At 43.6% G+C, this 288,358-nt stretch overlaps 3 protein-coding genes, 4 long non-coding RNA genes and 1 pseudogene across 11 annotated transcripts; 3 read left to right on the forward strand and 5 right to left on the reverse strand.

The window, feature by feature from the left end:
- The first annotated feature begins 71,273 nt into the window (after positions 1 to 71,273).
- Positions 71,274 to 101,123, forward strand: LOC137335471 (uncharacterized). Its single transcript, XR_010966424.1, has 4 exons — positions 71,274 to 71,438; positions 74,108 to 74,264; positions 77,474 to 77,705; positions 101,005 to 101,123. It is a non-coding gene; the product is annotated as an uncharacterized lncRNA (long non-coding RNA).
- LOC137335533 (U2 spliceosomal RNA) lies at positions 78,854 to 79,014 on the reverse strand (annotated as a pseudogene).
- A 10,436-nt stretch (positions 101,124 to 111,559) lies between the features above and the next one.
- On the reverse strand, positions 111,560 to 133,287 carry LOC137335285 (ubiquitin-conjugating enzyme E2 variant 1-like). Of its 3 annotated transcripts, none has more exons than XM_068000585.1 (4): positions 133,182 to 133,287; positions 115,810 to 115,958; positions 114,186 to 114,311; positions 111,560 to 112,471 (listed from the first exon to the last, which is right to left on the reverse strand). In XM_068000585.1, exons 1-4 carry the CDS (start codon positions 133,201 to 133,203, stop codon positions 112,325 to 112,327), a joined length of 444 nt encoding a protein of 147 aa, XP_067856686.1. In that variant the 5' UTR covers positions 133,204 to 133,287; the 3' UTR covers positions 111,560 to 112,324. The 3 variants fall into 3 exon arrangements, with proteins under 3 accessions (XP_067856686.1, XP_067856685.1, XP_067856687.1); XM_068000584.1 differs by lacking the exon at positions 133,182 to 133,287 and adding an exon at positions 133,014 to 133,157; XM_068000586.1 differs by lacking the exon at positions 133,182 to 133,287 and adding an exon at positions 124,094 to 124,180.
- On the forward strand, positions 133,115 to 147,894 carry LOC137335286 (uncharacterized). Its single transcript, XR_010966384.1, has 3 exons — positions 133,115 to 133,392; positions 133,563 to 133,630; positions 147,652 to 147,894. It is a non-coding gene; the product is annotated as an uncharacterized lncRNA (long non-coding RNA).
- LOC137335284 (plasmanylethanolamine desaturase 1-like) lies at positions 139,117 to 180,056 on the reverse strand. Its single transcript, XM_068000582.1, has 6 exons — positions 179,842 to 180,056; positions 175,033 to 175,152; positions 160,502 to 160,593; positions 156,080 to 156,224; positions 146,349 to 146,561; positions 139,117 to 145,400 (listed from the first exon to the last, which is right to left on the reverse strand). Exons 1-6 carry the CDS (start codon positions 180,011 to 180,013, stop codon positions 145,279 to 145,281), a joined length of 864 nt encoding a protein of 287 aa, XP_067856683.1. The 5' UTR covers positions 180,014 to 180,056; the 3' UTR covers positions 139,117 to 145,278.
- A 2,822-nt stretch (positions 180,057 to 182,878) lies between these two features.
- On the reverse strand, positions 182,879 to 234,238 carry LOC137335288 (uncharacterized). Of its 3 annotated transcripts, XR_010966386.1 has the most exons (6): positions 234,195 to 234,238; positions 230,832 to 230,871; positions 224,093 to 224,218; positions 209,832 to 209,973; positions 208,332 to 208,406; positions 182,879 to 183,161 (listed from the first exon to the last, which is right to left on the reverse strand). It is a non-coding gene; the product is annotated as an uncharacterized lncRNA (long non-coding RNA). The 3 variants fall into 3 exon arrangements; XR_010966387.1 differs by lacking the exons at positions 230,832 to 230,871; positions 234,195 to 234,238 and adding an exon at positions 225,965 to 226,044; XR_010966385.1 differs by lacking the exons at positions 230,832 to 230,871; positions 234,195 to 234,238 and adding an exon at positions 224,629 to 225,941.
- On the reverse strand, positions 194,917 to 195,461 carry LOC137335472 (uncharacterized). The gene is made up of 2 exons (XR_010966425.1): positions 195,186 to 195,461; positions 194,917 to 195,044 (listed from the first exon to the last, which is right to left on the reverse strand). It is a non-coding gene; the product is annotated as an uncharacterized lncRNA (long non-coding RNA).
- On the forward strand, positions 226,303 to 228,701 carry LOC137335287 (CCAAT/enhancer-binding protein beta-like). Its single transcript, XM_068000587.1, has one exon. The coding sequence runs from the start codon at positions 226,540 to 226,542 to the stop codon at positions 227,437 to 227,439; it is 900 nt and encodes a 299-aa protein (XP_067856688.1). The 5' UTR covers positions 226,303 to 226,539; the 3' UTR covers positions 227,440 to 228,701.
- Positions 234,239 to 288,358: the final 54,120 nt, after the last annotated feature.

The following is a 288,358-nucleotide window of genomic DNA, read 5'->3' on the forward strand; positions in this document are numbered from 1 at the left end:
TCTCAAGTCATTGAATATATTCAACAGCCCTCTGGGATAGAGAATTCCAGAGATTTAAGAATTCCAGAGTGTGAAGAAATTTTTCCTCATCTCGATCCTAAATGGTCAACCTCTTATCTTGAGACTATGACCCCCCCTAGTCCTAGACTCTCCAGCTGGGGGAAACAGCCTCTCAGCATTTACCATGTCAAGCCCTCAAGCCTACAGTTGTATCTCAAAACATAAGTGTGCTGCCAGAACATTTATTCACCTCAGGCATCTTCCTGCAGCTCCCCAGTGTTGCTTTGGCCACAAAACAATTCACCGCCTGTTTATGCTGCTGCAGGCCCTTAAACACCTGCAGCAGCACTTGATTTCCCACAGCCTAATTGGCGAGCTGCCTATATGTAGGATGTAGGAGTCCAACTCCTGCATGCATGGAATACTGTCACAGGGACATGAAGGCATCTCTGAGGTAGTGTCGCGGGTAGGTGCAGGAATGTCTGCGATGGAGGAAAGACTAGCCTCCATCGATCGTCAAGCACAGCTCAACAATGAGTCCATTCAGGCCCTGACAACGGCCGTTCGGATTCAGGGTGAGCAATATTCTGCAGCCTTAAACAGGCTGACAGATACCTTACAACTGGCCTGCCAAGGCTTCACACAAGTCCTCTAAACTGTCGTCCAGCAGGGTGGAAGGAGTGACGTGGGCCTAAGCCAGGAGAGCGATGATGGTGAAAGGGGACATGGAAGTGGGGACGCCACTCAAAGCGGTCCCACGTCTCACCCGTTACCCCTCTCTCAACCAGTACCCGCAATGCTGCCCCCTCTCCAGGTGGCCGAGTCTGCCCCTGCACAGGTGCAGGTGGAGCAGTCTTTGGAGAGGCCCTCATGGGCACTGAAGCCCAGAGGCCATCCAAGCAAAGCATCTCATCGGTCAGGGCATGGACAAGAGCAACCTGCCACTGCCTCTGCTGAAGCCACAGGGGTAGCGCCACATAGGGGTTCCCGTAAATGTAAGGCGAAGGATTTGTGAGCACAAAGGGGATGCACAGGGTTGAAAGATGAAATGTCATGTTTTTCATTTATTTTCCTTTGTTTTGCAAAAAATCATAAAAATTGTTATCACCACTACTGCCACGTCTTTGAAAATCTTGTCTGGTTAGCGCAATAATGCCCTTTCCTGAGGATCACCATGAAGACCCACACCTGATGCCACCCATTGTGTCACTGCAGAGTGGGTGCAGGTGTATTTGTAGGGCTCTTTTGTATAGACGACTGAGAGACGCCGGCCATGTCCCCGGTGGCACTCTGAAGGGATGTGGAGGAGAAGTTGTTGAGGGCAGTGGTGACTTTGACAACGACAGGTAAGAAGATGGTGCTCGGGCCAGCCGGGAGCAGCTCGGCATCAAGGAGGCTGCAGATGTCCACGACTACATGTCGAGTGACTCTGAGCCTCCGTGTGCACTGCTGCTCAGAGAGGTCCAGGAAGCTGAGCCTCGGTCTGTAGACCCGGTGGCGAGGGTAGTGTCTTCTGCGACGCATCTCTCTCTGCGGTTGCCCTCCCTCCTGCTGCGCAGGTGGATGTGTCACAGCACTGTGTTGTGGAGCTCCACGTGTCAGAGGTGGACGGCGTGGCCGGCGAGGCTGGTGAAGCTGTTCGTCCTCTGAGGAGGTCATGACTGCAGCTACGGCGGCCCCCATCCGGAAGATGTACGTTTGAGGGGCACGCAAGGTAGGTAAATGTGTCCGCACACCGGAGTTGAGGTTGCAAGGTTGTGAATTTTATTGTTAGGAGGAGGGTGGTGGAGGCCAAACTTTGTCCAAAGTGACAGAGTGGCCTCCTGCAATGAGTGAGGGTCTCCCCCCCCCCCACCTGTCAAATGGACCTTTGCAGCTGCCACAGGCTGGTGGCTGCAACACGTCCATTACAACTGGGAGTGTTTCCCCCAGTACGGGAAACAGTCTCAGTTGATATGAAAATCCCAGCCCTCCTAAAATATCATGTCAATCAGGTCTGCAAACGACCTGAAGTATCTACTTAATTGGTTTAAGTGGGATCCCGCCGGCTTTAATTGCGAGGGCTGCGCGCACATGTAAGCGCGTCACTGGGGAACCCGGAAGTGGGCGGGTTGGAGCCGGGCTCCGGACCCACCCAGGGAATCCCCAATTTTCGGAGGCCCCCCGCCACGAACCCGCCGGCTCGGAGGTCCGAAAATCGAGCCCAATGTTTCAGGTCGAAGGCCTTTGGTCAGAACTGGAAGATGTTAAAAAGTTAAAGTTTTTAAGCAAGTACAGTGCCATGGAAAGGGGGAAGGCGGTGGAGGGGAGAGCTGCCTCTTCGGCAGCTTGCTGTGGTCCCCTTAAGGGCCACTGGTTAGGCTGCCCTGGACCTGGAAAAACTGAGTGGAGCGTGCTCGGTGCATACTCCGCCCAGATTTTGCTGAATTTGGCGACAGGTCTTTAGATCTGTCTGTAGAAAATGAATAAATTACAAGTAAAGTAGCACTCCTTTAACTGCATCAACACCAATACTTTCATCCCCTTTGTTCTTTCCACCCCTCCCCCCTCACCTCCCTTTTCCTGGTTCTGTACTTACTTAAAAACTTTAACTTTTTAACATCTTCCTGTTCTGCCGAAAGGTCTTCGACCTGAAACGTTGGGCTCGATTTTGGCGTCGTGTTTCCGGCGGGTTTCCAGCGGGGGGGCCCCGGAAAATCCCGATATCCGGTCACGTGACCGGATCGCGACGAAATCCCGGCCACTTCCGGGTACCGCGCTGACGTGCGGGGCTGCGCGCGCAAGCCCCGCTGGTGGGAATCCCGCAGGCAATTAAAGCCAGCGGGGTTCCACTTGAGAGTACTTACCTTGCTTGTTGAGGTCAGTTAATGAGCTGAATCAGCTGTCAAAAGAGGAAGTGTGGGATTTTAGGTTCAAGGCAGTGAGCTTCACACACTGGGGGAAACAGTCTCTGTCCAACCAGGCGTGTTGCAGCCAGCAGCCTGTGGCAGGTGCCAAGGTGCGCTCCACGGGGGAGAGCCCTCACCCACGCAGGAGGCCACCGCGTCACATAGGGCAACCCCTGCCCCCCACCACCCCCCGCCAAGCCAGAGGACAGACCGACACGAAACCGCAGCCCCAGTCCGAGGAACCACCCACCTACCCTGCACAACCCCTCAGACCAACACCTGCCAGATGGGTGGTGTGTGGACACCCTCGGAGGACGAAGAGCATGACCAGCCCCAGCAGCCTCGCAGTCCACGCCGTCCACCGCAGAGACGTGGATCCCCCCAACATGGTGTTGTTGCACGCCCACCTGCACAGCAGGAGGAAGGGCTACCGCAGAGAGAGACGCATCGCAGAGGGCACTACCCTCGCCACAGGGTCCACAGACCGAGGCGCAGCTCCCCGGACCTCTCCGAGCAGCCGTGCATACGGAGGCGCAGATTCGCTCGACAGGTAGTCATGGAGATCTGCAGCCTCTTTCATGCCGAGCTGCTCCTGGCTGGCCCCAGCACCAACTGCTTACCTGTCGCTGTCAAAGTCACCACTGCCCTCCACACCTTCTCCTCCGCATCCTTCCAGGGTGCAGCCGGCTACACCGCCGATGTCTCTCAGTCGTCTGCGCGGAGGAGCCCTGAAAATACACCTGCACCTACTCTGCAGTAACACGATGGGTGGCATCAGTGGTGGGTCCTCATAGTGATACCCAGGAGCGGGCATTATTGGACACAACGGACAGGATTCACGGAGACATGGCAGTGGTGGTGTCAATATAATGTGTGCTGTTTGTTGCTCTGAAATTCAATATAGGTAACACCCATGACAAACCCTCAGACACCCTTGTGCACCCCCTTCATGCTCACGACACGTTTGCCTTACGCTGCCTACTGCACATATGTGATGCATGCCCTGTGGCTGCAGCACAGGTGGTGGCAGGTTGAGTGAGGCTGGCCGTGAGGGAGATGCACGAGAGGGTGAGTATGGGATGGAGCAATGAGATTGTATGAGGATTGGGTTGCGTGTTAGTGGCAGGATGAGTACTGGCGAGGTGAGTAGGTGGAGGTAAGATGAGGATGGGGTTTGAGTGGGTATGAAGGGTGATGTGACGGAGTAGTGTTGGCGGTGCCGAAGGAGATGTGGGGTGGGGGCAGTGTTGTGGCAGACGGAGTGTAGGGGAAAGACTTCGTGTTCTCACTGCACTGTATGCAGGTGGGCCATATGTTGGTGGCGCAGGTGACCCCCTCTGCCACCTCGAGCCAGGCCTTCTTGGTGGCAGAGGCAGGCCGCTTCCTCCCGCCCGCCGGGGGGAAGATCTGTGTCCTCCCCCTCCTCCTCACCCCATCTGATGATACCTGGGGTGAGGCATCATTAAACTGGGAGCAGCCTTCCCCCTGGGCTGCTCCATGCTGCAATTTGTTCCATTGGTTGCAGCATCTGTCAGTGGAGGACTGCCCCTTTAACTAGAGAGCCTCCAGCTGACAGATCGTACTGCGCATGCGCAGCCCGCCCGACGCGCAGGCCAGTGCCGTGGACCCCAGAGGAGCAGGTAATTGATTCCTATTAGTGGTTTGCCTGCTACGATCGCGCGGGCAACCCACTAATTTCGCCGAGCGTGTTGACCACGCTCCCGGAGGACCACCCACTGGGAACCCGCAGGCCTGCTAAATTCGAGCCCGTTAACTCTACTTCTTTCTTCACAGATGCTGCCTCACTTGCTGAGCTTTTCCAACATTTTCTGTTTTTATTTTATAACAAAATAACTCGTTATTTATCTCATTGCTGTTCGTGGTTCTTTGCTGATGCAGAATACAAATACTGAATAATAAGAGTCACTGGACTGCAAGCGTACTCCATTGTGTGAAGGGTTTTGAGATGTTTCGGCAAATATAAGACTGTCTATAAATGCAAGCGTTATTATTAACAAATTCAGAACTGCATCCCCCAATTAATTGTTATTGAACAACCCCCCCCCCCAAATAGATTCTTTACAAAATAAAATTATGAGCTCCCGGTGCAGTCCTTTCAACCATTATCCCAGCCACTTCTTCCTCCTTCACTCTCCAGCTTCTCCCTCTCCTCGATATTATCACACATCTGCAATCACCTGTGTGTGTGCTGTTTTTCTTGTTTTTTAACAAAAACCATCTGATTTTTCACTGATCTCTGGATAATGTTGGAGTCTTGTTAGGCAATTACATTAAAAATTGTTAAGCGTGTCAGTCTGTATAATTGATACAAACTGCAGTGTATTGTAATGTGTTACATTATCCAGTACTGCTGTGTAAAGTAAAATGTTTTTGATTATATGGGTTACATTTTGTAGATGATAAATTATATTCCATATACCTATCATCCATGTAATGCTGTTCACATGCCCTCAGTAAACTCTTTGATACAGTTCCAATGTACCATACTAGTACTGTGCTCCAACACCTGTTCATTATTATTTGGACTCATAACCTTCCGCAATTTTATTGCATTACTGCACAATATGTCAACACAAATGAGGTTTTGTATATTGTTGTAGCTTTGATTTTTTTTATTCTTAATCCACAAAGTTTGAAAGCATAGTAAAATTGACCTGAATCTATGTGAAGGTGTCTATAAGAAAAGGGAAAGGGACATCACAATTGGACATTTTTGAAATGTTGTTTTGCGTTTATTATTTAAGTAGCATTTTAGGGATCAGCTTTTCCCAAGTAATATGCAAGTGTATTTCTGTCAACAACGTTAGGCTGAAAACTGTATATTGTCCCATTTCCCCATGCACAGTGCATCTTCAATTGAATAGTTGTAAAATTGTTTACAATTGTCAACCCCAGTCCATCACCGGCATCTCCACATCATGACTACCATCGACACCACAAACTGCCGGCTCACAGTGGAAAGGATATCCAAGAAGATCGCGCATTTAGACACAGACATCAAGTTTTTACAGAGCTGCAAGAAAGCAGACAAGATCCCGAAAGGACTCCAGATCACGAACCCACTCAAGTCCACATACAACTCGGATTACGCTGAGAGACTCTGCCGCCGTACCTCTCGCACACTCCGCAACCATCTCATACACCAACTCTACAGCAGACGCCACAACCTCGAAACCAAGATAGAGTCCATACTCTCAACCTGTACTCAGGACACAGCAGACCAGCTACGTTATACCGCCAAACAGACGAGGCAACGGAACTACGCTGCCTACATGAAAACCAAGAGCAGGAAGCTTGAGAAACTCGGCATCACCACCAGCAACGACCAAGCTTCCCCTGGTACCACGGTTGCAACCACAGGGAAGTCTATTGTCAATTTATCCGACCACACCCTTCAACCAGACGAAATCGAAGTTCTCAGCCGAGGGCTCAATTTCTGCCCCACTACCAAAATGGACCCCACTAGTCTCGCGGCGGACACAGAGGAATTCATCAGGAGAATGAGGCTCCGGGAATTCTACCACAAACCCCAAGATTTCAGCAGTGAACCCAATGAGACAATCGACGATCCGGAACAGCAGACAGAGGGATCCGCGGTACAGCAACCGAAGAGGAAAGAGTCAAACTGGACTCCTCCGGAGGGTCGCTGCCCTCAGCTGGACATGTATGCTCAAGCTGTCAGGAAATGCGTCAATGCCAGATTCATCAGCCGCACTCAGAAGACAGTCCAGAATGTCACCCGAGCACAACGCAACGCCATCAACGCTCTCAAGACCAACCGCAACATCGTCATCAAACCAGCGGACAAAGGAGGAGCCATAGTCATACAGAACAGAACAGACTATTGCAAAGAAGCATACCGACAACTGGACAACCAGGAACACTACAGACGGTTACCCGCAGATCCGACCAAAGAACACACCCACCAGCTCAACAAACTGATCAAGACCTTCGATCCAGACCTTCAAAGCATCCTACGCATTCTCATCCCACGTAATCCCCGCGTGGGAGACTTCTACTGCCTCCCAAAGATACACAAAGCCAACACACCCGGACGTCCCATCGTATCAGGCAACGGAACCCTGTGTGAGAACCTCTCTGGATACATCGAGGGCATCCTGAAACCCATCGTACAGGGAACCCCCAGCTTCTGTCGTGACACTACAGACTTCCTACAAAAACTCAGTACCCACGGACCAGTTGAACCAGGAACACTTCTCACCACGATGGACGTCTCGGCACTATACACCAGTATCCCCCACGATGACGGCATCGCTGCGACAGCATCAATACTCAACACCAACAACAGCCAATCTCCGGAAGCCATCCTACAACTCATCCGCTTCATCCTGGATCACAATGTCTTCACCTTCGATAACCAGTTCTTTACCCAAACACACGGAACAGCCATGGGGACCAAATTCGCACCCCAATACGCCAACATTTTCATGCACAAGTTCGAGCAGGACTTCTTCACTGCACAAGACCTCCAACCAACACTATACACCAGATACATCGACGACATTTTCTTTCTATGGACCCACGGCAAGGAATCACTAAAGAGACTACACGATAACATCAACAAGTTCCATCCCACCATCAAGCTCACCATGGACTACTCCTCAGAATCAGTTTCTTTCTTGGACACACGAATCTCCATCAAAGACGGGCACCTCAGCACCTCACTCTACCGCAAGCCCACGGACAACCTCACGATGCTCCACTTTTCCAGCTTCCACCCTAACCACGTCAAAGAGGCCATCCCCTATGGACAGGCCCTGCGAATACACAGGGTCTGCTCAGACGAGGAGGAACGCGATGGACACCTACAGACGCTGAAAGACGCCCTCGTAAGAACGGGATATGACGCTCGACTCATCGATCGACAGTTCCGACGGGCCACAGCAAAAAATCGCATAGACCTCCTCAGGAGACTAACACGGGACGCAACCAACAGAGTACCCTTTGTCGTCCAGTACTTCCCCGGAGCGGAGAAACTACGCCATGTTCTCCGCAGCCTTCAACATGTCATCAATGAGGACAAACACCTCGCTATGGCCATCCCCACACCTCCACTACTCGCCTTTAAACAGCCACCCAACCTCAAACAGACCATCGTTCGCAGCAAACTACCTAGCTTTCAAGAGAACAGCGTCCACGACGCCACACAACCCTGCCACGGTAACCTCTGCAAGACATGCCAGATCATCGACACAGATACCACCATCACACGAGAGGACACCACCCACCAGGTGCATGGTTCATACTCCTGTGACTCGGCCAACGTTGTCTACCTCATACGTTGCAGGAAAGGATGCCCCAGAGCATGGTACATTGGCGAGACCATGCAGACGCTGCGACAACGGATGAACGGACACCGCGCAACAATCGCCAAACAGGAGGGTTCCCTCCCAGTCGGGGAACACTTCAGCAGTCATGGACATTCATCCACCGACCTTCGGGTAAGCGTACTCCAAGGCGGCCTTCGAGACACACGACAACGCAAAATCGTCGAGCAGAAATTGATAGCCAAGTTCCGCACCCATGAGGACGGCCTCAACCGGGATCTTGGGTTCATGTCACGCTACACGTTACCCCACCAGCGAACAAATGTTATCTGTTTTTAATATAATGGGTCATTTGCTGGCTCTCTCTGCCTTCCGGATGTTTCTGCCTCTCTCTGTGTTTTTTTTTTCTCTGTTTTTTTTCCCTGTTTGTTTTTTTGTTGAATGTGTATTCGGGGGTTCTGCAGGTGACACCTCTCTGTCTGAACACGGTGATTGCCTTGGCAACGGGCAGTTGCAGGGGCAGTCTGTAAACACCATGTATTGTTCTATATGTATAAATGCGTAGGCTTCAAGGAGTTCTTGAAACATTTGCCTGAGGAAGGAGAAAATCTCCGAAAGCTTGTGAATTTAAAATAAAATTGCTGGACTATAACTTGGTGTTGTAAAATTGTTTACGAATATTTAAGTGAGCATGGTGCATCCATCACCTATGCTGCAGCAATCGTTTCAGTACCTGGATTCTGTGCAAACCTAAGAAGTGTCCGTAGTTTCTGCTTTTAATGTCATTTGTTAAAAAAAAATTGTGTGTGTATGAGTTTATCTCCTCTCTCTGATTGCTGGACGTCTGTCCTGCCAGAAAAGGGAAATCTCTGAGGAAGAGGGGGAGGAGTTCATTCCCCTCTGGCTGCTGGACCCCAATGCTAACAGGAAAGGGAGGTTTTGTTTTTCATTATAAAATTCTGAACCTCAAAATAGCGCATTTTGGTAGAAGGAAAATTTACAACTCAATGTATGGAATATGAATATCTACCAGATTCCAGCCTAAAATTCCTTCCTCGAACATAAGGACAAGTTTTATCTTTAATATACTGGAAGGAGTTGTAACTGTGTGTGCCAACCAATTTGACCTGATATGCACTAAATTAAAATTGTGGTGTTAATATTCAAATAATTCACAATGGTTTTCTGTAAAAGGGGTTTCTGTAAATGTAAGAATAATGTCTACTTAAGATCATTTTGAGTTTGCTCTGCACCCATTTTTCTTCCTCACTTTGCACTGTTTGATCCACAGCTGCCATATCCTTGACAAGTGTTCTGATCTGTTCCTGTTAACAGCAGTGAACAATTTGTCCCCAGGCAGGAAACAGGTAACATCTGTCAGTGGAATTTAAAGCACCTGCTTCCTTACAAGATTTTTCAAACTAGTTATTCCTAAAGGAACATCACTAGCAATATATACAAAATGAAAGCACTGTGGCATTATATTCAAGTTGCAAAAAATGATCACTACATTGGCACACACAAAATTAGTATCTAATATTGATGCTTTGAATTGATTACACTTTTGAATGTGACTTACAAAACCGAATAAACAGATGTTTACTGATGTGGTGATATTTGAATTGTATTTAAAACTGTGGCATCAAATTGGACCTTAAAACCATCCTAAACCAAGTATGTGTGACATCTAGTTTCACATATTCCAACCCAACTGTAACATAAAATTCATTACAAAGGCTTAGGTAAAATAAAAAATGATACCGAACTTTTTGTCATGAAGATTTTACATTATCTTATCACGAATACAAAGAATGAAGAGAGATAGACGGACAGATAGATAAATAGAATAGCTGTTTTGTCATGAAAGTACTGGAAACCTTTTACATTGTTAAAATTAGAATTGAAATAATACACAGGCAGGCTATAAAGTGACACAGAACTGTATGTAGAAAAAAATTAAATTGCAAATAAGCCATTGTACAATGTTCAAAGAGCAACAAATTAGTGTGTAGTCAAGTCTCATTATTGTTAGCTTGAAGTAAGGGGAGCTAATAATTTTTTTTCTTTGGTTTTCTCTCCTTAGTCTTGCTCTATTGTAGGCAGTGCTGGCATACAGTTCTAAAGGCACCAGCAGCCCTCCACTACCTTGCCCAACTGGTCATTCTTCAGGTGTAAAGCTGGACAGCAAGGGCTAGGATTTTCCTCTCCATCAGCAATACCACAATAAGTGTGGCAGGATTGTTCTTCCACCCACACTCGAGAGGTACACTGCTGACTCTGGAGAAGTTTACAGAATCAGTCATATTTAAACCTTTTTCAGTGACTCCTATTGGGATTCCTGCCTGTGCTGGCGAGCTCAAACTGGGAAGAGGGCAGCTGGAAATGGCTTCTGCAGCAGGCACCAGTTTGCTGCAGCAGTCTAAAGGGGCAAGCAGCCTGGACATTGGGAAGATTTTCCTGCCTTGCTGAAATTACCCATAATCTGTCAATTGGAAGTCTTTATTTAAAGTATTCCTTGCATTGCGCCTCACACAGCAACATTGTACACCTGTGATGTAATGGCGTTCCAAGTATCCTGCGTTGCTAGCTTAGTAATGACAGACGATGCGATGTGTTACATCATCACCCCCTTTATCAGAATATGGGTGGGCACAAGAGATGCTGGAAAATTAATACAGATGCAAAAATGGGTAGGATGCGACAACATGGTCCTTGCTCAATTTTCCATCCCCACCCATTCATAATAGCCAGAAAACCAGCGGTACAGAAAATAAAAATCCACATGGGGCCAACACAGTCTGTTCCCAACCAACATTCATCAAGAGTTGCTGGACAGCAAAAATGAGCAGCAACCCTGGCTGATTTTTTCCTCTTTCTCTCTCGAGCTTGGCAGTTCTGAGGTTAATTGCAATATCCCTATAGCAGGGATTAACTAAATCAGAACAGACCAGGGATTGAACTTGAGACCTTCTTTATTTGTATGGCCCTTTGGCACAGCACACAGTGCATTTACCTTCTGAGCCATGGAGGAATAAATACTGTTCCATTTTCTCAAAAATGCAAGAGTGCTCCAGTTCTGAAAGGATCATAATTTCAATCCTTATATTTTTCCTTTAGATATACATTTTCTTTCTTGAACTTTAAATATTATCATTGTTTACTGCAGCATGTTGTTTTAAAACTAAAATTTTACATTTTGGTTTAATACCATTTAACAAATAGTTATATTGGATAGCTGCCAAAATAACATTAAAACTTTTTTTTAAGGAATAGCTTAACAGAACACATCTGGAGAAAACCTGCATGGGGTCAGATGGATTCAAGCAAGAATGGTTGGACTTCATCCAAACTTCTTACTCCTATCATTTAAGTAAATGGTCATTGTGATTCATAAGAAGACCGCATTGAGATTCCATTATGAATTCTTTTGAGATCAGTAATAACACATCTGCTCCATACTAGCAATTAAACCAAAACTAAAAGACTATCAATTGCAATACATTAATATACTATCACTCTTTTCTTGTACAAGGTGATAGATAGGATCGTGTTATTATGGTTAAAATTATAAAAACAGCTACATAAAAAGATCAAATAAGAAAAAATATGTAGCTTGTTTTTTTTTCAGGTTTCCTTGGGCTCTCTGAATTAATAGCATTTTTCCATTTTACATCCCCCTGAAGTATAAAGAAGATAGAGCATAGGTCAGTGATACTGAGTCGCTTCCTCTTTCATTCCTTGGCAACGTATCTCCTGCCTCCTGTTCAGTGTCAGATGATCTTCCCTACCATACAAATGAAATTAGTCCAATAAAATTACATAAAATTGTTTTCCACTCTAGAGAGGCATTTCCCCCCCATCTTCATTCAGAGGATTTGGAATTGTGGCCTCCTTTGAAGTTTAACTTTTGGCCAAGGTTATTCATTATGACCTAGAGTGGACATGGAAAGTTGAGTTTGTGGATAGAAAATATTAAATATTTGTACTATCTAAAAGGTATTGAAGATCATTGATGTTCCCCTTGACAACCTGGTTATAATTTATAAGTTGGTTGGGCCACTAAAGTAGGTTTGACCTTTAGAGAGCTCAAGTTTGATGAAGAAAGATAGCCACAAAATTGAAAGCATACCAAGATAAGCTGAAAATATTATTTGTGGGCATAATATAAATTACACAAGTGCTCTTGAAAGAAGTATACCAGAAAGACTAAAATATTGCAGGACTATGAAAGATCAAAATCATAAATCATATAATTTCACTGTAAGGCAGAAACTGATAAATATGACTGAAAATGAAATCAATCAAATAAGGACAATTTATAAAGCAAGAGTGCAAAGTACAGAATGAGCTTTGTTCCAGAGATAACAAAAATGATAAAGCCAGTGGGGCAGATTTTCTTGTTCCTGTGCCAGGGGCTAATGGATCACCGGGGCATAGCGAATGTAAGAAAATCAGGTAGGAGGAGTGCACACCCCTACCTGAGCCTGTCCGAATTTTCCACCAATAATTTAACTGGACAGAAGATCAGGCAAGCTCCCTTACAGGCCTAAGCTCCTCTCTGCCCTGTTGTCCATTGCACCCAATAGCAGGAACACCAAAATCTGTCCCCAGAAATGCTTTGTGGATGACAAACCTTTCAGATTGGAGGTACTAGTGTGTATATCAGCAGAAAATGCTCTTTTAGTGATTTATTTACAAAGTTTCTATTTTTATTAAGAAAATCTGTAATAGTTACATATATATGTATGGAAATATGGTGTTGATTTATTGAATTTTCCATGTATTATGTAGGTTATGGTAAATTACATGCCTGTGAGTGTTCAGAAGCATTGTTATTTTGCTGCATTTAACTTCATCCTGAATGTTACAGCTGATTTTGAAATTGAATACAGCAGATTAATGTTCTGGGCCTCTCAAAATTAAGCTTGTCCTATTTGTTTTTAGGCTGTTTTATGGTGTGCATAGGTTGAGAGTGCTAGAGATTAATTCATCTGTGATATTTAACAGCTAACAGCAAGAGGAAATCTTTATTCTTTGAGTTGGATTTAACTTGGTTATGACAGTGTGGGGCAGGAACAGATGGTATGGGGCAGCTGAATTAACATGCACAGTTGAAGTTGAAACACTATAGATATTGGCAATAACTCCATTTTCTCATCATGTCAGGGTCAGTAACTCCTCCAAGCCAGTTCCTGCTGACAATTTCACTGTTTAAATAAAAAAAAATCCAAAACATCACAAACAGAAATAAAGCTAAAACATTAAAGTTAATGATAATTGAATTTTAATACATTGTGAAAGTGATGCTCATTGATTAAGGACCTGGAAGTAGGTCTTACTCAAACCAATATAGAAAGAATTACAATGTGGCAAAATAATAAGGGGGAGGTATTTTCACTGGATCCATTCCTCATGGGACCAAATCCTAAAATGCTTACTAAATCTAGATACGTGAGTACACATCTTATTTCCAGATCTGTTCAACATTAAAATATTTTTTCCCCGCTCCCCTAGTAGAAAATAGCAATTTTCCATGGATGTAAATTGGAACTACTTGTTTTTTTTACATCTGATTTTGCACTTGCACCAAGGACGTCACAGTTTCACCTTAAACGTTGAGCTTGGGGCTACATGGCTTTCCCACATCGCAGGCATAACATCAAGTTGAGAAATAACTTCCACTGTTTGCATTTGGGTTAGTCTAAGCTGCTTGAAAGAGTAGAGTAGACAATCCAAAATAGACTGAAGTCTCTTCTTTTATAATTAAAGTGAAGAACACAAAATTCATGTTAAATGGACAGGTTTCTTAGTAAAGATGGTTAGGGAAGGGAAAATGATGCCGGGAACACTTCTTTTAGAATTTCGATAACATACACTGGTAACAATGATTTTAAATCTATCCTCTAGATCTTTAGAAGCACTTTGACATTTACAACAACAACATTTATATAGCACCTTTAATGTAGTAAAAACGTCGCAAGGCACTTCACAGGTGCGTTAGCAAACAAACTTTGATGACATTGGATAATTATTCCTCGGGCAAGGTGTGGGGATGGGAGAGAGAAAGCAAAGAAAGGAACAAATCGAAGGCTAGAACTTCCGTGAGCTCGTTTAGGACGGTGGAAGTGTGATGATGTGGATCTCGAATCTGCTGCCAAGGTCTCAGCAGGACACCATCCCAAATAATGTGGTAGGCTACTCATGTCTGTAAAGGTGCAACAGAGGCGCCTATCCCACTGTGCCGCTGGAATCTTGGAGCATTTGAGCCATTAGAAATCACCAATATCATCAGGTGAAACATTTAAAAAATTACAAATGATTGACTTTTTTATATTATGATTCTTCACGATTGGTCAGAGGGATACGCATCTATCAATTGTTTAGCCCTTTAAAGGATACTATATCATTTTTGTATCTAAACCAAATGATAAAAAACTTAAAGAAAGATGTGTCTCAAAGTAAGTAATTACCTTTAGACCAACTTGTCAATTAGTTTCTTTAATTAAAAATATTACTTTAAAAATATTTGTATTTGGATGCTTCCTCCATGCAGTCCAGTATACATCTCATTCCATGGTACACATGGAACAGAACTATTGAATTAGAGGTCAGGGGATCCGTAGCAGTCTGTTTACTTGTTACCAATGTTGTCAATGTTCAGTGTCTTTACAGAATAATCACAAACTGGCTATGTTTGTAGAATCATAGAAAGGTTACAGCTCGGAAGGAGGCCATTCGGCCCATCGAATTCGCGCCGGCTCTATGCAAGAGCAATCCAGCTAGTCCTACTCCCCCGCACTATCCTCATAGCCCTGCAATTTTATTCCTTTCTTTTGAAGGCCATGATTGAATCTGCCTTCATCACCCCCTTGGGCAGTGCATTCCAGATCATAACCACTCGCTGCGTAAAAAAGTTTTTCCTCATGTCACCTTTGTTCTTTTGCCAATCACCTTAAATCTATGCCCTCTAGTTCTTGACCCTTCTGCCAATGGGAATATATATATATATATATATATGTTACATCTTAGCAAATACGTCCTCAGTTATATGCTAAAAATGCTCCAACTTCCAGCCACAGTAGACATAAACTAACAAAATGCACATTGAGGATAATCACAAATTGAGTTGGAGGAATGCAGAGCTCTTGGTGGGTTGTAGGGCTGGAGAAGGTTACAGAGATAGGAAGTGGCATTGGAATAGTCGAGTCTCTCCCTAATCAATACAACTATCCACCTCAGTCTCTATTGATAATGGAGACTAAGAGAAAGAAACCCTAAAGGTATCCCAGGGTTGGTCTTTGAAAAAAACTGAACATACTTTTAGCAAGTCTACAGGTGGTAATGCTCCATAGTGACCCTTTGCTCTACATCATCCCAGTACAAATGTTTCAGTATGTGTGGCATAAAATGGGGTGAAATACAGATTTTAAAAGTCAAATCATTGGTAGTCCATTTGCTAAGCAATTGCCTTTGATATTATTAATCTACAAAGTTACCTTATCGTTCAAATTAATTTTTTTATTCATGGATTTCCTTCAATTGAAAATGGATCCATGGTTTACATGGCTCAAAGAACTAACTTGTCACTCAGAGTAGGTTTGGTATATTAATACGTTGAGCCACATAGGTTCCTGATCGCAGACAGATAATGAAGGAGAGTCAATATCAGTCATGTCCACCAACTTCCTATGATTGGCTACATTGGCATTGAAACAGTATTGTCTGCCCATCTTGGGCCATAGAATGGTATGTGCCCTGGGGAACGGCAAAAAGTTAGAAAAATATAAATTCAAAACTGGAACAGGAAAAGATGAGTAAGTTCTGCATCTCTATGTGTTTCTCCAATTACTCTTTGGGACCAGGCGGACCAACGCTTTTTTTCAGATCTTATACCTTCCTATATATTAGATCAGGAAAAAATTTGGGTGTCAGCCTTGGCTGGTACAATCTCACCTCTGAGTCAGTAGGTCTTGGGTTCAAGCCCCACTCCAGAGACTTGAACACATAATCCAGGCTGGCACTTCAGTGCTGTACTTAGGGAGTTCTGCACTGTTGGAGGTGCCATCTTTTGGATGAGACATTAAACTGAGGTCTTGTCTTTCCTCTAAGGTGGACGTAAAAGATCCAAGGCACTATTTGAAAAGAGCAAGAGAGTTCTCCTGGTGTCCTGGCCAATATTTATCCTTTAACTAGCATCACTAAAACAGATTATCTGGTCATTATCTCATTGTTGTTTGTGGGATCTTGCTATCTGCAATTTGGCTGCCGCGTTTCTTACATTACAACAGTGACTACACTTGAGAAGTACTTCATTGGCTGTAAAGCGCTTTGAGACATCCTGAGGTTGTGAAAGGTGCTTTATAAATGTAAGTTCTTTCTTTTTCTTTCTTTCTATATTCTTAAAATACTTTTGATTATTGACATTAGAAAATGACAAATGTATATGATAAAAAAGCATGCATTTTGAAAGCTACAAAGAATATCACCCAATCAAAGGGTTAATACAGTTAATCTTTAAGTTTAGAAAACAGTTTACCAGAAATAAAAATTACTGAGGTCCAGTAAAGCTTAACATAAACTGTTAGGACATTTCCAAAGACACATTGCTTCCTAAGGAATTTCTTTGCCCTCAAAAGATCTGTCTGATACACAGCAGTGAGTGAAATGTAGCAGTGGTAAGTGTATGCACGTACAAATGTTAGGTAACAGGTTGAGGAGGTTATTAACCTTCACAAAATGAGCCCTGTTAGCAAAAATTAATGCTTTAGTTTGGACTTATTTTTTCAAACTGAGAAACAGTAAACACACATTTTTATCGCTTACAAACTTGAAAACCGTAACTTCGACAGGTCCGCAACACTAAGTGGGCGGGGGATGCCCTCTTTGGGATAGAGTTCCAGCGAGGAAGACTTCTGACCATCCCGACCCATTTTCTCGGGTCAGGGCTCATTACATATGCATGGCAGGCTCCCGACAAGATTCCTACTGTCAACTGGGAGCTCGTCAATGCATAAGCAGAGAATCCCAGCAGTGCTATAACAGGGATGCCACTGCAGCACCAGAAGAGGCACGAAACACCTTAAAGGAGCAGGGGCACCCCAAAGATCGGATTGAAGGTTCCTGCTGAAGGACTTGGCCGAGACCGAGGCCTTCAGCAGCTAAGTCTCTGGGGCTGACTGGAGGGAGAGAAGGTTGCTACAAGGCCCTCTACCTCCACTGGGGGAACTCTGGATCTTTACCACCACCTTCCACATGGCAGCCCTGGGAAGTGGTAGTAAGTGGGGCAGAAAGGAGGAAAATCCACCGGGGGTCCAGACGCTGTCCCCCACCACCATTTGCACATGGTGAGGTGGAGAAGGAGCAGTCAGCTGCGGTCCCTGCCAGGGCAGTGGGAGTGAAATCCCGGTCGGGGTGATGAGGTGCCTATATGGCATTGGCCCCACCACCCATATTTTCTGACATTCTCTGCTGCAAGCTTGCCTGATTTTGGACAGGATCGCAGAGGAGAATCCCTCTTTAAATGTCTGTAATCCAAGGTCCTCTGGTAGCTCTGTTGACAACGGCAGTGTATAACAGAGCCATACAAACCATAAATTCCCAAGTTTGGATTCTCAGTCTGTACTGAGTTAGCTAGTCCCAGACAAGATGGCACTATGAGAACCACAGTAGGACTCAGCATTCCTTGAGCTGGGGGGGGGGGGGAGGGGCAGAAATACAGCCACGATTCATGCTGCTGGAAAGTGTGAATGTGTGGACATTGGGTGAAGATAGAATTGGGAAGTTTCCCCAGCCCCCACCCCACGCTTGACCAGCATGTCAATGCTCACTATCTAAATTCACACATGAAGAATGGTCACTTGGATAAGATACTGAAAGGCAATCAGTGACTGTAGGGCCATAGTCCAACATTTTCAGAAGAGGAGGAGAACATTGGAGGAGAAGGATTTTTTTATTTAATGACCAATATCTCACAGTGAAGATAATCAAAGAATAAAGACTTACAATTTTTGGAATATAAAAGCAGCATTCTAGCAGATGTGGTAGAACATAAAGAATGAATCTTGAGGGATCAATTTAGAACTAAGCAAATGTTTTCTATGTATAAAAGTTTTGGAGTTTCAAAGATGATCCATAGGAAATTTATAGCAGGATCTGATAGTGCTTCCTTTTTAATTCTCTCTAAAAAAAATTGCTTCCTGTATATATTCCCATACATATGCATCATAGTAAAATTGTAATAAGTTTGATATATTTCACTGTAATGTTCCCTGGAGTGATGATTTCATAGCTGATGATTGTACGTTACCTCATTGCAGCTCTGAACTATAACAGTAAATGCTTTAAAATTAAAAGAAAGCAACTGACTAATAACAATGATAGATTAAACCCATGGGTGCCTAGTATTCCTGCTACACTCTCCACTGATAGCAGTGTTGAGTGACAGCGACATGACAACTGAGCTATCATCAGCTCTAATATGTAGCAGTTGGATACATTCCAGAAAGGAGGTAAATTATCAAGATTTATATTTCAAGAGATAGATTTTCTTGGCTACAAGCAGCTGCTCTATTAAAATATGAAAACAAAACTCTAACTTGTCAGTTATTATGAACAGTAATTATTTTTGCTTATTTATGGGTGATGTGTAAAAGTCGTGGTTTAAAGAATATTCTGTTGTAAAGTTCTATTAAGAATATGACAGAACTAAATTTTGACTAGAGGCTTAACAAAAGATTTCAAAGCCCAGTGGATTCTTTGTCTCTATCCTTTTTTTGTGTGAATGTTGTTAACTTATGGCTGTCCTGCATGAAATGAGTAGATTTCTGCTGTTTATAAAGAACTGGAGTAGTTTTCAAGCGGGCCGATTTTCGGATGGCCGAGCAGATGCATTGGGGCTCCTAAAATGGCGGAATCCCGTTCCGGGTTTGGAGCCCGGCTCCAACCTGCTGATTTCTGGGTTCCCCAGTGACTCGTTCAAGTGCACGCGCAACTCCCGTATGCGGGATCCCCACTGGCAATTAAAGCCGGTGTGATGCTACTTTACAAAGTTATTTAAGTACTTGAGGTACTTGACAGACCTCATTGAGTGGAGATTTTGGCAGGGGTGCAATTTTGAAGGATACTCAGCAGGCCCGATTTTAGCAGGCCTGCGGGTTCCCAGCGGATGGTCCTCCGGGAGCGTGGAAAACGCGGACGGCTAATTGAGTGCGCCCCCCGCGTGATCGCGGGATAATTGATCACATTAAGCCCTGCTTCCGGGTTCTCCGCTCCCCAGCTGCGTGCCGGCGGGCTGCGCATGCGCACTACTGTTTACGCGATGTAGGAGCTCCACTTAAAGGGGCAGTCCCCCAAAGCCCCTCCTGCTGCAATCAAGAGGCAACAAAGGGTGGCGCAACCCAGAGGCAAGGCTGCGCCACGCTTCTCGGACCTCGCGCTGCAGCTGATGCTGGAGGGTGTGAGGAGGAGGACGGACACGCTGTTCCCTGCGGACGGACGCAAGTGCCCTGGCTCCGTCACCAGGAAGGCATGGGCAGAGGTGGCGGCGGAGGTCAGCAGCAGGGCCAACACCCCCAGGACATGGGAACAGTGCCGCAAGCGGTTCAATGACCTCACTAGGTCCGGCAAGGTGAGTACACCAACGCACCCTCCCACAACCCGTCCCCACCATCACGCCAAACAGATCACAACCCCTCCTGCAGAGCCACCACAGCGCTCCCGCAGCAATCCTCACAGCCACTCACTCACCATCCTCACCGTGCCCGCAAGTACCCACCGTCCCTGTCCCCACCCGAACACTACCACACACCCCAATCCCCATGCAATGGGATGGGCATGTGGCACACGCATCCTCCCATCCATCTGCCCCACGCTCAACCCACCCACACTGATGCTTGATGCGTCTCACTATGCAATATGCACCCACTCACGCATCTGTGTTTTGCCTTGACAGGAGAAGAGATGCAAGAACAACAGAGAAAGGGCCCGCACCGGAGGGGGCCCGCCGCACGTGGTCGATCTGACGGATGCAGAGGTGGAGGCACTCGACCTCGCCGGCACGCAACATTGCCTCTCTGTTGCGGATGGCGAGTCTGTCGCTGCAGAAACGGCCGGTAAGGGAAAGCTGACACTCAACACCCATGATCGCGAGTGACCGTATCATCACCTGGCATCAGGCGCACCGTAACGTTGGTGCACATGCCTCATAGTGCCCTCTGTTCTCTTGCAGGGCCGTCTGCGAGCGCTGTGGTTGAGGAGGGCGATTCCTCAGAGGACATGCCGGTCTCTGAGGGTGCATCGTCACATATGAGCCAACCATCCACCAGCGCAGAGACACGCACCTCGGTGGGTCCCCCTCGCCAACTAGTTGGGGTAGCACTTGGTGATTCACCGCGCACGTGTGAGCATGAGCAGACCCTGGTGGCAGGGGCAGCCGCGGAGGGTCCGCGTTGGTGGGAGCACTCATCTCCAGGCTCTGCTCAGCCGGACCCAGATGCTGAACCCAGGGGGCCACCAGTCAAAAGGAGAGTCGTCGAGGGGCACCAGCTAATTGCCGAGGTACTGGGAGAGGTGCCGCGCGCATTGTCCACAATTGCGCAGGTGATGGAGGAGTCCAACTCCTGCATGAGGGCTTTGGTGTCGCAGGCACAGGAGGGTACCGGCGACATAGTGTCGCGGGTAGGTGCGGGAGCGTCTGCGGTGGAGGACAGGCTGGCCTCCCTCGAGCGTCACGCACAGCTCCACATTGAGTCCGTGCAGGCCCTGACAACGTCTGTACGGATTCAGGGTGAGCAACATTCCGCCGCCATAAACAGGCTGACGGATACACTAGGGGTGGCCTTGCAAGGCCTCACACATGCAATCCAAACTGTCGTCCAGCAGGGTGGAAGGGGTGATGTGGGCCGAGGCCACGAGAGGGATGATGGTGACCGGGGACATGGAAGCGGGGACGCTTCTCAAGCTGCCCCCACGTCCCACCCGTTGCCCCCCTCTCAACCAGTACCCGCAATGGTGCCTCCTCTCCAGGTGGCCGAGTCTGCCCCTGCACAGGTGCAGGAGGAGCAGTCTGTGGAGGTGCCCTCACGGGCACCAAAACCCAGGGGCCGTCCGCCCAAAGCATCTACCCGGTCAAGGCAAGAACAGGAGCAACCTGCCACTACCTCTGCTGGAGCCACAGGGGTAGCACCACGTAGGGGTACCCGCAAAAGAAATCCAAAGGCGTTATAAGCACAAAGGGAATGCACCAGGGTGTCTGTTAATTTGTACACTTTTTGTTTATAGTATTGCACCTTGTACATATTAAACACTATCGTTCTCACCACTCCTGCCACCTCTCGTCCATTCTTCCATGGCCTGTGCAATAGATGCGTTCCGTGCAGCCCATCATGATGGCGGACACCTGCTGCCGCCCATTGGGCACATTGCTGTGGGTGCAGGAGTACTGGCAACACTCTTCAGTGGAGGGGGCCGGTATGGCCCCCGGCATGTGCAGGTGAGGAGATGCGAACGCCTCGCACTGTCTGACTCTAGGAGAACCGTTGACATATGAGTGCCTCCCTGGCCCGGCGAGCATCCAGGTGAGTCGGGGTTCGGCGCATGGGTCGTACATCATCCTGTGAGGCGTCCCCCTCCTCCCCCTCCTCCTCCTCCTCCTCCACCTCCTCCTCCACCTCCACCTCCTCGTCCTCATCGCCGTCCTCAAAGTGGGTGGCGGGTGTGGATGGGGCCTCCTCCAGCGGCACCCCTCTCTGTTGGGCCATGTTGTGCAGGGCACAGCAGACAACTATGATTCATCCCACTCTGAATGGTGTGTATTGGAGCGCTCCCCCAGAACGATCAAGGCACCTGAAGCGCATCTTGAGCAGCCCTATGGTCTGCTCAATTGTAGACCTGGTAGCAGTGTGGCTGTCATTGTACCGACGCTCCGGCTCGGTGATGGGGTTCCTCAGAGGCGTCATGAGCCACGTGTGTAGGGGATACCCCTTGTCACCGAGGAGCCAGCCGTTGCCGGCGTTGGGTGCGTGGAAGATGGGCGGGACGGTGGACTCCCTGAGGACGAAGGCATCGTGGCAGCTGCCGGGGTATCTGGCGCACACGTGTAGGAATCTCTGGCGGTGGTCACAGATGAGCTGCGCGTTCATGGAGTGATACCCCTTCCTGTTGATGAACAGCCCTGGCTCATGCGGAGGTGCCCGTATTGCGATGTGGGTGCAGTCGATTACACCCTGTACCCGTGGGAAGCCAGCCATGGCATGGAATCCAACCGCCCTCTCCGTCTGGCTGCGCTCGTCCATGGCGAAGTTGATGTAGTGCGAGGCCCTGCGGAACAACCCATCAGTGACCTGCCTTATGCACTTGTGTGCAGACGACTGACAGACCCCGGTGATGTCCCCGGTGGCACCCTGGAAGGATCTGGATGCGAAGAAGTTGATGGCAGTGGTGACTTTGATGGCGACAGGTAAGAAGATGCTGCTTGGTTCATCCGGGAGCAGCTCGTCGTTAAGGAGGCTGCAGATGTCGGCGACTACCTGGCGATTGACTCTGAGCCGCCGTATGCACTGCTCCTCGGAGAGGTCCATGAAGCTGAGCCTCGGTCTGTAGACCCTGTGCGGAGGGTAGTGCCTCCTGCGACGCATCTCTCTCTGCGGTTGCCCTCCCTCCTGCTGTGCAGGTGGGTGTGCCACATCACCATGTTGGGGGGCTCCACTTCTCTGAGGCGGACGGCATGGACTGCGAGGCTGCTGGGGCTGGTCATGCTGTTCGTCCTCCGAGGATGTCAACGCACCACTCATCTGGAAGGTGTTGGTCTGAGGGGTTGTGCAGGGTAGGTAGGTGGTTCCTCTCACTGGGGCTGCGGTTTCGCGTCGGTCTGTCCTCTGGCTTGGCGGGGGGTGGTGGAGGGCAGGGGTTGCCCTATGTGACGCGGTGGCCTCCTGCGTGGGTGAGGGCTCTCCCCCCCCCCTGTGGAGTGCACCTTGGCAGCTGCCATAGGCTGCTGGCTGCAACACGTCCGGTTGGAGTGAGACCCCCCAGTGTGTGAAACAGTCTGAGTTGAAGGTAAAATCCCACACTTCCTGTTATGACAGCTGAATCAGGTCATTTAATGACTTCAACAAGCAAGTAGTGGCAGGTTGCTCTTGTTCACGCCCTGACCGATTAGATGCTTTGGGCCTACGCCCTCTGGGTTTCGGTGCCCATGAAGGCCCCTCCAAAGACTGCACCACCTGCACCTGTGCCAGGGCGGACTCGGCCACCCGGAGAGGAGGCAGCATTGCAGGTACTGGTTAAGAGGGGGAGCAACGGGTGAGACGTGGGGGCGCTTTGAGTGGCATCCCCACTTCCATGTCCCCTTTCGCCATCATCCCTCTCCTGGGCCAGGCCCACATCACTCCTACCACCCTGCTGGAAGACAGTTTGGAGGGCATTTGTGAAGCCTTGTAAGGCCAGTGCCAGAGTATCTGCCTGCCTGTTTAAGGTGGCAGAAAGCTGCTCACCCTGAGACCGAAGGGCCGTTGTCAGGGCCTCAATGGACTCATTTGTGAACTGTGCATTAAGCTCGATGGAGGCTAGCCTTCCCTCCATCGCAGACACTCCCGTACTTATCCGCGACACTATCTCAGAGATGCCCTCACGTTCCTGTGACAGTATCTCAGAGATTCCCTCCTGTACCTGTGCCACCATTCCACTCATGCAGAGGTTGGACTCTTCCATCCTCTGCGTGATTGTGGAGAGTGTATGTGGCACTTGTTCCAGCACCTCGCAAATGTGCTGCTGCCCCTCGATCATTTTCCTTTTCATGGATGGCCCCCAGGGTTCAGCATCTGTGTCCAGCTGAGCAGAGCCTGGAGAAGAGTGCTCTCACCGACGCGGACTCTCCACAGCTGCCCCTGCCACCATGCTCGTGCTCACATGTGTGTGGTGACTTACCATGTGCGACCCCAACTAAGTGAGGACGGGGACCCACCGAGGTGTGTGAATCTGCGCTGGTGGATGGCTCGCTCAGATGTGACGGTGCCCCCTCAGAGGCCGGCTTGTCCTCTGAGGAATCGCCCTCCGCCATCACGGCAGTCGCTGAAGGCCCTGTAAGAGAACAGAAGGCAATATTAAGCACGATGACAGATGTTGAGGTGCTGAAGATGGCAAGGCATGTTAACATCATTTGCTATTGTGAGTGCTGAATGTTAAAGTTTTGTCATCAGACGTTTGTCGGATGCCAGTCTCGGCGTCCCTGACGGACAGGCTCTCAGGGGTGCGGCTTAGTTCCAGAGCCTGCTGCTGCATGTCTGTGAGGATGACCTGATGTTGCAGCCCCCCTCCGGTCTTCACCCTCTCCCGTGCATTCTGGGCTCTCTTCTCCTATAAGGGGAGAAAGTAGAGAGGCGTGAGTGAGGGATGGTGACGTGGCCAACCACTGAATACATTGATTTGGGTGAGGCTGACCGTGAAAGAGATGCATCAAAGGGTGAGTATGAGACAGAGCCATGACATTGTATGAGGATTGGGTTGGGTGGTAATGGTGGGATGAATACCGGGGAGGTGAATAAGTGCAGGTAAGTTGAGGATGAGGTTTGAGTGGGTGTGTGGAGTGATGTGATAGAGTAGTCTTGGCAGTGCAGAAGGAGTTGTGGGGTGGAGGCAGTGATGTGGAAGACAGAGTGTTGGGGAATGAGTAAGTGTACTCACTTTGGCTGACCTAGTTAGGTCATTGAAGCGCTTCCTGCACTGTATCCATGTGCGGGAGACGTTGCTGCTGCTGGTGACCTCCTCTGCCACCTCGAGCCAGGCCTTCTGGGTGGCAGAGACAGGCCACTTCTTCCCCTCCGCCAGGTAGAAAATATTCCTCCTCCTCCTCACCCCATCCAGTAGGACCTGGAGTGAGACATTGATAAATCTGGGAGCTGCCTTTCCCCTGGGCTGCTCCATTCTATAATTTTGGTTCTTTGCTGCAGGAGCAGCATTGGAGGACTGCCACTTTAATTAGGGCTCCTCCAGCTGACAGCCTGTGATGCGGGTGCGCAGTCCGCCCACTGCGCAGCTTGACGACAGGAAACCTGGAAGCCACAGTAAGTGCCTTCAAGTTACCCGCGATTGCGTGGGGAACAGACCGATTTCACTGGGCGGGTTACCCACGCGCCCAGTCGCCCCCCCCCCACCCCGGTGCCATCCCGCCTCCCTGGTAATACCGGGCCAATATCTTGTAGCGTTCCATTCGGTTAATTCAGTGCACCCTCCATTCTTCCAACTTGGGCTTATTATTCATTCGCTTTACCATCAGGGGCACAGCCTTTGTGCTTCTTGCTCCATACAACAGAATTCTCTCCCAGACCCCACTGCCTTGATACACTCTCCCCACTTCCAAGAGCCTCCTTAAAATGTACCTCTTTGATCGTGTCTTCAGCCACCTCCCCAATTTCCCTCCTATTCCTACTTTGGTCTGACCCTCAATTGTGGTGTGGCTTGGGTCATTTTGTTGTGCTAAAGGCACCGTATCAATGTAAGTTGTTGTTGCACTATTTAAATGGTGTACGTGACACAGTGGTAGGACAAAGGCATAACCTCCATGCTGAAAGCACGGCACTAATTTGAGGTGTGTGGGGGAGTGGGGAGTGGGGGGCGGGGGGCTATGATGCCTTTGGACAAAAAAATCTTGAGGAAAATAAAAACAGTGTGAACATCATTAAAGTGCTCCCCCAACATACAAACACCAAAGTATTAAAGTCAAAATATTATTCTTCCAAATTCCAATTGAAAGTGGTGCAATGAGTGAGCAGGTACACCTCCAAAAATGCAAGCAAACCTTCTGCAGAAAACCTTTCCCACAAGTAGAAAACAAAGAGACACGTCAAAGTCTAAAAAAATATTAAGCAGCACAAAGAAACCATATTGTAAGAATTCCTCTGCGTGACGGTAATGTGGCTTAGATTAGAGAGCGTGGTCTAGAAGTTCAAATGCTAGAAAGGACTGTGGTGGCGCTTGTATCAAAGTAAAAGAAAAATCAAGTAGAAGAGCCCACTGACAGACACAGAAGAATGGCCAAATACCATGTGTTTTGACGTTTCAATCAGTACAGCCACACTAACCAAATCCCACTTTGATGACAGGAGCCCGCATTAAATTTAATGTTTTGTTCTTTCATTGACCGATGAGACAAGTTACTGGATTACCATTTAATGGAGTTTGTTGCATGGAATTTAATCTCCCAGAGGCTATGAACAACACATAAACTTTTTTCTAAATCCTCTTTGTCATTAATCTCTTAGGTAATATTTAGCATTGTACATTTATAAAGTTGCAGAATATCTTCTCTCCTTTGGATATGTCTTTGTTGCCCATTTTACAAAGTCTATCCATTTCTACTAACCTTTTCACTGCCTCATTTAGTTATTTTTATGTCCTTTTAATGCCTCTTCATTGCCTCAACAAGACGATCTTTGTGAATCATCCAACTGTTCACTTATCTTAGAGTTTCCAGTTCTAAAGTTCTAACCCCAAACATTAACCTGACCTTTCTTTTTTTCACCTGCTGTATATTTCCAGTCTATTTTTATTGCTTTATGCATTTCTGGTTTTTTTAATGTTTTGTATTTAAGTAATGATTGCTGATGTCGTTGTTACTATTGGTTTGTAGGAGTTACCGTGGCAGACTGAAGGAAGTAAATTAATATTAGTAGAGATACAGTCATATACCCAGCAGTGATTCAGCACTGACTGTGTTTTAATTCATTCCCTAACAACTCCAATAAAATCAACTTTTAAACAAGAATATATTTTTTTAAGTCACTGTACAGGACAGAACGAAATTAGAAGGATATTAATCTGAATTGTTTGTTACTGTGAGAGTTTTTAAAAGGGGCTATGGTGGTGAAACTCCTTCTTTAAAACAGCATAAACATAACACACACAATATTGACCCCAAATCATAACAAAATGAGACTGCATTATTGATAAGACTAGGTTGCTGAATGGGTAAACCTGGTGTCCCATTACCACTAATAGCATCTACATTTGAACCAGTGTAATGTAATGTATTGCCTGTTACTAAACGGACAAAGCAGCAATCCATTGACATGCCCAATATAAAATTCTACATCCTTGTGACATTTTCCTTCAGTTGTTTACATCCAATGCCCTTTGCCTTTCTTTAATCTTTCTCAGCTTACGTAAACTTACCTGGCTGATCTTATTTCAGCCAGGTCCTCTTCAATTCCACTAAAAGTGAATACAGAAAGACAATTTGAAAGAACTGCATTTATGATCTAGCTGGAGCATTTTGTAATGCTATGAAATGAATCTGTCTGGTGCGGCCACCTATAAAAAATTTCCAATTCAAACATTTTGTTCTGGATCAGTGTGACACAAACCACAGGGACTTTTCCTGTTTACTGTTTAACTATACTGTACTAATAAAACCTCCTGCCAACACCACCAGCAAGAAGGCACTTCCTACAGGAAGGACACAGGAAATATGAGGATTTAGTAAGGACATCGCCCTAACTCTTGCTGAGTAAGGATATGCATGCTATTAAGTTTGATTATTATGCTGGCTTCCTTTTGCTGAGAGAATAAGAAACACACATACAATATCTAATTAACATAAGTTGTTATATTTGGATTCTTCTGAACTCCATAGCTGTGGATATTCTGGTACTGTGTGAAGGTATCATGGGCATCACCATGGTTATTTTGAAGTGCAGTGCTCAATATTTAATCCCATATGTTTGAAACAGTAACTGTTCTGTTTTCAGGTTCCACACGATGATGTCATGTTGGCTCACAACAATAATTAAAAACAAGCCTTTCACTGGAGGACGTTGTGTGTGTTTTCTAAGCATTCTACATAATTGATGTATTTATCCTCTGGAGAAACTATTGTTTGGAGCCTAAAGATGTGGTAAAGTATGATTATTTTCCCCCCATTGATTTATATGGAAACATTTTTAATTCAACTGAAAGGCCATGTACCATATGGGACAACTTTATTTGCCAGCTGTGGAATGCTGCTGGTGTGGAAAGTTGCACAGCAATAAAAAAAGGACAGGCACTTCTAATGAAAAGTGCCAGAAAATTCCTGGTTTATGGGAGAGATTGAATAACATGATATATATAACATAATATACAAATTTAAATGGCACCCTAATGGTAGTACATTCTGTTTCATAAGATATAAAGGTTGAAAAATATCTTTCTAAACCAATCCAATTCCATGATGCTAAATGAATGTATTGGCTTTGAGGTTATTAAGCTACAGGGACATGATTGTTGTTGCATAGCTCCTTATTTTTATTTGAAGGTCTCCCCGATGCCATTTATACCTGCTGTAAAACATGCCGTTTATAAGAGAATGGAAATTCTTATTTGTTTCAAAACTGCAGCAGGAAGTTCTTTCAATGTAATACCTTACCACCCAAAGCATCTCACAGCTTTCGTTTAAAAAAAGCACTGGCACCTGCTAAGAATAATCCTGTTCCAAACAGCTCCTCCATACAACCCTCACTGCCTGGCACTTCACTGAAGTAGGCACCAAAGGGGCAAACCTGCTGACATCAGGTGGGGGGAGGTGCCAATCTTAATACCTCACAATCAATTTGCATACAGAAGCCATTTGCAAAAAAAGAGAATTTTTCAGTTGATAAAAAGAAAGAATGTCAATGTTGGGGAATGGAACACCTGTCCTTTTCAGATATCCTCTTTCCCCATCAAGCACTGCCAGCTCAGGTACAGCACCAAGTATGAAGCTCCCATTACTCTACTTCAACGCTCCACCCTTACTGAACACTGAACCTGTCCACAGTTCATCCTAAATTATGTTATCAACTCTCCAAATGTCGCTGCCAATTTTGGGCTGATTTGTAGCAAATTATGCATTTTTTTTTACTGTTGGTCTGTAACTGCTCCTAACTGGGATGGGACTGTCTAAACTCATTTCACAGTGGTTAAAGTGGTCTGTAAAAGTGTACTGGCTCTTGGCAAGCTAGAAGAAGAACGAGAGCTGGCTGGCAATAAGTTTGCGATATAGAAAGATGTTACCTGTGCATACGCTGGTATTCCCAACCATGCAAATGCGGACAGAATTGGCACCTCGTGATGTGACCATGAGACTACCCCAGAATTCCACTTTGCAATGTGCATTGTTCTGAACATGTTATGTTCAGCTCAGCAGTGCAGCACATGTTGTGCTGTACAACATCTTCACCATCTGGTCTTAGTAAATTGATAATTTAAATCAAGGAAACCCAAGTAAGTACACATCAGTGTAATTTGTTATATATTTATTACTTCTAAATAAATACAGAAAATGGGTTTCTGTCCACCTGTGTGGGATGTTTCTCCGTTATATCACTTGTTGCATAGATTTGTTCATCTCCATATCTTTGCTGAATCTTCCTGTTTTGTCTCCCTCTGTGATCTTTCCTTAATCACAATCTCAGCAATTTTTTTGCCACTCTTGATCATCTTTTTGGTGGTCTTCGAGTGATTTATTTACCTTCCCTGCTTCCAGTGTTTCCTTAGTCTCTCCAATATCTTTTGATACAGTTTTGCATCCCCTCTTCACCTGGTGTGTCCAGCACTACGCAATTTAGTTTGAAGCTTAGTGCAACTGAGACGTATTCAGTTTGATTCCTTATTTACCATTAGGAGAATTTTTTTTAATTATGTTTTTTTTGGATCAACTATAATAAAATATTATTTTATTTAGTTAATATGGCTTCCATAGTTTTAAAAAATAAAATGGATACTTATTCATTCTTTTCTATGTTCCTGCAATAGAAATGATCAGGCTCCTAATTTATTCATTTTTTGGTGGAGGGGGTGAGTTTGAAAAGGAATATAATTAGGAATAGAAAACAAAAACAAAACTACTTCTTTTAGGTTACATTTCTTTTAAGTTTCTTGGGGGCTCTAGCTTTCTGTTGCCTAGGCAACCTCGGAGGAGGAGGAAGTCCAAACCATTGTGCAGAGCTGGGAAGCAGAAGCCTGTTACTTCTTCATGGGATGGGAAAACTTAAAGGGAATTTGTACTGCACCATTTCTGAGCAAATGATTATAGAGTGCAATAGGCTGGGGTCTGTACATTCACTCTGGGTAAGTGTGTAGCATGGCAAGACAATAAAATAACTAAAATGATAAATTAGCAGTTTTCCTTCATTGTCTTACTCTTTCCTATCTCTGTGATCCTTTCCTTGTTCCTTCTTTTCTCTGTTTCATTCTTTCACCCTTGTGCTGCTGGGCTAGAAATTATTGGCATGATTAATGAATTGATGCTGCTAAATTCCTGCACATTTGAAAAGTATATTTCCACTGCACTCTTGTTGTTGTTATGTCATTTATAGGTCTGAGACTGTTATGAGTATATTTACTTAAATTAGGGAAAGGTTACTGTGTTGGGCCAAAGGTTATACAGTAGAGTCAAATATCATGGGGATGGGAGTCAAAGATTATGCAGGGCAGGGAGCCTGTCTTAACAAATTCCACTTTAACCATTGTTTACAACCAGCTGAAAGAAATTTTCTTTCCATCGTTCTGGGGAGGATCAGAACTCAGATCCCACGGTTAAAAAGAGCACTATTGTAACTCACTGAGCCACCCATTTTTTTCCCATCTTAACCAGTTCTTGACAAGTTGGTACTGCAGTCTCAGCTAACTAACATTAGAAATGAAGGGGAGTAATTTAAGTCATGAACTGAGTGACATAGGGCATAGGGCACTGTCCCCTCACCCCTGGGCTGGGTAGCATGGAACCCTCCCTTTTCTGCTATCCATAAGAGTGCTGCATAAAATAAGGTTGAGCAGCCTCAATCCAGTTTCTAGAGATGAGGAGCTAAAGCACAAAACTGCCCTAAATTTGGCACAACAAATGCACACTCCTGGCACATACACTGGGAAATTGCAGGCATGGGCCCCACATTTTTCCATCTATTAATTTTAATGGACAGAAAACTATGGGGAGTACACCTGCGAAATTCTGATGTGCTCCCAGGGGCCAAGGTTCCCTGTTGGTGGTGTGATTTCATAAAATCGGTCCTTAATTGTCAAACTCAATCTGGATGTTTGTAATTTCCCATGCATGCAAATAGAAATGTTCATACTGGTGCATTGGAGTCGTCTAAGCTTTGGAGTTAGGTATATTGTCAGGGAACTAAAAGGGAATTTTACTTTTGCATCAGGACATGTTAATGCCTGATCTGTCAATGATTGATGCTGGAAACTGCTGGAAAAAAGTTCTAATCAGCACCAACATCCTTTACCAAAAAAATATAGAAAAAGATAGTCACAGATTGGGATGCAGGCAGACTAACGCAACAGCCATCAATATTTACTTTATAATAAGAATTCACAGACTCTTGTCTCCAGTATGGCAAGAGTTTACTCTCCTTTTCGTTTTTAAGGAAAGTACAGATACTTGAAAGCTTGTCTTTTTTCCTGTATTTTTCACTATTGTTTACTCCAGTGGGGCATTGGAACTGAGCAAAGATTCTCTTCTGTGCAGCCATTACATTGTTATTTTATCTATATATGCCAGCACAAGAAAGGCAAAAATCTGTTTTTCTTGGAATGATAGAATCATATAATCATAGAAAGGTTACAGCTCGGAAGGAGGCCATTCGGCCCATCAAGTCCGTGCCTTCTGCAAGAGCAATCCAGCTAGTCTGATTCCCCTGCCCTATCCCCGTAGCCCTGCAATTTTTTTCCCTTCAAGTACTTATCCAATTCCCTTCTGAAAGCCATGATTGAATCTACCACCATCACCCACTCCGGCAGTGAGTTCCAGATCATAACCACCCGCCGTGTAAAAAAGTTTTCCTCATGTCACCTTTGGTTCTTTTGCTAATCACCTTAAATCTATATCCTCTGGTTCTTGATCCTTCCGCCAATGGGAACAGTTCTCTCCATCTACTCTGTCTAGACCCTTCATGATTTTGAATACCTCTATCAAATCTCCTCGCAACTGTCTCTGTTCCAAGGAGAACCACCCCAGCTTCTCCAGTCTATCCATGTAACTGAAGTCCCTCATCCCTGGAATCATTCCAGTAAATCTCTTCTGCACCCTCTCTAAGGCCTTCACATCCTTCCTAATGTGCGGTGCCCAGAATTGGACACAATACTCCAGTTGTGGCCGAACCAGTGTTTTATAAAGGTTCATCATGACTTCCTTGCTTTTGTACTCTATGCCTCTCTTTATAAAGCCCAGGATCCCATATGCTTTTTTAACCGCTTTCTCAACCTGCCCTGCCACGTTCAACGATTTGTGTACATATACCCCCAGATCTCTCTGTTCCTGTACCCCTTTAGAATTGTGCCCTCCAGTTTATATTGTCTCTCCTCGCTCTTCCTACCGAAATGTATCACTTCACATTTCTCTGTGTTAAATTTCATCTGCCACCTGTCCACCCATTCCACCAGCCTGTTTCTATCCTCTTGAAGTCTATCACTATCCTCCTCACTGTTCACTACGCTTCCAAGTTTTGTTTCATCTGCAAATTTGGAAATTGTGTCCTGTACACCCAAGTCCAAATCATTAATATATATCAAGAAAAGCAGTGGTCCTAGTAGCGACCCCTGGGGCACACCACAGTACACCTCCCTCCAGTCCGAAAAACAACGGTTCACCACTACACTCTGTTTCCTGTTACTTAGCCAATTCTGTATCCATGCTGCTATTGCCCCTTTTATTCCATGGGCTTCAATCTTGATGACAAGCCTATTATGCGGCACTTTATCAAACACCTTTTGAAACATAAACACCACATCAACTACATTGTCCTCAACTACCCTCTTTGTTACCTCATCAAAAAACTCTATCAAGTTAATCAAACACGATTTGCCTTTAACGAATCCGTGCTGGCTTTCCCTAATCAATCCACACTTGTCCAAGTGACTGTTAATTCTGTCCCGGATTATCGTTTCTAAAAGTTTCCCCACCACTGAGGTTAAACTGACTGACCTATAGTTGCTGGGTTTATCCTTGCACCCTTTTTTGAACAAGGGTGCAACATTTGCAATTCTCCAGTCCTCTGGCACCACCCCCATATCTAAGGATGATTGGAAAATTATGGCCAGTATCTCCGCAATTTCCACCCTTACTTCCCTCAGCAACCCAGGATGCATCCCATCCGGACTAGGTGACTTATCCACTTTAAGTACAGCTAGCCTTTCTAGTACTCCTTTATCAATTTTTAGCCCATCCAGTATCTCAACTACACCTTTCTTTACTGGGGAAAAGGCGGGAAAGTGGAGTTGAGGTAGAAATCAAATCAACCACAATCTCATTAAATGGCGGAGCAAGCTCAAAGGGTCAAATGGCCTACTCCTGCTCCTATCTCTTATGGTCTTATGGAGACTCTGGCAGCATCTTCGTCCTTGTAAAGACAGATGCAAAATACTCATTTAGTACCTTGGCCATGTCCTATGCCTCCATGAGTAGATCTCCTTTTTGGTCCCGAATTGGCCCCACTCCTCCTCTTACTACCAGTTTACTGTTTACATGCCTATAGAAGACTTTTGGATTCCCTTTTATGTTGGCTGCCAGTCTATTCTCATACTCTCTCTTTGCCCCTCTTATTTCCTTGTTCACTTCCCCTCTGAACTTTCCATATTCTGCCTGGTTCTCACTTGTGTTATCAACCTGACATCTGCCATATGCCCCTTTTTTCTGCTTCATCTTACTCTCTCTCTCTTTTGTCATCCAGGGAGCTCTGGCTTCAGTTGCCCTACCTTTCTCCCTCGTGGGAATGTCCCTACACTACACCCAACCACCTCCTCCTTAAAGGCCGCCCATTGCTCAATTACAGTTTTGCCTGCCAATCTTAGATTCCAATTTACCCGGGCCAGATCTGTTCTCATCTCACTGAAATTGGCCCTCCTCCAATTGAGTATTCTTGCTTTAGAGTGGTCCATGTCCTTTTCCATAGCTATTCTAAACCTTATGATACTTAGAAAGATGTGAAATTATATAGCATCTTTCACAAGCTCAGGACGTCCCAAAGCACAACCAATTAAGTACATTTTGAAGTGTAGTTACTGTTGCAATGTAGGAAACGTGACAGCCAATTCATGCAAGCAAGGTCCCACAAATGAGCTAATGACCAGATAATCTGTTTTAGTGATGTTGGTTGAGGGATAAATATTGACCTGGGCACAAGGGAGAACTCCCCTGCTATCCTTGGGATAGTCCTTGGAATTTTTTATGTCCGCCTGAGAGGGCAGAGGGGGCCAAGATTTAATGTCTCATCAGAAAGATGGCACCTCCAACTTTGCAGCACAACTCCATTGAAACGTCAGCCTAAATTATATGATCAAGTCCTTGGAATGGGATTTGAACTCACAACCTTCCTAGTCAGAGGCGAGTGTGCTACCACTGAGCCAAGGCCAACAGATAGGAAACAAACTTTCATCAATTTCTCCCTCCTGCCCAACAAACTATATCAGTACATTTTTTTCTCCCTCTGCCAAATCAACACAAACATCACTCGAAATTAAGCTATCCCATTCTGCTCATGCTTGGCACAAACTGTGTTAAAATCATGTCTTGCATTACACCAGATTTTAGTCTTTGCCCTGATGCCAAGCTTTAGCACCCAACTTTTAAAAAAAACAACTAATTAATCCCTTAATTTCTGGGCCTAATGGCACCAACAACATTTTGCTTTCTATATTTCACTCAATTTGCCACTACAAATCACTGTCATTTTCACCTTGCAGTGTTTAAAGCAGACAAATTAAGAGTTAGATGATTTGATCATCCTGTATACAATATTGTGCATGATTAAAAAAATCTCTCCCTGCCCAAACCATCTGGAAACATGTCCTCAGCAGAGCGGGACTCCAGCCATGTGAATCTGCGCCAATCAGGAAGAAATTTTGGATAACTGCTTCTCTGCTGGAGAGGTCTCCTCCCCTTCCTCATGTTAGGGTTATAAATGCTTAAATACAAATAATAAATTTTCCTGTTAAAGTACCCTACATACCACATGCACTTAGAAATAGTAGCACTGCTGTCGTATTTATTGTCAGCAATAAGCCCTGTTGTCTACTCACAGCATAGTGTCCCCACGATCACTAGATTTCCTGGATATTCATTGCACACAACTGGAACTATTGACAAAATCAAATTACCTTCTGCAACATTCTGTTAATGTTACCATTCATGTGTTGGCTAATTACAGTCATAAGTCTTCATTTTTGTTTCATTTCTTTATAAGTCACTGGAGGCAAACAACATTCTATTTAGAAATAATTAATCAAAAGTTTTACTTATCTTTATTAGTCGTCTTCGCGGATTGTTCATATGTGTACGTTTCTGAATGACCACGGATATAGTCCCAAAGTTTGATTGATAATATCTAAGTTCAACAGCCACAGAAGAACATCATATTTACGTGAATTAGTCCACTTAAAGATACAAGAAAAAGTAATTTTTTGAAAATGCCATTCAGTTATCAAAATTAATTATTCTAGTAACCTAACTTCCCCATCGTAGCATCCAGCTGTATTTTAAATCTTCTCATTGGACAATTGGGTAGAAATTTGGCATAATGAAGATATATTTCTGGTGGTTACTACCTGTTAGCTCTGTTGCAAAATTCCCCTCAGAAGGTTTACTAGACTTTTTGAGCATGCTATGTTCTCTTCAATATTGCTGATTGATGCACCTTCTGAGTAGATATTGTCAAGAACAGGCAAAACGTTTCTAGGCACCATCAGGTGCAGTAGCATAGTGGTTATGTTACTGAACTAGTAATCCAGAGGCCTGGACTAAAATCCAGAGTCATAAGTTCAAATCCCACCACTGCAGCTGGCAAATTTAAATTCAATTAATTAAATAAAAATAAATAATATATTATATTAAAATACTAGAATCAGTAACAATGGCCATGAAACAACCGGATTGTTGTAAAAACCCATCTGGTTCACTAATGTCCTTTAGGGAAGGAAACCTGCTGTCCTTACCTGGTCTGGCCCATATGTGACTCCAGACCCACAGCAATGTGGTTGATTCTTAATTGCCCTCTGAAATGGCTCAGCAAGCCACTCAGTTGTAAAATCTTGCGACGAAAAGTAGAATAAAACCGGACGGACCACCCGGCATCGAACCAATAGGCACCGGACATGACAATGGCAAAACACCAAGCCCAGTCGACCCTGCAAGGTCCTCCTTACTAACATCTGGGGACTTGTGCCAAAATTGGGAGAGCTGTCCCACAGACCAGTCAAGCAACGGCCTGACATAGCCATACTTACAGAATCATATCTTTCAGCCAATGTCCCAGACTCTTCCATCACCATCCCTGGGTATGTCCTGTCCCACCAGCAGGACTAGACCCAGCAGAGGTGGCGGTGCAGTGATATACAGTCAGGAGGGAGTGGCCCTGGGAGTCCTCAACATTGACTCTGGACCTCATGGCATCAGGTCAAACATGGGCAAGGAAACCTCCTGCTGATTACCACCTACCGTCCTCCCTCAGCTGATGAATCAGTCCTCCTCCATGTTGAGCACCACTTGGAGGAAGCACTGAGGGTAGCAAGGGCACAAAATGTACTCTGGGCGGGGGACTTCAATGTCCATCACCAAGGGTGGCTCAGTAGCACCACAGCTGGCCGAGTCCTGAAGGACATAGCTGCCAGACTGGGCCTGCGGCAGGTGGTGAGTCGAACCAACATGAGGGAAAAACTTACTTGACTTCGTCCTCACCAATCTACCTGTCGCAAATGCATCTGTCCATGACAGTATTGGTAGGAGTGACACCAGCACAGTCCTTGTGGAGATGAAGTCCCGTCTTCGCACTGAGGACACCATCCAACGTGTTGTGTGGCACTACCACCGTGCTAAATGGGATAGATTCAGAACAGATCTAGCAGCTCAAAACTGGGCATCCATGAGGCGCTGTGGGCCATCAGCAGCAGAATTGTATTCCAGCACAATCTGTAACCTCATGGCCCGGCATATTCCTCACTCTACCATTACCAACAAGCCAGGGGATCAACCCTGGTTCAATGAGGAATGTAGAAGGGCATGCCAGGTGTACCTAAAGATGAGGTGCCAACCTGGTGAAGCTACAACTCAGGACTACATGCATGCTAAACAGCGGAAGCAACATGCTATAGACAGAGCTAAGCGATTCCACAACCAACGGATCAGATCAAAGCTCTGCAGTCCTGCCACATCCAATCGTGAATGGTGGTGGACAATTAAACAACTAACGGGAGGAGGAGGCTCTGCAAACATCCCCATCCTCAATGATGGCGGAGTCCAGCACGTGAGTGCAAAAGACAAGGCTGAAGCGTTTGCAACCATCTTCAGCCAGAAGTGCCGAGTGGATGATCCATCTCAGCCTCCTCCCGATATCCCCACCATCACGGATGCCAGTCTTCGGCCAATTCGATTCACTCCACGTGATATCAAGAAACAGCTGAGTGCACTGGATACAGCAAAGGCTATGGGCCCCGACAACATCCCAGCTTTAGTGCTGAAGACTTGTGCTCCAGAACTAGCTGCGCCTCGAGCCAAGCTGTTCCAGTACAGCTACAACACTGGCATCTACCCGACAATGTGGTAAATTGCCCAGGTATATCCTTTCCACAAAAAGCAGGACAAATCCAATCCGGCCAATTACCGCCCCATCAGTCTACTCTCAATCATCAGCAAAGTGATGGAAGGTGTCGTCGACAGTGCTATCAAGCGGCACTTACTCACCAATAACCTGCTCACCGATGCTCAGTTTGCGTTCCGCCAGGACCACTCGGCTCCAGACCTCATTACAGCCTTGGTCCAAACATGGACAAAAGAACTGAATTCCAGAGGTGAGGCGAGAGTGACTGCCCTTGACATCAAGGCAGCATTTGACCGAGTGTGGCACCAAGGAGCCCTAGTAAAATTGAAGTCAATGGGAATCAGGGGGAAAACTCTCCAGTGGCTGGAGTCATACCGAGCACAAAGGAAGATGGTAGTGGTTGTTGGAGGCCAATCATCTCAGCCCCAGGACATTGCTGCAGGAGTTCCTCAGGGCAGTGTCCTAGGCCCAAACATCTTCAGCTGCTTCATCAATGACCTTCCCTCCATCATAAGGTCAGAAATGGGGATGTTCGCTGATGACTGCACAGTGTTCAGTTCCATTCGCAACCCCTCAAATAATGAAGCAGTCCGAGCCCGCATGCAGCAAGACCTGGACAACATCCACGCTTGGGCTCATAAGTGGCAAGTAACATTCGCGCCAGACAAGTGCCAGGCAATGACCATCTCCAACAAGACAGAGTCTAACCACCTCCCCTTGACATTCAACGGCATTACCATCGCCGAATCCCCCACCATCAACATCCTGGGGGTCACCATTGACCAGAAACTTAACTGGACCAGCCATATAAATACTGTGGCTACAAGAGCAGGTCAGAGGCTGGGTATTCTGCGGCGAGTGACTCACCTCCTGACTCCCCAAAGCCTTTCCACCATCTACAGGGCACAAGTCAGGAGTGTGATGGAATACTCTCCACTTGCCTGGATGAGTGCAGCTCCAACAACACTCAAGAAGCTCGACACCATCCAAGATAAAGTAGCCCGCTTGATTGGCACCTCATCCACCACCCTAAACATTCACTCCCTTCACCACCGGCGCACTGTGGCTGCAGTGTGTACCATCCACAGGATGCACTGCAGCAACTCGCCAAGGCTTCTCCGACAGCACCTCCCAAACCCGCGACCTCTACCACCTAGAAGGACAAGAGCAGCAGGCACATGGGAACAACACCACCTGCACGTTCCCCTCCAAGTCACACACCATCCCGACTTGGAAATATATCGCCGTTCCTTCATTGTCGCTGGGTCAAAATCCTGGAACTCCCTTCCTAACAGCACTGTGGGAGAACCGTCACCACACGGACTGCAGCGGTTCAAGAAGGCGGCTCACCACCACCTTCTCGAGGGCAATTAGGGATGGGTAATAAATGCTGGCCTCGCCAGTGACGCCCACATCCCGTGAACGAATAAAAAAAACAGGTAAAGTTACAAATTAAGGTAAAGTTGACAACCTTGTTTGTGGCAACGCCAACATCTGACAGGTCCTGCACTATATAAATAGCAATCCAATTTGAAAGGATTTTAGTTAAACATACACACTTCTAAAAACTATAAAACATGTTTACCCTAGAAATTATTATTTCTCAGTTTTAAATTTTTTTATTGGAATCTCACTTTTATACTTTATGAAGCTATTATACATATAAGTGTATATTTACAAATGTATTTTATGAAGGCATTGTATATTTAAGTGTACATCCTTATATATTTTATGCAGGCATTTTACATTTTGATTCCATAGTGCTTGTGGGAAGAATGATTTGGTACATCCAGAATTCTTGATATGACTGTGCTTGCACTGAGAGCAATAAAGGTCAGGAGATTGTAGCAGCTTGGTTGGTCTTGGTTATTGGTTACAGTGGGACAGAGTCCTGAATACCATTGGTCATGTCAGTTGGAGTTGTTGACCGTCATGGCCAGTGGGTGGGTTGCTGCACTGGTTGGGAGGCAGTTAGGATTGAGTGAATCTTCAAGAACAGGCCCCAACCACAGTTCCAGTTGAAGGTCAAACATGACTCCTTCAGTTTAGCGTATATTTCTGCCACATAGTTGTTGTGGGGAGGGCTGCACTTCACATTAGAGGGAGAATGTATCTTCTTGCATCAAGTAGAGAGAGTTGCTCTAGGATATATTTGAGGAAAAGCGAGGACAGTTGCAATATTTGGGATACTATCACTTCTCTATTTTCCTAAGTATACATTCAGAATCTTGGAAGATCATTTGTCATTCTTTTAACATTAAGATTCTTAATCCTGGTCTTTATCACATTTTCTTTTCACTAGTGCACAAGCATCAGAAACGAAAGTGAATTTCTGTAACGTTTACCTTGTTTTTGTCGTTTTAAAGTATAAACAGTAATACGCATTTACTTATTAATTAGATGATCAAAAATTTAAAATCGAGGACAAAAGATATGCATTCAAAAATCTTGGATCTGTCCTGATGGCTTAGTTAGTTTATCCATTGAGTAGTTGTGTCATACAGACCAGAAGGTCCCAGTTTGATCTGTGGTCTGCACTGAGTTAGCTGATCTCTGACAAGGTAGCCTTGGGGGAGTACAATTGGCCTCAGAAACTGTGAGTTAAGGAGGGGAAAATCAGCCCGGGTTTCCATTCCTGATCCATTGACCCTTGCTGGAAGTACACATGTCGACATTGGGTGAGGACAGGATCAGGCTCAGCTGTGATGAACCCATGGCTAAATACCATGAAGCTCACTGTTAAGTGAGGCATTAATAATAACTACTTAGACAAAGAGGGTGACCAGTACCCCTGGATAAGTAGTCTAGCATGGAGTCAACACTTTAAAATGACATGTGACAAAATTGATTGGAGAATAAAAGAGATTTAGAAAAATATAAAGTCTAAGCAATTCATATAATTTATGATCTGTATTGTTTAAGAGTTCAAGGACTCTTCATAATTTCATTCCAACTTCAAACTCTGGCGAATTTATACATATGCCTGGTAAAGACATAAAGGGAAGTACGACAGGATGAGTTGGCAGACTTGAGGAGCTGGCTGGCAGTTTCTCTATTGGAAGATGAGGGGCTACAATTCCTGAGTCCATGATCTTTCCATTCCACAGAGAAGTCCCTGGGAGAGGTATGAACATGCCAGAAATGGGAGTACATAAAGATCTAGTATAATAGAAGCAAAGAACTTTGACTGCAGAGACTGTATGATAGGCAACATCTTATTTTTGATTAATGCACAAGTACAAAGATTGGCACATTGACTACTTTTGTGCTTCGTGGCTGGGAAATTGCCATTTATTTTGGTGGCCTGAGATGCTATTTAATGACAAGGAATAAATATACATAATGTAAGCTGTGTGGGTTTCTGATGTACTTTTGCAATGGGAAGCTATCCATATTGGGAAGAATATGACCTCACACAATGCAAGAACATTCTTGGTCACCGAATGAGCACAAATTAAACGTTTGACTAAAGTTGAAGTTCTCGTGATGCTTTTTTGTGGCAATGCAACACTTGTACAGCATTCAAATGTGGTGTTTAATACATGCTAATATTGGAATGAGAGCAGAACATATTGTTTGCATTAAGCTCAGTTGTGTGTAAGAAACAAAATGTAGCCCAAATGAAATCGTATGCTGACTTGAGAATTGAATTCTTTCTGACTAGATGGGGCGGGGCCTTACAACTTTTCCAAATTGGTATGGATTTCATCGAAATGCACATTTGTACTTTTAGGAAATTCAAGTAGAAGGAATCACCTAACCCAACTCAAAGATGCTGAGTGACTTTGTAGCTTGTCCTAAGTAGCAAACCCCATGTAGATTTCACAAAGACCATCAAAAGCTGTCTTCTGCAAGCATACTCCTAATCACTTATCCTCCTGCTCCTTTTATAGCAGATTCTACTGTGCAACTCATTCTATGGATTAAATTGCAAAGTTAGATTGGTAGGAATTGAGCTTCTGCTCATTTAAAAAGAGGAACTGTTGCGTGCTGCTAACCTTGTTGAGAAAAAAGCAAAACATACTTTATCATTCATATATTGGATTATTGAGTTCAGAAAAATATCCTGGGGAAACGATTTCCTCAATTCTAGATATCCTTGAAAGAAACGTGCTGTGAGTAATGATGGAATCATACATGCTATGATTTATTGACTATTTTTTCCTTATCTGCATCATTTACATATCTTTCAAGTTAATTGATTGACATTATTTTACATTAGGCAACATAAATAAACAGTAATCACAGCCACAATTAGGATAAGAGTCTCTGTGGACAAGGTCAATTTACATTTCTTAGTAACAATTACAATTTTCCAACAGTAAATCCAATTTGTAAGCGCACCACATTTTCTTACTTTTACAATAATGAAAAGAGGTACCACCATGCACTCTGTATCAGGGTCATGCAGTGATACCTCCACTGCTCCTATTGCAGAAATTATGGGGCCTCTATTCAACCCCTCTGCCGTGCGGGAATACAATGAAAATAGTATCACAGCACTTACTGTCCCATTCCCACCAACATCTGAGTCACTGCCATTTTGGTGGGGGCCTGAAATGAGCGGCCCAGGTGCCTGCCAGAAACAAGCGGGAGCCTCGTTAGCCCATTCAAATTGGGGTCCTATGATGTCAATAGGACCCTAATACAATTTTGAGGTGCCAATGGGTGCAGCATTGGTATGCTCCACCCATTGGTACTTGGCATTGAATGGCCTAACCTGTGGTCCTAACCTGCAGGCCTCTCAAATACATTTTGCAAATAATGATTTTTGTGGGGACAGGAGGAGTATTGAAGTTACTCATAGCCCAACAAAAATCGACTCCCCACTTGCAACCCCCACCCACCGATGCCTGACCCTCCATGACCCTTTCTCAGGATCGCCACCACTTCCCCCCCCCCCCCCCACCCCCCATCTTCCCTTTAACTTATCTGGATTGGCTGGGCACTATGGTACAGCTGCTGGATTTCATGACCCTTCTGATTGGCGAACTGCTCCAAAAGTGTTTGGGGCCTTGGACTGCTTTCATTGGGCTGACAGAGGGCTCACTCCACCCACCTTCTGCCCGATGGAAACGATCACATGAAAATAGACCTTAATGACTTTGAAGATTCTCATCTCTGCATTTTAGTCCCTCTGTAAAGTGTTGTCCATCACTAGTGACTTTCAAGGCCCTTTTTACTATGGGCAGTTTTTTGGTGTGTCTACAAATGACATTAGTTTACTGTTGGAAAGTATTACAAGTCTAATTGAACTGCAAGGTAGCATTTTTTTAAATCAGCTATATCCTCCCTGATATTTTTCCTCTCAGAGAAGTAACAGGATGGTTTATCTAATGTCCCAAAAGCTTCTGTTACTTTCAAGAAGCAAATCCACTTGAAATATTCCTAAAAGTACTTGTTTTTATATGTATTTTTTCAGTTCTAAATTATTTAAAACAAACTTAAAGAAAAGTTTTTTTTGAGTTTTCTCCCTTCCTCCCTTGAAGGTGCCATTTCTTTCTGGGATGTGGTGCCTTTAATATCTTCCCCAAATAGCCATTCTTCATATGTGAGTCTGGACAATAAATGTTGGCAGTCTACTATCCCTTGAAGGGTATCAGAGCTAAAGCTGACCTTGTCCTCACCCGATACCCATACACAAACACATTCCAGAAAGGGTCAATGGATAATGATCTGGAACGGGAACCCTGATTGATTTGTCATCCCAAACCCAGAGGCACTAAAGTCAACTGTAGCACCACTGAGACAGATAATTTGATCTGGAATCAAACTTGAGACCTTCTGCTCTGTATGACTTAGTATTACATTGGGAGTTCTTCACCTACTAGACTAGGCCATCAGGAAAAAAACATTTTTTAAGCTATGTAGACCACTATTCCTTTAATTCTCTTTGCGTCACAGGAGACATTGTGCACAATTGCCTTGCAACTGTGATGATTAGCTGCTGTGAAGTACACTAGAATGTAGAGAAGAAATTACCACACTGGTACCAAAGAACAAATCATCATGGTGTCTAACAAGTAATTTGACACTAGCAATGACTGGGGTGAATGTTGGGCCTACAATGCTTAACACAATGCATAATTGTTAGATTTATTGCCTTTTACCACTCACATTCAGATTTGATTCATGGTTAGGGATGAGCATTCAGAATGGCTTAAGGTGCTTTTATATTTGGCATTTCTGTCACTTGGCTTACAAGATGGCAATTTCTGTGCACCAGCTCCCTACGTTTATATTGCTAGAACTGGCTTTCTTATCCTGTTGGAAGAATTGTAGCTTGAGCACTTTTAAAATCTGGTTACACACTACACTGGAGTTATATTCCATACAGCGTCAAACCCAAGTAATGCAAGATGCCTCCTTGAGGTGATTTCACGACACTTGGTTGTATTGTGTTCCAGAGTAGGATCAGGACTTGACTTTAGCAACCCGAGGATCTATGCAGTTGAAGGGCTGAGCAGGTTCTACGAAGAGGGATTGAAATGATGAGCTAAAGGAAAAAGACAAGCTTCTAACTTTTCAGAGGCTGATGAGGAAGTGCAGCTTAGACAAATTACAAATGCAGGGATGCCATGGTTAGTGCCAGCCCAGGCAGTAATAATCCCAACATAACATTGTATGAAATAACATCAAACCAAGACTTACAGATCAATAAGTAGAACTCATCATAGGGGAGGTGCTGAAAAGGTAGGCCTCCATCACTGGGACTACTATGTTCAAAGAGATGACCAAAATCAGCAACCTATTTTACTGTGGATGCATGGCATAATTTCCGTTAAAAAACATCTGATCCTGAATGCTTTGAATGGAGCTACAATTCAAATGGTTTTGGATTCCAAAGTTCGTTTTGATCCTTAGGTAAGACAGTGCATCCTGAAAGCCATCTATTCACAACTTCATTCAGTAATGATTTTATTTATTAGATTCCTGCATTGTGTATTCAGCATCTTTTTCTCTATTAGAATCTTTCATACAATATGTATCTGTAAATTTTGATGCTGTAAAATTTGAAAATGGAATTATTAAATAAAGACTATTTTAGGAAGTTGCACTGCTTAATTTGGTGAATTGTTAACATTGTAAACATATGACCAGAAATCTGTCAAATAAAATACGTCCCTATGTTTTTTTTAATTTAAAATGGTTAACATTCCTCCTATCCCAAGGGTATGGCAATGTAATGGTTTTGGTACTGGACTAGTATTTCAGAGGTCACAAGTTCAAATCTTACCAGTGAGACGTTACGAGGTTGAATTCAATAAATCTGGTATCTTGTGAGGAAAAGTGACCATGTAAGCTATTGGATTGTTGTAAAAACGCAACCAGTCCACTTATGTTCTTTTTGGAAGGGAATCTTCCCATCCCTACCTGTGACTCAAGTCTTACTCTCTGTGACCATCTGCAGTGACCTAGCAAGCCCTCAGTTGTAAACAGGAGTGGAAAATAAATGTGGCTCTACCAGTGTCACCCACATCCTGAGAATAATATTATATTGCATATATACAAAAAATTAAAAATCCCACCATTTAGAATGAGGGTTTGATAGGCTCAGTAACAGAAATGGGAGGAGCGATAGGCTGAGTTAGGGAATCAATTCCTTAACTGTAAAAGGGCAGGTTCATCGAGTTTGCAGTCATTAAAACTATTTTGATAATAACTACATCATAATTACATATAGTTGGCAGCCAACTTTGGAATGGAATTTACTGGTGATGGTAAGTGAAGCCACAAAATGAAAACATATTTTAGTAATTAGTTTAAGCATCTTAAGTGAACAGAAATTAGGTTTTTCACTCTTATGAGTTACTGTGTAGTCATACCCCTACATACTAATATTTAATGGTATATATGTGTCAAATATTCTAGATAAAGAAACATCATTCTCAGGATATTTTCTTTCTTCTCCACCAATCATTGTGGGCAAATCAGTGATTGCAAGGGCAGCAACTGTAGCTGGTGTATCCTAAGAAACTTTTTTTTAAAATTGAGAAACCTAGGTGAAGGGCTGATAGTACTGCACCAACCTGAAAAGATCAGGAAAGAAGCTGAGGTAAATCAAGAAGTACCAATACTATCAGTACTGCTACAACCACCAATAGCAAAACAGAAATTTGTACATCATTGCAAGCATATCTTCTCCAAAAGAACACTTGGCAATTTCTGGGGTACAGCACACCCAGTCAAGGAAGATGATGCAGGCTTATGCTTTAGAACCTGATGGAGATAACGGCCAAGGGAACAGGTAGATGATGCATAACTTGCATTGATATAGCACCTTTAATGTAGAAAAACATCCCAAGGTGCTTCACAGAAGCGTAAACAGACAGAAATGGGCGTCAAGCCAAAGAAGGATATATTAGGAGGGGTCACTAAAAGCTTGGTGAAAGAGGTTCGTTTTAAGGAGGGTTGCAAATGAGGGGAACTAGGGAGGATGGCTCCGATCTTCCCTGTGTTTAACTAGAGGAAATTTGCAGTCATCCAGCACTGGATGTTGAACAAGCAATCTGACAACTCAGAGGCAGGGGAGGGATTAATAGAGAAGACGAGACATATCTGCAGGGTCTTTACCTTAATGGAAAGAATTCTGAGTAAACAGCAGGATGTAAGTATTAGAGACCTATATACCTCAAGGTAGAAAAACATGAGTCATGCATGATGTGGACTCCACCTTGCACTGATATGATAATTATGCAAGATGTGGTGTCGCCATGTATGCGTAGGTGAAAGAGTGCCTTAAGGTATCTCAGAGTGACTCACCTACTTACTTATCCTTCCTCCTCAACAGTGTCTGGGTTCTCCCACTGACCCAATAGAGATTACCTACTTGCTGTGTTTGGAATTATAGGTGTGAACATGCACGCTATCATTTTGACTCTCAGTGCATTGGCATACCAACCTGCTGTCACCAGATCAACAGCTTTAAGCATCCTTATATTAATTAAAGACCACTTGCTGCATTGATATTATTGCACTATATACTAAATGAGGTTAACTGAAGTTTAACTTACTGAATCAGTTAAAAATAGCACAGAAAGACTCATAAGATATTTCCCAACAAGGAATAAGTTGCACTTTTTGTTTGAGACATTAAATTGAGGTCCTGCCTTCCGTCTCATGTGGATATAAAGATCCCATGTCACAATTGGAAGAAGAGCAGGGGGTTTTCTCAGTCTCCTGGGCAACATTTATTCCTTGACCAATAACACCAAAAAAACAGATTGAGCCAGAATTTGCTATCAAAATAACGGCAAGGCAAATGGCACTCACCGTTATTTATGGATAAATAGTACAGCAACTTCAGGTGAAGAGTAGATGCACGGTTAAATGTGAATATCAAAAAGATGCTGTCCAAGTGCACATTCCCATGAGGCAGAAAGGTAGGGCAACTAAAGCCAGAGCTCCCTGGATGACAAAAGAGATAGTGAGTAAGATGAAACGGAAAAAAGGGCCGTATGATAAATGTCAGGTTGATAACACAAGGGAGAAGCAGGGAGAATATGGAAAGATCACAGGGGAAGTGAAAAAGGAAATAAGAGAGGCAAAGAGAATACACTGGCGGCCAACATAAAAGGGAATCCAAAAGTCTTCTACAGGCATGTTAGCAGTAAACGGGTAGTAAAAAGAGTGGTGGGACCGATTAGGGACCATAACGGAGATCTACTCATGGAGGCAGAGGGGATGGCCAGGGTACTAAATAAGTACTTTGCATCTGTCTTTACCAAGGAAAAAGATGCTGCCAGAGTTTTAGTAAAAGGAAGATATAGTTGACATACTGGATGGGCTAAAAATTGATAAAGAAGAGGTACTAGAAAGGCTGGCTGTACTTAAAGTAGATAAGTCACCTAGTCCGGATGGGATGCATCTTAGGTTGCCGAGGGAAGTAAGGGTAGAAATTGTGGAGGTACTGGCCATAATCTTCCAAACATCCTTAGATACAGGGGTGGTGCCAGAGGACTGGAGAATTGCAAACATTACACCATTGTTCAAAACAGGGTGTAAGGATAAACCCAGCAACTAGAGGCCAGTCAGTTTAACCTCAGTGGTGGGGAAACTTTAAGAAACGATAATCTGGGACAGAGTTAACAGTCACTTGGACGAGTGTGGATTGATTAGGGAAAGCCAGCACGGATTTGTTAAAGGCAAATCGTGTCTAACTAGCCTGATAGAGTTTTTTGATGAGGTAACAAAGAGGGTAGTTGAGAACAATGTAGTTGATGTGGTGTTTATGTTTCAAAAGTTGTTTGATAAAGTGACGCATAATAGGCTTGTCATCAAGATTGAAGCCCATGGAATAAAAGGGGCAACAGGAGCATGGATACAGAATTGGCTAAGTAACAGGAAACAGTGTGTAGTGGTGAACAGTTGTTTTTCGGACTGGAGGGAGGTGTACAGTGGTGTTCCCCAGGGGTCAGTGCTGGGACCACTGCTTTTCTTGATATATATTAATTAAGACTTGGACTTGGGTATACAGGGCACAATTTCAAAATTTGCTGATGACACAAAACTTGGAAGGGTAGTAAACAGTGATAGTGATAGACTTCAAGAGGATATAGACAGGCCGATGGCATGGGCGGACGCGTGACAGATGAAATTTAATGCAGAAAAATGCGAGATGATACATTTCAGTAGGAAGAACGAGGAGAGGCAATATAAACCAAAGGGCTCAATTCTAAAAGGGGTACAGGAACAGAGAGATCTGGGGTATATATGCACAAATCATTGAAGGTGGCAGGGCAGGTTGAGAAAGCGGTTAAAAAAGTATACGGGATCCTGGGCTTTATAAATAGAAGCATAAAGTACAAAAGTATGGAAGTCATGATGAACCTTTATAAAACACTGGTTTGGCCACAACTGTAGTTCTGGGCAGCACACTTTAGGAAGGATGTGAAGGCCTTAGAGAGGGTGCAGAAGAGATTTACTAGAATGATTCTAGGGATGAGGGATGTTAGTTACGTGGATAGACTGGAGAAGCTGAGGTTGTTCTCCTTGGAACAGAGACAGTTGCGAGGAGATTTGATAGAGGTATTCAAAATCATGAAGGGTCTAGACAGAGTAGATAGAGAGAAACTGTTCCCACTGGCGGAAGGGTCAAGAATCAGAGGACATAGATTTAAGGTGATTGGCATAAGAACCAAAGGTGACATGAGGAAAAACTTTTTTACACAGCGAGTGGTTAGGATCTGGAATGCACTGCCCGAGGGGGTGCTGGAGGCAGATTCAATCAGAGCCTTCAAAAGGGAACAGGATAATGCTTGAAAGGAAAAAAATTGCAGGGCTGCTGGGATAGGGCGGGAGAGTGAGACTAGCTGGATTGCTCTTGCATAGAGCCAGCACAGAGCCAATGGGCCTAATGGCCTCCTTCCGTGCTGTAACCTTTCTATGATTCTATACTCTGCCATTGACTTCGCGATAAATGGCATCTCACCTTAGCCTCCCCATTTTTTGCCAGGAACTTGCTGCATTTGCCCGTTAAACTCCCCACAGAAAGTTAAGTCTTGTCATTACAGTTGCAAGTACCCTTTTAACAACATGATAATTGTTAATGACGACCAATCAACCTCTCTGGCACCGAAAATTAACTGTTACAAGCGTGGAGTCTCATTCCTTCAGGTTTGAATTTTTCAAGGAGATTTTAAAAATGTCAGTTTTTAAAAAAAAATTCTTACTTTCTTTTTCTGTCTCTTTTTTCTCTTTTAATCCAATCTTTCTTTTCCTTTCCATTGCTTTTTCTGTACTTGATTTGACATTGAATTCGCCCACTTTAATTCACCCTCCTTCTCAGTCCTTTCTGTGGTTATTTCCCAATCTTTAAATCTCATTGGTTAAGGAGATACACCGTTACTTGTCCTGTTCACTCAGGTCCCAGATGCCCTGTTTCCCTCACTGCGACGTTATCAGCTCGCACTTTCAGCAACTTTGTGGGCAAAATGTTTCTGAGCTGAAGGGTGCTGGGCCCAATATCTTATCATTTATCTCATTGCTGTTTGTGTAGGACTTTGATGCAAATTGGCTGCCGTTTTTCCTTCATTGCTTCAGTGACTACACTTCAAAAAAAAATTAGTTGGTTGTGAAAATGAAATTTGTACAAAAATCTTCTTGTGGAGGAGCAGGAGTGCTCTTCTAACTCCACAGTCATCCCAATGGGCCCCTCTACCATTGTCTGCTCTAACCCCCCACTCCTGGGATTGACCTACAGGCCACTGCTAGTGAGGCAAGTGGCCAGACGTTCATCATCTGCAATGTGTGAGCTGCCTGTGGAGGCATGACAGGTGCCAGCAGCTCATACATGAAGTGTTAATGAGACCTCAGATCCAATTTTGGGCCCACCCCCCAGTTGGGGCAAGTGCTGCCTATGCAGTGCCGAATCTGTGCCCGAAAATGGGTCCAGAACATGGACAGTTTCCATTATAGAACCAGTGAGCTGCCACTGGATGCTCAATTGGCACCCGCAGCTCACCAGCAATAGGCTGATGAGGCCCAAAGCCTAATTTTGGGTGAACCTTGAGCCTCTTCTGGCATGCACTCCCAGTGTGCCACCTATTTCAGGGCCAAAAATGGGCTAAAACAAATTTCCACCCCTTTGTATGTGGGAAGAACTTTCTGGATTAGCTGATGTTTGTGAAAGATAGAGGTGGAGAGGTTGGTGAGTGGAGCATTTGAGATCCTAGAGGCGGAAACCTCAACATAGGGTCAAAGAGAATGACCCTGTTGTATCACTCTTGGTCATTTCTAGCTATCAACAACTATTCATGTAGAATACACAGCTGCTGATTGCTGGTAGGGAACAAAAAACCCTAAAAACTCTACAAATACAAATAAACAAAAAGACCCCAACGAGTGATGGGATTCAGATGAGGTTCATACGTGGCTTATCTTTGCTATCACAGTTTATGATGTCATCTGAACCCTTTGCATTATTCTCTGTGTAACAACCAAGGGGTTCAGATAAAATTATAAATCACCAGAACAAAATATATGTGGTATGTGAAATCATGTGAACCCTGAGATTGTGTTATTTCCTTTCAACAGACTTTCGATGAGTTATTATATATTCGGTGATGTCCCGTGCCATTGCACTGAGGGAGTCAAAACCTAATGCAGTTTTCAGGTGAAGTGGAGTTAGAGTTTGAATCAGTACATACAGATATAATTCAGTCCCCATTTTAAAGTCATATATTCTGTCCTTATTTTTATATGTATTATAAATTCTTGGGGTGGAAATCCCTGAACGCAAATGGTGCTGGACCTGCTGCATTCAGGGCAGCCCAATTTCGGGAACAGGGACTCATACAGGCGTTACGCCCCCTCTTTGCATATGCAAAAGGCCTAATGCCCGTTTCAGGCATGGGCCCTGGACACCTACATTGGACCCTTTACCAATATGGCAAGTGACGCACTTCCGGCGCGGATCACCTGCCATAAATGGACACTTAGGCGCCCATTTTATGCCTGTATAACGTGTGCGGCGTCAACTAATTTCTAGGCCAAAATCTCTCACACCCATCACTCATACTTCCACCAGTCCTTTCCCAGCTCCACTGGCTCCCTATGTGCCAGTGAATTAAGATCCACACCCTCACTCTCAAATTCTTCCATATCTCCCGTCATGTGTTTTGCCCAAACTTCATTCGTCTGACTCTGGAATACTGCTTTTCCTCCTACCCATCATTCCGCAATTGGAGGCTGATATTTTGGACTTAATGCCCCTGCCTCTAGAACTTTCTTCCTAAACCACATCACCTTGCAATCTTCTTTTCTGCCTTCTAAAACCAGCAGATCGGCCGTCCGTTATATACTCTGCCAATTTTCGTTTCCATTGAAGTCAATCGTGATGAAGTCAGGCGGGTGTATAATGGGCGACCAATCCACTACCGCTTGCTTTCCACCATCGCCGAAAGTTAAAATCTGGTCTTAAATCTCTTTGGTCTTCCCTCCTAACCTCCTTTATTTGCTGCTCAGTTTCTACCCCTCCCCCTAAGCTGTTGTTCTACAGGAGTAGCATTATATAAATTAAAGGTATTGTTGTACATAAAATGCATACAAGCCTGTGAAGAATCATAAGCACCACAGGAGTGGACATCATCTTTCAGCTTTGCTGAACACCTCCGCTCAGTCCGCAAGTGTGACCCTGATCTGCCGGTTACTTGTCACTTTAATTCCCCATCTCACTCCCACTCTGACCTCTCTGTCCTCAGCCTCTTACACTGTTCCAATGAAGCTCAACAGAAGCTCAAAGAACAGCACCTCGTCTTCCGTTTAGGCACTTTACAACCTTCCGGACTCAACATTGATTTCAATAACTTCAGATCATAACCACTGCCCCCATTTTCCATTTTTTTTGTGGGACTGCAGCTGCTGGTTCTGATGTTGCCATTTACAGCTTCTCTAGACCCATCTTTTGTTTCTTAACTTGTCCCATTACCAACCTCCTTGCCTTGCATCATCATCCCTTTAGTCATTTAATCATTCTTGCACCTCTACCCTATCACAGACTTTCTCTTCTGTTCTCCTCCCCCCCGCCCCAACATCTTACCCTGGCTCTGTATTTGTTTAAAAACTGTTAACTCTCTAACATCTTCCAGTTCTGACGAAAGGTCTTCGACCTGAAACATTGGGCCCGATATTAGGAGGGAGGGGGGTTGGCAGCGGGGGATCGACTGGGCGCGTGGGTGACGTGGGCACGCGATCGCAGTCTAATTGAAGGTACTTACGCGTGCTTCCGGGTTTCCCATTGCAGAACTGCGCAGCGGGCGCACTGCGCAGCGGGCGCACTGCGCACCCGCATCACAGGCTGTCAGCAGGAGGAGCCCTATTTAAAGGGGCAGTCCTCCAATGCTCCTCCTGCAGCAAAGAACCAAATTGGCAGCATGGAGCAGCCCAGAGGCAAGGCTGCTCCAAGGTTCTCAGACTCCTCACTCCAGGTGCTGCTCGATGGGGTCAGGAGGAGAAGGGAAACGTTTTTCCCAGCAGACAAGAGGAAGTGGCCTGCCTCTGCCACCAAGAAGGTCTGGCTCGAGGTGGCAGAGGAGATCAGCAGCAGCAGTAAGATCTCCCGAACCTGGGTCCAGTGCAGGAAGCCCTTTAATGACCTAACCAGGTCAGCCAAAATGAGTATACTTACGCATTCTCCCACACTCTGTCTTCCACATCACCTCCACCACCACACAACCCCTTCTGCACTGTCACCACAATGCTCTCGCATCACTCCTCACATCCACTCAACCATCATCCTCACCTTGTCTGCATATACTCACCGCCCCAGTTCCCATTCGAACACTACCACGCAACCCAATCCTCATACAATCTCATGGCTATGACTCACACACACCCTCCCATGCATCTCCCTCACGGTCACCCCCACACACACCAATGCATGCAGTGGGTCACTATGCAACCATCACACAATTACGCCGCTCTGTGTTTTGCCTTGATAGGAGAAGAGATGCCAGAAGGCCCAGGAGAGGGATGATGGCGAAAGGGGACATGGAAGTGGGGACGCCACTCAAAGCGCTCCCACATCTCACCCGTTGCCCCTCTCTCAACCAGCACCCGCAATGCTGCCTCCTCTCCAGGTGGCCAAGTCGGCCCCTGCACAGGTGCAGGTGGAGCAATCTTTGGAGGGGCCCTCACGGGCACCATAACCCAGAGGGCATCCGTGCAAAGCATCTCATCTATCAGGGCATGGACAAGAGCAACCTGCCACTATCTCTGCTGAAGCCACAGAGGTAGCACCACATAGGGGTTCCCGTAAACATAAGGCTAAGGTTTTGTGAGCACAAAGGGGATGCACAAGGGTGTATGACAGAATGTCATGTCTTTCATTTAGTTTTGTTTGTTTTGCCAAGCACATTAAAATTTGTTATCACCACTACTGCCACGTCTTTGCAAATCTTGTCTGGTTTGTGCAATAATTCCCTTACCTGAGGACCCACACCTGATGCCACCCATTGTGTCACTGCAGAGTGAGTGTAGGTGTATTTGCAGGGCTCTTTTGTGCAGATGACTGAGAGACGCCGGCGATGTCCCCGGTGGCACCTTGGAAGGATCCGGAGGAGAAGTTGTTGAGCGCATTGGTGACTTTGACAGCGACAGGTAAGAAGATGGTGATCAGGCCAGCCGGGAGCAGCTCGGCATCAAGGAGGCTGCAGATGTCCACGACTACATGTCGAGTGACTCTGAGCCACCGTGTGCACTGCTCCTCGGAGAGGTCCAGGAATCTGAGCCTCGGTCTGTAGACCCTGTGGCGAGGGTAGTGCCCTCTGCGATGCATCTCTCTCTGCCGTTGCCCTCCCTTCTGCTGTGCAGGTGGATGTGTCGCAGCACTGTGTTGTGGAGCTCCACGTGTCAGAGGTGGGCGGCGTGGCCGGCGAGGCTGGTGATGCTGTTCATCCTCCAATGTGGTCATGACTGCAGCTATAGCGGCCCCCTTCCGCAAGATGTACGTTTGATGGGGTCCGCAAGGTAGGTAAATGTGTCTGGACATCGGGGTTGAGGTTCCAAATTTGTGATTTTTTGTGTTAGGAGGAGGGTGGTGCAGGCCAAACTTTGTCCAAAGTGACAGAATGGCCTCCTGCAATGAGTGAGGGTCTCCCCCCCCCCCCCCCATCTCCCCCCCCCCCCCCCCCCTCTCCCCCCCCCCACACCTGTCAAATGGACCTTTGCAGCTCCCACAGGCTGGTGGCTGCAACACGTCCATTTCAACTCGGAGTGTTTTCCACAGTACGGGAAACACGCTCAGTTGATGTGAAAATCCCACCCCTCCTAAAATATCCTCCCAATCAGGTCTGCAAACGACCTGAACTATCTAATTAATTGGTTTAATTGGGATCCTGCTGGCTTTAATTGCCGGTGGGAGTCCCGCATGCGGGGGCTGCGCGCACATCTAAGCGCGTCATTGGGGAACCCCGGAAGCAGGCGGGTTGGAGCCGGGCTCCGGACCCCCCCAGGGAATCCCTAACTTTAGCAGCCCCCCCGCCACGAACGCACCCGCTCGGCAATCCGAAAGTCGACCCCATTAACTCTTTTTCTTTCTCCACAGATGCTGCCTGACTTGCTGAACTTTTCCAGCATTTTCTGTTTTTATTAGAGGAGTGTACATCACTGTTGTATTACCATCAAGGTTTTATTTTAAATAAAATTATCCACTTTCCTTCCCTCCAACATTAATCTTAATGTGGAGCATTTTCAAGACGTAGGACAGCCTGTCGCATTCCTGCCTGAATCAAATTGAAATGTCACTGCACACATGGATCGTCATCGTGAAAATATGCTATTTACTATTTTTTTAAATCATTATAGTTGTGATTTTTTTTGTACTCATCAATGTGAAACACATCAGTGCTGGAAAATGAAATATTGTTCTGTTTTTGTCACCTGATGGCAGCATCATGCTCTGTCAGATCAGGTATAGTATGCGACCAAATGTAGCATAAAACTCTCTCTATCCAACATTGTGTTACAGTTCCTTTTACTCAATCCCAACAAATGCCTTAACCTCAAGCTTAGAAAAGCATTCCCACAGCAACAGTTTATTCTTATTCTGGCAGCAGATCAGCCGTTGGCCCTCTGAGCTAGAAAATGTTGCACAATGCAGAAGAGAGAAAATGCTTCTTCTAAAAAGCTCAAGTGAGATGTAGTTTTGGGGCCTTGGGCAGATCACTGCACTTAGCCCTGTGACCATAAGAACATAAGAAAGTCTGTCAAGCCTCTTCCCTTCACAGGACGTGCATTATCTAACCAACCATTGATTCTGCCCACTTAATTCGCTGGAGGAAATTTCTGAAGAAATATTCTCCGATCTCCAAAGAGAATCAATTGAAACTCCAGAATATCTATCTATGCCTGCATGTCCATTATTAAACCTAGACTGGCTCACAATGGATGACCCAGCAGCACAGGAACAATTGTATCCCATGCAGTATTTGACCATTGGCTATGATCTACCCTTGATCCCAGAGTTACCTCAGTCAATAATCTGCTACAATAACATAAGAAATAGGAGAAATAGAAGCAGGAGTAGGCCATACAGCCCCTCAAGCCTGCTCCGCCATTCAATAAAATCATGGCTGATCTTCGACCTCAACTCCACTTCCCTGCCCGATCCCCATACCCCTTGATTCCCTTAGAGTCCAAAAATCTATCAATCTCAGCCTTGAACATATTCAACGACTGAGCATCCACAGCCCTCTGGAGTAGAGAATTCCAAAGATTCACAACCCTCTGAGTGAAGAAATTCCTCCTCATCTCAGTCCCATATGGCCAACCCTTATTCTGAGACTATGCCCCCTAGTTTTAGACTCTCCAGCCAGGGGAAACAACCTCTCAGCATCTACCCTGTCAAGCCCTCTCAGAATCTCATATGTTTCAATGAGATCACCTCTCATTCTTCTAAACTCCAGAGAAATGTAAGGAATCTTACAACACCAGGTTATAGTCCAACAGTTTTATTTAAAATAAAACTGTTGGACTATAACCTGGTGTTGTAAGATTCCTTACATTTATCCACCTCAGTCCATCACCGGCATCTCCACATCAAACTCTTTCTACTCAACCTCTCCTCATGGGACAACCCTCTCATCCCAGCAATTAATCTAGTGAACCTTCGTTGCACCGCCTCTAAGGCAAGTATCTGTAGAAATAAGTCACAAGTTAATGCTGCAACACAACCAGAGTGTTCAGATAACATTTAGAAAATACAGAGGCTATGCTCGTGTGACTTAAGGCAAAAGCTGAGCCCTTTGTTTCTGGTACTGCCTAGTAAATCATTCTTACCTACTTATTACTACTGTATATTTGCACTTAACTCACCCACAATTGTAAAAAAATAATCTGCTGCTTTGTGCTCATAGAACAAGAAAAAAGAACTTTATTGTTGTAAACAATTTATTTTAAAACATGCTTCTCCTTTATGTACAGCAGCGCGTCAAGAAGACCAGCTGCTGCCACTTAGAAGGCAGCATTGCTCTTCCTGTGAAAACCCAGCTTTCCCACCACATTTTCACACACTACATTCACAGCAACCAAGAAACCAGCGCGCTCAAAAATACTGCTGTGAAATTTGCACTAATTTCATGATTAAACCCCAAGGCTTTAACCATCAAGCACTAAAAATGTTGAAATATATCAACATACAAACATTGTACTACTTGTGAATATTACAGAATGTTATAGAAATACTGACTGGCGTCAAGGGCTGCAGCCTTGTTACCTTGAAGGTTACAGAAATGACAAGAGTGTGGTATAATGATTGAGGTCATCGACTTGGGAGTATTATTGCACACTCAGGATTTACTTCTGCAATAAGCCTATCATTAGTTCTCTAATTACAGGCTGAAGCTTGCTGCCAGTATTTGTTTTATTATACCCATGAGCTAAATTAAATTGCTTAACTGGAAAATGTTTTTTTCCTCTCTTTTGGGCAAATTTTAGCCTATGCTTTGTGACATCGGCGGACCATAGGATCTGCACTACTGCCCACCTATATCACCTCACAAGAGATTAGAGTTTGGATTTTTTTCAAGATTTGCTTTTGAATCCAACTTAGAATGTCATAAAATTTGTTTATTTGAAATGCCAAAGTCAAAATCAGAATCCAACCCATGAGTCTCCTCCAACTGCCAGGAAAAATGTACATATTTCTCTCCTCTCCTACCCACTACACTACTTAGGGAAATTATTGCACTCTCACCTCTCGGCTCCCAGGGAAGAACAACAGACACATCTTCACTCTTTCTGAGGCAAATCAACCTGCAACGGCACCAAAGAAAACAGAGGCACATTTTGATGCCCTAGTGCCCGGGTGCAGATACTCGGGAGGGCTGCATCCCCAGACTGCCAAAGGCCAAACGCACTGTGATGACACCAGTGCCACCCTCCCCACCAGAGTATCAAATATTAGACATTTGATCATCAGACTACCAGGGATCCACTAGACCACCAGAGATAATGTCTAGATAAGTCCTAGAGATCAAATATTCTACTAGTTTGACAGACATCTTAATTTGTTGATTTCACTCTAATCGCCAACATTAAGTGCAGTTTCCATGACAACAACATGCCCAACATCCCTGCTGCTCACCTTAGTTACCTTGAATTACTTGACTTCGACCTATGACTAAAAATATCTCTCCTTCACTTCACTAAATTTATCTGCTGTTTTTTTTGCTCTCATAAATATGATAGCTCTCTAAAACCTTTCAACTTTCTGTCAAGCAAAATTAAATCCGCCAACTCTAACATTCCCACTGCTGAAATCAACATTCTTGGCAACCTCAATGTTTAGTATTAGAAATGGCTCTGTTCCTTCTACTGATCAAGTTGGCATTAATGAGTTCTTTATTATACTGAATAACCTTGATCAATAAGCTTATCCAAATTTTTGACTGGCCTGATAATTCAGGTAATCGCCTAGACCTTTTCCCTACATCCAGTCCTAACTCTTGCATTGTATCTGTTTCCTCACCTCTGGGCTCTTCCGACTAGTGTTTCATATCTGCCTCTTGCAGAATATCCTGCAACAAATTACATTCTGTAAACAAAGCCTGTTTTGTTGGTACTGTATTATAAATCAGCCAACAAGGATGGTCTTTCAGTGTGCTTTGCTGTTTTTCCCTAGTTCAACTTCTACATTTATTCCTCTGATTCTTCTGCCTATGTAAGTGAAGTTATTCTAACTGGAATGGAAGGTTTCATACCACAATTTTACTCTTAGGTCAGATGTGCTATTGCATCTTAGTTCAAGCTTGCCTGTTGTCTCTCATAGAAATTATGCTTATTACACCTAGCATCTTGATCAGTCTGAAGCATCCTAAGCTAACTTTATCTATACTCATGATTTCAGTTAACTCTCTGTTAGAGCTGCTAAACAAAACTTTATTAAAACATAGTGACAACTACTATCTGCCTCCTCCTCCAGAGATCATTTCTTCTGGTCCCTCATGAAAACTATCGTTCAAAATTTTTATGCATTATTCATTCCACCTCACTTCTAGAATTATGGATCTTGGCCCTTCATCTAGGATCCAAATTTTTTTTTAGAAGCAAAGAACAAATCTTGGGATACATACATGGCTGAGGTTGAAACACAGAAGGGTATTATACATTATGTATACGATGGAGTCATTTTTTTAAGAGACAAATCAATGCAAGACAAATTGTTTCAAAATGGCTCACTTGAGTTAATGTAGTTTGCTGCATTTCTCCAAAGTTAACAAAAATCAACTAATGGGCACTAATGGAAACCTTTCTTACTTATTGTAGCTCCTTCACATTTAGTATGTTGGGCATAATGAAAAGAGTTAAATTATTATCTTGTATGATGTCTAATGCTCCATTTTTCTCATACTACAACACATACTGCACAGCGTTGAATGGCACATGCATTCAATAGGAGACTGGTGCAGGAAATACTGGAATCTACAAGTAATGATTTAGCAGAAATCTGCAGGACAAGGTTTCTGAAATAATACAAGTAATATATGAAATATTCTTAAACAAAGAGACTTTTTCTGTGGCTAACTTTCCAAAAGCACTCTGTGTACCTAAATTTAACAATAGATGTAATTATAGTTCCAGCAGTTTTTCTAATCTGGCTCAATTCCTAAACAATTGTTTAATTTCAACCAGCTTTCCTCTTTTTTTCTTCTTAGTTTCTAATCAAGGAATCTTGTCATCAGTGCCCTTTTCAAAGTGAGAATTGTATTATCAGGCAGCCCTTTAAAAGAGAGAGTCACACCATCAGGCCCATTTCTAAAAGTTAAACAGATCAAAAATCAGTTGCAAAGACTTGTGTTATTTTATAAAGGCTTTTTATATCTGAGCAGAGAAAACAGCTTCATCATTGGTGTCACAATGACATCATATGCAAGTGGTAGGATCAGTGTGATCATGTTTCTGTTCACATAATATCTTCTGATACGTGTTATGTCATGTTGAGGCATATGAAAAAAAATCCAAACAAATTTTTGTTAAATTGTGCAGATTTCACGCATTTTCTTGAGCCATGTAGTAGTGACAATTGCATGGTACTTGCAGATATATTTTTAATGACTGAAGATGTCAAAATTAAGAACGCTGACTTGGAGCAATTACTCATTGTGAGGAAGCCACATTTATCCTGACCAAACAGCGTTGGTTAGATACATCCACCAAAAGTATTTCTGTACTTTGATTCTCTCATCCTAAAAACAAAAAAAAACTTATTACATTTTAATGTCCCGTAAGCTAATGCTAAATCTGTTTGTTAGATTTAACTGGAATGAGCAATGGCTGCTTCATGCACATAGTACACACGGAGTAGGTGCATCAATATGTGACTTCAACCAAGGTTTTACTGCACATTTATAATCCGCTAGAGTCTAAAGCTGATAATTCTCAGTGCGTGTAAATGTACTGAAACTGCAGGCTTGCTTTACCCCAATTATGTTCCTTAGACCATTTGAATGCATCAAAATACAATTAAACATGGGCCATTTTCCTACATCATCAGTCTGCATTGGTGAGCATCTTTGGAGGAATGAATGGCATACTTAAACTTATTTTACAAACCTTATTTTTTTTAAATCAAAGAGCAAGGTTATATGTACCAGTATAGCCCATCCCTTTCAAAGTGTAAATGGATTGGAAGCTGTGGGGGTGATAGAAGGGAACCACAAATACAGAAAATACTCCCAAGTGATCTGACCAAAGTTATTTGCACATAACGCAATGATTATTTTTCTACATTTGGAGGTTTACTGGGTGCACATTTTCTCTACAGCTTTATCTCCTTAAATTCTTACTTCTGTTTTGTTTTTTGTAATGAAAATATAAAATGGTGGAAAATCTTTTCTATGATGCCAGCCATACCAGGGTGCATAAAATGAAAGAAAGTCAAGCGAAGTTAAAAATATCACATAAGGAAAACATTGCCTTTTTTAACTTTTGATAAACTTCTGTGCAGTCAAAATTAAATCCAATAGAATTCTTAGAATAGAGCTAATATATCATTGCCATATTTATCTTTTGCATTGCCTTGGAGAATATGTGAAACAATTAAGGTTGAGATACTAGAAATATTGTCAAAACAGTTGCTGGAAGAGATCCTGGGAAAAGAAAGAGCACACACACATTTAGCAAATTAAAAAAAAATGGGAACGGAGTAAACGTCAGGAACACCACGCCAATAAAAAAATAACATTTCCCAGAAGGACTGAGTCATTCAGCAAATCAGAGGTATTTAATTTACAACAAGCCTAACAAGAAACTCCAAATCTCCTCAGTGGGTACTTCTCAGCGTGGAGCGCTCAGTGGCTAGGTAGCCAGCTCATTTTAATCATTTCCAGATTTGTGTGGGAGGTCAGGGCCCTGGGGTGCCGCTCCATGTCAATTTTATAAACAGTGCAGTTATTCCAGATGGCCGCTGGCTCCAGTCTGGCTAGCAGGTTGATTGGGCCAGACCAGAATAACAACAGGTGGAGAACAGGCCATGGATTGCTCGGCACTCTTCATACCAACGCCCCCCCACCCCCCCAACAACCCCCTCCCACCCTCCCCCCACCCCCTCACTTCTACAAAACAATTAACTTTTGATTAGAGGCGGCTAAGCACATAGGGATGTAAACACACAGCCACCATTTCAGATGTGTTTATTTTGAATGGTTTAAAGTCAAACGGAGTTCACTTTTGTACAAAGAAGAGATTTAGTCGCTGCGTCTGTGGACACATTGGTTTTCAATCAATTTAAAGCAGTTCCAAAAAAGATTTGAAAGCTCCAGCTATCTCAGTAATATCAGTTCAGAAATCAGCCAACCTATGGTCTGTGGATTCTACACAGCAGAATTAGCAAATTTATTACCGTAGAATGTTACTAATTCAAACTTGTCAGGACTGGCCGCAGCTAGACTAGTGATTTGTTCAGACCAGCAATTCATTGCTCAGAATTTGATGGATAGGATACTGATGTCTGTAAGAAGGAGAAGGGTGAGCAGACATTTAAGGTTTAAGTAGAGAGAGAGAGAGGTTTTTCATTTAAATACAGTATCACAGCTTAAAATCAGCAGCAGAAGCCAAGACAGAAGTCAGGAGTTGGGAAGGAGAGTTGCCATTTAAATCATAGAATCATAGAATGCTTACAGCACAGAAGGAGGCCATTTGGCCCATCTAGCCTGTGCCGGCTCTTTGTAAGAGCAATCCAGTTAGTCCCATTCCCCCGCTTTTTCCCCATGGTCCTGCAAATGTTTTTCCTTCAAGCATTTATCCAATTCCTTTTTGAAAGCCACGATTGAATCTGCTTCCACCACCCTTTCAGGCATGCATCATTTCTGAAATACCACAGCACTGTAGGAGTTCAGTGTTTATAAAAATCCTGCTCCCTTCCTCCAGCACTCCAATATCTCAATGGTAACTCTTCCTCCTGACTTTAACTTTAAAGCATGATTTTTAAACTTAGACAGGTTTCTTGCTTTCCATCAGTCATCCAACCAGTTAGACTCTGATGTCACTCGCATTTACCATTTCAAATGCCAACTTTCCTCCCTCACCCAGCACCATCAAAAACAGCAAACAGGTCAATTATCTCATTACTGATTGTGGGACCTTGCCATGCACAAAATGGCGGCCACGTTCACCCGCACAATAATAAGTGCAAACATAACTCATTCTTTGCGACATTTCTGAGAAATATAAGACAAGTTTGTTTTTTTTATTTACTGCATTGCAATAATTTGTAAGCAACCACAAACAAACGAAGAACTTTAATGGGTGATTACAGAACTCTGCACATACAGAAACATATCTTAAAAAGTAAATTTTATCACTGATCTAGAAAAGGACCAGAAAAAGAGACTTCAATTTGCGCCAAATAGGAACTAGTTAAAAATACAGAACTGAATGGTAGGAATCCTGACGCTTATATAACATGGTAAGAATACAGAAAGTCACTTGCATCAGTGAATTTTATTTATAGTGCTGGTGCCATCAGGAGAAGGAACACAAACATTTTATTTATTGTGGTGGTTATGAACAGCTCTCATAAATATTAGAGTTACAAAAGTAATAAATAATAAAATGTCTGTTCTCACATATGTCATATTGTACTGTTTTAGAAATTTCTGGAACTGCAAAATTAAAGGGATACTATCATAGTGAAAACTTATTTTTGGAAGTTACTTTAGACCATAAGACAATAAGAGATAGGAGCAGAAGTAGGCCATTCGGCCCCTCGAGCCTGCTCCGCCATTCAATGAGATCATGGCTGATTTGATTTTTACCTCAACTCCACTTTCCTGCCTTTTCCCCATATCCTTTGACTCCCTTGCTGATCAAAAATTTGTCTAACTCAGCCTTGAATGTATTCAATGACTCAGCCTCCACAGCTTTTTGGGATAAAGAATTCCAAAGATTCACGACCCTCTGGGAGAAGAAATTCCTCCTCATTTCCGTCTTAAACGGGCGACCCCTTATTCTGAGACTATGCCCCTTAGTTTTATCTTGTTTATAAACAGAGGAAGGCACATTGATGTGATCAGTGGCACAATTAATTAATTATGTCAAGAATAACAGCTATTATTAATGGTGTATTCCAAAACTAAGAGTGCAAACATTACATTGTAAAATCTTTTACAAATCAAAAAATTGTAAAAGCTGGAGCATCACTGCTTGTATCCATGCTAGCCCTGACTCCATTTCCCTGGCAACATACAAAGCTGGGACACAGCTGATACAGATTTACTTCTCATTGCACTCCGTATCTAAGGTGGGATAAAAAATTTGGGCTGGGAGTAGTGGCCATTTTGAATGAGCTTGATGCATATAATATTATACGATATTATTAAATGATATAATATCATTTTTTAAAGGCTAAGAGGAAGTAAAAGTTTCACATTTGTAAGTTTTCAATCACTTCTCCCAACTGTCCCACAAAGCCTAGGCATTCATTTTTTTCTCCTCTTTCAAGCGCCTTGGGATGTGGTATAATGATACAAGTTGTTTTTGCTTATCAATGAGATCAGTTTCTCCCACATCTGCTCCATTCTTAAGACCACTTTTTTCCACCTCCACAGCATTGCCCACCTCCAACCCATCTCACCCACTCCACCACCAAAACCCGAGTCCATACCTTCATTACCACAAGGTTTGACTCTAGCAAAGTTCTTTTGACTGACATCCCTGTCTCAATCCTCTATGTTTGAACTCATTGAAAATGCTAGAACCTATGCCACAGCTACACAAAGCTCCGCACTCCCGTCACCCATGTCTTCTCCAAGCTCCGCTGGCTTCCCATGCCCCAATAAGTTGACTGTAAAATTTCATCGTCATTTTCAAATTCCTCCAAGGCCTCATCCCACCCTGTCTTACCCTGTTTTACACCCATCTACACCCTCTGCTCCTCTAAATCTGGATTTCTCTGGAAGCTCATTCAAATGCTACGCTCCTATCTCCTGGAATTGTCTACATAGTCACCTCTGCCTTGCTGCCTCCCTCCCTGTTTTCAAAAGCTTTCTCAAAACCTACTCTTTGACTATATCTTTGGTCCCTCCATTTTCTAACCTGTTTGGCCATTTCATCAGAGGTCTTCATAATGTGAGAAGCACTATGCAGTCGTTGCTGAGGCAGTCCAATTAACCTCTGCCATTCTTGACAAGAGATGGGAAAACTAGATTGCTAACCGTTGCTGAAAAATTAACTTTTGTGTGGATGTGGGGCAGGGACAGGATCGGACTTGACAGTGATGCCCCCCTACAATTAAATAGTCTGCCAAAACCCACTGCCTAAGCACACACATCAACATTTGGCCACTTGGGCAAGGTATAGGAAGTAGTCCAGCACCTGTGGAACTTGACCTCAGTAAGAGTCGATGGCTTCAGGACAAAAGGGTAGAAAAGTCAAAAGTAAAGTTTTAAGTCCAATTGTTTGAAAGATTGTTGCGATATAAAACATATCTGTAACTTACCTGCAATAATCCACTAAGCATTTGTAACAAAACATAACAGAATAATTTCAATGCTGTCATGAATTATTGTTAAATTAATAACTAGAGAGATGTTAGGAGCCGATGCAGCTAAAGTAAATTCCTTTTGAGTATGGACTACCCACTATTCTGACTTTCTGCAGAATAGCTTGTTTATCCCAGTCCAGCACCCCGTGGAGTTCAACTTCCATTTATTACTTTTCATTCCAATTTTGCCTATTGTTCCTCCGCATCCAGTTCCACAGGCAGCAGCAACCCTTCCTTACCTTATTCACCATTTATCATGCGAGAGCCTGCAGACAGTGAGAGTTGACAGACTATTCAGCTATGGGGGCCACCACAGCCCAGTTCATTGCTGACATTCACACACTTCCAGGACAAGTCACTCGAGAGCAATCAGGCCCACGAACCCTGGCCAATGTTCCCTTTGCAGGAGATTTGCAGGGAAGCCTGATGTCAATCTCTTGACATAGAGCAGTCTGCAGACTCACGACCCAGGTGGAAGAGTTTCACTTGAATCTAAGATGGAGTAAAGAAATAGCTACAGCATGTTTTCCTCTCTCATCCCATCGCGCCTCATTCTTATAATCATCACCTAATCATTACTTCCTGATTTACTTCACTTTCTATTCTTTCCACATTGATGGTGTCCTGCACTATATCCTTGGCCTTCCAACTGAAAAAAAATAACAAAAACCATTTATTAGAAACCAGCAGCAGATTTGCAGCAAGTAAGAATTTGCAGCTGTAATGGAACTGGGGATTTCTGAAAGTTTATCAGTCAGAGACAAGCATCCCGACATTGAATTCACACTGAATACTGCCTATAGTAAAGAAATTCTAGTATCAATCCAAAGTGGCATTCCATCACTGATCATGTATGTAGCATTACTAAACAAATATTCAGATGCACATTTGGTCACAATCATCATGCAACTAAAGAAAAATTGAATCATTTTCCTGTGTTGCACCCCAACTTTTCATAGTGAGCATTGCTAATGGTTTTCTCACTAAGAGGACGCATTTATAAAAGGGGAATATGGGGTCACAAAAACTGGAACCATTCCCATCAAGTTTTCACTTCCTATTTGGCAGCTTTGCAGTGTACCAGTGTATGGTATTAAATTCAAATCATGACAATAAAGCTCTTGATCAGTACTCCAACTGAAATTGCTTTGTAAATAAATCAGTTACTAAAATATACTTTTGAGAATTTCTAACTCAATGTTTTGAAGTAAGGTGAGTAGATTCCCCAAGGCTATTTGGACGCTCAAGGTCCATCTGATACAATTTCCAGGTAGGCCTATAAATGTTTCAGGCAGGCAGCTGTTTAAATATGCTAATCAGGGTCCTACACCATTGTAGCACACCAATTGCAATTTTGAAATGCAAATGGGCAGAGCGCGTGCCGCACACACGCTGCCCAATTGTACCAGGTGGTAAGCGGCCTAATCAGCAGTCCTTAAAGGGAGACCGCTCAAAAAATGGCCTGAGGAAATTTTTTATTTTTTATTTTGTGAGGTCAGGAACAGGAGTGCAGCCCATTGCCGATCTGTGCTCGCTCCTTCCGGGATTGCCTCACCCCCGCCCCCCCCCCCCCACCAACCCTTCCCAGGCCCGACCTGAGCAGCCAGCTCAGCTTAGGAGCAGTCAATGCCTCGCCATCTCACAACCGGTGAGCTGCAGCAGAGCGTCTGTTAGGCACCTGCAGCTCACCAGCTGCATTCAAACAAGGCCCAAACTTGAAAATGGTTCGGGCCTCCAGACACTGGCTTCAGACGCGTGGCTGAACCATTCCATCAACATCCCATCTGTTTCAGGCAGAAGTTGAAAATCTCCCCCCCTGTTCCCATTGTCTCAACAACTGGTTCTCTGCATTCAACATTGAAGCCCAGTGCCACCAACATCAGGCTGTGAAATAAAGGTGAAGAGTAATACACAGAGTCACTCTCTCTAGATATGTGCACCAAAAATATAAGCAATATAAAAGAGCCTAAATTAAAGCCTCTCTGGCATATGAACTCACCCGGGTACATTGAATAGGTTTTTCCAGTCCTGATCAATAGACCAGGCACTCTATAGTTACTGGGTCCTCCATCTCTAGAGAAGAGGATACTAGTGGTAGCACAACACTTGAAGTTACATATTACCATTAACATAGAAAATGTCCCGAGGTGCTTAACTAGGGGAATGAGTATAGATAAAAGGAAAGAATGCTGAGCCATTATTGGAGAGTTATGACAGTGACCAAAAACTGGGTGAAAAAGATGGGTTTTAAGGTGGCTTTTTAAAGGTGGAGAAAGCAGAGAGGCACAGGGAGCTTGGTGAAGGAGTTCCAGAGATTAGGGCCCAGGCGTCTGAAGGTTATGTAGCCAGAGATGGGGTGTAAAAACAGAGGTGCACAGAAGGCCAGAGTCGGAGGACCAAAGTGTGCCGGAGAGGATATAAGGCTGGAGGAGATTGTGTGGCATGAGGCCATGAAGGGATATGAAGATGAGCATGAGGAATTTAAATTCAATGTGCTGGGGAACATGGTGCCAATGTAGATCAACAAGGAGGGTTGATGGATGAGCAGGACTTAAGTACAGGACAGGATGCAGGCAGCTAAGTTTTAGATAAGTTGGAATTTATGAAGGATGGAGGATGGAAGGCCAGAAAAGAGGACTTTGCAGAGATGACAGAGATGTTAAGGGTTTTAGCAGTGGTGTGGTAGGCCAGAGGTAAACGATGATATGCATTTGAAATTAAGGGATCTTAGTGATTGATAGGATATGGTTTAAAGCACAACCCTGGATCGAACAAGCTACCAAGATTTTGCATGGCTTGATTCTGCTTCAGCAACTGGTCAGAAAGGGGGATGGAGTCAATGGCAAGGAAGCAACTTTTATTACATGGGCTGGAAACAAAGCCTTCAACTTTCCAATGTTCAGTTTGAGGAAATTTATGATTCATCCACTATTTAATATCCTCCTTGCACTTTATGCAATTGAGAGAAGTGGTGCAGAGCTTAAGGTGATATCAGCATACATATGAATGTTGATCTCTTGCCTATGAATGATGTCACTGAGGAGCAGCATGTAGATTAGGAATGAGACGGCGTCCAGGATAGATCCTTGGGAGACTCCAGAGGTGACTGTGTGGAGGTAGGAGAAGAAGCCTTTGGCTGAGATGCGCTGACTGTATTAAGATAGGTAGGAGGAGAACCCCATGGTGCTGGATAACAGAGGAGAGGAGATGGAGAAGGATGAAGGTGGTCAGACATATGAAACACCATAGATCAGTCCCACCATGCACAAGCACATTTTATATGTCAACTAATCATACAGTGGCCTATTACCCATGGGCATGGTGATGTAAAAGGTGAACTTACCCACGTACACTGGGTAAGTTTTTCTAGTTCCCGACCAGTTATCAGAGGGAAACATCAAGGCGCTTCCCCACAGGGCAGACAGTAAAGTCAGCTGTTGTGTTGCTGTAGGCCGCTATCAGTCACATCCCAGTGACAAGACAAGCAGAGACCTGGGAGCAAATCGTACCCTCCAATGGGCCACTTCATGACGTATGATATGAGAAAACCTAAAGGAGGAAAAACACAAAAGGGAGGAAAACAATCCCAAATGGAATTTAAAAATGTTGCAACAGGGTTATTTATTTATCCCTTAGTCAAATAAAATCTGAGATGTTATTGAATTGTTTTCAGTCTAGTTACAGACATATAGATGCACAGAAGCTTGGGAATAGGAAGTCCCATTTAACTCAGTCATAATTGAAACGTTTCTGTTCTTTAACCCTTTTACCAGGTTAAACGTATATATTTTAGATTTAAACAAAAGACCTTAGATGGCACCTGTCCATATTTAGACTTGCAACACTAAATTTCTTTTCTGTTCCATCAATATAATATTAGTGGCAATCTTTAAAGGACACATCAAACAGATGCATTTCAATAAAGGCCATACAATTACTTAAAACAGAAAGGTCACAAAGTAAACAAAAGTTCTAAAAAGCACGGCAGGGAGCTTTGCAATGAGCACTACAGCCTGATAAAAAGGCTCAAACAAGGTTTTATCAGTCTTCAACCCTGCAGTTCTTTCAAAGCAAGGTATCATTAATCTGAGGTCAACTTTCATTTTGAATCCATGCCATCATCTGTGATCCACTGTGTTCTGAAAGTGAACTCAAAAAGTCACAGAACTTTAGCAGCCCATGTAGCCTCAGTAGCCAGATGAAAGAATATTCACTGAAATTTTCTATAAACTGAGATACTTTACTGTTTCAAATGGGTTCACAACAAAGTTACATTGAGATTGAAAGAAGTGTTATCTCCGATAACATTAACCCATGTCCCAATTTGCATGGCCAGTTTCCTCAATTGGCTCAAGATGAAATTTCAGATCTGCTTGGCATTCTGGAAATAAGATGGAGTGCAGAATTCTAAAACAATGATCAGCAATTCACAGGGGGAAAAAAAATCAATTTTGAAAGGTAACTTTGCAAGAACCAAAACCTAATGTCAGACTGAAAATTTCTGCAGAATCACAGAAAGGGTTAATCATGCAATATCCCTGTGAATTTTAATCAATGTTACTTATTTTATAGCTATTATCCAGACGGGGAGACAGTAAAAAGAAAAGACTTGGATTTATATAGCGCCTTTCAGGACCTCAGGACGTCCCAAAACGCTTACAGCCAATTGAGTATTTTTTCTTTAAGTGTAGCCACTATTGTAATGTAGCCATAAGTCTCACTATCCACTAAATACACAGCACCTGACAAGGTTTATAATATAACAAAGACTTTTTATCAAATACTATAGGTTTGACAGACATTCACAAATTATTTCATGGCAATATATTTACGGCAACTTGAGATCCTGTTGTATCAACAGCCTAGTATAAAAATTCAAAATGCTTTAATGATTTCTAATATAACAAAAGGTTTTATAGAAATTTAGCAGAAAGCTAATGAATAGAAGACACTGTCAGAGCCACAATGGATGCAGTACTTATCGAATGAAGGCACCAGACAAATAATATTTGAGTAATAAAGATGGTTGTCACTCTTTGAATAAGTGTCATATCTGGCTGGGCCTAACACACTTCTGCTCATATCATGGCTCATATAACATCACTAAGGTGAATTAATAAGTTGTATTTTAAAGGTGGGAGTGCTGTTTGTGTTACAGTAACTGTGTGTAGTGGAGGTTAGAAAATTTTCTGCTATGTTCTTGTGGTACGACTGCTCATTGTTGCACAGGAAGTGCTCTGTGTAGCACACTGACCTGAAGTATGCACTCGCATGCAGAATTAAAATTACAGCAGTGAAATAAATCATATCCAGTGAGTCCATCCAACAGGTCTAGAGACTTGATGCACAGGGTAAAGCATTTGATATTCTAATTCTAATCACTGCTGACTCTCCAAAGGATTTCATTTTTGTTAAATGTTGTTTCATTAAGCTTCTACTCTTTGTTGTTTGCATTGACTGAGGCTAAATATTAGTAGCCATTTGTAACTCAGGAACATTCACCAGGTTAAACAAAAGCTTCTTAGAACAATGCAGCAAAACAGAAGTTAAATACAACCCTAGTGTAAGAAATAATACATGAGGTACAGGCAGCTAACGGGTTAAGAACCATTAGTTGAGAAGCTCTTTAATTGTCCAAAGCCTCTGAATTCAAGTGTTGCACGGTAATTCAGCATTAATGAAATGTAAAGCAAAAATGTAAGTTAAATAATGCTTTACTTGTAATCATAAAGGATTCCATTCTAAGATACCCAGTGACCCACAGCTTTACAAAAACATGCAGTTTAGGCGAGAATTTATGCCCCACTGTTCTGTAATTCCAATAAATTGCTTACATTGTTAAAATTTTGCATTTAAAGTTCATTTTATGTTTTGTTGATTTATGGTGATCAGACAAGCTTTTCTCCTGTGACCAATAAAAAGCACATAAAGACGTGCACAGGTCCTTATAAGGAGTCTGAAACAGTATGGTGGTGTGTTGAACTGCACACACTACCACAAGCACTTCCTTCAAGTGTTTGCCAGCTGTACTCTGGAGACAGCCAATTTAGTCAGTGGTTTGTGTGAAAAAATTATTTCCTGGACAGTTATCACAAACGTATAATTATAGCTCTGGTGAAAAGCCCAAGCAGAGAAGAGAGAGAGAGATAAATGAAAGAGAAAAAGAAATAAACTAATACAATATTTTCTTTTAAAATCACCCCATAATAGCATTAAAAGTATACAATGTTGCTATTGTGGTGGTACACTTTATTTTGAATTATCCTGAATCTACAATGAGTGTAATTGTTCTCTTTAAAAGAACAGTTTTGTGTTGTGTGAAAAAAAAAGTTTTTTTTAGTTGCAGGAATGTTTGAACAATAATGGTGACATTGTTTCTAGCTGTTCTAACCGTTTCATATAACCCAGTTAGGAAAGGGTGACCATAGATGCCTTTTGGCCACATGTGTTTACATAAGGAAATGCATGTGGGTTTGGGATGGCGCCTCTTGTCAGCGGCCGCTCTCTGTACTGATGACCCTTACAGAGCTGCTTTTTGCTTCTGGGTACGTTTACTGCACTCCAGATGTGTGCTGGCTCCAGAGTGGCTGCAAAGCGCAGTGAACTGGCATCCCAGGGCTCATCAATCCGTGGGGTAGAACGCCACAGTGGTGCTCTTGGCGCAGGATACAGGAAGGAGCACAGATATTCAGTCTCAGAGCTTCCAGAGATGCTGGTAAGCACTGTGAAATTCTCATAGAATAAATGTCACTTTTATTGCCTGGCTTAAACTGAAACGTCTGTAAATCACACAGCACTCTGGTTGTTCACATACTTGAGTACATTTCACATGATTAGTGTTATGCATAACAGCATGCGACATTGAAACAAAAAAATATTGCAGTCACGTAAAGGAGTCAGTGAATAAGTTTGTGGTTTGAGACAAAGGTTATTTTTTCAAATTTCCAAATCTTTTCTAGCCAAATCTTTAAATTGTATTTCATTTCTTTCTCCTTGTGAAATTTCAAATGCAATTTCCTGATTAAAAGGCTCTATTAACCCTCTGAATACTGACTGTTCCTTCATAGCTCACACATATATTTTTGGTCATGAACATCTGTAAAAATAGTTTCTGTCCATTTTATTGGTGAATTTAGGCAAACTGAGAAAAAACAAACTAACTCCTAACACATAAGAGACAATCGCCTGGGAATTCCGTACCAGACAAACAAACCTTGTATATGTTTTGATTTAGCAGTTAAAGTTTCATGGCTTCATGTCCCATCGCTGTTGCACTCAATGTGCTTGCCACACAATGAATTTTTAAGAAGTAATAAATATATTTCAAAAATTAACTTACAAGGATAAAAATTGGAATGCGTATGCCTGTTTGTCAGGCGTAAAACAGGTGCAAAGCTTACCAATTTAGCAGTGGGACAGCTTGCGCCCAATCTGCGCAGGCGTTGGTCTCACTGCTAAATTCATGGAGGTCTTTTTTTAGGCGTCCTGGGCCTCTAGTAGCTGTCACATGATACTGTATACTTTCAGGTCTTACCTCATTGTTAAATTATTTTTTCTCTTACATTACTCTCACAAACGGGACCAGGATACAGAGGATCGAAAAAGAAATTCCCACAAAATGTAAATAGTACAGATGAATCTTTGCATTCTGTTTATACACAGGTTTTCATGGCATATTGAACATATTAATAAAGATACAGAGTCGTACAACACCAGGTTATAGTCCAACAGCTTTATTTGAAATCACAAGCTTTCGGAGCTTTGCTCCTTCGTCACCTGACGAAGGAGCAAAGCTCCGAAAGCTTGTGATTTCAAATAAAGCTGTTGGACTATAACCTGGTGTTGTACGACTCCGTACATTTGTCCACCCCAGTCCATCACCGGCATCTCCGCATCATTAATAAAGATGGCACTCCTTTCACCTATAATTACCCCTGGAACTACTTCTGCAATTGGGCTCCAGACTAAAACAGCACCAGGAATTATAACGACACTGATACTGTTACTCAAGTCTAACTTTTCTCCTTTTTAAACCTACTTTTAATGTTTTTTGTTCTTTTTAAAGGTTTCTTCACACCACCTATTATTCAGGCAAGCAGTGGCTTGTTCGCACACTGGTCCTGTTTCTTTATTGATCTGACTGCACATCATGACTGCTTGAAGTGTGAGACGGCAACCTAGGAGACTCGAGGTCCACTCCTCCCTCCCTGTGGGGAAGTGACTGTTCTTTGATCAGCATTTCCCTGCCATGTTCCCCCCACCCCCCTCTCTCGATAATACAGCGGAGATGGGGAATTTCACGATTTGTGAAATCATGATAGGAACCTGCGCCTTGCCGATCCACTAGAGCATGAATGTGCTACTGTGCTCTGCTCTGCAAGCTTCCAATTTTATTTTATAGGACGTTTATCAAATAAATATCATATAAAATAACAAATAACTGGCAGTAACTTCATTGCTGTAATTCAATCTTGAAGTTCTGCTCATACTCATGAATGATTTTCCCACTTTATGTCATCTGCATTCCTTAGTTGAATTACAGAGATCCAACTGTTAGCTAGTTATTTACTGCCCTTTGTTTAATCACAGTAATCAATGAGAAATCTAAAAGAAAGTGTTTTTTTTGTTTATTTAATTTGGTACACAGATCTTAAAGAGTTAATAGACATATAGTTAATGATAGAGACAGCTGTCTGAAAAACAATGGCAGCAGAAGAAAACAACTCAGGGTTGAAGATCTCCTCACAGGAAAGTGGGCAGGAGCTTTTGATAATGTACTGAGGCAGAACAGAAGGTTAATTCCTTCAGTAATGAGGACAATGAGTCTCAATTTGTATTTGTTTGTGATGATGCTAAACTGCATTTGCTCCATAGCATGGCATAATTAGTCCCAGGTTAGTTAAAGCAGTTCATGATGCAGTCCAACTGTGTAGCGGGGGGGGCTGTGGTAGAATGTTGGTTTTCATCCCGAGATTCACCACATAGCAAGTTCCTGATTTCCGATGAGTCACTAGTGGAATTTGCCAGTGGGGAGATGCTTCCCAACATGAAGAGGAAAGGGAAGATGGTGGGTGTATCAACTCCAGCCACTCTTTAAGACACCAGAACCGTCTGGTTACAAAGGAACATTGGCAGGCCTGAAAACAGGTTACCTGTCATACCACAATACAAGGCAGAATGATGTAGAACAAGATCTAAGAGATAGGGAGGAAAATAAAACAAATTGGTTAGGGGGCAAAATTATAATTTTTTGAAGGAGCTATTCGCTAACATATTGGCCCGGAAGTTGCTAGAAGCGGCGAACCAACAGTGTTCATCGCTCCATAGATTTACACTAACCCACTAACTTACCACAGCCTTTTCTGGGTACATTTCCTCTAATAGGAAGCGGAGAAGAGCCCAGCGTAAGTTCCAGTGAAGCTAGGACCCATGGGAGAAGCAAAAGGATCGATCTCTCCCCTTAACCAATCGGATTGCAGCATTTTTGACACGCTACAAAACTGTTTCTGCAAACTGGAACGTGAAATCCAGGAAATGAAAGGTATAACATTAAAATCATTGCATGAACAGTTATAGACAGCGAATAAAAGAGGGTAATAAATAATCAAATTAATTAAAAGAGACAGAAGGGAAAAGTAAAAAAAATAATTTTTTAATTTAATTTTTTTTTAATGACCAAAAACTATTAAAATAAGGAGTAATGAGACTCCATATCTTTAAAAGTTCAATTTTAGTTGTTTGGCAGTCATTAAGACTTACCGCACTATTAAAACTTAGTGTAGACCTGGTATTTTTAAGCGAACCTGTTTTGTGGCAATATTAGTTACTTTCCAGCTGGGCAGATGAGCAAGTTGGCGCTGATTCAATGATCTCACTGATTGCAGTGGGTGATATACCTTTAATGCGAAGCTGTCAAATCGCCGGTGAACCAGTAGGAGCAAGTTCCGGATTTCCGCCTTTCACTGCGCATGTGCGAACGCTGGAACTTCCTCCTCGATTTTGGCACTAACAATGGTGAGCGCTGTTGAGTTCATCGTTCTTTTCCAAGCAATTTCTGCCCCATAATAATTAAAGTTTTTCTGAGGAATTGCTAAGATGCAGAGAGATAGTATTTTCCAGAATCAGGATCTTTAAATGTTAACTATTTATAGGTTACCACAGTCAATGGCTCTACCGGATGCATGGTGGAATAGCCTAATTGCTTGAATCCCTAATTCTAAATGGGGGAAATTAGCTCAATAAAATTGATAAAAACTTTTTTAAAAAGTAAAAGTTCATATTGTTCACCTCAAGAACGGGGAAAATGTGTCCCTGGCCACAATTTCTTTTTGCTATATACACAATTACACCTCTACACATAGCTCATTTAGAAGAGTTGCTTTATAAAATAATTTTGTGGTGGCTGCAGGACCCAGGCCTAGTAGTTTGGAATTGGTAAATTGGTGAGAATGTGGAACAGAACACCACTCTAACTGTTCCAAAAAGGTATTTCTTTTTGCTGCACACACTGTCCGTGGTTTTGGAGCACAGTCATTGCATTATGTCGGCAATTTTTTTTGAGAAAGAGATAAACAACTCAGTGTACAAAAAAAGTATTTGTCCAAGAAGCAATAGTTGTCAAAATGGCCAATGATAGACTTTCTGAATAAAAAAATAACTTTAAATAACTTAACTTATAAAACTATATATACAAAGGGGGAGGAGGAAGGGAAGGAATTAAGTGGCATTGAGATTTCCCTGTACTGTTAGTGGCCATTTCACCACGGTCACAGGCCTCATCATAGTTGGAAACTGCACCAGTTATTTAAATATTAAAAAAGGTTCTGCTAACAGGTACAGTGCACAGCCGTATAAAATAGCAACTTTGCACCCAGGTGCAAAAATGTACTCCGAGTGCAGCTTTGGTGTCCCCACAGAGAACGATTAGAAAATCACACCCAGCATGTGAACAAAGTGAAATCGGGATCAAACTGCGATTCTTTTCCCCCTCTTCAGGAAGAATTTATTCAATTTTCCAAATTACAAACTGGCTCACAATTTAACCCTTTACTGCAGGCTATTGAGTAAAATACATTACATTACGTAACAAAATTGATTGTGATCAGGTAATCAGCTGTTAAAGGGATTGGTAAATCTTATGAATCGATTTGTGAAGACCATTTGGTGGAGGACATATTTCCCCCAAAATTCATGGCTTGTAAACTTCTGTTGACAGTGCGACCAATCCGATGTGTCAAATATGGCAGTGCAAGTGTGTGTCTGACCACAACCCCTTACCTTCAGATCCGTTTGAAACTGTCCATAATCAAATGTAAAAAATGTTTATGTTTTCTCCAGTTTTAATCATTTTCTCTCTTTAGAGGACAGCTAGGTGACCTGAACTCTAGAAAGTGTCAGTACTGCTTTGTGACTGTCCACTAGAAGGTTGACCTGCTCTCTGACCTTCTCTCCCTCTGGTAGGGAAGCATCTATCTTCCATTTGGAGCTTCTCCCTAGTGGTGTAGCTTAGGTGAGAAACTCACCATGTGGGGAACTGCAAATGAAAATCCATATGTTACCATTCTGTAGCATCACATGTTAGTGTCCCAGCATGCCACAAGGTCAAAAATGTTCTCATTGTAAAATTCACAGTGCAAACTTACATCCACCAGCCAGCTTTGAGTTTACTAAACTGGCATTATTAGGGTAAGGGCTGAGGTTATTCACAGCCATTATCAACTTCATGCAGCCTTCCCTCCCCTGCATGACACAACACCATTAATAAACAATGTTAAAACAGAAATATTATCCCTAGGAAATTCTGCATTCACAGAGGGAAGCCTGAGTAGGATCATCAGCCAAGACTGAGATTTGAGCTTGGGGTCTCCAGCTGGGGATCCAATGTTCCAGCTGGATTCCAAACTTATTAAATGTTATTGGCAGGAGCGATACTATAGCACTGGGGGCTATAAATATTCTCTGTGATCAATTGTTTTAGAAACGGTCTTTTAAAAAATCACTGTGATTGCCTTTGTCGCATTTTTATCAAGCAATTTATTTGCACATTTAGTTTTTGCAAAAAAAGAGTCATGGAAATTCAGCAAGTTTTAAAGCTACCTTTCAACACAGCCCCTGGAACTAGGAAGGCCTTAGGGTACAGTAAGTGAAATCACATGTAAAACAATCTGTGTTCTCAAGGCTATTTGAACTAAAAAAAAAAATGGGATCATGCACAACATCCCTGTGATTATTTCTCCAGTCAGCAAAAGGAAAAGAAAAAATAGAAATAAAAGACACGGGAAAGAAATTAGCCCAGGTCAGGCTCTCACGCTACCTTTTTCAGTTTGCAGCTAAGCAAAATATTTTCCATCACACAACTTCGAGGGTCACCCTTTGTGGGAACCATATTATTTTTATATAGTTTCTGGGTGTTTGATGAATAGTCACGTTCCTTAACTGTAGGGTTCCAAAATAGCCCCATGTTATCCAGAGTCCAATGTAAAATCCCACCAGGTCATTAAGTTTATATACACCTCTGGGATGGCTTTATGCTGTTGGTCACAGAGCTAGTAGCCTTGCATTCACAGTTTCCCAGCTGCATTAAACTACTTTGTTTCTTTGTCTGTAAAAATATTGCCATGGTTGCACATTAAATAGTGCACTTCAAATATGTGGTTTTGATACAACCTTATTACATTATTCCAGTGGAACAATATTGAGATTTTTAGGAAAGACAAAGTGAGATAAAAATTAATGTTATTTCCCCATCAGCATGTTCCTGCTTTCAAAGAAACTTTCTTATGGAAGCTGAGTGGAGGTCAGGTATATTCTTAAAGGAAGAGAAGATAAATCACTCCAGCTGCTCTTACATATCTCATAGCAACTGGATAAACAACAACACTGGGAAAAGCCAAGAGCAGTCCCAATATCGCTCAGCCGTTAAATATCACATGCTACAGGATGATCTGAAGAGAAGGAAAAAATACATTAAAAGTGGTGCAAAGTAAGTAAAGTGATTGTTTTTGATTATTTCAAATACGGATATCTCTCTCCTTTTTTAAGACTGTGCAGCAATTACTCAATTGCTTTGGCCAAGGAGTTTTCAAAATTAATCATGGTTGAAATAACTTTGGAAATATAGTTTGTAAACATTTGAAATGTTAAGTGTTTGCAGGAAGACACAAGGGGGCCATTAATGTGATAGGCCATGCCCATTAAGCCTATGTGCATCTGCTCCCCCTGTCTGGCACCAGAGGCCTGAATCTACTGTGTGCCTGACACACCTAGCATTTAATAATGCATCCCTGATGCCCAGTGCATGCTTGGGGCTTGTGTACAAACTACGCATAAGGCTCAATATAGCCTCACATTATATGTTAGTAAAAGGAATTCTCCCCATAATATGATCAGGAGGTGGGAGCATCACTCAATAGGTTAGGCCTCTATATAAAATGGTTGCTGCTAAAGAGACCTGTTCTTTCAATTTACCTCTCGTTGTTAAAAGTACATTGCCGGTTTTGCTGTATCTCTTAGCAATAGTTTGTTTTGGTGTGATTTGGGTCTTGTTGGACGAGATAGTTGTTGACACTACTTGCAGCCTTTCTGACAGGTACTTAAAGCTGTACTGCAACCTGTCTATAGCACTGCTCCAACTGTTAGTTTGCTCATTGAGGTCCAACTACGGGTATTCCCATGGGCACACTTCTATTTGCAGGTTCTAAGAAGGAGGAGGAGGAGTAGAGGAGACGTGCCAGATAGGTGCACTAATATCTTCAATACTCTGTTCAGACACTTCCATATGCTGCAATTTGTGTACACAGGGCTAGAATATTTAATCTAGACATGTCCATACAAACCTGCCTGCATTGGCTATGATTCCTGAAGGAAACCAACAGCAAATTCTTCGCACTGACGCAGCCAGATGTATAGCCCATCTCCAGCACAGGACAGCCCGATCAGTCACTGTAAAAGTCATGGCGGCTTTGAACTTTTATGTGGTAGGCTCCTTCCTGTAGGTGTGAGAGCTCTCGTCACATTTTCAGTCCATTTTTTTTTAAGTGCAATATATCAGCTTTATTCTCAGCAATAATACATACACACGTACAGAGAGGCTGGGAAAGACCTGTTTTTCCTTTTGAATATCTCCCCACAGGGAGGTGCACCGTTCCCAGAGACACTGCAATACTGGGTCGATGCGTGGAGTGGACGGAGCAAGCCCCTGTTCCATCTCCCTGTTCCAAAAATCAATTTAATATATGGTCCCCAGATAGGGGACGTAAACTGATAAGAATAGATTTTTTTTCAAAAAATATACTTTATTCATAAAATTTGCAACAATACATACAATACAGTTGTCATATCTCATTCCAAACGTACACAATACAGATTATACAATTTGCAGGTTACATCAAGTACAGTTCAATGAACACATTGGACATAATTACAGTTCATAACACTCTAGGGTGCCTCATTGCATCACAATCAATACAGATTCATTACAGATTAATTACAGGTACATTACATTTCATTACATCAATTTGAATTTTACATTCTGCCCTAGGGGTTTCTCACTGATTTCAGCACCTCGATATACGGTGGCAGGAAGGCTCTAAACGGTTGCCTTTCCTCACAGAGCCTTTGCGGCGGCCGCACCCATCCTCAGTGCGTCCCTGAGCACATAGTCCTGGACCTTGGAATGTGCCAGTCTGCAACACTCGGTCGAGGACAGCTCCTTGCACAGGAAGACCAGCAGGTTTCAGGCAGTCCAAAGGGCGTCTTTCACTGAGTTGATGGTCTTCCAGCAGCAGTTGCTGTCCGTCTCAGAGAGCGTCCCTGGGAACAGCCCGTAGAGCACAGAATCCTGTGTAACGGAACCGCTCGGGACGAACCTGGACAAATACCACTGCATCTCTCTCCAGACCTTCTTTGCAAAGGCACATTCCAGAAGGAGATGGGTGACGGTCTCGTCTCCACCGCAGCCTCCTCGGGGACAGCGCGCGGTGGCGCTGAGAGTCCGGGAGTGCATTAAGGGTCTGACAGGAAAGGCCCTTCTCACCACCAGCCAAGCTAGGTCTTGGTGCTTGTTTGAAAGCTCTGGCGATGAGGCGTTCTGCCAAATGACATTGACAGTCTGCTCGGGGAACCAGCCGACAGAATCCACCATCTCCTTTTCTCGCAGGGTCTCGAGGACGTTACGAGCGGACCACTTGCTGATCGCCTTGTGGTCAAAGGTGTTTTTCTGCACAAACTTTTCCACGAAGGACAGGTGGGGCGGAACGGTCCAACTGGACGGAGCGTTCTATGGCAGTGTGGCCAGGCCCATCCTTCTCAACACCGGGGACAGGTAGAACCTCAGCACGTGGTGACACTTTGTGTTTGCGTACCGAGGGTCTATGCACAGCTTGATGCAGCCGCACACAAAGGTGGCCATCAGGATGAGGGCCACGTTGGGCACACCTTTCCCCCCTTTCTCTAGAGATTTGTACATCGTGTCCCTGCGGACACGGTCCATTTTTGATCTCCAGATAAAGTGGAAGATGGCTCGGGTGACTGTCACGGCGCAGGAGCGAGGTATGGGCCAGACCTGCGCCACGTACAGCAACACCGAGAGCACCTCGCACCTGATAACCAGGTTTTTGCCCACGATCGAGAGGGATCGTCGATCCCACAGTCCCAATTTCTGCTTAACCTTGGCAATACGCTCCTCCCAGTTTTTGGTGCACGCCCGGCCCCCCCGAACCAGATCCCCAGCACCTTCAAGTAATCCGATCTGACGGTGAAGGGGACAAAGGATAGGTCGGTCCAGTTCCCATAGAACATGGCCTCGCTCTTGCTACGATTTACCCTGGCTCCAGAGGCCAGTTCGAACTGGTCGCAGATGCTCATCAATCTGCGGACCGACAGCTGATCCGAGCAAAAGACAGTGACGTCGTCCATGTACAGGGAGGCCTTGACCTGAGTGCCTCCGCTGCCTGGGATCGTCACCCCTCTTATGCCTGCATCCCTCCTGATGGACTCGGCAAAGGGTTCGATGCAACATACAAACAAGACGGAGGAGAGAGGACAGCCCTGCCTGACTCCAGATTTGATCGTAAAGCTTTCTGATTCCCACCCGTTGATTGAAACTGCACTACTGATGTTTGTGTAGAGCAGTTGGATCCAATTGCGGATTCCCTCCCCAAACCCCATTTTGGAGAGCACGTCCATCATATACGTGTGGGATATTCTGTCAAAGGCCTTCTCCTGGTCCAGGCTGATCAGGCAGGTGTTCACCCCCCTGTCCTGTACGTAGGCGATCGTATCCCTGAGTAGCGCCAGGCTATCAGAGATCTTCCTGCCGGGTACGGCGCAGGTCTGATCGGGGTGGATCACCACCTCCAGGGCTGACTTGACCCGATTGGCGATGACCTTGGACAGAATTTTGAAGTCCACGTTAAGTAGTGAGATGGGTCGCCAATTTTTGATTTCTTCCCTCTCCCCCTTCTGCTTGTAACATACCATCAGTTGAAGGAGTGTGACATGCTACCTGCCAGGAGCATATCCCCGTACACTTCCAGCAGGTCTGGGCCTATCCAGTCCCACAGAGCCGAGTACAACTCCACCGGTAAGCCATCGCTTCCGGGAGTCTTACTCTTCTCGAAGGAACGGACGGCCTTTGTCAGTTCGTCCAGAGTTAGCGGGTGATCCAGACTCTCCCGCTTGCTGTCGTCTAGAACCTCCGTGATAGACGACAAGAAGGACTGGGAGGCCACGCTGTCTGTGGGCTTCGCGTCGTACAGTCCAGCATAATTTTCAGTCCATACTGCATTAAGCAGGTAACGGAGGCATTGTGTGCCAGGATCGGGAATTTTAAGAGTGGCTGGTTCAGGGAATCTCGCCCCTGAACAGCATGTTGTAGGCACCTTGAAATTGTGTAAGTGAGATTGCCTTGCATAATGGGATGAGTTCATCTCAGTTGGGTGCAGACACAGCCAGCACCTCACAGGCAAGACTCCTGGTCTTATGCAGCTGGGATCCCATTATTGGCCCCATAAAGCAGTACTTTGAAAGTCAGATGAAATTCTTAACAATTGTTTTTTAGACTACAAAAAAACTATTAGGGACTTATTCTAGGAAACACTGGCATGTATTTAATGAGGAGTGAGCACATAATTAATTTGAATCAGTGAGGAATTCCACACATTGTGAACCAGACAGTTTATCATGGAATATGGCTTAAATACGGCAACTTTTTCACTTTAATGTGCTCCATCCTGTTTATTGTAAACAGGCCATCTCTTCCCACAATATGGCTCCAATCCTTTCATGTAATTATTCCTTCTGCGGGACAGGATCTTTTGAAGATCAAAATTTAAATACATTCCTTAGAGAACTATTTTTTTGCCCATTTTCTAGGTTGACTTTGCAGCCATTTTCCACAATGTTCTGTGCTCTATATTCTCAAGACTAATTGAAATTTTAAAAAACATGAAAGAGGATCATGCACAACATCCCTGTGACTATTACTCCAGTGAGCAAATCAAAAAGAAAAAGAAAGATGCAGAAAGGAAATTAGCTTTTCATGTTACCTCTTTTAGTTTGCAGGTAAGGAAAATATGCCCATATCGAATTGTTTTGCAAAACTCATTACAAGCATTTTGCTGATTCTCACTGACATTTGTTCTCAGTGTTCAAAATACAGGAGGCAATTTTGAGACTGCATTATGAGATTGTTTTTAGGGGTTTGGGTATAGATTTACGGCCAAAGAAATGATTGCTCAGGAAGTTTCCTAATCTCACCAATGAACTGAATTATTTTGCTGACTATAACAAAGCAAGTATATGAATTACATTTGTTACTATTTCCCCTCCCTCTCCACTCTTTTCATAATTCCACCCTCCTTTGTGCTGTTTGATTTCCATATAATCTCTATTATCTAGAACAGTTGGACAGTCTAGGCAATGGGCTTTATAATCTCCACAAATGGCATGGGACGATTAATCACAGAAACCCTCTACCAGACCCTATAGTGTTAACATATATCCAAACCATTAACCATCAAGTCTGTCACTCAGCTACTTGCCAACTTCCATTAGGCCCCTCGCCCCAGATATTTGACTTTAAAACCCTTGTCCTCATTTTAAAATTCCTTCATGGCCATTCTCCTCCTCTCCTCCCCCCTCGCCAACCCCAGCAATCCTATGTCCCAGCATACAGCAATGTTCTTCCCACTCTGGTCTAATATGCATTACCTTCCCTCTGCTCCATCATCAGTGGCAGAACTTCCAGCCACCATATTCGTCCACTTTGGAATTCTGTTCTAAATCACTCTGCCTTGCTATATTTCTCCCTACCTTCAAACAGCCTCCTCAGAACCTAATTCTTTGACTGTGCCTTTGGCCATTGTTAGGTGGGGGGAGGGGAGCCGAGGGAAAATGCAGACTTCTGTCAGTGGTTGGTCAGCGGGTTCAGATAGCCAGCACGGACTCAATGGGCCAAATGGCCTCATTCCGTGCTGTAACCATTCTATTACCTGTTTTATTTTTGTTTTCCTGCTCGGGTCCCCTTACCCCCCATAAAGATCCTTGGGAATTTTCATTATGCGAAAGATTCTATAAAAGTACAAGTTCAAGACTGCATGGGGCTCAAACCCTGTTTGATCCCAAGATGAACACACCCAGCTTTAACGCACTACACCATGAGTGGTCACTGCATTCTAGACCGGAGATTCAAATAAGAAAGAGTTGCAATATTAAAACTACACTTCAATAAGGAATATCTGATTCTCAATATGTGCATTCCTTCAACTGATGGTATGTTCCAAGGATCAAAAAATAAATACATTTCTGAAAGAACCATTATTTTGGTTGCACAAGGAATTTAAAGCTCAGCAGAAATATCTCATTAAGTAGAAAACCTTCCTCTCGTGCAGGACGAGTTTAAAAGTTTTTCTTTGCCAAAACTCTCTCTCGTAACTTTTGTGAGTCTTTATTGCCACTACCCTTCCATCCTGAATACACAGTTTCTATATTAAACATAAAACTGACCTTTCTGGCTTCCGTTTCTCCTTCAATGAAGAGCCACCCTCCATTGTTCCATTCTGTTCGATCATCATGAATAAGCTTAATCCCCACCGGTTTGCCAGATCCTTCACTTTCCAGGTGCCAACACGACCCCTACTCCAGATGATAGCCCTTGCATCATGCCTCTGAACTTTCCCCTGCCCCATGCCATCTTTCTACCTCTCTTAAACTTAATCCACCATTCCCAGCCAATATTCTCTCCCATCAAAAATAAACTGCTTAGCTTGTCATTCATCTCATTGTTGTCTGTGAGCTCTTGCTGTATGAAAAATGACTGATGCATTTACAATGTGAATTCACTCTGAATTGAAACTGAAAGCTTATCCAGATTGAAATGTCTTTGTGTCAGTAGAGTTGCTTCTGTTCATCTGATCAGACCATTAGCATTTCTATTGCTACCAAAAGAATAATCATTCTTTTTGGGTTTTTTTGATATTTGCCTACAAACATAGGGGGAAAAATTGGATAAGAGCTGTTTTGGGGCATAGATAGCGTGATGTGCTATTACCCGCGCCCAATGACCCTTGCGCAGCAGGACATAAGTTTCGGCCGGCTGGAGGACTCACCTGCAATCAGCGTTCCATTCTAGGCCTTGCATGTGGAATCAATGCAATTCACACTTCCCACCACCAGGGGGAGCCCAATCTCTTTAAGGGAGGATGGTTCTTGGAAATCTCTTAAAGAAAATAACAGTCTGCTGTCTGCATGGAGTCTGAACGGAGATCACACACGTAAAACACAGATGCAGGTCCCATCCCTATGTTTACACACTGATGAGTTACGTTAAAACATTGAATAATGGTTGGACACTACTAAATCCCACATCCTCCAATCTGCATGCCAGACCTCACCAATCTGCCGATCTGAGTTTGCACCAGGCCTGCGAGAGTGCGTGCACCAAGGTTCTCTGCTGATGCACTAGAGACCTTGGTGCGAGAGGTGGACAGAAAGAGGGACATCCTATATCCGCGGCAGGGGGCAAGAGACCCTCCAGACATATATCCAAAAGGCATTGGGAGGCAGCAGGGGATGAAGCCAATGCCAGAAGCACAGCATCATGAACATGGATGCAGTACAGGAAGAAGTTCAATGCTTTGACATGAGTGGTCAAGGTGAGTGAGGTCAACTGTCAAGTGGCGTCTCCTACCAACTGCACCACGCACTACACCCCCCCATCCCCCACATACCAATAAACTCTTTCCATCAGTACTCAACTCTTCCAACCAGATGCTTCCTCTCACCCTTACACATTACCACTGTTTCAAGCTGCCCACCCACAACTCACAGGCCACACACACTGGCAGCTATTCACCATGACAGGCACACCACCCAGATACACGTCCCGCTTTCTTACAGGAGTAGGTGGCGCATATCAGGAGGCAGCAAGTGGCAGTGGCATTTAGCCCCTCGAGCCTGTTCCACCATTCAATGAGATCATGGTGGACCTGTGACCTAATTCCATATACCTGCCTTAGCCCCATATCCCTTAATACCCTTGGTTCACAGAAATCTATCAATCTCAGATTTAACATTCACAAGTGAGCTAGCATCAACTGCCATCTGCAGAAAAGCGTTCCAAACGTCTCCCACCCTTTGCGTGTAGAAGCATTTCCTAACTTCACTCCTCCACGTCCTGGCTCTAAATGTAGGCTATGTCCCCCTGTCCTAGTATTCAAGTCTAGGAGTCCTCCAAAAACAGTTACAAATGTCTCGGCAGCCAGAAGCAACAATCCAGCCACTAACCTGTAAATCCTGCACAGTCCCTTTAAATAGCGCTTGTGGGGCGGTCCTCCAGGCACATTAAGACACGTTCAGATGGTCGGGGTTAAGACTATGCATTGAGTTGAGCGTTGCACACTGATTGAAGCCATTTTCTCTCTACTTTACATGACTCCAGCGTTCGTTATCTTTGCCTGCGCTAACTTCTATACCAAGATGGCGTCCGGTGCATGTCACACTGGAAACGTGCGTGCACATCCAAGATGCTATCTTGGATGTCAGAGAGGTCGTGTAGCATTGAAACAACGGGTGCTACACAGCCCAATTTAGCGCCCATAATGTTGAAAGATACAAAATAAGTCAGCCTGCTTGTATTGCTAAATGTTAATGCTACTTCTGCCAAAGTTTTATCAAAGTGTCCGCATGGTGTTAAAAACTGAGGCATGGGGTGAATTATTCATTCATATGTTCTCTGCTAATACGGTACTGATATTAGACCAAGATTTCACAGAAGGGAAATGATGCTCTGATTTATATAGTCTCTACTGCAGATGTTTAGTCTCAAAGATATCCATGTGTAAAGCAGGGATTTCTTCAAAAAGTGTTGTCTGTATACCAGAAGGACTTTTTTCCACATAGAACTATTATTGTGCAGTTAAACTCTCATACACATTATATTCGAGAAGTCACAAGGAAGGGCAAGATGCCAAATACATCAAAATTACACACACGAACCATCGACAAAATTAGATATTCTGAAAACACTTATTTCAACAAGAGCTTGCATTTGTATTGTGCCTTTTATGTACATAAACATCTCAAGGCAATTCCCAGAGAAGGAATTGAAGCAAGCAATAGTAGAAGACTTCGGAAAATTGACTCAATGTACAATCAAAAAGATCTCAAGGAAGCTTTTAAAGGCAGGGAGAGAATCAACAAGCCGAAGAACTTTAAGGAGAGTGTTCCAGAAGGTAGAGCCTATATGGCTAAAAGCTTTGTCATTGAGTGAGGAATGCTGGGAGTAGTGAACATGCAGGAAACTGGAGTGGAAGATCCGCACGGCATGGGCTGGTCAAGGCTGCAGAGGAATGCAGAGGCCATAGAGGGATTTTGAGTTAGATGACAGTAGCCAGTGGAGATTGGCAAGGACAGAAGTGATAGGTGAATGATAGTTAGTGCAGGACAGGTTCTGGGTTGCTGAGTTTTGGACAAGTTTTAATTTGTGTAGGTGGAGCTCAAGAGGTTGGTGAAGAAGAGGATTTTGGAGAAGTCGATTCTTCATACAAGAATAGCGTGGACAAGGATTTCAGCTGCAGTAAGGGTAAGTTAAGTGAATAGACGGGTAATGTTGTGGAGGTGGAAGTAATTGAAGTAATATTTCAATTAAATGTGTTGAACTTATAAGCTGATCAGATATTCAGTAACTACAGTTAAAGAAATAAAGACTTGCATTTATATAGCACCTTTCATGCTCTCAGGACATCCCAAAGCACCTCACCACCAACAAAGTATTTTTGAAGTGTGGTCACTATTGTGTAGGCAATTGTTGTTTAGCATGCAAAGGATTTCTCAATTGATGGGAAAATGCTCCTATATTCACATAATCATTGAATTAATATTTTAGTCCCATATTTCAGGTTTTATAGTCCCTTACAGTAGCATTGATTTATATTAGACAGGCAAGATTCAAATTTTAGTACAATTATTTACAATATGCTACATTCTGTCCTCCCTTATTTTCATCTTTCAGTATGGTCAGAAATCCACTTTTACTTAGCTATCATTCTAATTAATGCTGGGGGTACAAAAACAGGTTCAGATTTTCAACCCTGAAAAAGGACTTTTGCTGCTTGCAAAACCCTAGTAAGCAGGTTCATGCCAATCTGCTTTGAATTTTCTTTACTGTCCCCTAAAGATCAACTTCTCACAATGTACAATAAACACATGCCAAATAGATGCTCATTTCACAAAACCATTAGAAATTTTTAAAAAAGCTGTCACATCCTCTTCTCTACAGTTCTCTGAGTCCTGATACCAGAAAAGAAACGCTTACAGAGGTATCACAGTCTTATGACCCTTTAGAAAGCCTTATCTTGGAGGAGGTCATGCAGATACATCACGCTCTAAGCACTGACCTCTGATTGCCATCTCGTCACAGGACTTCATTCATCAGCTGTGCGTTACCAACATCTTGCTTCTACTTGTCACACATCCTGACAAATGAGGCAGGATATCTCCACGAGCGTAGCTGTCTCAAGTTAGAATAAAGACTTTTTATCCTGATATTGTAAATAGAGGTGGCTACAAGTGTTACAGCTCTACTTCAAGTAGTAGATCCAAAATATGCAGCAGGAATCAATGTGTCATAAACTAGCTATGAGTTCCACATCATTAGGCTCTTTGTGGGTTTAGGATCAGTGGGATAGAAATTGGTATGTGTGCGACCATATTTCGGGCATAAAACAGACACAAAACATACCAACTTAGCAATAGGACGGCCTGCACCCAATCTGCACAGGCATTAGTCCCACTGCTAAATTCTTGGGGACCATGTTTTAGGGTCCCAGGTGAATGTCTAAAACGGCCGTTAGGCCCCTTAAATATGTTAATGAGGGGGCCCATTACCTGTAAGAGAGACCCCTTTATAAAATTAGTTATCGATGAGCTCAGGATTCTTCAGCAGCCAAATAAAGTTAAGTGTATTTTTCTTTTAAAATTACTTTTTCTTTGGAGCCAGGAGGAGCAGGAGTGGTCCCCCCCGGACTGCACAGTCCTGGCCACGACCCCTCCCCCACCCCCATTGCCTGATCCAACCCCCTCCCAGAACTTACCCGAGGGCTGTTCCCAGTGGCCTGAAATTCATTTTTCTCGTGGGTGGAGGTGCGACAGGCCCCGGCTGTTCAGCCCAAAGGTGTAGATGAGGCCCAAGGCCCAAATTTGAGACGTCCTCGGGCCTTTCTGTTTGGGTCCAGACTAATTTCTACCTCAGTGTGTTTTGCCTTCAAAACTAGTCATAACATGATCTGATATGACTCCTGCTAACTGAAGGCAAGTTAGAGTTCAACATTTTACACAAATTTTCCTAAACTATCCTTACAACGAATCTGTCTGTCAATTTTCTTCTTCCTAATTACTTAAGTGTCTATTTCAGCCTAGGAAACAGGCAGGAAAGAAAGAAAGAAACTTTAAAACTAGTGCTGATCTGGTGAAGGAGAGTGAGAGAAACTCGCTTGAAAGTAAGCATGGGGAAGAGAAAAGGAGAGATAGTCATTTGGGGAAGGGAACTGGAGAGATTCTGTTTTTGCACGAAGAAAGAAAGAAAAAACCTGTTTGAATGGGGGAGGAAGAGAGACCCTATTCAGGAACAGGTGGAGAATGAGAGTGAAAGAGAGAACTGATGCGCAGGGTACTTAGAAAAGAGAGAGGTGCCTTGTTGTGAAGGTGAACAAAGAGAACCTGTTGAGGGTAGGAAGAAAGAAACAATTAAACCCTGTTGAGGATGAAGAGAAGAAGAAAGGAGAATTCTGTTGTGGGGGAAGGGGCTTTTCTGCCTCTCCAGGGAGTGGGAGGGATGATTGTTCTATGGGCTTATTGGGCCCATGTTATAAAATAGCCTATCCACTGACTCTCCATTAGTAATGGGTAATATCAATCAATAATATCACTAGTCATATTTAAATGTTGGGTAATATCTGTGCTGTGGTGGTTTAAGACATTAGTGTAAATTTTGCAAACCCCCTTTAGTTTGCACTGTGAACCATGCCTCACAAAATCTATCACCATTATCTCGTCATTTCTAGGACTTGGGTTTGAATCATGACCACAGGTGAATATTTCCTCATTCACTCTGCCAACTGCAAGAGTTCTAAGTCGAATAAGTTTGGGAAGACTCACACAAATTCCTAGTAGGCATGGGCTCACAGCAAAACAATTGCCCATAATTTGGTACCAAATTGGCAATTCCAATCAGATAGGTCACCAGGATGGAAAATGGAAATTTCTTCTGGTTGGGGATTCAGTGACAAGGAATTATCAATTTATAACTGTCCTATCTGACCATGAGATGAGCTTCTGACCACATATCTGCTCCATCACCAAGGCCGCCTACTTCCACCTCCATAATATCGCCCGTCCCCGCCCCTGCCCCAGCTCATCTGCTGCTGATACCCTCATCCATGCCTTTGTTACCTCTAAACATGACTATTCCAATGCTTTCCTGGCTAGCCTCCCATCTTCCACCCTCCATAAACTTGAGCTCATCCAAAACTCTGCCGCCTATATCCTAACTCGCACCAAGACCCTTTCTCCCATCATAATTGTGCTCGCTGACCTACATTGAATCCCGGTTCGGGAACGCCTCGGTGTTAAAATCCCCATCCTTTTCTCAAATCACTCCATGGTCTCGCCCCTCCCTATCTCTCTAACCTCCTCCAGCCCTACAGCCCTCCGAAATCTCTGCGCTCCTCCAATTCTTGCCACTTGCGCAAACCCGATTTTAATCGCTCCACCATTGACAGCCGTGTCTTCAGCTGCCTAGGCCCTAAGCTCTGAAATTCTCTCCCTAAACCTCTCCACCTCTCTACCTCTCTCCTCCTTTAAGAAGCTCCTAAAACCTACCTCTTTGACCAAGCTTTTGGTCACCTGTCCTAATATCTCCTTATGTGGCTCGGTCTCAAATGTTGTTTAATAACACCCCAGCGAAGCGCCTTGAGACGTTTTACTATGTTAAAGGTTCTATATAAATGCAAGTTGTTGTTGAGGAGAGGGGTTAGAAGAATTTTTTTTTACACAGAGGGTTACTGAGCCACAGGGAGTGGTTGAGGCAGAGATATATATTGTATAGAAACAAATGACAACAAGTGAATTACAAACACTACACAAACCTCAGAACATCAGTCTTTTGATTTTTGCAGCCATCTTGTTTCCTTTCAGTTGCAGCAATTGAATCCTTTCAATACATATCAGAACACAATTTGAATACCATCATAAGAAATCCTTTTAGACTGAAGAACCTTGCTCACCTTAACTTTGTGATAGTGAAGTCTTCACATTGATGAAACAGACTGATTGCAACAATCACCTGATAAAGAAATCAACCATGTCTTGAAATACTGACAGATATGAGGTAGCTTGGTGGAACAGCCTATTAATGCCTGAATACATGCTGCACTATGGATTGTACAATATAGGTTCTGTCTTAAAATTTCACACACAGTATGTAGCCAATCTCCGCCAGGCTGCCTAATGTATTGCTGAGAAAAGTCATGGTCTTTTCCTTCAGGGAGGCAATACGGTTGCTTGATTCAATTTGTTTTTTTTAAATTTCAAAGTATACTTTATTTCATAAAATTTAAGGATACATACAGTTCAATGTTAATAATCACAATTACAATTCAAAACAACAAAATACAGATCGTACACACTCCGATACCATCATTACAATTCAAAACACAGTACATATCTTATAATACATGCTGTACAATACAAGGTTGGATGGCCTCATTTCAGTGCGTCCCGCAGTTTGTACTCCTGGACCTTGGAGTGTGCTAGTCAGCAACACTCGGTCATGGACAGCTCGTTCAGCTGGAAGACCAGTAAGTTTCAGGCGGACCAAAGGGCCTCCTTCACCGAGGTGATGGTCTTCCAGCAGCAGTTGACATCTGTCTCGGTGTACGTTCCGGGCAGCAGCCCATAGGGCACAGTGTCCTGTATTACCGAACTGTTGGGGGTGAACCGGATCAGATACCAATGCATCACTCTCCACACCTCCTGCACGAAGGGGCAGTCCACCAGGAAGTGGACAATGGTCTTGTCCCCGCTGCAGCCTTATTTGTGTTACTCACTTGCAATTCTAAGCAACAGGTAGAAGAACAGCAGAGGCAGAACTGGGATCAACCTGCATATGCAGTGTCTTTGTTAGATAAAGGTGAGTGGGTACACAAGGACCAAAATTAGATGGGATGAAAGGACTTACAAACATAACAAGGTTTTATATTTCCCCTAAGTTGCAATATTCTTGAAGGCCTGTAGTGGCTATATGTAAAGAACAACAATTTTTTCTACTGAACTTAATTCGAAGCAATGCCATTTAAAATACAAGATGCGCTGATATCAGGAGACTACTGCAGGCATATCCTGGCAGCAGAAATCACGTGCTATCAAAACTAATCTTAGACTGTATTTGTGCTTCTGAATAAAATAAGATACAGTATTTACTTTGGATCAGTCCCACTGAACTATCACTGGAATTTCAGAAGTCTGTGAAATGTAATCAGAGTTCAATGTGCCCAGACGGTTTGTCTGCAACAGCATGTGCAGCTCCAATAGACTGGAAGGGTTCTAAAGTCATTCTCGACAGCACTAAAAATTATTCAGTTACTTCTCTTAAAAGAAGTCTGTTCAAAGGGCTGCCACCAGTTTGGGGGTCTGGATAAAAAGCGTTTTGTCCTTTAATTTGTTGTAAGGTCAATGACCTCAACACCAGCTCAGTAGGGACCCAGGAGACAAGCTGCTGTCCTGGTGATCAGACCTAGTGGCTTGTACAATCAGTAACACAGTTTGAAGCTAATCCTTTCACCATTATGTGTTTGTTGCATACTACAGCAAAGCTGCATCCTTAACAGTTCTATTAACATCAGCACTTGTTACAAACAATGAGAAATGGACAACAAAACTTTCATCCCTGAAGAAGGACACTCTAATCATTTTTCCTCCAAAATAATGTTTGCCCCACATAATACAACAGCTGCTTTAATTTGTGTAGACCCACCTTAGCAACAAACAACGAACTGTTGTATTGTACTGACGTTCCAGTGTAAAAATATCACTGAATAAAGATGTAGATGAATTGGTTCAACAATGACACTCAAGATCTAACAGATTCCTTTTAAATATTGAGATGACAACATTCCATTCAGGATGAAAAAAATTAACGTCTATATAATACTTAACATTCTTGAAAACTCACTCACACAACTAAACAAAGTATTGAATTAAATATATTCAGTAGCAAAAACAATTCATGAAAGTTTTAATAATATACACACGCACACACAAATGGTGAATTAATTTGGTTAAACCTAAACCTGTATGCAATATCTGTATATAGATCATGCATTCAACTTCCCTGGTATTTCAATTATAAATATGCATTTTACTAGTGTTTTGCATTGCCATTACAAAGGTGCGATATAACACCTCGTTTTATGTATCTGCTTTCGTCAAGTACAAATGCAGAATATGTCACCATAGTGTTTCTGTTTGCTCTATTTTAAAGGGAGGGGGGTGTGGGAAGGCACAATGGGGGGGGGGGGGGGGTTGCAGGAAGGCAGGCTGGGGGTGGGGGGGCAGTGCGGGTGGGCAGGCGTAGGGGTGCGGGAGGGCAGGCGGGGGGGCATGGGAGGGCACGCGGGGGAGGTGTGGGGGGTGCGGGAGGGCAGGCGGGGAGGGTGCGGGAGGGCAAGCGGAGGGGCTGCGGTTGGGCAGGCGGAGGGGCTGCGAGAGGGCAGGTGGAGGGCGGGTGCGTGGAGGCGCGAGGGGGCGGGTGCGCAGAGGCGCCGGGGGGGGGGCGGGTGCTCGAAGGGGCGGGTGCACCGAGGCGCAAGTGGGGGGCGGGTGCGCCGAGACGCGAGGGTGGTTCTACGTCGGGCGGGGGTGGGGGCTCTACCGTCGTGGGGAGGGGAAGAGGTGCTCTACCATTGGGGGGAGGGGGAGGGTTCTACCATCGAGGGAGGGGGTTCTACCTTTGTGGGGTTCTACCTTTGGGGGCTGTCTCGATCGGAAGATTGCGGGTGTCCGATTGGGACTGGTAAGCTTGTTGGGCCCGGAGGGATCATTTCTGTTCCTCCTGGCCCACAAACAGTACAATGTAAGCACTTACCTCATGGATCCAGCCCTTCTTGCCTCCTCTCACCGGATGAGACTCATGAGACCAGGGAAACCCATGCAGGTGAGGTTAAATTAGTTTCAGAATTAGAATCAACAACAAAATTAAATACCTCAACCATTTCAATGAGTTAATTGCCCCTTTAACAATCTGCCTGCCGGCTTTAAGTGCAGACGTGACCTCTGGGTTTCGGATGCACGCACACATCAATTCGTGGCTGGATTAAACCCGAAAGTGGAGCCGGGATGCAGTCCCGCTACTAAAATCTACAGTTTTAACTACCCACCCACCCCCAGTCCACCTGTTCTTCGGGGTTAAAATTACACCCATACTGTCCCATTCCTACCGATATCTGGCCCACTAAGGTGAAGTGGGCAGGAAACCAGCGAGCAGGAGCCTACATACAATCGGGGTCCTACTGCTCTTCCTGGCCCCACCTAAATCTCCCCACATGTCCCCCGCAACCCCCAGATTGCCTCTCCTCACTTTAACGTCCCACTTCTGGCTCAGTTCTGTGAAGGAACTATTGGATTCTACTCTCCCCCCCCCACCCCCCTCACCTCACCACCTCACCTCACCACCTCACCTCACCTCACCACCTCACCTCACCTCAGTGAGCTGCCTGTCAGTGCTCACTCAGCACTGGCAGCTCATCGAAATTATTCTAATGAGGCGCAACCATGAAAATTGGTCGGGACTCGCATTAATTCCATTGGCCTCCTACCTGATGAAATCAGATTCACCCCACTTCTAATAAAAAGGTCTCCTAATTGATGCAGGTATGAATCCTAAAGGTGGGTACTTTTTCATATATTCTGGCCTTTCCCACATTTGGTGATTTTTGGAGCGAGATTAAACTTTGTACAAAGCTTTCCGAATGCCGATTGGGTAAATGCATGTGACACTTTCGCCCCAACTACTTTCATATCACACTTGGACACTCATTCCCATGATAATTGTCTGGGTACAATGATTTACATAGATAGCACAGCTCATGCAACCTTGTATTATCATGGTAATTGTAATTTAGAGTGAGGTTTTTTTAAAAGAAAGTTCATTCCAGTTTTAGAAAAACCCAAGTTCTTCATTATGTGCTGTGAAGACATGTCACACTGTGTAAAATCACAATTTAAAGGGTTAAAAACTCAGTATCTCAACAAGTCATATGACAATCAACTGGATTAACAAATTCCACAGCATCAAGGGCTCAATCCTTATTCCCTTTTTACCTCACCACAGGCAGTATTTTAGGGCAGAGCAGAGGCTAATCAGCTCAGCAGGATGCAGGACAGTGCTGTGACAGCTCAGGAATCAAGCTGGAAAAATTCCTCCATAGTATTTGACTGCACATGATGTATCTATCAGTGCTGACTACTTGTACACTGCTCGATGTTTAAGAAAAATTGTAATTCAGTTAATTTCTCAAGGCACACCAAGAAATCCCTCAGACTTCTGTGCGTTCACTTCTGAGTTACAAATCATTTTGTTTGCTCTGTCTACCTTAAACTTTCCATTCACCAAAATATCAAAACACCTACTATTTCAGGAGAACTAGAAAAATAGAAAATAGAGCAAAGTCTCGTTCCTTAGCAAAGCTTCCTAAGCCATTAACTTTAAGAGACCGCAGTACTGACATTAACTTTGAGAGAGCATAGACTCTCCCCACCCACCCCCCCAACTACCCTACCCTACCCAACCTCTCTTTACTAACAGCCAAACATTCAGTATCCATCCAAAAAATAAATATTTTGCATTTTTACTAAAACACTTTTAGTCTGAAAATCCATCTTGGGAAATTTACTCCTCTGTTAAAATTCTAACACTGTCCAACCTGGCATTCCTGTGAATTGGAACAAAATAGCTAACTCTTACCAAAATAATAATAGTATAAGAACTGCTGTGCTTTTCAGAACACAAGATTTAAAAAGAAAAGTGAAATCCAGTCATTGTCTAATTGTGAATTATGAACAGTCTATTCTGACTGCATGGACTGAACACTTAATTTAGAAGAGTTGATTGAGAAATATTTGTGTGATGGAGTGTAACTTGAGAGCTGATCCATAAGCCCCAGGACAGGCAACTAAACCATGTAATTTGTGTTTTATTTTTAAAATCATGGAGGGTGATTTTCATCTGCCTACCATTCCATCTAAGCTGAAAAACGGGTTGGTAGGCAGGCGAAAATTTAAAGAAAAACCTACTGCCCACCTGACTTGATTTTCGAGCAGGCCTCAAACTGGGCAGCTAGCACTTCCACCCAAAACAGGCAAAAATATTTAAATTAGGGTCCTATGCCTGTTGCGTGATCCCTACTCAATTTTCAGGTACCATGAATGCTCCTGGCCCCCCTGTTTCCCCTCTCCCCATGCCCCTTTTAAGCACACGCTTCCAGCTGAGTTCCACAAAGGAACTGCCGGATTTTCCTACCCCTCCGATTGGTGAGCTGCCTGTCAGCATTCATTGAGCACTGGCAGCTCTCCAAAATTATGCAAATGGAGCTCCAACTGCAAAAATAGTTTAGGCCAACCACTGATGCTATCGGGCACTTGTTGCAGAAGTTGCACCCACCACCTGCCCGATTGGCACCACAGTTGAAAATCGGCCCACATGTCGCCTCCAAAACTACACTGGTTCTTTCCATAATGTTTCCAAGACGACAGACATCTCTTTAAATATTTCTTTCAATGTTCTCTTGATTTTTTTTTCTTAGCCAGCTCTTTCTGGAGGCAGCACCACTTGCTGGGTTTCAGTTCCATAGATGTTGGTGGCCCTTCGGTACTTCACCCGAGTATCAGTTCTTTGTGTGTGAATCTGGATGGTCAGTGGCCTTTTAACCACAAAGATCATTACAACTCAACCTGATCCTGTCTCACACCCACTTCTGGCAGGAACCACTAGGAAGTGGGCAGGTGCAGCAAGTTTGGCCTGGGGAAGCTATAGCCAATCTGAGCTGGCCTGGCTTACATAAGCTATCTCAGCACAAACTAGTGATCAAATCTTGGACTTTGTTCATTTGTATGCCAAGAGCCACACCATGACGTATTTACCACCGAGCCACCTGGATAATGCATACTTTTACAATCAGAAATGCCGATTATGGAGGAGGGGGGGAAATTAAGCATAAATACAGTTTCAAACCACAATTTAAAACCATTCAAAACAAATGTATCCAGCACCTGTATTCTATAAAGTAAATAAAATTGTTGGACTATAACCTGGTGTTGTAAGATTCCTTACATCTATAAAGTAGAGACATCTCTCAATAGTGCTTTGGCACAGAATGAAATCTCAAGCTTCACAGTAATTCTTCAATGCCCATGGATTGTCTGCTATTGGTTTGAAAGAGAAAAAGCTCAGAATAGATGCTGCCATTTACAGCTCATCTAGACCCATCTTTTGTTTCTTTACTTGTTCCATTACCACCCTCCTTGCCTTGCACCATCATCCCTTTTGACATTTAATCACTCCTGCCCTCTACCCTATAAGAGACCTTCCCTTTTGTTCTTTCCTCCCCTCCCCTTCTCCCACCCCACTTTCCCTGGCTCTGTACTTAAAAACTGTTTACTCTTCAACTTCTTTCAATTCTGACAAAAGGTCATCGACCTGAAACACTCTGTTCCTTTCTCCACAGAAGCTGCCTGACTTGCTGAGTATTTCCTGCATTTTCTATTTTTATTTCAGGTTTCCAGCATCCGCAGCATTTTGATTTTGATTCAGAATAGCACTGATGCATTAAGAGTGAACAAATTCAGCAATGGTGGCTTGGGATAGGCTTGGTTTTAAATATACTCTCACTTGTCTCCTTTGAAATTGAGAACATTGACAGCATCAAGGAACAACTTTTTTATCCTTAATTCTCAGAGCCATGATGTGCCCTTAATACAGAATTGTACACAATTAAATGATACAGGAGTGATCTGTTTATCTAACCTGTAGTAATCTCCAAGATTTGATAATCCACTGTAAATGTGTAAACATATGTCTTTATCTAAACAAATATCACTTAGCAAATCATTACAGCAACTTGATTTTTCCTTTGAATGCAGTATTGTACATCTTTTGATTAGCTCGTGATACTGTGTATAAAAACAAAAATAAATTATGTAATTTAATCACATTAGAGCCATTACCAACTTGTATTAATATGACTGCAGTTTATTATATCAAACTAGAAATTGTTTTAAAATGGGATTAAGGACCATGTGCATGCAATTTAAAAAGAATCAAATAAAACTACAGAATTACAAAACCAGACATTAAAATGTCCTTTGAACCTACTGTAGCCATTATCAAAATGCTACAAAATTGACTATTGATTGAGATAAAACACAATGATTCTGAAACACAAATTGTCTCAGTAAAAATATATTCTAGCGGAATTGAATGGATAAGCAACATGAGAATGACATAAAGCATTAAAGCATGCTTGACTAGAGACTAAGAATTCTTCACTGTCATTTTGTAGTCACTGGGGTGTCCTTTATACACCGTGATTTTATTGCAATTGCTGAGCCAGAATGGCTTCAGACCAAAAGTCAAAACACAGGCATGGCATCACCTACAATACGTAGTGTGAAAACCAATTCTTACACCTGCACAGCCAATGGAAAGTGCATCTGAAAGAAATGGGAACACAGTCCAGCATTATCTAACTGTGGATCTCCTACGTAGTCAAGCTGCACAGCATGCATCCAAAGCTATTTGCAGTAGATTGGTGAATTATAAAAAGCTGTTACATTTATTTCAAAATGCAACATTAACTCACTATCATTTTCTGTAGCATTTAAAATAAACAAAATGATTGTTCGAAAATGGAGAAAAAGAATGTGTTAACTTATTTGCTCCTGTTTATCTTCTCTCACTTTATAACATTCATGAATATAACTTCATTAAATAATATTCTTCCAGAAAATAGATTTATCATCATGATGAGGAAACTGAGAACTCACATGCTTAATAAACGGTCAAAAAAAACATAGATATGAAAACGATACTTAACAATTTGTGAGGAATATGCACGTTTTGTAAATTTGTTTCTCTATTCAGATATTTTAAAACATGCTGGGTAAATGGAGTGGAACATAAATAAGAATTCCCCTGATGGATGAGTTGCTAAGCTATTCAGACCAAGAAATTCCCAGGCCATGTTGAGCTAGCTGACTTCAGCTAAGGTAGGAGTAGGAATGGTACAGTTGGCCTCAGCACCCATTGAGCAAGTAAAGGGAAATCACAAGATTCTCTTCTTAATTGAAAACCCCTGCTGGAAGTGGGATGTGTGGGCATTAGGTCAGGCCAGGCTCAGTTGTGATGCCCCCATGGTCAACTAGCCTGCTGGCACTCACTGTCATGGCACATTCATGCATAATAAATACTGTAAACAATTTTACAACACCAAGTTATAGTCCAGCAATTTTATTTTAAATTCACAAGCTTTCGGAGATTTTCTCCTTCCTCAGGCAAATGTTTCAAGATCTCCTTGAAGCCTACGCATTTATACATATTGAACAATAATAAATGGTGTTTACAGACTGCCTCTGCAACTGCAGAGGCAGTCTGTAAACACCATTTATTATTGTTCAATATGTATAAATGCGTAGGCTTCAAGGAGATCTTGAAACATTTGCCTGAGGAAGGAGAAAATCTCCGAAAGCTTGTGAATTTAAAATAAAATTGCTGGACTATAACTTGGTGTTGTAAAATTGTTTACAATTGTCAACCCCAGTCCATCACCGGCATCTCCACATCATAATAAATACTGGTCATTTGGATACAATACCGGTGGGCAATCAGCACCCATCCAACCATACACCAACATAAAAAGTCAGTGCCTTCAGGAGAAAAGAAGACTGGAGAAAAATTGGCAAGAGGAAACAAAAAACAAAGAGCAAGGACATCCTGCAGGTTAATGGAGAATAATTTGATAAAGTGTGGGTAACTAAGGAATATAATCTTAGAATATTTCTGAATACCAATCAAATAAGGCTTGAACCAACGTATAAAAATAAATACATTTGAGTGAGCCTGTCTTACTCTCACAACTTATTTTCTTTCCATGCTAAATGTTTTTCCAAATTAACTTTTTGCTTCTCACAGTGAGCTCGTAATGGTTTTAAATGTAGGCCCATCGTATAAAGTTACTGAAGCAATATTAAGCGAAAGCTGTAATTCCCCCCCCCTCCACCCCCCACCCCACTTAGAATTATGTGTATTGGTTTACACTGCAAAATACTCTCAAGTCTTTACCTGGTAATAATTCTTTCAATGAAGAAATGCAGTAGAATCTACACCAACTTAACTTCCACGTAATTGTAACTAAAGAGGAAGTATAAACTCTATGTAAAAATTGTCAGAAGCCTATTGAAATGATTGAATCAATCTGGTATCCCCTTAAAGACTATATAAACACTACGGTCTCTCATAGCAACAGACAAAAATAATCTCCTCACACAAAATGTGAACACAATTTGGAAAGAAATGGAGAGGAGGGAGCCATAAAAGTAGCTTTTGTTGAAGAGCATTACGAGGTACAGGCAGCTTTGGCATATGTGTCTGCTGGGCTAAATTATCTGCTAACACAAATAATCACATTGCAGGGACCACACTGCTCTGGCGCCAGAGAAATGAGGGGGAGGACCAGTCATACACTGCAGTAGCAGGTGGCAACCCAACACTGGCCCACGCAGGATATGGAAGTGTGCTACAGAAAACATCAATGATCCCCTGTTTTAAAAGAAAAATAACACAGTTGCCAATGATTGTAATACATTTTTAAGGGATTGCTGAAGGTTAGAATTGAAAACTTAACGCTGACAATGCTGTACGTACACTCATTTTTACATTTTAAAAAAAATAAACCTTTCTTGGTGTTGATCAAACAACCTAAAAAGCATCCAAGGAACATCTGGCAAACAACCTGAAACAACATAATAAATTTCACTTAATCTGGTGTCCAAGAGTTTTTCACTTCTCTTCTCAAACAGCCATCATTGTTAGTTAAGTTCTTCATTAAGCCTTTTTAAGGGCTATAAAACCTGAAGAGGATTACATGGATTACTGTGGCTGTCTATCTGTCAAACCAATAGCTTAGTGACTATCTGTACCTATTGCCATAAAACTGTCATTACTCTACTGGATAAAGCAAGTAAAATGGTAAAATATACTATTGCAATAACTTGCTTATCATTTACTTAGAGCACATCAATTTAAAACAATAGAATTCCATGCTTTAAAGTAAGTCCAAAGATCACAGTCTAAAACGAAAAGTTAAAATGTGCACTAAGTAGCAAGCCCTTAGCCATCATGTAAAAAAGACTGTTATGTACAATTAGTTACAGGGTTTCAACTTTCTGAATCAGTCCTGAGACGCAGCTATGAGCAAGCTAGTGTGCTTCAATCAGGAGTACTCAGGCGAGAACACTTTTATTTTGAAGTACACTAAATTATGAAAAATGTGTAATCACCTGTCAGGCAGCTCTCCTAGAGATGCATAGCCTCAGGACACACATGCCTAGTCCACACTGCTCGGCTTGTCCCTTGCACTATGATAACAGGCAAGACTGTGGTCTTTTAAAAAAAGAAAATGCGACAATCCTTTGCATAAGAATTGTACACTTATGCAATATTTACCTTCTTTTAGAATTGATCTCGTAAGAAAGGCCAGAATTAAAAACGGAACACCACTCAGTGATGGAAGAGAATGAACCTTGGTCAGGAAGTGAGTAACATCATTGTATGGTATGCAGATATTCCACGAATCAACAGGTATAAATAGGGTTGTCTTGATTCAATATAAGCTCAAATTACAGAACAGCTTATTTCAACACCAAAAATGTTAGTTTGGTTTCCAGTTTGATCAGAACACATTTATTTAATCTGTCGACCTGAGAATTTTATATGTACTAGTAATTTGGCATTGCTTGAATACAAGATTTTTGGCAATGGATTTGGGAGAGAGATTTCAGAAACTCACTTCACAGAACCACCTACTGGTCAGAGCCTACAACTACATTGTTACAGATAATTTTACTTACAGGATTTCCATTCTAAATGTTTACATAGACGGTTTCAACGTTAGAATTTGGCTTAAAAATATAACCGCAAATTGTGACAACAGAAAGTTGGACAGGAAGTGCGCGCATACACAAGATTTTTAATAATACATGTGAAATCGACCTGGGTGGGTGGATGGAAGCAGGGAACAGAGAAACAGAAAATACTTAAAATATTTAAATTAAACTTTACTGTTGACATTACAAGGTAAAAAAACTTTAGTAGTTCAGTTCAAATTTATACTTTAGTACTGGATTGTGCTTTTCTATCACTGTACAATACTGAAAAAATCCATGTCTTTTTTATGTACAATGTATTTCCTACACCCGCTGTACTTCCATACCTGGAAGTACAGCAGGTGTAGGAAATACATTGAGAGTATTGGATATTGGTATGCAGCTGTAACATTAACATACATAGAAATTCAAACTGGATTTTGCCTTCCATATTTAATACCTTGGATCTAGCCCAATTTAATCACTCCAGTTATTATTAAAGTAACACAATATAACAAATCATTTTTAAAGAATGTGCACAATTCTTTCAGATCCTTCTAAAAGCGGTATTGTGTTTAATTCTCAAATATAAATCAAATACATAGCTTTTTTCTTGTCGTGTTTTAAGACCAGCATTGTTTTGCTTGAATTTTTTCAATGCAGTTGGTGTCTTGGAAACTCTATGCATGTGTTTTGATTGTTACAATAAGTTTCAAAAGTTCACAATATTTTAATAAAAGCATTCTATTTCTGAAATTGTTAATAATGGTCTGTATTCTAACCCTGCAATCAATTAGCACCATCTGCTGCCATCTTTTATACATATACTAAAAGCACTGACTGCCCTGTAAGCAATAGCAATGATGGCATAATTTCATCTCCAGTCATCAGAACGATGTAGATGCATATTTCCTGGTTTGCAAAACAAGTAATTCCTGTTAAGAGTCCGAGACTGTATAAGAGTTAGAGGCTATATAAAGGCAGCAGCTCCCCCTGCTGTCTGTAACCAATATTACTTAAAATAGTTAACTTCCATCTAATTAAGCTTCACTGCGAAAAACCTGAACAATTCTTTAAGGTTCACAAAATAACTTGCATGGTGAATAACAGGTATTGCACAGTTTTGGCTATTTGTTCCATTGTTGCTAGTTAGATTGAGAAGTAATTTGTATGAAGTAATTGCTATCATATTTCAAATCCTTCTCCTCTCAGATCTTATCGAGATCTCAATTGATGATGTACCTTGAAAGAAATAGCACTTAAATCCTAATTTCTGTACAGGGACTGTAACCAAAGTTTAGTAAGATAAGCATGTCCACTAAAGAATTTTTAATCTGCAATTTTGAGCAAAGGGTTGTAAAACATAGCATGGAAGTCTCTCAGAGTACATAGATTAATCAAAGTAGTTAAAAGTATTGAAGGCATAAAGTGGCAACACAAAAAGGAATTTCCACTTCACCCTCTTGTCTATTTCTGCTTTTTCTTCTGTATATTGAGGGTTTCCTAACATAGGCTGTAACATTAGTTAAATATCCTGAAGTTTTCAGCTTTTTTACCTTCAGGTCCAGTTTCTTAGAACTTTTACCCCTCTCAAGAAATGCAATAAGTTGAGAAGAGTCCATCATGCACTTTAGAGGTTATTATTAGACACCCAATCATGAGATTACTTTCAGTGGTTGTATTAGGACCTCTTGTATGCCACACAATTACATGTGCTAAATGCATTACATATAAATAAGTCCCCAAACACTTTTCGAATGTAAACATCATTGTAATGAGCACTTCATGGATACTTGAATAGGAATCCGAACATTGTACTGAGGGGAGGCTTATTTTATTTCAAGCAATTTAAATGATATGTGAAGTGAGCTGGTTTATATTGATAGTTAGCAAACATGTTACAATCAATTCTGAAAAATACTTGAAGTAATTTAGAATTTCTGTTATGTAATGTATACGAACAGAATCAACATCAGCAGCGTTGCAGATACATTTTAAAAACTATTGACCTATTTGTGCTTTATAAGCCTGTGAACTGAAAATCTAACGATTGAGCAAAACTTTGTTGTGCATTTTACTGCTAATCAATTGTTTGCATTCAGTCATAAAATATATAAAAGGATTTTTGTTTTCTAGGTCTAAATGTTTACACTCATGGCTATTTTTGACAAATTAGAAGTTAAAATTGTCAAATATATATGATATATTTAATTACTATTGATTATATTACAACACTTTATTTGAAGTTGCTCACTTTAAAAAAAATCCCCAATTACCATATTCTAGGATCTGCTTTTGCAAACATTTGAGAGATCTGTGATTTTTACAATACAGGATCCTCCTATGCAAAGCAGTTTACAAACTCAACAACAAAACTGCAAAGTACAAATCTTTTCTTTCCCAAAATTAACTATCACCATGCATTTTTGGAACTTAGAAATAATGTGTGCCATAATTATTCACAGACTCTACGAGGCTCACATTTTCAACTATTTTTGGCTCTTGTTGAAGCCAACCAGAAGCACTTTTTCTATAAACAATACTGTCTAGGGCAGAGGTGTTGGCCCACAGACCATTTCCAGCCCCCACTAAACTATGGCCCACAGACCATTTCCAGCCCCCAATCCCAAACAATTTAGTCCAGCAAGCAACAACTCAGTTCTATTTAATCTTATATTCCATACTCATGGGTTTGTCCCATTTGAATTTTGTGGGCTTTTTGAACGGGCTACCCTTTGTGCTGTTGTCTCATTGTGAATAAATCCTAAGTTAGAACACTAACATCTATTGGTATGCAACTTGAGGTATATGCAGCTTAATGAGAATGTTGATTTAACCCTGATACGTGGTCCATAACACTTCATGGTATGCACGCAAAACTTGGACATTCCTGGTTTACGGAATATAGAGAAAACCATGTAATTATTTCTATCATTTACTACTGTCCATCTCCTCCTCTGCTGTTCCTGAAAATCTGATTGCTGGGTTAGAAAACTATCCATTTTCTTCAAAAAAGCTGATAGCTAAATTGATGTCATTAATGCCTGTGCACTACAGGTGCCAGTGGGAAAACAAGCACTTAGAGCTGGTGATTGATTTAATCAATTAACACAGGTTTATGGTGTGCAACTAAAATTACTGCTGCAAAATAGCTAAAGACACTCTAGAACTATGAAGTGTATTTTCCAAATAGAAATATTGACTAATTGAACATCATCTGTTAGCTGATTCAAGCCCAATCTGGTTACCTAGAATTACACACGGAGGCTATAACATTACTTATTAACACAAACCTGCACTAAAATGTTTACACATTTAAAATGGGATGCATGATAGTTATTATGTATTCTACATGTGTACAGGTGCCTTATATTTCCAGAATTTCAAATGGTACCAATCATCTGCACCAATCAAATTATGTCTCTAGCTGATTAAATGTGATAACTCATAATTAGCAAAATATTATAGCAATTTCAATGCTTCATATTTTTCTTTAGGGTTTTTAACCTATGAGTATGCAGTAAAATGTCCAAGAAATATAGGAAAACTTTGTATACCACACAAAGAAATCTGATTATGATCTTGAAACATTGTGGTCTTGTACAGATTTTATTTCTTGGGTCTGAAACAATAATCACCAAGCTTAGTGTCAATGATCAAAGGTTTTTTTTCAAAGTATGCTACTTAATTTTCTTACCTGTTTGGTTTGAAAAAGCAACAGATCTCCAGCCAAAAGTGCAAGGGACGTGTCCCCAGTGCTCTGCCATTGTTAATTCAAACCAGTCACTAGGAAGTGTGCAAAAGGATCGAGGTGATAATTGTCCCTCGCTTCCTTACAGTTCTACTCAATCCCTCCCCCAGGTGAGACTGTCAACTCAACAGTAACAACAACTTGCATTTATATAGCACCTTTAATGTAGCAAAACGTCCCAAGGTGCTTCATGGGAGCGTTATCAAACAAAATTCAACACCGAGACACAAAAAGAGGTATTAGGACAGGTGACCAAAAGCTTGGTCAAAGAGGTAGGTTTTAAGGAGCGTTTTAAAGGAGAGATAGAGAGGCGGAGAGGCTTAGTGAGGGAATTCCAGAGCTTAGGGCCTAGGCAGCTGAAGGCACGACTGCCAGTGGTGCAGTGATTAAAATCGGGGATGCGTAAGTGGCAAGAATTGGAGGTTCGCAGAGATCTTACAGGGTAGTAGGACTGGAGGAGGTTACAGAGATAGGGAGGGGAGAGGCCATGGAGGGATTTGAAAACAATGATGAGAATTTTAAAATTGGGGCATTCCGGACCGGGAGCCAGTGTAGGTCAGCGAGCACAGGGGTGATGAGTGAACGGGACTTGGCATGAGTTAGGATATGGGCAGCAGAGTTTTGGATGAGTTCAAGTTTATGGAGGATGGAAGATGGGAGGCCAGCAAAGAGAGAATTAGAATAGTCAAGTCTAGAAGTAACAAAGGCATGAATGAGGGTTTCAGCAGATGTGCTGAGGCAGGGGCGGAGACGCACGATGTTACGGAGGTGGAAGCAGGCAATCTTGGTGATGGAGTGGATGTGGTCGGAAGCTCATCTCTGAGTCACATCGGATAGCAAAGTTGCAAAGGTTCTGATTCAGCTTCAGACAGTGGCCAGGGAGAGGAATGGAGTCAGTGGCTAGGAAATGGAGTTTGTGGCGGGGACATAAGAACATAAGAAATAGGAGCAGGAGTAGGCCATACGGCCCCTCGAGTCTGCTCCACCATTCAATCAGATCATGGCTGATCTTCAACCTCAACTCTACTTTCCTGCCTGATTCCCATATCCCTTGATTCCCCTTGAGTTCAAAAATCTATCTATCTCAGCCTTGAATATACGCAATGACTCAGCATCCACAGCCCTCTGGGGTAGAGAATTTCAAAGCTTCACAACCCTCTGAGTGAAGAAGTTCCTCCTCATCTCAGTCTTAAATGGCTGACCCCTTATCCAGCGATTATGCCCTTTAATTCTAGACTCTCCAGCCAGGGGAAACAACCTCTCAGCTTCTACCCTGTCAAGCCCCCTCAGAATCTTATATGTTTCGATGAGATCACCTCTCATTCTTCTAAACTCCAGAGAGTACAGGCCCATTCTACTCAACCTCTCCTCATAGGAGAACCATCTAGTCCCAGGAATAAATCTAGTGAATCCTCATTGCACCGCCTCTAAAGCAAATATATCCTTCCTCCGATAAGGAGACCAAAACTGTACGCAGTACTCCAGGTGAGGTCTCACCAAAGCCCTGTACAATTGTAGTAAGAATTCCTTACTCTTGTACTCCAACCCCCTTCCAATAAAGGCCAACATACCATTTGCTTTCCTAATTGCTTGCTGTACCTGCATGTTAACTTTTTGTGTTTCTTGAACCAGGTCACCCAAGTCTCTCTGGACACTAACACTTAATAGTTTCTCACCATTTAAAAAATATTCTGATTTTCTATTCTTCCTATTTCCCAACATTATACTCCATCTACCACCTTCTTGCCCACTCACTTAACCTGTCCATATACTTCTGCAGACTCTTTGTGTCCTCCTCACAGCTTACTTTCCCACCTAGCTTTGTATCATCAGCAAACTTGGATACATTACACTCGGTCCCTTCATCCAAGTCATTGATATGGATGGTAAATAGCTGAGGCCCAAGCACCAATCCTTGTGATACCCCACTAGTTACAGCCTGCCAACCTGAAAATGATCCATTTATCCCTACTCTGTTTTCTGTCCGTTAACCAACCCTCTATCCATGCTAATATGTTACCTCCAACCCCATGAGCCCTTATTTTGCGTAACAACCTTTTATGTGGCACCTTATCAAATGCCTTTTGAAAATCCAAATATACTACATCCACTGCTTCCCCTTTATCTACCCTGCTAATTACATCCTTAAAAAAACTCTAATAAATTTGTCAAGCAATGGCTTCAGTCTTCCCAGTATTTAGTAGGAGGAAATTTTTGCTCATCCAGTACTGAATGTCGGAGAAGCAGTGTGACAAATCAGACAGTGGTGGGGTTGAGGGAGGTGGTGGAGGTAGAGCTGGGTGTCGTGAGCGTACATGTGGGACTGACGTTGCGTTTTCAGATGATGTTGCCGAGGGGCAGTATATAGATAAGAAATAAGATGGGGTCAAGGATAAATCCTTAGGGGACTCCAGAAGTAATGGTGCGGGAGCAGGAAGAGAAGTCATTGCAGGTGATTCTCTGGCTACGACTGCATAGATAAGAATAGAATCAGGCGAGTGCAGTCCTGCCCAGCGGGACAACGGAGGAGAGGCGTTGGAGGAGGATGCTGTGGTCAACCATATCAAAGGCTGCAGACAGGTCGAGAAGGATGAGGAGGGATAGTTTACCACAGTGACAGTCACATAGGATGTCATTTGTGACTTTGATAAAGGCCATTTCAGTAGTGTGGCAGAGGCAGAAACCTGATTGGAGGGATTTGAACATGTAGTTGTGGGAAAGATGGGCATGGATTTGGGGACAAGGGTGGTTTTTTTTGAGGAGAGGTGATGACGGCAGATTTGAAGGGAGAGTTGGGGGAGGGGATGTAACAAATCTGTCAAAGTTTAAACATTTTTTGTGAGACATCCTCAACTCTGCCGTAAGCATGCGTTTAAACATCAGTTTTATAAATAATAACCCAACTTCCCCAGTGTTTTTTTATTTTCCACAGCAGACATCCTTAAGGCTTTCAATTTAACTGCGGTGGGCCTATACTCAATAGGAACTGGGTTCAAACTATTCAAATTTATTTCACATATAATGATGATTTAGCAATCCCAATAAAAATGAAGCCAGAGTTGCTGTGTTCTCACTATCAACCATACTGCTGTTCCATTTTAGCAATTTGTTTTGGCTGCATTGAAGAGCAGCAATGGAAGATTGCCAAAGGCACATAGGTAGCACTTAAGAGCGAAAGATTATGCAGAAGTCGCCGTACACCAAACATTCTTATCAAGAGCAAGTGCTATGGAAGCGAACAGTAAGAGTACATATACAAAACAGTAGTAGGAAAATAAACTGGTTGCAGCTTTTTCATAATATAATGTGGAGATTTATTTTCAGGTAAAGGGTTGATAGGAAGGTATGGTGGTAAAGGCACTGTTAAATGGGCAAATCCTGAGATTCATGGGACTAGTATATTTTCCTCAAGATCATAGGACGTGTCACACAGAAGTACATTCATAGAGTTAAGTAAAAGTCCTGTCAATCAACGATTGATGCACCAGTCACACTGGCTACATCAACAATTTCTTCTTCCTCTGCCCATTGCTCCTATACTCCTGGTCCTCTTGCTGAGTGGTTTCCCCCCTTTGAAATTATGCAATATGCAGAAAGCACAGACAATTGGTCATCAAAAGTTCTGTCCAAACATCATATGTTAAAGCGTGCCAATTATTATTTGGGGGTTTCACAACGGGGTCATTAGCCAGAGCTGCAGTAGGTATCCCTGGTCCCCCAGCAGCCAGCCATCTATCATCTTGCTCCTTCAAATAATGTTGGCATGGTGCACAAAATACAGGCAGTGTGGATGCTGCCAGGATATTGCTTATTAATTGCAATATTCTGCCCCTGTCCTCCAACACCACCTTAATGGAGTAAAAGCCTTTCCTGTATCTATGTGCCACGGGGTTATTGCTATGTGTGCCATCAATAAAATCCTACAGTTTTGGAAAATCTGCCAAGTAAAATCCCTGCACCTTCATTTTGCTCTCAGTAGACAAGGTTCCCATTACATATTTTAGTGGGCTTAAGGATTTTTGCATAAACTGTTAATGATGTAGTAACCATGCCAGATGTGGACAGGGTTATATGCCTGTGGTAGATCCTGTCTGGAAATCAGGATCAAGGAGATGAAATAACACCATGGCAGACACCATAGTGCAGCATAGAAAGCAAAGCCAAGTCTCTTCAGATATTCCCAAGTAGTAGTGCGCAGGTCTGAAGGACTCAGCTTCTGGGAGAAGTGGGTGTCAGGTACCTGAGGTGCAATTACGCTATGCACCAACTCCATCGCTGCTACTGGAATACCAAAGGATTTCCCTTGCTGCTGTCAGCAAGTTCTGAGGGAAAAGTTATCTGCAAAATGAATCATGGAACGCAGAAATGCAACAGCAGTCAGTAGGAAGTAACGTGCCAAAGATAATGCAGATACAGTATTGTGTAAAGCATAACAAAAGAGCTTTCAAAGCTATACTAAAATATCAATCACACCTTTAAGAATCAAAAGTTATTTCTGGTAATTAGCATCAAATAGTTATTTGTTGAATGTGAGTTAATCAAAAGTATGACAACTTTGCATGTGTTGACAGTTTGAAGTGTGATGGATATGTATTACATGCAAGGCATTCAATTATATAGATATGCAGTACGCAAAAGGACATCACTGTTTAAAAATTATATTGAGCAGCTGGAATTTACCCACAGAGTTAATAGTTACCAGACATCAGTCTTTACGGAGGAGAAGAATTGCCCATCTGTTTCTTCCTGTAGCAGGATGCTGATTTTCTTTTTCAATGAATTTTCATTTTTTACCCCCAGGTAAAATTCAATTTTAACAATTCTATTATAAATTAATCTTAAATAAAATTAAGTTCATAATAAATTGAGAGATCAGCACTGATAAAACCAGTGCTTTCTTTTGTTTTCTCAATATAAAAACTCAACACTTTGTTTGCCTTCCTCAATTAATTCAAACCTAGCTTGAAGACAAACTTGAATTATTGTTGACTTTTTCCCCCCAGAAATTGCCTTAGTTCTTTCCGATTGACTGTTGTCCATAATAATCACGGCAACCCTTCTCTTAGATCCTTAACTCTACATTATCACTTCTGAGTTGAGTGCAAGTCCTGCATTTGACTGGAAACCCTAGAGACATGCCCACTGAGAACTAGATTGTGATTTTACATAATCATCATTTCACATTGAACCATAGCAGTTGAGTTTTATCCTACTAGCTAAAATTCTAACAGGACTAGACAGACTAGATGCAGGGAGGATGTTCCCGATGGCTGGGGAGTCTAGAACCAGGGGTCAGGCTCAGGAATTGGGGTATGCCATTTAGAACAGAGATTAGGAGAAATTTCTTCACTCAGATGGAATTCTCTACCACAGAAGGCAGTGGAGGCCAAGTTATTGAATATATTCAAGGAGATAGATATATTTCTTAATGCTAAAGGGATCAAAGGATATGGGGAAAAAGCAGGAACAGGGTACTGAGTTAGACGATCAGCCATGATCATTTTGAATGGCGCAGCAGGGCCGAATGGTCTACTCTTGCTCCTATTTTCTAGGTTTCTATGTTAGCTGGATTGCTGAAGTCCCAGAGATACAAGACAATTGTTCTAACTCATTGGATTGTCTTATCCCATAGGAATACTGCAACTGTAACTAATTTAAACAATTCTGTGGTCACTGCAGATAAACTTCCAACATATACAAAACAGCCTATTAGACATATCTATTTTTAAATGCCTTATTTCTATTATGATGTGGAGATGCCAGTGATGGACTGGGGTGGACAAATGTAAGGAATCTTACAACACCAGGTTATAGTCCAACAGTTTTATTTGAAAATCACAAGCTTTCGGAGGCTTTCTCCTTAGTCAGGTGAGTGTGGGATTCCATGGAAGGTACCGCATATATAGTCAGAGAACAATGCCTGGTGATTACAGATAATCTTTCCAACTGCCCGTTGTCAAGCCTTGACAACGGGCAGTTGGAAAGATTATCTGTAATCACCAGGCATTGTTCTCTGACTATATATGTGGTACCTTCCATGGAATCCCACACTCACCTGACTAAGGAGAAAGCCTCCGAAAGCTTGTGATTTTCAAATAAAACTGTTGGACTATAACCTGGTGTTGTAAGATTCCTTACATATTTTGATTATAACTGCCTTACGTGCAGTACAAGACACTAGTAGTCAGTCCACTAAAATAAAGTGGATGAAAAAGCATGACAGTTATGAAGGTTTTTCTGATCTGCATATTATATGCCCTTGTACTTTAGATTCAGTCAAAGCTATTGTATTTACAATTTAGCTTAAATATAATCCATGTATTACCCATAATGCATAACTTTAATATTTCATGATCAGGCTGACACAATAAAAGGCTATTAATAGAATACCAATGTTATGTTAAATTCTTTAATTTCCAAGACTGTTATATCCATACATCTAATATCTTAAACATTTTTCAACAAAATATGCTTTTAAATGGAAACAATGGTTGTTTAAGAGTTGTGGTGATACCCGCTGCTTTAAAATGTGGCTTTGTACAAACATGAATGTCAAAAAATTCCTGGACACACCAAATAGTTATACATGTAGCTTGCATCCACATTACAGCAAACTAAGGTTAGTGGTCCAAAATACATCAGCCGTGTTCAGCATTTACTAGAGACAGCACAAAGGAAAAGTTGGCTCTGAAAGCAAGATAAATCCCATTGGCAGATGGAGACCAGAAAACAATACTGCACTGATCGCTCCAACCTTTGTGTTTGGACTCTAATAAATAGCCCTGAGCTTTAATACTATTGCGAATGGACAATAATTTAAAGGCCAAACCTGCAGCAAGTGTCTGTGTGATGTGCATATTCACAGCTTTAGCTAAATGTGCCACACTGGTCTCAACAGTACTAATTTCAATAGATAATTCCTGACAACAAAGATTCTACTGTGTAGACAGTGGTTACACGCAAGATTATTTGTGTTATCATACAACTTTTGTCCAACAAAAACAATTAGTATTGGCTTACATTTACAGTATTAAGATTAATTGCTTTTTAATGGGAATTATTCTTTTTCCAGTACTTTGAGATCTACAAGATGCGCCGAGAAAAAAATTACTACAGTGGAGAATGAAGTAAGCTTGAATTGAGGGAGTTGCGATTCCAGATTAATTGCTGTAACATTGTCCTTCTGGGGGCTGAGCGAGTTTCCCATTTTCTTTACACATCATTTGACGCCGAAGCTCCGTCAGTACAGTTTTAATGCTACATGAATTCTGCCATTTTGAGAGAACAGATATGCTTTTTGGATCCACCTGGAGAAGATGCAAATAAAAATTACGCGAATATCTGCTGGAGTACTTTTGTTACATGCATCTAAAATTTTATACATTTGATTTAAATACAAAAAGTCAGACATGAATGAATAAGGTCACTAGTTTGCCACATTAAATGAAAATATTAGGTTTCCATGTATTTATTTTTAAATTCTACATATACTATAAATCATACACTTGATCCTACATATTATGACCAAGAATTAAAGAACAAATATTTGCCACAGGTATTCAATGTGACATGGAATAATTATGTTTTTTTTTTAAAAAGGTACTAAATAAAAATGTATATGAACTTGAAAAATGCTCTCCATTTGCTCAGCTACAAGTGTTAAATAATCACACAAGTGGTGGAAGGCAAAATCTAAATGAAGTATAGGAGCATGATGAATCAAAACATTCCATATGCAAGCCAGCAGAAGGCATGTTGTAGTATGGTACAGCAGGGAGTCATTGGCTTCATCCCCCAAGGTAATGTTTTACTATTAAGAATTGCTCCATCTTGTGGCACAGCCAAAAACTGACTCAATTCAAGCAAGTTAGATTAGGTGAATTTCAGGGACAGGCAGCTCTGGAAGTGAAACCTACAACCATTCCACTGGAAAAGTCCAAGAAGTTACCATATGACTTGCTGCCTAGCTTGAATACCCACTCAACTGGAAATGGTTTGTAGTGCAACAGCCCTAAATTGGGAATGAGATAACACTGAAAGGAAGACCATTGCTAAAATGTAAATCAAGGTAAAACATAACTTGCACTGACAACTTGTTGAAAACTAAATACTTCTGGTTTTTAAATCTTTAAAGTAAGGATTCCCACCAAATGTTTCTCACCTCTTCTCAAAGCACTGACTCATTTTATGTTGCATTGGCACCAGGCTCCCTTCAGCCATTATTCAGATGTGTGTCTTGAGAGAATAAGGGGGCACAATTGTAAAATTAGAGCTAAGCCATTCAAGAGTGAAATAGGAAACACTTTTTCCACACAAAGGATAGCGGAAATCTGGAATTCTCTCTCCAAAAGGCTGCGGAATCAATTGAAATTTTCAAGATTGAGATCGACAGACTTTTGTTAGGTAAGGGCATCAAGGCATATGGATCAAAGGTGAGTAAATAGACTTGAGGTACAGATCAATTGTCCAATATAACTGTATGGCAGAACAGGCTCAAGGGGCTGAATGGCCAACTCCTGTTCCCACGTGTGCATCAGCAGGCTGTTTGACCACGAGACATCATAGCCAAGCCTCATCCCGTCCTCTCTCACACGCTTTCAGCAGGGGTTGCTGGATAGCAATCAGAATTCAAAACATTGGTTAATTTTCCTCCTCTTAACCCATATGCTAATCTCAGTTGTACCACCGCACTATGTTGGCTCCACCTGAGAAAAGCTAATTCAGTGTGGATCAGGGATAAAACATGCAATCTTCCTGGTCTGTATGGTTCTGCAATAATTGAGTAAGAAGTGATGACTAGCTACTGCTTCATACTTCACATTTTTCAAAAGTGATAATTTTGCAATCAAAATTAAGCCCTATGGCAGGCGATGTCGAATCCTCTAATTTCCCCCATCACAAGTCTATCAGAGGGCATTCCATTGCTGTGGTATTGTGACAATGAGACCTTAAAGATATTAGTCAAAGTAATGTGGTGATTGAAAAATAAGCACAGCTATCTATGATGGCAAATAAACTTACCGTTCCATTGGAACTATTTACTCCATTCATATTTATTTTTGTTACAAATCTAACATGTGGAGCTATCTCTGGATATCTAGGACCACAGTCTATTTTAAGGCTGTATATTCGGTTTTCATAAATTGTCTGTAAAAGAAAGTTATCTGGTTTAGCATTACTGTTTAATAAACCAAATGCATTCAAATACATATGTTTCACTAGATTTTCACATCTACAATTCCAGTTAAAATGTTCACCATTTATGCATGGAAAGGTTCAGACCATTTCTCTCATTGGTGCACTTCATTTTGACAACGAGAAGGTTGAAATAGCTGAAAATAAATTAACCATTAGATTTTATTAACCCCCTAGTGTGCTGCTGACTTTGGCAGTGCATGCTCTGCTAGTAAGTCATATTGTTAAGTAGCTGCAGCATCTGATGTTGCACTCTGAAGTATAAGATTGACCTGATTCTATCATTTAAACAACCTGGATCTTAACTGTCCTGAAACTTGATTTATTGAGAAACTGACCTTTGAAGTTGTATTTTAGTCAACCAGGACCAAATTTTATTAATATGGGTTCCAACTCAAATGGAAGCCAGGCCCTTAAAGGCAACGGCAAACAGAAAATGAGATGAAGCAGAACAAAGGTTTTAAAATGTTGCTGTGACAATTTTGGTTCATGAGAGCACACAGCAGCTACTGAAATTAACTTCACTCAATATTTCTGTTCTCCAAGAAATACTGAAACCTGGATTTCTAGAAATGAATTTGATAATTCACACAATGCTGTAAAAAGGACTGTGTCCATTGACACAAAAATCACTAAAATCTTGTGCACAGGTACAAAGATAATCAAAGAGGCTAATGGAATATTGGCCTTTATCTCAAGGGGATTGGAATTCAAAAGTGAGGAAATGATGCTTCAGTTGTACACAGCCTTAGTCTGGTGTACTGCGTTCAGTTTTGGCCTCCGAACCTCAGGAAAGATATATTGGCCTTGGAAGAGGTACAGTGTAGATTCACCAGAATATCAGGGCTTATTTGTCAAATTATGAGGACATAAACTTGGCTAGTATTCCCGAGTTTAGAAGATTGAGGCTTGATCTAAATCGAGGTATTTAAAATGATTAAAAGATTTGACAGTTTCTCTGTAACTACCCTGTTTGGTGGGTGTATCCAGAACAGTGGGGCACAATCTTAAAATTAGAGCTAAGCCATTTAGGAATGAAATCAGGAAGTATTTTTGCACAAAAAGGGTAGTGGAAAACTGGAATTCGCTCCTTCAAAAGGCTGTGGATGCTGGGTCAATTGAAATTTCCAAGTCTGTGATCGATAGATTATTAGGTAAGAGTAGCAAGGAATATGGAACAAAGGCGGGTAAATGGAGTTGAGCTACAGATCAGCCATGATCTAACTGAATGGCAGAACAGGCTCGAGGGGCTGAATGGGCTACTCCTGTTCCAATGTTCAAAATTGTATGTTTTCTTTCAGTACTCTTTCAAATTCTGCATTTCCACAACACTCATCTAAAACTGTGAAAATATCACATTAGTCCAAAAGCACATGAATCCTGGACAATCAAACACCACCAGATTAGTATCACTAACTGTATTTTGAATTTAAAAAAAAACTGTACTCACTCTTGCAGGTCCAATAATCATCCCTGTCCACCTTGTAAGTGTCATATCTTCATCATCTTCAAGTCCCCAACTTACTGTCCCATCACTTGCTCCCTTCTGGCCATCTTCTAGCTCTTCCAAAAGGCGGAAATTGCGTGGAACTGTTACAGCTGCAACAAACAGTAAGATAAACTTAAACTACAAGTTTTAGATTTAGTACTTTAAAGTAGTTGAACTTCAACCACACCAAATTAATTTCCACAGGACTGACATTTTAAAAAGTCAGTTGGATCTCAATACAACAAAAATTTGTAACATGTTACCAGCTATTTGTTAGCATGTATTTGCTTACCTGCAGGGGTTGCTTTATACAATGATGCGATTCTACAATTTGAGGCCGCTCTAGTTGGGTAAGGAGGGAATTAAAGCCAGCAAGACAAACTCAGGGCTTAGATAACATTTATAAATCACTCGAGGTTTGCTCTTGTGGTTTAGAAGGATGTCGCCATAGAATGAGCTGTAAATGTTTCCTATTTACTTAGTGTACTGAAGTATCAATGGATTACAATGACAAACGTCATTTGATATTAAAGTTGTCAACAAATCAGTAGGACTAGAGTAAAGTTCTGACACTTCATTTTGTTTAAAAATGATACGTCTGGTTTTATCAACTACACTGTTACCTTGGGACGTTTTACTACGTTAAAGGTGGTATATAAATGCAAGTTTTGTTGTCCATCCTGAAGATTCCACTATCTAAAATCTCAATTACTGGCTTGGAATTCATATGTAACCAAATGTTGAAAGGCCAAAAGAAAACATGACTTTAATGGAGCACTCTACAGCTTTTTTCTTTAAATGCACTACTTGTATTTACACCAAGAAAATGAATTTGACAAAAATAACCTGTCACTGAAGGATGAAGAGAACGGTGTTAATACACGACCTGACCTATACATGTCTGCCTCTAAGTCTCACTTGAATTTTGGCAAGAGATTCTTTTACCCACTCTCTTACAAGAGTGCCAATTTTGTTCTGAATGCTAAACAATGCTATATGCTCCAAATTGTCTTTAGTTAAGCTGTAATCTGACAGACCCTGGGGATTTACTGGTCAGCCTCTAATTTCTTTCACAATGGCAGGTAGGCCAGAAACTGGACAGACATCACCTTTTACATGTATCAGAATATTTGATTCTAGTACTTAAGTCATTCTAAAACAAGAGCAGTAAAAATCTGAAGATATAAAACTTTATTATTGAGAGAGAGTTCTATGCTGCAATGCTATGCAACTCATTAATGGAAAAACAGAACAAACAGCGCAAAACTACTTCACAGATGAAAATGGAGCACAGGTCTGCAAAATACTAAAAATATTAGTTTACTTCCTGTATTTATCTTATCACACTGAACCTACAGGAAGTAACATATACTTTTGGCAAAGTGCAATGTTTATTAATGCAATGGCCAAAATAGTTAAGGTCCCTTCTATTAGCACTTCCTTCCAGTTTAAAGTACCAACGAATCAAAACAGGAATGCAAACTTTTCTTAATCCAGCCTTCCAGCGTGTATGTATTTCTTCCATTAGCACCAAACTAATGATACAACTTGTTTTATCCACCTTAAAAAGCGGTGAATGGTTCAATTTTAAGACGACAAATTATTAAACAGTTGCTGAGGCATCTGTTCTCAGTTAATACAGTCGCTCAGGGTTTGGAAATATTGTACACAATGTGAGATAAGTGCAACTATGAAATGTGTTGGAGTGATAGTTTGTTTATTGACCAAACTTTGTTACTCCAATAGCTCCTTTATTTCAGTGTCCATTTTTCCCCCTTATGCCTCAGAAGTACCTTAAAAAAAGGTGCTATATAATACATTGTTGCTGTTTCATCATGGAAGATAAGGTCAGCTTCCACATGTACACTGACAACACCCAACTCTGCCTCGCCACCATTCCTTTCAACCCCGCCGCTGCCTGTCAGACTGCTCGTTCGACATCCCGTTGAGAATTTTATATTGGAGGAGTTGGGGAACCGGGAGCCAATGTAGGTCAGTAAGGAAAGAAATGATGGGTGAGTGGGACAGGATACAGGCAGCAGAATTTTGGATGAGCTGAAGTTTACAAAGTGTGGAGAAATGAGAGGCTGATCAGAAGAGCATTGGAGGTGACAAAGGCATGGATGATGGTTTCAGCAGCAGATGATGTTATGGAGGTAGAAGTAGGTGGTTTTTGTGATGAAGGTATGGAAAGGAAACTCAGCTTGGGATTGAATAGCTGAAGTTCTGAACAGTTTGGTACAACCCGAGACAATGCCTGAGGATGGAATCGGTGGCAAGGGTACAGAGTTTGTGACGGGGGCTGAAGACAATGGCTTCAGTATTCCCAATATATAAACGAAGGAAATCGTGGCTTATCCAAGGCTAAATGTCGGACATGCAAGTCTGACAATACAGAAGCAGTGGAGGTGGAGGAGAGGTAGAGCTAGCGGTCATCAACATACTTGTGGAAACTGATCCCATGTTTTCAGATGATGTCGCTAAGGGGCAGCATGTAGATGAGGAAGAGGAGAGCGCCAATGATAGATTCTTGGGGGGACTCTAAAGCTAACAGTGTAGGGGCAGGAAGAGAAGCCATTGCTGGATATGCTCTTCCTATGATGGGATAGGGAAGCGTAGAACCAAATGAGCTGGAAAAGAGAGGCATTAAAAGGGAGGATGCTGTGGTCGACCATGTGCAAAGCTGCAGAGAGGTCGAGGAGGAAAAGTGCACCAGTGTCAGAGAATGTCATTTGTGATTTTCATCAGGGTCATTTCATTGCTGTTGCAGGAGCAGAATCCCGATTGGACAAATTCAAAGAGGGAGTTGCAGGAAAGGTGGGAAGTGATAACATATTCAAGGACTTTGGAAGGGAAAGGGAGGTTGGAAATGGGGTGGCAGTTTGCAAGGACAGAAGGGTCGAGGCTGGATTTTAAGGGGTGATGTTGGTTTTGAATGATAAGGGGCAGTACCCAAGAGGGAAAAAAATCAGCTTGCATGGGTGCCAAGAACGGAATTCTGGTGGTTAGCAGTTTAGTGGGAATGAGGTTAATGAGAAGGAGGTGGGTCTCATGGATAAGATCACACATCCACACTTCTACCTGCCTTTTGTTGATCTCTTTCAACATTTAATATTTATAATGTATTCAATCTCTCCACATAACTAAAGTCCCTCATCCCTGGTATCATTCTAGTAAATCTCATTTGCACCCTCTCTAAGGCCTTCACATCCTCCTTAAAGTGTGGTGCCCTGAAGTGAACACAATACTCCAGCTGAGGCCTAACCAGTGTTTTATAAAGGTTTGGCATAACTTCCTTGCTTTTGTACTTTATGCCTCTATTAATAAAGCCCAGGATCCCATATGTTTTATTTAAAAAAAGCTCTCTCAACTTGTCCTGCCACCTTCAAAGATTTTGTGCGCGCACCCCTGGTCTCTCTTCCTGCACCCCCTTTAAAATTGTACCATTTGGTTTATATTGCCTATCCTCATTCTTCATACCAAAATGCATCAATCTTATCGTCCTTGAACATGTTTCAATTTAACAAAATTATAATTGTAAGCAGTTATGATTAAACCTTATTTAAAAACAAATTTCATACTCAACTTTTATTTGATAGAAAATATCTAGTTCCTAGCACTACTGTTTTCCTACTTTATCCACCAGTAAAACAGCTTTCAAAATGAATGTTTTCCACTTGTTTTTTCAGCAGCAATGAATTGTTTGGAAAGTTTTCATTAGGTGAACCGGCACTGCTTGCTGCAGCTAAAATAAATGAGATTCTTAGCATCTTTTAACAGAGCTTTTGTGTTCCAATTTTTTTCTTTCAGCAGAGTTTAGACCGCCACTAAAAATATTAATCTAATAATCACTTGTTTAAAAAAAAACTACCTTTAAAATGAACTCAAAAAATATCACTCATCTATTGGAGTTGGTATTATGACATCCTCCAAGAACATGATTCATAACCCTGCCAAAGTAGTTAACAGCTGTTTCAAGTGAGTGGAAAGACACACATTAAAATAGTTGATAAGTCTGCAGTGTAAACCAAAAAGGTGGAGATATGTTCTATTCATTAATCATTAAATTGAAGCTTGCAATGCAAAGCTTTAATTTTACTTTAATGATTGGATCAAATTTTACATTGCAGTGTAGCTGCATTTCAGCCACAATCACCATTTAATCCATTCACAGAAACCGCAAGAATCTTTGAAGCAAGAGGGTTCTTTATGATTTTAGAAAATAACTAGTCAAAATGCATCTGTATTTGAACTTAATAATTTCTGTAAACAGAAACTTTAGGCCTGTACTGAATCTATCTTTTTATAGATTTTGTCAATGTTAGCTAAGCAGTGACTAACGTCTGCTTTGCTAAGAGTGGTTTAAAGACAGGATTTAAAATTTTCTTCTCTTCCTGAAGACTCCTGGCTGGTATAATTTCCAGTGTCAAGTTACCTTCCAGTTCCTCACGCTAATGGTCATTATGCATATGCAAATTTTGACAGTGCTGTTGGCCAGCCATTCAAATATGGGGCATCACAACGGAGTTCAATGCTGTCCTTACCTGATAACCATATCCACGCACTTAGAGTAGGAGGTGCAGGATAGTGATCAAGAACCAATTCGCTGCTCCCTAACTCAAGGATGCGTACGGGAACATGACCCTACTGGTATATAGGCAGAGATTGGCTACTTTAAGCACAGAATGGCGATCAAACCTGGAACCTTCCTGGTCTATAACTAAACTACTCACTGGATGAACTCATTGGGGAAGCTAGAGAGAGGGCCTATTTTCAAACTGTTATTTGCAGGGATTGTAGCTCAGTGTGTGAAGGATGCCTTATTTGAAGAAAAGTTGACATCTTTATCATAAACGTACCTTCATATACTGTAGTGCATCGGGGCAGGAGGAAGACAGAAGATGGAACAATGTGGGGGGGGGGGGGGGGAAAGAGAGAACAGAAAGGAAGCATGACTGCAGTATCAAACCCATGATGGGCTGAGAATATCAAATAGAAAGAACAGAAGGCATCAAAACTTTCAGGATGCATTCACACCATCTTTAGTGCCAATCAAAAGTGGTCCCTGTTTTGCAACAACACTAAGGCTCGTGTAAACAGGGGCGACAGCAGATCGAAGCAATCACTAGACATGACAGTCTAACCCCACAACATGGCAGTTTTAGACTTCAACGAGATATCCCATAGCATTGTTTGAAGTCTTTTTTAAAAAGTCAAAAATTATTCCCCAGTTTATTGCCCCTCCTGGGAATATAGTATACATCATTACATCAATATCAAAGAAATCTCCACCAGCTCAGATTGGGTTTGGAGTTAGCTGTGTGAATGAGGACTCCAAACTCAAAGTAAATGCAGACCAATTTATGTCAAGGTTCATTTATGGGGTATAAATACACTGGCCAACTAGTGATGACATCCTACACCATAAATTCCAACCCCCCCCCAAAAAAAAATCAAAAATGTTAACTATATTTAATCAACTTTCTCCATCAAAAATCTTGCTTTACAAAACATAACTCAGAAGCCAAAAGACAACAATTTATAGTAAAATTTAAACTGGTAGTAGTTAGGAAGATCTGTACTTTTAGTAACCATCAACCCTTTTCATACAAACATAATTGCATCTGGACAATACCAGTAAACTACTATTGTGTTACAATGCTGCCTAAATGACAGTATTACTGAACATGAGATCACATCTGCAACCTGAGGAGCAATATCTTTTCTTATTGCCTGAAAACAGTTTTTCTTTCATGCTGCACTAAACCTAAAAAAAACATTTTCCCCAAATTATACATTGGCGGGTAGCAATCAATCTTATAGTCTGCTAAAACTGTCAACTTTTTGTGTCCTAAAAAGCTAACTCAAATTCACCTCACGAGTCTGATTAGATGTTTCATATTTCTGGGATTCTCAAATAATGCAACATGGTCTGCTTCTGAAACTTAGAACTATTTTACCTAGACCGTGACATTACGTGCAGCAAAAGGAAAGCATTGATCAAATGTTTAGAGCCAAGAACAATCTTTAATGGCTAAGTACACTGATTTGCTGATCAGGAATGGAGGAGCCTTTTAAATCACTGCTCTGCTTTCTTTCGTTCTGTATTTTCAAAACTTTACGGGGATACTCTTGAGCTGACAGGATTTGAAGAGATTGAATACAAGAAAAACTAAAATGTGGCAGTAGTTGAGAAAAATCACTAAGGTAACATAAGTACCAAGAGAAATCAGAGAAAGCAAGTGAAATACAAAGAGAATGGGGGATTAACAGAGTAAGAGAATTACAGAAAAAAGGGATAGTAAGAGACATAAAGCGAGAGTAAGAAAGAAACACAGAAATAGAACAGCAACAGTGTGAGAGAAATAAAACACTGGAAAGGGTGATAGGCTAATAAGCCTTTACCAGTCCTCCAAGCCAAAGAGCCAAGGATGAAACTTATAAGCATTTAAACTTCACAGCAGTCATATTGACAGAGAAGGAACACAGACGCCACAGCATCAGAGGCAGTGGACCTGGAAGAAAAAGCAGCAGAGACAGAGCGAGAGCAATGGGGAACAAGTAACCATCAGGACAGCAGATTATGGTAGGCAGGCCAGATGGTAAAATACAACAGTTGCTGGGGGACAAGAGCAGGCCTATTAATGAAGAGCAAAAAGGCAATACAGCCTAATTTTGCGGAGTAGGTTTGAATTTTTATGTATGATGGTCTTGAACTTTTCACATAAAGGGCTTAAAGGGGAACAGTGAACAGATTGTTGCCAACACCCTCAAACCCTGACTACTGAGGGGAAAAAAAGTGTAAATGTTTGAGTCACATGGGAAGTTTAAAATTAGGTCTTTCACGTTTAAACTTTGTGCAAATCAAATGTTAATGTATCATGAACATCAGCAGAACAAAAACCAAATCAGGGGACGCACAGGTGAATTGCAATGATTTCCTGCAATAATTCTGTGTTACAATGAAGAAAGTGTGAATAGCTAAGCTATTTACTGTGCATTGTTAAATCAGCTTTGAAAACATGAATGTTTCCAAATTATTTAAGGCTCCTAAATACCTTAGCTTACTTTTCAAAACTGATTTGTCTGGTTGAAATGGCAGGCAGGAACGCCATGAAAAGGAAGATTGTGTGTTTCTTAGCTTTCAAGATAGGTGGACAAATCAGTACCTTTATGTGGAACCAAAACAAGGACTTTTGTCTTGTGTCACAAGCTGTACATGGAATTCAAAGAGTGCAACTTACAAGAGGACAAGACCAAACATGAAGCAAAACTTGGTAGATTTGTGCAGTGAGGTCAGTAAATTGAAAAATTAACTCTCATTGGAGCAGCATTTTCAAGCATGCAGAGATATATAGGACACACGCCTAGCTAGTTTTGATCACATCTCAGATGGTGCTATTGTGAAGCTCCGAGTATAGGCATAAATTATTTGTTCATGGAAGAGGCGTGTCTCTGTCAACATCAGTTTACCGTGCAACACAATCCAATGAAGGCTGGAACAAATGTCAAAAGACATTAGTGCAACTGGTTGATAAGGCCCATAATTTCATGTGGTACAACCTCACTATGGACAAAAGCACCGACAACGTGAATACTGTTAGCTGCTCATCTTTGAGCAGAGTCAAGAGCTCCTTTAAGGTGATAGACAAACTGCTTTGAAGAACAGCTAGAGAAAAACAAATAGGTAACAATGAACCTAAATACTACTTGTTTATAATTTCCACATTCGAAAATAATCCATTACATTTTTTAAAAAAATATGAATTGCTTTAACAAAATCTGACTTCTTGAATTTGGAAGACAGATTCAGACATGAAGATGTCATGGTCCATGTTGGACTGATCACTGATGTGCTACAACCATGCATTGGCAGAAACCTAGCATGAAGTTGGTGTAACGTTCTTTGCACCGGCCTGACTTGGCCACCACTCAATAAGAGTGTTTCCAGGGTCAGATTAATTAGTAGGGTTTGGGGGTCTGTAATAACCAGGGCAGCTGAAGAGGGCTAGTTTCCAACCTTTCTTTAAAAAAAAACACAAATTTACAGGGTTTGGGAATGTAATTGCAGTTGATCACTGGGCAATCATTTATAAGGGATTTTTAAATCCTCTCCCCAATGCCATAACACTGGCTGTTAGCATTAAATAATCATCCACTGAACACACCCACCCATATTTGGGCAGACACACAGTGGGTGTTGCCCACTTTGGCGAAAAACCTGGAAATGTTTGCAACCACTCACCATCTGTGTTTCAGGTAACAATCCAAATCAGCCACCACTGCTTTGTATGCCAAGACGTTCTGGTGGGTCAACAGGCAGCCAATTGTGGGCAATGTCATCAAGGCAAGCAACTTCATTCAAGCAAGAGGCCTGAACCACCTCCAGTTTGAAAACCTGATGGTAGATTTATATTCATAAAACTGTGCAATGATGTACACTGGCTTAACCATAATGCAGTACTTTGAGTTGCATCATGAAATACACCTCTTCATGGAGCAGAAAAAAAAACTCAGATCAGGCAGGTCTGATGGACCTTGCATTTCCACTGAATTTCACAAAACACTTCATATTTTCATCAAGAGGCTGACCAGGTATTCAGCCATTTGCACACTTTTTAGAATAAGCTCTGGTGTTTCAAAATTCAGTTGGCTTGTGGTAAGAAGTAACATTGGCAGCATATGCTGCCACAGAAAAGGAACTGCAAAGGCCTACTGACTATGGCTATTGAACTTCAAGGATGAGGATTATGGCATGTAAGATAGCCAGCTGTTTCCAAGACTTCTGTGACAGATTGCAGGGACTGGAGGTGTTTGGAAACTCTTTTGTTGTCAAGTGAAGTGTCCCAGTGATTCAAATGAACCTGACTGCAATGCTGAAGAGCAGGCTTGATATGGTGGGCATGCCAGCATTCAACAAGTACCTGTCAGAGAAGCTTGGAGGCCTGTAATATCATACCCAGTGCCTGCTGTTATTATTTGGCTCTGTGCGTGTGAGGGAATTAATCTGCAGAGGTCCTGGTTTTGCTCAAGGCTCACTGGTGAAACATCTGCATCACAGCCTTCAGTCGTCCACAACAAAGCTGGTACCATGAAATAAAGATTGTGAATCAGAAGCGAGTCCCATTTCGCTTTGAAAAGCTGACTAAGTCGTGTAACAAAAGGTTGGTTAATAAATGTTAATATATTCAGTTGTAAATATAAAGCCCAGATCTTGCATGCAAATCAGATAGTGAAAAGTGTGCTGAAATGTCTGTCCAGCTTTATATTAAAGAAAGTAATTGTTTTGGACAGTATTAATGACCATTCTGCCAAGCCCCAAAATATTTTAATCTTATGTAGCCACCCAACGATTGTGCCAAATAGATCCGGCCCATGCTCCAAAAGGTTGAACTAGGCTAATCACTGTAGTGTACTTAGGAGTGCAGTCTTTTGGATAAGACATTAAACCAATGCCCTATCTGGCTGTTCCAATAGATATTAAAGATCCTTTGATAGTAGTCAAAGAAGAGTAGCGAATTCTCTTGGTATTTTTGCCAAATATTCTTCTCAGCTAACACCACCAAAAATAAATTAACTAGTCATTCATCTCATTGCTGTTTGTATGATGTTGCTGCATCCAAGATGGCTGCCACACTTGCCCAAATAACAAGAACTCCAAAGTGATTTGTCGTATGTGAAGCGCTTTGGGTTTTTCTGTCGGAAGTGATATCAATGAAAGTTTGTTCTTTCGTTCAATCCCATATGAACTACAGCAGAATTGATGAATAAGATAACTGGATGATCTCTATATAATTGGGGATTCCTGACAATCAGACAGTATAGAAAGGTGACTTGGTTAATTTGTGCAGTTCCGTACAAAGAGACCAAAACATCCTCTATTGTATCAAACAGGAAACATGCAGTTAGCATTTATTTGTCACTGTTATCATCAAAGCTTGGGCATTTGGATTTATTTCAAATTCTCTAAATACACAGCTCCCAACAGCATCAATTCCACTATCAAATTTGCAGCAGCAAGCACTGCTAGTAGTGTGGGCACACAGCAGTTTTAATGAGAATTGCTTTTGATCTTGCTCTTCTTGACGTCCCTGTAAAACAGCTTATAAAAAAAGGCAAAAAAAACTCAGATTATAAATAATTTTTGTTTTTGAAAACATCTTTTTGCAAATTCCATTTTAATACCTGAAGAGCTAGACCAAACAAGTTCTGCTGAAATTACTTGGAGGCCAATGATCATTAGTCCCTCTCACTGAATCTCTAGCCCCATGCCACGCACAGGTTTTCCTTTCTGGCTAGTGACACCACTCTGCCTTATAACAGGGTGATTTACTAATACAACGTGGTTGCTTCTCCGCATGAGACAGGAATACATTGAGAAATGTTTGGAACCTTGTTAAAATGAGGTACTTTTTTTTTTGCAATTGCTTACATGGTGAATTCCTGATTTACACTGAGGAAGTGGTTCAGGGTAAGGAGAATACAATTTCCTACTTGGAAACACATTTTTCCCAGTTATAAAACAGCACTACCAGCTAAGAAACAGATCATCCAGCTCTGCTAATGACTTAGTTGGCAAAGCCAACACGTAACTAAGGCACACAGTTTGCTCCTACATTTGATCCTTGGTCTGTAGTGATATAGTTGATCTCAGCTAGGGCGTGACTACAATTGCTAATTAGCCTCATTCCTCTCTGCTCCCAGCAGGCTGGGAGGGAGAATATGATCAAGCAGGGTTTCCACTCCCGACAACTGTCCAGTGCCCTGTGCCGAAATGTGCATGGCAAGTGAGAGCAAGATTAGGCTCCATTGTGGTGGAACTCACAGTTGAATAGCTTGTCACCACCCACTGTCTAGCCTTGGACATAAGAACGGTCACTTAGACAAGATAATGGAGCCTGTAAAACTACTCCAGCATGAGCGTAGAAAAGAGTAGAGAAAATTGGAATAAGGGGAAGGGGGAGAAACAGAAAAGAGGTTAGAGGATGATGCTCAGCCAGTGGATACAAGAGTTTATTTTTGAGCAGTAGTTAGTTTTCATTCAACCATCTGAACATAAACCATGAGTTGTGTGAACAAATCCTTAGATTTAGGTTTTAGTCACAGCCATCACTTTCAAAATGCCAAGTTTTTTTGTCTCAACATTTAGTACACCAATTTTTGTTTATGCATTTATTAAATGGTTACATGTCTTTTTAAAATATCAAGAACATGAACAGAAAATGCAAAATCATAGGAATCTTAGTTACAGGTTGGTAAACATTCCAGCCTGCTAATGGATCCATGAAGACCACTGCCCAGTGATATAGGCTGGCTAGCTAATAAGTACTTAAAATGGTACAATTTAAAGCAGATCAACTAAATTAACTTTTGTCAGGTACATCTTATGCAATTAAAATTTAATTTTTAGTTCTGGGCTCCTCTTCCCCATAAACAGCAAAATCGGAAAAAGTTGAAAATTTTACAAGTTGATTACAGGAACTCAAACAGAACTGAAGACAGACTGTAAGGATTTGTTTTGCATTGCTAATAATAAAAAACATTTTTGCATCATAATATAAAAAAGCATGCATCAAATTCCTGTTATATAATGGACTGCCTCATTTATTTAAAAATTTGTTTTTTAGATCTCACTGCACCAGTTGTCATTTCATAGCTGAGTTGGCAGACAAAAAAGATCAGTCCCAGGTGTCTGTCAATGAGAACTCTAATATCAGCTGGATGGAAGTGCTCAAGAGGTGACTCTTCTCATCCTTTCGAAAACATCTGGCATCTACCCCCAATTAATGTGGCTGAGATAAGGGTCTTGTCATATAGGGAATCTCAGATACAAACATGCACTACCATTCAGTTGCATGCTTTTCTGCTGCTTGTTATTAAAACAACTCAAAACACACTGCTGCAAAAACATTTTTTTTGCTATACATTGGTGCGCAGCAACAAAAAGATTCTACTAAAAATGTTTCACAACTACTGCAACCACATCCTTGCAGACCTCCAAATGGCCTCTTCAGCTTCCACATTATTTGCATCTGGGTTTGTTATGGCTCTGATTCAAACACACTTAAGTCTTGTAATATTTACCACTGCACCAACCGCTGGGAAATTATCTTTGTAAACTCATTTTAAAATACTTTCAAAATTAGCCATCATGTAGCTTTTGTACTCTTTCAAATATCATTTACTCCCATTAAAAAAGGTATAGCTAACTTTCCAATTGTTAAAATTCTGATCAGACATACTTGTGTACAAATCAGTCAGAAATGCTATCAGACATTTAAAATCTAGAACATGTGTCCATGGTATACTAGTTAGAATAGCTCAAAAATCTAATTTGTTATTCCATCCTTCTGATACTATATTTCTGCACAAAACATCAGTAGATTGAAGGAAGGTAGGCAAGAAGTGCTTTTATATAGCACCTTTCACAACCTCAGGATGATCCAAAGCACTTCATACCCAATGAAGCGTAGTCACTGTTGTAATGTGGGGAAATGTGGCAGCCAATTTTTGCACATCAACGTCCCACAAACAGCAATGAGATAAATGACCAGATAATCTGTCTTTTTTGGTCTTGGTTGAGGGATACATGCTGGCTGGGTTCTTATGTCCACCCGATGGGGTAGGCAGGGCCTCAGTTAACGTCACATTCGAAAGATGGCACCTCTGATCAGTGCAGCACTCCCTCAGTACTGCACTGAAGTGTCCACCTAGATTATGCACTCCAGTCTCCAGAGTGGGGCTTGAACCTATGGCCTTCTTACTCAGAGACTGGTACACTACCTTGAGCCAAGTCTAACATTATATGACATTAGAAACAGCAACCATTTTAAATGCAAGCAGTGAACTTGTACTGTACCACCAGGATCTACCCATTTACAGTGTAATCCAGGACTAATGAAGGAACTTAGAGCATTTTATGTTATACTTCAGTCAATGGATATTTAACAGCTTAAACACATTATCGAGTTTTCAAATTAAGAGAGCTGGAGAACTGAGCTCACCTCTTCTGCAACTTGGATCTGGAAAACATACTGTAATGCACATACAGCATGCTCTTAGCAAACATTTCTAGTGCTTTCTTTGCTCCTGCCAAAACTCCTAGCTCAGGACCCCAAGGAGCTAATTTTAACTCATCGGCCAGAACTAACTGGGAGCATGCTACAAAGTTAAAACAGAATCATGCAGTTCAGCTGATATCATCAGTCTTGTAACACTACCAAGCCATTTTTCCTTTCGTAGAAACACAGGAACAAGAGTAGCCCGTTCAGCCTCTCGTGCCTGTTCCATCATTCAATTAGATCAAGGCAGATCTGTATCTTAACTCCATCTACCCACCTTGGTTCTGTAACCCTTAATACCTTTGCCTAACCAAAAAAAATCACTCAGTATTCTCCTTAAAGAATATAAACCTTTTGCCATTTGATTTAATTTCTTCCGCTATAGTTTGCCAGCTTTTTCAGAATCACTGTAGATATTATTCCAAACACAAAGCAACAGAGAGCATATTTACAATACACTTTCATCATATTCTACCCTACACACACTATTGTATCTGAATTTAAGGTCTGGTCAACATCAAGATGGGACTTATGAAACATAAAACAACCCAGTTTTTTTTCTAAATTACTGAAAGAGGCAACTGAACCCAGTTTTTTTCACCCCAGCGATCCCAGGATTGTATTCTGGGGCACCTACTGTTTTTAAATTGACATTAACTTGGATTCAGAACCTCAAAGCAAACTAGTCAAATTTGCAGACAATAATCAAAATTGGGAGAGCATGCAACTGAATCTAAGACAGCCAGGAATTTACAAAATGAAGTAGGTAAAATATACAAATGGATAGGGTGATGACAAAAGATATAGGTACAAAGTACTGCATATAAGAATACAAAATAATTGACATACATACATGAATGGGAGCAAAATAGCAGAGGTTTAAGCTGAAAAAGATCTGGAGATTTAGTAGACTCAGCATTTAACAATCAACTAAACAAATAATATGCTGAATTACCTAACCAAACAGTAAAGTTTAAGAAGGAGGAAGTTATAATCTGGTTAGACCACACCACACCTTCAGTATACTGTAATAAAAACAAAAGATGGTAGAATATATGGCAGTCCCATCAGCATCGATATAAAGAGAAAACTTCATAATTAAGATTCCACAGTGGAAGCATTAACCCACTATTTCTCATAACAGATAATGGCAGACCGGCTATGCATTTTCAGCACATTTTGTTTCAGATTTCCAGTATTTGCATTTATTTTTTCTTTTCATCCCTGGAATACCACAATATAAGGGAAATAATCAAGCCCTGGAGGCAGTGCAGAAAAGAGCTACAAAACTGATCCTGTGTTAGAGGAATGAGGTATGAGGAAAGACTAAAAAAACATGGGCTGTTTCAGTCTTGAAAGGAAGCACGAGAGGTATAGAAGAAAGTAAATGCTATAGAATTTTACAGCACAGGAAGTGGCCATGCAGGCCACTGTACTTGAGCCAGCTAAAGAACTACCCATTTAATCCCATTCCTCTGCCCTGTCTCCTAAATTTTTTCCCCCAGATATTTATCCACTTCCTTTTAAAAGCGATTATGGATTCTGCTTCCAGTAAGGCATTCCATATCCCAACAAAGATCTGCACAGAATGAATTTCTTCTAACTTTTCCCTTTGTTCTTTGGATGATCTTAAATGTACGCAATCTAGTTACTGGCTTACCAAATAGTTTTATCTAATTTACTTAATTTTGAGCACCTCCATCAGATCTCCTCCTAGTCTTCTCTGCTTTCGTGAGAAGAGCCATAGTGTCTCCTCATAACTAAAGCCTCTCATCCCTGGTACCTTCTCCGTGGCCTTGGCATCCTTCCTAAAAGTAGAGCACTCGATACAATGTTCGAACTGCAGGCTAAGCAATTATTTCCACAGGTTTGACATTACTTCTTTGCTTTTGTACTCTACAACTATTTATGAAATCGACAATTCCAAGTTTCCCCAACAGCTTTAACTTTTCCTCCCACTTTAAAAAATCTAAAAGCTGAATTAAGTCTCAGTTCTTTTAAAGTTTTACAATTTACTCCGCTTAGTCTTTGCCCCAAAATGCATCACCATACATTTCTCTACACTAAATTTCAACTCGCATCTATCTGTTCAATCTACTTCCTCCTGAAGGCATTTACAGTATCTTTGGATAAACACATTGCTTATCTTTGTGCCTGCAAATTTTGATATTACACCCCTTATAGTCTTAATACTGACCCCAGGAAGACACCACTGTTTACAATCTATTCCAAAAAACTTCTATTTCCTATCCTCTGGTTAACTTACTATCCATGCTGCCACATTCCCTTTAATATCATGCACCTTCATTTCATGAACAAACTTCCTAAGTAGAATCTTGTTAAACACTTTCTGAAAATCCATATACAGTCACTATATTTCCATTATCAATACACTTAATTATTTCTTTACATCTATTATATGTCATACACAACTTTTTACAAAATTCTGCTGGCTTTCCTTCAATTAATCCATGTTTTTTTTTAAAATGAGCAATTAATTTTATCTTGTATTATGACCTCTGGAAATTTACTCACCACTGATGATAGGCTAACTCGTTTATAGTTACATGGTCTATCCCTTTCTCCCTTCTTGAACAGAAGTGTTATGTTGGCAACACTCCAGTCCTCTGGCATAAATTCCATATCCAAAGATGTTTGAAACATTGAGGTCAAAGCTTCTGCTATTTCCTCAGCACTTGAGGAAGCATGCCATCAGAACCCCAGTACCTTTTCCACTTTGAATTGCACCATCTTTTTCAGTACTAATTCCTTATTTAATTATTTTACTTTCTCCTCTCATACCTCTTCATTCCCTTTATCACAATCTTCTGTGAAAACCAAGAGATAGTACTTATGTTGTATCTCTCCCATTGCTTCACCCTTCTCAGGAAAATTTCCTCATCGCTAATTGACTTTTTTTTTTACTTACAAGTTTTTTAAATCCTTTATGTTATCTGCTGCTCTTTCATCATACCCTCTCATACAGAAAAGGTAAACCCAGAACACTACTAATCATTCAACTGCAACAGTAGGACAAGGGAGCACAGGTTCAAATTAACAAAAGGTACATTCAGGACTGACCTAGGAGGATCGCGGTGCAAAACTCAATAATTTAACAACTGGATATTTGATGGGGAGTGGGGGGTGGGGAAGCTATAGGTTCTGGATGGAGATAGTAAAATGAGCAAAAGCTCTCATTCTCCCTTCCGCTGACAAATCCGATAGGTCGGTCGGCCGTTGATGGATTTCAATTTCCTCAATGAAAACGAAACCCAAAGCGGCTCGAGTTACCCACAGTAGTGCACCAGAAAACCTGCCTGCATTATATATTTTTCAAATGCATGATTGGGGCTTGCACCCGCCACCTTCTAGCAACCATAAATCAAACTTTTAAATGATGCAATATTTTACCACTTAAATTCAAGGCATAAAACATTAATTTAACATTTCAGAAAAAAAAGGTTCCCAAAACAGCTTTAACAATTTCTATGACAAATGCTGTGGAATAGGACAGCCCTTGTAGTTTCACAACAGCTGAAATACATGCAAGTAAAACAAAAACGGTGTGTCTGAATTGTATAAAATAACAATGAGAGGGAACTGCCATTACAAGTCTGAATTAAATTTGAAATACCTAAGCAGATGTCTTTCTAAAGGAATAAAAGGGACATAGAGTGAGCTTCGGGGGACCCCCCGACAAGGACGCGGGGAAGCAAGACGCTGGCCTGCGTGGCCGACGTATTTGCGGGCAAAAAACGTGAACCCCAGAAAAGGACAGAGAAAAAGCGGCGCAGCCTCACCCATAGGAGGCCAACCGCAGCAAGGCTACGGCAGCAGCACTACCGCAACCTGCCTCTGTCGAGGTGAATAAAGACATCTATCTTCCGATAAAATAAGATAATGGCATTAAAGAAAAAAACTCGGCGATGTTTTATTTCCGATTAAAATACGCTTTCTCTTTCTCCCTCCCTCCCGCTGACAAATCCGATAGGCCGGTCGGGGCTGTTGATGGATTGCAATTTCCTCAATGAAAACGAAACCAAAGCGGCTCGAGTTACCCACACAAACACTAACGGCGCAGATTATCGCAGGCTTCGAACTAACCTCCAGACGCGGCTGCCCGGGCCCTTCCCCAGGAGCCAGCGGCTCCCAGTAACGAGGAAAGAGACCGCATTCGGATCAAGGACCGGCTAACTCGAGATAGCAGGGCCCAGAAAGGAGACTTTTATAAAGCGAGGAAAAAAAGCACCCACACCCACTGCCCCGACTCACTCTTACTCCCGGTGGTCGCCATCTTGTGCCGCTACCGGTCGCTGCTGACCTCCTCCGGTCGTGACGTCATTAAACGCGGGAACATGCGGCGGGACCGCGCGCCGCGGGCACGGCGACGTACGTGCGTGCGTGTGCACGCGAGCGCAGCCCAGCACAGCTGCCCTCTTTCGGGTGCAGAACTGAGCGAGCTGAGAGGCGCAAACTCTGTGTGGTGAGTACTGCAAGTCTGCAGTGAGCCTATATTAGCGGGTGGAGCATTGCACTAGTGGGATGCAATTCTTCCAATATTGATCTGCCAAATTAATTTACATATATCTAAAGCTATTTACATGTATTTAAAGCTTTTTTTTTAATTACAAGGGCAGTCTTGTTCCATTCTAGGAATAAAAAAATGCTGAAAGTGCACAACAGCTCATTCAGCCTCAGTTAAACGGAAAAGGCAGGTTACGGTAGGAGTTATACTTTTTTTTGGTCTTTTTTTACTTATTAAGCTGATTGACTTGGTGTTTATTTCCAGCATCTCCTGTTTTTGTTTCATATTGCAAGCACTTGCACTTTGTTTCTTTTCATTCGTATTTGTAATGTTTGCCCAGCTGAGGAAATCGTGGTTGAGCATTCTTGCCAAACAGCGACCATAACATAATTAGGTTTGTTATAAAAACTGAAAAGGAGAGGGAACAGTCGAAGATATACGTGACAGGAAAAAAATTTCGATGAGTTGAAAAGGGGACTTAGCCTAGATAAATTGGAAAGAAAAATTGTGATATAAGAGTAGACAATGGGAAATGTTAAAACACACGATTCTTCGGGTGAAAACTAGATGTGTTCCCAAAAATGTGAAGGGGTTGCAACCTTGCATGAGTAAAGAAGTTCAAATTAAAATGAGACTTAAAAAGAGGCATGTGACAATTCTAGGCCTAGTAACACAAAAGAAAATCAAGCATAATATAGAAAGTAGAGGGGAAGTTTTTAAAAAAATTATTTTCGGGGGTGTCGCTGGCAAAGCCAGCATTTATTGCCCATCCCTAGTTTCCCTTGAGTAGTTGGCAGTGAGCCTTCTTGATCCACTACAGTCCATGTGGTGAAGGTACTCCCACAGTGCTGTTAGGTAGGGAGTTCCAGGATTTTGACCCAGTGACGATGAAGGAATGCTGATATATGTCCAAGTCGGGATGGTGTTCTTGTCCTTCTAGATGGTGGAGGTCTCGAGTTTGGGAGGTACTCATGAAGAAGATGTGGCGAGTTGATGCAGTGCGTCCTATGGATAGCACACACTGCAGCCACGTGCGCTGATGGTGGAGGGAGTGGATGTTTGAGGTGGTAGATGGGCTGCCGATCAATATAGAAAATAGAGGGGAAGCAAAAGTTTAGAAAGGCTGAGGGTTTGAGGATAGACTGGCAGGTAACACAAAGGGAAAAATAAAGGATTTTTAAAAAACGTAGAATAAATAGGTAAAGAAAGGATAGGGCCAATTAGAGATATCAATGTTCCTTAGCATTGGCAAAATTAACTGTATTCTTTCTCTTTAATTTGCAAAACAAATTACAAATTTGGGCTTTGATTAGAAAATATAAATTTTTGATCTCTCAATGCCAAATCATCACCGATATCTAAAGCTGGAGTACGTAGGCCTCTTTATGACTGACTGTAAAGATGTTAGGTAGTGTACAAAGTCTGAGAAGGGGTGAGCAAATCGTACTTCTAGGTTTAACACGATCAGACTGCATATGACATCCAACCAGCATGGATTAGCAGAAAAGAGAGTTCTTCGTGATCTAATTTTTGACACTTCTGAAGTTTGAAATATAGTCAAAGTATCTAGTGTGTACTTCAAAAATAAAGTAAGAACTTCAATAAAGTTGCCTCTTGCTCCATCATGCACAAAATCTTTCATCGATAGGGAATCTATACTAAAGAAAAAGGAACTTGCATTGATATAGCACCACAATGCATCTTCAATCCATCCCAAGACACTTCACAAACAATGAATTATTGTTGAAGTGCAATCATTTGTTATGTAAGTAAAAATTTCAGCCAATGTGCTCATAGCAAGTCTCCCAAACACTAAAGAACATAAGAAATAGGAGCAGGAGTAGGCCATACGGCCCCTCGAGCCTGCTGAGCCATTCAATAAGATCATGGCTGATCTTTGACCTCAACTCCACTTTCCAGCCCATATCCCTTGATTCCCCTAGAGTCCAAAAATCTATCTATCTCAGCCTTGAATATACTCAACAACTCAGCACCCACAGCCCTCTGGGGTATAGAATTCCAAAGATTCACAACCCTCTGAGTGAAGAAATTCCTCCTCATCTCAGTCTTAAATGGCCGACCCCTTATCCTGAGACTATGCCCCCTAGTTCTAGACTGTCCAGGCAAGGGAAACAACCTCTCAGCATCTACCCTGTCAAGCCCCCTCAGAATCTTATATATTTCAATTAGATCACCTTTCATTCTTCTAAACACCAGAGAGTATAGGCCCAATCTACTCAATCTCTCCTCATAGGACAACCCTCTCATCCCAGGAATCAATCTAGTGAGAAGAATCAATCAAATGAGAAGAATGACCAGTTAATTAGTCTTTTGGTGGTGGTGTTTGAGAAAGGAAAGTAAGCTCGTGCACATGAAGAATCCCCACTCTTCGGATAGTGCCATGGCATCTTTAACATCCACCTGAAAAGGCAGATAAGACCTTGGTTTAATTCTCAGTTGACAGATTGGACCTGCAACAACATAGCACTCCCTCACTACTGCACTTGGCTGTCAGTCCAGTAAGTCCTGCAGTGGGGCTTGAACCTACAAACTTTTCACTCCAGTGATAATGCTACCAACTGATACTTGTCAACAGTTTCAATTGGAAATTGCAGCTTGAATGTGTGCCCTGCAACAACCTAGATTATACTAAAAAGATGTCCAAAAATTCTGCAAAAAATAATCATGAGTTGTTTAGCTAGATGATTAAACATTTGAGCAGTTGCTACCTCATATTATCACTTTGTTTGGAATTGCATCTTACTTCCTTTTCAAATCATTGCTGGAGTTTCTGAAGCCAAATGATGTTCCAAACATTGTTTTCATCAAAATAGTGTTGAAAAAATGTAATGTTTAAATCAAGAGATAGGCATAAGTATTTCAAAGTACAAACCTATTGCAGTTTTTTGGGTACTTCATAAGCAGTAAGTTTTGAAATGTTGGAATTTACTTTTCTACTGATCTGCTTAAAGTTGAGATTATGTGGTTTTGGAAAAAAATATATTAAAGAAGTCTATCCATATCTAATCAATTGAAGGAATATTCAACACTTGAAACAAAGGAGAGACAGCAGACATTGGTGACAATCATTTACCCTGATGGACATTTCCTGCAGTCCAATTCTTATCTCTTAAAACCAAGGGCCACAAGCTGCAGCACACGACTAACCTCGTTGTTCACCATATGATCTGGCTCTTATTATCTAAAGTAATACTATGCCTACCACTCCTCATCCAATTCTTCCATTACTCCAAGATTATCCTGGAAGGTAAAGTCAACTCCAGGCTCCTTTTCTCAAAAGACAAACTCTCCTCTCTCAATCTTCACCTCCAACATCAAATGTGAGAAGCTCCTGGATTTCTTTGTCTTAAAGATTGAGTCCATCCACTAGGCTACCCTCTCCTCCTTTGACCTGCCCTCAGCAACCCCACCTCCATATCAGTCAAAGTTTCTCCCCAATTTCCCACCACTCTCCCCTTTCATGAGACCTACCTCCAGAACCAACTCATCACACAACCATCCCTCTTCAGTACAAAGTTCACTGACATCAATGGATCCCTCTGGCTGTGTTCCTCTGACACTTCAAGGCTTTCATCATTAACCCCGCACTCAAAAAATCCACCGCCATTCCTTCCATCCATCATCCTATCTCTAACTTTCCTTCCTCTTTCCATTCCTTAAATGTTTTATGACCAATTCTTTCATCACTGTCTCTTCACATTCTTTCAATCGGGTATTCTCCCTGCCCACAGCACTAAGACTACCCTAGTGAAAGTCACCAACAATATCTTGAGACATTTATTGCAGTGCGCTATTCTTCCTTGACCTCTCAGTGGTATTCGACACAATCAACCACCCCATCTTCCTCCACCATCTTTTCTCTGTGATCTTGCCTAGCTTGGCTCCATTCCTACTTGTCTCAACAAAGTTTTGCATCAACTGTAACGGCTTCTGCCCCGACACAGTCACTATGAGTGTGCCCCAAAGCTCCACCCGTGGCCCCTTTTTCCTTTTATATTTGTTCCTCTCGACAACATCACTTGTCGGCACGGGGTCAGCTTTTACATGTATCCTGTATCCTGATGACACCCAGCTCTGCTTCACTGCCACAACCCTTAATCCTTTAGCCACCTCTGTGTTGTCCAGTTGCTTAACTGCCATCATAACCAGGATGCACAAGAAGTTTTTCAGCTCAACATAATCAAAATTGAAGTCATTTGGTTTATATTCTACTAAAAACTTGCAAATAGGAATTCATCCAAAACTCCATTGCCCACATCCATCTCACAGTGTCTCGCTTCTCCATCATTCCTCTCCTTGCCAACCATCATTGCAACTATACCTCCCTTCCCCCCATACGACAGTTTCAAAATCCTTGCTGCCACCTACATTATCTCAGTGACCTCATCCTTTCCTACCCCTCCAAGCTCCTTCAGCACTGTTCCTAAACATGCCTTCCATTCTTCTGGCTCTGCCTTATTTTGTATCTCCACCTTCGGCCAGAGCCTTCAAGTACTCCAGCCTCACACTCAAAGGCTCTCCCCTAACCCCTTTTTTTCTTCTTTCCTCCCCTCTTTCAACTGCCACCTCAAAGCCTAACTTTTACTTTATACCTTTAGTCACCACCCCTTATCCTTCTCCCCACTACTGTTCAGTGTATGGTTATTTTCACCTCTGAAGCACTTTGGGATATGTTATGTTATGTAGTGCCTTTTTAAGTGCCAGTTTTTTTGCTTCTAACGCCCAAAATTAAGTAACTTCTTGCAGCTTCACATATGGCTTTCTATAAACTACTCAACCACCGTAAACACACTTCTCATGAAGTTAGTTATATCACATTGTTAAATTCTGCACAGCAACCTGCCTACTGAGTTATTTTTCACCAAACAGCATCATTTGAGTCAACAGTTTGTCCTCTGGGTTGCCCAGAAAGATGCAGGTAGATTCTTATGAATTCATGTCTTATTGCTAAGGTAAGATCAACTGACTGAGTCAATTCTGTTACACTTTTCTGGAAGATTTTCTAGAATATCTGAACTACAAATATGTGGCTGCAATTGATAGGTTATAATCAAACTGCAGAATTGAAACATTGCAATTATCACACTGGCGAAGGCCTTTACTGATGTACAAAGCAGTAGAGGTGGTGACCACAACAATAAAACAGATCTGAAGTACAAAAATGCTGAAGATATTGGCGATTCAAGCATTAGATTTTTCTTGGAAACCTTCTGACCCAAATTAACTTTGGCTAACTATTCAAATACTTTTGTGATTTATTATATCCAGGTGCACAACTGGATAGTGCCTTTAACATATATTGAAGTATTGTAAACAATTTTACAACACCAAGTTATAGTCCAACAAATTTATTTTAAATTCCACAAGCTTTCGGAGACTTCCTCCTTCCTCAGGTGAACGGTGTGGAAATTTCCACACCGTTCACCTGAGGAAGGAGGAAGCCTCCGAAAGCTTGTGGAATTTAAAATAAATTTGTTGGACTATAACTTGGTGTTGTAAAATTGTTTACAATTGTCAACCCCAGTCCATCACCGGCATCTCCACATCATGGCTATATTGAAGTAGGTAGAGTTGAATTCAATCCCTAATAAATTCATTTTTAAAAAATTATAGAGCAACGACACACCCCTCCTCCTCCCAGAAGTAAAATCACTGGACACATTTTGCATTTGATCACAGGATTTTTATTTTTTCCAATTAAGTTTAGTTCAGCAAGTTATAAAACTACAATATATGTTTTCCATACCTTAACTTGAGTGCTCACTGTAGCACACGCTGAAGTTAATCATGAGAATCAGAATCAGAACTTCACAGCCTAAAAATACGGCTAAAAAAAAAACTTTATTGGGGGTGGGAGAAAAATATCAATGCTCTGGACGTAGCCAGTAAAGCTTCAGAACTTTGACATTGGTCATGAGTTAAAGTAAGCATGATCAGGGTTAGGAAAACAGGAATGGTCCAAGTTTAAAGCTTAAAACCAGACAGATGGAAAACAAAGCTTTTTCATTGAACATAGCTTGCAGGGACCAAAGGTTTGTTACAGACCTAATCTTTGTAATAATACATTTTTAAAAACTAAAACATGCATTCAGCTGTATGGTTTGAGTGTAACTTCTTTTTCCCTTTCAAAGATAATAACCAGACCACACACAGTAATGTTGATTTTCCTAATACAGTGGCATGAACATTTTTTTAGCTTGTGTTTTTGCAGAACTAGTTTAAAAAAATCACTGCTACAGAGGGAAAACAATAAGCACTTCAGATCAAATGTTACACATTCAGTGAAACATAACTTCAATTTCACACTAACTTTGTAATATGTACAAAAAAAAGTTACTTCTGCAAACATGTCTTGTTCACGAACTTTAATGTTGATTTATATACTGTGTAATAAAAGAATCTCACCACCTTGCAAACCATACACAGAAGTCACATTTAATTAGTTTTATTTAAATGTACTGCTGGTAACTATCATGCTCACTAGAAAAATGAATTAAAAACACACACAAACAACATTGTTGGCCAGTATTTGGGGGGGGGGGGGTGGGAAAGAGAGTGGAAAGGAATTATTAGATACAAGATAGTAAGATTTAATGATGAAAGTTGACTTAAAGTTTGGGAAGAGAAGCTAGCAAAAACTAAACCTTTTGACAGCATTAAATATAAGCCCTGCATACACAAATAAAACAAAGTTGCTTTGCCAAAACGAAAGCAGTTAAACACACAAATTACGAAATTAGAGATACACCAATACGCAATGTACAAGTTTTGGATCCCTTTCATAGCTAACCCATCATCATTGGGCACTTTTTTGTTGCAGTTTTTATTTTTAAAAATCACAGATTTGCTCACCAGAAAACTGGTAAGTTTCAACAACTTACATTTATATTGTGCCTTTTACATAGAAAACCATACCAATGCCATTCACAGAGCCAATCCAAAGGAGGAGATGGGTTCACCAAATGCTTGGACAAAGAGGTGGGTTGTAAGGAAGGTCAAAGGAAGAGAGTGAGGTAGAGAGATGGAGGAGTTTAGGAAGGGAATTCCAGAGCATGGGGTCTAGATAGCTGAAGACATGGCCGTTAATGGCGGGGCAAAAGTGGGGGGGTGGGGAAATGTACCAAAGGCCAGAGTCGGAAGAAAAACAGTTCTGGAGAAGGGTCGTGGGGCTAGAGAAGATTAGAGAGATTGGGAAGGGCAAGGCCTTGAAGTGATTTAAACACTAGAAAGAGAATTTTAAATTGGAGACGTTGGGGGACCGACCAATATAGGGCTGATGGGTGAGTGGGATAAGATGTGGGCAGGAGAGTTTTGGGTGAGCTGAAGTTTAAAGGCTGGAGGATGGGAGTCTGGCCTAGAAAGCATTGGAATAGTAGAGTCTGGTGATGACAAAGGCATGAATCAGGGTTTCAGCAGCAGATGGGCTGAGAGAGCTGATGTTGTAGAGGTGAAAGTAGGGCTCTTTGTGATGGAGTGTATATGGGGTTGGAAGCTCAGCTCAGATAAGACACTGAGATTACTAAGAGTGTAATTCAGCTATGCACAATAGCCTGGAATTGGGATGGAGTCAGTGGCGAGGGTACAGCATTTGTGGCAAGGGACAAAGAAGATGGCTTCAAAGAAGATGGCTTCAAAGAGGACAAGGAGGGATAATGCACCACGGTCACATTTACAGAAAATGTCATGCGACTTTGGTTAGGACTATTTCAGTGATGTGGTGGGGCAGAAACCTGATTGAGGGAGTCAAACATGGAGTTGCAGGAAAAGATAGGCACGGATTTGGGAGGCGACAACACAGTGACTTGAGAGGAAAGCAGGTTGGAGGGGGCTGTAATTGCCAAGGCTAGAGTAGTCAAAAGGTGTTTTTTTTTTCCCCCCCAGGAAAGGAGTCCTGAGGAGAGGGAATCATTTACAATGTCAGCCAGCATGCAGAGCAGGAAGGGAAGTTAGGTGGTCAGCAATTTAATGGGATTGGGGTCAGGAGAGTAAGAAGTGGGCCTCGTGGGCAAGATTAGCTCAGAGAGGACATGATAAGCTCAGAGGACATGAAGATAGGAAAGAAAGGAAACAAACATGCAGGTTCACTGCTAGGCCAGGGGGAACCTGGGGGTAGATTTGGCTTGGTAGGCAAGAGGAAGCAGCTGAACGAATGGTCTCAATTTAGTGACTAAGAAGTCCACGAGCACCTCGCACTTGTTGGAGGTGAGGGGGCAGGGGAGAGGGGTTTAATGAGACAGTTGGTAGTTGAGAAAAGAAGTTAAGGGTTATCTCTGCTCGCCAGGATAATCCTGGAGTATTGGGTGGTTTTGGCAGAGGAAAGCAAAGCCCGTCGGCACTTGATGTGGTCCAACGAGATCTGGTGATGGATGGCTAAAACAGTGACACACTAGTTATGCTCAAATCTGTGTCCCGTGGATTTGAGGGAGCAAAGATGGGGGCCTTGGCAGCGGGATGGGAAAGACCAAACTTTTTGCTCCGGACAAGGGCGTAAAAGTTGAATGTGAGGGAGTGATCGAGCAGATCAACAGTTGCAGAAGAATTATAGTGAATGGAGGATCAAGATTAGGCAGATTGAATTTAGAAAGTGCAATTGTAAGTGATTTGACCTAGAGATTTTTCTCAGGAATGGTGACGCAAGAAAATGGGATTGGAAGGGGGTAGAGGACGTGGGTGGTGAAAGATACGAAGAAATGGTCCGTTCTGTGACGAGACCTTGAGCGTAGAAGGGCTAGGCAAGAAGACAAGGTCGAGGGGATGGCCGTGAATATGGGTAGGAGAGTTTATATGGAGGGAGATTTAGGGAGGATAGCGGACAAGGGGAGCTGAGCTGAAGATTGAAATCAGAGAGCGTGAGGAGTCACTTTAGGCAGTGGCTGAGGGAGGAAAGAAAGGAGGATGTCTTGGTGAGAAACTCAGGGTAGGGCTGGGGAAGGGCAGTAGCCAACAAGGATTTGAAAGGAAAGGCGGAACAAAGTAAGTAGCAGGAGAAAATATCAGAGTAGAGGAAGAGACCAAGATGTGATTTGGTGATAAGGGACACACCGCCACTGCGGCATGTTAAGTGGGGCAGGTGGTGGAAAATATAGCCTGGAGTAGTGACAAGTTGCCACTACTCTGAGGCACGGTTTTGCCACATATGAGCCAAGTTTCAGCAAAAGTCAGGATGTTATTCCAATTGTCTACAATAAGGGAATGGCCTAGATAGTGAGTGAATCAACATTATGGAGGGAAATGGGAGGTTATGGACATACAGCAACAAAAAGATCTGAGGTTATTGTGCCCAGATCACTTAAGGTTCATGATCAATGTAGAGAAACTAGCTAAAGCTAAAAAAGGTATTGGGTTGTATTAATACAACCAGTCAGTATAAATCAAAGGACACCATTTTGACACTGCACAGGTTGCTGGTCAGACCGCATCTAGAGTACTGTGCCCAGTTTTGGTCCCCCCACATGGTGGGTGATAACGGCTTTGGAAAAGGTCCAGAGGAGAGCTACGAAAATTATTCCTAGCTTAAAGAACCTCAGCTACTCAGATCGGCTCGAGGACCTTTGTCTATTTACTTTAGAGCAACGTAGACTTAAAGATGACCCGATGATAGGTGTATAAAATAAAAGGGGTGGATAGCATCCCTATTGATCGAAGCAAGTTTAAACTATGAAGAGCAGGAATAGACTGGATGTTAGGCAGTTCTTTCTTCCCACCCACGAGAATTGTGAGCCTCTGAAATATAATGCCGGCTGGTGTAGTGGGTGCTAACACTCTGCCTGCCTTCAAGGAGGAGCTGGACCAGTTCCTGACTGGGGCAGAGATCGCATCATATAGAAGGTAAGTGTCTTTTATAGATTACACTTGGTCCATATAATCTCCTGGAATGGTTTTGAGTGCCTGAGGGGGGTCAGAGAGGAATTTGAGTGTATTTTTTTCCCCTTTATTGGCCTTGCTTTTTTGCCTCTCCCAGGAAATTACATGGCACTTGAGGTCAGAGAAGCAGAGAAGTGTTTAACCATGGTGGTCTGGCTATCATGGTGTGGAATAGGCTTGATGAACCAGCTGGTCTTTTCCTGCCCCGTCAATTACGAATGTTTGTATGTTTATGTTTGAATGAAATGTGGAGGAGGGTTTATGGTTGGTCCACTGGCAGAGTCCAATGTGACAGTGGTGGATGAGGTGAGCGGGATGGGAAGGAGGTTGCCAAGATTAGCCAATGAGTGCGTTGGGCAGGAAGGACAGCGACAGGAAGATGTGGCAATTTGGGTTGCTCTTATAAGGAGACTGCGATGGGTGCTTCAATGGCCCCTTCAGAGAATGCCAAGAGAGGCACAGAAAGTAGCTGTGGACTTATCGAAGGGAGATTTAAGTCTGGAATTGTGACGAGAGTAGGAAGGCAGAGGAGTAGTGATGGGTTGGGGTAGGGGGCAAAGTACCCAAGCAGAGAGAAATGAAAGGTGACTGTAAGGGAAGGAGGCAGGAGAGAAGGGGCCCGACAGGGGCCAATAAAGAAAAAAATCCCCGAAATAGAAGTAATGGGCTCAAGTCTGGAGCGGCAGCCAAAATGTGCACATGAATGGACACAATTCAATATAATAGTGTATTTTTTCTAAAAAAAAAGCTGGGTTCTAATGGGAGAGTTCTAAAAACTAAGAATTCCCTCACTGTGGTTAAAGTGAGTATATCGAATAACTGCATTATACAAATTTGCTAGTCCTAGGAGTGGAGATCCTTTATTAATTCAAATCATGGTAACATTTCTAATGAGGCAGGCTCTGAGTTGTCAGAATAGTTGGCCTTGGCTTTATTTACAGTAGTTACACTAGCATTTAAGAAGCAATATCAACCTATACAGGCAATGTTTACAAGGTGACCAGTAAAATGTAAATATTCCTTAATTCTAGAGGCGGGATTCACATATTTACAGCTGTTAGGAATGGTTCAATTTGTTATTTGGCAATTATATTTGAAGCCATAAGTACATCAAGCCATCTCACCAACAAGTATTGAAAATCAATAATAAATTTAAATGGCTGATAATGTGGAAAGTGCTGAATATTCCTAGGTCTTATAAAGCCTTGGAATCCTGTGATGGAGTGATTTTCAAACCTTGTTAAACCTTCCAGAATAGTTCCTCATCATAAAATACTGGACAACAGAATGGAGTTATATTAGAAACATTAATATTGAGCCACTCATGTAAGAGTTAAATGCTGCTTGTATTTTAAGCAGCTATAAGAGGAAAAACGGAGAGAACTCAGGCCAAATTGTCTATCACTATATGCAAGCACTTGTAAAGTACGACTTTAAATTCAACAATAACTAGTATGCAGCAGTTTTGAATTTTCTATATACACATTCAAAATAATACTTTAAAGTTACATATTTCTGGCAAACAAAAGTTTTTTTTTAAGGCTTTCAGTATTATAATACACAAAATAAGCAAGCACCATATGGACACCACAATGTTGTAGCATTTCCATCCCTAAGATTTACCCTCTTAAAATTCCAGTATTTCTGCCGTTTTATGATAGTGTCCCTAGAACATACTTCTATTGATCTAGTTAACATAAATTCAAGTGCAATGCACATTCTATGTTTTCATATTACACTGTGAATGTTAAAATGCATATATTCCAATTTGAAAAACAGAATTGGTTACAGCAAAGGATCACTATTCAAATACATTCAAGTTCTTTCAGTTTTATGAGTCATTACTTTTGGAGTGGGTATGTGCTTCCAGGGTGTACCTTCTTCAGACTGTAGTTATAGATTTGGCTGGTACAATTGGTTGGCAAAAAGTAGTTTAAAAGTCAAAACATTGGCAAAAGGTTACTTTGTTTTCTGAGCCCACTTGAAATCATCTGCTCTGGGTTTATTTCCAGTTAGTCCTTGGATAATGTCCTCTAGGGTTTTCCAGAATCCTATTTTCTCCAGGGGATAGTTCAGCCAACCTTAAAATATTAAAATATAAACATTATGATCTCCAAATTTTAAAAAATAGGCATAATACTCTATGTAGTTACCAATTTAATTAGCATCATTAATTAGAACAAAAAAATCATATTAGGTTTATCTATAATGGAGTCTAGACATGTACAAATTGAGGTTCATACTGCATTCATTTCACACCTAACCTAACTGTTTAGTGAAAATACCAGAGAGCTGTTGATGTGTTTTGCACAATAACCCACACTTCAGATATTCCACACCATATGCAGGTTTAGAGATCAGCCAGGTAACCTGTTGGCAGGCTTCAAGCAACACCACTGCTGAGTCACTCAAGGTAACCTGACTCAGAAGTTCTCTCCTCCAAGCAATCAAGACTCCACTAAGCAACTCACTTGGTTGAGATTGGGAACTCAACAAATGGCCAATCATAGACATGAACTCTTGGCCCACTTTTCTGTGGCAGTGAATTAATATGCTTATTCTGATGCACCATCAACGTGTTTGAAAAAAACACTAAGTGCAAGTTTTTTTTCATAGAAGATGAAATATCGTTTTTTTCATCTGCGCCAGTGGGACCTGTATTCCTTATTTTGCTAGTGAATCCTGCAAAATAAGAAACAGAGGTCCCTTTGGTGCAGATGTTACTTCAGAGTTTGGCTTTGCTATACATTGATCGGCAAGGTAATTAAAAAGGGCTTTGACGTAGCCACATATGTAATAGAATTTTTAAAATGAATGAGGGACGTCTAACATTATTGTTCCTATGAACAATTAGCCCAGCTTCCTTCCTGCCCCCCTACTCCAAAAGCCAGACTGTTGAACTACAGCATCAATACAGAAAGCTGGTTAGGGTTTTGGCTGTATAGCTACAAATGCACATAATTAGGAAACTTAAGCAACAAATGCAAGTTTTAAAGTCCATATATAGCTGCCGGATTCCAATTGCTGACCTGTGGTGATACAGAAGTAGGTTTCATGTGGAGATACATGATGAATACGATGATGTTTTCGGGGTAGAATGATGTGCCAGTCCTGCAAAAAGCAGACCCATGAAGGAAGTCCAAAATACGTATGAGACCATTTGTGAATCTGGTTGGTCAGTGTCACAAATAATCCAAGAGAAAAGACATAGCACTCCCAAGGATATGTACCATACATGGCCTCTGTAGAAGGAAATATATCTCAATTAGAAGCATACAAAAAGACAGTGGCTACCAAACAATGTTTTGAAAGTGCATATATGTATACCACACCATTACTCAATATCTTTAGACAATCAGTTTTCTATGGCACTGATTACCCAATTGGTCTAAAGATGACTGTAAATCCTACTAACCTGACATTAATCTGCTCACCCTTGAAATTTGTAACCATTTTTATAACTATTGACTGGGGTAAATGTTGGTTGGTGTGAAATCAGTATTTGCATCTGGTGAATCTTCATAAAGAAATAAAGGACAGAGAATTTGAATCTAAACATCCTCATCTTGGTCACAACATTCAGCTTCTTGATCAAACAGGTGTCAGTGCAGTGTATTCTGCATTTAGAATAGCTGCAACGAAGGTGTAAAATGAGGTAGAACTAATGCCATCTGTGCAAAACCTTAACTCCACTAGCTGAGTTCAAGCCTGCAACACAATCATTTAAAAACTTCAGTCTCTGCCAACCAGGTTTCTAGTTCATACCCATCCACTGCACAAAATTGATCCACAATGTGGCAGTAAGTAAGCAGGCTAATTCAAAAGCTTCAGGTTGCAGATATTAATATTCCTTGTCCTATGGGGGGGTACTGTACTGAGGGACATGATAGGACGCCATACAAGCGCAAGTTTATTCTTTCTTGCTGCCTTCAAAACTATTGACCACTCCATTCTACTCCACCACTTCTCCTGTGGTACAGCCCAGTGGCACTGCTTTCTCAGTTCCAGGTAGACCCTATATTTCCTTCAGTACTTGCAGTAGCCTTCATTATGCTACACCTCTCCCTTTATTGCTCACCTCTATGCTGCCCTCATCGCTAATCACCATATTCTATCTCTGTCACTACCTTTCATTCAGGGAATGTTCTGGTACTGTTTGACATCAAGTCCTGAATAAACTGACTTTCTACAGCTCAACATAGATGAGACTAAAGCCACCTTAATTGGCTGTCCCAGCACCTATGTGCCATGGGCTCCTATTCCATGAAACAACCTAGTTGTTCTTACCAACAGGAAAAACAGTTGAAAATCTATATCTCACTTTGCCAACAGGACCCAAGTGATGTTCAACAGAAGTCACCCATGGGCGGTTTGCAATCACCTGGGGATTAGGATTCTTTTCATCCTACTGAGTTTCATTCCAGTTATGGATACAGTATGACCTTGAAAGCAGAGGTTTTCACTGGAGTTGAGCTGGGGCACATCAGTGGACTGACCAGTAATCTGATGAAACGTGAGCTTTTAAGAAATGTCCTGCATAATTTTACTTAAGTCACTTCTGCAAAGAGCTGAAATAAATCATTTTTTTGACCTCAAATATACTCATTTAACTAAATTAAAGCTTTTAGTAATTTGTACTTTGAGACTAAACTTTCAATACTTAAGTTTAAAATACCTTGTTTACCTCATCCTATTGCTATCTGAGGTCTGTTTACTGGAACTCTGATTATCCACCTGGGGTGGGGTCACCCTCCATTGCAGCAAATAATCGTGGTATTACTGTAGTTGCAAACATTTAGACCAGTAGGGAGCACTGAAATCGGTAGGAACCTTCTTGCTATAAACACAAAAACTTGTTGACTCTTACCCCTCCAAGCAGCAGATATACTACCGGTGGAAATTTTCACTGTGCGTCTCAGAATGTCATCTTGAATGTGACTGAAATTTAACTTATGAAGGAATGCTAACTTAAAGCATTTAGACAGCTGTAGAAAATTTCCATAGTAGACACACCTTGGTAAACCACTCTTTACAGGCATTTAATAACCAGCTGCTTAAATTTTGCTAAGTTTGCAGTATTTAAAAGTAAACTTCTCAAAAAGGAATCCCAAAACACTTGCAAGTGCCATATTGTGAATCTTGGTTCATACACTGCATTAATGCACAAAAGGTAGATTCACTTAGCTTTAAAACTCCAATAAACCTGCAGGTGGTGCTCTTCAGTAATTTTTGCTGCGTGTCAAATGAGGGAGGTATAAGAATTTTCGAAATGACATCCATTATAATTAAATTGAATGAACTTTTAATTAAAAGGAATGATGTCTAAAGTTGATTAATTATGTCCCAAACATACCAATGTCACATTTTCCAATTGGTATAGTACTGATTGCAGTTCCCTGATAACACTTGAAATGCAGTTATAATGGGTGCTTTCATTGCTGTGGAGTGGGAGCAACGATCTACATATGCATTCTAGGACATGCATGGAGCATTGCCTACTGGCCTCCCACTCAGCAAGAATCTTGGCACTAGAGCGCTGATTTAACAGTAGTTCTTTTTAATCCTTTGAAAAGGAGGAGAGGTAGGAAAGAAAATCACTAAAATTATGTTTTAGGAGAAAATGTAGCTTGCAGTTTCATGTTCAGAAACTCCCACACACATTCCCAATCTTGGCCATACTGTCAAGTAGCAGCATTATGTGATGACCAAGCACTTCTCCTCATGGGGGTAGTTAAAACTGGTACTTTCCAATAGCGGCACAAGCAGCGATCTAACAGTCTTAGCTGGGCAATAGTACATGAACCAGTGACTCTTAAGGGGGGAGGCTTCCTCATTTCCTTCCTCCCTCCAATTTTATAAAGACATCTATGTACGTTCTGGGGAAAAAAAATTACTTATCCTATGAGAGCTTGATATTGTAAGAGGAAACATCGATTTTATTAGTAACTAAACCATGACAGTTGATCATTTCCTAATGTTCTCTGGGGTCTTTTTGGAAAAATGAAATTACTTTTTTAAAAAAAAGAGAAACTAGATAAAGGTTACAAGTATGTGGAAACTTGCTTTACAGGTGGAACGTTTGCCAGATTTCTACAAACAAGCTATTTAATTTTTCCAAGAAGCATACAGGCACTCAACTATAATTAATACAAAAGCTTATTTACAGTTTGGCACATTGAAATCAACATAAGTAACAAGTTCATGAAAAACATTGCGTTCGAGTGTACATCAGTTGTCCCTCACATCCATTGCACGGTCACTGTGACATTACCCTTGAAACCATAAAAGCCTGCCAACTTAGTGACCTATTTTGTTTGTAAGCAGGGCAGATTTGGAGCAAAAAAAAACAGCTGCAACTACTTTTTTGTTCATCCATCCTCGCCAAAATCTTTTTCCTTAACTATTTACATAATTATAATAGATATATATTTTTTCCTCTGCCTTACTTATGGTAGATGTAAGGAATCTTACAACACCAGGATATAGTCCAACAATTTTATTTTAAAATCACAAGCTTTCGGAGATTATCCCCTTCGTCAGGTGAGTGAGTGAATAAGAGGTTCTCAAATCGCATATCTTATATTTGGTGTGATGGTGTCCCAGCCTATCAAAAGGTGTCGTTGGTATTCAGACAGGTTAGCCACGGAAAACAGTAGGACCCAGCATGCTGAATACACATTGTGTCAAATTACACAGACAGAGAGATCCAAAAGGCAGAGAGAGAGAGAATATTAAAAACAGATAACTCTTTTTTCCCCTTGCTGGTGGGGTTACGTGTAGCGTGACATGAACCCAAGATCCCGGTTGAGGCCGTCCTCATGGGTGCGTAACTTGGCTATCTATTTCTGCGCGACGATTTTGCGTTGTCGTGTGTCTCGAAGGCCGCCTTGGAGAACGCTTACCCGAAGATCGGTGGCTGAATGTCCTTGACTGCTAAAGTGTTCCCCGACTGCGAGGGAACCCTCCTGTCTGGCGATTGTTGCGCGGTGTCCGTTCATCCGTTGTTGCAGTGTCTGCATGGTCTCGCCACGGAACAGCCATGGGGACCAAGTTCGCACCCCAATACGCCAACATTTTCATGCACAAGTTCGAGCACGACTTCTTCACTGCACAGGACCTCCAACCAACGCTATACACCAGATACATTGACGACATTTTCTTCCTATGGGCCCACAGCGAAGAATCACTGAAGAGACTACACGATAACATCAACAAGTTCCATCCCACCATCAAACTCACCATGAACTACTCCTCAGAATCGGTTTCTTTCTTGGACACACAAATCTCCATCAAAGACGGGCACCTCAGCACCTCACTCTACCGCAAGCCCACAGACAACCTCACAATGCTCCACTTTTCCAGCTTCCACCCCAACCACGTCAAAGAGGCCATCCCCTATGGACAGGCCCTACAAATACACAGGATCTGCTCAGACGAGGAAGAACGCGATGGACACCTACAGACGCTGAAAGACGCCCTCGTAAGAATGGGATAGGACGCTCGACTTGTCGATCGACAGTTCCGACGGGCCACAGCGAAGAATCGCATAGACCGCCTCAGAAGACAAACACGAGACGCAACCAACAGAGTACCCTTCGTCGTCCAGTACTTCCCCGGAGCGGAGAAACTACGCCATGTTCTCCGCAGCCTTCAACAGGTCATCGATGACTACGAACACCTCGCTAAGGCCATCCCCACGCCTCCACTACTCGCCTTCAAACAGCCACCCAACCTCAAACAGACCATCGTTTGCAACAAATTACCCAGCTTTCAGGAAAACAGCATCCACGACACCACGCAACCCTGCCATGGCAACCTCTGCAAGACATGCCAGATCATCGACACGGATACCACCATCACACAAGAGGACACCACCCACCAGGTACATGGTTCATACTCCTGTGACTCGGCCAACATTATCTACCTCATACGTTGCAGGAAAGGATGCCCCAGAGCATGGTACATTGGTGAGACCATGCAGACGCTGCGACAACGGATGAACGGACACCGCGCAACAATCGCCAGACAGGAGGGTTCCCTCCCAGTCGGGGAACACTTTAGCAGTCAAGGACATTCAGCCACCGATCTTCGGGTAAGCGTTCTCCAAGGCAGCCTTCGAGACACACGACAACGCAAAATCGGCGAGCAGAAATTGATAGCCAAGTTCCGCACCCATGAGGACGGCCTCAACTGGGATCTTGGGTTCATGTCACGCTACACGTAACCCCACCAGCAAGGGGAAATAAAAGTTATCTGTTTTTAATATTCTCTCTCTCTCTCTTTTTTTTGGGTCTCTTTCTCTCTGTCTGTGTAATTTGACACAATGTGTATTCAGCATACTGGGACCTACTGTTTTCCGTGGCTAACCTGTCTGAACACCAACGACACCTTTTGATTGGTGTGATGGTGTCCCAGCCTAATATAAGATATGCGATTTGAGAACCTCTTATTCACTCACTCACCTGACGAAGGGGATAATCTCCGAAAGCTTGTGATTTTAAAATAAAATTGTTGGACTATAACCTGGTGTTGTAAGATTCCTTACATTTGTCCACCCCAGTCCATCACCGGCATCTCCACATCATTACTTATGGTAGATCTATGGATCTTGCAAAAGGCAGTTGTTGTGTAGCACTGCACCAAAAGCTTCTCCCACAGTTGAATCTCCAGCAATCATGATCTTGAACATGTAATATCCTGGGCTGACTTCAGTTGCAATATCTGAGACCAGCATCAATGTACCTTATAAATATTCCCTGCTGGTGCAAACATCAGTGACAACCCAAACATCTTAAACTGTTAAATGAAAATTAATAGCTAAAGTTATATAAAAAGCTGGGGGGAAAAAATGAATTTTTTTGAATCCCCATCTCCTTTCCATTTGTGTCTCGCCATTATTTGTAAATTTTCTGCCTGGTTGTCATGTAACACATTGTCATGGCGCATTCTGGCTATTTTAGTTCCACAAGAGCAGGGTGAAAAACTACAATTCCTATGTTACATCTCTCACACATGCACAGCACGTATCCACAGTGGCTGAAAACATCCAGCACGCAAGGTTTAGGTGAAATTTTCAGATGAGACGTTAAACTAAGACCCCGTCTCCCGTCAGCTGAATGTAAAAGTTCCCATGGCATTATTTGAAATAGTAGCAGAGTTCTCCCAGCGTCCTGGCCAACATTTATACATAAATGACTTGGATTCAGAAATTGGAGATATGGGGCCCGATTTTAGCACCAGCTATCGGGTGCGTTCTCGGCGGGGGGGCCTTGAAAATCGGGAAACCCAGGATCCCGCCTCGATCCCGCCCACTTCCGGGTTCCCCGCTGACGCGCCGGCGTGCGCGCGCAGCCCCCGCTGGTGGGAATCCCGTAGGCAATTAAAGCCAGCGGGATGCCACTTGAGAGTATTTACTTAGCTATTTCAGGTCATTGACTGACCTGATTAAGGAACTGTGAGATTTTGGATCAACATGGGACTGTTTCCCACACTGGGGGAAACACTCCCAGATCAAATGGACGTGTTGCAGCTGTCAGCCTGTGGCAGCTGCAAAGGTCCATTTGACAGGCGGGGGGAGACCCTCACCCATTGCAGGAGGCCACTCTGTCACTTGGGACAAAGTTTGGCCTCCACCACCCTCCTCCTGACGGTCAAAGTCACCAACCTGCACACTTACCCCGGGGTCCGGAGACATGTACCTACCTTGCGGACCCCCTCAGATGTACATCTTGTGGATGGGGGCCGCCATAGCTGCAGTCATGAGCTCCTCGGAGGGCGAACAGCATCACCAGCCTTGCCATCCACCTCTGACAAGTGGAGCTCCACAACAGTGCTGTGACACATCCACCTGTACAGCAGGAGGGAGGGCTACCGCAGAGAGAGATGAGTCAGAGGGCACTACCCTCGCCACAGGGTCCACAGGCCGAGGCTCAGCCTCCGGGACCTCTGAATAGCAGTGCACACGGAGGCTCAGAGTCACTCGACATGTAGCCGTGGACATCTGCAGCCTCTTTCATGCCAAGCTGCTCCTGGCTGGCCCGTGCACCATCTTCTGACCTGTCGCTGTTAAAGTCACCACTGCCCTCCCGAACTTCTCCTCCACAGCCTTCCAGGGTGCAACCGGGGACATCGCTGATGTCTCACTCGTCTGCGCAGAAGAGCCCTGCAAATACACCTACACCCACTCTGCAGTGACACAATGGGTGGCATCAGTGGTGGGTCCTCAGTGATACCCAGGAGCGGGCATTATTGCACAAACCGGACAGGATTCGCGAAGACATGGCAGTAGTGGTGCCAATATAATATGTAATGTGAGTTGTTCAAAAATTCAATATAAGTAACACCCATGACAAACCCTCAAACACCCTTGTGCATCCCCTTCATGCTCACGACACGTTTGCCTTACGCTGCCTACTGCACATATGTGATGCATGCCCTGTGGCTGCAGCACAGGTGGTGGCAGGTTGAGTGAGGCTGGCCGTGAGAGAGATGCACGAGAGGGCGAGTATGGGATAGAGCCATGAGATTGTATGAGGATTGGGTTGCGTGGTAGTGGCGGGGTGAGTAGGTGCAGGTAATATGAGGATGGGGTTTGAGTGGGTATGAGGGGTGATGTGACAGAGTAGTGTTGGCAGTGCCGAAGGAGATGTGGGGTGGGGGCAGTGATGTGGCAGACGGAGTGTAGGGGAAAGACTACGTGTACTCACTATGGCTGACCTACTGAGGTCATTGGACCGCCTCCTGCACTGTGTGCAGGTGGGCGATATGTTGGTGGCGCAGGTGACCCCCTCTGCCACCTCGAACCAGGCCTTCCTGGTGGCGGAGGCGGGCCGCTTCCTCCCGCCCGCCAGGTGGAAGATCTCTGTCCTCCCCCTCCTCCTCACCCCATGTATTGATACCTGGGGTGAGGCATCATTAAACTGGGAGCAGCCTTCCCCCTGGGTTGCTCCATGCAGTCATCTTTGCTATTGGTTGCAGCATCTGTCAGTGGAGGACTGCCCCTTTAAATAGAGCGCCTCCAGCTGACAGATCTTACTGCGCACGCGCAGCCCGCCCGACGCGCAGATCAGCAGCGGGGAACCCGGAGGAGCAGGTAAGTGGCTCCAATTAGTGGTTTGCCTGCTACGATCGCGTGGGAAACCCACTAATTTCACCGGGTGCGTTACCCACACGCCCGCTTGCCCACCCGCCGAGAACCCGCACCCCTGCTAAAATCGGGCCCATGGTGTCAAAATTTGCGGATGGTACCAAATTGGGGGTATAGCTAGTATTTTGGTGGAGTCCTCCACATTATAAGACGACAAACAGGCTTCCAGAGTGGGCAAACAAATGGCAAATGAAATTCAATATAGCAATGTGTGGGGTGGTTCATTTTAGTAGGAAGCCACATTCCTTGGAAGATTAAAAAAAACTAAATGGAGTAAACTAAATAGCGCAAAGAGATCGAGGAATACAGATACATAAATTACTAAAAATAGCAACACAAGTTGATAAGGTCATAAAGAGTGAAACAAAGTACTGGGGTTCATTTCTAGAGGAATAGAATGCAAAAGTAGGGAGGCAATGTTAAATTTATATAGATCCTTGGTTAGAGCACACCTGGAGTACTGTGAGCAGTTCTGGTCTCCATTCTACATATAGGATATTGAAGCACTAGAGAAAGTGCAGAAAAGATTTACAAGGGTGTTACCAGAATTGAGAGGTTGCAACTATCAGGAAGATTGAGCAGGCTGGGGCTCTTTTCCTTCGAAAAGAAAAGTCTAAGAGGAGACAGATAGAGGTCTTTAAATTTATGAAGGGGTTCGATAGGGTGGATATGTTCCTATATGGAGAAACTGTTCCCACTTGCGGGCGAGTCCAGAATGAGGGGGCATAAACACAAGATAGCCACTTACAGATCATATAAAGAATTTAGGATAATTTCTTTACACAGAGTATGGTGGGAAAGTGGAACTTGTAATCAACATAATGATTTGTGATCTACTTATTCAATATTTAATAGCCAAGATACAGATTTACAGTTTGCTTGGAACCTTTTAAGTTTTATACATTCCACAGCTTACAGCATATAAAGAGGGACATGAACAAAGTATATTGACATTACTGCACATCCACAGCACCCATCTATCAGCACAGATCAACACTATACTACACAGAGCAATTATGGCCCAATTAAAAATAACCTGCACTTATATAATGCCTCATCACATGTCTTGGAGTTTAAATGTAGGTTACCAGGCGATAGAATATGGAACAGGAATCACAACAATTGATTTTAAACATCTTTTTTCTTGCCATTTTCCTCCCCTGCCTTCCTCTCCTAGAGGCACTGAATGTTTATTGGGGTACAGTGCTACTGATGCCAATCACCCTCAAGTACCTTACTCATTATTCACGTGAAATTTAACAGCAAATGTCAATAGGGTATTGGATAGTAGAGGGTAACACAACCAAACATAATCCTGTCCTCACCTAAGCACTTTTAGAAAGGGCTCCTGGATAGCAATTCAAAGTGCTAACTCTGGCCAATTGTAACATCTACCACCACCCCTGCTGAGATCAGTTAACTCAGCATAATCTAGGAGCAGAAACATGGGATCTTGCTGTTCTGTATGGCTCATCGGCTCACTGGATAAATTCACTGAGCCAGCTGGGAAGCCTTCAAAAAGGACAGAATTAGTCCTCACTAATTCCACAACTCCAGTTCTATTCACCAATCACATTGTACTTGTAGTAAAGTCAGTGAATCAGATCAACATACCTGGGGATAGAGTAAAAAACTTGTAGGCCATGTTAGCCAGGGGAATCACAGTAAGCATACAGTTATCACCATTTGTTTCTATGAAATCATGCCTCGTTATAGCAGTGGGATCAATATGATGTTCTCTGAATGGTCTAATGAAAGCCTGGAACAGAATGAAACATTATTACAGAAAAAGCAACATCAGCATCGTGTGAACATTTTTGGCACACAAGTTGTACCTACATTAGAAGATAACATTTCAATTTTAACAGTGGTCAGTCTCAGTACGGTAAATACAATTAAAGGGTAGTTGCACCTGCAAGTCTATATTATCTAATTCTACTTAAGTGGCAAAAAAAAATGGTCCTAGTCAGTCAGTACCTATATCGGACCAGACCACATCATGTTAACATACTTCCTCCCTTTCCCTTTATCATATATAGCTACCTTCTAACTTAAAGAAATGAATGGTTTAAAAAAAAATCAGCAACTATGGACTTGCTCATTTACACAATTGGACAGACATTTGCACTTCTCACAAAATGCTGATAGGATTTATCCTTAGCTTTTCCTTGTTCATACCCCATGTGGTGCAGTATTACAATCTTCAATAGAAGGCATGGTCTAGATGTTTGTATTTATTAGTTACTATTGCCAATTTCACTTGAAAGATTAAACTGACAATTCACTTGTGAATTCAATAGGTAGCAGAATCTAGCTTTTCATAGAAACATAGAAAATTTTTAGATTTCAAATTAGCATTTTTAGATTTCAAAATCTAAAAATGTGCATCAAGATTGTGGATGCTAATACAATTGAAAACATTAATTCACCAGCACTCACTGGTTGAGCCTTTCAATTTTGTCAACATCATTACTAAGTTAGCTCCTTTTTTTCAAGCTAGATTTGGGGATCATCCAGAATGATAATCATTTCAACTGAATTACAGAGACGACTTTGGGAGGGTAGGGAGAATAGAAAGAGATGTTTGTGGTGCATGTGTTCAACCAGTTGCTTTTCAGACAGGTGGAAGGAGCTAAGCATTCTTAAAATGGGCCAAAAATGTGGACTGCAAGTTATTTCCAGCAACTACTAGAAACAACTGGTGGAGGTTCCTGCTGCAGTCTACAAACCACTTCACCCTTCAAGTAATGTCAGGAAGAGAACACTGCAACTGACCAGCACAGCCAGCTAATAATGACCATGCCAGTGCAAGGCACCTGTTTTTTGGGGGGCATGCAGACTATACACCCACTAAAGTCCAATTAACAAGTTGTTGAGTGAGACTTGCATGATCATGGTAGAGACATAGTGTCTTTAATGTAATAAAGACCCCATTGCACTTCACAGAAGATAAATCATCTATTAGTTTTAATTCTATGAGGAAAGTAACAAGGCAGAGAGGTTTAGGGACAGAGTGCCGAACAGTCAAAAGCTTTGCCACTAACTGAGGAACACCTGCGGAAGGGGGAGTGGAAGGGGCAGATGCACAGGAGCCCAGATTTGGAGGACTGTAGAATTGGAGAAGTCGCAGGGATAGGTCAGTCCGTGCAGCGATTTGTTAATGAAAATAAGAATTTTGCATTTGGTGTGTTGAAGAAAGGGAGCCAGTTGAGGTCAGTAAAGACATGGATGACAAGTGAGAAGGACAAGATGCAGATCGTGGCGTTTTGGACAAGTTGGAATTTTTAAAAAAGGAGCAGTTCAAGGGGCTGACATGAAGGGCATTGAAGAAGTCTAGTCTGGAGGTAAGGAAAACTTGGATAAGGGTTTCAACGGCAGAGGAGGCAGGATAGCTGCAAAGAGGAGAAAAGAAGATGCAGAGGTGCAAGAATGCTGTTTTGGCAATGGATAGGATACAGAGTTTTGAAGCTGAGCTACAATAGAACAAGATTGCACACCACTTTGTTCAACCTGAGTGAGCAGCTGGGAAGGGAATAGAGTCAAGAACGAAAAAGGTACAGAGTTTTTAAGCGGGAACCAAAAAAGTTGGTTCAGTTTTCCGCCAATGTTTAAGTGGAGGAAGTTCTGGTTCATCCATGACAATGTTAATTAGGCATTCTGTTTACCACCATCATATATATGGAAACTAATCCAGGTGGGAGGAGCTTATGGACTGTGTCACTAAGATTGAGACCTTATATTCAGCTGCCTCTAGCAACATAGAAAATTTACAGCATAGAAGGTGGCCATTTGGCCCATCATGTCTGTGCTGGTTGAAATAGAGCAATCCAGCCTAATCCCACTTTCCAGCACTTGGTCCATAGCCTTGTAGGTTTATGGCACTTCAAGCGCATATCCATGTACCTTTTAAATGCGATGAAGGTTTCTGCCTTTACCACTCTTTCAGGTAGTGAGTCCCAGACCTCCCCCCCCCCCCCCCCCCACCCCCCCCAACCACCCTCTGGATGAAAATTTTTTTCCTCAGCTTCCCTCTAATCCTTCTACCAATTAAATCTATGCCCCCTGGTTATTGACCTCGCTAAGGGAAATAGGTCCTTCCTGTCCACTCTATCTAGGCCCCTCAATTTTATACACCTCAATTAAGTCACCCCTGAGCCTCCTCTGTTCCAAACAAGACAACCCCAGCCTATCCAATCTTTCCTCATAGCTAAAATTCTCCAGTCCTGGCAACATCCTTGTAAATCTCCTCTGTAACTCTACTGCAATCACATCTTGTGTAATGTGGTTACCAGAATTGTACAGAGTACTCAAGCTGTGGCCTAACTGTTGTTTTATACTGTTCTAGCATAACCTCCATGCTCTTATATTCTATGCCTTGTCTAATAAAGGAAAGTATCCCCATCTGCCTTTTTAACCACCTTATCTACCTGTCCTGCTACTTTCATGGATCTGTGGACATGCACTCCAAGGTCCCTCTCCATCCACACCTCTCAGTATCCTCCCATTTATTGTGTATTCCTAAGCCTTGTTTGACCTCCCCAAATGCATTACCTGACACTTCTCCGGATTAAATGCCAATTGCCACTTTTCTGCCCACTTGACCAGTCCATTTGGTCACTTCTTCCCCGGCCCCCCGCTTCACTTCTCCTCCTGCCCTAGCCCTGAATTCACATCTTTCTCTAGTTTCTCTTTCATCATCATCCAAGCCTTCTCTGAGCTCATCTTGACCAACTTCCCATCTTCTACCCTCCATAAGCCAGCTCATCCAAAACTTTGCTGCCTATATTCAATCTTGCACCAAGTCCTGCTCACCTATCCTCGATGTCCTATATTGGCTCTTGGTCTTACAGCACCTCAAATTTAAAATTCAACTCCTTGCGTTTAAATCCCTTCATGTCCACACCTTTCCTTAGCTCTATAACCACCGCCCCACCCCACCCCCAGAACTCTGCGTTCCACTGGCCCCTTTTGAATCTCTCCCTCCCACCATTGGAGCCTTCAGCCGTCTAGGCTATACATTCTGGAATTCTCTCCGTAAACCTTTCCCACTCCCTCTCCTCCATAAAAGCTACTTCTTTGATCACCTCTCCTAATAGGTCCTTCTTGACTCATTTTTGTCTATTACTCTTCTGTGAAGCACTGGTGGACATTTTTCTAGCTTAAAGGCATTATAAGCTGAAAGGCAAGTTGTCATTGCTGTTGTCGATCCCAAATTTCCAGATAAAGTTTCCAAGTTGTAGCACAAAGAATGAAAACTGGAGGAGGGGGGGGGAAAAGAGAAATGGAACCTCAGGATACCCTGGAGGTGAATGTGCAAGGGCAAGCCATTGCTAGCAATATGTGGCTGAGTTGGCAAGAGGAGAAGTGTAAACAGTGCAACTGTCAAAAAGTGGACAACAGATGAGACAGTGGACAATGGAGTGACCATGACACTATCAATGGCAAATAGTTAAATGAAGCTAGCTCCTGAAAGAACACACTTTTATATATTTAGTCAATAATGAGGTTTGTACAGACATGGTGTAGCATTGAGGGTAGACTATATGCAGAGCAGCGCAGCAAAATAAGTCAGTCAATCGCTTCCCCCTGAAAAAGTGTCTTATTTTTAAATGATGATTAAAAATAAAACCATTAATTATTTTCACAGGAACACGTGTACTTTCCTACTCAAATAAAAGGCAAGCCTGTTAATGCTGCATGTACAGAAGCATATTTATATGTAAATATACCCATATATACATGCAACTTATAAAATTTAAATGCTCATTCAAAAAGATAATTGTGATGTCTTCACCCTCCCTCAACACTCTTTCCCCCACTCCCCTTCCCCCCCCCCCCCCCCCACCAACCCAGTCAAAATGTAATGGGTAAAGAAGAATAGCATCATGTAATTCCACAGGCTACAAACACCAAACTAAGCAAGGCATTTCAATATATGGTGTGCTGGCCTCAATAACAAATTCAATATTATGACAAGTATACTGGGATTTTCATTAGTACAAACAAAAGCCTGAGAAATGCAGTCCTATGATGTACCTTGCCAAGTATAGGCAGATCAACAGAACCCCATGTGTCTGCTCCCCAGTGGACCAATCCTGAAGTAAAGTCAGCAGTAAGCATCCCTGCAACTAGATTTTTAAAAAAACAGAATTAGAAGTATTAAAATCAGTTTTACCACCACGTATAAACACACACACATTAGAACAAGTCCTTTAAATAAAATTTCCCCCACAGCAGTGTGTATATTTAGCTATAAATTCAATTTATTTACAACAATGATCAAGCCAAAGGAGATACTAGGAGGGGTGAGTAAAAGGTTGGTTAAAGAGGTGTGTTTTAAGGAGGGTCTTAAATGAGGAGGAGATGGTGACCTGGCATATTCCTCACTACCGTTACCAACAAGCCAGGGAATCAATCCTGGTTCAATGAGGAGTGTAGAAGAGCATACCAGGAGCAGTACCTAAAAATAAGGTGCCAACCTGATGAAGCTACAACACAGGACTACATGCATGCTAAACAGCAGAAGCAACATGCTATAGACAGAGCTAAGCGATTCCACAACCAATGGATCAGATCAAAGCTCTACAGTCCTGCCACATCCAGTAGTGAATGGTGGTGGACAATTAAACAATTAAAAGGGAGGAGGAGGCTCTGAACATCCCCATCCTCATCCTCGATGATGGCAGAGTCCAGCATGTGAGTGCAAAAGATAAGGCTGAAGCGTTTGCAACCATCTTCAATCAGAAGTGCCGAGTGGATGATCCATCTCAGCCTCCTCCAGATATCCCCACCATCAAAGAAGCAAGTCTTCAGCCAATTCAATTCATTCCACGTGATATCAAGGGGTCTCCAATTTAAGACAGATGAGAATTTTTTCTCTGGGGGTCATGAGTCTGTGGAACGCCCTTCCCCAGAAAGCGGTGGAGGCAGGGTTATTGAATATTTTTAAGGCTGAGTTAGATAGATTCCTGATTAACAAGGGAGTCAAAGGTTATAGTAGGTAGACGGGAAAGCAGGGTTGAGGTCACAATCAGATTAGCCATGATCTTATCAAATGGCAGAGCAAGCTCAAGGGGCCGAATGGCCTACTCCTGCTCTTAATTCGTATGTTCGTACGTAAACGGCTGACTTTACTGGATACAACAAAGGCTATGGGCCCCGACAACATCCCGGCTGTAGTGCTGAAGACTTGTGCTCCAGAACTAGCCGCACCTCTAGCCAAACTGTTCAGTACATCCGCAACACTGGCATCAACCTGACAGTGTGGAAAATTGCCCAGGTACATCCTATCCACAAAAAGCAGGACAAATCCAATCTGGCCAGTTACCGCCCCATCAGTCTGCTCTCAATCATCAGCAAAGTGACGGAAGGTGTCGTCGACAGTGCTATCAAGGAACACCTGCTCAATGATGCTCAGTTTGGGTTCCACCAGGACCACGTGGCTGCAGACCTCATTACAGCCTTGGACCAAACATGGACACAAGAGCTGAATTCCAGAGGTGAGGTGTGACTGCCCTTTACATCAAGGCAGCATTTGACAGAGTGCAGCACCAAGGAGCCCCAGTGAAATTCAAGTCAATGGGAACCAGGGGGAAAACTCTCCAGTGGCTGGAGAGCACAAAGGAATTTGGTAGTGGTTGTTGGAGGCCAATCATCACAGCCCCAGGACATTGTTGCAGGAGTTCCTCAGGGCAGTATCCTAGGCCCAACCATCTTCAGCTGCTTCATCAATGACCTTCCCTGCATCGTAAGGTCAGAAATGGGGATGTTCGCTGATGATTGCACCGTGTTCAGTTCCAGTCGCAACCCCTCAGCTAATGAAGCAGTCCATGCCTGCATGCAGCAAGAACTGGACAACATCCAGGCTTGGGCTGATAAGTGGCAAGTAAGATTTGCGCCAGACAAGTGCCAGGCCATGACCATCTCCAACAAGAGTCTAACCACCGCCCCTTGACATTCAACGGCATTACCATCACCGAATCCCCCACAATCGGCATCCTGGGGGTCACCATTGACCAGAAACTAAACTGGACCAGCCATATAAATACTGTAGCTACAAGAGCAGGTCAGAGGCTGGGTATTCTGCAGTGAGTGACTCACTTCCCGACTCCCCTAAGCCTTTTCACCATCTACAAGGCAGAAGTCAGGAGTGTGATGGAATACTCTCCACTTGCCTGGATGAGTGCAGCTCCAACAACACTCAAGAAGCTCGACACCATCCAGGACAAAGCAGCCCGCTTCATTGGTACCTCATCCATGGCCCTAAACATTCACTCCCTTCACCACCGGCGTACCGTGGCTGCAGCGTGCACATCTACAGGATGCACTGCAACAACTCGCCGAGGCTTCTTCAACAGCATCTCCCAAACCCGCAACCTCTACCACCTAGAAGGACAAAGGCAGCAGGCACATGGGAACAACACCACCTGCATGTTCCCCTCCCAGTCACACACCATCCCGACTTGGAAATAGATCACCGTTCCTTCATCATCGCTCGGTCAAAATCCTGGAACTCCCTACCTAACAGCACTGTGGGAGAACCTTCACCACATGGACTGCAGCGGTTCAAAAAGGCAGCTTCAAGGGCAATTAGGGATGGGCACTAAATGCTGGCCTTACCAGTGACGCCCACATCCCATGAATGAATGAAAAAAATTTTTAAAAGATTTAGGGAGAGAATTCCAGAGCTTTGAGCCCAGGCGGCTGAAAGCACAGTTGCCAATGGTGGGACAAAGGGAGTGGGGGTTGTACAAAAAGGCTAGAGTTGGAAGAATGTAGAGTTGTCGGGAGTGTTGTAGAGCTGGAGAAGGTTACAGAGATACAGGGTAAGGCCATGAAGGGATTTAAACGCGAGAATTAAAATTTTAAATGTGAGGCATTAGGGAGCTAACATAGCCCAGTGAGCACAGGGTGAGCAGGACTTGGTGCAGGATAGCTTACGGGCAGCAGAGTTTTGGATGAGCTGAAGTTTATAGCAGATGGAGGACTGGAGGCTGCCTAAGAAAATTTTAATAGTTGAATCCGGAGGTGACAAAGGCATGGATGAGGGTTTCGCCAGCAGATAAGCTTGGGCAGGGGTGGAGACAGGCGATGTTAGAGGTGGAAGACAACTAACTTTGTGATGGATATTATGGAGTCAGAAGCTCAGCTCGGCGACAAATAGAACATTGAGGTTGTGAACCATCTGGTGCAACTTGAGACAGTGACCAAGGAGAGGGATGGAATTGGTGGCAAGTGGCAGGGGTCAAAGATGATGATAGAATGATTTAACTGGTAGAAATTGCAGTGCATCTAGAACTGGACGTTGGACAGTAAAATCTGACAACACAGAGGCATAGAAGAGTAGCGAAAGATGGAGAGGTAGAGCTGGGTGTCGTTAGCGTATATGTGAAACCTAACCATGTCTTTGGATGATGTCACCAATGGACAGCATGTCGATGAGGAAGAGATGGGGGCCAAGTATATATAATTGGGGGACTGCAGAGTTGATGGCACAGGCAGGAAAAGAAGCTATTGCTGGAGATGCCCTGGTTACGATTGGATAAGCAAGAGTGAAACCAAGTGAGGGCAGTCCCACTCAGCTGGACAACAGAGGACAGGCTATGGAGAAGGATGGTGCTATCGACCATGTCAAAGGCTGCAGCGAGGTCGAGGAGGATAAGGAGGGATCATGGTCACAGAGAATGTAATTTGTAACTTTGGCTCCAGCTGTTTCAGTACTGTGACAGTGGCAGAAACCTGATTGGAGAGCTTCAAACATTGATTGGCAGGAAAGATAGGTATAGATTTGGGAGACGACAACACGTTCAAGGGCTTGAGAGGAAAGGGAGGCTGGAGATAGGGCAGTAGGTTGCAAAGACAGAGGGGTCAAGGATAGTTTTTGTTTTGAGGAGCTGTGATGTCAGTGGTTTTAAATGATAGTTAGACAGTACCCAAAGAGAGGGAACCATTTACAATGTCAGGTCACAAAGGGGCCAGGAAGGGAAATTGGGTGCTCAGCAGTTTAGTAGGAATGGGACCAAGGGAGCAGAGATGGATCCCACGGACAGATGAGCTCAGAGAGGACACGAGGGAAGATAGGAGAGAAACTAGAGATGTGGGTTCAGGGCTAGGGCCTGGGGTTGGGGGGAAGGTGGGGAAGCAGCAGAGACAGCTGAACTCAATTTCTGTGATGAAGAAGTCTGAGTTCCTCTCTCTTGTTGGAGGAGAGGGTGGAGGGGGCAAGGGAAAGCAGTTTCATGAGACTGTTGGTGGTAGAGAAAAGCAGCCAGGGGTTATCTTTGCTTTCCAAGATGATCTTGAAGGTGAGCGGTTTTGGCAGAGGACAGCAAGGCCAGATAGTGCATGTTGTGGACCAGCCAGATCTGGCGATAGATAGCTAAACCCCTTGTGTGCCAGATATGCTCAAGTGTGTGTCCCTTGGACGGGGGAACAACCAGGGTGGGAGAAAGTACGGATTTTACTGAGGACAAGGGCATGGTTGAGCAGATCGACAGCTGCAGAAGTATTGCGGCCAACAGAGGGCCAAAGGCTAGACAGTTGGGAGTTTGAAAGTGCAGTTGTAAATGACTTGGCAGGGGGTGGGGGGGGGGGGGGAAGAGGAGGCACAGAGAGAAGGAGAAAAGAGTTTATACAGGGGCAGACGCAGAAGGAAGTGGGTAGTGGGATGTAGGTGGTGAAGGATACAAGGAAGTGGTTGGAAATGGCCTTGTCTGTGATCAAGACAATGGTAGCACACGGGCCATGTGAGATGGCAAGGTCGAGGGGGTGGCCATGAATATGGGTAAGAGAGTTTATATGGAGGTAGAGGTTAAAGGTGGGGGGGGGGGGGAAGGGAGACAGGAGGTCAGTGAATTCAGAACAGAGAGGACAAGGTGAGTTGAGATAGAGATTGAAATCACCAAAGATGAGGAGTCACTCAGTGCAGTGGCTGAGGGAGGATACCTCGGTGACAAACTCAGGGTGGGGCTTAGAGGGTGGTAGAGAACAAGAATTGTGAAGGAGAAGCTAGAAGGGTGGAACACGGTGAAGTGCCGAAGGAGGAGAAGGTACCTGAGGAGTAAGGGGAAAGACCAAGGTATGATTTGGTGATAAAGGCCACACCAACACTGCAGTGGTTTAGACGAGACAGGTGATGAAAAGTATAGCCAGCCAAGGAGGCTTCAGTAAAGGGTAATGTGTCACCTACCCATTAGCCAAGTTTGCGTCAAAGCCATGTCGTCACTGCAATCATCCACAGTAAAGTTCTAGATGGCAAGGGCCTTAATAGTGAGTGACAGACATTCTGAAGAGAAACGCAAAACGGGGCGGTGATTGTTGATCGCTAGCAGAGTCAAAGGGAGCAGTGATGGGTGGGTTGAGCAGGACAGGAAGGAAATTGGTGAGATTAGCCCCCAGTGGGCATGCTGAGCAGCAAGAGAGCAGGGTGGAGCAGTTGGGATTGTTGCTTGTAAGTAAGCAGCAATGGGTGCCTTGTTGGGCCCTTTGGAGAATGTTGAGAAAGGTTGGGGGTTGCTGCGAGTTTATCGAAGCAGGGCGGTGCCAAGAGAGTAGGAAGGCAGAGAAATAGTGATGTGATGGGTTGGGGATGGGGCAAATGGGAGAAATGAAAGGTGGCAAGTTAATTGGTTAGCTAGATTTAACTGGTACTTGAAGGTGGGGCAGGCCTGACTCATCTGAGTCTCAACTGTAGAAATACAGGGGCCGGTCAGTGCGAACAGCACGGTGTGCGGATACACAGTGTGAACTGAGTTTGGTGAGTGTGGGAGTTCGGTGAAGTGGGGGAAGGAGGTGCTGCTTTGCCTTGCTTTTCCTAACTTTTTCCCCAGAGCGGCAGTGGACCTGAGAATAGAAGTCTGAGATTGGGGAATAAAAAGCAGCAGCAGACCTGCAAGAGACAACTACTGTGCAACATCACAGGTGAGGCAGGAGAGTCCGAGAGGTGAGCATAGTATAAAAAGGAGAGACCTAGAGCGGGAGGAGAGTCGGACAGTCTAAGGGCAAGTCATGGCAGCAGACCTCGCACCCGTGATATGCTCCTCCTGCACTATGTGGGAAGTCATGGACACTACCAGTGTCCCTGGCGACCGTGTGCAGGAAGTGTGTCCAGCTGCAGCTACTGGCTAACCGTCTTTCGGAGCTGGAGCTGTAGGTGGACTCACTGTGGAGCATCCGCGATGCTGAGACTATCGTGGATAGCACGTTCAGTGAGGTGGTCACGCCACAGGTAAAGAGTACGCAGGCAGAAAGGAAATGGGTGACCGCCAGGCAGAGTAAAAGGACTAGGCAGGTAGAGCAGGAGTCCCCTGGGGCCATCTCCCTCTCAAACAGATATTCTGCTTTAGATACTGTTGGGGGAGATGGCTTATCAGGGGAATGCAGCAAGAGCCAGGTTCGAGGCACCACGGGTGGCTCTGCTGCACAGGAGGGGAGGAAGAGTGGCAGGGCTATAGTGATAGGGGATTCCATTGTAAGGGGAACAGATAGGCGTTTCTGCGGCCGCAAACGTGACTCCAGGATGGTATGTTGCCTCCCTGGTGCTAGGGTCAAGGATGTCACGGAGCGGCTGCAGGGCATTCTGGAGGGGGAGGGTGAACAGCCAGTAGTCGTGGTCCATATTGGTACCAACGACATAGGTTAAAAAAAAAAGGGATGAGGTCCTGCAAGGTGAATTTAAGGAGTTAGGAGATAAATTAAAAAGCAGGACTTCAAAAGTAGTGATCTTAGGATTACTACTGGTGCCACGTGCTAGTGAGTATAGGAACAGGAGAATAGACAGGATGAATGCGTGGCTGCAGGGATGGTGTAGGAGGGAGGGATTTAGATTCCTGGGACATTGGGACCAGTTCTGGGGAAGGTGGGACCAGTACAAGCGTGACGGGTTACACCCGAGCAGGACCGGGACCAATGTCCTCGTGGGGGTGTTTGCTAGTGCTGTTGGGGAAGGTTTTAACTGGAGTGGCAGGGGGATGGGAACCTGAGCGGGGAGTCAGAAGGGAATAAAACAGAGCAGCAAGAGAGGGGAAGACCCAGGGGAAATCTATAATACAAATAGTACAAACAGTTGTTCAAGAACAAGTGAAAGGGAAAAGCGTAGAGCAGCGGAAAGAAAGTGTACTTTAGGCACGACAGAAAAAATAAAAACTCGAAGGCGTAAGGCGATTAACCCAGCATCAAAGCTGTGGCAGGGGGTTGGGAACCTGAGCAGGGAGACAGAGGAAAGCGTGTTAGGAAGGGACAGAAGGTATGGAGTAAAAGGTAAAAGTGTTAAAAAAGGAAAAAGCAGGAACTAAGTGTCACAAAACATATCTGAAAGTTCTTTATCTGAATGCATGTAGCATTCGTAACAAAATGGACGAGTTAACGGCACAAATAACTACGTATGGGTATGATCTTGTGGCCATTACAGAAACATGGCTGCAGGGTGACAACGACTGGGAATTAAATATGCCAGGTTATTCAACAATCAGGAAGGACAGGCAGGAAGGAAGGGGAGGCGGGGTATGTTAGCAAAGGAAGGAATCACTAATAGAGAAATGATATTGGGACAAAGGATCAGGATAATGAAACAGTTTGGGTAGAGATAAGGAATAATAAGGGGAATAAAACACTAGTGGGCGTAGTATATAGGCCTCCTAATAGTTGCAACTCTGCTGGAAGAAGTATTAATCAGGAAATAGTCAGGGCATGTAATAAGGGAACAGCTATAATTATGGGGGATTTTAACTATCATATTAACTGGACAAATCAAATTAGGCAGGGCAGCCTTGAGGAAGAGTTTATTGAGTGTATTAGGAATGGATTTCTTGAGCAGTATGTAACTGATCCTACAAGGGGGCAAGCAACCTTGGACCTGGTCCTGTGTAATGAGCCAGGATTAATTAATAATGTCCTAGTTAAGGATCCCCTTGGAATGAGTGACCATAACATGGTTACATTCCATATCCAATTAGAGGGTGAGAAGGTTGGTTCTCAAACAAGCATACTGAGCTTGAATAAAGGAGACTATGATGGTATGAGAGCGGAATTGATTAAAGTGGATTGGGAAAATAGATTAAAGAGTAAGACGGTACATGAGCAGAGGTGTTCATTCAAGGAGTTATTTTACAACTTTCAAAAAATATATATTCCACGGAGGAAAAAAGGGTGTAAAAGAAGTGACAGCCATCCGTGGCTAAGTAAAGAAATTAAGGACAGTATCCGACTAAAAACAAGGACATATAAGGTAGCCAAACTTAGTGGGAGGATAGAAGATTGGGAAGTCTTCAAAAGACAGCAAAAAGTAACTAAAGGATTGATTAAGAAAGGGAAGATAGATTATGAAAATAAATTAGCAAAAAATATATAAACAGATAGCAAGAGTTTCTATAGTTATATAAAAAGAAAAAGGGTGGCTAAGGCAAACGTAGGTCCCTTAGAGGATGAGACCGGGAAATTAATGGTGGGAAACATAGAAATGGCAAAAATGCTGAACAAATATTTTGTTTCAGTCTTTACGGTAGAGGACACTAAGAATATCCCAACACTGGACAAACAGGGGGCTCGAGGGTGGGGGGGGGGGGAGGAGGAGCTAAATACGATTAAAATCACTAAGGAATTGGTACTCAGTAAAATAATGGGACTCAAGGCGGATAAATCCCCTGGACCTGATGGCTTACATCCGAGGGTCTTGAGGGAAGTGGCAGTAGGGATTGTGGATGCTTTGGTAATAATTTTCCAAAATTCTCTGGACTCGGCAAAGGTCCCGGCAGATTGGAAAACTGCTAATGTAACACCCTTATTTAAAAAGGGTAGTAGGCAGAAGGCTGGAAATTATAGACCAGTTAGCCTAACATCTGTGGTGGGTAAAATTTTGGAATCTATTATCAAGGAGACAGTAGCGGAACATTTGGATAAACATAATTTAATAGGACAAAGTCAGCATGGCTTTACGAAGGGGAAGTCATGTCTGACAAATTTGCTTGAGTTCTTTGAGGACATAACGTGCAGGGTGGATAAAGGGGAACCAGTGGACGTAGTGTATTTAGACTTCCAGAAGGCATTCGACAAGGTGCCACATAAAAGATTATTGCTCAAGGTAAAGAATCACTGGATTGGGGGTAATATTCTGGCATGGTGGAGGATTGGTTATCTAACAGGAAGCAGAGAGTTGGGATAAACGGTTCATTCTCGGACTGGCAACCAGTAGCCAGTGGTGTTCCGCAGGGGTCGGTGCTGGGTCCCCAACTCTTTACAATCTATATTAACGATTTGGAGGAGGGGACCGAGTGTAACATATCAAAGTTTGCAGATGATACAAAGATGGGAGGGAAAGTTGAGAGTGAGGAGGACATAAAAAACCTACAGGGGGATATCGACAGGCTGTGTGAGTGGGCAGAGATTTGGCAGATGCAATACAATATTGGAAAATGTGAGGTTATGCACTTTGGCAGGAAAAATCAGAGAGCAAGTTATTATCTTAAAGGCGAGAAACTGGAAAGTACTGCAGTACAAAGGGATCTGGGGGTCCTAGGGCAAGAAGATCAAAAAGTTGGTATGCAGGTGCAGCAGGTGATCAAGAAGGCCAACGGAATGTTGGCTTTTATTGCTAGGGGGATAGAATATAAAAACAGGGAGGTATTGCTGCAGTTATATAAGGTATTGGTGAGACCGCACCTGGAATACTGCATACAGTTTTGGTCTCCATACTTAAGAAAAGACATACTTGCTCTCGAGGCAGTACAAAGAAGGTTCACTCGGTTAATCCCGGGGATGAGGGGGCGGACACATGAGGAGAGGTCGAGTAGATTGGGACTCTACTCATTGGAGTTCAGAAGAATGAGAGGCGATCTTATTGAAACATATAAGATTGTGAAGGGGCTTGATCGGGTGGATGCGGTAAGAATGTTCCCAAGGATGGGTGAAACTAGAACTAGGGGACATAATCTTAGAATAAGGGGCTGCTCTTTCAAAACTGAGATGAGGAGAAACTTCTTCACTCAGAGGGTAGTAGGTCTGTAGAATTTGCTGCCCCAGGAAGCTGTGGAAGCTAGATCATTAAATAAATTTAAAACAGAAAGAGACAGTTTCCTAGAAGTAAAGGGAATTAGGGGTTACGGGGAGCGGGCAGGAAATTGGACATGAATTTAGATGAGGTTAGGATCAGATCAGCCATGATCTTATTGAATGGCGGAGCAGGCTCAAGGGGCCGATTGGCCTACTCCTGCTCCTAGTTCTTATGTTCTTATGATTGAATGACAGGATTGGAGGAGACAGGAAAGGTCCCAGAGGGGTCTAGAGAAGGAAAAATAGATGTAATGACCCAAGGTTTGGCGTGGCAGCCAAATTGCACACACGAATGGACATGGAGCGAATTCAGATTACGTAGGCATGGTAAAGATTAGAAGACACATGTCCTAGTTGTAAATAGAGGATAGGGAAGAGACAATACTAGAGTCCAAAGTCAAAGTCTGAGGTCCTGTGGTAGGATGAAATATATTTTTAAAAAGTTCCGATCAAAGATCATTGACTTGAAATGTTAACTCCATGTTTCTCTCTGCACAGATACTGCTTGACCCAAGTGATCCCAGCATTTTCTATTTTTATTTCAGATTTCCAGCATCTGCAGTATTTTACTTTTTAATACATTTTTAAAATATTTTGTTATGGGATGTTATAGTTTGGCAGTATTAGGACAACTTTAAAATGTCTTACTTTCTGGAAGTACCTACGTCTTTCTATAATGGGTGAAATATGCATTTATGTGCAGATGTTACTTCAAGGGGCATGAGTCACCTCTCATGAGGTAGATTGTTTAACAAGCATTACTAATGACTGGTCAGCCCACCTGGAAGGGGGTGGCAGGGGACAGGCAAAGCAATCACTCTTTGCATCAGTTAGCTTATCAGGCATAACTGTAATGTCAGATGCAATGTAATATCAGAAAAGCTTTGTTAATTGTGAAAGATAACTTCCCATTTATTGTTTGGGAACAGGGATTTTACATTTAAGTTTTGTAACCCAGTTCAAAACTGCTGTATTATTTGGATCATCTTCGATGACTCATGGGTACTGCCTGCTTTTGTAAATGACAAACTGAATATGTCCATTTGGTAGTTTAGTCTCTTATGCAAGGATCTGGAATAATCAATATTAATCATCTTCTGAAGTGAATTGGTTCCATTGTGGAAATCCTACATATAATCCAGTGACAAAAAAAGTCTATTGTTTACCCAGAGCACTTCATGCACACACTTCCGTTCACTAGAAGTACAAGCTTTTCTAGGAGAGCTGGCTTTTGTGTTGGCGATGAGAAAAATATCTAGGGAAGCCCAAATTGTAACAATTATCATTTCTATATTATAGGTCTCCTATGACATTGCTCATGGTGGGCCAGGGATTATGTTGTTTTACAACAGCAGCATTGTAAGACTCAATTTCATCCAGTTAAACATTGGGAATACCAAAGTCATTGTTTTTGCCTCCTGCCACATGCTCTGTACCCTTGCCACCAATTCCATCCCCTCCCTGGCTATTGTCTCAGGCCGAACTAGACTGTTCATAACCTCGATGTCCTATTTAACACCAAGCTGAGCTTCCAATCCCAAATCTTCACCATCACAAAGATCACCTACTGCCACTTCCATGGCAATGCCCGCCTCCAATCTACCTCAGGCCACCTGCTGCCAAACCACTCATTCACAACCTTGTCACCTCCAGACTTGACTATTCTAATGCCCTGATGGCCGATCTCCCATCGTGCACCCTCCATAAACTTCAGCTGACCCGAAACGTTGCTGCCCGTATTGTGTCCTGCACTAAGTCTCACTGACTCAACATCCCTGTTCTCACTGAACTACATTGGCTCCCAGTACCCCAACACCTGAAATTTAAAATTCTCATCCTCACGTTTAAATCTCCTCATGGCATTGCCCCTTCCCATCTATGCATCTTCCTCCAGCCCTACAACACCCCAAAACCCTGCATTCCTCTGACTCTGACCTCGTGCATCTCTTTTCCCTTCGCTCCCCCCACCATTGGTAGCTGTGCATTCAGCCTCTTAGACCCCATGCTGTGGAATTCCTTCCCTAAACCGCTCCGCCTCGCCTTCCTCCTTTAAGACCCACCTCTTTGAATAAGCGTTTGGACATCCCTTCCTAATATGCCTTTATTCAGCTTGGCACCCTTTTCTTTGATTATGTTAGGATGTTATTCTTCGTTAAAAGCACTATATAAATGCAAGTTGTTGTTGCTTTTGTTGTATGCCATGTAATGCACAAAGTAATCTGGGCTGCTGATTTGTATTGATAAATAGGTGAAATTGTGTTATTAAAAGCTATTCAAAGATTTTCACTGGTACATGGTCTTCCTGTACACTCCTGTTTGATATAGAACACTTTTGAAAGACCATATGTCTCAGGCTAAAAACTACAAATCATGTATATCAAGTCTCAACATAACCAACAATAAAAGAACCAGCAGATTGGCTACACTAGACCTTAAGGTTTCTCTTTCAAAACAATGAACGTCTTGATATTCTAGCAGTTCTCAGTAGAAAGACTTTAGTTTGGACCAGGGGCCCATGGAGGAGCAGTTTTTTTTTAAAAAAAGACTGAGCTCCTATGGAGTCCAACATTAAACCCTACCTGTATAATGGTAGAGTGAGTAGACTGGTAAACTCTCAAAAGCATGCCATTATATCCAGTTTCAGGCAGCTTCTGGCTCTACAGCAGTCAATTGAAATAAACTTCGAGTACCTGTGTGCTGTGCCCCCCTCAGAAGCTCATCTCTACCCATTCTCCACTTTCAGGATGAAGCAACTCAACAGCCGTGAACTTGGTAAGACGGCGTCTTAACTCCATTATATTCAAAGAGCTGATATAATGGCAAATGAAAAAGTAAATATGGGAAGATCCTAGTCCAGTGATCCATATTGTTTCTATCACCTGTGTGGTCAAGAATCTTCTCTCACTTGTTGAGCAATTGGGCAGGAGAACTTCCATCCCCCATTGCTGACCTGCAGTTTTGCACATTTCCTCAAGTGTAAAGAGAAAAAAGGGAATTCAAACGATTAGTCTGGAAAGAAACCATAAAAGTGGGTAGGCATCAAAAAGGCTGCAGTGTGCTTGTCATTTTTTTAATGCAGCAAAAGGGTATATTTTGGAGTTTATGGTAACACCCTTTAAAGAAAGACAGACTTGCATTTATACAACGCCTTTCATGACCTCAGGACATCCCAAAGCACTTTACAGCTAATTAAGTACTTTTAAAGTGTAGTCACTGTTGCAATGTAGGAAACATGGCAGCCAATTTGCATACATTAAGGTCCCACAAACAGCAATGTGATAATGACCAGATAATCTGTTTTTTTGGGACGTTAATCAAGGGATAAACATATTGGCCAGGAATCCTCTGTGGACTCCCCTGCTCTTTTTCAAAATGTGGAGATGCCGGTGATGGACTGGGGTTAACAATTGTAAACAATTTTACAACACCAAGTTATAGTCCAACGATTTTATTTTTAATCCCACAAGCTTTCGGGGGCTTTCCCCTTCCTCAGGCGGTGTGGAAATGACTTTTTCAAAATAGTGCAGGGCCGCAGCTTAACATCTCATTTGAAAGATGGCTGCTCCGACAGTGCAGTACTGAAATGTCAGCCTAGATTTTTGTGTTCACGTTTCTGGAGTGGGACTTGAACCCACAACCTTCTGACTCAGAGGCGAGAGTGCCACCACTGAGCCACGGCTAACACAAAACATATTTTTTTTGCTTTTATTTGTATAATTTCTTTTCATGTGTTGTTTGTTGTTCTTATTCTGTGGTTTGAGATTGATGGACTTCACTACTTCTCTGACCTTTTAAAGCCTCCTGAAAACCAACCTTTTCAATCTGAAGTTCAGTCACCTCCCCTTGTCCATCTCCTTGGCATCAGTTCCCCATTTAATTTTTTTTAATGAAATTGAAATAGATTTCCACCCAAAAACAGATATGAGCCATAGATGGTGGAATCCTGGCTAAGATAACATGTAATCCATCTGAACAGTCTGCTCTGAGGAAGCACATGCCAGCAATGTTAGCCTATCCACGGCTAAGATGAAATAGCACATCTGCCAGCAATGGCTGACACAGGTAGCTGTTTACCTTTGCGGCTACCAGAGGCACAGCAAGTGAAACTAATTCCTAAGGCATCTACATCATTTCACTTCTGCCTCTGGAAGCAGTCCTATAATGTAAATGAAGCATAGGGTGCTTACACATCTCATAAGATAAATGTATAGATGCTTAAGTTGTTACCTTTTGCACATATCCAAGGCAGTAACTTATGACCGTATCCAAGGCGGGAACTTATGCCCGGACAGTTAACTCCAAGTGTCAACTGCCAACTACAATAGTAACTAGTTATAATTTAGTGCTATGCTCAAGAGTGACTGCTTAACGTAAATGCAAATCCTATTGATATCATTAACGTTGTCATAGCTGTTTTGGAGATGGAAGTAGGTGGTCTTTGTGATGGAGCGCATATTGGGTCGAACAGGATGCATTTTCATAAACTACAATTCCATTGTATAGCATGTTAAATGTTTACTTACTAATTCCAATAAGGATCAGATGGATGTGATCCCAGCTGAAGTTTATGACCAGATGATACAAGTTGCAGTTCATTAGAGCAATGTTTAAAATAACACACACCCATTCCTGAAATCGTTTCACTGTGGGAGAAAAAGAAAATAGGAGTTATTTAGTTTTATAACTAGGCAAACGTGCAATCATTAAAGCATAATTTATTGGTCATCCTTTTTTATTAACTGACTTTGAAGTTTAGCTTCAGTTTTCTCTCAACACAAAAAATTAATTTGGCATTTGTGCTTTACATTCTGAAATACTACAATATTAAATTAGTCATGTTCTTTGGCTGATAGTATGGTACTTTGGTGTATCAATGTTTCAGATACGCGAGTAGGGACACTAATGCGTCTTCATAATTGTTCAGGATTAGGTTTCAGTCTAGAGCCTCAGAAGGAAGTTAGATATTAAGAAAAAGGAACTCTTAACATTTACACATGGAACTTACAATGTTTTTGTTTTTCCAACTAACCACAAGTGCAAATTAATTAAAACCAGTCACATCAAAGAAAGTGTTATTTTTGGGATATGCTGGTAAGCTTTGCAAAGGATCATCTATCCAAATGTGACTAGTAAGTGCCAGTCAGTCAGTTCTGATGGTGCAGACAAGTCGTACTATGCTGCCCAATATACTCAAAGTCAACGACTACATTCGACTGAGCTCCAGTGAATTCCAGGAAAGCTGAGAAGAAACCCAAGACCACACAGTGAAATCCAGCATAAGCCACTCACACCATTACTGTCTTTACATGCAGTGGATGTTGACATCCCTATAGCAATAAATATCCACTGTACTTAAAGCTCAAACAATCTGCATGAACTTTACTTGGTCAGATTTTATTGCATGTGGCAATCATATGAATACCTGACCACCCAACTGAGCATGAAAAGCCATGGATATCATCAGATGATGACAACAAGTATATTCAGCTCTAATAGCTGTTACAGTTAAACAACATTTTATTTGACCAGCCACAACTTATTTAAAAATAGATTTTTTACAAATTGAAATATCAAAATTTGCAGACAACTCCAAATTGGGGGGTATAGTTAATAATGAAGAATGTGACAAAATACAAGACTATGTTAACAAACTTGCAGAATGGACGTGTAAATGGCCAATGAATTTCAATATAGACCAGCGCGAGGTGGTGCATTTTGGTAGGAGGAATAAGGAGGCCACAAACTCCTTGGAAAATAAAAGTCTAAATGGGGTAGAGGAGCAAAGGGATCTAAGGAGTACAAATTCACAAATCATTAAAAGTAGCAACACAGGTTAACAAAGCCATAAAAATGTAAACAAAAGCACTGGGGTTCATTTCTAGAGGAATAAAATTCAAAAGCAGAGAAATTATGTTAAATTTATAAAGAACCTTGGTTAGACCACAGAGAGTACTGTACTCAGTCAGTTCTGGTCTCCATATTACAAAAAGGATATAGCGGCACTGCAGAAGGTCCATTAAAAATTGAAAAGCTTCTCCGATTGCAGGTTCTTAAACGTGTGCCTTATGTGCATGAATGATGGTTGAATGAGTTGAAACTTTGATTTTCATACTTAAAAGTAGGAATATATGGTGCAAGTTTGGCACTTTCCTTGGGCCCCAACTGCTTACGCTGATACATGCCCATTTTTAGATTGGCAGGAAATTCCAGCGCATTGGGAGAATGGGTGCGGGAATGTGTGCATTTCTGGGTCTAACTTCTGGGATGCATCCATGCAGGAAATTCAAGGCCAGTATGTTAGCCATGCCAGATGTCACAGTTCAATCTTAAAATGGTGCTGCAACCTGAAATGGACAAGCATATTCCAATCTGCAAAGTTCCCTGACCAAATCAATGAATGACCTATTAACTTAGTTCAATAGAATTCATTTTGCAGTAATTTGGTCAACAGTATATATTCAAAATCGGCCATGCCAAATTTGCATAACATATTGGTTAGGCTGCATTGAGAACTTTATCTATGACCTGTTTCAAAATGCTCTGTGAAGGGTTCAGAAAAGAACAGCTAAAAGCCCCTGCTCTGCTCCATTGTTCCGAAGCAGTGACGTTATAAAGACTGCAAACGAGTAACAAGCACTTCCTTACTTTGATAGATTTTCATGTTAAAGACTGCTGCAATCACACCAAACTTCACAATCTAGGGTTTACATTGATTTAAAGGCTGCAAATGCTTTTTAAAAAGTTGCTTCCCCTTCCAAAATGAATTGGAGGAACAGGAAGTCAGATGTGGTAAGGTAAATTGTTTTTTAAAGTTAGAACAACAGCATGGTTAGAATGTGGTTAAAATTAAATTAAATAAGGGCAGACTGAAGAAAAAGGGGTTGACAGGTCAAATGTTTTATTTTTACTAATATCATTATTAGGTATGTAAGTTGGTTTAGTCATTACAGTAATAAAGCTAACCTCACATTCCAGTAGCTTTACAATCATCATTTCCACTATCACTGTGCACAAATGAAAAAGAAACAGGGGTTTTCCTAAGCCTGCAGCTAGTCTAATAGTCGACTCATGAGCAGCGTCCCCCGATTTATAGTTTACACTTAAAAATGATCAGAATTATGGAACGCAATTGCCAAAACCCCATGATTCTATATATTAAAAACAAAATTTAGCTTATTCAGTTACCACAATTTCATCAGTCCCAAATATAACCGAATAGATCACCAAAAGAGAATCCCAGATTCCCACATAATAAAATAGAACTTGACCTAGTCTGTCACCATAAACCAAAAGCCCTATTCTTCAATTTAAAGAGAGCGCTCAGATATAGTTTTTCTTCCCCCACCATAGGGAACCTCAAGTACTGTCCAAAGTGGTCATTCTGCATATGTGATCATAGACCATTGGAGGGCATCACCAAGACAGAGCCTATACACACCTGACTTTCACACAGCAAATCAACACACAGCAATCAGGAGCAGGAATCTTGGTTGATTTTTCTACTTTGTAACTCAAGGGCAGGGAGTTTATATGTAGATCTACTGCCATCACCCAGGCACAGATCAACTAACTCAACATAGATTGGCGATTAAACCTGGAACATTCTGCTCTGCATAGATCCATATCAGGACATTGTTTTCTCACAGCAGGGTGCCTAATCCAGATCTTTAAAATAAGGAGCATAGATGATGAAAACACAAACAGGTCATTTGCAATCACACAGAACTCTTGGTTACCTGTTAAAGCGATATTTGAAGAGGCTCCTTCCCCCCCCCCCATCACCTCCTACCATATTGGGAAGTTTCCTCCCCCCTCCACCTTAAGTGTCTCCGTTTTTTTTATTTGCTCATGAGATGTGGGCGTCGCTGGCAAGGCCAGCATTTATTGCCCATCCCTAACTGCCCTCGAGAAGGTGGTGGTGAGCCGCCTTCTTGAACCACTACAGTCCGTGTGGTGAAGGTTCTCCCACAGTGCTGTTAGGAAGGGAGTGCCAGGATTTTGACCCAGCGACGATGAAGGAACGGCGATATTTTCCAAGTCGGGATGGTGTGTGACTTGGAGGGGAACGTGCAGGTGGTACTGTTCCCATGTGCCTGCTGCTCTTGTCCTTCTAGGTGGTAGAGGGCATGGGTTTGGGAGGTACTGTCGAAGAAGCCTTGGCGAGTTGCTGCAGTGCATCCTGTGGAAGGTACATACTGCAGCCACTGTGCGCCTGTGGTGAAGGGAGTGAATGTTTAGGGTGGTGGATAGGGTGCCAATCAAGCGGGCTGCTTTGTCCTGGATGGTATTGAGCTTCTTGAGTGTTGTTGGAGCTGCACTCATCCAGGCAAGTGGACAGTATTCCATCATACTCCTGACTTCTGCCTTGTAGATGGTGGAAAGGCTTTGGGGAGTCAGGAAGTGAGTCACTCGCCACAGAATACCCAGCCTCTGACCTGCTCTTGTAGCCACTGTATTTATATGGCTGGTCCAGTTAAGTTTCTGGTCAATGGTGACCCCCCAGGATGTTGATGGTGGGAGATTTGGCAATGGTAATGCCATTGAACATCAAGGGGAGGTGGTTAGACTCTCCCTTATTGGAGATGGTCATTGCCTGGCACTTGTCTGGCGCAAATGTTACTTGCCACTTATGAGCCCAAGCCTGGATGTTGTCCAGGTCTTGCTGCATGCGGGCTCGGACTGCTTCATTATTTGAAGGATTGCGAATGGAACTAAACACTGTGCAATCATCAGCGAACATCCCCATTTCTGACCTTATGATGGAGGGAAGATCATTGAAGAAGCAGCTGAAGATGGTTGGGCCTAGGACACTGCCCCTATCACCCCTTTCCAACTGAAGAGTCTCCTTAACCTCCACCCAACCCCAATCACCCCATCCCATCCCATCGAGGGAAGTCTACTTCTTCCTTCATCACCCCTATTGGAAGTCTCATCCGCCCATCAGCCACTCTTCCTTATTGCAAGAGTCCGCTTCCCCTGTCAGCTCCCCCTTATTGGACGTCTCCTCCCTGACCCCAACCCATCAGCTCCCTGTGAGAACAGGCTCATTTCATCAGTCTCCCCACCCCAAAAAAAATATCACACCACACAAGGGAAGAGTCTCCTCATTCCCCAATCAGCTGCCCTACTCCCGGTTGGAAGAGTCTCCTTCCCTGGTCAGCCCCTCGGCCATTCCAGGGATTTCCGGGGTCGCTGGGATCACGGGCCCAATCGCTGTCAACGCCACAGAAAGCAGCGCTCTGTCTGTGAGTGAAGTGCCCGCAGAGCGAATGAGCGCCGGCTCCGGGGTGGGGGGGCCCGCCTCCTGCCGCCGCCCCCTCTCGCTCACTTACCGGGAGAGTACAGCTCGGCCAGCTCCTTGGCGCCGGGATGCTGAGGGCCCCAGCGGGGCACGGCTGGCTCCCCGTCTTCCTGCCAGTTCTCCTCGGCAGGGTTGGAATCGTGCCCCGTGTCAGCCATGGGCGGCTGCTCGCTGCGGGAGCCGCTCCGCCCCACGCTCGCCATTTTCAACCTGCAGCACTGGGCCGGGGCCGGGGCCGGGCCAATCAGCGGCTCAGCTGCCCACACACCGCCTCAGCCAATCATAAGACCGCTTCCGCCCGACGCCGGGTACTACAGCCAATCAGCGCGGCCTTTACCTGTGATGGTAGCAACACAGCCAATCAAAATCTGCCTGTTGCGAAATCGTTCTGGCCAATCAGAGTTGGTGTCACCTGTGACAAGTCACGTTATCTGCGGGGCTCTATTGTGAGGAGTGTTGTCAATGGGAGCCTGGTACTGGCTCGGGGGACTGGAGATGTAATGATGGAGAGCCACTAAATTATGAAACAATGTCAAATTCAGTTATTAATTGCCCTCTGACCAGCAGTGTTGCAATCCGCCCATGGTGCAGATCCAATTATCACCCATCCTCTGTGCCTGTCTGACTTGAAGATTGCTCTTAACATCCTGTTGCCTCTTTTTTAATAAACGCGTTTAGGAGACACTGGGTTGCCTCAACCCAAATTAAAGGCAGTCTAACAAAAGTGCCCTTGAAGGGCACAACTAATAAACACCCAAATCATACAAACGACAAAGGAAACAGTAAGTTAAATCATAATATTATTGGCAGTGCCTACTATGTAATCCAGTCCCTATGGTGCTCACCGGTCACAGAAGGTCTCAAGTGTACCGGTAGACACCCCGTGCATCTTCCCCATGGCCACCCGGGCGCAGAGAAAGCCCCGAAAGAGAGGCAGGCAACCAGAGCGGCAGCCCCCACGGGCCACGTCTAACCTGGACCTGTGGATGGTCGCCTTGGGCAGGCCCAGGTGCAGACCCATGAGGAGGTGCTCCCGCTTGTAACATTCTATTGCAATGAATGGGAGATGAACTATATTATAAAATAACAAAATATATGACTTTAAAATGGGGACTGAATTACACCAGCACATCCTCCACCTTCTCCTTAAATCTATACTTGGTCTTGACTCCCATGGGCAGAAGAGGGTGGGGGGAGGGAAGGTGGGGAGGGAAGAGGAGAGTGGGAACAAGTGGGAGTGGGAAGGGGAGGGAGGAGAGGTAGGTGGGTGAGGAAGGGGAGGATGAAGGAGAAGAGTAGGGGAGGATGAGGGGTGAGGGAAGAGAAACAGGTTGGGTTGGGAAGAAAGGAGTGACAAAGAGGGCGAAAGAGGATAAAGGAAATGGGGAGATGTGGCAGAGAGGAGTGGGAAGGGAGAGAAGAAGGTGGGAGGGGATGGATAAGGGAGGAGGGGGCAGTGTAGCAGAGAAGAGGGGAATGGAGAGAAGTTGGGAAGGGGTGGAGAAATTTGCCACATCACATAAAGGTCCAGAAAAATACTTTCTTTTATATGTGGAGAAACTGGTGAAAACAAGATTTTCCTAAATCTATCTTTCCCAAATTAAATAGGTACCTTATGTTGAGATGGCAGCTAGATATTGTCTCCTTAGAGGATGTCAGACAAATTCTGTTTTTCCCAGCAATAATATCAATATTGAATGGACCAGAATGGCAAATTGGCGAGGAAGGGGAGACTGTCACATCTTTGTACAGGACGGTGAGCAGCACCGACCTCCAACCAGTCCAAGAAAGGTAGAGCACAGCAGTCAACTCCTAAGGGTACATACCTCTAATCTGGTGAGAACAGACCCAATGAGAATAATGAGATTATTGAAGTCCCTTTCAATGCAATCTCTGATCTTATCCAAGAAGAATGAGATGGCCCTGGAGTTACCATGTGCTTCATGGTGGACTGCCCTTGCAGCTGCTGAAGTGGTGCAACATACATCTGGATCATCTCAAGCACTTGCACACTGAGGGTGAAGACCACCACCTCTCAAGAGCATTTAAATGAAATGTAGTCGCCAACCACTTCCATTCTCCAGACTCTGAGGCTACAGGTCAAAGAAGAACTAGATTAGGAGTACAGCAGAACAGCCACTGAGAAAACACTGGAGTGGCAAGCAGCAGCAAGAGAAAAAAATCAAGTGTAGGGAAATAAAATTTAATGACACTTCATTTGTATCATGTGTTGAGAGTATTTTTGTAATCGTATTGCATATCGCAATGTCAGGTGAAAAACAGTCTGCCTAGCATTTGAGAAGTAGTTGTTAACTCTGGAGGTGAGAGCAGGATGAAGATGTAAGGAGGACTTATTATGCAAGGGGTCTGAGGCGTCATTGTGTAAAGGACTCTTAAATCAGTTTCTGACAAATGGCTCTGGTAGCTAGAAACTATGGTTCATCAGCAGCATCCTTAGTATCATCAATCTCATGTGCATCTTCACCAAGGAAGGCTGATGGCTCTGCTCCCATGACGGCTCTATGGTTATTCTACATTGCCTGGCCTGTACTAGAGAAGTCTTCAGACCTCTCAAAGCATCAGCATTTCTGCTTCACCATTCTAATGGTGTGTTAGATGATATCTCTCATTGATGCATGAATCTCATTATACCTGTGTTCAGCAGGTGTTGGTGGATATCACACAGGTGTTGTAAGGTTGACTTTTAGTGGATAGCCTTTGTCTCTATGTATTTTTTGTTCATTGTCAAATAACGTGGGAATGGAAGAATGTTGTAAAATAAAGGCTTCATGACAGATGGCTGAAAAGTTGAAATTCACCTGCATGATCCTGTGCAGAGGGCACAGACTAGCTGCATGCTAATTGAATGGAGGCTCTTACAGTTCACTTAAGCTGCAGTATTGTGGGCAGGAGCACACAGAGCAACAAGTGTGCAATATATGATGTTCTGCACTTTGAAAAATCCTGCAATTTGGGCAAAACTCAGTGGCCTCTCCTGCTGTTTCCAGTCATCCCTTGGAAAAGTGATGAAGGTGTTTGCTCTGGCAAATGAAGCATCAACCAACGGCTTTATACTTGCATAGAATTTATACTTGCAGTGACTCTTACAGCAACAGGCACGACTATGCTTGTCCTGGAGATTGGCTGCAGTTCATTTTACAGCATGAACACAACTCTGTCACTGCCTCCCTGGTAAAGCATAGCCTCTGTGTGCATTGGTCCTCGGACAATTCCAGAAATGTGTGCCTTTGCCTATATATTTGATTGAGACTGTAAGGATGGGTAGGAGCAGTCCTTCTACTGGGTGGTGTTCCTTTATCAGGACCTTGCATTCTCCTCCTCTTCTTTTTCCTGCAAGTAAGCCAAATAAAGAAGGATTCACATGGGTGCACCCAAAGACCAAATAGCTAGGAAGATTTTAAAAGTGGAATCACCAAATTCCCACTTGCAAATACCAATCACAAAGAGGTACAAACAATTACTAACATTTATTTAGAACAGCAAAAAAAGCAAAGTTCATGACACATCCATTGATGGCAGCTTAACTCTTTAAATAGTTTTGAACTGACACAGCCACCTTGAATCTGTGGATGCCCCAGTAATCTGTGCATCAAGAAGAACTGGTGTAATCCTGTCAGAAACAGAGCTTAACTAATTTCAGAAGTGAGATAATTTTATAGAAAAATTTGCCCAAGACTAGCAAACAGTTTGAGGTCAAGTTTAATGGAATAGTAAATGACAGGTATTCCACTTTAGCTTGGATGAATAAAGTCTCCAAGTTACATTAGCTGTCAGCAAACTGTTTTGTCAAACCGGGCACACAGCAATTGTAGAGTCAGGGTTAACATTTCAGGTCGATGACCTTTTGTCAGAACCGAGAAATGTCATGGATGAACAGCTTATAAAGAGTAACTGAACCAGGGAAAAAGGGATGAGGAGTAAAAGAAAGGTCTGTGATTAGGTGGAGGACACGAGATGATTACATGAAGTGATAATGGTGTGTCAAAAGGAGGCAATTACGACAGAGAGAATAAAATATGTATCTGAGACCCAGAAGATGTGTAAATGGTTAAAGCAGAATAGTGGAGTGGGAAGGAAGTGTGGAAATTCTGGCAAAATGGAGAAGGCTCCAATAGCCCATGAATATGGCGAAAGAAAAAAGCAGGTGACATCAGGGGTGCAGACCATCTTGCTAATAGGGGATCCCCATTTCAAGGACCAGCCCACAACCTCCCCCGTTCCTGGAAGCGCTGGTGCACCCATCCTACATTACCAGAATCTGCTGTCTGAGAGAAAATGGGAACTGTGGTTAAAGTCTGAAGTTGTCAAAGTCAATATTAAGGGCTGTAAAGTGCCTAGTAGAAAACCAAGGTGCTGTTCCTCGAGCTTACATTGAACTTCACTGGAACAGTGTAGGAGACCAAGGACAGAGAAGAATGAAGCTTAGCAAAAAAAGAGGACATTTCTGGTGTGGAAGGTGGCATCGTCAAAGCAGATGCGACGGAGATGGAGAAACTGGGAGAAGGGAATGGAGTCCTTACAGGAAGCAGGGTGGGAAGAGGTATAATCGAGGTAGTTGTGTAAGTTTGTGGGATTGTAGTAGATATCAGTAGATAGTCTATCCCCAAAGATAGAAATAGAGAAATCAAGGAAGGGAAGTGAAGCTTCAGGGATGGTACACATAAAGGAGGGTTTGGAAGTTACTATCAAAATTAATGAAATTTTCCAACTCAGGATTAGAACAGGAAGCAGAACTGCAGGGAGGGGGGACTGAGTAAGACTGGAACAAAGAATGTTCAACATATCCTACAAAAAGACAGGCATAGCTGGGGCCCTTGCATGTTTCCATAGCAACACCTTTTATTTGGAGGAAGTGAGTGGAGTTAAAGGAAAAGCTGTTTAATGTGAGACCAAGTTCAGCCAGGCAGAGGAGGTTGGTGGTAGATGGAGACTGGTTGGGCTGCTGTTCATGGAAGAAGTGAAGGACCAGAAAGCCATCCTGGAAGTGTGGAGAGACTGAACATCCATAGAGAAAAAGGGACAGTTAAGCCAAGAAACTGGAATTAGCTAAAAAGGCAGAGGGCGACAGAAAACCCATGGATGTAGGTGGGTAGGGACTGGACAAGGGGAGATAAGAGGAAATAAGTTCCATGGGGCAGCAGCAGGCTGAAACCATAGATTTACTGGGTGAGTCCTGTTTGTGGATCTGAGGAGGAGGTAGAAACCGGCTGTGCGAGGTTGGGGGCTATGACATGGAGGCTGCATTGACCCTCAATCCACATCAGTCTTTGTCCTGCTGGACATCCCGCCCTCCCAAATAACGAGCTGCTTTAAATAGCACGATGAACACTAGCAGCTTGTCTGTTCCATTTAAATGAGGCTGTAGTGCCACGATCGAGTGTTGCCGACTGGCACATTCCAAAGCCCAGGAGTACGTGCTACGGGAGGCCCTGAAGCGAGGTGCGGCCTACGCAAAGGTTCTATGGGGAAAGGCCACCGTGTAAGGCCATCCCACCTTGTACTGTACACCATGAATCATAAGAAATGTACTTTGTTTGAATTGTAATATTGTGATCGTATTGTGTACGATCTGTTACAATATAGATCGTACACAATACCAATTCAATTGGTTTGAATTGTAATGCTTTGGAATTGAGATATTTACATTGAACTGTGTGTATCTTTAAATTCTATGAAATAAATTATATTTTGAAATTTAAAAAATGTTTCTGACATTCATGTGCATGCAATTTACATTTTTATGCCTTCTTCAGGTACAGTCAGGTGCAACTATCTGTTTAGCTATAAGGAGATTCAACCACAGTGCTATTCAGATGCAAAACTGGGCAAAAGATTAGTGGCCATTTGGATGCTAAACCCAGGAAAATTGCCCCTTATGAGGAGAGATTTGAGGTACTAGAGCTACTTCCACTGCAGCAGAAAAAGTTTAAAGGAAATTTAATAGAGGTTTTTAGAAATTTAAGAATTGTTTTGATGGGGTTAAAAGAGAAACTCTATTTCCTCTGGATGGGGAGTCAGTGGACATGGAGTCATCGATTTAATATTGTCACTCAGAGAATTAGCAGAGAGATTAGGAGAAATGTCTCTTTGCAGAGAGTTGTACAGTATGGAAAGTTTGCCAGAGGAAGTACTTGAGTAGAAACCATTGTATGTTTTAAGGGAAAAGTGAATAAACATTTGAAGCAGAGGAAGATACAGGGCTATGGGGCGAGAGCAGGGCAATGGGATTAGTTTTGAATTTCTCTAGGTAAGTGTCAGCACAGACATGATGGGCTGAATGGCCTCCTTCTTTGATATAAACTTCTATAATTCTATGGGTTAATGTCTTTGCTAAAATAGCAGAGAAAGGAAAGTCATTATGCATGCTTTAAGTATTCATCTGCTAATATTAGCAACAGTTGTTTGTTTGTAGGCTATGACGATATAGATATATAAATATATATATACAGATAGGTAGATAGATAGATATGTAGATATATTGTTAGGGCCCCATCCAGAAGTAATAGTCAAAGCTTAACATTTCAATTTTCAGTCAGAGCATGTAATAGGTGCTATGTAATTCAGATAAGTAACTCATACTGAATTTGTGTCAGCTGATTCCACATAGACAAATATAATGAACCAACGTTAGTTAATTACTGAAAGTAATATGTATTTTATAATTAAAACCGTCCACTACAATCATCAAAACAAAGTATCAGGTTTACATATCACTGTTCTGTAGCGTCGACATGGAATGTCACATGACTCATACATACTGATGAAGGGAAAGGAATAGCTATTTACTGTTCTGTGCATGTATCATTTGTATGGTTCAAATTCCACCTTCCACTGTGTAGACTGAGTCATATCCAATCACAAAGGCTGAATACTGTCTGAGGCTGTAAATGGAGTTGTAGAAGCTTAGCAGCTTGAAGCCAAACAATTTGAGAACTTTCGTAGCATAACAACAGCTCACATTTGTGTAGCACCCCTCACCAGGACAAATTTAAGAGCACTTTATAAGGCAGTGGATAACAAGCGGGCACTGAACATGAGCAAGAGAAGATTTAGGAGGGAAAGAATAGGATCTGTACAAGACTTTTGAAGGCAGCAGGGGGGGCAGCATGGTGAATGCACTGAGAGAAGGAGTTCCAGAAGGAAGGGCCATAAGAACATAAGAAATAGGAGCAGGAGTAGGCGATACGGTCCCTCGAGCCTGCTCTGCCATTCAGTCAGATCATGGCTGATCTTCGACCTCAACTCCACTTTCCCGCCCAATCTCCATATCCCTTGATTCCCCTAAAGTCCAAAAATCTATCCATCTCAGCCTTGAATATATTCAATGACTCAGCATCCACAGCCCTCTGGGGTAAAGAATTCCAAAGATTCACAACCCTCTGCGTGAAGAAATTCCTCCTCATCTCGGTCTTGAATGGCCGACCCCTTATCCTGCGACTATGCCCCACAGTTCTAGACTGTCTAGCCAGGGGAAACAATCTCTCAGCATCTACCCTGTCAAGCCCCCTCAGAATCTTATATGTTTCAATGAGATCACTTCTCATTCTTTTAAACTCCAGAGAGTATAGGCCCATTCTACTCAACCTCTCTTCATAGAACAACCCTCTCATCCCAAGAATTAATCTGGTGAACCTTCGTTGCACCACCTCTAAGTCAAGTATATCCTTCCTCAGATAAGGAGACCAAAATTGTACACAGTACTGCAGGTGAGGTCTCACCAATGCCCTGTACAACTGTAGTAAGACTTCCTTACTCTTATACTCCAACCCCCTTGCAATAAAGGCCAACATGCCATTTGCCTTCCTAATTGCTTCCTGTACCTGCATACTAACTTTTTGTGTTTCTTGTACAAGGACACCCAAGTCTCTCTCAACATCAACATTTAATAGTTTCTCACCATTTAAAAAATATTCTGTTTTTCTATTCTTCCTACCAAAGTGAATAACCTCACATTTCCCCATATTATACTCCATCTGCCACCTTCTTGCCCACTCACTTAACCTGTCTATATCCCTTTGCAGACTCTTTGTATCTGCTTCACAGCTTACTTTCCTACCTAGCTTTGTATAATGGGCCATATGAGTATATAAGATGATTAGCAGAAGGTAAATCTGGAGCACTATTTTAAGTTACACTACAACTGCAGGATAAGACAACATAGGCTTAAAGTGCTAAAAGGCAAGTTCAGGACTGATAGCAAAGCTCTGGAATCTTCCAAAGAGTATTTAGGTGCTGTAATTGGGGGACTTTAGGTTTCTATCAAAGAATGAGTTAGATGGGCGATGACTTCCCTCATATGTATTTGAGTTCTGCCACAAATGTCGGCTTGGCTCCTTTGGCGGCCCTCTTGCCTTTGAGTTAGAAAGTTGTTGATCCAGGTCCTACTCCAGGACCTGAGCATATAATCTAAGCTGTTTGAAGAACAGCAGTACCTCTATATATCCCCTCTTAGTTTCTTTCTTTCAGGTTTGAAGAGCCCTGAATTTTTCTAGCCTATCCTCATTACTCAGTTCTCTGACAATAGGAATCAGCCTCATGGCCTTTCTCTGCAATGTCTTTCTCCCATGTGGATTGGTGACCAGTTGATCACAGTACTCAAAATATGGCTTGACCAGAGAGCTATACATGTCAATATGACAGTCTCAGACAAGTAAACATAGAAACATAGAAAATAGGAGCAGGAGTAGGCCATTCGGCCCTTCGAGCCTGCTCCGCCATTCAATATGATCATGGCTGATCCTCCATCTCAATACCATATTCCCGCTCTCTCCCCATACCCCTCGATGCCTTTTGTGTCCAGAAATCTATCTATCTCCTTCTTAAATATATTCAGCGACTTGGCCTCCACAGCCTTCTGTGGCAGAGAATTCCACAGGTTCACCACCCTCTGAGTGAAGAAATTTCTCCTCATCTCAGTCCTAAATGTCCTACCCTGTATCCTGAGACTGTGACTCCTCGTTCTAGATCCCCCAGCCAGGGGAAACATCCTCCCTGCATCCAGTCTGTCTAGCCCTGTCAGAATTTTACACGTTTCAATGAGATCCCTTCTCATTCTTCTAAACTCTAGTGAATACAGGCCTAGTCGACCCAATCTACTAATTTTACAATACAGTTCAGCATTCTGTTAGTTTTATTAATCTTTGCTCCACAATGACTAAAATGCTAAATGTTGAATCCACTATCATCATCTGTTAAGTAGACTCCAAAAGTCCACAGACACACGCATCACTTTGGGCACATCTTTGGCACCTACCTGTCCAATGCCCACCTGCCTGGGGTGGGGAGGGGGATTGCCCAGGCCCCCCATATCCAGCACTGCTCCATTGGTCCCTGAGCAGGTGGTTCAATCCAGACCATTTTTTTTAGAAACATATTTCTCTTTGGGGGTCCAAGCTATTTACCAGGCCTGGACATCACTGGTAGGACCCACATAGAACACTTGTGGAGACCTGTATACCTCACCTCACCATGCATATGACCGCCACTGCAAAGTCTGGCCCCCTTCCATAGATAGGAGCGGGAACTCCCTACCCCTGGCCCTCCCTCCCACTTTGTTATTTGCCGTTTAAGGGATGGATGGAAGTTCCACCCCCGACAAGGCTCTTTACAACTTCCCAGAAATGGTAAAAACCTGATGTAACCAGGTGTCTGCCATTTCCATGGTGAAGTCTACGTGATCATACCATTTTTACTTGTCAGAAAAAAATTCTCCAATAGCTTCAAATTCTCCAATAGCAATAATTTTATACATTCTAACTGCAACTATTTTCTACCACTGTTCTACTCCTTATACCTGTTACCTTACTTGTTCTAGCTCCAAATCTACTAATTTTATGAGGCACTCCCCAAGTGATATGAGATGGATAAGTGGATGACTGGAAACATTCCTCTGGAGTCTTCGAGGATAGAAGTGACTCTCGTCTCAGTGAAGCAGCTTCACTGATCTGTTGCCGTTTGCCATTTTTTCTTGCATTGTCAAGGACTGCCAGACCCAGAGTGAAGCTTCCTCAGGTGCTGGCATTGGCGGGGCCTTAAAGAAGTATATATATTGTCACTATCATAACAACATTTGTGGACACTCTTTTTAACCCTTTGTTGCAAGGCACAGGCTCAGATGTGCTATAGGTCAGTGTCATAATAGATCAGATAGCCTCATTCAACTTTTTGGAGCCTCATGAAAGATTGAACCTCAAAGTATCTCTTGAAGCAATGGTAGCTGCCAATCTGGAATCTACCAATGTCTATAACACTTCTTCCTGCCATCTTTTCTACAGAAATCTTGTGGATTGTCACTATCTCCAGTGTTACAGATACGTGGATTGGACTCCTCCCACTTCTCCATTGTCTCAATCATATACATGGAAACCATTTCCACTGCTTGCACATGAAATCTATGCTCCCAAATCATTGTTTTTTTAAAGACTGGGCCTCTTAAATCTGGGTTCATAGGCTCCTCAATGTAGGGTAATCACTTCTGCACCCTCCATGGAAGAATGGCACTCTCCCAACCTTCTACTCCCAGGGCCTCATGCTCACTAGTGCTCAGTGCTTCACCCAGTGAAAACCCTTCCCAAGTGGGGTGTCTCTGGGCTGATGCTTGAACAGGTAAAATGTCATGATGTAGTTGGTGAAACTGGCCTCAATGAGCCTGGCTACTTATCTAAATGACTGGCTTCTTCTGTCAGGTCATCTCCTAGGATTTAAAGAAGACTGAAGCTTGTTTCGCAGAGTAAACAAGTTACATGACTCCTTGAAGAAATAGCAGTTGAGTGCAAGGCCGTTGCTATACTTTGACAATTCACATAAAGCTGAAACAGCCTGTGCTCTCCCTTAACCACCTTGATCTTAACACCTCTTACTTCCCTATCTCCTACAACCTCTCCTATTTGCTGTTCCTCCTTCAGTTGCAGTTCTTTGGCACTTGTTATACATTACCTTTCCCTTTGCAATAAGACAACACAGAATTAAAGGAATGTGACTGGCAAGGGAACTTATTATTCATATGTTTGCAAGCATACCATTGTTTTCAGACTTGTAGGTGCAGGCTCCCTTTAAACACTTCTTGTTCAAAACCTGGTGGGGCAGGCAATATGACCTTTCACAGTAGTTTGCAGTTAATATTATATATTATTGTTTCCAGAGGTTCCCTATGAATAAGTCCATTTTCTTTTCACCTAAGTAATAACACCAAGAGGACCTGAAAGGTAAGGAGGTAAATCATGTCGTAATCATTTCTACAGAATGTGCATGGGGAACGGTGGGGTTGAAATTCCATTAGGCCCATTTGCAGACCTGAAATGGATGGCGAGCACAGAGGGTGCGCCCCAAATGAGAGGCCCGAGGCAGGCCTGAAATTGGGCCTCGGGCCTCATTAATATTGATTGGGCGCCTGTTGCGCCTCCACAAGCTACTCGCCTATTTGGAGCAAATGAATATCGGATTGCTTGCCTCGCCGACAACAGCCTGAAGGTAAGTACCGGGAGTGGGGGGCGAATGATTGGCATACTGTGGAGTTAGGGGAGCAGTCTTACTCCTCCTGGCTCCACAACAAAGTTTTTAAATTCAAAAATATACTTTTGTTAATGGCCGCTGCTTAGGCCACAACTGCTGCTGAAGAATTTGGAGCATAGCAACCCACTTTATGATATCCAGCTTCCCGGGGGGGCCAAAAACAGAAACTAGACCCCTCATTTACATATGAAGGAGGACAAACGACCAACAGAGACGGTTGCAAGGAGATTTGATAGAGGTATTCAAAATCATGAAGAGTCTAGACAGAGTAGATAGAGAGAAACTGTTCCCATTGACGGAAGGATCAAGGACCAGAGGACATAGATTTAAGACGATTGGCAATAGAACCGAAGGTGACATGAGTTAAAACTTTTTTTACACAGTGAGTGGTTAGGATCTGGAATGCAATACCCGAGGGGCTCGTGGAGGCAGATTCAATCATGGCTTTCAAAAGGGAACTGGATAAGTACTCAAAAGGAAAAGATTTGCAGGGCTACAAGGAAAGGGCGGGGGAGTGGGACTAGCTGGATTGCTCTTGCATAGAGCCAGCGCGGACTCGATGGGCTGAATGGCCTCCTTCCTTGCTGTAACCTTTCTATGATTCTAGTTGGTTTTGAAGTGACAATATTTCATGATTGAACTAGTACAAGATGAAAGAGAGATCAGCAGGCACCAGAGACAGAGGGGGTAATTTTAATCCCCAAGAACGGGTGGGTTGGGAGCAGGTGGGCAGTAAAAATAATAGGTTTTTGGAGCGGGACCGCATCCCGGCTCTAACGCGCCCTCTTCTGGGTTTGTTTGAATGCGCGCACGCAACAGATAGCTGGAAGTCTCGAAGTCACTTAAAGCCGGCGAGCCAATATTTGAATGGCCAATTCAAGTACTTGAGCTACTTAATTTTTTGTGGATTCTGCATCAGAAACTAATTTAACTTCTCCTGAATGTATCTCCCGTGGCTTCTGAAAACAAGCCATAGAAACGGAGGCGAGTTGCAGCCGAAGCTCATTTGACCCTTTAAACCGGTGATTTACACACCTCAATAAAAGGTGAGGTATTGCAGCTGGGCCCTCAGTTCTGTCAGACAAACCTTTGGCTGGGAGTTCTTTGTGTTTAGACTGAGATTTCTTTGTTGAGACTGAGAATTCTTGTGTTCAGACAAATTTACCTACATTGTGAAGCCCTTCAAACTGACAAGATCAGGATGGGGTGCACAATGGATCTATTCCACAGGACATCTGAGGAGGAGGCACATCCGCGACAGGCATGCTGTGCAGTTCTGGGATCTGCAGGTGCACAAGTCAGAGGTGTGCAACAAGGACCCGGAGAAGAGCAGAGAGGGGACCAATAGAGGGGCCGAGGTCGCAGGAAGCACTACCCATGTGAGAAGGTCTACAGGCAGAGTCTGAACTTCCTGGACCTTTCTAAGGAGCAGTGCCTACACAGGCTGAGATTGAGTCGGCAGGTGGTCGCAGACATCTGCAGCCTCCTTCATGAAGAGCTGCTCCCAGCTGGACCTGGTGGCCACACATTGCCCGTCGCAGTTAAAGTCACAACTACCCTCAGTTTCTTCGCCTTCGGATCCTTCCAGGGCACCACCGATGAAATCTCCAGGATGTCTCAATCGTCGGCACATAAGTGTATAAGACAGGTCACGGGTGGCTTGTTTGCCAGGGTATCTGACTATGTCAACGTCCCCCACTTCGACATCAGCCAGACTGAGAGGGCAGTAGGTTTCAACTCTCTGGCTGGCTTCCCATGGGTGCAGGCATAAATGATTTCTCATATGTAGAAATCTGAGAACCTCCACATGGGCCAGGACTGCTCATAAACTGAAAGGGATATCACTCCATCAATGCACAGCTGGTGTTCAACTACTAGAAGAGATTCCTGCAGATGTGTGCCAGTTTTTCTGGCAGCTGCCATGATTCATTCATTTTGCATGTGTCCAACATCCCGGACCTCTTCCACACAGAAGACAGACTTACGGGCTGGCTCCTTGGAGAAAAGGAGTACCTCCTGCAGACACCTGGCTCATGACACCTGTGAGAAACCCCACCAACGAGGCACACTAGTGATACAACCATAGCTATATCACCACCAGGTCTATCATTGAGCAAGCCATAGGAATGTTGAAGATGTGCTTCAGGTGCCTGGATAGATCTGGGAGAGCCCTTCAGAACTCACCAGCAAAGGTGTGCAGAATAATTACGGTGTGCCTCATCCTGCACAACATCGCTCAGCAGAGAGGGTTACAGGTGAAGAAGACCGAATGCACGCATGAAGCATCCGCATCTACTGGAAACATTGAAGAAAAGGATGAGGAGGAGGACGAGGATGAGGAAAATGAAGATGAGGAACCCATCGCCAGAGAAGCGGCGCACATAGCTGCCCGTGATGCCAGAGAGTCCCTCATCTCTAATAGGTTCTCATAATGAGATCTGAAAATTGAAGACTTTGAAATACTTGAACACCTGGAACAGCCACCACCACCATCACCAACCCACTCCTCCATTTGCACAAAACACTCCTTCTACCTCGCATACATCCATTGAACATGCGCCCAATGGGTGGCATAATTCATGATGAAGCACATGTAGGGGAAATTCACAAAAGGGACTCAATAATGGTCAAGACATGACAGTGGTGGTGATAATTATTAAATTTAATGTGGCAAAACCAAAAAGAAAATATAAATTAACAAAATGACATTTCATCAAGCATGCTTGTGTACACCATTGGTGAATTACAATTGTTTAGCCTTTCCCTTCCTACAGCTTCAATGTGGTGTATCCTCTGTGGCTTCAGCAGAGGTATTGGCAGGCTGCTCAGATCCCTGCCCTGGCTGCTGAGATGGTCTCGGCCTACGACCTCTAGGTTTTGGAGCCCGTGCGGCCTGGCCAAAGACTGCTCCTGTCTGGGGCAGACTCGGCCATCAGGAGAGGAGGCAGCATTGTGGGTACTGGTTGCTGGGGGGCAATAGGTGAGAAGTGGGAGCACTTTGAGTGGAGTCCCCACTTCCAAGTCCCCTTTCGCCATTATCCCTCTCCTGGGCCAGCGCAACATCACTCCCACCACTCTGCTGGCCAGCAGGTTGGTGAGCAGATGTGCCGTGTTCTAAGGCCATGGCTAAAATATCTGTCTGACTGTTTAAGGCGGCAGACCTGTTGGCATCCAGAGTCCGCACGGCCGTTATCATGGCCTACATGGACTCATTAGAGAGCCATGCTTGACGATCAATGGAGGCTACCATTCTCTCCATCGAAGACGTTCCCACACTTACCTGTGCCACCAATCCACTAGCGATGGAATTGAACTCCTCCATCCTCTCCGCAATTGTGGAGTCTGTGCGTGGCATGTTTTCCATTACCTCGCAACGGTGCAGCTGTACTTCTATCATTCTCATTTTTAATGATTGGCCCCGGGGTTCAGTATCTGTGTCCAGCTGAGCAGAGCTTGGAGAGGAGTGCACCCCTCCGACTCTCCACGGCTGCCCCTGCCACCAGTGTCTGCTCCTGCACGCTTGTGAGTGGTGAATCACCAGATGACAACCCAACTATCTGGCTAACAGGACCTACCGAAGTGCGAGTATCAATGCTGGTACATGGCTGGATGTTCTGTGATGGAGCACCCTCAGAAGTAATGAGATCCTCTGAGAAATCATCTCCTTCCATTTCAGCTGATTGTTGTTGAAGGCGTGAAGGCCTTGGAAGGCAACAAAAACCAATATTAGTTATTCATCGGAAAAGTGACAATCTTTCCAATGCCCATACTGAGGTATGGAACAGTTCAGTCATTGATAAAATCAATTCATTATCTGTGTGAAAGATGTTAAAGTTCTGTCACCAGCCATCTGCGGGTTTCCAGTCTCTCCATCTCCGATGGATAGGCATGCGACGGTGCAATTGATGTCCTTGGCCTCCTCCTCTACATCTGTCAACTGCACTATTTGTGATGGTCCACTTCAGTACTGCTCCTCTCCCTTGTATTTTGCGTTCTCTTCTCCTACAAGGGGTGAAAGAACAGACCTGTGAGTGACTGAAGGTGACGTATTTACCCTATGAATGCATTGCTTTGGGTGAGGTTGACAATGAAACAGATGCATCAGAGGGTGAGTATCAGACAGATGCATCACATTGCATCAGGATTGGGTTCAGCGGCAGTGGTGGGTGCACAAATGGGGAGGTGAAGAAGTGCATAAAAAGTGAAGGTCAGTTGATGCTGAAACTTAAATGGGTGTGAGGAGTAATGTGATGGAGTAGGGTTGTCAACACAGAGTGATAGGGGAGGGGTGCATTTCACAGGATGTGGGTGAATCAGGAAATGTACTCACTTTTTCTGACCTGGTTAGGTCATTAAACCGCTTCCTGCACTGAACACAAGGCTTGGACACCGTGCTCCTGCTGCTCACCTCTCCTGCCACCTCTTGCCAAGTATTTTAGGTTACAGAGCCAGATTTGTTCCTGCCATCCATTGGAAACATTGAGCTCAATAGCGGCGGGTTCTCAGCGGGGGGTCGACTGGGCGCGTGAGTAACGCGCCCGGTGAAATCAGTGTGCTCTGCACGGAATTACAGGCTAATTGGAACCACTTACCTGTGCTTCCGGGTTTCCCGCTGGTAAGCTGCGCGGCGGGCGCACTGCGCATGCGCAGCAAGGTCTGTCAGCTGGAGGAGCCCTATTTAAAAGGGCAGTCCACCAATGCTCCTCCTGCAGCAAACGACCAATGCTGAACCATGGAGCAGGCCACAGGGAAGGCTGCCCCAAGATTTTCAGACTCCTCACTCCAGCTGCTGCTGGATGGGGTGAGGAGGAGGAGGGAAATCTTTTTCCCATCTGATGGGAGGAAGTGCCCTCCCTCCACCACGAAGAAGGCCTGGCTGGAGGTGGCCGAGGAGGTCACCAGCAGCGGCAATGTGCCACGAACCTGGGTGCAATGCAGGAAGAGATTTAATGATCTAACCAGGTCAGCCAAAGTGAGTATACTTACGCATTCCCCCACACTCCATCTTCCACATCACCTCCACCACCACACAACTCCACTGCACTGCCACCACAACGCTCTCGCATCACTCCTCACATCCACTCAACTATCATCCTCACCTTGCCTGCACGTACTCACCGCCCCTGTCCCCATTCGAACACTACCATGCAACCCAATCCTCATACAATATCATGGCTATGTTGCACACGCACCCTCCCATGCATCTCCCTCACGCTCAACCCCACCCACACCAATGCATGCAGCGGCTCACCATGCAACCATCACTCAATCACACCTCTGTGTTTTGCCTTGATAGTAGTAGAGATGACAGAATGCCTGGGAGAGGGCACGGACCGGAGGGGGCCCGCCACACCAGGTGGCACTAACAGACACAGAGCAACAGGCATTGGAGATCAGCCGCACGTTGGAGTGCCTGTCCGTGGCGGATGCCGAGGCTGGGATTGCACAAGCGGCCGGTGACAGAAAGCTAACACTCAGCACTCATGATAGCAAATGATCTTAGCATCACTTGGCATCTGCAGCACCTCAACATCTGTCCACATGCGTAATATTGCTTTCTGTTCTCTTGCAGGGCCATCTGCGAGCGCCGTGACCGCGGAGGACCATCGTCACATCTGAGCCATGCAGCCAGCAGCGCAGATACACACACCTCGGTGGGTCCCCGTCCTCACTTAGTTGGGCTTGCACATGGTGAGTCACCACGCACATGTGAGCATGAGCAGACCCTGGTGGCAGGGGCAGCCGTGGAGAGTCTGCGTCGGTGGGAGCACTCTTCTCCAGGCTCTGCTCAGCTGGACCCAGATGCTGAACCCTGGGGGCCAGCCGTGAAAAGGAGAGTCATCGAGGGGCAGCAGCACATTGCCGAGGCACTGGAACAGTTAAGGCGAAGGTTTTGTGAGCACAAAGGGAATGCACAAGGGTGTCTGACGACTTGTCATGTTTTTTATTTATATTTATTTTCTTTCACATGCACAATAAATATTATTATCACCACTACTGCCACGTCTTGCCCACTCTTGACTGGCTTGTTTCACTGCAGAGTGGGTGTAGGTGTATTTGCAGGGCTCTTTTGTGCAGACAACTGAGAGACGTCGGCGATGTCCCCGGTGGCACCCTGGAAGGATGCGGAGGAGAAGTTGTTGAGGGCAGTGGTGACTTTGACAGCCATGATGTGGAGATGCCGGTGATGGACTTTGACAGCGACAGGTAAGAAGATGGTGCTCGGGCCACCCGGGAGCAGCTCAGCATGAAGGAGGCTGCAGATGTCCACGACTACATGTCGAGTGACTCTGAGCTTCCATGTGCAGTTCTGCTCAGAGAGGTCCAGGAAGCTGAGCCTGGGTCTGTAGACCCTGTGGCGAGGGTAGTGCCCTCTGCGATGCATCTCTCTCTGTGGTTGCCCTCCCTCCTGCTGTGCAGGTGGATGTGTCACAGCACTGTGTTGTGGAGCTCCACGTGTCAGAGGTGGACGGCGTGGCCGGTGAGGCTGGTGATGCTGTTAATCCTCTGAGGAGGTCATGACTGCAGCTATGGCGGCCCCCATCCGGAAGATGTACATCTGAGGGGGTCCGCAAGGTAGGTACTTGTGTCTGGACACTGGGGCAAGTGTGCAAGTTTGTGAATTTTATTTTTAGGAGGAGGGTGGTGGAGGCCAAACTTTGTGACAGAGTGGCCTCCTGCAATGAGTGAGGGTCTCCCCCCCGACCTTTGCAGCTGCCACAGGCTGATGGCTGCAACACGTCCATTTGAACTGGGAGTGTTTCCCCCAATACGGGAAACAGTCTCAGTTAATTTCAAAATCCCAGCCCTCCTAAAATATCAGGTCAATCAGGTTTGTAAATGACCTGAAGTACCTGTTTAAATACTTTAAGTGGCACCCCGCCGACTTTAATTGCCGGCGGGAGTCCCACATGCGGGAGCTGCGGCCCATGTCAGTGCATCACTGGGGAACCTGGAAGTGGGCGGGTTGGAGCCGGGCTCCAGACCCGCCGCGGGAATCCCGGATTTTCGCAGCCCCCTCGCCACGATCGCACCCGATCAGGGGTACGAAAATCGAGCCCTTTACCTCCCTCCTGTCTCTCACTGCAGCCAGTGAGTACATCTGGGGAGGTATCATTAAATCTAGGGGCATCCTTTGCTTTCCTGGACTCCATTACTTCTGTCTTCTTCAAAATCCATTCTTGGACTGGCTCTTTAAATAGTGGGCTTTAAATCGCGTAATTCGGGTTTGCACTTTGCTCGCTGCACAGCTTGATGACGCAAAACTCGGCAGTGAAGGTAATTGTCTGCAATTGAGGTACGATCACAGATTTAAAGGCACTCACTTTGCCCCCGGGTTCCCCACGCGCAAATCCACCCACTGACATCCTGCCACCATTCTAAAATTATGCCCAGAGTGCTTGCAACCACCATTATACAATCAACCAAATCCTTAGATCCTGGTTGCTTGTAAAACAATGACCAAGAGGTACTAACTCCACAGATTCTGGGTCAGCAGATCTGTGCCAATGGCTGCAAAGATGTCACAACCAACCTAAATTATAAGAGCAATTCTGCCCGTGACAGTTAAGATCACTGTCCTCAATGTTTTTGCCACAACCCCTATCAGGCATTCTGCAGTGCTGTCCTATGGGGAGAGTGCCTCAGAGTACCAAATAGGGCAATCTTCCCCACATCAACCTCCTGCAGCAGCACTGCCACTTTGGCAGTCATTAATCAGGGGGTTTGGGTGTTGCATTATTGCATCCCTTGTTTGCAGATTTTGTGTCATGGTGCCAAGTTCATTTTGCCATCTGGTGGCTTTTGCCAGCCACTTCTTTTGTTCCAAACAGCCTTTATAACAGTTAAACAAATGTTCCCTCACTATGGAGTCACTTACCTTTAAGTGACTGCATCCCTTAAGTGTTTCCCAGCAACCCTTTAAGGACCGCTCAGTCGAGCAATTTGTCCTCAATTTTGAGAGCACCAAGTCCAGTATGAGCTGGGAGAAAATTGTAACAGCTTGAAATATACAAGCATTAAACACATTACTCCAATAGATTGAAATATTTTTGCAACAAGTAAAAACTACCCTTTTAAAGTTCTGAAACATTTGATAGCCTCTGAATTGAGATGCCCTGGCAAAGGGGGCATTGGTGACTTGCCTTAAGTATGCACAGCAAATTAGCTGATCTAGCAAAAGTTCCCTATGGCTCCCTGAGTCTGAGGCATGAAAGTACAGAGTTGTGGTCACATCCTCTGCCACAGTCAGCGCTGTGCATGCTGCAGATCTTGGTTGTACATCTGGCTGCAGCAATGGACAGAGCTCCCCCAAAGCTTCGTAACTGAAGAACAGCCTCCTGAGACAGAGCTTCTGGGAAAAGTCTTTGAAAGTGCACCTGGGTCTATACATCCTGCTGGGTTGGTAGTACAGGATGCCTAACTTTCCTCTGGTGCTGCCCAATTAATGTGGCTTCCTTTACAGCCTCTTGCTGCTCCTCTTCCTCCAGCAATGTAGGATTCCCATTGGGAAGGCCAGTGTGCAACCTTCTAGCACTAGCTCAGTAATTACCTTGAAATACAATACTTTCCAGGGGTAATGCAGAATGTAGGGGAAGGCTTCCTGAGTATAATGGCGAGTCCCAAGATATGGCCGAAAGTCTCCACAACTAATCTCAGCAGTGTCCCTTTAGCCAAGTACCTCCACCTTGACACACTGCGCCTTTTAAGCAGTGGTGCATATTCTCAACGGCGGATGGGAAGGCAGAAGTAGTGAAATTTAGGACTGGTGACGTCATTTCATCCTTACACCTGTCATTTGCATATGGTTGCCACTGGGAGAGTGGTCGCTTTTTCCACAGTGCCCTGAAACTCCACAGAATTAATGCTGGCCGCAACTACAACAGATGCCCAATATACATTGGCCCCGCCAAAAATTCTGGCCCCACAAAGGTGTAGTTGCTGACTTATTGCCTTCCCCAACCCAGGAATTTTGGAGCTAATGTGTGATGGAGCAATTTAAGAAACTTATGTTTCATTCAAGATCCCTGAGGGACACCTTGTTCTTCTATTTTTGAGCATCTAACATTAAAAAAGTCAGGAAACCAATATGAAAGTAATCATTTGTAATCTGCACCATTCCACTGTGCAGCAACGCAAGCAGTGATGCAGAAATCAGATATTTAAGTATGGGCAGGATTCTGTTCTCTAATGATATGTGGCTGTAAGCTCTGAAGTATGATTTGAGTTATTCTGCTTAGCAGTGAAAAGCGGACTTTGTGCTGGCAAATAAATAATGGTTATTTAATTTTAATGGATGCACTGGAATTTCATGTGCGTATTTGCAGAGGAATCTTGCACAATGTACCAGAAATGAAGTGGCCTTATCCTCCAAGTCAAATTTTGAAAACTTTTTTTAGTTTAAAAGAACTTATTGAAAATGTATTTTTCACCAATTTCTCCCCTCCTCTCCTTTGTTAAACGTGTTGATTCCTTGCTAGGTTACAGTTCCACAGGTGCCAATGAACTTCAATTCATCACACAAATGGCATTATTCATGTGGCCTAGAAAGTGAGTTCTCATTGATGATCTAGGGGCAAATAGAATTTCTTTTTTAGCTTGATCCAAGCCCAGACTCAACTAGGAGAAACTTTAAGTAGGCCAATCAAGAAAAAATAAACAGTACAATCGTGATTTTAACCCTGCCCATCCAGTGGGAACGGTGCTGACGGGGGGTTAAAATGGCGGCCAGGCATTACCAATGCATTCCCACACCATTCATAACCACCTCCATTTTAACTCCCGGGTTTTTGGGAGCGTCAAGACCGCCCGACGTAGGCAGGTGGGTGCCTTGTAAATATTCAAATGTCGGGGTCTGATGATATAATTCGATGGTGAAAGCTGGTGGCAAGCAGGATCGGGGCAAGAAGAGGCCCAAGTTCAATATTTTCATTTTTCAGGAAAACCTTGGGCCCCATCCCCCAACCACAGTCGTCATGACCCCCTCCCCCCTCATTGCTATCCTTGCTGAGGGCCATTTATTGGGTCCTTGGTGGCGGCCTGCAGTTGCACTATTTCCCACTTCTGCCTGCCAGACTCCACGTCATTCCTGCCGGCTTTGGGGGTGGGGGGGGTGTCAGCTTTGGGGTACTTAAATTAGGCCCAGGAGTAAAGATTGCCCAGGCCTTACACTGGTGCCATTGTGGGCGCATTCCTCCAGCTTCAGCCCTGCACTCCCACCCCAGGTTAATTGTTACTTAGACTCACTCGCTTGATAATGTTGCTCCCGAAAATGTAACGAAATATATATATGCAAGCATTCAGTCTAAGTGATTTTGCTGGTCTTCAATAAAGAATCCACATGGTCTTGAAGAATTTATATGCTTTATTTCTTTGTTTAATGTGAGTAGATCATAGGGGAGATTTTCCAGCCGCCAGAAGACCCCAAGTGCTACCATTTGCCCCGGGGTCCAATTAAATTAGACTTCCCCATGTGTTTTTAGCCTGTCCCAGTTCCCCCATAGATCCTCCAGTCAGTGGGTTGGGGGCAGGCACTTGCACCACCTTTCCATAGGCGCCCCTCTGCTGGGGCTCCAAACTACTGTTGCCAGAGGAAGAATGAGGTAGAAGTGCAAAAATGCCCCTCCCCTCTCACTGGAATAGGTATGCCAGATCTGTGTCTATTACATACGCAAGCCCAATTATGTTGCTGGCGAAGCCCCAGGAAATTCTGGGGCAGTGTACAAGGAACAGAGACCCAACATGACAGATCTCCATGCCTAATTTCCTTTGTCCTGTGCCTAATGTTAATTCCCTAGGTGTAGGGCAGCGAAAAATTTCGCCCTGTATCTTTGTCACTCCAGACAGCACTTTAAAATATTTATTATTTAAAGCATTGTTAGATCTGTAGTGCACTTCCAACCTGGCTGGCTTCTCCTCCCTCTAGGTTAATTGGATTGACAGGAACAATATTGAGCCTGCTGTTTCTGTCACTGCTGCGTGGGCACTTGTATAATAAGTGGATTGTAGGCGCATGAAGATGAAACTACAGTCTGATTAGCGCAGGAATGTGACCCCACTTGAAACTAATTTAAAATGTACAATTACATGTGGATTTTAATTGGCAGATTGTTGAAGGTAGAATATTAAAGAATATTCCTTTCAATGCCTTTCCCCAGTAAAGTAAAGTATGATGTTTCCAGCACTGAAATAGCAGTATTATCCATCTGACTCTAGCCTAAAGCCATGAAGCAGTAGAAGATCTGTTTGGGATCAGAAACAGAATTTTGCCAAGAATGTAGAATGCACTCTGGAGGAGAATGGCTGTGGCAGTGAGTGCCATTTTCCCCAAGACTCCTCTGCAGTGTAGGAAGTAGCTTAACAACCTCACCAGAGCAACCAAAGTAGGTTACTTATATCCTTGACCCTTCCTTGCAGTCTCTTTATATGAGTGGTATTCCTTCATTAATCACCCGGTGACAGAAGAGTCAGAGGTAAAAGTCAGATCTGACTGTGCAGATGCAGAATTTAGCCCCTGGCTCTCGTGCCTACAGACTTGGACCTTAGGGGTCCTACTCTAAAAAGAAAATTGCTGGATCATATTTACATAGAGGTACCAAGGACATCTTGGAGGACCAAAGACAGAAGGCGGGAGTTATGCCAGAATTCAACACCATCCTCGGTGACAATATGCAAGAAGGATTTGACACAATGCAGCGCTACCTGGAATGAGTGGTAATACCACAAACATCTGCATCCATCCCACAAATAGAGACACCTCTAGACCAGTTAGTGCATCCAAAGTGGATGCTTTGACTACTGGCATACAGGCCTTGGAGCACTGTTTGGAGAGAATGACAGAAAACAGCTTCTAACAGTTTTGGAGTGAGGTCTCTTAGGGTTTGCAGGATTTAACTGATATTATTAGATTTGCCCTCCTGCTGATCAATGGGCATTAAGATCCAGAACCCAGCACAGGTGGTGTGGCTAGAATCCACCTTCATGATGCCATCCTTTCTCCCTGGTGACAACTTATGTGACCTTTCTAGTCAGACCCCTCAGATGCTCGTTTACGTTAATGGCAGGATACAGGACCAGATTGCCCAATCATCAGCCTACTGGTGTCCTCCTGGGACTCAGAAGACCGAAGACAAGGGTTGCTTCAGTCCCAAGAGGCTCATGATACCACAGCGCAGCCAAATACCATTGGTATCCCTGGCCCTCAGGTAGTACCTCAGTGCAGCATCAGAATAGATGTAATAACACCATAGAGGGGCACCAGTGGTAGGCATGATGGTAAAGAGAGCACTTGCTGTAAATATATATGTGCAGTAAAGCCACTTTGTGATATGAAATCCAGTGCTCCAAGGTATGTCTGCTTTTTTATGGCTGAGAGTAGATTTGGAGATCAGTTTGCAATGGGAGACAGAGCTCCTTCTGTGCATCCATACTGATCTGTTGTTTCCTTACACAAACCTTTTATGAGATATCATTAAGGGAGCAATACAATTTGTAGATTGTGCCTCCTGGTTGGTCTTCTCTTTAGGTAATGCATCTGGCTGGGTTTGGGCAGGACTCTGATTAAAGTTATTGTAATGAGGCCCAGCTGTTAAGATCGGTCAGGCCTCCATGTCCCCAAACTCCCCGGATACGCTGTCTGCTTTGGGACTCCCACATACCATACCCGCTGCACTCCCCCCACCCCCCTCCCCCTCCCCCATTTAGTTTGGGGCCTCTGTCTCTGTTTTTATGTCTTATTCAACTAATTTGCATTTTATCCTTTCTGTTCCTTCTTTAACATATTTCTGTCTTTCAGTCTTTCCAGTGGCTGACTTTTCTCTCTTCTCTTTTTCATATTCTATTATTTTTTTCTTTCTGAGTTTCTGTTCTTGTCCATTTTCCAGCTTTCAAAAAGCCCAATTTATTTTTTCTAAATCTTGTAATAACCTTAACTGGATCTGTACCACACATATTCCTTCTGGTCAGTACTCTGCTGTCTGTCATAAACAGCTGCTCTCAAGATGGATTCTTGCTCACAAACTGCTGCTCACTGCATTAAAAACAGTTTACACAAGTGGCTATTTAGCTCCAGTGGCTGTGTGTTGGACTCTTCAAAGGGCCTAAATTTGAATTCCTCTCAATGGGCAAAATTTTCCAATTAGAATCATAGAATTTCGCACAACAAGAGGCGATTTGACCCATCCTGGCTGTGCCAGTTCTCTGAAAGAACTATTCATTTAGTCCCATTCCCCTGTCTTTCCTCATGATCTTTTAAATGTTTCTTTTTCAAATATTTATTCACTTCTTCACAGAGCTAATTTGCAGTCATGAATGAGGATGAGCTCTAAATCCAAATCAATCTGAACCAGAACAATTTGGAATTATTTTAAAAAGTCAGGATTTTGTCACAATTCAGATAATCTGGGTTTAAACACTCCTGTTGCTTTAGCAAACCAGTGCTATACACGTTCATTGTGACAATTTGTGAGGCGTTGTTTATTTTGCACACACAATGCTGGTATGTTTGTGTGTCTCCATGGTAGCATTTCTTTTTGTTACATTTTGAAATGTCTGATCTGCCCTTATTTTTTGATTCCCAAAGTGGGATAATAGTTATGCAATCAAAGTTCAGGATTAGCCCAGAGCTGGGAAGGGGGCGGGGGAGTCGAATTGCAGATGGGAAACCTGGAAGTATCCCCCGATGACTGACCCCTGATCCCCCCACCGATAACCGACCTCCAAGGACTGACCTCCCCCCCATGACTGACTCTCCCTCAGTGACCCCCATTCCCACCGATGCCCCCATGCCTACCGATGCCCTTACGACCTTACAGTTTTGACGTAAGGGCGTCTTTTTTTTTGTCGATCTCCCGTCCGACAGGCTGGCCTCTTTGACAGGCTGGTCTCAGTTGGACGGAAGCAGAGCAAGGAAGAGGACGATTTCAGGTAAATGTTCAGGTAAGTCTCAGATTGTGTGGATGGAGGGGGGCATGGGGGCATGGGTGGGCATCGGTAGGCATGGGGGTATCAGTGGGCATGGGGGTCACCAAGGGGGAGTCAGTCATGGGGGGGGGGGGGGGGGTCAGTTTTCAGAGGTTGGTCACGGGGGGGGATCGGGGTGGTAAGTCATCGGGGGGGGAATCGGGGGTCATGGGGGAGGACTGTCATCGGGGGGGATGGGGGTCATGGGGGGGTCAGCAATCGGGGTTCATCGTGGGGGAGCGATCGGGTGTCAATCACCGGGAGGGGGGTTCAGTCACCAAGGTGTTGGAGGGTCGGTATCGGGATCAGGGATCATCCCGGGGGTCGCGATCGTTGTGGGGGGTCCGCGATAGTTGGGGGGGCGGGGGCATTAGCGATCGTTGGGGGAGTCGAAGCAGGTAGGCTTGTTGGCTCTTAGGGAAGCACTCCTGCTCCTCCAGGCACACAAGGTGTGCTATAAATACACTTACCTGCTATTTCGGGCCTTCTTGCCTCCTCTCACATGGCGTGAAGTAGAAGGAAGGCCTGGGAATCCCGGCCCCTAGAGTATAACATCGCAAAACTTGAAAAAATGGAGGTCCGCAGCCTCCTTGAAAGGTTTTAGTGACCAACCCACCTCCTGAGAGCGGGTCAGTTGCCCACCCTTCATCCTGCTCCAGTGGAAACCGGAAATGAGCGGGTTGGAGGCAGGTTGGGGGTAGGTCTGAAATTGTTGCAATTTTCAATGCCCCCAGCCTCCATCCCACCCGTATTTCCCATTTAAAATCCTGCCCAAAGTGTCTGTTTTGGTGGTTGTGTCTGTGTGCATGGGGGGTGGTCATGTATGGGCATTAGCCCAAGGTGCCTGTTACCCTATCGATCTTGGGGATTATGCATAAAATTCTAATTTTCTCTGGTCGACTGGATAATGCTGGTTAATCCCCAGGTAGGAGACAGGCTCCTTATTTTTAAATTATAGATGTGAGGGATTATTTTGTATTGAGGGGAATACTTTACATTGAAAGCACACCCCTAGGCTTTCCTTCTCCTTTAATTCTTAATCCACAACCAAGGAACGCCAATTAGAGAGTGTTGTTAACAAGACAAATGCAAGTGCCCAGGGACAGCTTCAAGACAGAACATAACAACCCTAGCAGACTTGTACTAAGAAGGAAACACCGCATCACCAGGAGAGCCGCATATCACCGGGAGAGTCGCATATCACCGGGAGAGTCGCATATCACCGGGAGAGTTGCATATCACCGGGAGACTTGCACATCATTTTTATCATAACAATTTCATACATAAGCAATGCAATTACGTTTCTGAATGTAAATTAAGTCATTACATTGCGTTCATAAATAGCATTGGAAAGTTATATAAATGACTTTTTGGCAACTACAATGTCCCTTTGGGATCTAATTGACTTAACAAACATACACTTACTTACAAGACATTCTCTAAAGGTTATTGAAGCAATGACTCTTAATACAAATGACAATGAAGTCAGGTTGCACCTAATTGGGGATAACAAGAAATATCCCATAGGAATTGTACACGTAGTACCAGCCAGATCGTTCCAGCCTGTCTAGTGAAGAATTATTAATATTAGATTTATTAAAAGGCAGCACAACAGGTTAATTTTTATCATGGAAAACTAAATATGGAGATCATCAATGTTAGAGAGAAATAGATACAGGCGGAAAACAACATAAGCCTCCCTCTCTGTTTTTCCATTTCCTTTTTCATCATTCTTTCCCCTTCTCAGCCCCTACACTCTATGAGTGAAAGGGAGTTATTAACTCTTTTCGTCCTCTCTTTCTGTTGACCCTTCTGGGTGTTGCTAGGGGTTGCTCCTCTCATTTTTTTGCTAATACTCAATCGTACACAACTGACCAGTCTTTACAGGTTGCATATGCAGTGAAAGTGGGCAATGGAGGGTGGGTAGGGGTTGGGGAAGCAGGAGCAAACTAGAGTTGGGGCAGCAGGGTAATTTACAGCTATGGGTCATGGACTAGAATAGATTTGGATGAAACAATATGGGCTCCATTCTGAGGTAGATTGGCATTTTGACTGGGGAGAGAAAAATGAAACAAGAAACCTGAAGAGCAATAAAGAAATACAGAAACAATAATTAAATTATAATGGCTACTGCTAGCGTAGATTAAGGGATATAACTTTTTGGATTATTTGTTTTTCTTCTATGCTTATTCCTGCCCTGCTGTGGGCTCATTCTCAGTGCCATCACTGAATGTTTGGTGTCCAGAAAAGAACGCATTTCCTTCAACCTCAGTGGTCAGCACTTTCGTTCTGACTGGTCTCTTTACGTCAAGATTAAAAAGAAAGAGGGTCTCAATGGCTTCAGTGAGGGACACAAGTCTGTGGCCTGTAGAAAATGGCAACACTCACAAACATTGCGAAAGGAGAGAAAGAGCCTAAATTTGTTTATTGATTGGTTTTGTTATTGTTGGTTTTATTATTGTTGGCTACAATACACACAGGGTGAACATTAGCTTCTGTTAGCTGTTTCTCCAAGGTACAGAAATACATATTTCAATCGGACAGCTGAGGTCAATTACCATGCATTAGAGTCTGGGGGCCCCGATAATAACTCCGAGGTGAGAGGAGATCGGGGGAAAGGATTTGCAGATGGGAAACCCGGATGTAAGGGTTTCCTGCAGATCCTGCCGATTTTTACGATAGGACCTGCTTAAATTTTTTCAACCGGTTTCCCACCCAACAGCTAGCCAGATTCAAAGGCTGGCTGGCTGTCGGGCTGGAAAGCAGCCGGGGAGCAGATCGGAGGCAAGTCCGACATTGCGGGCGGGTGGGGTGTCGGACATCGGTCGCGGGAGGTGGGGGAGTTGGACCTCGCTGGGGGAAATCGAACGTCACGGGCATCGAACATTGGGAGGGGGGGGGAGAGGTCGGGCGGGTCGACTGATCGCAGGGGGCGGGTCGGCTGATCGCAGTGTTTTTAAAAGTTTGGTGGACCTGGGAGTAGCGCTCCTGCCCCTCCTGACCCACAAATAGTGCAATAAAGGCACTTACCTTATGGATCTGGCCCTTCTTGCCTCCTTTCATTTGTCGGGTTTTCTGCAGCTTGGGAAACCCGGCCTGCAGGTGCTAAAGATAAAACTTACTTAAAATGGAGGCACGCAGTCTCCCTAAAATATTTTAGTGACCGACCTGCCCCCTGAGAGCAGGTAGGTTGTCCACCCCCAACCCGCCTCTGTTCAAACCAGAAGTGGGCGGGTTGGGGTCGGGTTTCCCATTTTAAAATTTTTAACCCCCACACCTGCCCTGGGAGGTTAAAATTACCCACCAGGTTTCTGTCCAAGGAAAAGGTAATAAAGGGATGAACAGAGCAGCCACATGGGATTAGAACTACTGCTTGTGTGGAGGATAACCACCAATACGGACTGGTTGGGCTGAACTGCTTGTTTCCATGTTGTAATTTCCATGTAATTCTATGTAAAAGAGAGTTTCATATGCTACTATTGACTGCATATAGATTGATGTTCTGTTGACATCTGATAGACATGCTGATAATTATAAGAAGTTTCGATAAAGTAAATCTGGAAAAACCATTTCCACTAGTTGGTAACTAAAAAGGAATAAACTTAACAGTCACCAAAGAACAAAGGGACAAGTTGAGATTTTTTTTTTACACAGACGGTTATTAGGACATCAAACAGTGGTGGAAGCAGAATACATAATACCTTTTAAAGGTGCAGTGGAAAAGGCCGGGCAATGGTACTAAGTGTGTAGCTCTTTCAGAGAGCTTGCACAGGCGTGATGGACCAAATGGCCTTCTTCTCTATGATACTATGAATAGTGTCTTTGATAACTGGCTGGACACATTTTAATTGCCAACTATCAAAAGTATTCAAAGTATTTAGCTCAGATCAAATAAATCAAGCTATCCATTTAATTCCAAACATTCTATGTAATTGACAAAAAAATGGCTGACCATTTAATGTGGTTAAGGACATACAATTTTTTTTTAAAAGGGCCTTTGCTTCAGTATCCACACAGAAAATTTGAAATTATATTTTCGCAGCGTTAAATCCCAAAGGTCAGGCAGACTGAAACTAACAAAAAGACTGAGCTGTCAGTGAGCTGTCAGGGGGCGATTTTAACTCTTCCTGTCCGGCAGAAACCGGGCGAGTGGGCAATAACAAATGAGCAGGTTACTTACTCGCTCAGATGCTGACCATCTGTGATGTTAACCTGCAGGGTTTTGCAGGCAGAAACCTCATAAATTTATGCAAGTTGAGGTTCTATTACGTCAATAGGTCCCCAGTGCATTTTTAACCGAGGTCTGAATGGGAAGCAACCACGGCTTTCCTATTAGTCAGAAGTAGGTCTGCAGCTGGTCTCAAGACAGAAGAGGCCCTGCTGGTAAGTCTAAAGTTTCCTTTGTGTGGCCAGGAAGAACAGAAGTGCTCCTTTGGGCCCACAAGGAAAATCACGACCTTCCCTGCCCCGGCTCCCACCCTCCCCTTCCCTCCGATGAGACCCTCCTGAAAACACATCCCTGCCACTCACCTGGCTGCCGTTAAGTGGCCAGTTCTTCGCCCGCTGACAGCCGCTCTGCGTCCTCTTCGTCCCCTTTCTGGGTGGGAAGTGGACCGGTGGCATTTAAATCAGGTCCAGCCATTAAAATCGCCGTGGCCTCCTGCTGCCTCTCCTGGGTGGGAAATCAAGTCACTTTTACTACTGGAAACCTACACCGCCTTAAAATCCATGCCTCAGTATTAAAGTTTTGCCAGTTAAGAAGTGAACACAATGGGGGACAAATTGAACTCACGGCCTTCCATTTTGCGCCTGAAAAACAGGCAGCTAGAAGTTGAAAATTGGGTGGGGGGGGGGTGGGGGTGGAGTGGGGAAACACATTAGCAGTGCCATTGACGCCCAAGCCTCGCCTGATGCCATATTTAGGCAGGAGTGTAAATAAGCGAGTAACCTGACCACCAGAATCAGGTGCAAAGCTGCTTTGCTATGAAAATCAGGGTCCTACACTGGTTGTAGGATTCAGATGCAAAATTCAGGTATAAATGGGGGGAGCTTGCATTGCATTAGCTTTGGTTTATTTGCGTCCCCCTCCCGGACCGACCTGCGGGCTGGCTCAGTGTTGGAGTCAGCTGGAATTCATCAGGCTGCAATTGGCAGGCTGCATCTGGATGCTCACTTGGCACCCATGGCTTGCCACTTCTGTTCAAATGAGGTCCAATGCTGAATCTGGCTCAGGCCTCAGGCTTACACGGGTTGGCACATCCACTGACCTGCCGCCTATTTTGGGCACAAATTGAGTTTCTCCTCCCATGATTGTCTGCTTAGAGGTAGCTCAGGGAGGAGTGTCTTTGTTGTTTTAACATGTGAAGGGGAATAGTAAAATGTGCAATTACTGCAATTGCATTGTACTAGATACTGTTCATTTATTGATATTTACATGGCTGCCATGTTTCTCTATATTACAATAGTGAATAGACTTCAAAAAGTACTTCATTGAGTGTAAAGCATTTTGGGATGTCCCGAGGTCGTGAAAGGCGGTAGATAAATGCAAGTCCTTCCCTTTCCTTTTTACATGTGATGATACTAAAACAAATGCTACAATAAGTGGGTAAAAACAACCATAATAATTCCCCTGATGACTCAGAGGGTAAATGTATTGCCTGAAGTAGCACTAAAGCGCAAGGCTGGAAAAGCTCCAAGTTTGATCCTTGCTCAGTAATTTCCCACTAGCAGCACTATAATTGGCACGATCAGTGCCTCAAGTGCTAGACAGAAGAAAAATCAACCAGGTTTCTCACTGCTAATCACTATCCAACAGCCCCTGCTAGAAAGTGTTCTTGTTTGGCTGGCAATTGCGCACAATGATGATCCCATGTTAGAATAGCCTCCCGAACTACTGTTAAGGTTCACGTACAAAGCATGGCCACCAGGAGGAGGTACAAGATGGCTGCTGGCACTCATGGAACCATACATCAGCATTAGTCACCAACTTCAGAGGAGAAGGGGAGAATACTTTGAGGAAAACAGGGGTTTCTGGAGTGCTTGACTGCACTCAAACTCTAACAGCCATTTCACTTCTTGCTTGGATAGGAATTGACACATACATAATTAGACTACTAACATTCATGTAGCACCTTATCAAGTTAAATTACTTTAAACAATGAATTACTTTTGGAGAGCTGTAGACAAGCATGGTAACCATTTTGCATCAGTAACATGCCAAAAAGCAATGAAATGAATGACCAGTTAATCTGTGTTTCGGCGGTAGTATTGGTTGAGAAGAACTCCCTGCTCTTCTTCAGTGGTATGCAATCTTGAACATCAGGTAAACAGGATCCCAATTTAATGTTTCATCTAAAGATAGCAATGCCAACAATGCAGCACTCCCCCAGTGCTGCACTGGAATGTCAGACTATATTATGTGCTTATACCCTGGTGTTGGGCTTGAACTCACAACCTTCTAATTCAAAAGCAGGAAATGCTACTAAATAAGCTGAGCTGATACACATACTTGCTCTATAAAGAATTATACTTGCATTGAATACATCTTACTATGTCAAAATGTCCCACAGCACTTCATGCAATAAATTACTTTTGAAATTCAGTGACTGTTGTTATGTAGGCTCCAAGACATGTACACGCTTGTGTAAAATTCCTATGTCCACTATTTTAACAAAGTCCTTAAACCACTCAATCCATTTAACTCAGCAGGTTAATGACTGCATCAAGACAACGCAAGTTAAAACTTGAATACGATTGCATTAACCAAGGCGTTAAAAATAGAGTACAATGTAATTTCTACCTCTAAGGTTACAGGCTCGCCTTATTTTGCATCACCTGACTGAGCAACATTCCTGCTAGATTCATATTCAAGATTATTATCATCACCAGTAAAAATGTTGTATGGGGCAGCTATCTGCCTTAAATCTGAATCTTTCCAGCAGCACGCTCACCTTTTCCATCTGAAAAATTTAAGAAATACCTGAAAAAGTCACAGTAAGAACTAGTGCTAACAACACCCCTTTAACACAGTAAAATATCCAAATGCAATTCACAAGAAGAAATCAGACACCAAGCTGTAACTGGAAGAAATGTTTATGAGGAGAAGATTGGAAAAGTCGAGCACAGAAATGATGAGGGTATGGAAGAGGGTTTCAGTAGTGGAAGGAGGGAGAGGTAGGATCAAGGCACGCAATATTCGAGAGGTGGAAATAGATGGTCCCAGAGATGGACCAGCTGTGAGATTTGAAGCTTAGCTGAAGGTCAAACAGTTCACCGAGACTGCACACCATCTGATTCAACAAAGTGAATAATCAGGAAGGTAGGTGGAACGACTAGTTAAGGTGCAAAGTTTCTGGTGGGAACTGAACAGAATGGCTTTCTTCTTGTCAATGTTGAGCTGATAAAAGTTCTGGCTTATTCATGACTTGATTTTAGACAGGCCATCAGACATCGCAGCTGCTGTCTTGGAGTCGAAAGTGGGGTTTCATCAGCAAATATATGGAAACTGATGCCATGTTTACAGATTAACATTGCTGGGAAGCAGCATGCAGATAAGGTATGAAAGGGGGCAAGAATTGAACTTTGGGCTACAGGAAAATAAGTCTTTGAGGAGATGCGTTGCCTACATTGGGACAGATAGGAATGGAATTGTGAGAAGTGCTGTCATGGGCGCAGATTATGGAGTAGAGATGGTGCAGGAGACTTGAGTATTGAACCATATTGAAGGCCATGGAGGTTGAGGGGAGCAAGGAGTGGTTGCAGTTACACAATATATCATTGGTGACTTTGCCAACACTAGTTTTGGTTACTTTGGTGAGACAGAAACCAAACTGTAGGGATTTCAAGTTAGGTCATTCCAGGTCCTACCACAAATGGTGTTATAAATGCAAATTTTAAACTGACTTCCAACTTTGTGGAAAAGGCACCACAATCGGAACAAAATTGAGCTCAGCTACTTAAAGTAAAATTGCCTACCTTATTTCCAGCTTTAGTCTAATAATACTGTCTGTAGTGGAGCAGGAATCTAATCTTATTGGGATAGGGCGGGAAAGTGGAGTTACCAGCCATGATCTGATTGAATGGCAGAGCAGGCTCGAGGGGCTGTTTGGCCTACTCCTGCTCCTAGTTCTTATGTTTATGTTCTAACACATTGTTTACTTTCACAGCACATGTAAGTGTATTCTTCACATCAATATATCTTTACTGCATTTAAATACGCTACCATAAAATTCCCACCACTACTTATAGCGTCCTGATAGCATGAAAGAAGCAGTTATCCAGAGCTGGCTCAGGATGATCCTAGATACTATAAAATGTCTCCTCCCTGGTTATTTTGTGAAGCAAATTTCGGAGCTGAAATACAAAAGCAACTGCACAGGCAATTCATGACAATAGCCTAGAAATTCACTGGCGCCGCGCCCGTTTTTCAAGCACAAAACGGGCACCTAAGTGCCCAATATATCAGGCAGCACCCAAACATTTATTCCACACTGGAAGAGCGCCACCCCCTCAGGCTGCTCCATAGGTGTCCATGGCACGCGCTGGAAGTATGTTAAACGCTTATTTAAATATTTAATTAAGGAACCTACTGCCCTGTTTGTTTGTATTGTGGGGATATTTTCAACAACACCAGGTCCACATGTAAATAAATTGTTTATGCATATTGTGGTTTTCAAATACTTATTTGTAACTTTTTGAAAAGCTATTACTTTCCTAATGGCTGGGGATGGTGTGTACAGCTCAACAGGAACAAAACTGCTTCACTATCCACTGCTGTTGTACATAGGGGTAGATTGTGGTCTGGGCCCATACTTGGGTATCAAGGGATATAGAGAACAGGTGGGTAAATGGGGTTGAGGTCCAGATCAGCCATGATCTAATTGAATGGCAGAACAGGCTCGAAAGGCTGAATGGCCTACTCCTGTTCTCATGTTCCTAAAAAAAGGGCCCCACGAATTTAGCAGTAGGACCAATGCCTGCACAGATTGGGCGCAGGCATCCCACTGTTAAATTGGTATGCTTTGCACCCATTTTATGCCCAAAAAAACGAGTGCAATGCCAATTTCTATCCCATTGTTTCCAACACAGATTAGGCTTTTTCACCATATGAATTTCCAAAGTGTCAAAACTGGCGAGAATCTCATCCATAACATTATCCCATCCTTCTCTTTCTGCCAATCAACCTATAGTGGATAATGGTCTCTGTCATGCAAGGGCCTCATAATTGTTGGACCATCTGCAATTGCGAAACATGTCCTGTTCATAGAAATGAAGGTGGGGCCATTTCAATCATAAATCTCCTTTTCTTTAAGACAGTTCTGAAAGTTCACCTTTTTGACCATGCACAATCTCCCCTTCTTTGGCTCTGCAGCTGCTTTTCCCCATGCCTCTGTGAAGCGACTTGGGACATTTTCTATGTTATAGGTGTACATGTGAGTTGTTGTTGGTATTTCTTGTATAATGCTGTTTGTGAAATGCTGTCATGGTGAATGGGTCCCATTAATCTTGCATCATATTTAATTAGCAAATAACTAAAATATAAATTATACCCCATTTACTTTGCTGCTTTATGGGACAGTGCTAGTGCGTCAGGTCAGATATCTTGGCAAAACATTGAGGTGTACAAAATTATGAGGGGCATAGATAGGATGGATACTCAGGAGCTTTTTCCCTTCGTTGAGGGTTCTATAACAAGGGGGCATAGATTCAAGGTAAAAGGCGGGAGGTTTAGAGGGGATTTGAGAAAGAACTTTTTCACCCAGAGGGTGGTTGGAGTCTGGAACTCACTGCCTGAGAGGGTTGTGGAGGCAGGAACCCTCACAACATTCAAGAAGCATTTGGATGAGCACTTGAAATGCCATAGCATACAAGGCTACGGACCAAATGCTGGAATATGGGATTAGATTAGACTGGGCTTGATGGCCGGCGCGGACACGATGGGCCGAAGGGCCTCTATCCGTGCTGTATAACTCTATGACTCTATGACACAGAATGGGGACTGTGATAAGAGGGTGAGAAAAATGACAGAAAATTGAGAAAATATAAAGGAACTTTGGCTGTTCTGTGTTATGTGGTGTTAACTACATATTTGATTTCCTTCAAATATCCTACAAGCATAACCTGTTGTTATGCCACTTTATTTGTATGTACAGATACATCAATATTTATTGTGCAAAATGTTAAATATTACAGACTTTGGCCACTAGGTGGTGCCAGTTAGTACATGCAAAGACATTTCAGCCATATATTGACAAATTAACATTTCCTCACTGTGATATCATGTAGTATCTTAAGGTAGAACAATTACCAACAAATTCAAAGGAAAACCAAACAGTTGACCCTGTCCCTTTATTAAACTTAACAATTATTTATTGATTACTTTCACCTGTGTCTGAAATGCATTCTATTAAATGCTTTTTTATTGCAATAAGTTTTGTACTTTAATTTCTTCTTTGTTAAAATCTGCATTAAAATTGAGCTAAAAAATTTGCTGCACTTCAATCGTGAGCAAGGCAGGATGTTCAGCCCCTGTTCTACCTTATTTGAAATGGAGCTGAAGTGGGTGGGGCAGGAAATTAGTTGGACAGCTATTCTCCTGGCTCCCGGCCCATTGTGTCACTTCTGGGATTTTGCACTGGAAATGATGACAGATGTTGAATATGTCAGACCAAATATGGGTGAGCAACTTCAAAATGGAAGGTAATGACAGTGTGATGTCATCACATGTTCTGTTATTACTGCCACAGCAAAGCTGGACACAAGGATATCAGCAGGTTCCTGGTGTCTATTGTTGCGATGGCATGTAGAAGAGGATTTAAAAATTAGAAGTCTTTGTAAGGGAGCACAGTCATTCCTAGGGCTTAAGCTGCCCTTGAGGGCTTAAGCTGCACTCTGCTGTTGCTGCCGGTGCCTGAAGTCTTCTCCCCCTCCCCCCACAGGGACAGGTTCCCCAGCTCAGGAATCACACCAAAATTATATTAATTAGGCTCATCCCTGGAAAATTTGTTTCTTCAGGTAAATTTCTTGGTAAGTGATTCCATTAATTCAGATGTCACTTTGCTTCATTTTTTTTTAAGATTAAAAGATATTAATTGTGAAATGCTTAAAATTAACCAAAACACATAATTTTCAATACAAAAATTCAGAAATTTTCCAGGCAGTACACACCCGGACCAACTTCTAGAAATACACCACCAATTTTGTGCATCAACATTTGCATTTCCCTTTCAGGCTTTCATGGAACATAGGAATTGCTTGACGAAAAAAGGTCAATCTAGATCACCTTCTACCATCCTGGTAGTTGCATGATACAACAACAATGGAGTTGTTGACTAATCTTAGCAATCAATCTCTATCAATTAGTTTACAACAGACCCAGAGATGAAATGAGGAAAATCCCAGTGCTGGAGAGCTTTGGGAACCATAGGTTGAAAGACCTCCTAAGCAAGCTATACTTACCACGTGTCAGGTCTCAAATTATTCATATACTGTATTCCAAAATATTATTTTCTGAAAGAAATCTATCTAATTTGAATGAATCAGTAATATCTGGTTCCACCTTCTCCCCACGGAGCCTGTTCCCTAGATTTACCACTTGCTCACTGAAATAATATTTCCACAGATTAGTTTTGAATTTAGCCCCTTTCAGGCCGTGTCCTCTAGTTCAGGACAAGGTGAAACAGCTTATCATGGTCTACATTATCTAGTCTCTTTAGAATCCGAAAAACAGCAATCATGTCACCTTTCAACCTTCCCTTTTCCAGTAAGAACATGCCCAATTTACATAATCGCTCTTCATAATGCAATCCCTCCATCCCTCAATCATTCTAGTTACTCGCTTCTGTATCCTTTCAATAGCTGCAATATCCTCTTTGTACTGCGGCAACCAGAACTGTTGACAGTGTGCTCGCACCAATGATTTATAAAGTGGCAGGATTACTTCACTCTTTCAGCTCAATATTGACCTTTTAATACACTCAACATCTGATTAACTTTACTCACTGCCATCGAGCAATGTTGCGATAGCTTCAATTTATTGTCAATCAGGACCCCCAGATCTCTTTCATTTTCTATGCTTATTTTTTTTCTTTCCATTTAAGTAATAGTCCCTTCCTGGATTTTTTGTCACCATGTGAAGCACTTTGTATTTCTCTACACTGAATTTCATCTGCCACCTGTCTGCCCAATTCCCAAGTCTATTCAAATCCTCCTGTAGCTTATCCTGTTCAGCTTTGAAGTCTATCACCTTCATTAGCTTTGTATCATCTGAAAATTTAGCCATTGTGCTTGGTGTTAATTATATCCATATGATTTATATCAATTAGTGTTAATTGTCTTCAGGTGGTACATATCAATTAGGGCTCGCTTGTATCCATATATAAGAGAGCTAATGTAGGCTGTGGAGTGGGTAATGTTGATCGCTGTGAAGCAATTGAAAACTAGGCTCTAGTATTATATCCTTTATTTGGCTATCCAATTTATTACACTTGTGACTCCTAACTCCAGATCATTTATGAGGATATTAAACAAAAGAGGTCCCAAAACAGGCCCACTGGTAACATTCTCCCAGGTTGATGACAACCCTCTGGGTTCTATCAGTCAACCAACTATGTATTTATTGTAAAATATTTTCACTGCTTCCCACTTTCTTTATTTTCAGTACCAGCCTTTCCAGAGGAACTGTATCACAGGCCTTACTGAAATCCAAGTACACCACACCCACCGCCTTACCCCTATCAAGCTCCTTTGTCACACTCTGAAAGAAAACCAGTAAATTAGATTGGCAAGGCCTCCCCTTCATGAACCCATATTAGCTACCTTTTATGATTTTACTTCTTTCCAGATGATCCATGGTCTTATCTTATTAAAGTATTTCTATAATTTTACCCCCAATGGACGTCAAACTCACTTCCTCCAGTACAAGTGAAGGAATGTTTTGCATACCTACAGTTAAGCCTGTGACTACCTGTCACGTGTCAGGGCCAGTCTTAAGTTGTCAAGGCAGATTTTCCTCTTTGTTGCACCTAGTGAATACTCAGTCCCCAGGTACAACAAAGGAAAATTAGAAGCAGAGACCAGTTACGTCAGGTCTCTGCTCCCACAATGATTCCGATGCATTTCTAGGCCCTCCTAAAACAAAGTAACTCGGCCTGCGCTTGAATTATCAGGAAAATGGAGCATACTTAAAGAATGATTGCACATACATTAAGTGATGCCCACTTGTTCTTGGTAAAAAGGGTTAGTGAAAAATTCAGTGTTGTAAAACACAGCATTTAAGGTCAGAGGATCAATTTCTAACTCACACGTTGCTAGTGAAGCTCCATGCATCATTTACACCACATGCACCACAGAAAAATTCACCAATCTGCTGTTGTGTGCCCAGCACGGGCCCAGAGAAGTAAATCAGTCCTGTCAGCTTTCTGAAAAGATTCCGTATTTTTCATTATTTCCACAAAAAGAATCATATTTGCACTTAGAAATTGCAGCGCACAATAAAGTATGTTACTCTTTACTTCACTAATGTTATGTAGAGCTTCACCTTTTTTCTGGTTGCTTCTGCATTAAATAAAAATTCTGTGAAGGGTAAAACACTGTAAGCAACATTTTAGTTGCTTCAATAACTGAAGAATATGTCAAGTGGCTTTGTGTCATAAAGGGGGTGACTCTCAGGTTTATTCAATGGCAGACTGCAAAGTACTTTCATGTCAGTTAATAAGCATACTTAGAAAAGCACTTGAGTGAATGATAAAATCAGCTGCATTTGTGATCACATGGGGAACTTTAAAGAACTCCAAATAGATGGTATGGGTCGTGGATTGAAAAAGCTTTCACGTCTGGCTTGGGCTTCTGTAAGCTGTTGCATAATGAATTCATATAACTCACAGAGTCATTACAAAAGTACACGATGACCAAGAAAAACTACCCAAATAATTGGTGCCACTTCCTCTTTAGTCCCTCAAAGAGACAATGTCAGGAATTGCTCAGCCTTCCACACAAGTTTCTGCTTTTTGTCTTTATTACACTCCTCAAATTTAACTACAACTAAGATTTTAAACCTTCAATTAAGTAGAAGATGGTGTTAAAGTCCACACTAATCCTGGTGGTGATTTATGGTATTTCACCATTTGTGAACTTAATTAACAGAACCAACTCATGGTTTTGGCTGCTTAGAGGCTATCCAGTCAAGTTCCTATGTAGTATCAACACCATAAACCCCAATTGGGATTGTATATATCTTTTATATGTGCTATTTGATTAAAAATACAATTTTTCATAAAAATCTGGTTCACAATCGTATCTGTACTTTTTTCAGTAAGAACAGCAACAAAAATGAATCAGGTGTTCAACAGAAGCATGATGGGTGAGGCATGTTCCTGAACCACCTGATTTCTGATGTACTATGTGATTTTTACAGTTTGCTAAAAGACCTCTTCCCCATATCGCCCCACCTCACCCCCATTTCAGTAGCCAACCTGTTTCACTCATTTGTTGTCTGTGAGACTGTTTCTAACTGGTTGTACTCCTGTCTCTTTTGGAGGTTCCTCAATCTGACCTACTAAATAAAATTAAAATATGATGAGGCATGGCTTTGAGGTACAGTATTTACTGGTTCAGGTGGTGACAGGACTAAGAATTCATTTGATTGTTAAATGCTAGAAATATTGAAGAGAACAGCTTCAATGCATCACTACACATAGCAACCAGAAAAATTGGTACTATTTTAGTGCCTCCTCCAGTATCTGGGACTATGGAGTAGATTTTTGTCTCTAGTGCCTGGGTATAAAGCATCGACTGGGCACAGTGTGGAAAGGAAAACTGAGTGGGGAGGATTGCATGCCTGTAATGGCGCCCACCTGATTTTCCTTCCATTAACTTAAATGGAGGGAAAATTGTGCATGCTCATTTATGAGTGTGTGACTGTTCCCACCTGATTTTCCTCCCAGCCAAAGATTGAAATACACAAATGGAAAGAAACAAAATGAAAACATTTGCAGCAATAAATAGAACCATAGAAGTTTACAGCATGGAAGAAAGCCATTCTGTTCATTATGTCTGTGTCATCTCTTTGCTAGAGCAATACAAAATTAATCCCAATGCCCTGCTCTCTCCTGAAATCCTTGTAGCTTCCTCTACTTCAAATATTTATCCAGTTTTCCTTTAAAAGATGCTATAGCCTCTGCCTCAACTGCATCCTGTGGCATTGCGTTCCATGCTCCAACAACCCTCTGTGTACTGAAATTTCTCCTAACCTCTATCCCCACTCTTTTAATGATAATTTTAAATTGATGACCTCTTTGTCACTGACTCCCCAACCAGAGGAAATAGTCTTTCCCCATTCACTCCATCAAAACTCTTCATAATTTTTAAAACCTCTATTAAATCTCATTTTAGCCTTTTCTACTACAGCGGAAATATACCTAATATCTCAAGTCTCTCTTCATAACTATAATTTCCTATTCCTGGCATCATCACAGTAAATCTACATTGTACACTCTCTACGTCTCTATATTTTGGGCTGGATCTTGCTGGAGCGTGCCCTGTTAGTTGGACTTTTTTCTGCACCCTTCTGCTCAAAACATTTTTGCGCCGTAACTTGCTGGAAGTGCAAGCTAATAACGGGGCAACGGGGCATCTGGGACATCAGTGAATGGTGGGACCAACAGTGTATCTCCTTAACCATTGAGATTTAAGGATTGAGAAAGAGGGATGACTGAGAAGGAGCGTGAATTAGAGTCAAATCAAGTACAGAAAGAGAAATAAAGAGAGGGAAGGAAAGATTGGATTAAGAGAGAGAGAGAGAAAAGAGAGGCAGAAAGGAAAAGTAAGAAAACATGTTAAAATTTAAAATTTGACATTTTTAATATCTCTAAGCACAATTTACCACCGGAAGGAATGAGACTTCACAGTTTAAATTGTTCAGTTTCTGAGCCAGTGAGGTTGAGTGGCAGTGCATTAACAATTATCACGTCGTTAAAAGGGTACTTACGCAGTTAATTACCAGACTTAACTTTCTGTGGCAAGTTAAATGAGAAATTAATGTGCAAATCCAGCAACTTCTTAAAAATAACGGGGAGGCTAAGGGCGAGATGCTGTCTGTGCTAAGCAAATGGTAGAGTGGCGTAAATCGACCAGCAAATTCTGGAGATTCGCAACTCACGGTGTATCTCTTAATCCCTTGAACTTGCTGGCCGATTTGCACTTTAATAACGGCGTGCTTCATTAACACACCATTATTTTTCCAGCAAGATCCAGCCCTAAAAGGCAGCCATCAATCATTGTTACTCCTTTACTGTTGAACTCTACAGGAGATCTGCTCATATTATATAAAATTCTAGATTTGCTTATTGCCTCAAGGAGCTGTATTTCTCAATTGATGTTGTTAGGATCAAACTTGCTAATATTTGTGATTCTACCATCAACCATCTGTAATATAATTTAAAATGTAAACTTTTTTCCAGTTAATTTCAAGCAGAGGAGCACCCCTGACATACTTTCAAATCTGCCATTTAAAATGTGGATGTCCTGTGCAGTTGCAGCTCTATGGTCTCACCCAGATACAGTGAGACTCCTGGCAATGTTGGATATAATGACACGTGATAGGTTCAGTATCAAGGCAGCTAACCTGGAACACCCAATGGAACTAGTTGGGCTCGGAGCACATGGTAACTGAAAAGATTTTTGACGTTAATTAAGGTGCCCACATTTAAATAAAAATACATTGAAAAAGCATACTGCTACTTTAAACAATAAGTTTCTAAAATGAAATATATACATATATAGATGCAGATCTGGATGCCATTTTACCCTGTTCTACAGAGTGTTAGAAAAACAGTATGTTCTCACTATTCCCTTGCGATTTTTAGATTTAAGATGTGTTTGGAGTTTGAAAATTATGATCTCTACATAAAGCTTTTATAAGATGATCAGTCTTGATACTCTCCAAGTTGCCTTATTAAAAAAAATCAAGGTGAGTCATTTGATAATGTTTTTAAAAATCTGCATTTTTACTTCATTTTTTTGTACATGTCATTCAACTGTATTTTACAGTAATTATTCAATGCATATTTGCCCTCTTTTACCAGCCTTAGGGGCACACAGCAATGTTCAACAAGTCAGACTCAGTTATACTGTACTTTCAGAACTGAAATAACTCCAAACTGGTTTCAATAGAGGATCCAACTACACTATAACCGTATCCAAATTCTGATTTGGGATTACATACCCTATCACATTATGGTGGCTCGTGCATGCATCCTAAAACTTCAGCTGCTCCAAAGCACGTATGCTGCTTCTGATGGAATCACAATTGCTCTGATTTCTGGACACCAGGAGCAAACACAGCCAAGGTGGTGTTTTTAATCATTCCTTACATCTGATTTATCCTCTTTCCTATTATTATGCCCCAACACCAAAATACAATTCTGATGCCATGTTTTGACAATCCAAAATTCAGATTCTAAAGTGTTGTATATTCTTATGCACAAATGCAATAATGTATTTTAATAAGTAAAAGCTTTCTTAAACAAAATTACAGCGGTTTTTAATAGCATAGCCATTTTTGCAAAGAGAACACTTTTTTTAAAACGATGGGTCAACCAGGCTCAGCCATTCTTGCCTTTGACTCATGTTTGTTGGTTCAAGCCCCACAATAGGATTTGAGCTCTAAACTAATGTCCGACTGCAACAATTAGAGTGTGCTGCATTGTCAGAGGTGCTTGCTTTTGGACTGAGACATTTGATTTAAAGATCCCAAGCTAGGATGTTCCGCTTCTACACTTCCCTGCCCGTGATTTTCCAACCCTTCATTTTAATGGGTGAAACATCAGTGATGAGATAGCGCAAAATTGGAAAATCCTGGCTGCCATGTTCAAAGAGGAGAAAGGAGTTCTCCTGGGCTCATGGTCAACATTCCTTTCTGGATCAATGTAAACAATCTTACAACACCAAGTTATAGTCCAACAATTTTATTTGAAAATCACAAGCTTTCGGAGGCTTCCTCCTTCGTCAGGTGAAAGTCAGGAAATGTCTGGATCAACACCACCAAAAACAAATTAACTGCTCATTCATCTAATTGCTGTTTGTGTGCAAAATGGCTGCTTTGCTTGCCTATAAAATAGTTGCTGTACTTCAAATTCATTGCAATGTGATGTCCTTTGGGAATGATGTAAAAGCACCATGATATACTGCATATGCTGTTTTTTCTTCGCGTCCCCTTGATTTTATACAGTGACAGAAGATCACCATTAGGTGTCAGTATAGCTGTGTGTGTTTACAGACTTTTTGCATCACATAATCTCAGTGCAACACCCAGAAAATCACATTAAAACAGTGATTAGTGAATCAAATTATTTTCAAGTTGTGGAAAATCCCAAGTATTAATCCGAATGGAGAAGATAGATTTTGTTATTCCAATTTATATTAGAGAAGAATATATGGTTGATCTGATTCCACCATTTTAGAGATAATTAAATAATTAGTAATATGTTTTTCTCAGACTAAGACACAGACATTTCTCGCATATTTAAAGGTATATACGCACGCATAAATATATGCGACTAGAAAAATCGCACAAGGTGTCCTCAATTTAATAAAAAAAGAATTATAACTGCTATCATTACTTAAATATATACAATTGTATATTAATGTATTAGAATGCGATATATTCGTGAAATGCATAAAATATTCAGAGCTCAGAGGCCGTTAAATAACGAATTGTCTATTTTACGCGGTCATAATTGGTTGTAGCATTAAAAAATGTAATAAAGCAAAACAAACTTATTGAATCAACTTACTTTCTCTAATTTTATTCTTAAATATAGTGTGGTCTTGCGTGTTTTCCAGTTACAACTTGCAGTCAATGTTTACTCGTTCTACTGGTAAAACCTGAATATTTAGCAGATGAAGCCAACACGACTGAACTATTGAAAACAAATGACATGGTTATTTTTTAACGGGATGGTAATTCATTAACAGAACATTTCATTTTAAATTTACATCGCCATACTAATAGCAATAATATTAATCTTTTTAAAGCGTAAATTTTATTCCTGAAAGTCTCTAAGGGAAGCTCCTTCCGTCTAGTGGATAGTAAATAAAGTACTTCCATAACGAAGTAGAGGAACACATTTCCTCATTCAAAAATGTCCTTACGAAATGAAGTTTGTATTTAACAGCTGCAAAACTTAGCAAGTGAAAGCGTTTGCAGAAAGTAGTCACAATTATATGTGATACTTTATGCGGCAATTCGATGAATAAATTAAAAATTACTTTTCTAGTAAAGAAACAATACGACAAAGTCTATCCCAGTAAGTAACCACACGAAACAAACCTGCTCTCTTAAATTGTAATATGCTGCAGTTTGGTGTTAACATCGTGTGAAGGGTCACAAGTGCGAGGAGTTCCTGGATTTCTTTGTCACTAAGATTGAGGCCATCCTTTCAGCTGTTTCCACCCTATCATGACCCTCCCCTTATCCACCAAACCAAACTTGCCCCAAGGTTGCCCCCTGACCTAGTCTAGAACTTGCATCATTCTCTAATTTCCCTCCTCCCCTCATGCCCTCTCCAAGCTTATATTGTCCATGAGATCCACCACCTGCTCTCTAGATCCTATTCCCACTAAACTCCCTCTCCTCCTGTTCAAATCCCTCCATGGCCTCACCCCTCCCTATCTCTGTAACCTCCTCCAGCCCTACAACCCTCCAAAATCTCGACATTTGATCAACTCTGGCCTCTTGTACATCCCCCACGTTCTTTGCCCCAACACTAGCGGCCGTGCCTTCAGCCATTTAGGCCCTATGTTCTGGAATTACTTCCCTAAACCTTTCCGCCTCTCTCTCCTCCTTTAAGACATTCCTTAAAACTCACTTCGTTGACCAAGCTTTTGGTCACCTGTCTTAATGTCTCCTTCTTTGGCTCGGTGTCAATTTTTGTCTGATTACACTCCTGTGAAGTGCCTAGGGACATCTTACTTTTTAAAAGAGCTATGTAAATGCAAATTGTTGTTGTTGGACATTCTTTCCTTCACAATACATCAGGTGATGTGTTATAAAAGGGAGCACATGGCTTGGGTAAATTGTTACACCTTGTGTTACATCGAGTTACATCGAAACTACTGCACAGAAACAGGACATTTGGCCCAACTGGTCTATACCTGCGTTTATGCTCCACACGAGCCTCCTCCCTCCCTACTTCATCGAACCCTCTCAGGATACCCTTCTATTCCTTTCTCCCTCAAGTCCTTACCCAGCTTCCCCCTCAACGCATTTATGCTATTTGCATCAACTACTCCTTGTGGTAGTACGTTCCACATTCTTACCACTCTTTGGGTAAAGAGGTTTCTCCTGCATTTCCTATTAGATTTATTAGTGACTATTTTATATGTATAGCCTCTAGTTTTGGACTTGCCCACAAGTGGAAACATTTTCTCTGCGTCTACCCTATCCAACCTTGTCATTATCTTAAAGACCTCTATCAGATCACCCCTCAGCCAAAAGAGCCCCAGCCTGTTCAGCCTTTCCTGATAAGGATATACTCTCAATTCTGGTATCATCCTTGTGAATCTTTTTTGCACCCCCCCTCCAATGCCTGCAATTGTGATCCTGCAATCCGATAGAATGTAGGTAGAAAATTTAGCACAGATTGTGTGTCTCCTTAAAAACGTACTTGTTAGTGCAGGTGACAGCTCCACTCATAATATAACGATTTAGATTCAAAGTAGGAACAATCCAAGAACATAACATATACTTTCAAACAATCTTACTTCTTCTCCAACCCGCTTGGTTATTGAGAAAATTCAAGCTGTTTATAAAGTCAATCCATTAACTTATTTTAAGGAAGAAAAATACGAGGCAGATATCAGGAATAATAATTATGTTTTAAACGACGGCGCCACATCTCCTTGATCGAGCAAAGAGAGCGAGTGAAAAAAAATCGGAGGTGATGGGAGGGCGCCAGCTGACGTCAATGGCAGGAGCTGTGTGGTTATAAATACAAGACCGAGCAAGAACTTCCAACAGACTCAAACCTCAGCATGGACAGATTGGAGACGGCTGAACTTCACAACATTTCAGCTGACCTAAAGGCATAGAGTACAAAGTTTAGTCAGTGCTCTGAGAGAGAGAGAGAGAGAGAGAAACAGTGTCATTTGGCCGATCGAGAGTATCTGTTCTTGAACATTAATTATTTTTTTTGTGAAGGGTTGATAACCCCTTCTTTTATTTTTTGCAACCACGGCTTTCATGCAAAGTCTGGCCGGTTGGGACTCGCGTTGCGACTCGCCATGTTTCCAAACGGGTCAGACTTACACTAATTTGATGGAAGTGGCCAATTTCTACGAGTCGGACTGTTCCCTGAACAAGTTGCACCGCGACCGTTCAATGACAGATCTGGGCATCGGAGACAACGAGAGTGCCATCGACTTCAGCCCTTACATCGACCCGGCCACAGCCTCGGCAGCAGGGGGCAACTTTGAGCTCAACAGCGACCTCTTGACGGATATTATGCTGTCAGATGAGTACAAGAAGAAATCCCTGCCCGATTACAACGCCTACTTGTCCATGATGCGAAGCTCCTCCGCCGGCGCCAGGATCCAGGGCAACATCCTCAGCTGCACCCCCCAGTTCTTGGAAACCCGGCTGGACCCTGTCTTCGAGCAAAGCCTGGACGGCAAAGGGGTGAAGCAGGAGTCGAGGGAGGAAGACGGGAGCATGTCGGCGGCGGCGGCGGCGGCTGCCTCTTCCTCCTACGTGAGGCCGCTTCTGCAGTACCAGAGCGTGGCCAGCGGCAGTAACAGCAACCTATCCACCTCGTCCATCTCCTCCTCCACCCCGCCGGCTACTCCCAACTCGGCCGACTTCAGCAAGGCGGCGGGCGGCAAGAGCAAGAGCAAGAAATCGGTGGACAAGCACAGCGACGAGTACCGGCTGAGGAGGGAGAGGAACAACATCGCGGTGAGGAAGAGCAGGGACAAGGCCAAGCTGAGGAACGTGGAGACTCAGCACAAAGTGCTGGAACTGAGCGCCGAGAACGATCGGCTCCAGAAGAAAGTGGAGCAGCTGAGCCGGGAGCTGGCAACTCTGAGGAACTTGTTCAAACAGCTACCCGAGCACACCCTGCTCAGTGCGTCGGGCAACTGCTGACAAACTCAGTGCACAGATCCCAATATTTATAAATCTATTTTTGTTATCAAATGGATATCGCGACTTTCTCAAAGGAGCTGATCAAAGGACTCTTTGTATATAGAGGATTCTATCAGTGTTTACAGCACATTGCAGTAACTGAGGTTGTATATCGTTTAGATGGTCTTAACTCTGCGTTTGAAACTGCAGGGGGAGAAATATTACTTTCATTGAAAAAAAAACTGTGGGGTTTTATATATATTAATGTATATAAAGTGATGCCTTGCTTAACTGTGACTTTGCTCAGTCGAAACACATGACGCAACAGCGTGTAACTTGCCAAGTGTGAGATTCATTCGTAATTGTCAGATGACAGAACGTTTCTTATTACAAATGTCTAGGGTTTTTTCTCCCCCAGAGATATTCTATTTCTTTATCAACTTGCGTATGTATATGTTGGGTTTCCTGATCCTATTGAGGCGAGTGACAGCATTTACTGTAGATCTTTGAATTTTTAAAAAAAAACAAAGTATTATTTTGACAAGAAAAGTGCTTGGACTGCCGTTTTGTAACCTTGCTGATGGCGCCGCCCATCCCCCGAGAGACGGATCGAGGCTGCTGCTGTTAACTGAAAGTTATCTCTTCCGTATTTTATACTGGCTCCTCTCCCCCTTTTTTAAAAAAAATGAACGATATATTTCGGACGTAGTTTGTCTAGTGCTGGAGAGGCGATGTTTTCAGCAGTTTTAAATTCAACGCTGAAATGTTTTCATCTGAATTGCGTCACTCCAGCAATGACTCAGCATGTAAGTGTTATTGGGGAACATTTTATTCTGTTCACTTCAACACTTGAATTGGGTACAATGTTGGGAAAAAAAATGGTACAGAGTTATTTACACTTTAGAAATATGTGGTGATTGTTGATTAAAAGCTGCAGTATCCCTTTTCCAACCAATTTGGGTAAATTCGAAATCGATTCAACCTCGCGTTGCGATTGTAAAGCAGGACTCTAAATGAAGATGTGTCGATTATTACATGGCTTTACAAAGTTACATAAGTTATTAAAACAAATAGAAATTCACACAAGGGACCAACTGTTCTGTTAAAGATTTCATTGTGAGTCTTTAAAATGTCCAGGAAAAGGAATGCCACAACTTAAATCAACTTTGATTGTGGGTCAAAGAAATAACAGAAATTATTTTTATCAAATGAACAATATTGTATTTATTTTTCTCTTAAAATTGAATAAAAAATGGAATTAAAATCAGTTTTAGTGCAAAGCAGATATCTGCCTCACTGCCTTTATTTATATATATGTTCTCCCAGTTTTATATTTGAATCCCTATGATTAGAGTGACCTGTGCCATTTCTCTGTTCCTTCCCCATGAGGATGATGCCATGCTCCCAAGCCTCTGCTTTCACTGAACTACTGAAGAGGAGGTACATCAGAACAATGAATTGTTCTCCAATGCTTCCTCTGTTGGGGAAAGTAGCTTTTCTCCAGCTGGTGCCTCTTTCTATAGTTGCTGTGGAGATCTGGATATCATAGGGCTAGATCCCCGTCCGACCATTCTGAAGCATAATATGCCAGAGAAGTTACCCTCTGTTCTGCCCACTTTAGTGCAATGCATGACCACATGTCCTACCATTCTGCAGCATTAAATGTCAGCACAGTAACCCCCTTCTCCCCTATGTCCTACCATTCTGCAGCACACTAACACTGCCCTTCTACTTTACAGTGCAGTGTGTCAGCACGCTAGTCCGATGTCATTCTGCCCTGCAATACAGTGTGCCACAGTATTAATATTGTGACTGCAGTGTTGGTGCACCAATCTATCGCCTCTCATTCTTCAGTAAATTTTGTCAGAGCACTAACTGCTAGTCCCAATACAGTGCATGTCCTATTATTCGGTGTATCACAGCACTAACAATGTGTGCTCCCACTCTGCAGCGCAGTGTGTTAGTGCACTAACTTTGTCATTCCACTCTGCAGTGTAGTGTGCTGGTGTGCTAACACCATGTCCTACTATTAGTGCAATGTACCATCATATTAATCCAAGTCCTCCAAATGTGCAGTGCAATGTGCCAGTGCACTAACCCAAGTCCTCACATTTTGCAGTGCAGTGTATAGACATACAAACCCTATGTTCTTCTGCACTGCAGCACAGTATTAGTGAATCAAGACCATGTCCTTCTGCTCTACAGAGCAGTGTACTAACTCTGTCCTACAGGTTTGCAATGTAATGTGCCAGTGCACCAACCCAAGTCCTTCATTCTGCAATGTGACAGCACATTAACCAATCCATGTTCTCCCACTCTGCAGCATGGTGTCAACACACTAATTCAGTGTCTTCCCTCTTCAGTACAGCTTATCATACACCATTATGGTACATACATTGGACATATCCCTTGAAAATATTTAAGTCATCAATGGTGATTAATAAATAAAGATTCAAACAAATGTAATAAACCACACAAAACCCCCATTAAGAACCAAATAACTGCCTATCAGTGCCGTTCATGCCTTTTCTTGTGTCAGGGAAATGACTGTGAAAGTGGAGAAAGCAGAAGAAGATCGTTATCATTGTGACATTTGCTGATTTTCTTCCCTCTTTTGGGTTCAAGCTTTCACAGATACCACAATATTTCAACCAGATTTTCTTTCACTGAGGTTTTGTGCCTTGGTGAATTTTACTCATTTTTGTACTGTGGGTATTGTATTGACATTTGAAACTGATATCCAAATAACTATTTTACCTCAGGCTACCAGTTATTTAACTGTAATATGAATTATGGGTTACAAACAAATCTCGCACAGTTGACTGTGTTAAAGTGCTGTAGAGGATATTAGTTCATTAATGGGATGTGGGAGGCTTCATTTTCAATAAAGGAAGACATCTGACAAAACACCAGGGTTGCAAAATCCGTAATTGCGTGTGTATAAAAATATTTTCAGGCACAAAAATATTCTCCTCAGCTGACATGAACATTCTAATACCTGATATTTGGACAGAAAACATCAGAACATGTTTTCTAATCTGTGAACAGTGTACGTAACTCAAATACAGTAAACATAAACCTTCAAATAATGGTATATAGTGTAATTGAATACATAACATTCATATTTCTAAATGAGAACGCACACATTGAAATACTTCAGCACGTTTTCAGAAGAAATGTGAATAGTTATATCTACTTTTGCATAATTAGGGTACTCTTTAGCAATAGTACAAGAAAGGAGCGCAGCAAGCATCTGAATTATGTTGAAGCTTACCGAGACAATACACATTGCTTTGCTCATAGATAATAATGAAGAGCTTGACAGCAGCACTGATATGAGCAGTGAACCAGATCAATATGTCATGGGTGCCAATGATAAAGAAACATGCAATGTACAAAAATTTTATACTTACAGAAATGGGATGATGGTGTATGATCAGAAACAGAATAATCCTGTAATAAAAGCAGAAAATGCTGCAAGTACAGACAGGTCAATATTTTGGATGTACAGCCTTTGACAAAACTGCAGTTCTTGACTTAACCTGCCTGGTGGAAACTGACAGGATCAGATCAAATGCTGGTTTTACACTCAGCCTGATTCTACTTTCCATTGAAGTCAGTGGAAAGTAAAATCAAACGGGATGCTGTCAGCTTCCATCCCAACAGGTTAGGTTAAAATTACCCCCAAAACCTGTCTTTTCTCTTCACAGATGCTAATAGCTCTGTTGTGCATTTCCAGCACTTGCTGTCTTCATCTCAAATTTCTAACATTTATATATTTTTTTCTTTTTACCAATGCCTGTTCCTATAACTGATGAAAAACATTTTAGGCAACACTTTACTTTGGCTAAAGGTTACGCCTGGCGCTATAGCAGTTGAACCAAAGACATTTTGCTGTCATTACTTTCTGCATTCTGTGGTGATGCTCTAAGTTAAATTTTCATAACTCATTGTTTTCTGATGTGGGTTTTATTTTTGTAACACATTTAAATTTTTTAAAGAATATTTAACTTTTTCTTTTTCTTTATCACCATTCTTGGGCCACTTACTCTTTAGCTGTGGATTGATGCATCTGATGATAACAACCATTTTTGACATTCACATCAACATTTATGATGCATGAGTGTTTAAAGGAGAGGCCCGATTAAAAATGTATACATTTTTCTCTGAATGGCCCTTTCCCCTTGTCCCAGGGGGATGGCCCCTTTTCTCTCTCCTCTGCTACCCTTCCTCCCAGGAAAAGCTGCCAGCACTTCTTGGGTAACCAATAGCTCTTTGCTAGCTGCTGTTGCCTGAAACACCAATCCCCTACTGTCCAGACGTTTCCAGTGCATCAAGTGACAGTTCGGGAGCACCAGAAACATATTTAAATGAGCTGACCTCACATTATCAGGTGAGGTAATCTCATTTGTGTGTAGGCACATCTAGCACCTAAGGGACAACAGTCCTGAAAGCACCGGCGTCACATAAATGATAGTGGATAGAGCTACACGATTCTAGACAACATCAAGTATAACTTAATATATTTAAAAGAAAAAAACCTTTCCGTCCATTGCCATCATTAGTATGCTATTCTAGAACTCTTCAATTTGTGATAAAACCAACAAACATGGCAGCCCCGGTTACAAACCTTTCTCTTTCCAATTTCTGTGTTTACTCCAGTTATAATGAGCCCATGCTCATTATTAGACACTCCAATCAATTATTATGACAAACTATTTTGCATTTACAAATTGAAATACAGAATATAACTATAGATTGGAGGACAGTGGCAGCATTGGTGAGTGATGGCAGGAGGGAATTGATGGCTTGGAGTCTAAAAGAGATGTGAGGGACGGCATCAAAAGGTGATACAACCTAGAATCATAGAATCATAGAATGGTTACAGCATGGAAGGAGACCATTCAGCCGTAGAGTCCATGCCGGATTGTAGAGTCCCCTACCCTATCCCCGTAGCCCTGTAAATTTTTTCCCTTCAAGTACTTATCCAATTCCCTTTTGAAAGCCACGATTGAATCTGCTTCCACCACCCCCTCAGGCAGTGCATTCAGATCACAACCACTTACTGTGTAAAAAAGTTTTTTCTCATGTCACCTTTGGTTCTTTTGCCATCACCTTAAATCTATGTCCTCTGGTTCTTGGCCCTCCGCCAATGGGAACAGTTTGTCTCTATCTACTCTGTCCAGACCCTTCTTGATTTTGAATAGCTCTATCAAATCTCCTCTCATCCTTCTCTGCTCTAAGGAGAACAACCTCAGCTTCACCTGTCTATGCACATAACTGAAGTCCCTCATCCCTGGAATCATTCTAGTAAATCTCTTCAGCACCCTCTCTAAGACCCTCACATCCTTCCTAAAGTGCGGTGCCCAGAACTGGACACAATACTCCAGTTGTGGCTGAACCAGTGTTTTATAAAGGTTCATCATAACCTCCTTGCTTTTGTACTCTATGCCTCTATTTATAAAGCCCAGGATTCCATATGCTTTCTTAACCACTTTTTCAACTTCCCCTGCCACCTTAACGATTTGTGCACATATACCCCCAGATCTCTCTGTTCCTGCACCCCTTTTAGAATTGTACCTTTTAGTTTAAATTGCCTCTCCTCATTCTTCCTACCGAAATGTATCACGTCACACTTTTCTGCGTTGAATTTCATCTGCCACGTGTCAGCCCATTCTACCAGCTTGTCTATATCCTCTTGAAGTCTATCACTATCCTCCTCACTGTTTACTACCCTTCCAAGTTTTGTGTCATCTGCAAATTTGGAAATTGTGCCCTTTACACCCAAGTCCAAGTCATTAATATATATCAAAAAACCGACCATGCTGCCACTGCCCCTTTTATTCCATGGGCTTCAACTTTGATGACAAGCCTATTATGCTGCACTTTATCAAACACCTTTTGGAAGTCCATGTACATCACATCAACTGCATTGCCCTCATCAACCCTCTCTGTTACCTCATCAAAAAACTCAATCAAGTTGGTTAAACACGATTTGCCCTTAACAAATCCGTGCTGGCTTTCCTTGATTAATCCACACTTGTCCAAATGACTGTTAATTTTGTCCTGAATTATTGTTTCTAAAAATTTCCCCACTACCGAGGTTAAACTGGCCTGTAGTTGCTGGGTTTATCCTTACACTCTTTTTTGAACAAGGGTGGAACACTCGCAATTCTCCAGTCCTCTGGCACTACCCCTGTATTTAAGCATGATTGGAAGATTATGGCCTTTACCTCCACAATTTGCACCCTTGTTTCCCTCAGCAACCTAGGATGCATCCCATCTGGACTGGGTGACTTATCTACTTTAAGTACAGCCAGCCTTTCTAGTACCACCTCTTTATCAATTTTTAGCCCATCCAGTAACTCAACTACCTCTTCACTTACTGTGATTTTGGCAGCATCTTGTTCCTTTGTAAAGACAGATGCAAAGTGCTCATTTAGTACCTCAGCCATGTCCTCTGCCTCCATATGTAGATCTCCTTTTTGGTCCCTAATCGGTCCCACCCCTCCTCTTACTACCCGTTTACTGTTTACTGATGATGATTGGATAAGCCATTCTCTAGCTGTTTTTTTTAATATATTGACAAGCTAAAAACCTTTCTATTATTTTCTCTTTTTTACTGTCCTTTTTATGTAATGTGTCAAGGGATCATGTGGGCAATGTCCTCCCTGACGGTGGCCCATGATGCACTGGGAGCCCCACTGATCAAACTGTTACGAGTTGTACAATATATGTATGTGAAAAGATACTGATGGCCCAGTATATTTTCCTACCTCTCGAGAACAGGATCATGCTGTGCGTTCTGTTCGCCTATCTAGATTGGGTGTAGAAACAAAAACAGCTGAACATTGTTTGCAAAATCACGAGCCAGTCAGCTGCAATTAGCATATATAAGAGTTCAGTAAAACAGGCAAATGACAAAGAAAGCAGAATATAAAATAGGGCTCTTCGAATACCGTCATTCACTGAAGCTCAGAGAATGCCAATGCATCTAAGTGCAAGCTACAGTTGGCAGGACAATTTAAAATATATGAGGGGGTGGGTATGTCAAAGTGGTACAATATGAAAGAAGGTATGCCAGGGAGATCAACTGGCACCAGAATTGGCCATGCACAACCACTGTTATGGCATTGAGTGTATCTGCAGGTCCTGCCATACCTACATGGCAATGACCGAGGGAAACTGCTTCTACAGGCTCTGGGTCAGTAGGGAGGTAGTTACTGTTAAATGGCCACATTTCAATAAATCCTGTTAATATGCCAAGTTTCTATTGCTCCCCCTTTGGCAAGGTCCCAGCACAAGGCCCAATCTTAGCCGGGAGCTCAAAGAGCATGTGAAATGAAAGCTGATTTGAAACAACGTCAGCCATTTCCAAATTGTGTGAGCGCAAAGCTTGCTGCACACGGATCCCCCAACCTGAATGCCAGGACCAGCAAATGTTTTTTTTAATTTTTTTTTTATTCGTTCACGGGATGTGGGCGTCGCTGGCAAGGCCGGCATTTATTGCCCATCCCTAATTGCCCTTGAGAAGGTGGTGGTGAGCCGCCTTCTTGAACTGCTGCAGTCCGTGTGGTGACGGTTCTCCCACAGTGCTGTTAGGAAGGGAGTTCCAGGATTTTGACCCAGCGACAATGAAGGAACGGCGATATATTTCCAAGTCGGGATGGTGTGTGACTTGGAGGGGAACGTGCAGGTGGTGTTGTTCCCATGCGCCTGCTGCCCTTGTCCTTCTAGGTGGTAGAGGTCGCGGGTTTGGGAGGTGCTGTCGAAGAAGCCTTGGCGAGTTGCTGCAGTGCATCCTGTGGATGGTGCACACTGCAGCCACAGTGCGCCGGTGGTGAAGGGAGTGAATGTTTAGGGTGGTGGATGGGGTGCCAATCAAGCGGGCTGCTTTATCTTGGATGGTGTCGAGCTTCTTGAGTGTTGTTGGAGCTGCACTCATCCAGGCAAGTGGAGAGTATTCCATCACACTCCTGACTTGTGCCTTGTAGATGGTGGAAAGGCTTTGGGGAGTCAGGAGGTGAGTCACTCGCCGCAGAATACCCAGCCTCTGATCTGCTCTCGTAGCCACAGTATTTATATGGCTGGTCCAGTTAAGTTTCTGGTCAATGGTGACCCCCAGGATGTTGATGGTGGGGGATTCGGCGATGGTAATGCCGTTGAATGTCAAGGGGAGGTGGTTAGACTCTCTCTTGTTGGAGATGGTCATTGCCTGGCACTTATCTGGCGCGAATGTTACTTGCCACTTATCAGCCCAAGCCTGGATGTTGTCCAGGTCTTGCTGCATGCGGGCACGGACTGCTTCATTATCTGAGGGGTTGCGAATGGAACTGAACACTGTGCAGTCATCAGCGAACATCCCCATTTCTGACCTTATGATGGAGGGAAGGTCATTGATGAAGCAGCTGAAGATGGTTGGGCCTAGGACACTGCCCTGAGGAACTCCTGCAGCAATGCCCTGGGGCTGAGATGCTTGGCCTCCAACAACCACTACCATCTTCCTTTGTGCTAGGTATGACTCCAGCCACTGGAGAGTTTTCCCCCTGATTCCCATTGACTTCAATTTTACTAGGGCTCCTTGGTGCCACACTCGGTCAAATGCTGCCTTGATGTCAAGGGCAGTCACTCTCACCTCACCTCTGGAATTCAGCTCTTTTGTCCATGTTTGGACCAAGGCTGTAATGAGGTCTGGAGCCGAGTGGTCCTGGCGGAACCCAAACTGAGCATCGTTGAGCAGGTTATTGGTGAGTAAGTGCCGCTTGATAGCACTGTCGACGACACCTTCCATCACTTTGCTGATGATTGAGAGTAGACTGATGGGGCGGTAATTGGCCGGATTGGATTTGTCCTGCTTTTTGTGGACAGGACATACCTGGGCAATTTTCCACATTGTCGGGTGGATGCCAGTGTTGTAGCTGTACTGGAACAGCTTGGCTGGAGGCGCAGCTAGTTCTGGAGCACAAGCCTTCAGCACTGCAGCTGGGATGTTGTCAGGGCCCATAGCCTTTGCTGTATCCAGTGCACTCAGCCGTACTGCTGGTTCTACTACTGTAGAGGAGTGAAGAAAAGTAGAAGAACAAACAATGAGCCAATATCGGGTATAAGGAGGCTGACTGCATTTATATGTAAATCACATTCCCTACTGGAAGCTGGGGAAATAAATATGTTAATAATATGCAAATGAGAAGAGGACATACACATCTCCATGGCCACTTTAGGAGTTGCGCATGCCTTTTTAAAAATGAGAAACCCTTGTGAAGGCGAAAACCTGTAGCCCAGAACACCACTAAGGTTGAACAATATAGACTAGAAGACGATATAAGCAGAGAGATTTGAAATTAGTTAATGCAAAGCTTCAGTTCTAAAAACCTATAAGTTGTAGGAGAAGGGAAAGTTTGAGAGACAGACTATTGAATTAAATAGCTTAGGGAAAACAAAGGTTTCATGTATATTAACGATGCAAGCATAGGACTAGGTAGATGTCAGTAAGTTTTTCATTATGCAGAGGGTTATTATTGACATTTGGAGTAAGCAGTTAAGCAGTTCAAAAAGGAGCTGGATAGAGTTTTTTACTGCAGCTATTATCACTGCATACAAAAGGTAGGTGGGACGTTGGGTATGTACCCCATGGTCACTGTGATCTCCTGGAACAGATTTTGATCTCCTTCTGCAATTTCAAAGGAATTTCCCAGATATTTTTACTTGAATTGGTCTCAGGGTTTTTATTTGTTTTTTTGTCTCCCCCAGAAGATTACATGACTACAAGTGGGAGGGTAGAGTGGGAGTGATGATGCTTAGTTGTGTAATTCCATATTTGTGAAGTCCTGGGAAAAAAATGAATTAGAGTAGGAAACAGTGCAATAGGCCTTGAATGAAGAAAGTAAGAATTAAATCAAAAAACTGCTTTGGTGCCAGCTGCCTTCAGTTTCTTCCCTATTCTCTATTTCTCTACTTTTATATTATTACTTAAATTATTTTTGCATTTTAATGTTAGATACATTTTTTTATCTGGTCGTCTCTGCTTCTTTCATTTTCCTTTATTTGTGCAGGCTGTCTCAAGTGTGTTTAAAATGCCCCTGATTGGCTCAAGGCTCATTCCAAAGAACAGTTTTTAGGCCAATCAGCAGACTAAACAATACGGTTTGACCTGCTGCATTGTTGAGAGGAACATGGTGAAACTATTAAGTGAAAACTGAGCCAATTTTCAGGACTACAGATAAAGAACAGAAACTGCTTTCTTTCTAGTTACATTATTATATGGTCTTAATTCAACTGACCCAGTTCCTTTGTAAAAACGTACGCAGAAACATTCACCGAATAGGCTGGATCCCCTTTATCTACAAAAGTATTGTTTAGTGTTTTAGCATTTATAGTAAAGGACTTTTGCTTTTTTTCTCACTTTCATGAGGCACAGTTGAATGAGGTAACTCAGGAGGAAATAATTATCTATTTCCGCAATTTCATCAGAGTAATGACCAAGATGTGGCTTAAAACAGCAATTTTAGACAACACTTTCCCCTTGCTTAGAATGACAGGGGTTTCCACTAAACACCTCCACACAAACTAGGCACTGGTGCTCTTTTAGATCCCTAACTCAATGTGTGAATAAGTTTTATTCAAATGTCAAAAAAGGCCCTTGTAGCGTGGTATTGTACCAACATAATTAAAACATTCAAATGCTAGTTCGATGTTCTAGACGCTGCACCCTCCGCCCCCTCTAACAAGCGAGCATGTATCAACATGAATCACAGAAAATGGGAAATTAGGAAGGGGCCGCTCTAGATTACATACAGCCAGAGAGGTTTAGCTGGAATCACTACCTGCGAGAGTAAAGATTAAAGGATTTTTCAACATCATTCAAGGTCTCATGTATACCGCATATCGTGTTTCATAATAGATACATTCCTCCACTTGCACGTTTTCTTCTTGTATTTTCGCTGTTGAAGTTTACAACTTGTGCTATGCCACAATGGCCTAAGTTTCACCCTGTACCAATATATAGTTATATAATGTGACCTTTTCCTTACAAGGTTATAATCATAGATTTAGGGTTAACAGGAAAATGAGATGTGGGTCGATAATCCTCTTTGATTCCGCCAGAAATTGGATGGGATCGCGGTGGAGAATGTTTTGATATGTTTATTGCTGCTCCACAGTGATTTGACGTATTGGGGCAGAAACTTAACTTGCGCCCAATGACATCGGCAAGCGGTACACGTGACATTTAGGCGTATGTCTCATTTGATTAACTAGAGTGAGCTGCCAGTGCTACTCTGCTCTTTATTGGCAGCTCACGATCGTGCGTTAGTGACACCATTTAAAGGCATCTTGCACTTCTTAAAGGGAGGTGCATTTTGTCTTAACTGATTCAGTGCTGTACAGTGGAAATGGCAAGTAGAGCAAGTGGAGCAAGGCCCCCCCTCCAATTCTCAGACACTACTCTGGAGGTTCTGGTTCAGGAAGAAGGAGGTGCTGTTTCTAACAGGTGACAGAAGGGTGTCAAGGCTGAGCAGGTCAATGGGAGAAGCATTGTACCCAGGACCTGGCTGCAATGCTGGAAGAAGTTCAATGATCTCAACAGGGCTGTAAAGGGAAGATCTCAACTCGCATCTTTCTTACTCTCTCCATAACCTTGCACCACCTGTAACCCCAGCACTCACAAGCCTTTCCTCCCCTGCTTCCCATCACTCTCCTCCAATCACAGCGGCATACTTTACTGAACCTCCTTCTGTTGCTATTGGCGCACTCTGCACCTGTCTTCACAATTACGTCTCTCATTTCCTCACACCTGCATCATCTTTCATACACCATCCATACTATTCTACGTCGATAGCCACAACTTCACAACCTTTCACCAGGCCACACGCTAACACACTTCCTTTCCTCTTCCAGGAGACGCTGGGACACAAGAGGGCCAACAAGCATCCATGTCCTGTCCCCATTAGAAGAGGTAGCCATGGGAATTGTGGGCAGGGGCACATCTGGAATGTTGCGATTGGCGAAGCTGGAAGATATGCTCTGCAGGGTGTTTGGTCATCTTACCCTTCTTTTCTCTTCTCTCTCTCACACAGCCTGCATGACAAAGTAGTGCTGCTTTGAGTTGTCTATGCTAACCCTTGCCACTAACTGCTAACCCTTGTGCATCTCTTCCCTTTCCAGGTCCATCAGAAATAGAGGGCCAAGGTGCAGCAGAGGAAGAGGAGGAGAACAGCTCTCCTGAGCACACACCATCACTTGACTACTCTTGCAAGCACCAGCTCAGAAATCAGCACCCCTGGTAATTCAGGGGCTCAGTTAGAGGGATCTGCACTGGGAAATTCATGCAGCACAAGTGCACAGGAGTATGGGCAGGGGACTATGACGGCCCAGGAACCAACTCACCTGAGGGCAAGCTCTTAACTGGGCCCTGCTGCAGAGGGCACAGATGCTGACTTCAAGACTGATGGATGTGCACCACCAATTGCTCAGGGCATATGATTGCCTGCCAGGGAGCCTGCACACAATGTCCGAGAGTATGGAGGAGCCTACCTCCAACTTGTGTGGGGTATTTGCGCAGGATCTGGAAACAATGTAGTCAACCATGGAGCATGTGGACTGCTCTATGTACAGTGCAGTGGGGCCCAGTTATGGAGCCTCTGAGGATATCTCTGACAGCTTCGAAGAAAACTTGGACCGCTGCCATTTTGGCTTTCGGTTCCAACATCTTCTCCGGCTTTCAAAGCATGAAGGAGAGTGTGGATAAGGGCTCCCAAGGTGTCACTCCAGTCCTGCACTCTGAATTCGAAAAAGCAAGGGTGCTGAGGCACAACCACATGGCAGTGGCACCATGGGAGAGGCATATGCTGTCCTCTCGCAGACTGACAGCATACCTGCTACCCCCCCGCCCACCCCCTCGCCCAGCCCTCAACCAGTGCCCATGTTGGTGCAGGCAGCCAGCAGAGTCAGACTGCCCCAGCTGCTGCTGAGGTGCTGCAGGATGCAGCGAGGTTCTCTAAAGCCTAAGCTCCTTGAGGTCACCTATCATGGCCAGCTTAAGTGCCCTCAGTGGATTTGTTTGTTCACAATTCTCAACTGAAGTATTTGTCAGTGATTCGCTGCCGTAGAGCTCAGGCAGCTGGCAGGATTGATAGCCTTTACTCTTCTTCTTCCTCCGTGCCTTCCTGCTGATCTTCCTGCTCCTGAGCCTTTCTCCCCAGGTGGTTCTAAGGGTTGCCCCCTTTGTAGGACAAAGTTATGGAGCGTGCCACATACTACCATGAGACTCTCAGGGCTGTGCTGTAGGGTTCCTCCAGACATATCTAGGCAGAAGAACCTCTGTTTGAGAATGCCAATTGTTTGTTCAATCAGAGTTCTGGCAGAGGTGTGACTCTCATTGTAGCGCTTTTCAGCGTGTATGCTCAGATTCCAAACAGGATACCCCTTGTACCCAAGCAGCCAGCCTGACACCTGATGGTCTAGGTGGAAGAGAGGAGGGATTGAGCACTGGTGCAGGATAAAGGCATCATGGCAACTAGCGGGAAACTGGGCACAGACCTGCAAGATATGATTCCTGTTACATGTTGAGCGAGTGGAAGCCCTTCCTGTTTAGAAATAGACTGGAATCTTCATATGGAGCACGCAAGACTACACGAGTAAATCAGTGATGCCCTGTACCTGTGGGAAGATTGCTATTCTGGCGAAGCCCACAGCTCTTTTTTCTTGCTTTGCTGCCTCCACGGGGAATGAGGTAAATTTGTTGCGCTTAGTGAAGACAGCGTCCATCACCTGCTTGATGTAGCAATGCATTGCAAGTTGACTGACATTGGTAAGTCACCCATTGCAGCCTGAGGTGTAGAAATTTTGGGCCACAGTCACCTTCAGAGCCACAGGCAATGGTGTGAGTGAGACCCAGTCCTGGGCCGCAGTTGGTGCTGCAACGGGTGGCTTAGGTCGGGCACAGCCTCCCTGGTGAAGTAGAATTGCCGGACACACTACTCCTCAGTTAAGTGCAAGCAAGATGTTTTGTTCCTGCAGGTACGCATAGTATAAGGCCTCCTGCATCCTCCCCTCTTCGTCCTCTTCTCTCAACAACTGCAGGTCTCAGCACTGTGGCTTGCTGCTCTTCCTTCTCCTCATCCTCCAGCCCCAATGGCAGACTTGAGCATCACACCCATATTGTCAGGGCACAAGTTTTTGCAGAATCCCCTGCACAGAGATTGTGCTGCAGCTCCAAAATGTCATTGTCCAAAATCTCTAAACTCAGTTACAGCAGCCAACACAACCAAAAAAGACCTAAAAGCCCAGTGGCAGTCTAGAAAGACTAACCAGCGACTTGCCTGAATACTGCTGAGAATCCCTTTAAATATTGCTGGTGCCGCCTCCTTCCCGACTGTAGGCTCTAAAGATTAGTAGGCTGGTTTAAGGATTAACGCATCCAGTGCTCCCTCAGTTCAATTTGGTAAAAGGGTCCTTAAACAGGCAAAGGACCCTAATTTTAATATATTAATGAGCCCCACGCTGCTTTCAGGCATCTGCTCTGGACGACAAAAAGTCACCTGATCTAATATGGCAACCGACGCAATTCCGATGTAATTCGGACGCAGGCGATCACGATCCAAAATGTGGAGATTTTACCCTGATTTTACACCTAAAAAACAGGTGAATGGAAGTTGAATTTCTCTGGTACTAAGTGCCAAATTTAATATCACTCTCAGATCCGTTTCAACTTCACCTTTACTGGTTTCTACACCTTCCGTAGTATATATGTGAAATCCAATTTTTTCCTTCTAATGTCCAGTACCCTGCACTTACATGTAATGCTTATCTACAAATTTCATCAAGTTCCTTTTGTCGGTCCCTGGCTGCTTTTTCTGACTCATCCACCCTCTCTTTTTTGATATTATCTGTAAACGTAACCAATTTTCATTGGATTTCTGAATCCAAATTGTTAGTGTAGATTTATAAGATATAATGTAGTTCTACTGAACTACAGAATTAACACTGCAAACCTGTTGTACTATCTGATCCACAATGTAATGATACTGGCCATGTGATTTATATTGCAATTATACTGGTTTTACTTTTAAACAATGTACCTTTATGGAAAGTGAAAATAATAAAAGATTACTTTCAATTTACTGTTTCTGTTGAAATGTACATTTCTTTCAGACACTCCTTAAAGTGTAAGAGATGCATGAACTACTTTGGGCTCAATTTTAAAAGCCAAGTCCAGGTGCGTTGGGGGCGGGGAGGCAAAGAAAATTGGAGAAATCCGGAGCGGGAACAAATCACAGCTCCAACCCGCCGACTTCTGCGTTTGACCCAGATGCATCTGGGCGCGCGCGCGCTTCAGGAAGCTGGTAAGTCCCACTGGCAATTAAAGCCAGCGGGCTGATATTTAAACCAGTGATTAAGGGAGTTGAACTTGTTAAAATACTTAATTTTATGTTAATTGAGGCAGGGAAAGGATTTTAACTCTGCCTCAGCGTGTTTCCCGTGGCCTCTGAAACATGCCATGGTGAAGGTGTCGTGTTTCAGTCGGCAGCCATTTGTCCATTTAAATGCTAGTTTGACAGATGGGGATAAAAGGTGAGTTATTGCAGCAGGACACTCAGTTCTCTCAGACAAACTTTTGGCTGGGAGATCTTTGTTTAGACTGAAAATTCTTGGTTTCCACTCAGAATTGTTCTGTTTACACATATTTACCAACATTTTGGACACCCTGAAACTGACCCCATCAGGAAAGGGGACGCAATGGCTGCATTCACCTCTACATCGGAGGACGAGGAACATCACCACCCTCACCAGACACGGCGTGCACTTCTGCCACTTGGAGCTCCACAACTCAGTGCTGCGCCACAGAAACCTGCACAAGAGCACAGAGGGGAACAACAGAGGGCGCGACATCACAGGAGGAACTACCCCTGTCAGAGGGTCTACAGACCGGGGCTCAGCTTCCTGGACCTCTCTGAGGAGCAGTGCATACGGAGGCTGAGAGTGAGCTGCCAGGTGGTTGCAGACATCTGCAGCCTCCTTCATGCCGAGCTGCTCCCAACTGGGCCTGGTGGCATCTTATTACCTGTCGCAGTTAAAGTCACCACTGCCCTCAAATTCTTCACCTCCAGATCATTCCAGGGTGCCACCGGTGACATTGCCGGGGTCTCTCAATCATCTGCACACAAGTGCATAAGGCAGGTTACTGACGGCTTGTTTCGCAGAGCCTCCCAATATGTCAACTTTCCCATGAATGACCTCAGCCAGATGGTGAGGGCAGTGGGATTCCACACTGTGGCTGGCTTCCCACGTGTTCAGGGTGCAATCGATTGCACCCATATAGCAATATGAGCACCTCCACATGAGCCAGGACTGTTCATCAACAGAAAAGGGTATCACTTCATCAACGCTCGGCTCGTTTGTGACCACCGCAAAAGATTTCTTCACGTGTGCGCTGGATTCCTTGGCAACTGCCAGGATTTGTTCATTCTGAGGGAATCCAACATCCCGCGCCTCTTCCACGTACCAAACACCCTTAAGGGTTGGATCCCCTGCACACATGGCTCATGATACCTGTGAGGAACCCCATCAGTGAGCAACAGCGTTGATACAATGATAGCCACATCGCCACCAGGTCGATAACTGAACATGTGATAGGGCTGCTCAAGATGCGATTTCAGTGCCTCGATCGTTCTGAGGGAGCACTTCAATATGCACCAGCGAGAGTGGGTTGCATTATAGTAGTGTGTTGTGTCCTGCAAAACATGGCACAACAGAGAGGGGTACCGGTTGAGGAGGCCCCATCCGCTCATCCATATGTGCCATCCACATTGAGGAGGAGCAGGAGCAGGAGCAGGAGGAGGAGGAGAAACCCATGGTCAGAGCAGCGGCTCACCTGGCTGCTCATGAGGCCAGAGAGTCACTCGTGTGACCGGTTCTCGTAAGATCAGAAAGTGAGAAGAGTTCAGTCCTCACACCACCTGGGAAGACCAGCGCCAACACCAGCAACCCCCCCCACCCCCCCAACCCCTGCACAAAACAGTCCTACACCCACTGTAAAGTGACCCACTGGGTGGTATCAAGTGTCACCGTTCATAGTGAAGCACATGAAAGGGCCCTATTACAAAAGCCAGTCAAGAATGGGCAAGACGTGGCAGTAGTGGTGAGAATGATAACATTTAATGTGACTTTAACATAATCCAAATTTAAATGAAAAACATGACAGTCTGTCAGACCCCCTGTGCAGACCCTTCGTGATCAGAAATCCTTAGCCTTTCTCTTCCTACTGCTTCTACATGGTGCATCCCCTGTGGCTGCAGCACAGGTAGTGGCAGGTTGCTCACGTTCATGGCGGACTACTTAGATGCTTTTGGCCTACATCCTCTGGGATTTGGAGCCCGGGAGGGCCCCTCCAAGGACTGCTCCACCTGCACCTGTGCAGGGGCAGACTCGGCTACCTGGAGAGGAGGCAGCATTGTGGGTACTGGTTGAGAGGGGGGCAACGGGTGAGACATGAGAGCGCTTTGAGTGGTGTCCCCACTTCCATGTCCCCTTTCGTCATCATCCCTCTCCTGGGCCAGGCCCACATCACTCCTACCACCCTGCTGGAGAACATTTTGGAGGATATGTATGATGCCTTGGAAGGCCACTTTTAAAATATTTGTCAGCCTGTTTAAGGCGGCAAAATGTTGTTCACCCTGAGCCCGCACGGCCGTTGTCAGGGCCTGAATGGACTCATTTGTGAGCCATGCTTGAAGCTCATCAGAGGCTAGTCTTCTCTCCATCGCAGACATTCCCACACTTAACTGCGACACTATCTCAGACATTTCCGCGTTTACCTGCAACACTATCTCAGACATTTCAGCAGTTATGTGCAACACTATCTCAGACAGTTGCTCACGTCCCTGCGACATTATCTCAGAGATTCCCTCATGTCCCTGTGATACTATCTCTGAGATTCCCTCACGAACCTGTGGTACTATCTCAGAGATTCCCTCACATCCTTGTGCCACCATTCCACTCATGCAGGAGTTGGACTCCTCCATCCTCTGCACTTTTATGGAGAGTGTGCATGGCACCTGTTCCAGTACCTCACAAATGTGCTGCTGTCCCTCGATCATTTTCTTTTAAAGGATGGCTACTGGGGTTCAGCATCTGCGTCTGGCTGAGCAGAGCTGGACAAAATATCTGTGTTGTTTCTTCCAAAGCTACAGTTCTGCACTGATTACATAATATATAGATAGGAGTGCACCCACCGACGTGGACTCTCCACAGTTGCCCCTGCCACCAGTGTCTGCTCGTGCTCACTTGTATGTGGTGACTCACCAGGTGCCAACCCAATTAGCTGACTACTAGGACCCACCAAGGTGTGAGTATCTGCGCTGGTTGATGGATCTCCAAGATGTGACGGTGTGACCTCAGAGGCCTGGCGCTCATCTAAGGAATTGTCCACTCCCGTCACTGTGGCCTGGAAGAGAACAGAAGGCAATATTAAGCACCATCACAAATGTGTCATGTTGCGATGAGCATACTGAGGTGTTCAACATGCCAAGCATTGTTAATATCAATTCACGTCGTGTGTGATGAATGTTAAAGTTGCATCACCAGACGTTTGTGGGGTGCCAATCTCGGCGTCCATGACGGACAGGCACTCGAGGGTGTGGCTGATCTCCAGGGCCTCCTCCTCCGCGTCTGTGAGGACCACTATTTGTTGTGGCCCCCCTCCAGTCCTCGCCCCCTCGCGTCCATTTTGCGCTACTTTCTCTTGCAAGGGGAGAAAGTACAGACGTGTGAGTGAGTGAGGGTGAAGTGGTCAGCCTCTTCATTGCTTTGGGTGAGGCTGACCATGAAAGAGGTGCATCAGAGGGTGAGTATGAGACAGAGGCATCACACTGGATCAGGATTGGGGTGAGTGGTAGTGGTGGGGTCACAAATGGGAAGGTGAGGAAGTACTCAGGAAGTGAAGGTAAGTTGAGGATGAGCCTTAAGTGGGTGTGAGGAGTGATGTGATGGTGTAGTCTTGGCAGCACAGAATGAGTTGGGGGAGGGCTCATGAGCACAATGAAATGCAGGAGAATCAATAAGTGTACTCACTTTTGCTGACCTAGTTAGGTCATTGAAACGATTCCTGCACTGGACCCAAGTGCGGGATATGTTGCTCCTGCTGGTGACCTCCTCTGCCACATCGAGCCAGGCCTTCTTGGTGGCAGAGGCAGGGCACTTCCTCCTGTCGGCCGGGTAAAATAGCTTCCTCCTCCTCCTCACCCCGGCCAATAGCACCTGAAGTGACGCATTGTTAAATCTTGGAGCAGCCTTGCCCCTGTGCTGCTCCATTGGCTCTCCTTGCTCTTTGCTCCAGAAAATCCATTGGAACAATGGCCCTTTAAATCTAGACGCTCCAGCTGACAGCCTGTCACGCGGGTGCGCAGTCCACCCACTTTGGACGGCAAACCCGGAAGCCACGTTAAAGGCCACCAATTAACTCACGGTCGCTTGGGGAAAGGTAAGTTTTTATTATCCGGTTTTGCTGCATGCCATTGGCCCCCCTGCTGCCATCCCGCAGCCCTTTTAAAATTGAGCCCTTTGTCTTTGTTTGTTTGCATGAAATGTCCAGGGTGGGGAATTGTTCTGCCTATGGGCAGTAAGGAACATTGTAAGGTCTGCTTTACATCAGCTGCACAATGACATAACACACTTGGATCAAATTAAGTAACAAGGCTGTGACAGTTATCCAGCAAGTTGTCTTTGCTGCCAATCTATTAACTGATTCATAACCAGCCATCCCTCTAAACACATCTCAGATGAGCCAGCACTCGGAGCTTCATGAAATCCCCTGAAGACCAGTCCAGTAGGATTGAGGGGGCTGTTGTGCCACATTGATTGGAATGCTGATCCTGTGCGGCTCCTTTCACTGAAACGGACTCATTGGGGGAGAAATTCAGCTTGCGCCCAAATCGGGCACAAAGTCGGCGAGGCGACCACTCCTGGCGCGCCAGTCCATGCTGGCATGAGGGCCGAGCCAATTTCGGGTTCGGGCCTCATTTCAATACGGCCGACATGCTATGGGTGCCATACGGGTGCCCTGCTGCAGCTCGCTGGTCGGGGACGGCGGGAAATGGGCCGGCAGGTTGAGTCTGGGGCGGTGAGGTGGGTCCGGCAGGGGCCTCAAATGCGCCGACAGTGCATGATGCCACGATGGTCGAAAAACCTGCTGACATTCACTGTCTGGGCTCACGCTTGAAGAATTTGGGCAAGGAACCACATCCAACAAGAGTCAGTATTTTCAGAAGCTGGGAAAACTGGAATAAAAAACATATATCTTCCTCATGTAACACCTCTCTATTCATTTCATAAGAGTCATTTGCCTTTATTGGACAGTCTATATACTTTCCTTTAAAAAATACATTTACAATAACAGGCAGATTGAGTTTTCCTCATCTGTGGGGATTGAATCTATTTGAGCACCATTTTTACATTGACTTCAAGTATCACATCATGTTGTTGTGGCAATGGACTTTATATGTTACAATCAGCTCACCATACCTGATCTAATAATCCATATCTGTTATTTTAGCCTATTTGTGTATGTCTGTTAGCTTACCTTTGTACTTTTGCACATGTCATTAAACTCCTTGACCTCACCAGAGGTCTGAAGGGTTTGTGGACACAGTTTTAACTCTCTTTCCAACTTCATGCCAGGTGTATTGATGACTGACCTTTGTAGTATTGACTCCTGTTGTCCTGGATAGAGCTGCTCTCTGTTCAAAGATCACATCAACACGTTTGGATAGAGACCAATCTGTGAATCAAGCTTTCGTTATACATGATTGAAACATATTAGCCCTGGAATTGCAGTCTCTGCAGCTGTTTTATGTCAGCCAGTGCTATATATACTAGTTAAGTACCTGTTAAGCCACTGGAGAAGTATGAAATGGGTTATCCCAGGTAAATCAGGATTGGCCACATTTCCGGCCATTACCACCAAACTGTGAAGGATTGCTGCTAGCAAGATAAAAGGGTGATTTCTCATAGAAGGACATTATTGTTAATAATGTGGTAATTAACACACCTAGAACCAAAATCAGAAAACATGCCCCTTGATCACTTTTGTAATCCCAAGGTTAACATTCATGGAAAGAAAATTATGGGGGTAATTTTAACCTACCCCTCATGGTGGGAATGGTTCAGGTGGGATACCCATTTTACACCCCGTCTGATTTTACCCTCCATTGGAGTCAATGGAGAATGAAATCGAGGAGAGTATAAAACAGCCCCGTCCAACCAGTCTGTTCCCGACAGTTGGATTAGGTTAAAACAAGACCCATAATATATTTCATTTTCGGTATACCCTTTATGCTAGACATAATGGCACAGGAGGTTAATCTAGCAATCTGCAGGAAATAAATAATTTCCACAAGACAAATTCTCAGTCTCAGTTGAGCCTTCAGGAGCAGGTGATGGGTGAAGGTCAGATGGCTCCTCACAGGGAGAGAGAATTCACGGACATGTTGGTCTGCAGTGGCCAGTTACAGAATGGCTTTGCAAAAGGCCCGAGAGCAAGTTGCCTGCCCTATTAACCCAGGACATGATTAATTGTGGAAGGAGATTTTATTACACTCATTAATTCGTTAGGTATAGTAATCTGATAATCCTGGCTGCTAGTCCTGTGATGAATAATGTTTTTATATTATGGTAATTACTCACTGGAACCACTCACTGAATTATAATTGTTTCATGCAAGGTAATAAATAAATTATTATGCCCTTGGTGGGGAATCTTGAACATATTTGGCTTTGTGACAAAAAATGTTTACTGCTGACTCAGTGAAGTGTTGGCAGGAAATGACCTTAGATGGCAAGAGCACAAAAGAACAATGATTTTCGAGAGACGCTACGATATAGTGACTTTTGGGGGTAGATTTTAACTCCAGGCATAGAACAGGTGGGCAGCGGGCAGAATGCATGCCCATTCCTGCTGGCGGGAGGCCGTTCCATTTCGAGAGCTGGGCCTCGTTAGCATACCAACGGCGAGCTGCATGCCCGGAAAGAGTATCCCATTGTAGCTCACTATAGGGTGGAATGGATGCCGAACCTGTTGGCAAGCAGATGGTTTAGGGAGCGAGCAACCGATCGTGGCAGGGAAGAGCCCAGGGTGTAAACGGCCCACAGTTTTCTTGTGGAGCTTGAAGCAGCACTCCTGCTCCTCCTGACCGCACAAAAATAATTCTGTATTTACATTTTCTGGCATTTTCTGTGTCACCACCTGGTACAACAGGGAAGAGGGTACTTATTGGGGTCCTAGGGGTTAAAATCTCTTTGCCATTTTTTTCACAGAAAGGATTTGGGAAAAAAGTTAATTTTAATATTAGGTTTTTTTAAAGCATAGTATTTGCTCAACCAAGTTTAAAAGGCAGGGACAGTAGGTAGTTAAGATGCTAATGTGTTAAGCTTTGATGTTGTTTCCTCAGACTATGAATAATAAGCAATTTATTAGTTTGTGTTAGCAAGCGAGAAACACCTCATGCTTACTTTATTGGGCAATCTTTGATCCCTGCAGGAGTGGTTGGTGTTATCTTGGCAGGTGCAGCCATACAGGCAACACCTGATCACCTGGGCCACCTTCTTTCATGCAATACCATGTAAAGCATGGCATGCTCTGATTGGGATGCTTCCAGCATAACGGTTAAACAGGCATTCACATCATAGAGTGATGCCCCCAGGGGTTTGTTGCTACAGCCATCATTGAGAAGAAGGCCCTCTATCAGCAAAATCTGCCAGAGGTTCTCTATCTCCCTCTGCAAGTCAGGGTGCGGGGAGGAGGCCATAGCACAACTCACTTTCCTGGCCTGCCTGACATTCTTCCACTGGTCCCTTTTTACCTCCAAATATGTCAGCTTGAAGGATTGCTGGTGGCAAACCCTCATGCCAATAAAGAGAACTCAGGGCAAAATAAATAAATAAATAACTGCACTTGGTCATGGAAACAAAAAAACTAGAAGGCCCATCAAAGGGCCTAATGCACTTACCTTTAAAAAATGTGGGCCTTTTAAATGCCCTCCTGCCTGTAGATCTGCCTGAAGGCTTGTCCTCTGCCAGGTTTCACTGGCGTGCTGGAGGCTTAGTGTTTCACATGCCCCTGGGGCTGAAAATGGTGCTGAGTCCTTGCACATGCCCTTTTGAATGCTCTAATGAAACTTCCACCTACTTCTGGGCCCACTTCGATTATCAAGTGGGGCTGTAACTGAGCCAAAATCAGGTGGAATTGATTTCCACTGGATTTTCATTCCTCTTCCATCTCTCTACTGACTGAAATGAGGGCAGCAGTGAGACAAAATTGCCCCCATCATATTTTTAAACCAAAATGGCATTTTTCAATCCAAATGAGTGAGACTTAACAGGTCTGCATTGTTAAAACAAGGTGGCATAATGGGTGTTTCTAAAACAGTGTAAAATATCTTCTGATGATACGAGTTCCTTGATAAGTTACTTCCTTGTAACACATTCCAAGATATGTATTACCATGTATATAAATTCGAACTTTCTAATGAGTGTGAATACACCCATAAGTGACTACGACTAACTATCATAGAACTGGCTGCAGTTTTCAGGTGATAAAATTACAATGTGCATTATGATTTACAATAAGTACCTCAAGTGTACCAAACTATCCTCAGTCTAGTTTTAGGTATTACAAAGAAAATGCACATGGGGTCACAAAGAAAACAATAGGGGAGATTTTCCTGGGCCTGAGAAATTGGCATTCCCCCAGGTGCAAGGAAGAGGAGAAAAGGGCAGAGACCCGTGACCTGAGGTCTTCACCCCCACTACACTGCCTGGAATTTCCTGGGAGGTCCTCACTGGATGCAAATGGGTCCACGCCTGTAGCAGGTGCAGGCCCAACGTTGCTATTATAATGAGGTGGCAGGGACACCACTGGCTGCCCGCCTCATTTTCTAATCCATACAGTCTTTGGACAACCCAGCGTTGGGGCGCAGGAAGAAAGCTGCTGTAGTGGTCTGTTCCTGGACCTCTGCAGGCTGCATGGGCTGTGGAGGTACCAGGAGCAGATGGAAAATAATGCAGGCCGCTTTTTGTTTAAGCCCTCCAGAAGGATTCAAAACACTTAAGCTCTTCTAGCTGCTTCTCTCCAGCCGTAGCCAGGTGGCTGTGATCTCAGCGGTCAGGAGCAGCTGCTTTCTCTTAGGTGCACTGTGCCTGTCGGTTGCCCAATTGGCACGTAGATAGAAAGATCGACTCTGTTTTTTCCTCAATGAGCAGACCTTATCAATAATGCACAAATGGGGCTCGATTTTAGCAGGCCTGCGGGTTCCCAGCGGGTGGTCCTCCGGGAGCGTGGAAAACGCGGACGGCTAATTGCGTGTGCGTCCCCCGCGCGATCGCGGGATAATTGAACTGCTTAAGCCCTGCTTCCGGGTTCTCCGCTCCCCAGCTGCGTGCCGGCCGGCTGCGCGTGCGCAGTACCGTCGACGCGATGTAGGTGCTCCACTTAAAGGGGCAGTCTCCAAAAGCCCCTCCTGCTGCAATCAGTAGGCTGGAGATGATGGCTCACCCGAGGGGAAAGGCTGCGCCACGTTTTTCGGACCTCGCGCTGCAGCTGATGCTGGAGGGCGTGAGGAGGAGGAGGGACACGCTCTTCCCTGCGGATGGACGCAAGTGCCCTGCCGCCGCCACCAGGAAGGCATGGGCAGAGGTGGCGGCGGAGGTCAGCAGCAGGGCCAACACCCCAAGGACATGGGAGCAGTGCCGCAAGCGGTTCAATGACCTCACTAGGTCCGGCAAGGTGAGTACACCAACGCACCCTCCCACAACCCGTCCCCACCATCACGCCAAACAGATCACAACCCCTCCTGCACAGCCACCACAGCGCTCCCGCAGCAATCCTCACAGCCACTCACTCACCATCCTCGCCGTGCCCGCAAGTACCCACCGTCCCTGTCCCCACCCGAACACTACCACACACCCCAATCCCTATGCAATGGGATGGGCATGTGGCACACGCATCCTCCCATCCATCTGCCCCACGCTCAACCCACCCACACCGATGCTCGATGCGTCTCACTATGCAATATGCACTCACTCACGCATCTGTGTTTTGCCTTGACAGGAGAAGAGAAGCAAGAACAACAGGGAAAGGGCACGCACTGGAGGTGGCCCGCCGCACCTGGTAGACCTCACAGACGCAGAGGTGGAGGCGCTCGACCTCGCCCGCACGCCACATTGCCTGTCGGTCGCAGATGGCGAGTCTGTCGCTGCAGAAACAGCCGGTAAGGGAAAGCTGACACTCAACACCCATGATCGCGAGTGACTGTATCATCACCTGGCATCAGGCGCACCGTAACGCTTGTGAACATGCCTCATAGTGCCCTCTGTTCTCTTGCAGGGCCGTCTGCGAGTGCTGCGATTGAGGAGGGCGATTCCTCAGAGGACATGGCGGTCTCTGAGGGTGCATCGTCACATCTGAGCCAACCATCCACCAGTGCAGAGACACGCACCTCGGTGGGTCCCCCTCGCCAACTAGTTGGGGTAGCACTTGGTGATTCACCGCGCACGTGTGAGCATGAGCAGACCCTGGTGGCAGGGGCAGCCGCGGAGGGTCCGCGTCGGTGGGAGCACTCATCTCCAGGCTCTGCTCAGCCGGACCCAGATGCTGAACCCAGGGGGCCACCAGTGAAAAGGAGAGTCGTCGAGGGGCACCAGCTAATTGCTGAGGTACTGGGAGAGGTGCCGCGCGCATTGTCCACAATTGCGCAGGCGATGGAGGAGTCCAACTCCTGCATGAGGGCATTGGTGGCGCAGGCACAGGAGGGTATCGGCGACATAGTGTCGCGGGTAGGTGCAGGAGCGTCTGCGGTGGAGGACAGGCTGGCCTCCCTCGAGCGTCACGCACAGCTCCACATCGAGTCCGTGCAGGCCCTGACAACGTCTGTACGGATTCAGGGTGAGCAACATTCCGCCGCCATAAACAGGCTGACGGATACACTAGGGGTGGCCTTGCAAGGCCTCACACATGCCATCCAAACTGCCGTCCAGCAGGGTGGAAGGGGTGATGTGGGCCGAGGCCACGAGAGGGATGATGGTGACCGGGGACATGGAAGCGGGGACGCTTCTCAAGGCGCCCCCACGTACCACCCGTTGCCCACCTCTCAACCAGTACCCGCAATGGTGCCTCCTCTCCAGGTGGCCGAGTCTGCCCCTGCCCCGGTGCAGGAGGAGCAGTCTGTGGATGTGCCCTCACGGGCACCGAAACCCAGGGGCTGTCCGCCCAAAGCATCTACCCGGTCAGGGCGAGAACAGGAGCAACCTGCCACTACCTCTGCTGGAGCCACAGGCGTAGCACCACGTAGGGGTACCCGGAAAAGAAATCCAAAGGCGTTATAAGCACAAAGGGAATGCACCAGGGTGTCTGTTAATTTGTACACTTTTTGTTTATATTATCTCACATTGTACATATTAAATACTATATTCTCACCACTCCTGCCACCTCTCGTCCATTCTTCCGCGGCCTGTGCAATAGGTGCGTTCCGTGCAGCCCATCATGACGGCGAACACCTGCTGCCGCCCATTGGGCACACTGCTGTGGGTGCAGGAGTACTGGCAACAGTCTTCAGTGGAGGGGGCTGGTATGGCCCCTCGCATGTGCAGGTGAGGAGATGCGAGCGCCTCGCACTGTCTGACTCTAGGAGAACCGTTGACGTATGAGTGCCTCCCTGGCCCGGCGAGCATCCCGGTGAGTCGTGGTTCGGCGCATGGGTCGTCCACCATCGTCGTCCTCGTCCTCGTCCTCCTCCTCCTCCTCGTCCTCCTCGTCCTCATCCTCCTCGTCCTCGTCCTCCTCCTCCTCCATGTGGGTGGCGGGTGTGGATTGGGCCTCCTCCAGCGGCACCCCTCTCTGTTGGGTCATGTTATGCAGGGCACAGCAGACAACTATGATTCGTCCCACTCTGAATGGTGTGTATTGGAGCGCTCCCCCAGAACGATCAAGGCACCTGAAGCGCATCTGGAGCAGCCCTATGGTCTGCTCAATTGTAGACCTGGTAGCAGTGTGGCTGTCATTGTACCGACGCTCCGGCTCGGTGATGGGGTTCCTCAGAGGCGTCATGAGCCACGTGTGTAGGGGATACCCCTTGTCGCCGAGGAGCCAGCCGTTGCCAGCGTTGGGTGCCTGGAGGATGGGCGGGACGGTGGACTCCCTGAGGACGAAGGCATCGTGGCAGCTGCCGGGGTATCTGGCGCACACGTGTAGGAATCTCTGGCGGTGGTCACAGATGAGCTGGGCGTTCATGGAGTGATACCCCTTCCTGTTAATGAACAGCCCTGGCTCATGCAGAGGTGCCCGTATTGCGATGTGGGTGCAGTCGATTACACCCTGTACCCGTGGGAAGCCAGCCATGGCATGGAATCCAACCGCCCTCTCCATCTGGCTGCGCTCGTCCATGTAGTTGATGTAGTGCGAGGCCCTGCGGAACAACCCATCGGTGACCTGCCTTATGCACTTGTGTGCAGACGACTGACAGACCCCGGTGATGTCCCCGGTGGCACCCTGGAAGGATCTGGATGCAAAGAAGTTGAGGGCAGTGGTGACTTTGACGGCGACAGGTAAGAAGATGCTGCTTGGTCCATCAGGGAGCAGCTCGTCGTTAAGGAGGCTGCAGATGTCGGCGACTACCTGGCGATTGACTCTGAGCCGGCGTATGCACTGCTCCTCGGTGAGGTCCATGAAGCTGAGCCTCGGTCTGTACACCCTGTGCGGAGGGTATTGCCTCCTGCGACGCATCTCTCTGTGTGGTTGCCCTCCCTCCTGCTGTGCAGGTGGGTGTGCCACAGCACCGTGTTGGGGGGCTCCACGTCTCCGAGGCGGACGGCGTGGACTGCGAGGCTGCTGGGGCTGGTCATGCTGTTTGTCCTCCGAGGATGTCAACGCACCACCCATCTGGCAGGTGTTGGTCTGAGGGGTTGTGCAGGGTAGGTAGGTGGTTCCTTGCACTGGGGCTGCGGTTTCACGTCGGTCTGTCCTCTGGCTTGGCGGGGGGTGGTGGAGCGCAGGGGTTGCCCTACGTGACGCGGTGGCCTCCTGCGTGGGTGAGGGCTCTCCCACCCGCTGTGGAGTGCACCTTGGCAGCTGCCACAGGCTGCTGGCTGCAACACGACCGGTTGAAGGGAGACTGTTTCCCCCACACTGCGTTGAAGCTAAAATCCCACACTTCCTGTTTTGACAGCTGATTCAGCTCATTTAATGACCTCAACAAGCAAGGTAAGTGCACTCAAGTGGAACCCCGCTGGCTTTAATTGCCTGCGGGATTCCCACCAGCGGGGCCTGCGCACGCAGCCCCGCACGTCAGCGCGGCACCCGGAAGTGGCCGGGATCTCGGCGCGATCCGGTCACGTGACTGGATATCGGGATTTTCGGGGCCCCCCCGCTGGAAACCCACAGGAAACCCGACGGTAAAATCGAGCCCATGATAACATTACAAAGCTATTATGATGTTGGGTCCATTAGTTGGAGAAATAACAAAAGTCTGACATGCTTTCTATATCATACCATGTTTATGCCATGGTTTAAATTATGATAAAAATAGAATTTTCATTCTGTGAAGCATATTCCTCTTCTATATTTATCAGACTCCAGGGTGGCAGTGAGACGACAATTTTTTAAAAACTTACTTCAGTTTTCTCATCTGATGCCCACCCAACGTGATTTTTGAGCAGGTCTCGAAATAAATGGCCAGCGCTCCCATCCAAAACATGTGTGATCCTCATCAAAGTGTTTAAAATGAGCTCCTATGCCATATTTATGTCCCCAATGCAATTTTGGCTTTCCACAGGAACTGAGTGCAAAGTGGCCGAACCAGCAGTCCTTAAAGGGACAGCGACAGGCTGCTCCAAATAAGTTTAAATCCGCTTTGCCAATGTGCATGAATGCTCCTCCTGGTCCCATAAAAATCTTCCCAGCCACTGCCGGTCTCTCAGTGCCCCCCACCCACCTCCCCCGGATTTGCATTCACTTAACGCCCCACCTCTGGCTCAGCTCTGCTGGATTTCCCAACTACCCCTCCCCCAACTGATAGGCAAACTGCCTGTCAGAGCTCGTTCAATGCGGCAGCTTGCTGACATTAATGTAATGAGGCCCAACCATGAAAATGGTCCTGACCTCTCAACAACAGCATCAGGTGGGCATCCTGATCACATGGCCTACTGTCCGCCTGAGATGTGCTGAAAACGAAAATTGGCCCCTAAGATTTTAAGACTAAGGGAAACTGGAAGAACTGTTGACCAATTTAAAACAGTCAATCCAGTTTGTATTTAGTGTCGATTTGGTAATTATGCTGTTTACTATTTTGTATATCTCTTTCTATTTGTGTGTATAATTTTACTTAGAAATAAATACAAAAACAGATATTTGCTGTCATCTGAAGTGACAGAAGAACGTGATGGGCATCCTATGTATTCTCCAGTGAGCAATTTATCATGATCAGACTGTTGGTTAGACTTGGGCCACTGTAACCCAAACACAGCAGAAAATAAAGGCATGGATTTCAATTCATAAAGAACTTGATCTGCTTATGGAAACTGTCATTAAGTTGTAGGGAAGAAACTTAAATTGTTACAATGTGCTTGTTGTAATATATGCTTCCTTATTTTTAATGTTGATCTGAGAGAAATGTCTGTGCTGCAGGAACTTATGCAATATTTCAGAAGAGTGGCTATATGTCCTGTACATGCAGGGAAGCCATTGCCTTAATAGTATAGGGAATTTGCTTTGTAGTCACTCAGAGAACCTATAATACATCTGTCAGAATATTTAATTCAGTATCATGGTCAAATGCTAAAATACAGGGTTAAATTAATGCTGGCAAGAATCAGTGTTAAACAACAGATTTAGAAACATAAACCATGGGTGAGGGCAGGGTCACACAGACATCTGTAACCCTCACACTTTGTTTCAGTCTTAAGGTTCTCAGGAGTTAATATCTGACTATTAATTGCTGGATGCTATCTGATTGCATTTACACCAGTCTCACTGATGATTCTACTTCAAAAAGAATTTAAAAATCTATTATTTTATTATTAAATTTGGTAGGTATTTTTAAAAATTCATTCTCGGGTGTGGCATTGAAAGGCCAGCATTTATTGCCCATCCCCCGTTTCTCTTCAGAAGGTGATGGTGGGCTGGCATCTTGAAGGTTTGATACAACTGAATGGTTTACTAGGCCACTTCAGAGGGCAGTTACGAATCAACAACATTGGTGTAGGACTGGAAACACATATAGACCAGACTGGGTAAGGACAGTGGGTCTCCTTCCCTAAAGGACAGTTGGGTTTTTATGACAATCTGACAGCTTCATGATCACTTTTACCAGTACAAGTTTTTTATTTCTAGGTTTGTGGGATTTGAACTCACTTTCCCAGACTGTTAGTCCAGGGCTCTGGATCATTAATCCAGTAACATAGCCACTACCATACCTAGAATTAGAAATTGTAAATAAACCTAGGCCAAATGGGGCTTGTCCACCAAAGTTCTCTGGTGAACTCCCCTACCTGACAATGTAAGTAGATGAATATAAAAACAAAAGAGCAAGGAAATTTGGCATAGAAGAAATAGAAAACAGAAATATACTTCACCAAAAATATGAAATATTGAGTTGAATATATTGCACGGAACAAAACACAGAAAGCTTTCCTTCCTTTTTATTTTAGCTAAAAATTGTGATATCAGTAAAGTATTTTTGGTATTTCTGATGCTTGTACCATAAAACTTGTGTGGAACTATCAGCTTTATTGAGACTAGGTCAGCTTTCTGTGCAAAAATGAATAGAGAACATTCCAAACTGCACGATGAAATCTGAAGATTGCATCAGAAACAAGCTGGGCCAGCTGGGGCCCCGGTACACTCCTAACCAAGATTGTTATCGCGTTCAGTGGCTTTTCCAAAAAAATGTCTGTTCATTCTCAAATCAAGTTTGTTTCTGTCCAGAAAGACTGTATCTTACAGGATGCTCCACTTAAAAGGAAGTGGTTTAACAGCAATTTGCCCCATTCTACACCCATTGCAGGATCAATTGGTAACAGCTGAAATGTCCTGATAAGGAATATTTTTATGATCACCATATTTTTCCCCATTTAGTAATTTATCTCTCGGATCCTTAGCCTCCTTCCATGTTATGTACCATAATTAGACAGAGGTCAAGCAATAGCTTGGCCTTTATCGGTGTTGCTGGCAGGAGACGCAGGAGAGCACGGTTCTTGTTACTGCACTTCTATTTTCCTTCCCAGTATCAGGGAAAGGGCTCCGTCTCCATCAAGCCTCTCCCTGGACAGTTTGACTGAGATCAGATGATCACTTTGGTTGGAATCTGGGATTCTACCACTCCATGATATGGTAATATATGAAGTTATCATGACAACATTTTACATCAAGAACATTTTACCTGCATTAAAACAGTTTCTTCCCGTCCATATTTATTTTCTTTCCTCCTTAGATTCTTCCCCTCTCCAAAAGGCTACAAACCACACAGTGTCAGAGGGCAGACAAGCAACCTGCTACCATGTCTTTGTCAAAGATGCAATAGTGAGTTTGCTGGAAGATGCTTGGGGATGTGTAACTTTAAATGTTCCATCCATCTACTGTGACCAGTGTCTCCTCTTGAAAGAAAGGCAGAGATCAAGAGAATGTGTAGGAAATGTGAACCTTGAGCCTGCATCCTATGATTTGATGAGTCATCACATGGAAGTACCATGCTAGCCCACTGCATTGCTTCCAATAACACTCAATGGCACCACTACATTGGTTCGAAATCAGTTCAGTTTTTCAACATTAAAGAACAAAATCTAATTTTGAGACGTAAAGCTCCAGTGTCAGATAATACAGTTGGTGCTGAAGTTTTGCAAGGTTTTATCAGTATTATACTTTGGCCTCATTCTCATGAAAACCTCACTGATCTTCAAAATGCACCCACTAAGAAGCACCAGACTGCTCCCACTCATATCTTTTAGAAACCACACAGAATGCAATCCTTCTTTTGTAATACTAGAAATCCCAGAAATGTTTTAACTAAATCATTTCTCTTGTCAGTAAATAACATTGCAGCTTGTAAAAGTATGGGCACAATTTGAAGAAATTAGCTAAACTAGAATACTTTGATCCACAAACATGTACTGTATTTCAATGATGAAAGCTTTCAAAGAATTTCAATAAAACCTATCACAGTGATAATAGTAATTATCCAAAAAAGGAACTGAAAATTGTAGATCTGTTCTTGTTTGTACATAATCGTTATTGCAAGCTGATTTGCATCATTATCAATTAGTCCAGAGAAACGGATTCCATATTTTCAAATCTTCTTTCACAGTCCAACAAATCTATATTTAACCATTTGTCTAAAAATCGCAGATTCAATCCATCTTACACAATTGCACACATATAGATTTAAAACATTTCAGATGTCAATAAAACAGCACTTCAATCATTCTGCTCCCTTTATATAGCAATATTTTTGTTATATCTACAAATTTCATGCAGCACTTTCTACTCATTAGAAGTGAGATGAAATACTGTCTTTTGAAGTCAGGCGCATTATACCGTGTAAAGTGTAGGTGTGTGTCCCTTTAAGGCAATAAAGCTGCTGTTGTTACTCTGGGTCCACACACAAATGGGTTAAGGAACTATTGCCATTAGGACAACTGTTGAATTCATTTTAATCTCAGTTAAAAGGTGTAGACTTATTGGCTCAGGTATTTTATGTTGCTGTAGAGTTCCTTCATCTTTTTATACTTTCCTTCGAAGTGTGACAGACAAAGTTGAGTGTAATACTTTAGTATGAGGGACAGGAAATATGTGCTGGGTGTACTGTTTTTATAATATTACCAGCAGATCATCCATGGCATTACACCCAGTGAATCACAGACGATACACTGTTCTATAACAATGGGGTGGATTATGTCATGTAACACATATACATTATCAGGGCCATTGATTTACAGTGACTAAGTTAAATACTGTTTTTATTACATGGTATTCTGGGACTTTTATCATTGTTTTTGGGATCTGTCATTGTACTGCTCACTATGGATTATATGTCGTAATGCAGAATATATTATTGCCATGGATAGACACATCTAAAATTATTGAAGCAAAATACAGAATCTCCTGAGCAAAATAAAGTGAAGCAGCTTTCATGTGCAGCTCACTCACAACTCCACTTTGATTGTAAATGTCCAAATCCATCCTCTCTCTCTATCCCCGTGGTGCTCTCTGTCACTGTCATTCTCTTTCTTTCTTTCTCTATCCTTGTATGTTCCTGTAATTTTCTCTCTCTCCCTCTCTCTCTTTGTTCTTGTGTATGTCCAAGGTTCTCTCTTTCTATCCATTTATTTGTGATTCTATCTCTCTCTATCACTGTATATAGCTGTAGTTTTCTCTATCTTCGTCCCCAGTGTGTGTATGGTTATCTGACTGGCTGTGTGGCCCTGTGTGTGTCTTGTATTTCTCTCTTAGACGCTGTCTGTATCTGTGATTCTTTTTCTCTCAGTCCTTCTGTGTGTCAGTGGTTTACTCTCTCTGCTACTGCATGTATCTGTTCCCCAGTGAATGTTTCTGGTAGCTGCTGACCTCCTCTTCTTCACAATTATGGCTGCTCCCATAAAATTGGAACCATAAAATTTAATTAATCACACATTCAAAATTTTTTACCCCAATATTTATTGCCTCGCCTTCCTCCCTAGCAAAAAGCTAAGCCTACAATTGCTAAACAGAAACAGAAACATTTCAAGGTGAAATATACAGGATTCATTTTGCAACTGGTATTCATTATTGGGTGGCGTGATACTGACAGTGTCTCCTTTTTGGAGGGTGGTTGAATGACATTTAGCACATTTACTACCAGGTCATATTGGGGGAAAAATCGCTTGGGAAATGACGGTGAGCTCAACAGCGCTCTCCGTTGTTAGTGTTGAAATGGAGGAGCAAGTTCCAGCATTCACACATGCGCAGTGAAACGCGGAAATCCGGAACTGGCTCTTACTGGTTCGCTGGTGATATGACAGCTTAGAATTAAAGGTAAGGAATCTTACAACACCAGGTTATAGTCCAACAAATTTATTTTAAAATCACAAGCTTTCGGAGATTATCTCCTTCGTCAGATGATTGAATGAAAAGGTTCTCAAATCGCATATCTTATACGATGTTGGGACAGCATCACACCAATCAAAAGGTGTCGTTGTTATTCAAACAGGCCAGTCACTGAGAACAGCACGTCCCAGTACACTCGATATACATTGTGTCTTTTACACAGGCAGGCAGAAAGAAACTTAAAATGGCAGAGAGAGAGAGAGAGAGAGAATTTTAAAAAACATATAAATTTTTTCCCCCTTTTTGCTGGTGGGGTTACGTGTAGCGTGACATGAACACAAGATCCCGGTTGAGGCCGTCCTCATGGGTGCGGAACTTGGCTATCAACTTCTGCTCGACGATTTTGCGTTGTCGTGTGTCTCGAAGGCCGCCTTGGAGAACGCTTACCCGAAGATCGGTGGCTGAATGTCCTTGACTGCTAAAGTGTTCCCCGACTGGGAGGGAACCCTCCTGTTTGGCGATTGTTGCGCGGTGTCCGTTCATCCGTTGTCGCAGCGTCTGCATGGTCTCGCCAATGTACCATGCTCCGGGGCATCCTTTCCTGCAACGTATGAGGTAAACAACGTTGGCCGAGTCACAGGAGTATGAACCATGTACCTGGTGGGTGGTGTCCTCTCGTGTGATGGTGGTATCCGTGTCGATGATCTGGCATGTCTTGCAGAGGTTGCCGTGGCAGGGTTGTGTGGTGTCGTGGACGCTGTTCTCCTGAAAACTGGGTAACTTGCTGCGAACGATGGTCTGTTTGAGGTTGGGTGGCTGTTTAAAGGCGAGCAGTGGAGGCGTGGGGATGGCCTTAGCGAGGTGTTCGTCGTCATCGATGACATGTTGAAGGCTGCGGAGAACATGGTGTAGTTTCTCCGCTCCAGTACTTCCCTGGGGCGGAGAAACTACACCATGTTCTCCGCAGCCTTCAACATGTCATCGATGACGACGAACACCTCGCTAAGGCCATCCCCACGCCTCCACTGCTCGCCTTTAAACAGCCACCCAACCTCAAACAGACCATCGTTCGCAGCAAGTTACCCAGTTTTCAGGAGAACAGCGTCCACGACACCACACAACCCTGCCACGGCAACCTCTGCAAGACATGCCAGATCATCGACACGGATACCACCATCACACGAGAGGACACCACCCACCAGGTACATGGTTCATACTCCTGTGACTCGGCCAACGTTGTTTACCTCATACGTTGCAGGAAAGGATGCCCCGGAGCATGGTACATTGGCGAGACCATGCAGACGCTGCGACAACGGATGAACGGACACCGCGCAACAATCGCCAAACAGGAGGGTTCCCTCCCAGTCGGGGAACACTTTAGCAGTCAAGGACATTCAGCCACCGATCTTCGGGTAAGCGTTCTCCAAGGCGGCCTTCGAGACACACGACAACGCAAAATCGTCGAGCAGAAGTTGATAGCCAAGTTCCGCACCCATGAGGACGGCCTCAACCGGGATCTTGTGTTCATGTCACGCTACACGTAACCCCACCAGCAAAAAGGGGGAAAAAATTTATATGTTTTTTAAAATTCTCTCTCTCTCTCTCTCTGCCATTTTAAGTTTCTTTCTGCCTGCCTGTGTAAAAGACACAATGTATATCGAGTGTACTGGGACGTGCTGTTCTCCGTGACTGGCCTGTTTGAATAACAACGACACCTTTTGATTGGTGTGATGCTGTCCCAACATCGTATAAGATATGCGATTTGAGAACCTTTTCATTCAATCATCTGACGAAGGAGATAATCTCCGAAAGCTTGTGATTTTAAAATAAATTTGTTGGACTATAACCTGGTGTTGTAAGATTCCTTACATTTGTCCACCCCAGTCCATCACCGGCATCTCCACATCATAGAATTAAAGGGACAGTGCACGCTGCAATGGGAGAAATCATTTAAAAAGTGCAAACTTGCTTATCTGCCCAGCTGGAAAGTAACTAATTACGCCACAAAACAGGTACACTTAAAAATACCAGGTCTAAACTAAGTTTTAATAAATCTTAATGACTGCCAAACAACTCAAAATTAACTTTTAAAAATGTGGAGACTCATTGCTCCTTATTTTAATAGCTTTTGGTCATTAAAAATTATTTTTTAAAAATTAATTTTTAAAAAAACTTTTCCCTTCTGTCTCTTTTATTTAATTCAATTATTTCTTACCCTCTCATTTTTTCGCTGTCTGTAACTGTTTTTACATAGGGGCAGAACTTGCTCCCGAAATAACGAAGGAGCTCGACAGCGCTCTCTGTTTTCAATAGCGAATCGAAGGAGCAAGTTCCCACATTTGCTCATGCGCACTAAAACACGGAAATCGTGAACTTGCTCCTATTGGCTCGCCGGCGATTTGAGAGCTGCAAATTAAAGGGCCATCGCGCGCTACAATAATTGAAATCACTGAAAAGTCACATCTTGCTCATCCGCCCAACTGGAAAGTAATTAATTACGCGACCAAAACGTACGCTTAAAAATATCAGGTCTAAACTAAGTTTTAAAAGCGCGGTTCGTCTTAATGACTGCAAAACAACTAAAAGTTAAATTTTAAAAATGTGGAATCTCATATTACTCCTTATTTTAATAGTCTTTGGTCATTAAACAAAATGTTAAAATTATTTTTTTTAAATACTTTTCCCTTCTGGCTCTTTAATTTAATTCAATTATTTCTTTGGCTTTTTATTTAAAAAAATTACATTTTTATTTACAATGACATCCAGAATACTAACTTTAAATGAATGAAGTCTGCTTGCCTGCTTGTGGGCGTGACTTCTCTTCCTGACAGATTTTGTGGGCGTGTCTTTTATTCCCACTGACTGTTCCATGCGCATCGACTTACGCTGCTCAGAGGTTGAGTTGATAGCGCACAACTTTTTAAAAGTTCAAAATCAAGCAAGTTGATGCCACAGAGCCCACAGAAAGTACATTTGTTAATTTAATTCACAGGAGCTGCAGCGATCATTGCCACGCCACACTGCACAAGTTCGGGCCCATTGTTGTACCTTTCACTTCCTGGTTTAACGCTGCAAGCTGGCAGAGACAGTGAACGCAGCTGTCAAAAATGCTGCAATCTGGTTGGTCGAGGGGAAAGATCGATCCTCTCGCTTCTCCCAAGGTCTTAGCTTCACCTGAACTGACGTTGGTTTCTTCTCCGCTTCCTATTAGAGGAAGTGGCCGAAGTAAGTTTGTGGGTCAGTATAAATCTATGGAGTGGCGAGCAGTATTTGTTTGCTGCTCCGAGCGATGTCTACCCCACTATCTACTCTATACTAATGGTTAGTAATACTTAGCACCAAAGTAATTAAAGAGCCAATTAAGCTCACAATTAAAAGGTAAAGCAGTGGGAAAAGACCCAGTTACGATTTTCAATGACATATTTCAATGACAAATTCCAACAGTAAACATTGGCATATTTAGCCCAAGTTAAAGTAGTGCTCACTTTAACCAATCAATTTAAAATTGCTCTTACAATCAAATCCATTAAAAGTATTGGTTTTAATTTGAGTCCAGCAGTTGGATCCCTTAATGGGGAGGAAAGTATTTCAATATTTTGTTTTCCAGAACTGGCTTGATTATTAGTATTGACCTCTCTTTATATGCTAGCTACACAACATTGGAACTAAAATCAATTATATGGGTCATGCTAAAGCAGTGCTTGAGGACATTGAAGGCATTTTTCACACTCGTGCTTCTGTTGTTCGTAGATATACAATTCTGCCGTCAGTACAGGGCAGCAGTATAAAGGTGGAGTTGTGGTACACAGACATTGATCTCCTGCAATTCAAACTGCAGATACGCCAAATGTAAAAGCACCTCAAGGTTCAGCACACAAAACTTTCTGATGGATTGCAGAGTGATTTTCAATCTCAATCAGCACTTCCACCTGTATTGCCATAGCATCAAAGGTCACTGTAATTTTTAAGATCTATGCTATGCACTCTTTCCAAATACCTGACAGGAATCAGTCAGTTTAAATCACAATCCGGAGGACATGTTGTTGCAAACAATTCCCCACATCTGAGCAACAGTAATTAGAAACTAAACAACTCTTTTCGGGCACTTCTCAGTTACAAGGGGTAGTGGGTGCCATTAAGACCTCAGGCAACAAAAGTGAAAGTAACTTTTTCTATCAAGATACGATTAAAATACGGACAGACAGAAACAAACTTTAAAATTCATTTGAACTTTTACTTCCCAATGCCTATTGGCATGGTAACTAAATTTTGTAGACAGCAAATGAATTTCTTTGTCATTGCCGTAAGTTTATGTAATATTGTGCAATTTTATGAGGTTATATTCAAGTTGCTGTTGAGCCTGGTAACTATATAGGTCTGTCACTATTACTTCTTCAATGATCTGGCAAAAGAAATTATTTTTAAATTTTTAATCAATGCTTATAATTTGGATTTAGTAGGCACTAGCTCTAGATTGTTATTAGTTCTTCACTTCCTTATTCTTCTAACATTCCACATAGTTCCATATTAATATAAAGTCCAGAACTAGTGACGTGCTGCAATATAGAGCTAATGAGACTAAAACGATGGGGCAGATTTCCCTTTTCCTGCACCGGGAACTATTGGATTGCTTGGGCACAGCGAAGACAGGAAAATCAAGTAGGGAGAAGTACACAGCCCCAATGGAGCCCGTCCGACTTTCTGTCCATTAATTTAAATCGGACAGAAAATTGGACAGATCCCTCAATGGGCGTATGCTCCTCCCCGGGCAATCCAATAGCTCCTGGTGCAGGAAAACAAAAATCTGCCACAATATGTCACCCCCAACACGCAGTCTTTCACAGTACAGAAACCCAGAGAATTTACAGCAATATGGGTGCAAAATTACTGATCCTTTCAAGAAATGTGTGGAAAATAAACATCTGAAAGACAAATGACATAAGCTGTCATAACTATATTATTTTCCACAAAAGTGTACAGTCTGTGGTCCATAGGAATGTAACAAAATATGTGATTTAGCAAAACAATGGAACTTCAAAGCAGCAATTCTTTTGTCCAGTCAACAAATTTCTGGAAAGTCGTTGCATTTGTAGACAGAACAATTGCCATTCTTCTGTGAGTCTGTCTGGTAATTTCACTGTCTAGAGGGCTATGATTTAAATAAATTGGAAAATCCAAGGCGTATACAGAGACAAGACAATTTACATTCCTTATTAAAAGTCTGAGTCACTTACTACAAAACAGTCAGCAAAGAAAAGCTTTATCGTGTTTCTCAGAAACATTTCAAAGTCCATCAAATAGAATTAAATTACTTTGAAGTGCAGTCACTTGTTAATGCAGGCACTTGCAGCAGTCAATTTGCACACAGCAAGATCGCACGTGAGGGGCCAGTTAATCTGCTTCTGGTGGAGAGAGGAATATTGACCAGAATCCCAGGAGAGCTATCTGCACTTTGAATAGTGGCACAGGATCATTAAAGTGCACCTGAACCACAGGAACAGACAGATGAGACTTCAGTTTAATGTCCCATCTAAAGGATGGTACCTCCAACAATGCAGCACTTCCGTCAGTACTTCAGGAGTATCAGCCTATATTATGTACCCAAGTCATGCAGTGGGACCGAACCCATAACCTTCTGACTCAGGAACAAGAGTGCTGTTAACTTAGTCAAGCTGACAGTATACATCTGTACCTGTAGATTTGTAAAGCAGTATGTTGAAAGCTAGAAGAATTTTTGGTGAAAATGGTCATGGAAGTAAGCTATAGTACAATGAACTCATATGGATAGGTTTGTTACTGTTGGCATAAGTTAATGTTGTGTTTTTAATCATAGGAAGAAAGTCACAAAACAGTTAATAAATAGTGGTGGGGCCCAGAAGTACACACTATTGTCCTTTCTCTTTCCCAGGCCATTCTGTAAATACTTGCAGGTTCCTACACTCTACACCAACTTCAAGGTAGGTTCCACTTGCTTTAAAACACCAATTTACTTGCAACTCCCTGCTACAGCAATCATCAAAACAATGCTTTTTCTCAAGGGCAGCATTGGCTCCTGTTCAAAAACAGGGAACTGGAATTTATTTTCTGGGGGATATAGGCCTGCATTTTAACATGGACCCGAAGCCCGGAAGCAAAGTGACTGGGTCGGAATCTGCGATCACAATTTAATTGAAGCAATAAATTTCTTATTCCGGGTTTCATGTCTCCAGGTTGCGCAGTGGGCATACTGCACACCCACACAACACGATCTGAAGTCCACTATTTAAAGGGCCAATGCAAAAATGGATTTTGGAGGAGGAAGGAGGAAGTGAAGACATGGATTCACATAGAGCAAGGCCAGCACCCAGTTTCACAGATGCTTCCCTCGAAGTACTGCTGGGTGCAGTGAGGACCAGGAGGGAAGTAATTTGCCCCACCAATGGGAGGAAGAAACCTAGTTCTGCTACCAAGAAGGTGTGGCTAGAGATGGCGAGCTGAGCAGTAAGAGCATTGTGGCCCGTTCTTGGATGCAGTACAGGAAGTGCTTTAATGACCTAACCAGGTCAGGAAAAGTGAGTGCAGTTGCTGATTCACCTGCATCCTGTGGTGTACAACACCCCCCTCTCACTCTGCCTTGCCAAGCGTACTCCATCACATCACTCCTCACCCCCACTTAAGTTCCTGCAGCACTCATCCTTCACTTTCTATGTACTTCCTCACTCCCCCATGTATCCATCCACCGCTGCCACTCACCCCAATCCTTACACAATGCGATGCATCTGTCTGATAGTTACCCTCACCCAATGCACTGCATCCATCGGATGAATACATGACCTTCAGTCACTCACAGTTCTGTTGTTTCACCCCTTGTAGAAGAGAGTGCAAAATGCAAGGGAGAGGGAGGGGACTGGAGGTGGCCCACCACAAATTGTGCAGCTCACAGATGCAGAGGAGGACGTGATGGAGATAAGTGGCACATCTACATCCCTCTCAATTGGAGATGGAAAGACTGGGAACTCGCAGATGCCTGGTGACAGAATTTAAACATCTCTCACACATGATGACTACTTTATCAATGACTGAACTACAAGAAGACTGAGTATGGTAATTGGCAAGATTGTTACTTTGCCAGGACTTCTTCATATCACTCTCTTTAGTCTTCCAGGGCCTTCATGCGTACAAGAACAATCTGCAGAGACTCATGACAACGATTCCTCAGAGGAGCTCATTCCTTCTGAGGGCGCTCCTTCACAGGGCATACAGCCATGCACCAGTGCTGATACTTGCATTTTGGTGGGTCCTATTAGCCAGTTAGTTGGGTTGCCACCTGGTGATTCACAGCTCACAAGTGAGCACGAGCAGACACTGGTGGCAGGGACGGCTGTGAAGAGTCCGCACCAGAGGGTGCAATCCTCTCCAAGCTCCGCCCAGCTGGACACAGATGCTGAAGTCGGGGCCATCAATGAGCATGTGAATGATTGAGGTACAGCTGCAACTTTGCGAGGTACTGGAAAATGTGCCACACGCATTCTCCACAATAGCTGAGAGGATGGAGGAGACCAACTGCAACAGCAGTAGATTGTTGTCCCAGGTAATTGCGAGAATGTCTGCCATGGAGAGAGTGGCTGCCTCCATGGAGCTTCAAGCACGGCTCACAAATGAGGCTAAATAGGCAGACAGATACCTTATCCATGGCCTTAAAACACATCACTGATCTGCACCAAGCTGCTCTCCAGCAGAGTGGTAGGAGTGATGTGACGCTGGCCCAGGAGAGGGATGATGGCAAAAGGGGATATGGAAGTGGGAACTTCTCTCAAAATGTTCCCACAACTCACCCGTTGCCGCCCCCTTCCCCCCTCAACCAGTACCCAACATGTTGCCTCCTCTACCAATGGCCAAGTCTGCCCCTGCACGAATGCAGGTGGAGCAGTCTTTGGCAGAGCCCTCCGGGGCTCCAAAACCCAGAGGTTATCGCCCAAAATCATCTCAGCAGTCAAGGCAGGGATCTGAGCAACCTGCCTCTACCTCTGCTGAAGCCACAGGCGATGCACCACGTAGAAGTGGTAGGAAGTGTAAGTTCAAGCAATGTAGTTCACCAAGGGTATGTACAAAGGTGTTTGAAGGAATGTTATGTTGTGAAGTGTCCTTTTTTCATATTGGCACATAAAATTTATTAATTAGCACCACTTCCACGTCTTGCCCATTATTGCAACCCGAGTGCCAACTCGCCCTTTTAATTGCTTCATGATGAATGTCAATACATAACGGGACCCATTGGGCAGATGTACAATGGGTGTATGCGTGGTTGAAGGACTGTTTTGTGCAAAGGAGGGGGGCAGTTGGTCTTGGCAGTAGTGGAGGCGGGAGCCGGCCTGAGTATTTCAATGTCTCTTTTTTCCCACTCTGACTAAGAGAACCTGTAAGGTATGAGGGCATCCCTGGCATCCCGGGCAGCAATGTACACTACATGGATGGGTGTCCCATCTTCATATTGCTCATCCTCCTGTTCTTCAAAGCTGTCGTCATCAGAGGATGATTGAAGAGCGCCTATGTCGTCCTCCACCTCTAATCCTTTCTGCTGCACTATGTGCAGGATGCAGCATACCACTATGATTCTCAACACCCTCCCTGGCGAGTACTGAAGGGCACCTCCAGACCTATCCAGGCACCTAAAGCGCATCTTCAACCTGCCAGTGCCTTGCTCGATGTGGTCTAGTGGCTCTGATTTTAACACTCTTGAGTCTCATTGGTGGGGTTCTTCACAGGTGTCATTTGCCAAGTTTGACGGGAGTATCCCTTGTTTCCAACGAGCCAGCCCTTAAGTCTGTCTCCTGTTTGGAAGAGGTCTGGAATGTTGGACTGGCGCAGTATGAACGCATCGTGACAGCTGTCAGGGAATCTGGCGCACACCTGCATAAATCTCTTCTTGTAATTGCACACCAGCTGTGCATCGATGGAGTGAAACTCCTATTGGTTGACGAAAGCTCCTGGTTGATCTGATGGTCCTTGGATTGCCACGTGTGTGCAATCAATTGCGTCCTGTACCTGTGGGAAGCCAGCCAAAGAGGCGAAACCAACTGCCCGCTCATTCTGGGGAAAGTTCACATAAGTTCACCCTGACAAACAATCCATCCATCACCTGCCTTATACATTTATATGCAGACGACTGACACCCTGGATATGCCTCCAGTGGCACAATGGAAGGAGTCAGAGGCAAAGAAATTGAGGGCAGTGGTGACTTTTACTGCGATGGGTGATGCGTGGTCACCAGGTCCAGCAGGGAGCAGCTCTTCTTGAAGGAGGCTGCAGATGTCTGCGATCACTTGCTGGCTCAATCTGAACCTTCGTAGGCACTGCTCCTCAGAGAGGTCAAGGAAGCTCAGGCTATGTCTGTAGACCCTCTCACATGGTCGCTCCTGCGACCTCGGCCACTCTGTTGCTCCCCTCTCTGCTGTTCTCCACTTAGCTCCCTCGGGAGCTGTTGTCCAGATCTGTGTTGTGCATCTCTCTCTTGTGCACCTGCAGATCCCAACACAGCACGATGTCGCTGCTGTGGATAGTCACTTTCTTCCTTCTCAGATGTCCTCTCGAATACATCCATTGCGTCCCCCCCATCCTGAACTTGTCAGTTTGAAAGGCTCCAAATGTTTGAAAAAGCTGTATCAATACACAAACTTTCTGCCAAACGTTTGCCAGAGGGAACTGAGACTCCAGCTGCAATAACTGAGCTTTTATTCAGATAGGGCAATCACAAGTTTAAATACCCCCATGAACTGCTGCTCAATCTTGCCTGTTTTGCTGGTGATATTCAGCAGCCCTGGGAAACCTGTGCTGGAGAGGTTAAATTTGAATTCAGTCAAATTCAATTTAAAAAGAGCTACTTAAAGTCCCACAAGGACATTAATTGATGCTATAAATACCCGCCCACCTGAATTAATTAAGGTCCCAACTGTAACGAGTAGCTTACTCGCACGCATCCAAACACGCCTGCATTAAACCCAGAAGTGAGCATGTTGGAGCTGGGTTGAGGTCACGCTCCAAAAATCAATGATTTTAACTACCCCCCCACCCCTAACCCACCCATCCTTGGGGGTTAAAATTCCCCCCATGGTGTTTTGGAGTCAGCCCAGGAACAAATATTGGGTGTAAAAATCCAACAAGTGAGAGAATAAGTTGATAAAGGTGTAAAAAAGCATATGAGATCCAAGGTTTTATAAATAGGGGCACAGAGTACAAAGTCAAAGAGGTGATGCTAAACCTATACAAAATATTGGGTAGGCCGCAATTAGAGAATTGTATCCAGATTTGGGTGCCGTACTTTGGGAAGGTAATGGAGAGGGTAGAGAAAAGATTGACCAAACTACTATCAGGATGTCAGCCTTGGCTCAGTTGGTAGCGCTCTTGCACTGAGTCAGACGGTCATGGGTCAACTTCAGCGGTGACGCAAACCAGGTAGTAGCGGATCAACCACCTGTTATACAAAACAAGCGATTTCCTTTATATTGAAGTCAATGGAATTTAGTCTGGCACTTCTGCCCAGTACTAAGGGAATGCTGCACAATCGGCGGTGGTGTCTTTCAGCTGAAGCATTAAACCGAGACCCCGTCTGCACTCTCAGGTAGATATAAAAGATCCCATGGCAATATTTGAAGAGCAGGGGAGTTCTCCCGTTTACTGGGCAACAGTTATCCCCCAACCACATCACTAAAACAGATTAACTGGTCATTTATCTCATTGCTGTTTGTGGGACTTTGCTGTGCACATTTTGGCTGCTACCTTTCCCTAATTTTCAACAGTGACTACATTTCAAAAGTATTTCATTGGCTATGAAGCATTTTAGGACATTCTGAGGTCAGGAAATGCATTGTATAAATGCAATTTCTTTCTTTAGTAATGAGCACAGACCAGAAAAATTGGAGCTCTTTTCACAAGAACAGAGAAGGGTAAGAGGAGATCTAACAGAGGTACTCAAAATTATGAAGGGTTTTGATAAAGTAAATATGGAAAAACTATTTCCAGTGAGTAATTAGAGGGCTTAAATTTAAGATCATCACCAAAAGAATGAAGGGAGAGGTTAGGAGAATCTCTTTTACACAGAAGGTTGTTAAGACATGAAAGAAATCATAACAGCTTTTAAAAGGGAAGTCGATAAACATTTGTAAAAGAAACATTTTAAAGCATATGGGAAAAGGCAGGAGAATGGAACTAGGTGACTAGTTCTTCAACAGATAATCAGCACAGGCGCGATGGGCTGAATGGCCACCTTCAGTGCTGTAAAATTCTATGATTCTAACAGCTTAGATGTATATAGCTTTATATACCCATATTATTACTGAGCAATATTTAGACAAAAGCATTATTTAGGAAATTACAAAAGGACATAACTTCTTTCTTGATAAACATGACAGTATCTATTGGTTCAGGTAAGAATTATTCTAATCAAACCAGAAACTCCAAAATTTCAATATAAAAATTGCATAGTAACATGTATGTATCGAGCTTGGTTTGAGTTAAGCACACACCTACGCATGTACTTTTGCAGTCTGAGGCTATATGGAATGTTATCAGTTTATTATTTGGGTTTTATTCCGTGTATGAACTCATCGATCTCCAATTTACATCCAGTGACTTCACACTTGTAAATGTGCAGCAAACCTTATTTATTGGGGGTCATAAAAACCACATTCCGCAATACAGCAGCCTTTATGATTCAAAAACATGTGAACATGTAAAGGAATGTGGTCTATGATAAATACACTGTTAACCACAAATACGTGCACTGGTTTAAAAAGCCTCATAGCCGGGGGATTGGGCAGGGCAGTGTGTTGAAACAGTGGGGGTGGAAAACGGATGCAAAGAGGTCCAATTTAGGGGGCCAATCTCCCGTGCCTGAACAGCATTGGAAACACGTCTGATGCTGTATTGGTTCAAGTGCTGTAGGGGATCCCTGTGGGCCACCTAAAACAGTTGTTAGGCACACAGAATGTGCTAATAAGGGGGCTAACACGTTTTAGGACCATATCCGGAAACTGGTGTACCCTGAGCACAATGGGCATTGGGCTGCCATAAAAATTTTAAAAACAAATACTTACCTGAATGTGGAGCCGGGAGGAGCAGAGGCATCAGAATTATTGCCCCTTGGGCACTACACAGTGAACTGACTTTTCACTATCATGACAGTGCACACAAATTATGCGGCAAGCTATCCAATGCCAGCAGCTTTAAAGCTGTTCTGTTAGTGAAGAGGGGTTGAAATGACTGCAGAATGGCTCCATTTAACAAAGCAGGTTTGGAGGTGCTGCTGTAAGAGCTTATGCTTTTTGAAGCTAAGACCACCCTTCTATGAAGAGCAGGATGGATGGAGGTGCTGAAAAAGTAAATACTTTTTCACCTCTGCATTGAGCCTGGAAGCAGGTGAGAAAGAAGTCTGGGGTCTCAAGAAGGTTGCCAAGATAAATATTACTTTCCTTTTACAATGTTGTCTGAAAATTCATCTTGACAACACCTCATAGTAAGCTAGATGCAGCATCACAGCGGGAGAATATACATCATTGTTCACATCATTTCCAAATGCACAGGGCACTCTGCTACTATGATAATGCATTTGCTCTGTGGCTTAAAAAAATTGGCAAGCCAAAAACACCAAGCACAAGGTACCTTTATGCTGACAGACTCACATAGGGTGACTGCTGGCCTGGGCACTTGGATGACAGACATCGTCTCTCTTATTTCTTAATACAACATTTGTTCCTTTTCCATCTGCTTGCAGGAGAAGGCTGCACTTAACAGATGCCAGCACATGCAGATCACAAGAAATTTACCTAATCTATGAATCTTAACTTAACAGTGACCTATGTGGTAAATCCCCTGATATACTCATGCCTTCAGGCTCATTATTGCCTAATTAGGTGGCTCCATTAACAAACAAATGTCCATCTTTTGGTGTTGACTCCTATCATCTAATTTAGTGTCTAATTTTATAAGGTGGGGGTTCTGGAACTTCTACACCCTGAAGCAATATGGGAGTGGGAGAGTCTCTTAAATGAAATGGCACCTTATAAAATTAGACACTAAATTAGATGACAGGAGTCAACACCAAAAGATGGACATTTGTTTGTTAATGGAGCCACCTAATTTGGCAATAATGAGCCTGAAGGCATGAGTATATCAGGGGATTTACCACATAGGTCACTGTTAAGTTAACCCAAGAGCTAAACCAAACTCCGAGCTAAACTAAACTCCAGTGTTGTAACTCCTCCTCTGCCCTCTGCTCCCATCAACCATAATATCATATTTTTGAGTTTACCTTAGATTGTGGAACACATTCTATGATCTGCAAGTAAAAAGAATGTTTTAAAATTACTTATCAACCTCTTTTATGACAAACAATGGAGTTTATATTCAGTCCAATAGCCACAGCAGAAGCAGTAGAATTTTGCCTACATGTGTACGTGGAGGTGACAATTAAAAATCTATCATTGACATTACAAGTAGGCATACCAGGGATTTGCAGTATCGTGTATTGTTTCCACAGTAATTTAATTTGGGAATATAATCACTTAAATAGAAAATGTGATTACTATCCATGTATTTCACTGTGGATAACATTATGTTGAAGATCATGGCCCCACAATTCCTTGGTTGGCAGAGAGCATAAGTACCTTTATGCCCGAGGTGGAGGGAGTTCGCACGTTACCCTGAAAACCCCTCCCATTACACGCTAGAAAGACCTCCACAGAACTCATCTCATGCCAGTTGAAAAAAATCTAGCAGGGAAATGAAGAGAATTTTTTTAATGCAGTGAGTTGTTATGATCTGGAATGCACTATTTGAAAAGGTAGTAGAAGCAGATTTAACAGTAACATTCAAAGGGGAATTGGATATATACTTGAAAAGGAGAAATTTGCAGGGCTATGGGAAAGATCAGGGGAGTGGGACCAATTGGATAGCTCTTTCAAAGAGCTGGCACAGACATGATGGGCTGATTGGCCCCCTTCTGTGCTGTATTATTCTATGGTTCTACGATTATTGAATCACAACTTGTGTAGTAAATAGGAAAACCAAGGGAAAATAATGCAACTCATAATGTTAGAAAGCATGACTTTTGGCCTTGGTGTTGTCGGTCAGTTCAATTTCCTTCATGCCACCTCTATGATTTTTCCATAGCTGATGGTTAAGAAATATGTAAACAAGGTACAGAGGCTACACATCAGGAAATGGTGAATTATGTAAAAATAATGGATTCAATACTGTCAACTATATATGTGTAAGTGCCACTGGATTAATTGTTTTATTTTCCATAACTCCCAACTTACCCATTGTACATTCTGTCAATATTGCACAAGCTGTGCTGTTTATTTTTGAAAAAAAATATTTACTCAAGCACTTTTTAATGCATCCAATTTGGATGGATTTTCCATTAAAGAAGCTTTTTCATACAGAACACATATCAATTACAATGACATAATGTAAAGCTGTTCTTCAAGACTGGTGAGAACAATTGGATTACTTGGAATCTGTATGGGGACTGTGGTCACTGAGGTTTCTAGCTGGAGTCATAATGGAGTTGAGCAAACTTGTTTCTTTAAGTAGGAGGATTCTTGGAATTCCTTTATTTTCAATGCTGACAGACATTTTTATACCCACAGTTAATGGCAGCTGTGGAGTCGATGATAAAGATTTCAAATCCTTACAGTAATATACAGGACCAGATTCTCCTTCATGATCCCACCCAAACTCAGGCAGGATAGCAGTGGAGAAAAATAGAAAATTTATGCAATGAGGCCTACAACTATCTCAGTGCCCATCTTGCATTTCCCTTTCCTGGCCCCTGCTGGGACCACCGCTAGCCACTCCTTCCCCACCCACTGCTTGAAGATGGTGGTGGGAAAGGCCCTGAGGTCCCCCATGGAAGGAGAGGCCTTGTAGTGGCCTCCTCTCCCTCCAATCTGGTGCCCAATGACTTACCTGTGATGGCCTTGGTATCTGTCAAGGTCTAACAGGCTTCAGCTCCACCAATCTTAGGGGCACTTCTGCCCCTTTAAAACCATTCCCACCTCTTGTGCAGCAAATGTTACGCTGCCCTAGGGGCTGCCTGGTGGAAAGCCTTTTGGTGGTTGGAATCCTGTCGGGACCCCACCATGCATGGCAAAAGGGACTTGTTACGAGTAATGGCACTGTTTGTTGTCACACTTTTGCCATCACACTTTTGCCGTAACACTTTGCTGATTAGTTCAAAGTAAAATAGGAGTAAATCAGAACTGAAGAGGTAGGGAATGACCTGTTTGTTCAGCTACTCAGGCCCACTGCGCACCCGTTTCGCATAGTCCATCTTGATGCAACTGAGTACTGAATGTGATGTTGAGGACCTATGCCGAGGACATGGACTAGGCCGAGAAAAGCATACCAATTAATTGTTGGTATCCTGAGTGCCTGAACAGCACCTCAGTTGCTCAACGTCCATATAAAGCAGGCACTTCACTGACTGTTAGGCCTGTTCAACCATGTTCGGTCAATATCAAAATTTCCTGATTACACAAAAGTAGGGGGTTGGCAAACAGGAAAGAAAATTATAAAAGACATAGACAGGTTAGCGGAATGGGCAGACAGGCAATTTAATATGGGGAAGTGAAAGGTAATACATTTTAGGAGGAAAAACAAGAAATGGGAATATGAACTTAATGGAAAGATGCCGAAGGGCATCAAGAAACAGAGACCTAGATATGTAATTACATAATTCCTTGAAAGTGTGAATGCAACTACATAAAGACATAAAAAAAAAGCCAATGCCATTTTTGGCTTTATAAATAGAAGCACAGAGTTCAAGAGCAAAGAGTTAATGATTAATTTGTACCAGACAATGGTTAGGCCAAAGTTTTAGTACTTGGTGCAGTTTTCAGCATCCTATTATAGAAAGGACATTAAAGCCATAGAAAGCATGCAGTGTAGATTCACCAGTATGATACCATGGATGAGAAACTATAGTTAAGAGGCTTTAATGGGTAGCTACAGCACAAGAGTTCAAGTCCCCCTTAACTAGAATGCATTGTGAAGGATTAGTTGTACTTTTAAGAGGGTGAAGAGTGTGCTGGTGCCCAGGAGGAAAAGGGAGAGTGCCCAGTGTGTCACCTTGCCTGCCCCTGGTGAGGTCATTGAACAACTTCTGAGACTGGCCTGCAATCCTTTGGGTGAGAGAGTAGGCATGAGTGAGATTCCTGGCAGGTTTGTTGGCACGAGTACACAGGAGTCTGTGTCTTTTTAGCTTTATTTCCTCCAGGTGGGCTTGGTGGTCTGAGTCTATGAAATTCTGTGTTCTTCTTCTACTCCTGGGCACCATGCCCCTTTGCATGGTTCGTCTGCTTGTTCCATTGGTTCCTGCTGTAGACATTCTTGAAAAGTATGAGTAAAAGATTGATGAGACATGCAGTGAAGTTAACTGAGAGTCAAGTGAGTGAGCCAAGCACTGCTTCTTCATTACCTAGTTGTCCTCCAGTCTGCTGCTGAAGTGTTCAGCCAGTACTTTCCTTTTAAAGGCTGCACTCCAATTTCCATGCACTCCAGCAGGTTACGCCCATTTTACACAACATTTACGCCAATCGCTGCTCCAATGAGCTGACCCAGGAAACCCCTGTGTAAGTACCTCTCCTGACCACTGGTAGGTGCAAATTTTTATCATTTGGCGAAACAGTCGCTCAAATCACAGGAGGAAATTCACCCCCAAAGACTATTTAAAACGTTATCATGAGGTGATGCTGCACACAATTAAATATTATTATAGTTTGTTACAGATCCTTATCCTGAAAAACATTTTTAAATTTTGCAGGAAGTGCTTCATCACTTGGAGTCCTTTTTTTTTGGTCAGTCTCAGATCTGACCATCATGATTTCCTTCATCCTGCTGTTTTTATTAATTCCTGTTGATTACATTTTACACCAACACTGCCCAGGGCTTGGGCCCTGCATACTTATAGTTAAGTGGAAGGCTGAAACATTTGTCGATTTGCTTTTAGTTTATGTAGGCTTCATAACCAACTTTTTTTTTATTATATGTACTCAGCTGTATTGTGCATGTGACCTTTTGGTTTGTTCCAGTTCTTGATAGCATCTATCTTTCAATGGACATACATGTGTAGAGTTATAAGTCTAGGTTGCACACTGGGAAAAATCCCAAGCAAAAGTAGAACAAAGCATGATTCCTGCCCACCGAAATTCAACCAGACTCAGTTTCCGGGAGCAGGCTAAACTAAATAATTGGGCCAAGCTAAAGGTGGTAGCAATGCCTCTCCATTAGGGCCAGGAAATAGTGTGCTGCTGCAGGATTTAAAAAACAGTAGTATTTTAAAGGGTCAGGCGTCATCACAGTATCTAAGAAATGTCTTCCTCTAACAATGTCAGAGGTGTATGCCGCAGGTCAAAGACCATCCTCCCCTTTTTATGGATGGTAATGCAGGAAGTTAGGAAGAGGAGGGGCTCTGTTTGGGAGAGAGAGGCACAGGGGCCCAAAGACATCTGCTCAGGGCCAGTGGAAAGAGGTGGCCAAGGTAGTCGTCAGAAAAAGTCTGGCAAGATAAAAGGAGCGAGCCACACCTTCCACGAATGTACTGTACTCAGCATGGCCTCATGTTACACTGTGTAAAAGTGCTTGAATTACACACCATTCCAAGGAGGCAGTGCAGTGCACTTTGCACCCCAGCCTTCTCCTGGAAGTTTTCTTCCATCACATCCTTATGTGCAGTTACCCTACTAAAGCTTCACATGGAATCTAATTGCTTGCTGCATGCACCGGTCATCACACACATTGTGGGCTACATGTTAACATTTGGATTGACTGCATGTTTATGTTTAGTTCTCATTTTTCAAGCAGAGGACTGTCCATAACACCACAGATAGAATTGCGACAAGCAGCCCTCCCACCCCCTACAAGGAGGAATTGCTCCAAGTCCCGTGGAGGAAGACCATAGAGGATGTCTGCCATGGGGAAGTATGAGAGCAGGTGCGTACAGCAGGCTCCGGATGACATTCTGCTTCTCTTCTCACCCTATTGTATCCCGCATTACCTGTCAGCAAACTACATCATGAAGCCCTCAGATCGCTCTTACTGAAAGTGACATGTGAACTCTGCTCCTCAACAACCCATCTTAACCTTTCATCCCCTTCTAGATGTGCCATAGAAAGCAGAATCGAACACCAGTGGGTCCAACTCTCCCAGCACATCAGAGTGTGTGCAACTGCTCACTCCCTCCCACACAAGCACCAGCACAGACACATCCACCCATGAGGAATTTGAGAGTGAGCCAGAGGGACTGCACTGAGTTACACCCAGTGCACAAGTGAACATGAGCAATTTGTGGCAGAACATGAGGAGGAATACCTTGCTGACTGGAGGATCAAGATATGTCACCACTTGGGATGAAAAGCCTGAGAATCCAGGTGTATTGGGTCCTGCTTTTAAATGAACAATGCTTACCAGGGATTAAATGTACATGAAGGCACTATGGACCATGTCAGACAGTTAGCTAAAGGTGGCAGATTGAGTGGAGGAGTCCACTATCCACATATGCAGTTCCATGCTGGATTGCTTTGCAGCACTGCAGTCCACTCTGGATCATGCGATACCTTTTTTAAAATTCATTCATGGGCGTTGCTGGCAAGGCCAGCATTTATTGCCCATCCCTAATTGCCCTTGAGAAGGTGGTGGTGAGCGGCCTTCTTGAACCGCTGCAGCCCATATGGTGAAGGTTCTCCCACAGTGCTGTTAGGAAGGGAGTTCCAGGATTTTGACCCAGCGGAAAGGCGATATATTTCCAAGTCAGGATGGTGTGTGTGACTTGAAGGGCAACGTGCAAGTGGTGGTATTCCCATACACCTGCTGCCTTTGTCCTTCTAGGTGGTAGAGGTCATGGATTTGGGAGTTTCTGTTGGAGAAGCCTTGGCAAGTTGCTGCAGTGCATTCTTGTAGATGGTACACACTGCAGCCACTGTGCGCCAGTGGTGGAGGGAATGAATGTTTAGGGTGGTGGATGTTTAGTGGGCTGCTTTGTCCTGGGTGGTGTTGAGCTTCTTCAGTGTTTTTGGAGGTGCACTCATCCAGGCAAGTGGAGAGTATTCCATCATGCTCCTGATTTGTGCCTTGTAGATAGTGGAAAGGCTTTGAGGAGTCAGGAGGTGAGTCACTTGGCGCAGAATACCCAGCCTCTGACCTGCTCTTGTAGCCACTGTATTTATGTGGCTGGTCCAGTTTACTTTCTGGTCAATGGTGACCCCCAGGATGTTGATGGTGGGGAATTCGGTGATGGTAATGTCGTTGAATTGCAAAGGGAGGTGGTTAGACTCTCTCTTGTTGGAGATGGTCATTGCCTGGCACTTGTCTGGCGTGAATGTTACTTGCCACTTATCAGCCCAAGTCTGGATGTTGTCTGGGTCTTGCTGTATGCGGACACAGACTGCTTCATTATCTGAGGGGTTGTGAATGGAGCTGAACACTGTGCAATCATCAGCGAACATCCCCATTTCTGACCTTATGATGGAGGGAAGGTCATTGATGAAGCAGCTGAAGATGATTGGGCCAGACGAACATCACACTGGCCATTAGTACCAAGAGGTATTCTTTTCTGCAGAGAAGTGGCTAGGCAAAGGCAGGTACCAGTGCTAGTGCTGTGGCAGCAATGAGCACCCATGATGGTGCTGTCTCTGAGGATGACGGCACATTTGAGTCAACTGGTCAGCTCTTTCTCAAACCTTCATATGTGGTCGAAATGACACAGGGCTTGGATGCCCCTGCAGCAGCACAAGAACAGAAGCCTACAGGAAGTTCATCTCAAGTCTTCACTGCCTTGAGATGAAGGTGACATCAATTCTAATGGGCTCCTTTTGGAATGCAGCAGACAACCACCCAGTGCAGCATCTAGGAGAAGCACAAGGCTGGGTTTAACAGTTCACACATCACACTGATAAGAAGCACTAGGTGCACACACAGTATGTGTATGGGTTTTCATTAAAATTATGCTTGCAGTAAAGGTTTTGTGAATGCAGACATTGTTGTTGGCAAGGTTTGGAAGTTGCTAGTCATCAAGTTGCGTGAATGGGAGCTGTGTGAATTGATATGCACAGAGAATGGTCTGTAGAAGATGACATATTACTAATGGGAAGAAGAAAGATTTACAACAGGGCTGCTGAGGTGGTCAGATATGATTGTCAAGAGAAGTATGGCAGGAGCGTGTCTAGCAATTGGCATCGGGTTATCCTCCGTATCCTAATAAAGCTGATGCCACATCCCTTCCTAATCTCCTAGCTGCCCACAGGTGTCTCTGCCATTCAGGCCCTCCAAGAAGAGACCTCTTTGTCAGGCAAAGTTGTACAGTATGCAACACGCCACCAACATCCTTGAGATCATAGGTGGATTGTATTGCAGACATCCCCAGACCTGAAGTGCACTTCAACATGCCAATGGGGTGCTCATATCACAAACTCCATGAAGCTAGACACTTGGAGCATTGTAGAGTACAATCATTAATTTATCTGAAATAACAAATTATTAGATCTTACTCTGGTACACTATGTTCCCCAAATGGGGGGCTTTTCAGCTGGCCACTGGAAACAACAGAAAATGGGATGGGTGCTGTAGTGGACAGAGAACTGACATTAAATCCCCGATATTTACCGGGAGACGGGAAGGGAGCGGACGTGGCCGGGAAACCGGACATCCCAGAAAGGCGAGGACCTTCCGAATCTAACGGCAGGACCTTATTATAATTTGTTCACTCCATTTCCCGCCTGGCAGCCGACCAGATTGAAGGCTGGCTGGTTGCTGGGCAGGAAAGCCCGCTGGGGAAGGCAGCAGCCGAGGATCACTGGAGACCGTCCCTGGCAATTGGGATTAGGGATTGGTGGGCGGAGGAAGCTCTGGGCACTTTAGCAAGAAGGGAGGGAGGGAGGGAGAGATTGCCGGACGGGGAGGGGGAGAGATCGCTGGGTGGGGGGGGGCGGTTCTGGAAGAGGTCATGGAAGGGGGAGATCGCTGAAGGGGGGGGGAAGAGATTGCTGAACGGGGGAGGTATTGCATGGGGAGACATGGCTGGGGGGGAGACTTCGCTGGGGAGGGGGAGACTTCGCTGGGAGGGGGAGACACTTCGCTGGGGGGGGGGGGGGGGGGGGAGACTTCGCTGGGGGGGGGGGGGGGGGGAGACTTCGCTGGGGGGGGGGGGGGGGAGACTTCGCTGGGGGGGGGGGGGGGAGACTTCGCTGGGGGGGGGGGGGGGGAGACTTCGCTGCGGGGGGGGGGGGGGAGACTTCGCTGCGGGGGGGGGGAGGGGGAGACTTCGCTGCGGGGGGGGGGAGACTTCGCTGGGGGGGGGGGGGGGGGAGACTTCGCTGGGGGGGGGGGGGGGGGGGAGACTTCGCTGGGGGGGGGGGGGGGAGACTTCGCTGGGGGGGGGGAGAGACTTCGCTGCGGGGGGGGGGGGGGGAGAGACTTCGCTGCGGGGGGGGGGGGGGGAGACTTCGCTGGGGGGGGGAAGAGACTTCGCTGGGGGGGGGAAGAGACTTCGCTGGGAGGGGGAACAGACTTTGCTGGGGGGGGGGAGAGACTTTGCTGGGGGGGGGGGGAGAGACTTCGCTGGGGGGGGGGGGGGGGGGGAGACTTCGCTGCGGGGGGGAAGAGACTTCGCTGGGAGGGGGAACAGACTTTGCTGGGGGGGGGGGGGAGAGACTTCGCTGGGGGGGGGGGGGGAGAGACTTCGCTTGGGGGGTGGAGAGACTTCGCTGGGGGGGTGGAGAGACTTCGCTGGGGGGGGGGGGAAGAGACTTCACAGGGGAAAGACATCGCTGGAGAAAGTAATCGCTGGGGGTAGACATCACAGGGAGAGATGTGGTGGGGGAGAGACGTGGTGGGGGAGAGACATGCCGGTGGAGTCATTGCGGGGGTAGTCATTGCTGGGGGGAGACATCGCTGGGGAGGAGACATCATGGGGAGGACATTGTTGCAGGGGAGTTATTGCTGGAGATCAGACATTGCTGGGGGTGGGGAAGACATTGCTGGAGAAAGACATCACTGGGGGGATTTGGCATGGGGGAGACATGGTGGGGGGAGTAATCATGGGGGGAGTCATCGTCAGGGGGAGACATGCTGAGGGGAGGCATCGTGGAGGGAGACATCGTAGAGAGAGACATCGCTGGGGGTGGGAGACATCGCTGGGGTGGGGGCATCGCTGAAGGGGAGATATCACTGGGGGGGGGGCAGGTATCGCAGGGTAGGTATCACTGTGGGGGAGACATCACGGTGGGGGGGAGTCGGAGATCGTGCGTGGGGGCATCAGATTTGCTTGGAGATCCTAGTGGAAATACTCCTGCTCCTCCTGGCCTATAAGCAGTGCTGGAAAAGCACTTACCTATTGGGTCTGGCAGCTCCCGCCTCCATTCAGCTGCCGGGTTTCTCGAGCCCTGGGAAATTCGGCCCACAGCTATTACTTTCAAATGGCTGCAAAATCTGAGGAACGCAGTCTCATTAACATATTATAATTACAGAGCCACCTCTCCAGAGCGAGTTACTCGGCCGTCCCCCAGCCCGCCGTGGAAAAATCGGAAGTAGGTGCATTTGAGGTGGGTTCGGGTCGGGTGTCACACTTGTTACAAACTGGATAGCCAGGTGGTGAAGGCTAGAATACTAGAGCCTGGTCTTCAGTTGCTTCCAAGCCTTTATTCACAGAGATCCACATTACATCCAGACTCTAGATCAGCTCTCTTATAAATGGATACAACAGAGTCCCAATTGATATGCACCACCTGAATACAATTAACACTAATTGATATAATTCATATGGATACAACTAACAACATTGTTAGCAATTTAATCCCCCCCCCCACTCATCATGGGGGGTTAAAATTCCCCCTTATATATCTGTCTAACTTCCTGTTGCTGCTCACCTGATTAGCACCACAAAGTCAGCAGAAAATCTAGGCTACATTGTCTTCCTTAAGATTGGTTTCTTCTATTACACTTAACGTACCAAAGTATGAGATAATTGTTTATAATTTCAGATAAATTAATGATTGTTCATGGCAATATTCTAATTATCTAGTGTCATGGAGTTTGTGATGTGATTGGGAGTCCTAGTGAATATAGATGATGTTGATCTCTGAAATATCACTCTGAAATAACATTGTAATTATACAATTTGAGTTCAGTATTATCTCAGTTTTTCTGAGAGCTAGACTGGAATATAACTCTATTCAGCTAATCACATGGTATTTGCATTGGCTTGTTTGGAAGTGTCATCTTGATTTTTATTTTCCTTTGCCTTTACAAGGTTATAAAAGCTGAGGAGTCTGTGAGACTTTGACACTTGTGTTGCGTACACCTTCTAAGTCAGTTCATTGAAAGTTAGAACACTGCATATTGTGCTTGTAGCCTGTACCAGTGGATAAGAATGAATCAGAGCCTTTAGCCCCTTTAACCAAAACCTTGTGAGGATTTATGTTTTACTATTGTCTCTGGTAGAATTTTGCATGATTTTACTTGTGAAATAATATAAGCAATATAATTCTGCCAGAAATATGTAATGTTTAAGTATTTGACTGGCCCGAGTTAAATAAAACGTAATGAACTTTCTCTATGGCACCAGTCAAAAATCTTAATGATATTTTATTGGAACAGTTTAATGACGTTTAAAGTATATTGTGATTTCAAGGATTCATGAGACAGATCTTTAATTGACTTTGTTCTAACCTATTATTAAATCTTTATGTGATTCTAGCAACTACTACAGTCAGTTTTGTGAGCTATCAGCCTAGTTAGCCGAGGACACTCATTTCACATGGGTGTGATTTAGATCTGTTGTCCTGCATGAAAAAAGGTGAGAAATTACATGCAGGATGTACCCCCCACCCCTCAAAAATTAATGTTTAAATAAAGTGCTGCCAGTTTGAGCTACGCATTTCTACTACCATGGATCTCACCCTCAGAAATGACATTGGAGCATAAAGTGAGCAGAGTTCCATTAGGATATAACTTCCACCTATTTTCTGTTACCAGCCTCCTGATTTATGCTGCAACAATGGGTAGCTGGCAGTAGAAAGTCCAGGCCAAAAGTATGCCAATACAAACAATTTTAGCCCAGTAAAGCTAAAAATCCCAATCAGAGTTGCTCCTCTGATGGGTTGACAGTCACAAAACACTGTATCAATGAACTTATAATTTATATGAGTCAATGAATTGCCCAGTAATAAATGGCACATTGGGGACAATTTTCAATGGAGTATTGGGTTGATGGTGGCCGGACTGTTTTGCCACCTGCCCGATGGCTCCAGTGAGAGGCCTGAACCATTTTCATGATTGGGCTTCATCTCAATATTTTGGGTGATCTACCAGCACTCAGCAAGCACACACAGGCAGTTCATCACGGGGTGTGGCGGGGGGAGAGCATGAAATCCAGCGGCTCCTCCATGGGTCCAAAGGGACAAGGGGTGGGGGGTGGGGGGGGCACTGAGCAGTTGGCAGTGGGCCTGAAGACTTCTGTGAGGCCCGAAGGGGTCTACTTTGGGTGGGAACAGTAGATCGCTCATTTCGAGGCCCGCTCGAAAATTGAGTCAGGAAGACTTTGGGTGGCCAATGGGCAAGACCTTTTCGTTCAATATTCAACCACCTACCGCCCCAATTTCCAGCATCAACAGAGTGGGTGGCACTTGAAAATCACCGCATTTATATACTTGCAATGAGTATGTCACAATTATTGGGCTTGATGTTACCAGGGCTGCGAGTTCGCGGCGGGGGGGGCTATTGGGCGCGTAGGTAACGCGCCCAGCGAAATCAGTCTGCGCCCCGCGCGATTGCAGCCTAATTGGATCCACTTACCTGGTCTTCCGGGTTCCCCACTGCTGATCTGCGCGTCGGGCGGACTGTGCATGCGCAATAAGGTCTGTCAGCTGGAGGAGTTCTATTTAAAGGGGCAGTCCTCCACTGACAGATGCTGCAACAAATAGCAAAAATTACAGCATGGAGCAGCCCAGGGGGAAGGCTGCTCCCAGTTTAATGATGCCTCACTCCAGGTATCATTAGATGGGGTGAGGAGGAGGGGGAGGACAGAGATCTTCCCCCCGGCGGGCGGGAGGAAGCGGCTTGCCTCTGCCACCAGGAAGGACTGGCTCGAGGTGGCAGAGGAGGTCACCTGCACCACCAACATATCACGCACCTGCATACAGTGCAGGAGGTGCTGCAATGACCTAAGTAGGTCAGCCAAAGTGAGTACACTTATTCATTCCCCTACACTCCGTCTGCCACATCACGGAGCGCACCCCACATCTCCTTCTGCACTGCCAACACTACTCTGTTACATCACCCCTCACACCCAGTCAAACCTCATCCTCATCTTAACTGTACTTACTCACCTCGCCAGTACTCATCCCGCCACTACCACTCAACCCAATCTTCATACAATCTCATGGCTCTATCTCATACTCACCCTCTCGTGCATCTCTTTCACAGTCAGCCTCACTCAACCTGCCACTATCTGTGCTGCAGCCACAGGGCATGTATCACATATGTGCAGTAGGCAGCGTAAGGCAAGCGTGTCGTGAGTATGAAGGGGATGCACAAGGGTGTTTGAGGGTTTGTCATGGTTTTTACTTATATTGAATTTCTGACCAACTCACATTACATATTATATTGGCACCACTACTGCCATGTCTTTGCGAATCTTGTCTGGTTTGTGCAATAATGCCCTTTCCTGAGGATCACAATGAAGACCCACAACTGATGCCACCGATTGTGTCACTGCAGAGTGGTGTAGGTGTATTTGCAGGGCTCTTTTGTGCAGACGACTGAGAGACGTCGGCGATGTCCCTGGTGGCACCCTGGAAGGATGTGGAGGAGAAGTTGTTGAGGGCAGTGGTGACTTTGAGAGCGACAGGTAAGAAGATGGTGCTCGGGCCAACCGGGAGCAGCTCGGCATGAAAGAGGCTGCAGATGTCCACGACTACATGTCGAGTGACTCTGAGCCTCCGTGTGCACTGCTGCTCAGAGAGGTCCAGGAAGCTGAGCCTCGGCCTGTGGACCCTGTGGCGAGGGTAGTGCCCTCTGCGACGCATCTGAGGTTGCCCTCCCTCCTGCTGTGCAGGTGGATGTGTCACAGCACTCTGTTGTGGAACTCCACGTGTCAGAGGTGGACGGCGTGGCCGGCGAGGCTGGTGAGGCTGGTGATGCTGTTCACCCTCCGAGGAGGTCATGACTGCAGCTACGGCGGCCCCCATCCGGAAGATGTACATCTGAGGGGGTCCGCAAGGTAGGTACATGTCTCTGGACCCTGGGGTAAGTGTGCAAGTTGGTGAATGTTCTTGTCAGGAGGAGGGTGGTGGAGGCCAAACTTTGTCCCAAGTGACAGAGTGGCCTCCTGCAATGAGTGAGGGTCTCCCCCCCACACCTGTCAAATGGACCTTTGCAGCTGCCACAGGCTGATAGCTGCAACACGTCCATTTGAACTGGGAGTGTTTCCCCCAGTGTGGGAAACAGTCCCAGTTGTTTATAAAATCCCACCCCTCTTCACATATTCCCCTAATCAGGTCAGTTAATAACCTGAAATAGCAAAGTAAATACTTTTAAGTGGCATCCCGCTGGCTTTAATTGCCTGCGGGAGTCCCACATGCGGGGGCTGCGCGCGCACGTCGGTGCGTCTGTGGGGAACCCGGAAGTGGGCAGGTTGGAGCCGGTCTCCGGACCCGCTCCGGGATTCCCCGATTTTCCGAGCCCCCCCGCCAGGAACGCACCCGATAGCCGGTGTTAAAATGAAGCCCATTAATCTTTCAGTGTGAATGTTATTCCGTATCAACAACATGGAGCACAATGGTAGGCAAACAGAGAATACACCACAAAAATATACCTAAAACTGAAAAAAGACCCCCAAAAGAAGAACAGA

The sequence above is a fragment of the Heptranchias perlo genome, chromosome 19, assembly GCF_035084215.1.
Source record: "Heptranchias perlo isolate sHepPer1 chromosome 19, sHepPer1.hap1, whole genome shotgun sequence".
NCBI classification, from domain to species: Eukaryota; Metazoa; Chordata; class Chondrichthyes; order Hexanchiformes; family Hexanchidae; genus Heptranchias; species Heptranchias perlo.

Excerpts from the sequence above, each read along its gene's own strand:
- LOC137335284 (XM_068000582.1), bottom strand. The coding sequence starts at position 180,013 with ATGGCGAGCGTGGGGCGGAGCGGCTCCCGCAGCGAGCAGCCGCCCATG. Across the intron at positions 146,562-156,079 it reads GTTTTTTACTCTATCCCCAG|AGGCCATGTATGGTACATAT; the intron begins GTATGTTGATCT and ends TTCCTTCTACAG. Across the intron at positions 145,401-146,348 it reads CTACTTCTGTATCACCACAG|GTTGGCTGAACTATCCCCTG; the intron begins GTCAGCAATTGG and ends TAATATTTTAAG.
- LOC137335287 (XM_068000587.1), top strand. The coding sequence starts at position 226,540 with ATGCAAAGTCTGGCCGGTTGGGACTCGCGTTGCGACTCGCCATGTTTC.
- LOC137335285 (XM_068000584.1), bottom strand. The coding sequence starts at position 133,083 with ATGCGGTCTCTTTCCTCGTTACTGGGAGCCGCTGGCTCCTGGGGAAGG. Across the intron at positions 114,312-115,809 it reads TGATTATTGGACCTGCAAGA|ACAATTTATGAAAACCGAAT; the intron begins GTGAGTACAGTT and ends TTTCTTTTACAG. Across the intron at positions 112,472-114,185 it reads TAAATAGTTCCAATGGAACG|GTGGATCCAAAAAGCATATC; the intron begins GTAAGTTTATTT and ends CATCTTCTCCAG.